This window comes from Pan paniscus, chromosome 4 (assembly GCF_029289425.2).
Source record: "Pan paniscus chromosome 4, NHGRI_mPanPan1-v2.0_pri, whole genome shotgun sequence".
In the NCBI taxonomy this organism is placed as follows: Eukaryota; Metazoa; Chordata; class Mammalia; order Primates; family Hominidae; genus Pan; species Pan paniscus.
The window spans coordinates 85643072-85931429 of NC_073253.2; the positions used below are offsets into that span (position 1 = coordinate 85643072).

General features: G+C 34.8%; 1 protein-coding gene and 1 long non-coding RNA gene across 4 annotated transcripts; one reads left to right on the top strand and one right to left on the bottom strand.

Moving 5' to 3' along the window:
• Window positions 1–79718: 79718 nt before the first annotated feature.
• CDH10 (cadherin 10) lies at window positions 79719–239122 on the top strand. Of its 3 annotated transcripts, none has more exons than XM_003809057.5 (12): window positions 79719–80173; window positions 131766–132119; window positions 188151–188445; window positions 190003–190122; window positions 190543–190710; window positions 214304–214491; window positions 216003–216256; window positions 220578–220714; window positions 227291–227412; window positions 233294–233402; window positions 234392–234643; window positions 238069–239122. In XM_003809057.5, the coding sequence occupies exons 2-12, from the start codon at window positions 131889–131891 to the stop codon at window positions 238557–238559; spliced, it is 2367 nt and encodes a 788-aa protein (XP_003809105.2). In that variant the 5' UTR covers window positions 79719–80173; window positions 131766–131888; the 3' UTR covers window positions 238560–239122. The 3 variants fall into 3 exon arrangements, with proteins under 3 accessions (XP_003809105.2, XP_008959439.2, XP_063460605.1); XM_008961191.5 differs by having other exon boundaries at window positions 238075–239122; XM_063604535.1 differs by lacking the exons at window positions 79719–80173; window positions 131766–132119 and having other exon boundaries at window positions 188318–188445; window positions 189977–190122.
• LOC129397795 (uncharacterized) lies at window positions 105749–110759 on the bottom strand. The gene is made up of 2 exons (XR_008625400.1): window positions 110387–110759; window positions 105749–106866 (listed from the first exon to the last, which is right to left on the bottom strand). It is a non-coding gene; the product is annotated as an uncharacterized LOC129397795 (long non-coding RNA).
• Window positions 239123–288358: the final 49236 nt, after the last annotated feature.

A 288358-nucleotide genomic window follows, 5' to 3' on the forward strand; every position in this document is an offset into this window, starting at 1 on the left:
ATATTTCATGTCTATTTGTCAAAAAACTCATTTTAAAGAAGAATTTTATAAGTACATTTAACATGGGTATATTATCTGCTTTACTCAGTAAAAATACTGTAATACATATGGTTTATATCTAACTGAAATTTTATTATTATTTTCTATCACAAAATGTGTGTATCTTCAAGTAAAAATTAGTAATTCACCAATCTTTCTCTCAGTTCTGTAATATTAAGCAGCAATATTCATAGATTCTCTGTATGTTCTCTCTCTCATGCTTTCTATAGCTAAAAGATAAGATGCACTAAGAATTATATTCGACTATGAAAGCCGACTTTTTTGTATTTCCATGTAGTTCAACAGGATGCTTGTAGTTTCATTTCTAATTATTTTATTAAACTATTTCACTCAATGCTTAAAAGTTAATTATTTCCCATTTTATCCCTTAAATTCTTAAAGGTGTTTGTACACTATTAATGATCTGAAAAAATGAAGATATTTTAAAATATGTACATTTTATTCACTCAGTTTGCCTTCTGAATGCATCCAACAACCCTTAAATAATATTATGTGATGATTTAATAGATGTCATTCATTGGATGAAAATTTACTGACTAAATAACCATGCCAATGTTCTATCTTTGTCCGCAAATAGCTTAAAATGCAATAAGTGAAGAAACGTGAGTTCGCATTTAAAGCAATACAATACTAGTAAGATAAAGTAATATGGGATGAATACTTAAGGAAAGAATGGAGTGTTAAGAAACACTGTCAGTAATCAATTATGCCTATTTCATAGCATGGGAGTAAATAGGGAATAGAGGAATGAACAGAGATGAGTTGAAGGCATAAAGAAACATTATTCCATAATAATTTCTAGTGCCAGACTAGGCCTTAGAGTGTTATCTTACAAATAGTAGGTCATTACTGGATGTTTTCTAATGGGGGCATGACATAATTATACACTTTTAAAAGTCACTACAACTATAATGTGAGGAATACATTATGGACAAACTAGCTTAGATGAAAAGGCAACTTGAGTGAAAAGAAAATTGCAATCAAGAAAAATTCATATGTAAAGCCATCAAGAACTCTGGTAGTGTTAGTAGAGATGGAGAGAAGTAGATTAAAATAGGGATATTACAATGAAAGACATAATATGTTTAATTTGTATCGTATGTAAAATATGACACATCTATTTTATTTATACTTGTTGTTATTTCATTTATAATTTTTATAGATATGGAGTCTCACTATGCTGCCCAGGCTAGTCTGGAACACCTGGCCTCAAGCCATCCTCCTGCCTCAGCTTCCTAAAGTGCTAGGATCACTGACATGAGCCACCATGCCCAGCTATATACTTTAAATTTGGAAAAATCTAACAGTAAAGCAAATGGCCAGGAAATGTCTTTGGATACCTTATAGCATTGTCAGATTTTTAAGGCCAAATATTTAAAATTAAAACACACGCAAGAAATCCACTTAATCTGAAGGACCATTTACAGTTGTACTCCTATTTCCATTATTAGTGTGAGGTGAAACAAATACTTAAACTTGATATTAACAAAATCTAATTGAAGCTCAAATTCCACTTCTAGCAAAGATGGAGTAATTGATGCTAGCCTTGCTCAGAATAATTAAAGAAAGTGTTTTTTAGATAATTGATAAGAGGAATGTGAACTTTGACAGTAAAGAAATATTCAAGTTGAAGTTCATGTCTCCTCCATATTTCTGCTTAGGAGCACTTTCCAGAGTAGTCACAGGGAAGAAGGGGCAAAGCAGAGTATAGTGTTCTTGCTGATGTGAAGAGGCACAGCTCAGAGCTCAGAACAACGAAATGGTAGAAATTTTTAAGGCAAACGCTGAAGAGGAAAGAGAGGCTGAAGATTGACAGAGGTGGACACTGTGTTTACATGAACATTTCTATAATTTTTGCCTAATGCTAATGTGTGGTTTTATGGGGTGAAATCTTAGGCTAGCACAGAGGGAATGTAATGGGGTGGCAAGCTCAATAGAGATACCAAAGGGCAAAGGGTGCTGGGGAAATGTGAATCCTGGCCAAGAAGAAATTCACTCGCACCTCAGTAAAACCATCCCTTAGAAATAAACACAACTCTCTGTACAGTAAAGGTCAGATCCTCAGGATAAGGGCAAAACAGGAGGAGCATTTTTAAAGTAATTATGAAAGCAAGCTTGGCAGGACAAAATAACTCACCAGTAATTTAAGTCTTTGTCAAAACAATCCGGAGACCTTCCAGAATGACATCAAGAATGGCTGTAATAGATACAATTGTTATAAAATGTATAAGACATATGAATGAGTAGAAAATAGTGATAATTAATTTTTTATTTTTTAAGTATTTATTTTTTATTTTTAATTATACTGTAAGTTCTGGGGTACATGCGCATAACAGGTAGGTTTGTTACATAGGTAGACATGTGCCATGGTGGTTGGCTGCACCCATCAACCTGTCATCTACATTAGGTATTTCTCCTAGTGCTATCCCTCCCATAGTCCCCTACCCCCTGACAGACCCCGGTGTGTGATGTTCCCCTGCCTGTGTCCATGTGTCCTCATTTACAAAAGCCAAAATAGACATAATGGGATCTGATTAAACTAAAGAGCTTCTGTGCAGCAAAAGAAACTATCATCAGGGTGAACAGGCAGCACACACACAGAATAGGAGAAAATTTGTGCAATCCATCCATCTGACAAAGGGCTGATATCCAGAATCTACAAAACTTAAACAAATTTATAAGAAAAAAACAACCTCATCAAAAAGTGGCAGAAAGATATAAACAGACACTTCTCAAAAGAAGACATTTATACAGCCAACAAACATATGAAAAAAAGCTCATCATCACTGGTCATTAGAGAAATGCAAATCAAAACTGCAATGAGATACCTATCTCACGCCAGTTAGAATGGCAATCATTAAAAAGTCAGGAAACAACAGATGCTGGAGACGATGTGGAGAAATTGAAACGCTTTTACACTGTTGGTGGGAGTGTAAATTAGTTCAACCATTGTGGAAGACAGTGTGGTGATTCCTCAAGGATCTAGAACTAGAAATATCATTTGACCCAGCAATCCCATTACTGGGTATATACCCAAAGGATTATAAATCGTTCTACTATCAAGACACATGCACAGGTATGTTTATTGCGGCACTGTTCACAATAGCAAAGACTTGGAACCAACCCAAATGCTCATCAGTAATAGACTGGATGAAGAAAATGTTGCACATATACACCATGGAATACTATGCAGCCATAAAAAAGGTTGAGTTCATGTTCTTTGCAGGGACATGGATGACACTGGAAACCATCATTCTCAGCAAACTAACACAAGAACAGAAAACCAAACACTGCATATTCTCATTGATAATTAATTTTTTAAAAACTGACTGAGATAATGTAGATGTTGGAATTGGCAAAGACTTTAGAAAACTATTGTGACTATGTTCGATTATATGAACAAAATGATTGAGATGATGATTAAAGAGAAAGGTAGTCTGGGCAAAACAGTAGAATCATCTATATGAATGAATGAATGAAATTTCAAAATTAAAGATTAAAAGGTAGAACATGAAAAAATTACTAGATTAATGTAATACAATTTTGGAGATTACAAAAGAAAAAGTAAGTAAACTTGAAGACAGAGTAATAGAAATTATCAAATATAAAGACCAATAGAAAATAAAATGTTTGCAAATAATGAACAATTTCTCATTTTTAACATCAAACCTGATAAATGTAATTGAATTCTCAGAAATAGAATTGTATGTTAAACTGAATAAAACATCGGATAAAACTTTCACAAAGTTTTGAAAAACACAAACCTACATATCCAAAAGTTTGGCTAATGCTAAGAGTAAATACATTTTTTAAATGATGCTTAGGTCAGCAATAGTTTAATGCTTAGGTCAGCAATAGTTTGATGCTTAGGTCAGCAATAGTTTGCATGTAGGAAACCAACCACACAGAAAAAAGAAAAGGCAACCAATGTATAGGCCACATTCAATATAGGGCAACATTATTAATGGTAACTTCATTTTCATCATAAATAATAATGTATTCTATTCATTTTCATCAGAAGCAAGTCAAAAGGGCAGAAGATGAGATATCATCTTTAAAGTGTAAAAAGCCAAAAAATCAACCTAGAATTTTATATCACAAAAAAAACTTTTAATTGATAATACTTGTGATAAGCGAAAGCTCAGAGAATTATTTGCCTATTGACATGCACAAGAAAAATTCATCAAAAATCCAGTTAAACCCAAAATAAGTAGAAGAAAGGAAATAAGGTAAGTACAAAAAGTAAATGAGGCTGGGTGCAGTGTCTCACACCTGTAATCCCAGCACTTTGAGAGGTCGAGGTAAGAGTAAAGAGTATCATTTGAGCCCAGGAGCTTGAGACCAGCCTGGGCAATATGGCGAAACCCTGTCTCTACAAAAAAATACAAAAACTAGCCAGATGTGGTGGTATGTGCCTGTAGTCTCAGCTACTTGGGAGGCTGAGGTGAGAGGATCACTTGATCCCAGGAGAAGGAGTCTGCAGTGACCTGAATCATGCCACTGCACTCCAGCCTAAATGACCAAACAAGACTCTGTCTCAAAAAAACAAAACAAATGAAATGAAATGAAATGAAATGCAAAACATAAATAAAATTAATTATGTGGTAAGCTAATTGTTTAAAAGTATTAATAAAATGAGTAAATCTGTTGATTTTACTGATAAAGGCAAAAAAAGAGAAATACCCATTAAAAATATCAGAAATGAAAGAGGGAACATCTTCATAAATCCTACACATATTTTAAGAAGGGAATGTTATGTAGCCATATAATGCCAGCAAGTTTGAAATGTAGAAGAAATAGTTGAGTTCCTTGACTACATAAATAATCCAATTTGACTCTAAGCAAGAGTATATCAGAGTGCTCCCATACCAATTAAAAAACGAATTTATAATAAAACACTTTCTTACAAAGAAAAGATGTGTAGTTTTAAATGGATAACTTTGCTGGTGAATCCTTTCAAACATTTAGAGAAAAAAATATTACAAATTCTCTGCAAACATTTTGAGAAAATAGAAGAGGAAGGAACACTTCCAAGCTAATCTTAGGAGGATAGCACTACCAATACCAAAACCAAAGACAATTAAAAGGAAAAAAATCAAACATATTTTGGGAAAACATTCATTACATAGCCCAGAAGTATGGTTTGGAGGAAAATAACTGAACTGGGGACATGGAATAATACAAATAAAAACAATTCAATAAAAGTTAAGAGTGAGCCTGCACAGATTGTGAGGATAGCATTCTCTGTACAGGGAGAATGCATAGCTCTGATTGGAGTTCAAAAAGGTTTAGAAAAATGTTAAAATTGAAGATATAGCTCATGTAAGTTTGATGGTCAAAGATGGAAAAGGAAAGGTAAAGAGAATCTGGGCAACATATATTCTCATCTTACATAGTCTGAAGTCAAAATAAATTATTAATATCTTGATAGAAGACAATACAATGGTGGTTATCAAAGGCTGTGGACACAAGGGAGTGGGTGAGGTTGGAAAGGGGGAAAGCAGTGTTGGAGGGTGCAAGAGGAAAGAAGTGATGTTGTTCCAAGCTTACCAAGTTTCAGTTAGACAGGAGAAATATGTTCAAGTGATCTATTGCACAACATGGTGACCATGATTAATAATAATATATTATATATTTCAAAACTGCTAAAAGAGTAGATTTTAAATGTTAATAACTACAAAGAAATAATAAGCATGTGAGATAATGGATATGTTAATTTGCAAGATCTTATCATTCTAGAATATATACCTGTATTAAAACATCTCATTGTATCCCATAAATATGTACAATTTTTATTTGTCAATTAAAAATCAAATAAAATTTTAAAAGTGGAACTTTACAATTTAAGGAGAAGTTGTGGAAATAATTTTCTATCTAATTATCTAATTATATAAAAGAAAGTGTCAAAACAGAAGTAAGGCCTAAAATTAAGTCAAGAGTGATTAAGACAACATCTATAAGAATTAAAAACAAACTGTTGAATATGTTTGCCCATAGGGAGTTTTGTGGTTTTGAGGACAAAGAACTGTGAAATTATTTTTAAGCCATTCTGAAATAATTGTCTTTTTAAAATTAAAAAAAAACTGCATATATTCTTTTAAAATTAAGGAAAATCATGTAATAGGATTCCAGTAAAACAACAACAAAAAGTGTTAGATGAAACTGAAACTAGGAGATATGTCAACCAGCCAACCAATCAATCATTAAAGTAGCAGCTGTCTATTATTTTCAAGATTCCATGTTAAGAAAGAGCACACTAAAATTATGTGTTGAAAAATTATGTATTGAAGAAGATTGCAACTTAACTCAGCAAGACATATGTTTCACACATATGCATATGCACACAAACTCTGCACAGGTTGAATACACTTTCTGACCTCCAAGAGTATAATGCCTTGAATGCAATCAGATGTGTTGTAATAGGGCTGGCACAGTGGCTCAGGCCTGTAATCCCAGCACTTTGGGAGGCTGAGGCAGACGGATCATTTGAATTCAGGAGTTTGAGACCAGCCTGGCCAACGTGGTACATGGTGAAAACTCGTTTCTACTAAAAATACAAAAAAAAAAAAAAAAAAAAAAGGAAAATTAGCCAGGTATGGTGGCAGGTACTTGTGATCCCAGCTACTCAGGAGGCTGAGGGAGGAGAATCACTTAACCCGAGAGGCAGGCTGAGGTTGCAGTGAGCCAAGATCACACCACTGCATTCCAGCCTGGATTAGAAAGAAAGAGTCCATCTCAAAACCAAACAAAAAATGTGCTGTAATAGCTAATGACAGTGATCTCAGTGCAGAAAGGAGAACCCCAAAAGCTCCCTGTGGAGCAGCTGTATATTTTTAAGTTACACAGTCAAATATTAATTTACATTTAAAATATTTGAATGTAAACATTTCAATTATTATTTTAAGTGATAATTCCAAAATAATCTGAAAATATCAGCTTTTTCAAGTTTCACAAATCCTCAAACAAAATGAATTGTGATTATGCCCCTCTTCCTAGCCAACTTTAGTAAAGTAGATCAATAAACAGAGTTGTTATCCTATCTTGACAGGGATTTTTGTCTACTTTGGTCAGGCCAATGTTTTCATGGATTACTTTATTTTTTAAGGCAATCTTCTCAGTTGTGACTCCAGCAGATGCATTGCAAGTCCCAGGGAACCTCCCACACTCAGAGACTGCTTTCAAAATAGATTCACACAAAAGTGAAAAAGCAATCAAACCTTAAACAAAGGCCAATGGATGGAAGCAGTGGCTCATGCCTGTAATCCCAGCACTTTGGGAGGCCGAGGCAAGTGGATCACCTGAGGTCAGGAGTTCAAGACCAGTCTGGCCAACATGATGAAACCCCATCTCTACTAAAACTACAAAAATTAGCCAGGCGTGGTTGTGCACGCCTGTAGTCCCAGCTACTCGGGAGGCTGAGGCAGGAGAATTGATCGAACCAGGGAGGCAGAGGTTGCAGTGAGCCGAGATCACGCACCTGCACCCCAGCCTGGGGTGAGACTTCGTCTCAAAAAAAAAAAGAAAAAAAAATGCTAATATGTTTTATGCTGGCCAAGATATAAATAATATACAAAAATATAAGAGAGTATTCCTCTTTATTCCAAAAAATAAAGTAGCTCTATTGTGTTTATTGGATTGTTTTTCAGACAGGTTTCCTGGTTGCTATTGTTTTGGTTTAAATGAAAAGCATTTCAAGAAAATAAGGATTATATTTTTTCTCTTTTTATCATGTATCTATTGGATTAGTCCAATATCCCTCCTGTCTGGGGAATCTCATACACTGATTTTTCAGGTCAGTTCATATCATGAATCTGTTTTCATTCAGAGCCACCCAGTTGCACTCAGGGTCATATTGTAATACGGCTCCATGTACTTTATGATCTCTTTCTTAACCTGTTTTTCATGGACTTTCTTGCTTCCGGCCTTTTACATATGTTCTTTCCTCTGTCTAAAAGAATTTCTGACTTCCCTCCAACCCTAAACCTGATAGCTCTAGCTTCTTATGTGAGCTGGGACAAACCCTAATACTTAATCTGGATTGGAAGTTTACACAAACATTGGCTCACCTTCAGCTGAAATTGCCTTCAGTGTGCTTCAGCAATAAATGCCCAACTAGATGTTCAATTGACAAGGGGAACAAGGATACAAAATAGGAGAATTGCACCCTGTGTCTCTCTTTTACTAAGCAAAGACCCAGACATTTGGCAGTTAAGGCAATTCAGGTCAATGGAGAGAGGAATCTATTTTGTTGAAAAGCCCAGATGACTTCTGTAAAATCCATTGAAACAAATCATTTATTTATTTCCACAGAGAGAACTTTGTCTAATCCCTAACTAGTTCCAATTCAGTATGCCTTGTCATAATTAAATGTTTACCTGTGTACATTCCATATTGTACTCCCAACCTAATGAGCAAGGGGAAGAGGTGTCTGTAATCTATCACAGTACTTTGTATTAGCATGCACTCAACAAATGTTTGTTCATACGTCCTGAATATTTTTGTCATACCTACTATATATTAAGTTTTTACCGGAAAATGAACAGAGAGTAAGAGAGGCAATATCTTCATAAATCCTTTCTTCCATAATTTAAATTTAAAAAAAAGTTGGACAGGTGCGGTGGCTCACATCTGTAATCCCAGCATTTTGGGAGGCCAAGGCAGGTGGATCATGAGGTCAGGAGTTCAAGATCAGCCTGGCCAAGATGGTGAAACCCCGCCTCCACTAAAAATACAAAAAAAAAAAAAAAATTAGTCGGGCGTGGTGGCAGTTGCTTGTGATCCCAGCTACTCGGGAGGCTGAGGCAGAGAATTGCTTGAACCCGGGAGGCGGAGGCTGCAGTGAACTGAGATTGCACCACTGCACTCCAGCCTGGGTGACAGAGCAAAACTCCATCTCAAAAGAAAAAAAAAGATATCCATGCAATAGCAACTGACTATACAGGAACAAGAATTAAAAACAAGACAAAACACTGGACCTCTCCTCTGCAATAATGGAAGTGGAAGAGTGGAAGACAGTGGAAGAACATCTACAGACTATTGAGAAGTTGAGACTACAATTCAAATATCACATCTCCAAGCAAAATACCAAACATATGTTAGGCAAAAGAAAGGCATTTTTGAGCAACAACAAACATTAAAAGGATACATCTTTATGTATCTATTTGAAGAAAACTTTAATAAAAATATATTTGAATTAACAATACGGATTTCAAAAGAAAGGACAAAAGGGGAGGGGAGAGCAGTGGTGATCCATCAGTCTTGAAATTAGTTAATTGTAAATAATGGATGTGTGGAAAACAAGTGGAAGTCATGATTCTTGTAATAGAAAAAGTGCACAGAAAAGAAAAACATAGTAATATTATAAAACTAAAATAAAATAAATTATGCCAGTACAAGCCAGGAAGTTGTAGAATGGGCTCTAGGAAGTGGGAGAGTTTATTAAAGCAAAATTTCTCTAATAAGATTATCTTATATTATTGCCCCTAATAATTTTTGATCTAATTGGTCGTTGCCTAGTATGTAAACAGTATTCTTGATAGAGAAAGTAAAACTAAGTAGTACAGACAACCTCTGCTACTGAAAGGTTGTCAGATGATTGTGAGAAAAACACATTTTTTAAATAGAGAATAGAAAAATGCTCAAGAAGCTGTGAACTTTAGAGGTGAATTTATGCATACAGAAAGGAGACCGAGAAGACAGATGTTTTCTGGAAAGAAATCGGTAGAAAGGGGGAAGAGGCAGTAATTTGTTAATAGCATTGCGTTTATTGTTTTAGGTTGTCTTAGTTCTGCTGTTTCCTGGAAGCACGGCCATCAGAGAAGCACTACCAGCTGCCACCGCAGACTCCAGAAGCAACTGTGGAATAGCAAATAGCTAGATTGTCCCTGAAAAAGTGCCAGTTTGCTCCTCTCTCCCCAACCTTCCCTATAACACACACACACACACACATACACACACACACACCACACTTACTGCATTCTTTTTAATTTGACAGATGTAAATGTTTCTTTTTCTTACTATGTGAAAGTCAAATACTTATGAGCATTTAAAACATTATCTCTTTAGACACGTAAACTGAACCCATCTCCGTATCTGTGAAAGAATTTAGATCTCAGAGCCCTGCTGCAAGCACAGACCTTGGAATACAAGGATAATTGAGCAGTTTTCAAATCCAATGGGAAAGAGTGGGGGCAAATGTACCCCCAGCTGGCATGAGTAACTGGGAACTGGCATCTGTGGCTTATAATTCCAACCCTTATGGTGAAAGGAAAAATGCACATACATACTCTATTAGGGTCTATTTTCAATTGATCATTGTCTCTTTTCAGTTGTTTCATTTAGGAGCCTTGTAATTAACCTTCACCCAGAGGTTTCATTTGCTGAAATGGATTGCATATTTTTGGCCGTGTTGTTTGAGGAGTAGAATGAGATCAATATAGTCAATAAGATTAAAATAGAATGTATTCAAATTGTTCAATGCAATTGGACACATTTGACATATCTTAGCGTATTAAGGATTAGACTGAGGAAATAAATTAATTTCAATTTATAATAATAATGAAGGAGCAAACTAAGAAAACAAGCTACTCAAGGGAGAAAAAAAATCCTTCAGAGCTTTCTTTTTTCTCACTAAATTGAGGTGACAACTGTGCTGGGATTTCTAGTCCCTTTGTTATCACTATCATCACTATCACTGGGTCACCTTGTCATACATCTCATTAGTTACACGTAATTCTGTAGAAACTGCAATAATCAGTATACATCCAGATAGGTTTCAATGTCATCTCTCCAAAATGTCTATTGACAAAATGGAAGTGATTCGATATGTTAGCCAAAATTAGAACCTTCAGAGTTCTGTCAGTAGGAAAAAATAGATATATTTGATGTTTCTAAACAATTTTTTTATTACTAAAGGTGATTTAGGCCTAAGCAATAACAAACAATAAAGATGGCTAGTAACAACTAACATACTGCAGCCAATAATCATTAAGCACATCTTCAGTGCCCCTTGTCCTCAAAGGTAATGGAGGTGAAGTTGGGAGAGACAGGTCAATCATTTCACCTATGAATGAAGTAAGATGCTGACTGATTCATTACACCTGTGAACATTTTCCAATTGAGGACACATGTTGGTAAGGTCATATTCACTTATCTATTATTGATCCTGTTCTCTCTTTTCTCTGTCACTTTCAGAAAAGGTGTAATGAAAAACAGCAAATTAGTCAGAAAATAACTTTTATGAACGAAAGTTGTGCCAATTCATGAACTTTGCAAAGTATTCTTTCATTTGCCATCTGAATGCGAGCATCACAGATGATGCAAGGGAGACAGAAAAAAAAGCAAATGAGTAAAAAACAATGCATGGCTAAAATAGTTCGGTATATAATGTTGAATAACGAGCTTCAAAGGGAGCAGAAATTTCCACACAAAGCCTCCTACAACTTTTAGAAAATTACATCATTTTTCTTAATTTATAAAGTAATACTACAAAAGCAAATAAGAAAAAAAGAAAGAGAGAAGGAAGGAAACCTGAAATTTACTCATATTTTTCTGCTATTAGAATGAACTGGTTTTGTGTTATTAATGGACTCAAACAGCTTTTACTAGTATCACTCCCATGTCACAATGTGTTGACACATTATGTATTTTCTAACACATTTGGAATGCTAGGTTTCCCTAGTGAATCTCAGCATCTCAGAAGATGAAAACAAAATCTGAACATTGTCAGAAACATCCAACTGTGTTCTAATTTAGAGACTCAGTGGACTACCCAATTGTCTTGAGATGTCCATTGTAGGATAGAAAATAAACCTTTTTCAAAAAAAGTATTACTTATTTAACTATTTATCTTTCCTTTGTGGCATACTCCTATTATGATTCTCATTCTTCTTGTCCCCTGGTTCACATATGCGAAATAAATTAGTTGAGACCAGAAAACTTCAAAAAAAATCGAGAAATCTCAAAGAAAAAATTATATTACATGGCAAAATATTACATTAACCACTGCTAATAGTTCTTGTATTCTTCCCTCAATCATTGTCTCTGAGCACACTTATATAGAGAAAATGAATAAATATATATATCATTATATCCTCTTTGAACACCTGATTTCCAGTAGCTATGTCCAGTCAGTATGTGAATTTGATATTTCTCTATGGTTAGACATTTGAATTATTTTATTTTTTTCACAATCATGGTTGCCAAGTACATTCATAAACATAGCATTTTGTTTCCATTTCTTACCATTTTTAGTAGAGTTTCATACAAATGAAATAACATAATCTTAGAGACTTTTTTTTCAGTTAGACATACAGTAGTTCCTCAGTATTCATGGGGTATTGGTTCCAGGACTTCCCACCAATACCAAAATCCAAGGATGCTCAAGTCCTTTATATAGAAAGATGTAATATTTGTGTACAACCTCTGCACATCCTCCTATATACAATTCCACACATCGTATATACATCACCCCTAAGCTACTTATAATACCTAATACAATGTAAATATTTTGTAAATATTTGTTTTATCATATTTTATTTGTATTATTTTTATTGTTTTTTAAAATTGTTTCTTTATTCAAATATTTTTGATCTGCCATTGGTTGAATCCAGGGATACAGAACCCACAGACATGAAGGGGCTACTGTACCCTCATTTTGCTTTAGTGAAATATTGAAAAAAATATCCCAAAATGTAAAGGGCATGAGTGTGCAAGGTTTTGCTATTTCACAGACAGTTTCTATGTTTAGCAGGTCTTTCTGCTTTGGACATTTACTTAAACTATTTGGGTTTTGGTTTCTGTCTTAGTCTAAGAAGAAAATAAACTTTCCTCTAGAGATTACTTGAAATACCACGTATAAATGGTTACCATAATCCCTAGCAAATATGTAGTGTTCATAAGTGGTAAATATTATTGTTATACCTTGCAAGCACTGCCCTGTGTTTAAGAGTCTCGTGTCCTCTAGAACCGGACACCTTGATGATGAACCTAGGTTTTTCCACTGCACTAATTATAAAAACAAGTTTTGAATTTTTATGTGCCTCAAAGTGAGAATACTAATAGTGCCTACTTCATAAGGATGTTTTGAAGATAAATTGCTAATACATATAACTCAAATCTTAGAAAAACACAAATCACATATTGGATGCTTAATAAATGTGGGCTACTACATACACTATTAATACTGCAATGTTTACCCTACACCTTCTTTAGGATGTATCTTATTTTAAAATTATAAATTATTTTCAAATGTCCCAGTTATAAAAGAAATATGTTGTTTTTATAAATCATACTTTGAATACTGTTGTGTTGAACATCTTTGATTCCTCTTCTCAGAATTGACAAACCCCATAAATTTTTCTCTAGGTGATGGTAATCAAGAATGTTTGCGTTCTAACTATTTGTTCTTTGTATTTTCTTGCACAGTTTTTCCTAGTGCATATATGTTAACTTTGGTGATACTGGTTTTAGTTATATTTCCTTCATAGGTTGTCATATCCAACAAGCATCCACTGATTTTTCTTTTCATTTTTTGAAGGCTAGTGGGAGTTTGTTAATGTTCTGTTTAGCGTTTGTTTATTTATTTATTTATTCATTTATTTATTTATTTTATTTATTTATTGAGACTGAGCTTCCCTCTTGTCACCCAGGCTGGAGTGCAATGGCATGATCTTGGCTCACTGCAACCTCCGCCTCCCGGATTCAAGCAATTCTCCTGCCTCAGCCTTCCGAGTAGCTGGGATGACAGGTGCCCACGTGCAGCTAATTATTTTTATTTTTGGTAGGGACACAATTTCACCGTGTTGGCCAGGCTGGTCACAAACTCCTGACCTCATGTGATCCACCCACCTCAGCTTCCCAAAGTGCTGGGATTAGAGGCATGAGCCACCACGCCCAGCCAAGTTTGTTTATTTTTAATAGAAGGCAGAACATAATAGTTGTAATTTCGTTGGCTACGTTTAACTTTTTGAATAGTGTTCATTTATGCACTTATGTACTTACTTGTTTGATGCTGAGTGTTGTGCTATGGACTGAATGTTTGTGTCTCCCCAAAATTTGTATGTTGAAGCCCTAATCCCCAGTGTGATGGTGTTTGGAGGTGGGAGCTTTGGAAGATTATTAGGTCATGAGGAGTGCTCATGATGGGATTAGAATTCTTTTAGGAAGAAGATTTCTCTCTGTGTCATGTGAGTATACAGCAAGAAGGCCTCCTTCTGAAAATTAGGAGGATGGCCCTTGGCAAGAACTGAGTGAGCCCAGCACCTTATTCTTGGACTTCCCAGCCTCCAGAATTGTGAGAAATAAATGTTTGCAGCTTAGAGCCATGTAGTGTATGGTAGTTGTTATTGAAGCCTGAACTGACAACTGACTAACATACTGGATAAGGCTTAATGTAAAACTTCTATTACAAATTTATCCATGTAACAAATGCTACTTTTAAATAGTTATCTTTCATTCATTTGTGATGTTTTCTGTGTTACATTAGCCTATTTCATTGCACTGATTTCTGTTTAGTCCATTTCATTCTGATATAACAAAATACCACAGACTGGGTCATTTATAAAGACAGAAATTTATTTACGCACATTTCCAGAGGCGGGAAAGTCCAAGATCAAGACACAGGCAAATTTGAAAGGGCCTGGTCTCCGTATCCAAGATGGCGCCTTGAATGCTGTTTCTCACATGGGAGAAGAGCATAAGAGCTCACTCCTGCAAGCCTTTGTATAATTAATTAATCCTTTCCTGAAGGCAGACCCTTAATGACCCAAACACCTTTCAAAGTCCCATCCCCAACACTACTGCATTGCGCATTGTTTGCAGCACATAAAATTGGAAGGAGAGATTTAAATCATAGCAATTCCTTATAACTCATTTTAATAGTGCCCTACTATTTTGAGTCTGTTATTTCTATGATTTTATGTTAGGTAGAGCAAGACTTACAATTTTTTTTTCTTTTCTGAAACATTTTAGCTATGACTTACACTTGTTTCATTAGTCCTCCATGAGGATTTAGAAATATGAATGTATGTATGTATGTATGAAAAGATAGATAACAGTTTAATTATGTCGATATCTGTATTTTTTCTTGATATAGTGATATTTGTATTACTTTTTATAATATTGGAAAATAAAATATTTAAGTTTCTTATTGGTAGAATTAAAATATTTATTCCATGCCCATAAATCTTAAAATCTTAATATATATACATATATAACTATATATTATATATCATATGGTTAAAGTTACTGATTACTGGTTATCTGATTATCTTATGATTCTCAATTTGAAAAACATATTTATAACTTATTGTAGAAATTAGATACAGAGGACAGCAAAGACTAATTTATACCTTTCTATCTGAATTGTAGAAGACCCTATTAGATACTATTTGTAGCACAGAAAGATTAAAACACTAGATGCCTTCTATCTAACTAGGAAGTTTAGTAACTCATTTAATTAGCCTAAGCAGAAATAGGAAAAATAGGGAGAAAATTTTAAATTTAATTAATTCTGGATAAAGAGGCATGCACAAGTTTTGGCAAGAAAAAAATTATCTGAGATTTCTTGATATAATTGAAGGCAAGTATTTTAGAAGTCTCAAAATCTCTAAACAAATATCATTTATCGACTTTTTTTAGGAAGAAACATATATAAGAGCACTACACCATATACAAATGGTTTTAAAATTTTTCTGGGATTATGTCATTTATAATGTTTTTCAAAAATATAATCATCAGATAAGACTTCTGCTTCAATTACTGCTAATTTCTAGCTGAGAAAATACTAAAAAACAATTATCTGAATAATGTTACCAGTTTAATATATGATAATATTAATCAAGAGAGAGTATTTTACTCACCACTCATGAAATATTTAATACTAATGAATGCATCTTCAAATACACTTAATAGTTCAAATATACAGTTTTCTTATTTATGTTATTTCAAATATATAAGATATAACAAATATAAACAGCGATCATATCATTATCTATAAATAAAATAGGTTAAAATAAAAATGTTTCCTTCCAGTAGTAAATTATGCATATTGTTCTATTTACACAATGCAAATTTAAAGTTTTATTTTTATATTTTCATGGTTTAAAAATTTTAAGCCTATTTAACCCTGAACAGAAAATTTTATTCCAGCAAATCAGTGATCACTCAACTGAAAAAAACTAAATATGTAAGATGAACATAACTGAACATATTTAAAAGTCTTTATTTTTATTTTTATCTTCTTGTTTGGATTGCGAATCTGAATTTTTAGAGACAATATTTAGTTCCCCATGTAACAATTTGCCAAAGGAATGATCACTTTCTATGAATCTTAATATCAAGGAATTTTTATAACACTAATCAACATTATTATTCACTGAATTTCTAGGATTATTATTTGTAGACTCAATCTATAGCTAATGTTATCAGGTTACTCAAAATAAAGTTAACAGAGAAAAACACACACACTGTTCTATAAAAATAGTACAAAATACAAAGTTTTCCTTAGATATAGAGCTTAGTTTAGTGTTTACTGATGATTTCAAAAACAGCTTTATTCATAGCTACAGTGGCAGAATTTGAAACTATACAATAAATTTCACTGCATAATAACAATCTGCATGACTTTCAATAAAGATGATACTTTAAAACCATAATTTGAGTATAACTCCCAAACCTAAATACATATACATACACACACACACATACATCATGATAGTTTCAATTAATAACCTGAGAGTAGAAAAGAACTTGCTTTGTTCAACTATAAGGTAACCATTTCCATAATCCATATTCAGAACTCAAACATACCTCAGAGCATGGGGCCAAGGTTTCAAGCTTCCTGACCCCCAGCCAGCAGACAACAGAGATCAGAAGAAAAGCTTTCTCTGTAATAAAAGTAAATAATTCCATTTAAAGCACAAAAACAAAACAAGGCTCTGTACTCTAAAACAGGCATCTGGGGTGAGAACCACTTGCTGAGAAAAGAATGGAAAAGCTGCTGCCAGCTCATCATTCCCCGAGACTATGAATTATTTGGGGGACCTGGGAGAGGTGGGGACTGAGACAAACCACCCCGATGGCTTGATGTCTACATCTACAAATATCTACTGTCACCAAGGGACAAAGTCCCCATGCTGCTTTTGGACTGATAGAAACTGTGGTTGGTTGAAGTCATTGCCAAAACTTCTAGACACAGAGAGTAAAACACAAAGAGATAGATGCAAAAGGGAAAATGAATTTACATCTAGAATGAAACCCAGTCACTCTTAAACACATGGACAAATAGGCCATAAAAGAAAATTTATTTACAAATTAAAATTAGACAATGACACATAATTCATTTTATTAAAGTATAATTTTAATCTTTAAAAATAAATGAATGATGTCACAAAAACGTAATATTGGCAAAATAATATTATAAAACAGAAGCAAGAAGATATTAAAGATATATGTGTACAGTGCATATGGATGGATCTCTGACTGATGATGGGTCAACAATTTTTTGAATTTACAAAAACAAAACCATACTTCAAGTAGCTATACAACCATTCTGACAGGTTTTTTTTTGCTTTTTAAAATTATTTTTAATTAATATATAGGAATTGTACATATTTATGGGGTACAGTGTAATATTTGGTACATGTATATACAATGTGTAATGATCTAATCAGTGTAACTAGCACTTTCATCACCTCAAGCATTTATTATTTATTTGTGTTGGAATCATTCAAAATTTGCTCTTCTAGTTATTTGAAAATATAAAATTTCTTTTTTTTTTTTTGAGACAGGGTCTAGCCCTGTTGCCCAGGCTGGAATGAAGTGGTGCAATGTCGGCTCACTGCAGCCTCCGCCTCCCACGTTCAAGCAATTATCCCACCTCAGCCTCCCAAGTAGCTGGGATTACAGGGGCATGCCACCATACCCGGGTACTATTTGCATTTTCAGTAGAGACAGGGTTTTGCCATGTTGGCCAGGCTGGTCTGGAACTCCTGACTTCAGGTGACCCACTCGCCCCGGCCTCCCAAAGTGCTACAATTATAGGCATGAGCCACCATTCCTGGCCTGAAAATATAAAATAAATTTTTTTATAGTCACCTACAGTGCTTAAAGCAGTAGTAAAACTGATTCCTATTATCTAGCTGTAATTTTTTATCTGTTAACCAATTTCGTACTGTTCTTCCTCTCCATTTCCCTTCCCAGCATCTCAACTCACTGCGACGTCCCCCTCTTACGTCCCCCTCTTGGGTTCAAGCGGTTCTCCTGCCTCAGCCATCCAAGTAGCTGGGATTACAGGCATGCACCACCATGCCTGGTGAATTTTTTGTATTTTTAGTAGAGACAGGGTTTCACCATGTTGGCCAGGCTGGTCTCAAACTCCTGACCTTAGGTCATCTGCCTGCCTTGGCCTCCCAAAGTGCTGGGATTACAGGAGTGAGCCACTGTACCTAGCCAATAGTGTTTTCTATAATGGCTATACTAATTTCCATTTCCACCACAGTGTATAAGAGTTCCCCTTTCTATGCATTTGTTATCTTTTGTCTGTTTTATAATAGCCATTGTAACTAGAGGGAGATTATATCTCATTGTGGTTTTAATTTGCATTTCCCTGATGATTAACGATGTTGAGTATTTTCTCATATACCTCTTGGCCATTTGTATGTCTTCTTTTGAGAGATGTCTATCTGGCTAATTTGCCAATTTTTATTCAATTTTTTTCTTTGATGTTGATCTGTTTGAGTTTCTTGTGTATTCTGAATATTAATTCCTTGTCAAATGAATGACTTTGAAAATATTTTCTTTCTTTCTGCAGGTTATCTTTTTATTCCGTTATAACCATTCTGTTTTTCACTTTCAGTTTAGTATTCAATAAATTACATAAGATATTGAAAACTTTGTTATAAAATAGGCTTTGTGTTAACATAGGCTTTGCCCATCTGTAGGTTAGTGTAAGTGTTCTGAGCATGTATAAGTTAGGCTAAGCTAAGCTATGATGTTCAATTCATTAGGTATATTTTATACATTTCAACTTACAATATTTTCAGCCAGCAACATGTTTATTGGAACATAGCCCCATTGTAAATTAAGAAGTATCTGTATAGGTACATAAAGTGAATTCAGAAATCATGGGAATGCTAGTTTTGTATGTGTGTTAGTGTGTGCATGCACAATGCATGTGTGGGTTTAAAAGAAAATTGAGGGTTCTAAGATAAATATAACAAGGATTTATAAGACTTAACAGTGAGAAAAAATAATTACAAAATTTTCAGTTTTAAAAAAATTGGACTAGGCATGGTCGCTCACTCTTGTAATCCCAGCACTTTGGGAGGCCAAGGCAGGCAGATCACGAGGTCAGAGACTGAGACCATCTTGGCCAACACGGTGAAACCCCGTCTCTACAAAAATACAGAAATTAGCTGGGTGTGGTGGTGCATGCCTGTAATCCCAGCTACTCAGGAGGCTGAGGCATGAAAATCGCTAGAACCCAGGAGGTGGAGTTTGCAGTGAGCCAAGATTGCACCACTGCACTCTAGCCTGGTGACAGAGTGAGACTCCATCTGAAAAAAAAAAAAAAAAAAAGAGTTATCAAATTGAGGGAACACTCTAATTCACTCTAAAACACTCATATTCTACGAACCCTATATTGAGTCAATGGGGAAAGTTTAATATTATTTTTGCGGAAACGTCAAATAGTGAGATGCAGACACGTGTCCCAAGCTTTAAATCCTCTTCTGTGGTATAGAAGTAGATTATATATCACAAGATAGTCTTAAAATCAGTACTATGCAAACTACTGCTGTCAGCTTGAAGCACGGAATTCCATCTTCCCACATTCAGAACAAAGAAGATCTGCATACATTAAACATTAGAATTCAATTTGTCAAAGACCATTGCATCTGAATACAGTTATCATTAGATAGTGAAACTGAGACTATTAGTGGCCCTGCCAGTTGAAATTTATCCTGTTCAAGGAAGAGGAAAATGTAGTTGGGGGGAAAAATGTTCAATCTGAAAGAAAAGAAGTGATCATTGTAATTTGTCAAGCTACACTCTTCACATATCTAAAGTACTCTTTTTATACTTTAACAATTTAGGCATATTGCAAAGCTTTAATTACTATTTAGGACCACTGGAGGGCTATTTATAAAGACAACAGTAACACTAAGAGTACATAATGCCCATGTGGTGAGAAGGAGTTAATATAACTTCCGAAGGAAATTAACCTCCCAGAAGATGAAACTTACTGCTTTAAGAGCTTCTGATTTTTCATTGTTTCCTGATGAAGTCAAAAAACTCCAATTAATATTGACATTCTCTTCATATTGTAACTAGTTCAGGTTATGTTGCTTAGGGCAAGGGGAGAAATAGGAGAAAATACAGCAAATAAATTTTCAAGTGACTATCAAGGATTTTATCTCAAATATTTATTGTGCATTTTATTTCTCCTCCTTCTTTGCGTGGATATATCCCTTTTGAAGATATGTAGTTTGGATGCTGAATTTAAATTGAAGAAAAATGTTAATGTATTAACAATAGTAAGATCATTCATTAGACTTGTAATCAATTATATTCAAAAGTGGAATGGAGAACACAATGAGAAAGGAAAGGATAATTTTTGAGATACCCACAGCTATGTTTTTTCTGATGCTTAAATTGCTGACAGGACCAAAAATATACCTGAGAACATTGCTTAGTACAGCTGGCAAAAAGCAAGGGAACAGATATTTAAGTGGCAAACAGTAGAAGGTCACACACTAGTGATTACACACACATATGCTGGAAATCAGCAGGGTGTCAAGGGAAAAGATAAAGTTCAGCTGAGCTAATACAGCAAAGAATCTATATGCAAACATATCCTTTACCCTAGATTATCAAGACAACATATTTACTGATCCCTATTTTTTAATTGGTCTTTCCTTACTAGCAGTGAAGTAGACTGCAAAAAAATGTGGCATTTCCCCTGATGTGATATTATTTGAGTACTCAAGTCTCATGTCAAACTTAAACACTACGTTTTTAACTTAATCTCTGTCATAAAGGGATATAGTTCATAGATATAGGTTATTTACATTATGTGTGCTGTTTTAAATACATGAGCTTTCAGGCTTTTTAGTTAAACTTTGGAGGGCACTGACTCTATGTTCTTCCCTATAAACTAATCAAATTCACAAATGAATAGAGACAGACGGCAAGGAGCAGAAGGAGGTAGGATGAGAGCTAAGAAAACAGAGTAAAAAGGTTACTCTGGTGATTCCCAGTGTGGGGAAAGAATATAAATTCTACAGAAAAGGCACTCGACAGTCAATGTTGTGCTAGCAAGTGGCATTTTGATAGACATGTCAAGAACATGAGTTAATTGCTTTTTACGTAGAGAGCCTCACATGTCCAAATCTCTTTCTATGCTTTGTACATAATACTCAGCATCTGGTTATTTATAATGCTTTGCAAAGCCATGCAATGAAACAGAATTATTTTAAACTCAGTATGACCATTATCATCTCCTGGGATCCACACTCCACATTTATACTTCATCATTGAGCAAAACTCTACTCCAGCTCATGTGCAGTAAATGGGAAGATCAATGAGCCACTGCCAGTAGCTCCTGGTGGATGCTGGGCCCCTTTTGCACATGACACACAGGTTTTCATAACAGAACTGACTCTCAACGTCAACTCATTCCTCCAGTGCACCTACTCATTGTCACGGTGGATCATGTACTGGATCAGCACAGAAAGATCTAAGATAAGTCTCTACCAAGTTTGTTGCTGTTGCTACTGTTCTACATGGAAACATAAGAGCTCCATTGGAGAAATAGGAACACTTTTACACTGTTGGTGGGATTGTAAACTAGGTCAACCATTGTGGAAGTCAGTGTGGCGATTCCTCAGGGATCTAGAACTAGAAATACCATTAGACCCAGCAATCCCATTACTGGGTATATACCCAAAGGATTATAAATCATGCTGCTATAAAGGCACATGCACACATATGTCTATTGTGGCACTATTCACAATAGCAAAGACTTGGAACCAACCCAAATGTCCAACAACGATAGACTGAATTAAGAAAATGTGGCACATATACACCATGGAATACTATGCAGCCATAAAAAATGGTGAGTTCATGTCCTTATGAAGCGGGAAACCATCATTCCCAGCAAACTATTGCAAGGACAAAAAACCAAACACTGCAAGCTCTCACTCGTAGGTGGGAATTGAACAATGAAAACAGATGGACACAGGAAAGGGAACATCACACACTGGGGCCTGTTATGGGGTGGGGGGAGTGGGGAGGGATAGCATTGGGAGATATACCTAATGTTAAATGACGAGTTAATGGGTGCAGCACACCAAAATGGCACATGTATACATATGTAACTAATCTGCACATTGTGCACATGTAACCTAAAGCTTAAAGTATAATTAAAAAAAAAGAGCTCCATTGGCAATCTAAGAATAGCCGAGCTGGTGATCCCAAAGGATGCTTTATTTCTGGATTAGATGCATTATTAACTTCAGCACTTTTGAACATCATTTGGGTGACAAACCGTTATTAAGCCTGTTCGAGCTCCTCACTGAGATCAAGATTAGACTTCTCACTGAACATTTTAAGTTTTCCCACGCCTCTCAGATTTGGATTATGTTTACTTGTTTTTGTTGTTGTTCTCTGTTCTATATTTTCCAGGCCAAGCTCCACTCACTTTAAGGTAGCAGTAAGCTTTTATAATAAACAAATCTTAACAATATGTCAGTCACCACTAATGGGTTTGTGGAAAACACTGGTGTTTGTGACTCCTTTCCTACAAATAATAGGTATGCATATTATCGGTCTTGGATCATAGGCAAAAGTATTGACCTTATGCTCTTGGACAGCATTTCTAGACCTGCCCTGGGCCAGAAAGGAGACCACTCTACTGGAGGGTGAGTTCCAAGCCTGGCAGCATTTACCACAAGCTGATGCAGATGCCCTTGGGCTTGAAGCAAAGATCTTCAGAAACCTGGCAGAACTCGCCATGGGCCAGTGGTAGTAGTGGCCACATGGACAGGCTCTTCTGCCTGTGAAAAGGGGAGAGTAAGAATGACTTCATCATGTGGTTTGAGTGCCAGCTTAGCTGTAGTAGAATAGAATATTAAATAAATTGCTAAAGTTTTTTACTCTAATCCCTGGGATACTCCAAGGGCCTGGGGGAACTTGCCACTCTAAAGCAAAGAGCCCTGGGCATCATGGCAATAATGGCTACAGGGGTGCTTGCATCACCACACTCCCTGTTTCCAGGGTGCTCAGTAAAGACAGAGAGATTGTAGGTTTGGGAAAAAGTAAATGAAAAAACAAAAGAAAACAAAACAAAAACAAGGGTTTCTGCTTGGTAACCCAGAGATCTCTTCCAGAACTCAACCAAGACCATCAAGACAGTACTGCTACAAGTTTGAAAAAAACACAGTGTTATTGGGCTTGAATCCCAAGTCCCTCCAAATACCTGGAAAGTCCTCAAAAGAAGGACAAACACAAATAAGCCCAGACTGTTAAAACTACAATAAATATCCATTTTTCAATGCCCAGGCAATAAAAAACATCTACAAGCATCAACATCTTCCAGGAAAACATGACCTAATCAAATGAACTAAATAAGGCACCAGGGATGAATCCTGGAGAAACAGTCATACATGACCTTTCAGGCAGAAAACTAAATGTGCTGTTTTAAGGATATTCAAAAAAATTTCAGATAGCACAGAGGAGAGAATCAGAATTATATGAGATAAATTTAACAAAGAGATTGAAATTATTAAAAAGAATGAAGCAGAAATTCTAGGGTTGAAAAATGCAACTGACATGCTGAAAAATTCATCACAGTGTCCTAATAGCAGAATTCATCAGGAAGAAGAAAGAATTAGTGAGCTTGAAGACAGGCTATTTGAAAATACAGTCAGAGGAGACAAAATAACAAAAAATAAAAAACAATGAAGCACACCTACAAGATCTAGAAAACAGACTCCAAAGGACAAATCTAAGAGTTATTGGCCTTCAAGACGAAGTAGAGAAAAAAATAGGAGCAGAAAGCTTATTCAAAGGGATGATATAGAATATCCCAAATCAAGATAAAGATATCAACATTAAATTACAAAAAAAGTTATAGGACACCAAGCAGATTTAACCCAAAGAAGACTACCACAAGGGATTGAATAATCAAATTCCCAAATGTCAAGGATAAATGAAGAATTATAAAAGCAGCAAGAGAAAAGAAACCTATAACATATAACGGAGCTCCAATATGTCTGGCAGCAGACTTTTTAATGGAAGCCATATAGGCCAGAAGAGGGTGTCACAACATATTTAAGGTATTGAAGGAAAAAAACTTTTACCCTACAATAGTATATCCAGTGAATATATTCTCTGTGCATGAAGGAGAAATAAAGATATTCCCAGACAAACAATAGTTGAGTAATTTCATCAACACCAGACCTGTCCCACCAGAAATGCTAAAGGGAGTACTTCAGTCAGAAAGAAAAGGACATTAATGAACAACAACAAAAAAATCATTTGGAGATTTAAAGCTCACTGCTAATAATAAGAATATGCAAAAACACAGAAAGATGTAACACCGTAATTTTGGTGTGTAAAATTGTCTTGACTAAAGTAGAAAGACTAAATGATGAACCAATCAAAAAAAATAATTACAGCAACTGCTCAAGATACAGATGGTACAATAAGACATAAAGAGAAACAGAAAAAGTTTAAAAGCTGGAAAATAAAGTTAAAGAATAGGGTTATCATTAGTTTTATTTTGTGTTTTTGTTATGCAATCAGAATTAATTTCTCATCAGTTTAAAATAATAGGTTATGAGATAGTATTTGGAAACCTAATGGTTATCTCAAATCAGAAAATATACAATGAATACACAAAAATAAAAAACAACAAATCAAAGCATACTGCTAGATAAAATTATCTTCATTAAAAGGAAGACAGGAAGAGAAGAAGGAAGAGAAAAACCACAAAACAATCAAAAAATGAGTAATAAAATTGCAAGAGTAAGTCTTTACTTATCAATAATAACATTGAATGCAAATGCACCAAACTCTCCAATCAAAAGACAGAGAGGGGCTGAATGGATAAAAAAAAAGTACCCAATGATCTGTTGCCTATAAGAAATACACTTCATACATAAAGATACACATAGACTGAAAATAAAGGGATGGAAAAAGTTCAACATCACTTCATGATAAAAACCTTCAAAAACATGCATATAAAAGAAACACACTTCAACGTAATAAAGGCCATATATGACAGACCCACATGTATTATGAGGAAAAACTCAAAGCCTTTTCTATTACATCTGAAACACAAGGATGCCCATTTTCACCACTGTTATTCACATAGTACTGGAAGTCTTAGCTAGAGCAATTAGACAATAGAAAAAAATAAATAGCATCCAAATTGGAAAGGAAGAAAAACTGTCCTTGTTAGCAGATAATATAATCATATATTTAGAAAACTCTAAAGACTATTATGAGGAAAATATTATAACTTATAAATTCACTAAAGCTGCAGGATACAAAATCAACATACATAAATTAGTAGCATTTCTAAATGCCAACACTGAACAATCTGAAAAAGAAATCAGTAAAATAATATCATAAACAATAGCCACCAATAAAATTACATACCTAGGAGTTAACATAACCAAATAAGTGAAAGATCTCTACAACAAAACCTATAAAACACTAATGAAATAAATTTGAGAGGACACCAAAAAATGGAAAGATATTTCATGTTCATGAATTAGAGGAACAATATTGTTAAAATCTGCACAGTACCCAAAGCAATCTACAGATTCAATGCAATCCCTATCAAAATACCAGTGACATTCTTCACAGAAATAGAGAAAACAATCCTAAAATGTATATGGAATGACAAAAGACCAGGATAACCAAAGCTATCCTGAACAAAAATATCAAAACTGGAGGAATTGCATTACCTTTCTTCAAATTATACCACAGAGCTCTAGTAACCAAAACAGCATGGTACTGGCATAAAAACAGACACATAGACCAAAGGAACAGAATAGAGAATGGACAAATAAATCCACACACCTACATTGAACTCATTTTTGACAAAGGGGTCAAGAACATACATTGGGGAAAAAACAGTAACTTCAATAAACGGGGCTGGGAAAACTAAATAGCAATATGCAGAAGAATTAAACATCTAGTCTAGATAGGGCTCTACCCTGTCACTTGCCTTATTTAAAAAAATCAAAGTTGATTAAAGACTTAAATCTAAGATCTCAAACTATGAAACTACTACAAAAACGTATTGAGGAAACTCTTCAGGACATTGGTGTGGGTAAAAATTTGAGTAATACCCCACAAGCACAAGCAACCAAAGCAAAAATGAACAAATGAGATCACACCAAGTTAGAAAGCTACTGTACAACGAAGGAAACAATCAACAAAGTGAAGAGACAATCCACAGAATGAGAGAAAATATTTGCAAACTACCCATCTGACAAGGGATTGATAACCAGAGTATATGGAACCCAAACACCTCTTTAGGAAACTTCTAGTGATCTCATTGAAAAAAATAGACAAAGGGTCTCTGTAGACATTTCTCAAAAGAAGACATACAGATTCCAAACAGGCATATGAAGAGGTACTCAGCATCACTGATCATCAGAGAAATGGAAGTCAAAACTTACAGTGAGATATCATTTCACTTCAGTTAAAATGGCTTTTATCCAAAAGTTAAGCAATAGCAAACACTGGTGAGGATGGGGAGAAAAGGGAACCCTCATACATTTTCATTGGAAATGTAAATTTTCATAGTACAACGACGGTGGAGAACAGTTTGAAGGTTCCCCCAAAAATGAAAAATACAGCTACAAATGAACCAGTAACTCTACTGCTGGGTATATACCCAGAGGATATCAGCATATTGAAGAGATATCTGCATTCTCATGTTTGTTTTAGCATAGTTAACAATAACCAAGATTTGGGAGCAACCTAAGTGTCCATCAACAAATGAATGGATAAAGAAAATGTGGTACTTAGACACAGTGAAGTACTATTCAGCTATTTAAAAAATGAGATTCAGTCATTTGTAACAACATGAATGGAACTGGAGGTCATTATGTTAAGTAAAATAAGCCAGGAACAGAAAAACAAACTTCACATGTTCTCACTCATTTGTGGTATCTAAAAATCAAAACAATTGAACTTATGAAGATAAGGAATAGAAAGATGGTTACCAGAGGCTGGGAAGGGTAGTAGGTGGGTGGAAAGTAGGAGTAGGGATTGTTAACAGGTAAACAAAAAAAACAGAAAGAATAAATAAGACCTAGTATTGATAGCACAACAGAGTGACTATAGTCAATAAATAATTTAACTGTACATTTTTAAATAACTAAAATGGTATAATTAGATTGCTTGTAACACAAAGGATAAATGCTTGAAAGGACACTCAACTTTTTATTATGTGATTATTACTCATCCCATGCTTGTATCAAAATATCTCATGTACTCTATAAAAATATATACCTATATGTACCCACAAAAACTAAAAATAAAAGAAAATTATAAAAAGATTATTTGTTTCAATTATTTGTGAGCTGAAATGTTGCAATTATTCACAAAATATTTCTAGAATAACATCTCTAGACATGTATTTTTGAATGTCGAATGTTATTTTTAAAATATCTTAATATTTTAAATTAGATGTCTTATTCATTCTTTCATTTAATGATTTAAATGCATCTTTTACCTAAAAGGTGCTCAGTGTGGTTCTAAGAATTAGGTATAGTTTATTAAACAAATCCAAGTCCCTTACTTCTAGGAGCTTACAATGGATCAGAGGTGGGAGTTGGGGTAGAGAATAAAGGCAGGGCCAGGCAAATCAAAGTGAAATTATAATACATTAGGGTAATTTAACTTTTCAAAACTTAATTCGTATCTTGTAATCCATATTTCACTAGTTAAAATTTGTCTTTTAATATAAGCACACACAGAAATTTTACTTTGATACCTACCCTGTGAAATGGATCAGAAAGCGAAGAATGACCCTTTCTTCATGTTTTCCACATATGATCAAATCACAAGCTACAGTTGAGTCAAACTCATAAAAATTGCTTTAATCTAGGTTTCTTTTGCTCCTGGACCTTCATACTAATTCCAGTGGCCTGAATCTGGACTCTGGTGCACTTGTATGGACTGTGCCTTAACATATACCACTAACTGTACATTACAAACAAGTTTATGAATAAGGATATAAGTAACACAAACTGTCTATTTTGCATTATCAAACGAGGTCAGGGATTTTTCCTGGGAAGAGATCTCTGATGGTAGATTGTCCACTGGCTACTCCAGAACCAATGTTTCAGATAGACCAGTCCCCATTTATATTTTGTCCAAGAGGAATCAGAGTAACATATTTAGGACTTATAACATGATACAAATTGCAGAAGCTCAAGTTTCTAATAGATCAAAACAACCACCCCAGTACTTATGTCTTGAAAAGGTAGTCATTTCAGAAGCCAGAGCCTATTTATTTTGGCTCATTTCTTTCTAAGACCTAATCAGAGAAATGAAAATTTAATTATGAAAGTGATGTTGATAAATCACAATGTTTTTCTATCCAATTCATGAAAAACCATACTGTATTATCATTAACTTATTTTACATTTAAAATAAGATATTCTCAATACAGGCATATCTTCAAGATATTGTGTATTTGGTTCCAGATCACAGCAAAAAGCAAGTGACATATTTCTTTTTATTTCCAAGGTTATATAGAGTTATGTTATACTGTAGTCTATTCAGTGTATAATATCATTATGTCCAAAAAACAATATACATACCTTAATTTCAAAATCTTTTACCACTAAAGTATGCTAGCAATCATCTGAGCCTTCAGTGAGTCATAATCTTTTTGCTAGTGGAGTGTCTTGCCCTGATGTTGATGGCTGCTGACTGATCAAGGTGGTAGCTGCTGAAGGTTGTGGTGTCTGGGGCACTTTCTTAAGATAAGACAGCAATGAAGTTTGCAATAGGCTTCCGCTTCCTTTAATGAAAGATTTTTCTGTGGAATGTGGTGATGTTTGACAACATTCCAGCTGTAGTAAAACTTTTTTCAAATTGGAGGTCAATCTTTACAAACATTTCCACTGCTTCATCAACTAGGTTTATGTAATATTCAAAATGCTTTGTTGTCATTTGAACAATTTTCATGGCATCTTTACCCAGAATAAATTCCATCTCAAGTAATCACTTCCTTTGTTCATCCATAAGAAGCAACCCCTCAGTTGTTCACATTTTACCATGAGATTGCAACAATTCAGTCACATCTCAAGGCTTTATATCTAATTATAATTCTCTTGCTATTTGTACCATATCTGCGGTAATTCTTCCACTGAAGTCTTGAACTTCTCAAAGTCATTTATGAGTTGTGGAGCCAACTTCTTTCAAATTCCTATTACTGTTTATTTTTTACCTCTTCCCATGAATCGCAAATGTTCTTAATGACATCTAAAATCGTGAATCCTTCCCAGAAGGTTTTCCGTTTACTTTGCCCAGATCCAAGAGAAGAATTACTATCTATGGAAACCATAGCCTTAAAAAACTATTTCTTAAATAATGAGGTTTAAGTGTTAAAATTACTCCTTGATCCATGAGCTACAGAATAGATGTTGTGTTAGCAAGCAGGAAAACAGAATTAATCTCCTTGTAAATTTCCATCAGATCTCTTGGATGACTAGGTATATTGTCAATGAGCAGTAACACTTCAAAAGAAATATTTTATTCTGAGCAGTAGGTCTCAACAGTGGGCTTAAAATATTTAGTAAACCACTATGTAAACAAATATGCTATCATCTAGACATTGCTATCCTATTCATAGATAACACTCAAATTACATTTAGCATAATTCTTAAAGGCCTTAACACTATAGCCTTGACTTCAATTGGAAGTCACAAATATGGTTTGGATCTGTGTCCCCACCCAAATCTCATATTTAATCATAATCCCAAATGTTGGAGGTGGGGCTTGAGTGGGAGGTGATTCAATTATGGGGGTGTATCATTTATGAAAGTTTAGCATCATCCCTTTGGTGCTGTTCTTGTGATAGAGTGCTCAGGAAATCTGATTGTTTGAAAGTGTATGGCACCTTCCCCCATCTCTCTCTTATGTGCCAGCCATGTAAGGAGTACCTGCTTCCCCTTTGCCTTCAGCCATGATTGTAACTTTCCTGAGGCCTCCCCAGAAGCCACTGTGCTTCCTGTACAGCCTGAAGAACCATGAGCCAATTAAACCTCTTTTCTTTATAAACTGCCCAGTCTCGGTTATGTCTTTATAGCAATGCAAGGACTGACTAATACAGTTGATCCCAATTGTGTTGTCTCCTAACAAGAGCATCAGCCTTGTTTAAAGCTCTGAAGCCAGGCATTTACTTTTTCTGTCTAACTATGGAAGTGTTAGATGGTATCTTCTTCCAACAGAAGACTGTCTTATTCACACTGAAAATCTGTTGTGTAGTGTAGCCACCTTCATAATTTATCTTAGCTAGATGATCTGGATAACATGCTGTGGTTACTACATAAGCACTTACTGTTTCACCTTGTACTTTTATATTATGGAGATAGCTTATTTCCTTAAGCCTCATGAACCAGCCTCTGCTAGATTCAAACTTTTCTTCTGCAGCTTTCTTACTTCTGTCAGCCTTCATAAAATTGAGAATTAGGACCATACTCTGGAGTAGGCTTTTCCTGAAAGAAATGTTGTGGCTGGTTGATCTTCTACCCAGACTACTAAAACTTTCTCCATATCAGAAATAAGGCTGTTTTTCTTTCTTACCATTTGTGTGTTCACTGGAGTAGCACTTTAAATTTCCTTCAAAAACATTTGTTTTGCATTCACAACTTGGCCAAATGGTTGGCACATGAGGCCTATCTTACAGGCTATCTCAGCTTTCAACATGCCTTCTTCACTAAGCTGAGTCATTTCTAGTTTTGAGTGAAAGTGAGAGATGTGTGACTTTTCATTTCACTTCAACATTTAGGGGCCATTGTAGGGTTATTAACTGGTTTAACTTAAATATTGTGTCTCAGGGGATAGGAAGGCCCAAGGAGAGGGAGGAAAAAATGGAAAACAGCCAGTTGATGGAGTAGTGAGAGCACATAGGACATTTAGCAAGTTTGTCATTCTTTGGCAAGAATTATTAAAATGTAACACAGGGACATGAAAAGAATGTCTGCTGTTGGGAAAATGACACCAACAGCACCAATAGATTTACTCGACACAAGGTTGCCACAAACTTAAATCACAATACCTGTGAAACACAGTAAAACAAAGCACAATAAAACAAGGTGTGCCTATATTTAAACTTAGGTTCACTAAAGCAGGTGTTCCATGAGATCAGGGAATTTTTTTGTTTTATTTCCTTTTATGTGCTTAGCATCTAAATAAATATCAGGTTCATAATAGGTGCTTCATAAATATATATTGAATGAACAAGTACCTAAGTATATTTCCTTCTTTTTCATCCAGGAAAGATAAAACAATAGCATTCTGGAAAAAAAAACTTTCACATGAATTTCTGCTTTCTTTCATTTTTTTCCTATTTGCTTCAAAATGAGAAATTTAGGAAAACCACTATAGGAAACATAGGGTAAATTACCCAGTCTCAGTTTATAAAATCCAGAATTCTTAAAGACTCTTTTAACTAACAGTAAAAAAAAAAAAAAAAGCACCACAAAAGATTTAATAAACAACTAAATTATTGTTTCATCAAGCCAGTAAATAATCAATTATATAATCTTCTGTCATGGCTGAATAAGTGTCCTATTTATAACCTCAGGAATTTGATTCAGTTTCTCTCTCTCTCTTCTTCCTCCTTCTCCTCCTCTTCCTCCTCATCCTTCTCCTTTTTCTTCTCCTTCTCCTTCTTCCTCTTCCCCTTCCTCTTCCTCTCTTTGTATAGGCATTGTTCTCAGGGTGCCACCTGAATATGATTTTGAGATGCCCATTGGCATTTCCAAACATACATGCTATTATAGCTTGAATTTCCAGAGGAAGAAAAAGTATGTTTCCTGATACATCATTCTGGTAAATGTCCCAAGGAGATAAGATGGTCTCAACATAATTTAAGTGTGCACCTCTCTAAGCCAACCACTGGGCTGCTAACCTGGGTCTCTTGTCTGCTGTTTATCTTTGGGCTAAAGACTAAAAGTCTGGATTAGGTTAGATCCACCCATGAGCTAGGTAGACAAAAAATATTATCAACCACTCATAGCCCACAGGGTGCTGCCTCATTCTCTGTATTTCAAACACATTGGCCTTATTACTTTCTTCAAATGTATCAAAGCTGTTTTATTCCTGAAAGCTTTCACACGTGTTATTCCATCTCTCCAGACCATCCCTCCTTCCTCTTCACCCTGCCTAGCTCATATTTATCTGGCAGCCCTCAGTTTCTTGACCACTTCCTCATGAAAGCCATCAATACTTTCCCAGGTTAGGGAAAATCCATTTATACATTGCTCCCTGTTAGAAAACATATATGCTTCTTTTCAGAGCTTGTCATTATTGTAATTACTTTCTAAAGATTTGTTGATTTTCTATTCCTTTACCAACAGGAGTACACAACCAAGAAAACAATCAACAAAGTGAAGAGACAACCAACAGAATGAGAGAAAATATTTGCAAACTACTCATCTGACAAGGAATTAATAACTAGAATATATAAGAAGCTCAAACATCTCTTCAGGAAATTTCTAATGATCTGATTTAAAAATGGGCAAGGAATCTGAGTAGACCTTGAATTCTACTCCTGATTCACTGTACTGAGGAGTACAGTGTTTTAGGTGGTTACTTTATCAGCATTGCTCTAGCACACAGCAAGCTATGTCTGTCAACAGGTAAGTGTTAAATGTATTCATTAATGAATCAAAGAAAATGAGTCAAAGAAATGTGTTGATTAATTATATATTTGCTAACTGACTACTCTAGTGGGAGACTGACTTTTGCAGTTAAAGGCCAGATAGTAAATATTTGAGACTTTGCAGCAATGTATAGCTCCTGTGACATATTCTTATTTGGATTTTGATTGTTTTTCTGACTCTGTTTGGATTTTTAGTCATTTAGACCATCAGCCAGATTTGCCCTGTGGATCATAATTCACAGATCTCTTCATTACTCTACAGGTAGTTATGGTAATATCTCTGACTGCTTAATTATAGTGACATGCTAACTGTATCTCTTCTATCTTTTGCTTTTATTTTCTTTCTGAGCACTTAGCTTTCTATTCCATATAGATACTACTTCTGTTCTCAGCATCCAATCCAGAGTCGTATTGTTGTGATCCCTTCTCAAATTTATTTGTTACCAAATTTTTATCCCTGTAAAATGTCTGTGCATTTCATCTAATCTCCTGCTGTCTGTGCCACACTGTGCCTTCTTCACTCTCTAGCCAAGTGCACCTGCTGCCATGGCTTCTTATTACTGTTTCAAATTTTTATGCTGCGTCATCATTCCTTCTGCTTTCTGCAGCATATAGTGTAATATTTCAACAGAAGAAGAAATGTTTATATAAAATAAACTGAGTAAAACAGACATTCTTAGGTCCTGACACCCAGAAAATAACATGCCATCTGCCCTCCATAAGGAGTTCTTTGCCAGAGGGACATAACCGTATCACGTGGGTAAGCTATTACTAATACGAAGATTGCACTGCAACCTACAAATTGTGGTTATAATTCCAAACCTTCTGCCCTTTCACCGCCCTCAGTTCTATACTTCATTTTTAATTCTTCTTTCTCTGATTGTATATAGCTTGACATCTCTTTCCCTGGAATACACAACCACTAGTCTTGTGAATGGGAAACTCAGAGCATCTTACTCATTATAGCTTTATACCTTAAATTTCTAAATGTAAACTATAGGATCTATATTTTTTTAGGAAAAAAGACTTCACAATTCAAGTACTGCTGTTACATAATTAAAGGGAAATAAGGCCAACCTAAAAAATATCCTCATAAAGGTATTTTAGAGTATATTATTTATTACTTTATTATATAAAATAGTTAATTATCAAACAAAATATAAAAATTATAACAATCATCCAGGCCAAGTTCTTCATGTTAGGAAGGTCCAGAGAGAAGAACTGATTTTTACAAGGTTAGTTAGTTAGTAGCAGGTTGAAGTCTGAAAGCCCATCTCTTTACTCCAAGCTTTATATTTTTTCTGCACGGACATGTATCATTCTTTCAGCAATTCTTTCTGAATCAGAATTGACTCTGTTCTTGGTGCTTTTTTCCCTGTTTTCTTGAACCCACACTTTTTCAATATAGATGAAGTCTCGCTCTGCGGCAGTCTGGAATGCAGTGGTGCAATCACAGCCTCCAAATCCTGACCTCAAGTGATCCTCCTACCTCAGCCTCCCAAAGTGTTAGGATTACACGCATGAGCCACTGCTCCTGGCCCATCTAATTTCTTTATGATTGTGCCGTATGTCCGTTTGTCTTTTATTTAATTATTTATGTTTAATTTTTGCAGATACATGATAGGTATATATATTTACGGAGTATATGAGATATTTTGTTACAGGCATGCAATGCATGACAATCACAGCATGAATAATGGGCTATTCATCCCCTAAAGCATTTATCCTTTGTGTTACTAACAACACAATTTTATCCTTTGAGCTACTTTAAAATGTATAATTAAATTATACTTGACTACAGTCACCCTGTTTTGATATCAAATATTAGGTCTTATTCATTCTTCCTATTTTTTTGTACCCATTAAAAATCTTCGCCTCCCACCCAATCCCCCACTATACTTCCAGCCTCTGGTAACCATTATTCTGCTATCTATCTCTCTGAGTTTCATTGTTTTGACTTTTAGATCCCACAAGTAAGTAAAAACATGCAACGTTTTTCTTACTATGCCTGGCTTATTTTACCTAACAAAAGGAGTTCCAGTTCCACACATGTTGTTGCAAATCACTGAATCTAATTCTTTTTTATGGCTCAATAGTACTCCATTGTGTATAAATACCACATTTTCTTCCATTCATCTCTTTATGGACTCTTAGGTTGCTTCCAAATCTTGACTACAGTGAACAGAACAGCAACAAAAATGACAGTGCAGATATCTCTTCAATATACTGATTTCCTTTCTTCTTGGTACATACCCAGCAGTAGGGTTACTGGATCATATGGTAGCTCTATTTTTAGTTTTTTTGAGGAACCACCAGACTGTTTTTCCTAGTGGTCATCCTAATTTACATTCCCACTAACAGTGTATGAGGGTTCCCTTTTCTCCATATCCTCACCAGCATTTATTATTGCCTGACTTTTGGATAAAAGCTATTTTAACTGGAGTGAGATAATATCTCACTATAGCTTTGATTTCCATTTCTCTGATGATCGGTGATGCTGAGCATCTCTTCATATGCCAGTTTGGAACCTGTATGTCTTCTTTTGAGAAATGTCTACTCGGATTCCTTGCCCACTTTTTGATCAGATCATTGAAATTTGAGCTCCTTATATATTCTGGTTATTAATTCCTTGTCAGATGAGTAGTTTGCAAATGTGTTCTCTCATTCTGTGAGTTGTCTCTTCACTTTGTTGATTGTTTTCTCGGTTGTGAAGAAGCTTTTTAACTTGAGATCCCATTTATGTATGCTTGCTTTTGTTGCCTGTGATTGTGGGGTTTTACTAAATAAATTTTTGCCCAATCTGCTTCCTGGAGAGTTAAGCCAAGATTTCCTTGTAGTAGTTTCATAGTTTGAGATCTTAGTTTTAAGTCTTTAATCTATTTTGATTTGATTTTTGTATAAGATGAGAGATAGGGGTCTAGTTTCATTCTTCAGCATGTTGCTATTTAGCTTTCCCAGCACCATTTATTGAAGTAACTGTTTTTTCCCTAATGTGTGTTCTTGGCACCATTGTTAAAAATGACTTTACTGTAGAGGTATAGATTTGTTTGTGGGTTCTCAATCCTGTTCTATTGTTCTGTGTACCTGTTTTTATTCCAGTACCATGCTGTTTTGGTTACTATAGGTCAGTAGGATAATTTGAAGAAAGGTAATATGATTCCTCCAGTTTCTTTTTTTTTTTAATCTTTGCTCAGGATAGCTTTGGCTATTTTGGGTCTTTTGTGGTTCCATATGAATTTTAGAAACTTTTTTTCTATTTTTGTGAAGAATGTCTTTGGTGTTTTGCAAGGAATTCCATTGAATATTTCAATTACTTTGGGTAGTGATATGGTTTGGGTTTGCGTTTCCACCCAACCTCATGTCAAATTGTAACCTCCAATGTAGGAGGGACCTAGTGGGTGGTGATTGGATCATGGAGGCAGATTTCCTCCTTGTTGTTCTTGTGATAGTGAGTTATCATGAGATTTGGTTGCTTAAAATTGTGTAGCACTTCCCCCTTTTCTCTCCTTCTCTAATAATTTAAGATATACCTGCTTTCCCTTATGCCATGATTGAAAGTTTCCTAAGGCTTTCCCAGTCATGCTTCCTGTATAGCCTTTGTAACCATGAGCCAATTAAATCTCTTTTAACTATAAATTACCCAGTTTCAAGTATTTCTTTATAGCATTGCAAGAACAGACTAATACAAGTAGTATGGACATTTTAACAATATTTATTCTATCAATTTATAAACATGGAATATCTTCTCATTTTTATGTATCCTCTTCAATCTCCTTCATTAATGTTTTATAGTTTTTATTGTAGGGATCTTTCACTTCTTTGTTTACATTAATTTCTTGATATATAATTTCATTTGTGGCTATTAAAAATAGGATTACTTGATTGATTTCTTTTTCAGATTGTTCACTGTTGACATGTAAAACTGATGGCAGTGGAGGTCCATCTGGAGCAGCTGCTGCAAAGATGCTGGCTGCAGCAGGGGAGGAGTGGCCAGGGCTGTCTGCTGGCGGGCGATAGGCAGAAGCCCCACCCCCTTCCAAGTTGGAGGGGTGGGAGCCCCACCCTCCCTGTTGCAGCTGTAGGCCCCCAGCCATGGCTATGGACCCAGGCATCTCTGCACTCTCTGGAGCCTGGGAAACCCCCTTACCCCTACAAGCTCGGAAGTGCCTGCTCCCACTTCCTGGGCTTTTTCTGCTCCTGGCATCCACTCTAATTTTGGAGCAAAGTTGTGGCCAAGCCCAGGTCAGTGTCACAACCTGGCCGTGTGTGCATCTGCTCAGGGCAGCACTGACATGACAGCCCTCTGCCTCCTAGGCCCCCTCTGGACTTTAGACCCTGTGGACTCTGTGGACAGCAAGTTAATGGTAATAGGAGGCAAGGCAGACAGGCTCCTGGGTGAAAAAAGGCAGGTCCCAAGTGAAACCCCACTTTCAAGCCAGAGACTCCCTGAGGCCTGTGGGCCAGGCTGCCAGTTCTGTGAACCAGAGTAAGAATTTATGGTGCTTTTTCAGGGCCCACCACCCATGGACACACTTTTTCCCCTCTGAGGCCCATAAAAACCCCAGACTCAGCCAGACTTGGGCAGATGATGGGATGATCTGCCTGCAGAGACAAGCTACCCACTATGGGTTTCCTCTCTGCTGAGAGCTGAGCAGATGATGGGACAACTGGCCTGCAGAGAGGAACCACCCAGCTACCCACTGTGGGTCTCCTCTCTGCTGAAGGCTGAGCACTTATTGGGATGCCCTCCCTGTGGAGAGGAGTTACCCACTGTGAGCCTCCTCTCTGCTGAGAGCTAGACACTTGTCAGGATGACCTGCCTGCAGAGAAGAGCTACCCACTGTGGTTCTCCTCTGAGCTGTTCTGAAGTTCAATAAAACACCTCTTTGTATGGCTCACCCTCCACTTATCTGCATACCTCTTTTTTTCCTGGACACAGATCAAGAATTTGGGACCCACTGAGGGTGGGGCTGAAAGACCTGTAACACGAACAGGGTTGAAACACGCCCCTTACTCACCAGTTTGTGGGCAATGAGAGGGATAGAAGAAAGGAGGACAGAAAAGCTGCAGCACTTTGGGGAGCCAGACCTAGGAGCTCCCTGAGCCAGGGCTGTAATACCTTCTTTGAGTAGCTGCAGTTCCTGGCATCTCCAAGCTTCCAGTCAGAAATGCATTCCCCAGAGCCAGCTGTGGAAGCTGACTGTGGTATGCCTGATCCACCACAGCCTCACAAGGAGCTGGAGCCTGTGCCAGCACCTGAAATTACCCACCCCACTGCTGCCGGCATGCCTGAATGTACACAGTGACTAGACCCCATGCTCGCTTGCTCAGACACCCCTCACCACTCTGCACCTTGCTCCCCTTTAACAGGCATGGGATCCAGGCTGGTAGTGCAAGTTGAGTGCAGCCTGGCAGACTGAGTAAGCAAAATGAACCCAGCACGCCCAAGCAAATCTCGAGCAGGGGCGCTACTGCCCACAGTGGTTCTGGCTGGTGAAGTGACAACCCAAGCATCCTTTGATGAAAGTGTTATTGATTTTGGTATGTTGATTTTGTATCCTTCAACGTTAGTAAATTTATTAGTTCTAGTAGTTTCTGGTGTAGTCTTTAGGGTTTTCCACCGATAAAATCATATGATCTGCAAACACAGATAATTTGACTTCCTTTCCAATTTGGAGGCCATTTATTTCTTTCTATTGTCTAGTTGCTCTAGCTAGGATTTCCAGTACTATGTGAAACAACAGTGGTTAAAGTAGGCATGCTTGCTTTGTTTCAGATCTTAGAGAAAAGGCTTTCAGTTTTTCCCCATTCAGTATGATACTAGCTGTGGGTCTGTTGTATGTGGCTTTTATTATGTTGTGGTGTGTTTCTTCCATTACCAGCTTTTTGAGTTTTTTTTTTTTTTTTAGTCATGAACAATATTGAATTTTATTAAATGATTTTTCAGCATTAATTGAAATTATCATATGGCTTTTTTGTCCTTCATTCTGTTAATGTAATGTAGCACATTGATTGATTTGCATATATTGAGCCATCCTTGCACCCCAGAGATAAATCTTACTTGGTCATGGTGGCTAATCTTTCTAATGCATTATTCAATTTCATTTTCTGGTATTTCATTGAGGATTTTTACATCAATATTAATCAGAAATATTGGCCCACTGTTTTCTATTTTTGATATGTCTTTGTCTGGTTTTGGCATCAGGGTAATGTTGGCCTCATTGAATGAATCTGGAAGAATTCCCTCCTCCTCTATTTTTCTGAATAGCTTAAATATCTTTGATAATATTTCTTCTTTAATGTTTGGTAGAACTCAGCAGTTAAACCATCAGGTTAGGGGCTCTTCTTTACTGAGAAACTTTTTATTACAACTTCAAACTAGTTTCTTGTCTTTGCTCAGGTTTTGGATTTCTTTATGATTCAGTCTTGGTATGTTGTACACGTCTAGGAATTTTTCCATTTCCTCTAGATTTTCCAATTTATTGGCATATGGTTGTTCAGAATAGCCTCTCGTGATCCTTTGAATTTCTGTGGTATCATTTGTAATGTCTCCTTTTTCATTTCTAATTTTGCAGAATACACATCCTGTAGCCATTGAATGAAATTTTCTGTAAATACTCATTAGGTCCATTTGGTCTATAATGCAGATTAAGTCCAATGTTCTTTTGTTGATTTCCTGTCTGATGATCTGTCCAATGCTGAAAATTAAATGTTGAAGTCTGCAGGTCTTATCATATTGGGGTCTATCTCTTTAGCTCTAATAATATTTGCTTTAAATATCTTGGTGCTCCAGTGTTAGATGCATATACATTTACTATTGATTTAACCTCTTAATGAATTGATTCTGTTATTATTGATTAATAATAACCTTCTTTGTGTCTTACAGTTTTGTCTTAAAATTTATTTTGTCTAATATAAATATAGCTATTCCTGCTATTTTATGGTTTCCATTTGTATGGAATATATTTTTCCATCTCTTTATTTTTAGTCTATGTGTGTCTTTATAGGTGAATTGTGTTTCTTATAGGCCACAGATGGTTGGGCCTTGTTTTTTTCTGTTCACACAGCTAATCTATGTCTTTTGATTGAAGCATTTACTTCATTTACACTCAATGTTATTATTGAAAATATGAACTTACTCCTGCTAAAATTAAGGTGCCAGTGCATGGGCTCTTGTCCATGTGCCATGGGAAATAAATTCCTTCTAAGTTCATTTTTGGTTTTAGCAGAATTAATTTATTTCCAGTTGTAGGACTGATGTACCCATTGTTTTCCTGTCTCTTAGACTGTGGTATTTTCAACTTCTAGACATCCTTCTGAGATCATGGATATTCCTTTCTAGCCTTTTACATGTAGTCCCTCTATCTTGAAAACCAGAACTGGTATGTAAAATCTTTCTTGTGCTTCAAATCACTCTGCTACCATCCAGGAAGACTATCTACTTCTAAAGGGTTAATTTGCTCAGATTAGGTCCACTTGGCTAAACTCTCATTTGTTTAAAGCAAAATCAATTGATTAGTATATTAACCAAGGTTATCCCAAAAATGAGAATCAATAGGATATACAAGCATATGAAGAGATATGTTATAAGGAATTGGCTGACATGATTATGGAGGCTGGTGAGTCCAAATCTGCAATATGGGCCAGCAGGCTTCAGACCCGGTAGAGCTGATGAGGCATTGCCAATCTGAAGGCCGGACAGACTGGAGACCTAGGAGAACCTATGGTGCATTTACAGTCTGAAGGCCAATGGAGTGGGGACACAGGAAAGCTGATGGTACAGATTAAGTCTGAAGACAGTATGCTGGAGAATTTCCCCTTGCTTGGGGAGGCCTGTTTTTTGTTTTATTCAGGCCTACAGTTAGCTCAATCAGGCCCACTCACATTATGGTGGGCAATCTACTTACTCAAATTTAATTAACTTAAATGTTACCATCATCCAGAAACACCTTCCAATTTGATACATAAAATTAACCTCCACAACTATAGACCTTAATTATATGTGCTAAATTTCTTTTGCAATGTTATATGCCATAATCATTGGTGTGATATCTCTTCATATTATAATCCCCAGAATTAGGACAGTGAATCTTGATGGGCTATTTTAGGATATTGCTTACCACATATTTAAAGTTCTTGTCTGTTAATTCTAACATTCATGTCATCTAAATTTCAATTAATATTAACTGCTTTTTCTTTTGACTTTTGATTACATATTTGTTACTTTATGTATTAGTTTATTCTCTCAGTTCTATAAAGAAATACTGGAGATTAGGTAATTTACAAAGAAAGGAGTTTTAATTGTCTCACAGTTCTGCAGTACCAAGTGGGAAACTTGCCCTCATGATCCAATCACCTCACACCAGGACTCACCTAGAATATTGGAGATTGCAATTCAACATGAAATTTGGGTAAGAACACAGATCTATATAATCTTATATCATATCATATTGTATCATACCATCATATCATATCATATGGTATAGCATAGCATAGCATATCATTCTGCTTTTGGTCTCTCCCAAACCTTATGTCTTTCTCACATTGCAAAATCCAATCATATCTTCCCAACAGTCCCTCAATGTCCTCACTTATTCCAGCATTAACTCAAAAGTCCAAAGTCCAAAGTCTCATCTGAGACAAGGCAAGTCCCTTCCACCTATGAGCCTGTAAAATAAGAAACAGGTTAGTTACTTCCAAGATAAAATGGGGGTGCATGCATTGGGTATATATTCACATTGCAAAATGGAGGAATTGGTCCAAAGAAAGAGACTACAGGCTCCATACAAGGCAGTCATTACAAATCTTAAAGCTCCAAATTAATCTCCTTTGCCTCCATTTCTCACATCAATGGCACACCGAGGCAAGAGGTGGGCTCCCAAGGTCTTGAGAAGTCCCACCCCTGTGGCTTTGTAGGGTTCAGTTCCCATGGCTGCTTTCAAGAACTGGCAGTGGAGACTCTGCGTGGGGGCTCCAACCCCACATTTGCACTCTGCATTGCCCTAGGAGAGTTTCTCCATGAGGGCTCCACCCCTGAGCAGGCTTCTGCCTGGACATCCAGGCTTTTTCCTACATCCTCTGGAATCTAGGGAAAGGCTCCCACACTTCAACTCTTGAGTTCTGTTCACCTGCAGGCTTAACACTTAAACCACCTCAGCCTGGAATTCATTGTCCATATTATTATCAGCAGTTTGGTCAAAGCCATTCAACAAGTCTCTAGGAATTGCCAAACTTTCCCATGTTAGATGATTACCACCCACTAGGTTCCTCCCACGACATATGGGGATTATAGGAACTACAATTCAAGATGAGATTTCAGTGGGTGCCCAGCAAAACCATGTCAAGCTTCATACGCTTTTTGTCCCACAGCTCAGCTCTTTTAGCCTTCCAATGATTACTTTCTGATGGGATATTTTGTCTCCTTTTTTAAAAGTTTTATTTTATTTTTATGGATTTGGGGGGTACAAGTGCCATTTTGTTACATAAATATATTTTGTAGTGGTGAAGTCTGGGCTTTTAGCGTAACCATGAATAAATAGTGTTTAAGTGCAGGTCAGAGTTCACTGAAGGATTTAAAGTGACTTGTATGCAAGTTTTAGAATTGTCTCCTGTGGGTGGCTACCTTCTTTTCAGGATTTCCTTCTTCAATTTCCAGTGACTCTGGCAGCCCAGAACTCTGTCATTTAACACCCTGAATTAATAGCGTGGGATCTTTCTGCTTGACTGCTAGCCAACTTAGGCCTCATTGACATGGCATTTCAATCAGGTTAAAACATTATAAGAATGTATTTCTCTTAGTGTGCTTCCCTTTTTTTCAAGAGTTGCATTTACACAAAATTTTATGTTTTGGTTTTCCTTCCAGTGCTTTTATTCGAGTGACTTTCTAATGGTTTTTCTTCAAATAGTTGAGGATAATGTTTTTTTCATTTATTTAATTTTACATTTTGTCCCAATGTTATTATTTCTCTCTATGAGCAGATTTTGCTGATACCAGCTGATACTGAACTATGTTGCTACTATTAAACCAGATCTTCCTGCTGACATTTTATTTAAAATGTTAACAAATATTTCGCTGACACAAATAACAATAAAATTTGATGGTAGTTGGTCTCCAAATTTGGAGATTTATTTTAAATTCATTTCATTTTGTATACAAATTATACTCACAAACATTTATATGTTTACAGATATGCATGCTTATATACACAAACATCTGCACCCCTCCATACACATACACACACACTCACACACACACACATTTGTAAAAGAAATGAAATTTCTTCCAACTACATTTTAAGGAGACACTATATACCCTTTAATTTGCACTGTTCCAAATAACTACAAGTGATATTTGCCCAAGCATGCATACTAATCTATCCAAATTATTTATTCCTTTAAGATCAAATTCAATTTCTATATTCCAAAGAAAGAATTCTTCAACGACTGTTAACACTCACTGATATTTAAAACATGATTTAGCACTACTTTTCATACTGACTTGGCTTTCTCACTTTTTGAGTCATATATATTACTCATGCCATCTCAACTTGAGAGCAAACTTCTTCAAGATAAGTACAAAGTTTAACTTTATTTTTTAAATAGTTCATAGTGGTAATGAAAGAGCTTAAGTTCTATACTCAAATAGAAATAAGTTGCAGTTCTGACATAATGCTTGGCTATGTGACTTTGACTCATTTTTTAAATTTTCTAGTCTCAGTTTCTCCCTCTGGAAAATGTAACTGAGAGTGTTCTGTAGCTCATAAGTTGTTCTATCAATGTCATTATTTTTTTCTCTGGGATAATATTTTAATGTTGCAAACATATTTGTTTTCAAAATTTTTGCTAATTTAGCTATAATTCTATTATATTTTTCCCAGTATACTCTGGGTATGTACTAAAAGTGAATTTAATCTGCGTGTTTCTGTTTATTGCCACACCTTCAATGACAAAAATTTAATATTTCTGGAATACTAATCCTATGTGATACAGGTTGTGCATCCTTTATCCAAAATGCTTGGAACCAAAAATGTTTTAAATTTTTAATTTTTTTTAAGGCTTGGGATATTTACACATATATAATGAGCTATTTTGAGGATGAGACCCAAGTCTAAACACAAAATTTATTTGTGTTTCATATACAACTTATACGTGTAGCCTGAAGGTAATTTTAATTTTCCCTTGGGGATACTGAATAAACTGTGTGTTATACCTTTGTGTTTTGATTGTGACCTGTCAGGTGTGGAATTTTCCACTTGTGGTGCCATATCAAAAAACTTTCGGATTTTTGAAGCATTGTGGATTTCAGATTTTCTCTTTTTCTTTTTCTTTTTTTTTTCTTTTTCTTTTTTTTTTTTTTTTTTTTTTTTTTTTTTTTTTGACAGAGTTTCACTCTTGTTGCCCAGACTGGAGTGCAATGGCACAATCTCAGCTCACCACAACATCCGCCTCCCGGGTTCAAGCAGCTTCCTGACTCAGTCCCCCCAGTAGCTGGGATTACAGGCATGCTCCCCCACGCCCAGCTAATTTTGTATTTTTAGTAGAGATAGGGTTTCTCCATGTTGGACAGGCTGGTCTCAAATTCTTGACCCTCGGGTGATCTGCCCACCTCCGCCTCCCAAAGTGCTGGGATTGCAGGTGTGAGCCAACATGCCCGGCTCACATTTTCAAATTAAGGATGTTTAACCTGTACATCACTGATATCCATAATGAAGGTTGCATAGATATTTTAAGACATGCAAAAGGTATCAAATTGAGTACACCACTGTGGCTAAAAAATTCAATGTGAAATGAGTAGGCTGGTGAGAAATCGAATTTCCAAAACTTCAAATTTAATTTGAAATGATAACAAGCTTTATCAGTTTTGTGCTTTGCCTCAACTATCTGGATAAAATGCCTGTCTTCTACTAAACAGAAGAGTTAGCACTGGAAAATATAGAAATTTTCCCTTGGGGAAAAATTAAAACCAAATCTTTTTTTCCAAAAAATAATTATTATACTAACCTTTTAAACTGTGGATCCTTGAAACAATTACAATAATTAGATTATGATCAAAGATAAATGGGATGGTGCTTTATTTAGCTTACCATAATAAATACCCTTATATACTACACATTCTCGCCCTAGACACTGACTTTCCAGCATCTGAAAACTGTGAAATAATTTGTACAAACACCATATTAAATTCAGCTTATGATTTAGATAAGAAGTTGAAAATATTCATTTGATTAAGTTAAGTTGTCATCATATCCTCCTGTATTTTACCATATCTCTCTCTTTGCAGAAGCCATCTTCTGATCTTTTTTAGGTGAAAACAAATCTGGAAAAATTTGTAGGCCATATCTTGATGATTATGGAAAGAAAAAAACAGATTTTTTTAATGGACATGTTTGTGATTATTGTAATAGGACAATGAAATTACAATTTTTGAATTAGTGCATATTTAACTATATGAATTCTAACCAAACACAGAGGTTTACGTAAATTCAGAATATAACTAAATAAAAAATGCAAGGAGAAACACTAGGTTTTGATCAATGCACTTTTAATTGCTAAAATATATGTTAGGAATAATTGGTAGAATTAGGACAAGCTTTAATTTGAAGTTGTTAAATGTAGAAACTTTTTTTTTTGTATTTTCTTTTTAATCCCAAGCAGAAAAAGTGTATTTTGTATCTGAATATGAAAAAATTGGCTGGGTTTATTTGCCCTTTTAGATTTTGATTTCATTTTTTTACTTCCTCTAAACTCATAGTTCCTCTGTTTTTCTAAGGAGGAAGAGAAGGATGACGATAAATATTATTCTCATCTGTTAAGTTATTGAGGCATGCCCCATGATACTATGGTATAGGTGGGAAATCATGTATTAAAATGTCATTTTCCCTTTTGCTATTATTCTATGGGCTGTATATACCTAAATTTACATTTGAAAAATAAAAAAATTAAATGTTGCTGTTATTAACAATAGAAGAAAATAAGGGATTTAAATAATTTATAATTTAAATATTGTAATTATTTAAACCTCATGGCACATCTGCTGAGTTTTTAATCCTTGGTTCTGTAACACAGGTAATTTTCATGTTTTGTGTATATGGTGAAAATGAAGTTACATAGTTTCCTTTTATATCAATTAACTACCTTGTTCCTGTGTAGAAATTATGTCATTTAATTATCAAAACCTAGCTACGAAGTAGGAACTATTTTTATCCCATCTTGCAGAGAAGAAAAATGAGTTGCCAAGAGACTGCCGCAACTAGTTGATGGCAAAGCCAATATTTGGAGTCTGGAATTTTGACTGCAGGATCCAATCTTTTATCCATTGCCTTATTCTTCCTAACACTTAATGGGCCTTTCATAGAAAAAAATAACTCAAAAAATGAGCAGGTTGCGAAGCATGAACAGGCAAAAAGCTGAATGCCGAAATGGCCACGATGTGTGGTGTTGAAGAATATCTTATTTTTCTGCTCCGTTAGAGTTAAAGATACTCCTTTGCTGCTGAAGTGATCAAAGAAAAATCAAGACTGTTATTTGATTCTTTCTCAGGGTATATGTGTGCCTAAAACTGCCAATCAGTAGTGTAGATAGATACAAAGATAATTTTTTTGGACTTGGAATGGCCCAAGTTAAGATGAAAAGACAAATATATAAAGTTTACATAATGAATAAGAAAAAAGGAAAGAAGAATACATTATTAGTACTCTCAGCTAAAGGATTTGGGAGATATTTTTGGGTAGATGTAGGTTGAGAGGGTAATGAGTGCATATGAGAGAAACTACAGAAAATGCAGGCAGTTCATAAAAAGGAGATAAAAAGTAATTTAATAAATATTTCTGTGAATTATGAATTTTGATACATACAGTTGTCTCTTAATATCTGTGGCAGATTTTTTTCAGAACTCCCATATATACCAAAATTGGGGGATACTCAAGTCTCTTAAATAAAATAATATAGTATTTGAATATAACCTACACACATTCTCCTCTATATTTTAAATAATCTCTATATTACTTAGTATTCCTATGACATGCCTACATCATTTTATTCATGTGAATTCAATGTAGTACTCTGCATGCAGTAAATTGAAGTCTTGCTTTTTGAAACTATGTTGATATTTTTCTGAATGATTTTAATCCAGGGTCAGTAAATCAATGACACAGAACCCACAGATATGGAATGCTTACCGTATGTTTAAAAGACTAGGTTTCATAAGTTATTTCAGTTCTTATAAATGTACTCTCTGATTTTGAACTACATGGGAAACACACAGACCCTCAAACACACACAAATGCTCACATATACACTCACATGTTGAGAGTCAGATATGATTGTCTGTACTCTCAAAAACTTTTATTTCTGTCTTAAAACAACACTATAGCATACATCTTAGTGTATTCTAAATACAAATCCCATCCTACATGACGTTACTGACTATTAGTCCATTTTGCATTGCTATAAAGAAATGTCTGAAACTGGATAGTTTATAAAGAAAAGAGGTTTATTTTGGCTCACAGTCTGCAGACTGTACAAGTATGATGCCAGCATCTGCTTCTGGTGAGGCCTGAGGGAGCTTACAATCATGGTGTAAGGTGAAGGTGGAGCAGGCATATCACATGCTGAGAAAGGCAGCAACAAAGAGAGGAGGAAGTTCAGGCTCTTTTAAACAACCAGCCCTCATGTGAATGAGTGGTGTGAGAATTCACTTATTACCATGGGAAAGGCACAAAGCCGTTCATGAGGGATCCACCCCCATGACCAAAACACCTTCTACCTGGCCCCATCTTCAACACTAGGGATCGCATTTTAACATGAGATTTGGAGAGGGTGACCATACAAACTATATCACTGAGCAATGTTGATTTAATATGTTGTTAAATATACTGAGGATAGAGTTCTCTTACTACATGACAGCATTCCTCATCCAAAATCCCATTTGACATCTACTTCAGACCAGCTCAGTCTAGGGAGACTTCCTCCAGAGAGGTTTAAATGGGCCTCTACCTCCACTTTATTTTCTTTATGCAGAACTATTTAGCTAATGCTCATCTTTTTTAGACTTGCATCCCAGTTGAACCACTATATGGGAAGCTTCTCTTATAGTTATCTTATAATGATAATCATGCAACCAAATTAGCTCCTTCCTTGGAAGCAAAATAACTACAAACTATTTTTAAAAATTACATGTGCTCATATAAATATGTAATCATAAATTAATACATAAATAAGTATACACACAAATTAGTTTTCAAGGAAATACATATGTATATAGTATTTATTAATACAAATAATTTCATTTTATATATTTCAAGGCTTTTCTTTATGAGTACTCTAAGAAACAAAGTTTTATGGCTATCTTTTTATTAAATAATCGAATTTATTGAAAGGGAATATATAACATTTCAAATAGATTTACATGTCTTTCAGAACATGAAACTAATTTAAAATTATTCTAAAACTAATAGTAACTCATTTTCAATAGATTGAAGCTATGTTTGATTTACTGGTAGCTAATATTTATAGTCATTTTAAAAATCAGAAATAAAAAATCTATGTGTATTTTCAAAGATAATATGCTAGTTTTTGTTTTCAAGACTTTTTGAAATAAAAATGATTTTTTTGTTGTTTGAGACAGTCTTGCTGTGTCACTCAGGCTGCAGTGCAGTGGCATAATCTTGGTTTATTATAACCTCCACCTCCAGGTTCAAGGGAATATCATGCCTCAGCCTCCTGAGTAGCTGGGGCTACAGGTGTGCACCACCATGCCTGCCTAATTTTTGTACGTTTAGTAATAACAGGGTCTCAGCATGTTTGCCAGGCTTGCCTTGAACTTTTGGCCTCAAGTGATCTGCCCGCCTTGGCCTCCCAAAGTGCTGGAATTACAGACATGAGCCATCAAAACTGGCCAAAAATGATATTTTTAAGTAAGCCAAAATAAAAGAAAGGTGTTACCACATTCTATTGAACCCATTGATTTTCAGAAAATCTGGGCCAGATTAGCAAGCACATGATGAGAGCAACAATGTTTTGCATTATTTAGGAAGATTACCTGGTTCATTCCAAGAAAATTTTTAAAAATTTCAAATGCATTTTTAGTTTATTGGAATATTTAAATGTTAATAGTATCTACTGAAAGTAACGCTAAAAGAAACAGGATTATTTTTCCTCCATTTTACACATGAGAAAATGGAGGTGGAAAGAGTTTAAGTCATTTGTACCATGTCACACAGCCACTGCATGACAACAGAATAATGCTAACACGAGAACTACCGCACACATTCTCTAATGACAAAATATTTTATCTGTTTTCCCATCAGCAAGATAAATTCCAGTAACCACCATTATATCACTTGCATTGTCACCAAGATGAGGGGGAAAAAGTGAAAAACATACAGGACTCTGCCATTTTAACTCAGCAAATATCTTGAGATTAATATATTTCCTCTGAAATAAATATATCTCAGTTTAAGTACTATCAATTAAGCACCAAAGATACATATAAATATTTCATTTGCAGTATCCCTTTCTAAATGAAACATGCCGTTTTCTCTGACTAGATCCAGTGTCTATATTAAATCAAAATTTGCTTAACTCAGGACTAAAAAAAAAATCAATGGATTTTTTTTTCCAAAAGCCATCAAAAATACTATTTAGCATTTTAAAAACAAGTTGACTTCATTTAAAAAGAAATTTAAGTAGTTTTGTTGATACGGCCACAGATAACAAAGCTGGTATTTTTAAAGCAGCGAAACACAGCTCTATATTACATAAAATTTTATACATACTGTGTTATTTTATATATTCTCTTTCATTCCCCTAAAAATGTCATTCACAGAGTGAGTGATTATTTGGCAGTTTTACATTTATAATTGACCAGTAATTAAAATGTAAATGAGAGGAAAAAATAAAAGATATTGTCAGATGGTGTTCAATTTATAGCTGAATTTTGTCATGTAATGTTCTATAATTGAAACAATATTTGGAAGAAATGATCTTAGAAGAAGTTCTTCCTGAAGGCATGCATATGGAGCATTATTCAAACTGCCCGTTTTGGAATTTTATTGGAAACAAATTATTTTAAGATTTTTATTAATATTAACACTTCAAAACTACAAAAGTACTTTTATACTGATAATAACATTGAGTAGACAAAATGTCTGGTAATAACTCTATGCTTGAATATAGTTCTGCTATAAGAATATGACACTGGGCCAGGCGTGGTGGCTCATGCCTGTAATCCCAGCACCTTGGGACACCGAGGTGGGTGGATCATTTGAGGTCAGGAGTTCAAGACCACCCTGGCCATTATGGCAAACCCCCGTCTCTACTAAAAATACAAATATTAGCTGGGAGTGATGGCTCATGCCTGTAATCCCAACTATTTGAGAGGCTGAAGCAGGAGAATCACTTGAACCTGGGAGGCAGAGCCTGCAGTGAGCCAAGATCATGCCACTGCACTCCACCTGGGGGACAGAGCGAAACTCCGTGTAGAAAAAAATATATAAAAGAATATGATGCTGGTGTAAGTCTCCTTAATTCCCAACTCCTTGTGGATTTTTAAAGTGGAAACATAGGCAAAACAAACAAACAAAAGCAAACATCCCGAGCCTTTAAAGCTTGGGCTAATTATCTCCTAAAGGCCTTCATTTACCTCCTAAGGTCATTCAGTACCACATGTTAGAACCTTCCAGAACTTAGATTTGGGGAGAGAGAGGAGAAAGCTCGTAAATGGTTTTTTAGGGAAGCCATGAAAGTAAAGGAACTGAAATCAAAAACCCTCTGCTGGTTTCGAGTTTACAGATGAAAAATAAAGGCTACTGGCCTCCTAAAGTCCTCATTTGCTTTTGTTGTTGTTGTTTATTTGTTCTTTGAAATATGTATATTACCTTAAACTAAAACTCTGCATTATTTTAGCTCCTAATGGACTTATTATTCTGTGTTCTACTGTGCTTTTTGTAGATAAGGAGATAAAAATATCTTTTGGGAATTGAAACATGTACTAGACAAAAAAGAATAATACTTTAGAACTCTAGTTTAGGGAAAAAATTATTGTGATGAAAGCTTCTTTCTAGGCTACATTGGCCCATGTGCCTTAACCTTTGTCAAATAAGTTACAGCCAGCAAAGTCACAATAATTCTACATTGTACTAAAAACTGGTTTCTCAATTGGTGAGGTCACAGTAAATCAAAACAAAATAGCTAAGGTCACTGGTTTATTTCCACTGCACTCTTAATTCCATCCATCACCCACAGATCTGTACCTTACCCTTGGAAAGTAATTCTGAAAATGGGAATATTTGTTTTCTTAAATTTGATGAATGGGATAAGAGAGTGTAAATGGAAATGTAAAAATAGATCACTAAAGTATGTTTTAGTCTTTCACAAAAAAAAAAAGAAAGAAAGAAAGAAAAAGAAAAAGAGAAAGGAAAAACTGCAGAATCTCCAAAGGATATCAATGAGCATCACTCAAAGGACTCTACACAAAGGTGTTCTCAAAAATTTAATCCTCTACTTTCAACACACAACACAACTGCAGTTAGAAAGTGCCTTAGACTCCAAAAGATATGGGATTAAGTGTGCTTCTCATCCTGTGACAGCATGAGCAAGAATAAATGAACGTCTACCTATGCAGTTGTTTGACAAGGATCCCAATTTTGCTTAAATTGCCATTTTGTATGGATCAAAGATTAATATTTTTCTGACTCAGTTTACTCAACTCTCAAACAATGATTTTGGAGAAGTTTCTTTTCTTTTTTTTTCTTTTCTTTTTTTTTTTTTTTTGAGATGGAGTCTCACTCTGTCGCCCAGGCTGGAGTGCAGTGGCGTGATCTCAGCTCACTGCAAGCTCCGCCTCCCAGGTTCACGCCATTCTTCTGCTTCAGCCTCCTTAGTAGCTGAGACTACAGGCTCCCGCCACCACGCCCAGCTAATTTTTTGTATTTTTAATAGAGATGGGGTTTCACTGTGTTAGCCAGGATGGTCTCGATCTCCTGACCTCGTGATCCGCCCGCCTCGGCCTCCCAAAGTGCTGGGATTACAGGCGTGAGCCACTGCGCCCGGCCAAGAAGTTTATTTTCAGGGTTCCAAACAGACCTAAGGTATGATTTAATGAGTTAGTTAACAATCAATATGTTGCAAAGGTTACACAATATAGTCACAGACTGAAAATGAAAGGAAAATAAAGCAGGAATCAGAGAACACTGTTGAATATCAGAAGTAGTCTTTTCTCAAATGCTTGTTATAATACATCAGAAAAATTTTGTTAAGTTAAAGTGATGGACAAATACTAAGTTACAAAACACATGATTTCACCTATAACTAAATGCCTTGTAACAAATGTATGGAATAAATTAAAATTAGTAATTCTCTGATTTCTTTTGTTGAGGAAAAATAAGACATACATAATTAAATTATTATGCTAGCTAAATATTTGGAAAAGAAAACTGCACATTTTTATCTTGACATCTCTAAATTTTATGTCCTAGGAAAAGAAAAAATTTTGTTGATAAATGATGATCTTAACACAAGTAACGCTACAGTCTCCTCTGCTTGGCTACTGACCATATCACACATTAATTTTTTAAATGACATTAAAAGGAGCTATTCTGCATCAGATTTTTAGATAATTTCAATACATGAACAAGATTATAATTTAATACTATTATTATAAAAAATATCGAAATTTTGTAAAATATCCATATTTTTGTGAAATAGAATGAGGTATATTTCTGGAATAAATTATATTTTTATTCTTAGACAATTAGTAAGTATATCTTGTTATTATATTATTAATTCAGTAATTAGGTCATAACTTGGCTTGTACTAACATTTATTAACTATTTTACATTTAAAAAACATTCTTTGTTTTTCATCTATATGGCATTCTCCGTACGACATGCTTAGAAAAATTTACCTAGGTATGGATTCGTGATATCATCAAAAGTTAAGATTAACACAATGAATCATATAAAAACATAAATTAGCCTGTAGAAAGCTAATGCCCAGACAAATAATATTATTTGTCCTTTACGAATTTATAAACCAAAAATAGTAATAAAAAAAAGAAGGATAAAGAATTCATAAACCCTTGATAATACTTCTGGTATTTGGTAATAATCCATAAAATATATAATCAAAATAATTATATTAAAATTATTTTTACAGTAGGTAATTTAACGGGAGTTTATCAGTAAATGTTAAAAATACTACTTTGCTGTAATAAAATATGAGACATGAACATTTCAGTTATGTTAAACTAATTATTTTATATACAATTTAAAATTTTATATTTATGTATGGCTACTTTGTATAGTTGAGAGATAGTTTATTATTTAGATTTACTTTTCAACAAAGTGGCAATTGCTGTAAATATTTTGTTTAGATTTAAATTATCTTTGATTTTATTCTAACTTACTTTTTAATTTAATATTAAATGTGCAAACTTAAGCCTCAATCCTAGTATGGTGTATGTCTAATATATAAAGTCGACATTTTTAAATAATGCAAATTATAGTAGTCATGATTAATGTTCAAAACCTACCATCTAACAAGCCAAAATTACTCATCCCCACATAACATTACCTAGGAACCAACTACCACTGCTAAGAAGAATCCAAGCGCAGAAGTTTCTCATCTCAATGAATTTGCATATACCTTCAAATATCATTCTTATTTAGATTTTCAAATTATGTTTTAGCCAAAAAAAAAAAAACGTTGACTAGAAAGTACTCAAGTGAAAAATGTTTAGTTTGCAAAGTGGTTAGGAAGACAGGCAGAAAACTCTGAAGATACAATTTTCTGAGTGAACAGCACAGCCGTGGCTATTTAAGCATGAAAATAATGATGCCTCTTCTAAGGTAGCATTGTGGAGTATGTGAATTAATGAAATAGTCATGTGCACTGTTGGAGGAAGACAGATAAATTCAACATATGTGCAGTATGGAAAAATAAGAAATGTTTTAAAGTCCTAAAAGAAACCTTTGCAAATATTTTGATTGTCCCCAAATTAATTCCATCCTTTGTTGTGATCTCAGTAGGGCAACTCTATTTAGCAGTTGCAATCATTCTCCCCTTTTTTCCTCTAACACTAACGTCTAATCCATTAGCAAATCTTATTACATCTAGCTCCAAAATATATCTATCTATTTCTCATCAACTCATCCAAGATGCCATCTTCTGTTTGGACAAACCTCTTGTTTGATCTTCAGATTGCTCACTCCTACTCCTGCCTTTCCTATAGTCTGATCTCCACTGGGTAACCAAAATGATCCTTTTCAAATGGTGTGTTTCCTCTCCCCCAGACCTCCAAGAGCTTCTCATCTCCATCAGAATAAACTGCCAGGACATATCAGGCCCCAGAATGTCTGGCTTCTTGATGCTGGCACTCATCTCATTGCCTAATTCTCTGTCACTGATTTACTGATTTTCAGTCATTATGTTCTCCTTGCTATTTCCCAAACAACTGAGCATATTTCTGTCTCAGGACATGTTCATCTGCTGCTTCCTCTGCCCATAAGGCTCTTCGCATGTGTATGCAGATGGCTGACTTCGTCACTTCATTCAGTTCTGCTCAAGCATCACCTCACCAAGGACTCCTTCCCTGACCATGCAACACAAAGTGGCATATACCTACCATTCTCTACTGATCTCCTGTATTAGTTTCCTATTGCTACTGTAACAAAATACCTCAAATTTGGTGGCCTCGATAGCACAAATTTATTATCTGCTGCTCTGTAGGCCAGAAGTGCTACATGGAGTGGGGGTGTGGTTCACTGGGCTAAAATCAAGTATCAGCAAAGACCGCATTCCTGTCTGGGGACTCTCAGAATGTGTTCTCTTGTATTTTGCAGCTTTTAGAGACTGGCCACAGTTCTTGACTCCTCCATATGAAAAGCCAGCTGCAATGCGCTGAAAGTCCTTCTTATGCTATTGTCACTCTGGTTCTCTTCTGTCTTTATTTTCTGAGCTGAGAAACGTTCTTTGCTTTAAAGACTTCTGCGATTATATTGGGCCCTTCAGAATCATGCAAAGCAAAAAACTAACAACAACAACAACAAAAACTCACTGGATCTCAAGGGTTTTTTTTGTTTGGTTGGTTGGTTTTTCTCTTTTTTTTTTTTTTTTTTTTTTTTTGAGATGGAGTCCCGCTGTGTTGCCCAGGCTGCAGAGCAGTGGCACAATCTCGGCTCACTGCAACCTCTGCCTCCTGGGTTCAAGCCATTCTTCTGCCTCAGCCTCCCGAGTAGCTGGGACTACAGTCACGTGCCACCACACCAGTCCAATTTCTGTATTTTTTAGTAGAGACGGGGTTTCACCATATTGTTGACCAGGCTGGTCTCGAACTCCTGACCTCGTGATCTCCCCACCTCTGCCTCCCAAAGTGCTGGGATTACAGGCGTGAGCCAGCTCACCCGACCAAAATTTTTAACTTAAATCTGCAACATCACTTTCGCTATGTATGTTACTATATTCACAGGTTACGGAGATTAGGATGTGGATATCTTTGGGGGCCACTATTCTGCCTACCTTCCCCTGCTTCATTTTTACCTATAGCTGATATCACCGTCTGTTTTATTATATGCTTCTTTGCTTGCTGTCTGTCTCTCCTTAGTCAAAGGAAATTTTCTCAAGAACAGAGTCTTTGTATGTTGTGTTTACTGATGCATACCCAAGACCTATAATGGTGCTTGAGATCTAGGAGGTATTAAAGAAATATTTGCACAGTGAAGAAATGTCAGGTGTATTTAATAACTAAAACATATTTGTGACCAGGGATAGTAGATTCAATATTGTAAACAGTAAATAGTACTCAAAATATTTGTGATTTTGTTTAAATATAAGAACAGAAGTAAAACAGGTGTGGTAAAATATTTTATGTCATATGTTTCTTAGTATAGCAATCTGTCTGCAAACCACATCTTCCATATTCACACAAGGACGGATAGGTTAAGTAAAGAAAAAAATATATATTATACTGAAAGTTTAGAGCCAGAAGAAATTTACATTTTTTTATATAAAAAGAAAACTGGCCAGGCATAGTGGCTCACACCTGTAATCTCATCACTTTGGAAGGCTGAGGTGGTAGGACTGCTTGGGGCCAGGGGTTCAAGATCAGCCTGGGCAATATAGCGAGACCCTCATCTCTAAAAAAAAAATATAAGAAAACACAATAGCAAATTAGCTTTACACTAGATTAAGCTCTTGACAAATATTTCAAAGTATGTATGGGGAAGAGGGGCTGAGTTAAACAAATGAAATGCAAACATTTCCTACTAAGAGTATTGTACATCAATGCCTTCTAATTGAAAAGTGTTAACACTCATTCTAGTAATTATCTGAATTCATTCCCTCTGTATTGTCTTAAATTTAACCTGATTGTTACTTAACTTTTGGCTCAACATTATATTTTTGAGGGATTGCACATAAACATCTAAGTGTTTTTTTCTACTGATCAGCTTCAAAAAGGCACAAGCAATCTTGCCTGCACTATAGACTGTAAGCATCAAGGTGAACACAAAGGATAAAGCATAATCATCATTATAGAGATTTTCAAAGCTCTAGTAATAATTACCTGCAATTCACTTCCCTTCATGACACTACATAGCCATTTATGTGTGACAATATATTGTACGGAATTTAAATACATCCACATATTACCTATTATTCATCTTGCTGTATCAACACTACTGAAACAATAAACATTCTCGCTTTCTGATCTGTGTTTGGCTGCATATTAATGTCTTTATTTTGTCAATGGCTTTATTTGTCAATTATTCATGTATAATTTTCTTGTTAAAGAAAATTTAGAAAAAAATGAAAGTTAATTAAAAGGTTATGTAGATTCTTGAGACAAACATGGAGGCACTTAAGAATATATATGTGGGGCTTTAGGATCAAATGGGGGGTTAGAGGATCATAATGTCCTGTTTTAGTATAGTCTACCTTATTCTCCATGCTAGTTTTATGAAAAATAGTAGCCCCTGATTATGGTGACAACCGCCTGTGCCAAGCCAGGACTAGAAGTTTTCAGTGATGAGCCCAAGTTCAGAGAGCTCTCTATCTTGGGCCTCCAATTCAAACTCAGTTCTTTCCCACTATTTTCTAGGGCCCTGCACCTTACCTCTGGAATTCAGATCATCTCTATTTGCTAATCTTTCCTCTCAACCCTAGTGTAAGATGTAGGGAGCCGAATGGATTAATATCAGCATAATCATGAACTTATTCAAAAATAGCAAATATGTCTAAAAGGCCTAGGAAAGGAGATGAGAGCAGGAAAGTTCAGCTCAGGGTGCAGATTCAGAGGGGAATTTTTTTTGAGAAATAAAAATGTAATAATAGTAATAATATTTAACATACTTTAATAGCTATAATGCTCTGAATATCATGTCTGTACAAACATATTTATATGTTTTATGGTTATGAGCATTAACATTAAAAGTCACTGATAGTTTTGCATCTTAAATGTATCTCTCTGTTTGGAATTCTATGTTTATCACTTACTCATTTTGTTAAATGATGCTGTTCTCTTGCTTTTCTTAAATATTGGTCATTTTCTTTTCAGTTTGGAGAAAGAAAATTTTGCTATACTACAAGATGACAACTAAAAAAATAAAATTGATAAAATGCACACTTTAAAAAATGCTACCTTTGGAACAGTATTTTTACAGAAACAGGCTCAGGACTTTCACAAGTGATCCTTATGATTTGATTTATTTTGCTCTTAATTTTAATATAGTATTTTATACAAGGCAGTATTTGAATTGCTAATTATTTTGACAAATCACCCAAATTTTGCTTTTGATTGTGTATTTTTTGTAAAGACTTCTAATTCATTTGTTTTAATTGAGTCAGGATAAGAAAAGAAAAATGTTAAGCCGCTATACTTAGCTTGAAATCTTGTATCTAGTTGAATAGTTACTGCATCAATTAAGTAATAAAATTTAAGATAAATTTTTATCTAAAAATAAAACTCTTCTAAATCAGAATATTTATTTTGTGTCTCAGTTTAACTGTGAGCTAAATCAAATTATGTTTAAAAAAATTAAATACTTGATTAATCTTGGTGACTTTTCAGCCAAAGAGTATTTTTATGCAGAGACCATGGTATTAAAAAAGAATAAAAATTAAAGAAACAATGGCATAATTCCTTGTATAAATGAACTCTTTATAAACACAGATTTTTCCCCCATGGTTTTCCTGAAAGATGGTTTGATAACAAAGAATGAACATATATAGTTCAATAGTTGTTTTGTTTTTATTTCATTTTGCTAGTGCTAAAAATTGGACAAAAAGTTGACAAAGATTAACGTTCTTTCACAGGGACTTTGTAGATATAACCTTTGGTGCATTATAATAATCGGGTTCTGTTATGCTCTTTTCTAATGTATTACAGGATGAGTAAGATCTTTTACTGCAACTAGAAGAGTATGTGTTTGCATGATATGTCTGATAATTTGGTTATCTACCATGTAGTGGTTACAGATATTTGCACCAGTGAAATCTCTTGGCCAATTAGGTGTTAGGAGGGTAGGATTCAAGTGTTACCAGGCAATGCACAAAATGATTTCTTCTAAAAGTCAGTGGGGCAAATGGCATTCTACTGTGTTTCCTGTTTTACCCTAAGCCTCATTTTATCAAGGAAACTTCTCTGACCCTCTTTTCAGCCCCTCCCTTTCTATGTTGTTCCCATTTAGGTCAAGACCTTCATCAGCTGCAAAAGAATCAAGTGCCTTCCTTTAGGGCACATATAACGATGTACAATTATATAACCATGTATATGATTAAATGATTCTTTTCTCCTGCTAGAGTGTGAACTCTGTGAGGGTGAGAACTGAATGAGGTACTGATTTCCATTATATCCCCAGTGCTCAGCAGAATATCTGGCAAAGTGTAGCTATTCAATAAATGGCTGGAGAATAAATAGCTGAATACATAAAAGAACAAAATTTTACCTGCTGATTTCATAGAAACCTTAGGCCACTGCCTTGATACTAGAGATCAAATGATACACAGAGGCAGGCCCAGCTTAATAGGAGTCAAGTACACATTATTGTCCTTGTTTACTAATGACAAATGGATTTATCAATGTTGTTTGTCTGTTAAATGTCAACATTGATTATTGTGCAAACATTCACCTGTGAAGGACCTTTTTAGTCCATGGAGCCATCCTACTGCATTGGCATTATCAGCCAGTGAATAAGCAGATAGGCTACAAAATGGTGTGCCCCAATGCAAAATGAAAACGTGGAGCCCTTTGTTAAAAATCTTAGGAAATTCTGGGATGCAATCTCAGTGCATTAAACCTAGAAGGGGCCTTTGGGAGCACGAGGCCCTATGCAACTACGCAAGATGCACATTTCTAAAGCTAACCCTGTCAATAAAGAAGAAGACATTTCTGGTTTCCTTTAGTTTTAGAATCTGACTTTATACAACTTCTTTTCCTTCTGTTTCCTCTCCTTGTTTTAATTCCCTCTTCTTTTTCTTCTGTGATGTCACACTAAGGATTACACAGGGGAGGCACTGTTACAAGAGGGACTGGGGAAAGGGCAGACATTTGTATGCAAAGCAAGCTACCATCATCAATTGGAGATTATTAGAAAGGAGTAAAGAGCCCCTCCTTCTTCTGGTCTGTTCTCTTGGCAACTCCTGTGGGACTCTGTATTATCAACATACTGCTAGGATGGAACATCACAACCCAGGAGTTTTCACTGCTGTCCTTCCCCTAGGATGCTGCCTGCTGAAATGAAAACCAAAGCTGACATTCATCAGAGTTGTAATACTCTATTTTGAAACCTCTAGAGTAACTGTATCTATATTCATCACACACGGCAAAATTCCTTCCTTTCTTCCCTTTCATTTACTTTTATGTATCACTTGTCTTCATTTGTCTCTCTCATTACATGGTTAAATCCTTATTTAGTCAGGATTGTGATTATAGCTGTCCTCCACAATCTCATAAATAGCATAATATTTTGCAGTGATTCTGCATATGATATATATGTGTAAAAATAAGTGATTGCATAAACAAATCTCTCATATATGAACCATGAGTTTTAATTCAGAGGTGCTTTCTTTTCTAGACTAAAGCAATTGTTGTAGGGCAAGGGTTCTCAAATTTTGGTTCCCAGAATCATCTTGAGACTTTTGAAAGCACAGAATGCTGATCATAGTATGAATGAAAAGTCTCAGACCTACTAAATCAGAAACTGTGACGGTGATCCCAACTTCCAGGTGAGGCTAATGCTTTTTTCCCTGAACTACCATTTCAAGAAATGTTGTTCCAGGTCATAAAATTGATTCTAGAGGTAGAATATTCATGTTCTTTTGAATTTTCCTAAGGATTGGGGTGGCCACATGCTGAGTATAGGTAAGTTTCCAAGCAGACACATTGAGGCAAGATTAAGAACTCACTATGAATGACGAAGTCGGAGATTCACTGTCTAGAGCGGGAAGAGGAGTGGCATTCCACTGAGCTTGCATATTCTTGGCGGGATATCTCAGCCTGAGCTCCAGGTTAAGAGTAAAGAGGTTGTTACAGACATTTAGAGAGGGGAAAAGGAAAGAGCAAAGGTTAGGAAGGGTGAAAAGAGATTAAAGAATAGACCTTTGAAAAATAAAATTTCATCTCACACTCTTTCCCACCATTTAAATCGTAAAATTGGAAGAACAATGAATTAAGTAGCTTAAAGAGAAAAGAATACTGTGTAGGGGACAAAAATCATAATTTCATAATTGGTTTTTAGTTGATGTAAGATTATAAAAAGAAATGGAAAAGAAATAAATCTACATGGTACCTTTATACTGAGTCAAAGTGAAGTAAGTATTAAATATCATGAGAATGATTATGTTGGTTTTATTAAACATACTTCCTAGTGTATTTGATAATCTGATTGAATAGATACTTTGAAATCTGAATTTCTTATCTAATATTCTCACCCTCGGCCTCCCATTGCCTTATGGAACCTATAGTCTGTCCAGCCATACATTGCTGTGGTGGTCAATGTGGCTGTAGTATGTTGAGAGAATTAGTGGCCTTTTTAATGTTATGCCTATGTCAGCATCAATTTCTGACTTGAGGAATGGTCAAATATAAACCCTTCATGGTCTAGGTGAATGACATACAGTCAGAAGAGAAGAAGGAGATACACTTTCTAATAAGGAACCTAGAACCTGCATTGCATAAAATGAGGTGGGATCCTGTGAGACAATTTTCCATATGTTTCTGTACTACATCCTTTTTTTCCTGAACTGTCTTAAGGACATTGACATAAGAATAGTCTTGGATGATATAGTGTCACCATCAGACAGGCAAAAAGTTTGCATATTGTACAGTGAATGTTTCATATACCAAGATGAAATCTCTTTTGTCAGACCCAGACAAAATAGAGACAGTAGGGCCCAAAGGAAAGGAGGTGTACACTTACATATTTGAGAATATATACTACATATACACTGTGGAATAGTATACAGCCATAAAAAAGAATGAGATCATGTCCTTTGCAGGGATATGGATGGAGCTGGAGGCCATTATCCTTAGCAAACTAACACAGGAACAGAAAACCAAATATTACATGTTTTCACCTATAAGTGGGAGCTAAATGATGAGAACACATGGTCACATAGAGTGGAACAATACACACTGGGGCCTTTTGGAGGCAGAGGGAAGGAGGAAGGAAAGGATCAGGAAAAACAACTAATGGATACTAGGTTTAATACTGGGATGATGAAATAATCTGTACAACAAACCCCCATGACACAAATTTACCTAGCAACAAACCTGCACTTGTACCACTGAACTTAAAAGTTAAAAAAAAAACTGTTTACAAGGAGTTTCAAAACAAACAAACAAACAAACAAACCCCGCAAGAAACCCTTCGTGCATCTCCTGCTTTGCTAGGGTTATCACTAGACTGGGACTGCAGTAATTCACATAAGATGTCCTGGGAAGGAGACTTTCCCAGTAACAAACAGCATTTTAATATATGAACTGACATCTCTGGGTTTGAACATCTAGAACCAATGAACTCTGTTTCTAAGTAGCTTACATGAATCTCTTTTATTAAAAAGCTCCCCTCACCTTTCTTTCACCCTCACTAAATGCACTGAGGGCTTGCTATTTCATGCATTCTGGATTATTATCCTTATAACTTAATCCTGAATAAACCAAACATATTTAAAGGTAATTTCCTCTGGAGTCTTTTTTTTTAAGTTGACAGCATAATAAAATGAAGACGAGGACTTCATTGGGAACAAAATTCATACAGTATTGTTCACAAACCATTATAATAAAATGCTGCATTTCCCTAGCTGTGGTCCCTCAGCTAATATGCAAACCCATTCTATGTGCAATATCTACTTGAGTCCATCTCAGGTATGGTCCCTATGGGATATTGGGGGAAAAGAAAATGTCTTCCTGTGCCCTTTGTCTCTTACTCAGAAGTCTCATATCTTCTGTCAGCATCCATGAAATGGGCAAGGTGATTTGTTGGTTTACATGTAAGTAATAATCTCACACAATTAATAGTCCTTGACAAATAATAAGAGAAGAAAAAGCATAAAAGTAATGAAATAGTATTTTAAGAGAGAAGAAATAAAAATTATAGTTGTGGTTTGTCTGGTGTTTTGTAATACATATTTATTTATTTTTAAATATTGCCTTTTATTAAGAAGCATCTAAGAATTCTTAGAATGGCTTTTCAGAATGGGAATATTGATTAAAACACTAGTTTTAGCACCAAAGCCTAGTTTCTGCATTAAAATTACAGCCTAAAGTATAAAAATAAAAGATTATATCTATGTTCACTAAACACAATTACAAATACACTAGATCATGATTTGTCACTTTTTTTAATATCAAAGATTTTTTAAAACTCGATTTCACAGGCATAAAGTTATATCACAGCCAAACAATGAATTATTTTCACTTCACCAATGTTTCAAAATTTAAACTAGGCCACTGACCTTATTTAGGTATGGGTTGAAGTAGTCAGTTTGAGTAAGAATTTAATTTTCAATCAATGTAAGAATTATTCACTCTACGTTTTGTCACTTTTCCTATGAAAATAGCATTTAATTTACTTGTAAATCTTTTCATATGTAATTAAATATTTTAACATTAAAAATAGAAAAAAGACCAAGCAGTGTGATTCAGATTTTATCTAAGAAAGTATAGGGGTAAAGATAATTTTTCTTCCCCCTCTGAAGGTTTGAGTCTGCTGCAATGAACTGGCAATGGACAGATTAACAGGAGAAAGACATAAAAATTTATTAACTTATATAAGCACAGGAGCCATATAAAATATGAGACTCAATGAAGGGCCAGATGGTTGAGGCTTAAATAGCATAGAGGAGAAGGAAATGGGAGATGAAGGCATTTCTGAGGGGTAGGAAATGACTTTCAAGAGAAATGAATGAGCCCAAAGAACAGACAATTGGCTGGGACAAAGCTCCTCTGAGTTCTGGGAGAAGTAGTGAAAAAGCAAGAGGTAGAACTTCACTGTTATCAAAGGTTGAACTTTATACAGAAAAAGTGTCCCAGGTAATCTTTCTGAGCAACTCTCGGAAAAACAGATGAAAAGTCTGCCTGGGCACAGTGACAACTTTTAGTCTTTTCTCTTCTCTGGTGGGGTGATTAATCTTTATTGGTTATTTGATGAGATTTCTAGGGATGGGATCTTAAGATAATTGCATTTCTTATGGAAGAAGCTTTCCTCAGTTAGATGTAGAGCACCCAATTCTGTCGCTGTTTGGGGTGCCACTATGTAACCCACATGGACCTAGTGGGACTGAACAAAGAGGGGGTGAACGTGGGAATAAAAGACAAGAGGCAAAAAAGTATACTTGGAAAAAGGGGACAGGGTGCATCTTGCCTCTAGTGGACAAGGGCCCTGAGCTTTACACAGCCCTCCATATTAATTAGGCAAAAGATAAAGTGAGGCTGTTCCAAGATAGCCAAATAGAAACAGCTTCGGTCTGAAGCTCCCAGCATGATTGATGCAGAAGATGGGTGATTTCTGCATTTCCAACTGAGGTACCTGATTCATCTCACTGGGACTTGTCAGACAGTGGGTACAGCCCATGGAGGGCGAGCCAAAGCAGGGTGGGTCACGCCTCACCAGAGAAGTGCAAGGGGTCAGGGGATTTCCCTTTCTTAGCCAAGGGAAGCCATGACAGACTGTACTGGGAAAATCAAGACACTGAGCTAAACACCTAAACTGAAGCCACCTAAACGCTGAGCTTTCCCAGTGGTCTTAGCAAATGGCACACCAGGAGATTATATCCCGTGCATGGCTCAGTGGGTCCCACTCCCATGGAACCTTGCTCACTGCTAGTCCCAGATTGAACTGCGAGGTGGCAAGCCTGGCTGGGGGAGGGGTGTCTGCCATTGCTGAGGCTTGAGTAGGTAAACAAAGCAGCCGGGAAGCTCGAACTGAGTGGAGCCCACCGCAGCTCAAGGAGGCCTGCCTGCCTCTGTAGACTCCACCTCTGGGGGCAGGGCATAGCTGAACAAAAGGCAGCAGAAACTTTTGCAGACTTAAAAGTCCCTGACTGACAGATCTGAAGAGAGCAATGGTTCTCCCAGCATGGTGTTTGAGATCTGAGAATGGACAGACTGCCTCCTCAAGTGGATCCCTGAACCCTGTGTAGCCTAACTTGGAGACATCTCCCAGTAGGGGCTGACTGACACCTCACACAGCCAGGTGCCCCTCTGAAACGAAGCTTCCAGAGGAAGGATCAGGCAGTAGTATTTGCTGTTCTGCAATATTTGCTGTTCTGCAGCCTCTGCTGGTGATACCCAGGCAAACAGGGTCTGGAGTGGACCTCCAGCAAACTTCAATGGACCTGCAGCTGAGGGACCTGACTGTTAGAAGGAAAACTAACAAACAGAAAGGAATAGCATCAACATCAACAAAAAGGACATCCACGCCAAAACCCCATCTGTAGGTCACCATCATCAAAGACCAAAGGTAGATAAAACCACAAAGATGGGGAGAAACCAGAGCAGAAAAGATGAAAATTGTAAAAACCAGAGCACCCCTTCTCCTCCAAAGGATCGCAGCTCCTCGCCAGCAACGGAACAAAGCTGGACAGAGAATGATGAGTTGACAGAAGTAGGCTTCAGAAAGTTGGTAATAACAAACTTCTCTGAGCTAAAGAAGGATGTTCGAACCCATTGCAAGAAAGATAAAAACTTTGAAAAAAGATTAGACAAATGGCTAAGTGGAATAAACAGTGTAGAGAAGATCTTAAATGACCTGATGGAGCTGAAAACCATGGCATGAGAACTAAGTGATGCATGCACAAGCTTCAGTAGCGGATTTGATCAAGTGGAAGAAAGGGTATCAGTGATTGAAGATCAAATTAATGAAGTGAAGCAAGAAGAGAAGTTTAGAGAAAAAAGAATAAAAAGAAATGAACAAATCCTCCAAGAAATATGGGAATATGTGAAAAGAACAAATCTATGTTTGATTGGTGTCCCTGAAAGTGATGGGGAGAATGGAACCAAGTTGGAAAACACTCTTCAGGATATTATCCAGGAGAACTTCTCCAACCTAGCAAGGCAGGCCAACATTCAAATTCAGGAAATACAGAGAAAAGCACAAAGATTCTCCTCCAGAAGAGCAACCCCAAGACATATAATCATCAAATTCACAAAGGTTGAAAAAAAGGAAAAAATGTTAAGGGCAGCCAGAGAGAAAGGTCGAGTTACCCACAAACGGAAGACCACCAGACTAACTGCAGATCTCTCTTCAGAAACCCTACAAGCCAGAAGAGTGTAGGGGCCAATATTCAACATTCTTAAAGAAAAGAATGTTCAACTCAGAATTTCATATCCAGCCCAACTAAGCTTCATAAGTGAAGGAGAAATAAAATCCTTTACAGACAAGCAAATACTGAGAGATTTTGTCACCACCAGGCCTGCCTTACAAGAGCTCCTGAAGGAAGCACTAAATGTAGAAAGGAAAAACCAGTACCAGCCACTGCAAAAACATGCCAAATTGTAAAGATCATTGATGCTAGAAAGAAACTGCATCAACTAACGGGCAAAATAACCAGTTAACATCATAATGACAGGATCAAATTCACACATAACAGTATTAACTTTAAATGTAAATGGGTTAAAGGCCCCAATTAAAAGACTCAGACTGGCAAATTGGATAAAGAGTCAAGACCCGTCAGCGTGCTGTATTCAGGAGACCCATTTCACATGCAGAGACACACATAGGCTCAAAATAAAGGGATGAAGGAAGATCTACCAAGCAAATGGAAAGCAAAAAAAAAAAAAAAGCAGGGGTTGCAATCCTAGTCTCTGATAAAACAGACTTGAAACCAACAAAGATCAAAAGAGACAAAGAAGGCCGTAACCTCATGGTAAAGATATCCATTCAACAAGAAGAGCTAACTATCCTAAATATATATGCACCCAATACAGGAGCAGCCAGATTCATAAAGCAAGACCTTAGAGACCTAAAAAGAGACTTAGACTTCCACACAATAATAATGGGACACTTTAACACCCCACTCTCAATATTAGACAGCTCAACGAGCCAGAAGCTTAACAAGGATATCCAGGACTTGAACTCAGCTCTGCACCGAGAAGACCTAACAGATCTCTACAGAGCTCTTCACCCCAAATCCACAGAATATACATTCTTCTCAGCACCACATCACACTTAATCCAAAATTGACCACATAGTTGCAAGTAAAGCACTCCTCAGCAAATCAAATGTAAAAGAACAGAAATCACAACAAATTGTCTCCCAGACCATAGTGCAATCAAATAGAACTCAGGATTAAAAACCAACTCAAAACCACACAAGTACATGGAAACTGAACAACCTGCTCCTGAATGACTACTGAATAAATAGCAAAATGAAGGAAGAAATGAAGATGTTCTTTGAAACCAATGAGAACAAAGACACAATGTACCAGAACTTCTGGGACACATTTAAAGCAGCGTGTACAGGGAAATTTCCAGCAATAAGTACCCACAAGAGAAAGCAGAAAAGATCTAAAATCGACATGCTAACATCACAATTAAAAGAACTAGAGAAGCAAGAGCAAACAAATTCAAAAGCTAGCAGAAGGCAAGAAATAACTAAGATCAGAATAGAACTGAAGGAGACAGAGTCAGAAAAAAAACCCTTCAAAAAATCAACGAATCCAGGAGCTGGTTTTTTGAAAAGACTAGCAAGACTAATAAAGAAAAAAGAGAAGAATCAAATAGATGCAATAAAAAATGATAAAGGGGATATCACCACAAATCCCGAAGAAATTCAAACTACCATCAGAGAATACTATAAACACCTCTAGGCAAACAAACAAAAAATCTAGAAGAAATAGATAAATTCCTGGGCACATAGACCTTCCCAATACTAAATCAGGAAGAAGTTGAATCCCTGAATAGACCAATAACAGGCTCTGAAATTGAGGCAATAATTAGTAGCCTACCAACCAAAAAAATTCCAGGACCACATGGATTCACAGCCGAATTCTAACAGAGGTACAAAGAGGAGCTGGTACTATTCCTTCTGATACTATTCTAATCAAAAGAAAAAGAGGGAATCCTCCCTAACTCATTTTATGAGGCCAGCATCATCCTGATGCCAAGGTCTGGCAGAGACACAACAAAAAAAGAGAATTTTAGACCAGTAGCCCTGATGAACATTGATGGTAAATCCTCAATAAAATACTGGCAAACCGAATCCAGCAGCACATCAAAAAGCTTATCCACGATGATCAAGTGGGCTTCATCCCTGGGATGCAAGGCTGGTTCAACATATGCAAATCAATAAATGTAATCCATCACATAAACAGAACCAAAGACAGAAACCACATGATTATCTCAATAGATGCAGAAAACGCCTTCAAAAAAATTCAACAGCCTTCATGCTAAAAACTCTCAGTAAACTAGGTATTGATGGAACGTATCTCAAAATAAGGAGAGCTATCTATGACAAACCCACAGCCGGTATCATACTGCATGGGCAAAAACTGGAAGTATTCCCTTTGAAAACTGGCACAAGACAGGGATGCCCTCTCTCACCACTCCTATTCAACACAGTGTTGGAAGTTCTGGCCAGGGCAATCAGGAAGAGAAAAAAATAAAGGTATTCAATCAGGAAAAGAGGAAGTGAAATTGTCCGTTTGCAGATGACATGTATGTATATTTAGGAAACCCCATAGTCTCAGCCCAAAATCTCCTTAAGCAGATAAGCAACTTCAGCTAACTCTCAGGATACAAAATCAATGTGCAAAAATCACAAGCATTCTTATACACCAATAACAGACAAACAGAGCGCCAAATCATGAGTGAACTCCCATTCACAATTGCTACAAAGAGAATAAAATACCTAGGAATCCAACTTACAAGGGATATGAAGGACCTCTTCAAGGAGAACTACAGACCACTGCTCAATGAAATAAAAGAGCACACAAACAAATGGAAGAACATTCCATGCTCATGGATAGGAAGAATCAATATTGTGAAAATGGCCATACTTCCCGAGGTAATTTATAGATTCAATGCCATCCCCATCAAGCTGCCAATGACTTTCCCCAAAGAATTGGAAAAAACTACTTTAAAGTTCATATGGAACCAAAAAAGAGCCCACATTGCCAAGACAATCCTAAACAAAAAGAACAAAGCTGGAGGCATCACGCTACCTGACTTCAAACTATACTACAAGGCTACAGTAACCAAAACAGCATGGTACTGGTACCAAAACAGAGATATAGACCAATGGAACAGAACAGAGGCCTCAGAAATAACACCACACATCTACAGCCATCTGATCTTTGGCAAACCTGACAAAAACAAGAAATGGGGAAAGGATTCCCTATTTAATAAATGGTGCTGGGAAAACTGGCTAGCCATACGTAGAAAGCTGAAACTGGATCCCTTCCTTAGACCTTATACAAAAATTAATTCAAGATGGATTAAAGACTTAAATGTTAGACCTAAAACCATAAAAACCCTAGAAGAAAACTTAGGCAATACCATTCAGGACATAGGCATGGGCAAGGACTTCACGACTAAAACACCAAAAGCAATGGCAACAAAAGCCAAAATTGACAAATGGGATCTAATTAAACTAAAGAGCTTCTGCACAGCAAAAGAAACTACCATCAGAGTGAACAGGCAACTTACAGAATGGGAGAAAATTTTTGCAATCTACCCATCTGACAAAGGGCTAATATCAAGAACCTACAAAGAACTTAAACAGATTTACAAGAAAAAATCAAACAACCCCATCAAAAAGTGGGCAAAGGACATGAACAGACACTTCTCAAAAGAAGACATTTATGCAGCCAACAGACACATGAAAAAATGCTCATCATCACTGGTCATCAGAGAAATGCAAATCAAAACCAAAATGAGATACCATCTGGCATCAGTTAGAATGGCGATTATTAAAAAGTCAGGAAACAACAGGTGCTGTAGAGGATGTGGAGAAATAGGAATGCTTTTTCACTGTTGGTGGGAGTGTAAACTAGTCCAAACATTGTGGAAGACAGTGTGGAGATTCCTCAAGGATCTAGAAATAGAAATACCATTTGACCCAGTGATCCCATCACTAGGTATATACCCAAAGGATCATAAATCATGCTACTATAAAGACACATGCACACGTATGTTTATTGTGGCACTATTCACAATAGCAAAGACTTGGAACCAACCCATATGTACATCAATAATAGACTGGATTAAGAAAATATGGCATATATACACCATGGAATGCTATGCAGCCATAAAAAAGGATGAGTTCATGTCCTTTGTAGCAACATGGATGAAACTGGACACCATCATTGTGAGCAAACTATCGCAAGGACAGAAAAACAAACACCGCATATTCTCACTTACAGGTGGGAATTGAACAATGAGAACACTTGGACACAGGGCGGGGAACATCATACACCTGGGCCTGTGGTGGGGTGGGGTGGGGGATGGGGAAGGGATAGCATTAGGAGAAATACCTAATGTAAATGATGAGTTAATGGATGCAGCAAACCAATATGGCACATATATACCTATGTAACAAACCTGCACGTTGTGCACATGTATCCTAGAACTTAAAGTATAATTTAAAAAAAAAGAAAAAAAAGAGATAGTGAGAAGAGGGGTGGAAGAAGGGGTCAGCTGCTCAGTCCAGAGTAGGCTTGCAAGACTGTATTCTCTAGACATCTCAGTAAATAACCTCGGCACCAGGGAGTGATTGCTTCCAGCAAACCTTCTGTCAGCAGGAGCGGTCATGAGTTTGCTCAATTCCTGCATTCACAATAAACAGTTCGCTGTTTGATCATATAACCTCCAGTGAAATGATGAGTTGGTCACATCCCAAGGGACTTCGGCTCCCTGCATATCCCCCTTTCGGTTTATTAATTAATTGAAAGAATGTAAGGCCAGGCTGGGCAGCTGTCATTCTCTGATTGGCAGTCCATCTGATTTTACAGACTATAAACAGAAGACAGAGACAAAAAAACATTAATCCAAGAACTATATATAAGATGTTAATGTGGTGCCTTAGATAGGTCTAGGGGTTGAGGCTCTCCAGGCCTTGCTGGAATTCGGTCCAGTCTTCTAAAGAAGGCTGAAGTACTTGAGTTTTCCTATTTAAATCAAGAATTTTGTTTTATAATTCACCAATATCAAAGGTGATGTTGGATGTGGAAGCTCCCTGCAGATGGTCTTTCACAAGGTCCCATGGATACTCACTTTGGTTATATTCTAAGTTGGTTACACAAATATTGATGTGATTAAAATGACAATGCAATTGCTGCTGCAATTGCAGGCTTTGTACTTGTTCCCCTAACCATAGAACCATGGATTTTAACATTGCCACTTCAGTTTGTAGGTCAGTGTTAATTCTATTGTGAAGTAGCCATGCTTGGTTAGCTGTATGTGTCCAGTTATCCAAGTACTGAGCTGTTTGAACAGAACTATGCAAAGCTACAGAAGATATCACAACAGAAGTTATTAGTGTGACCAAGGAAACAGGAGCAAAAATTATCATGTCTAAGGATCTAAAGACACGATGAGTAAGCTGAGTTAGAAGTTTCACAAAATGCAAAGCAGGTGTGGCAGCCCAAGTCTCTGGACAGATTAACAGGAATCCCTAGCCCAGGGATGCAACCTAAAATCATCAAAGTAGAGATATTATGTGTTTTCAATGTGCTATGATTAATGCAGTGTTATAACTGGCAAGATCTGCAGGTCAACTGAATATTGTTTACCTGGAGCTGGTCCTTCTTAGCGGCCAAAAAGACATAAGGATTAAAAACACAAACTGTAAATTGAGTGGTGATATTCTTTACAAATGTAACAGTAGAACTGTGTTGTGACTCTCGTTGGCCTTCTCTCTGTGTTTGCACTCAGGCTCGGCTGACTCATGGCTCATACTGGAGGGACAAGGCCCATGGCTGGCCACCCTGGGTTCCTCCAGTCTCCCATTCCATGATTGCACACATCCTGAGGGCACCCACATGGCTTGTCCATCTCCTGTGAAAACACAAGCATACCCTCATCTCCATGTCAGTAAATCCACCGGAACTTTCCATTGTCCTTCTTCTGGGGATTTCCATAACACTTTCGGGTAAACTTTCCTCTTTTCCTCTAACACTTGCCAATGTCTTTCTGCTGGAGTCTTACCATCCATACCAGGAGTCAGAAAATTTACAGTAAATAAAGCTAAATGTAGTTTTGATTGAGGTGGTAGTTGTCCTCTGTACCCCCTTTTTGTTTTTTCAACATGCGTTATAATGCTTGATGTGCCCGCTCTCTAATGCTTTGTCCTCTAGGATTATAAGGAATTCCTGTTTTATGGGTTATAGTCCAAAGCTGTAAGAAATTTTGAAAAGTATGACTAGTATAAGTGGGTCCATTGTCAGTTTTTAATTGTTTAGGTGTCCCCATATGAGCAAATGATGACAGACAATGTCGCTGTAAATGACCAGCTGTCTCACCTGTTTGGCATGCAGCATGCAGCATATGAGAATAAGTGAAACATATTAAGCAGTTCTGCGTCCAGTGTACTTTTAACTGTAGCACTTTCTATGTGACTGGCTACATTTACAGCATAAGCTGAATCACAGACTATGTTGATAGGATCTGAAGCTGTGAGCTGTAAAACCTGAATGACTGCAATTAGCTCTGAGCCTTGAGCTGAAGCACCAGAGGTCATTATTGCTTTCGGACCTTTTTGTAATAACAAACACTGGAGAATTCCAGGAGCGAACTGACTTTTCTATATGTCCTGCATTCAGCTGCTCGTTTACCAAGAGATTAAGTCGATCTAGCTTCTCCTGTGTTAGGAGCCATTTATCCACCCACACAGTTTTGTCACTAAGCCATTCTAATGGTAAGGCCGTGGGTGGAGGAGAAATATCAATGACCCCCCGTCAGAAATCGTGACATTCTAGCCCTTTTCCATCTGTTTTTTCAGTACTGATATCAGGTTAGGATTTCATGTAGAAACTTCCCCAAACCTTTTCCACTCTGATATCTCATGTTCTTCAACATTTTAAATCCTGGGTTATCAAAGTATTCATTTGTAAGTCTCCTATCCCATGCTGTAAGTAAGTCTTGATCCCATAAATTCATGGCTATACTTGCAGCATAAGGCTGAAAAGTACATGACTGTCCATCCGGACCAAGGCAAGGTAAAATCTCAGCGCTCTGTTGAACACTCTGAGCTGTTCCTACTCCCACTAGAGATGTAGAAGTTGATTGCAAGGGCCAGGATGGGGGCCAATTGTCTTTAGATCTTACTGATACATCAGCTCCCATATCCATAAGCCCACAAAATTTCTTTCCTTTAATTTGAAATACACAGATGGGTCTATTAGAGGCTATGGGTTGGGATAGATAGATTTCCTGTGTAGTTGTGCTCCCAAATCCTTTATTTTCTCATTTCACCTTTCATGGAGAAGAGTAGAATTTGCAGGGAATAAGCAATAATTGAGCAACATATTCTCTCGGTTCAAAAATCCAAAGATCTTGTGACATTAAAACTACTTGAATGTCTCCTTCATAATTGGAGTCAATCACTCCTGGGAATACAGTAATGCTTTGCAAGTTAAGGCAGACTTGCCTAAAATTAATCCCATATATTCTGTTGGTAAAGGTCCCCAAATGCCAGTAGGAACTTTGATAGGTTTGTCTCCACCAACTAACGGGATTCTTTCTCTGGCAGGTAGATCTAATCCTGCACTTCCTGTTGTTCCTGGGGTGAAGGAATCGATGTGCCTCCGGGAACCCAGCCCTGAAATAGGGTTGAGGGCTGGACTGGGAACGCCCCTGTCTCGTTTTCCAGCAGGGGGGTGCCGTTTTGATGAAATTTTGAGTGGCACTGATTAGCCCAGTGATTTCCTTTGTTACAGCAAGGACAAAGTCCTTGCGTTTTTTTTCTGCTGGGTGGGGCACTGCATTGTAAGGTCCTTTCTGTCCTGAGATCTGGTGGCATTCCTTTATAAAAGCTTTTCCACAATTATAACATTTTCTCATTTTAGGGTTGGATCCTTGGCTCCTTTTAGATTTGTCAACTGCTAAATTAGCCATTGCTTGTGCTAACATTGCAGAGCCATGAAGCTCGCTTCCTACATCTTGACAAGCTCTGAGAAAATTTCCCAAGTTTCTTGTATGCCTCACCAGTGCCAGTGCATGTTTACAATCCACATTTGCATTCTTAAAAGCTAGAGTTAAGGTTAGCATTTCTGCAGCCGCCTCTTGTAATCTTGACACTTCACTGCCTCTTGTAATCTTGCAAGAAATTGCATATAGGTTCCTGCTTCCCTTGTATGATATGTTAAAAGGATTTTACTGGGACTCGTTCTTCAGGAATTGTGGCCCAGGCACGTTTAGCGGCCTGTGCACACTGCTGATGAGCAGTGTCTGCAAGTGCCATTTGACGTTCCAGGTCTGAATAAGGGCCATTACCTAACAGCATATCCTCTGTAATGTCTGTGTGTCCAGCAACATGGTTCTGTTTAGCCTGGTCTGCACACATTTCTTGCCAATTTAAATTCCATGTCAGATATGCACTAGCGGACAAGCAAGTTCATGCCAAGTATCTCACATCAAAGGGTAAAAATGCATAGCACCAAACACAGATTCTAGCAATCCTAAGGTGAATGGGCTCTGTATGCCATTATTTACCACAGTCGCTTTTAATTCCTTCAACAACTTAAACTCTAGCGGAGTGTGTTCATGAATAACCTGCTGTGGATTGTTTGGATTAGGCCTTACGGAAATAGGAAAAGCGTGAGGTCCTAAGGGCTCTCCAGCTATGACAGCAGAGCGTAAAATTATTTGTATTGGGGTTTCTATTTCTGCTACCGAAGGAGGCGGTACAGATGTTTCTACAAATGGAGAAGGTGGTATAGGCCAATTTTTATCCTCCCTCTCCTGTTTTTTATTTTCAGTTGGAGCTGTGGGTGGAACAACAGATTCTTTCTTTCTTTCTTTTTGAGATGGAATCTCGCTCTGTCACCAGGCTGGAGTGCAGTGGTGCAATCTGGGCTCACTGCAACCTCCACCTCTCAGGTTCAAGCGACTCTCCTGCCTCAGCCTCCCGAGTAGCTGGGACTACAGGCACATGCTACAACACCGAGCTAATTTTTGTATTTTTAGTAGAGACAGAGTTTCACCATGTTGGCCATGATGGTCTCGATCTCTTGACCTCGTGATCCGCCCTCCTCAGCATCCCAAACGGCTGGGATTACAGGTGTAAGCCACCACACCTGGCCGATTCTTTCAGATTTTTAGGCTCAGCCTGCTGTCCAGCAGCATAATAAGGAGATAATGGCAGAAGTACACTACGAACTAAACTCCAAGTGGAGAAAACAGAAGAGTCAACTTTATGAGGCAAAAGAGAAAGTGAGAAGTGGGGTGGAAGAAGGGGTCAGCTGCTCAGTCTAGAGTAGGCTTGTGAGACTGTATTCTCTAGATGTCGCAGTAGATAACCTCAGCACCAGGGAGTGATGGCCTCCAGCAAACCTTCTGTTGGCAGGAGCAGTCCTGAGTTTGCTCAAATCCTGCATTCATGATAAACAGTTTGCCGTTTGATCATACAGCCTCCAGTGGAATGCTGAGTTGGTCACGTCCCAGGGGCCTTTGGGCCTTCGGCTCCCTGCAGTTAGATAAGGGAAGTTCCAGAGAGAACACTTGAGGGGAAGAAACAAGAGAAGGTGAAGAAGTCCTTGCTTCTGAGGCAGTTTCTAAGGCCTTTCAATTTCCTTTAATTGAAACATGCTCAGTACACCAAAGCACCATACTTTGAGGTATTGTTCTCTGCGTTCCCAAAAAAGTCAAGAAAGCAAGCAGTAACCTTTATACCTAAAGCACAGAGAGCATAGTAACTTCTAAAGAGAAGGGGCATGAGGACAAAAATAAATTTAAGATCATATGTTCTTTAATTAACTATTGATTGTTTGTCAGAATGATTACATTTTTTAAAACATAGCTAACTATTTGACACTTCATTTTTTTCTCAGGATTGATTCTCCCTTTTTCCACCCTCAAGTTATAGGACTTTTGAAATGCTGAGATATGATTAAGTAGAAAAATATCAGTAACAGTTCAGTTGCAGATAACAGAAACCGCTCTCACTATTTTAGACAAATAACAATTTAATTTTGAATGATGTGTGGTTAACAACCTAAGTAGAAAGAGAGGGACTAGGTGAAGATCAAAGTACTTCTAGCTCCCAGGATCACACATTCATTGTCCTGGTTCAAAAAGCTCCCAGGCCGGGGCGCGGAGGCTCACATCTGTAATCACAGCACTTTGGAAGTCCCAGGCAGGCGGATCACGAGGTCAGGAGTCTGAGACCAGCGTGGCCAACACAGTGAAACCCTGTCTCTATAAAAAAATACAAGAATTAGCTGGGCACGGTGGCAGGCACCTGTAATCCCAGCTACTCAGGAGGCTGAGGCGGAGAATCACTTGAACCCAGGAGGCAGAGGTTGCAGTAAGCTGAGATCATGCCACTGCACTCCAACCTGGGTGACAGAACTAGACTCCGTCCCCCCCCTCCCCCAAAAAAAGCTCCCAATACTGCCCCCAGATTATGGTAACTGCAAAACCATGCTTCCTCAGCTACTATGGTAGTGAAATAAATACCTTGCATCTTGCCTTTCTGCTTATTTAACTCTGTTTCTAATTAAAGATGATGAGGGCATCTGAAAAACTGAATATGAATCACCCTCCACTCCTACCTCAAACACTAGCTGTAAGGAAAATGTGATTTTTAATTTTCCAAGTCTGTACAGTCCTTTAAGGCAGACTAGAAGGAGTTTAGCAAAAATGTTGTCAAACAGACTATGACAAATTATTATTCTGCCAACATATTTATGGAGAGTGAAGCAATGTGGACACTCTTTACTTTTGTTTCATAGACTTAGTGAGATAACTAGGTTTCAGTAACTTCCTAACAGAAAATGGAAATTGATATTATTTTTCATAACATTCAAAGAAACCGAGGAAAGGGTGGCTAAGAATGCTAGTGTTTTAAAATAAGCACATAGCTGCTCAGCAAGTAACGTCTTGTGCAGTTAAGCTTATTGTTTAGCAACAGCATGACAACTTCTAGGCATGTAATAGTTTCATACAAAATGGAAGGTTGTTTCATTTAATTGATTTTACTCAAATTGGATCTTTCACATTTGCAATGAAGAGATCAGCCGTCAGAGTTCCATTATTATATTAATAATAGAATGCTTTCAAATTTTCTTAGTGCCGTATGATTGTAGTAAGGTATTTTCTGTGCAATTTCCTATTTAGTTTTAAAAGTTGTATATAGAAATATATTTGCAAAAGTTTTCATTAACTTTTATTTGCTTGTAGTTGATATATGGCCTCTCCTCATATTAAAGGACATTTCTGCGAGATATTGACCCATTCATTTCATTGAGAGTTTACTGTCCCTTTTACATTTCATTTATTCATTTCACTTCCCATGTGCTACCAGTTTCCTGATATTGGTAACAACAGGAAAACCCTAATTCACGAGACTATTTCAGATAAGATTTAGAGGGAAAATTATAAAGAAATAGAAAAACTTGCAGAATCCTAAGTTAACTCATTTATATTGTGAAATAAAGAAAACGAAAAATAATATTGTTTAATAAAACAAAACCCATTGTCAGAAGTTTTACATTTTAGTCAATGTTCTGTTTATTCTTTATTTTAATTTTAATTACTAGGGCGTATATTCGACAGGATGGCATTTGATCTCAGATATAGAGTCTTTCTAAGATGAGCATTAAGAAAAATGTGAATGGGTTTAATTCATTTATTGTTCAAATGTTTTCCTCTTCATTCTCTCACATCTATAACTAGATCCCCTGAACTTTGGAATACATGGATGCTTTGCCTATTATTTATTAATTATATTACTTGATCAAAAAAAGAAAAAATGCAATAACTGACAATTGTTTCATAAATGTTAAAATATTATTAACGTTATTTTGTATAGATACCTTTCACTAGCATTATAACATAATTTTAATTTTAAACTAGAATAAAAATTTGCTTTTCTCCAAAAAAGTACATTATACCAAATATACTACTCTATAATACATGAATATAATAGACAATCCTGCTGTTTGTACCCAATTCTGTCACCTCCCTAATAGCACCAGTGACTTTAGCTGGGCAAATAGTGAGAGTAAATACCACATCCCCAGCCTCCCTAGCAACAATGTGTGACCAAGTGTCTAAATTCCACCCAATGAGATCATGAAAGTGACATGTACATGTTCAGGGTCACATTTTTCAAAGGACGGGAGCAACTTTCTCTTGTTCCTTTTATTCCTTTTTCTAGAAGGTAGATGTGGGGTGATCTCTCCCGGATCATATAAATGAGTTCAATTCCTTAAAAACATTGAGCATCAAGACAGAAGGAAGCTGAGTTTCTGATGACTAGACAGGGCAGAATAAACACACCAACCAAAAACTTATGTAAGAGAAGCATAAACTATATAATTCAGAAAATGTTATTTTGGGAATACATCATTTCAACATGTATTCTAATTAATAAAATAGCAATTTACCTCAGATCTTAGCCTTTGGTTATTTTCTCGACCCATTTAAATGTAACCCCCAAATTCTTCACATTATGTAGTCATACATTTTGAAATTAGCACTAAACAAACATATGGAAATAGTTAATTTAATAAGAGAACAATATGTGTGTGTGTACCTAACCTGCTGCATTTAATTAAATATTATAAATTTCTCTTGATAGCTAATTTAACATGTCAATAACAGTATTATATTGAATACACACATATACCAGGCAAACACAAATACACACAAATATACGTATCAGAGGTAAAAAACTGAATATCTATTTTCACTTGACTCTGAAATTAAGGCACCCTGTCGAAGAAAACATACAAAACATAACAAAAACTATGGGCAAATGATACGGTGATAATTCAGAATTCTAGCTCTATTATTATCAAACTTTAGAGGGGCCATAGAATTTTCCTGATCTTAATGCCATCGTCTGTAAAATTAAGAGTTTCAAAAGTCCATTTCTGCTCTAAATATCATTTAGCTGTTCAGCTCAGTGGAAATGTTTGGTGTTTTCAAATATAAAACTAATTGGTAAAATTCATCATATAATAACACTGTGATACATTAAAACCTTTTTGGAACCTAATTTTGAATATCCCTCTCACTTCTTTTTTGCCCCTCAGATTGAGTTTCTTCCTTTTTCATTGTGCTGATTATGTAAGGGGCCTGTTGACTGTTAGAATGATCAAACAGGTACAGAGGAGGCAGTATGGCAACCGGAAACAATACTAAACTGGAAGTAGGAGTGTGGTATTACAGCTTTGACCCCGCCTCCAGTTAGTCCTGTGACAATTTAACATTCTGAGCATTTTTATCTGCCAAAAAAAAAATAATAACAACAGCCCAAAATGATCTTCGTAATTTCTCCTCTAGCTTTAAAACTATAATTGACATATACGTATTTATATGCATATATGTATGTATATGTGTATATAATTTATTTATGGATGGCACTTTAAAAGGAATCTACCTGTAGCCGGAAAAATGCAAAGATGTTAATTACTTTGTGGAGCTATACTGACATCCTTTGGTAAGGTTTGGTTGATTGCAATTTGATGTGGAGATTGATAAATAGCGAGACAGTTAGATGTTTAAGTAGATAGAACAATCCAAATGTATTTACATCTGTCCACACACTCATTTGGGTATGAAACTCGTATTTATGAGAAAAAACAACGTTAAAAAGAAAAAAAGGGAGACTGTGTCAAGTTCAAAGTCTAAATATTTTAATAACACTAATTACATATTTACATTTTTAATAAAATATTTTATCTATAAAGTATTTAAAATGCAAAGATTAGGCAGAGAAGACTGGCTCGCGGACATTCCAAAATGATGAGCGAGGTATGCACTCCTGTGACAATAAGCAACAAGAGAAGGGATTTGGAAAATCAAGCCGAGAAAGTTCCCTGAAAGCAAAAAATAAACATTTAAAATCACAACGAAAAATCACTCTGGTAAGATATCAAATCTGGTTGCAATTTGACTTGGCGCTCTGATAATACTTGGATTTCGGTAGTCTGGTGTAAGGATGGTGCAGGAATATATATTCCAGAAGAACTATCTTTTTTTAAAAAAAATTGCAAGAAGCAGTCCTGTTCCTGAGATTGTATTACGGACACAGGCGGATTAGATTGGGCTGATTACCTTAGCCTTGAAACAGAGAGTCTTTCTGCCCTGGGGGGAGGGGACGCCTTTCAAGCAAAGCCCTCCTCTCGGATGCGCCCTCCCCTCGCATTCACTTGCAAATCGCTGTGTGCTCGCAGAAGCCAGCACTTCCACAGTCTCTAACCTTCCCATGGCGAGTGCTGCAGCTCTATCAGCAGAACCTTTCTCTCTGTGTGAGGAAGAGCTTTTTACCCCCCTTTCCTTTTTTTTTTTTTTTCCTTTCCCCTTAATCAGAAGCACTGAATGAAAGCCAATCAGAGAGAGCTCGCCCCCGTTTTCTTCGGTTCCCTGCTGTCCAGAGTTAAAAGTGATGCCGAGAAAGAGCTTGAGTTAGATTGAAGTAGAATCAGTGATAGAAAATAACAGCCGAAAACAAACAAAAAGGGGACATAGTGACAATTTCTCCTGGGTTATTTTGGCTGGAACCAACTTCCATTATCCAGAAGCTGATAAAAAAGGTAGGAAGATTTCACCTCTTTCTTTTAACTCCGTTAAGGTATTATATATTCCTCCACTTGAGGGGTGGGGGGGAGAGGGAGGAGATAAATGTTTGTTTTTAAGTTGTGTTTAGCAATTATTTCAAAATAATTATCTTTAATACTTAAATAAGCATACAACTCTATATATTTAATTCTAGAAACAACTGCTTCGAATATCTATATAGGCAATGTAAAACTGGATAAATTATATGTTATGCTCAACAGTGGGTCATGATATTAGAGTTTGTGAATTCATTCACTTGGAACAAATGCTAAAAAATATGTTATGAAGTGAATTTGTCATGCCCAGACTTGTTCATTTTTATTTTAAAAATCAGTTCAAGAGATAACATTGTTACTGTGAACTCTAACATCATCTAACATTACTTTGCATTCCATATGAATGGATTCACTCTGCACTTATTCGTAGTCATAGTTCATTGTACGTTCAATATAAAGAGAAATGACAGGCAGAAGACAGATTCCTTGAAACTGTCAATGGTCACTAAGCATCTACATAAATACAATAGATTGACATTCATCAGAAATAGAATAGGCAGAATTCTTATTTTCAATTTTATATCTGAGTCAGAAGTATTGGGGGGGAGAGGTAAAGAGAGGGAGAGTAAATGCATGTAGTCAGCAGTTGCAGCATTTATTGTTTCTGCTGCAATAAAATCCATATTTTATGTGGTGTTAAATTAATGCAGCATATTGCAAGTATAAATGCATGTCCCCAACAAGTAACTATTGATAGCACTGTAACTATGGGCAAAAGCAGTAGTCTGAAATTGTTTTTATGCCACTAAAATAAAAACCTACTGTCTCCTTATTATGAAAAAAGGGGAGTCTACAGGTACAAAGACAAATATTGTTTTAAAACTGACCTATCATCTTTTGCTTTGAAAAAACAGATGTTTCCTATAATTGTGGTCCTTCATTCCTTCATTCCAGTGAAAGCTTCTATTATCCAAAACTGCACATCCATTACTTCTCAGCTCTTTGGAGATACATTATTTTTTCTCGTCTTTTTTTTTTCTTGAAGGATCTGTATTAAAAATAATCTGTCCTTCTGATGTTGACAACTGTTATACTTCAATGCATATGTTAGTAGACTTTCTCCCTCCATACCATCCCCCTCTCTATCTTCCTTTAAAACGTAGCTACAAGAGCTTCTCTGTGGTGAATAACACTTGGCAAGAGTGTGCTCATTTTTTAGGTCTGGTATGGTGAGGATTTTTAATTAGTAGAACTTTCATGAAAACATTATGTCATTGACAGAGCCGTATGTTCATTTTTAGTTAAAAGTGATGAAGAAGAAAGGAAGAGGTTATGTCCTAGAAACATAGGTAAATGCTAAGTCGCATAGATAATCTGCCCCCCGCTCCCCCCAGTGTACTAAATGTGGCACATATGTATTCAATGTGCAATGCATAAGGAAGTAATGGTTTATTTGGGGAGGGATGTGGTGAAGAGACTGGAGAGTGCACAAGTGTAAACAGCGTGGATCTGTGCCTTAGGGACACGTCAGATGCAAACCCATTCTGATGATCAAAATATAAAGAAATGCTTCTTTCACTTTTTTTTTTTTGGCTGTGTTATTAAAGTGTGAGTCAATGTCTGCTTTCATTAAATCAGATACTTCTTGGGTTTCAAATACTTGCTGTGAACAAATTGACTTCTCTGGTGAATGCATACGCCTTCCCTGACTTCAATCAAAGAATAGAATTTCATACACTTAAAGGTTTGGGGAAAAAAAAACAACAAACAAAACCAAAATCTCTGGGAAATGGGAAAAAAGAAGGTAAACTGTATGAGCATCCACCTACATATGCATATGTGTGAAGTCAATGATTAAATTGTTTGGTACCTGATTAATGCTCTAGGTGATGTTCCTTGATGTTTATAGAAACTGTTTATTAATTAGAACAGTGCTATGCAGGTAATCAATTTAATATTTCATTGTTAGATTTTTACCCACACTGGGATTTTCTTTAAAAAAGAAAAAGAGAGGATAAAAAATTGATTTTAATTTAGAGTGATATTTCTGACACATTATTTACAAAGTTAGTGTAATCTGGAAGAGGTATGTTTTTTTTTTCTTGTTGAAAAATAGACTACTTGAAACTGGAAAGGTTAATTCCAAAATATATGAATCTTGCATAAAAAATAGGGTGAATTTCTTGACCTTTACTTAGTTTTTTATATAAGCAAATAACTGAGGCGAAGTATATACTATCTGGGGGATTTCTGTGCTTATGACTGATTTCCTATGTCTCTTAACCTACTTTGCAGCAAGTGATAACACGTCTTACTGGAATATGTCATTTTTATACCAAATCATTCCACTAGGCTGCAGCACAGCAGCAGTATTGGCTCTGATGATGCTGAATCAGCAGCAAAGTGAACCATATTCTTGTTAAGTGTTATTATCAGTAATAGTGTTTCATAGTAAGCAATTAATACAAACCAGTGATGCAAACCCAACTATCTCTAGTGTAGCCCTTGGGTATTACAAGCATTAGCCACATTATATTCTGATTTCTACTATGCAAATTACATTCTAATACTGCTGTCACATTAGAAGTACTTGTAAAATACTGAAATTATAAATAGAAAAACAGTAAAATTATTATGCCAATTATAAGTAATTTTATGCAGATATTTGATCTCTAAATTTCAGGTCTATGTTTGAAAACTCTACTTTCAATTAACCCAACATATTATCTGGAATAGGGTTTCAAAAGAGACAACTTACTAACCATATTGTATTTAACAGTCATGTCTGGAATAGATTGAAGTTAAAAACCAAGTAGCAAGAAAAATTTCCTCATCCTTCTTAAACGTATACTGAGCAATGGTAAAATTGATTAAGCGTTATACTAAGTACAATATATGGTTCATATTATGATATTTTAAGTAGTAAAAAGAAGCATTCTCGGAATGACACTATAGATGCATATTTGAAAAACTGAAAGTTAGCACAGACAAATCTATTTATCTTTTCTTGACACTTACACAGACCAATGAGTTCACAAAAATATATTGTTTTGTCATAATTACAATAATCTGAAATCTACAGAAAAAATACAAGTCCTAAATTTAAAAGAAAATCTACCTTTTTTCTTTCTAGTTGAAACCTTTGGATGATATTCACAGAGCATTCATATAATTTTCTGCATTTACCCCAATAAGCTCAACCTTCAAAATTACAGATTTTTTTTTCATGCATAAGAACAAGAAACAATTTCAAACAATTACCAAGCAATGCCTGTTTTCTAAGATAACAATATCAGCTCTGGGTCGCCCGTGCCCTCTTCTTTTCTGACTGTAGAGCAGTCTCACCTCACTTGACATTTTAGTATGAGCCCTTGAGCCCTTTTACAATCCAGTTGTCCTGTCTTTCTTGAATAGAAGGGCACCTAAAGCGTATAAGGCCATTTTGCTTTTCCCATACCTTCTTGTCATCACTCACTTGAACTAACTGTAGACACATGTGTCAAAAAATAAGACCCATCACATTAAATTTGTAGATTTCTGGGAATGTATTATTCTTAATGAAATATTAACAATGATGAGTTGAAATAATCTGACCTGTTTAAAAATTATTAATACAACTTTTGCTTAACTCTATTATCCATGCACGTTCTCACAAAAAAGTAACTGTTGATTTTTTTAAGAATGGAAGTGCTTTATTTTCATCAGTTTCTTTATATTTTTATCTGATTTCTTTCTTGCAATGTATGTGATGACCTATACACTTTATGACTAAGAGACATTGGTTAAACATTATGGAACTAAAGAAAGGGAAAGCTGCAAATTAAATAAGAAGGAATACAATAAAATCACATTTTACATCATTTTAGGAAATAAAATGTAGCATTCCTTCAAAATAATGCCTGCCTGTGGGAGATTGAAATGCCTTCATATAAAAATGCCTTTCAGTAAAGGGTTTTGTATCCTTAGAGAGTTTGTCAGAAACATTATAAGCACTTTACCAAATCACATGATTTCAATTTTCAACCTTTTTTTTTTCAAGAAAGCAGTCTTGATTCAACATACTCTATATGATGTGATGATATGAATTAAAGTTAAATGACATTTCAAGCTTCAGGACAGAATTAAACAATAGACTATAAGATATAATACAACATTGCTTCACAACAGGAAATTCAGCAATAAATGACATTTCTAAACACTTCAGAGCCCTGCTGATCCCCATAAATTTAGCAGGTCATCTTCTCCCTCTCTCTCTCTTCTACCCCATCTCTCTTTCTGTAAATCTATATCTATTTCCATCTCCCTCTCTTTTTTCCTTTTCTCTCCTTCCTCATTTAAAACAATTACAAAACTCCTTGAATAAATTTCCCATGTGCTTTAAAAAAAATTGCCCTGTTGTAAAGTTATATTTCTGTAAATCTTGTGATTTTTATGGCCAGTATTCTATCATCTGCCACATTATACATTACATTTATTACACTATCCTTTGCATTATAGCACAAAGTATATGACAGTTCAGTTGGCTAGAATCTATTCTTTTAAATGAAAGCAACTCTTTTATAAATTTTATAACACTGAGGCTTCTAAGGAGTTGAAATTGGCACCAGTGTAGTTTACTGCACTAGCAAGCCAAGTGTGGGAATTCAGCATTTATTATTGAAATGACTCCTCCAAATTATCAGAATGTAGAATGTACAGACATGAATTATTATGCTCAATGCATAAGTTATTGATTAGGAATCTTTACTGATTTACTATAAGAGAGGATATTGAAATGGTTTGACAGAGCCCTGATTTTTAAAATAAACATAAATTACATGTTTCTAGAAAGCAACGTTTCATTAGACATGTTGATTCTTCTTTGCTGCAAGAAACAAGTATTACCAGTTTGGAATCTAAAAATGAAATCTGGTATATAATGAGCAAATGTTGTAAAGAACTACCATTGCTTTTGTTTCCAGTTGGAAATTTGGGAAACAGAAACTGTAACAATAATTGAGGTAGGCATAATATGTAACAAAATGAAATAATCAATAAACTGAATATAGTAAATATTCTACCTTGAGTTATACTGGGAATTCTCTCTGTGGTTAATGTAATATGTATAAATACAAGAATTAAAGTTGAAATTCAATATCATTATCTGAATAGATCAAAGGCAGCCCATATATTTGCCCTAGTAATTGGAAAATTTGGAGTAAATTTTGTACATGATATTAATACAAACTTTTAAAATGTAACTGTTTCTCCTTTCGTAAAAATATAGCTCCACTCTCAATAAAATTAAGTCAAATAAACTTCCTTTGAATCCCTTGTAAATTCTGGGACTTCTGAATTAAGGAATATTTTCATAATTACTGAAGCAAACTTCAAATTTAAATGAGGCACCATAATGTTTCCAAATAATTTGTCTTCTAAAGGTAAATTTTAAATTAGTAGGCTTATTTTTTGGTAGATTTGAAAATATTTAAGCTACCTGAGGAATTTTAAGGGTTTTGTGGTTCCATATAAATCTTCAACCTCTAAAGTGTATTTATCAATTATTTTATATAAAATATTTTCCTTAAATAAACCAAAACATCAAAATTTTTATACATCTAACTCAAGTGGTTTAAATCTATTGCTAATAAGATCAAAAACATGAATTACATACCTTCAAAACCAACAGTGTGATATTGATTTGCTTTGGTGATGACCTGAAAAAAAGAAACTATTGTAGTAAAATATATGTCAACTTATTACATCAAATAAGAAGCTGATTATCCAATGATTATCTATTAGCTTAGTCAACTATAATATATTTTCTTTTCTTTTTTGACTTCTTCTTAAAGCATTATAAGTTGGGGGTTAGTCCTGCTCTGTAGTCTTGAACCATATTTTGTCACCAGAATGATTTTTCAACATGTAGTCCCTGAAGAGTGAAAAACAGCAACATGCAGATTTATTCTGCCTGCATTTGGCTGCCTAAATTTGAATATTTCTCCATGAGTAGAAACTTACAGAAAATCTTTATTTATCTACCCCCTCAACCAAGACTTTAGTTATTCCTTTGGAGATGAGTTAAAAAATGAATCCTAAGCACAGACATATACTTAGAGGCACTGTCAGTTTGTCTCTTTTTCCTTTTTTTGTTTTCAACTACTGAGTGAAGAGTGGAGGTTTTCTACAGAATTTCTACACTAAAGAAGTGACTTCCCCCCTTCTTGCTGTATGCAATTAAAAATGATAAATGAGAACTCTACTTTTTCTGAGACTTTCTTGTCTTCTAGCTAACTGTCTTTTAAAATATATACCCTAATTTTCAATAGTTAATACTAGATAGTTCTACATAATATTTTAAAAATTAATTAATAAGCCTTCACTAACTTGGAAATAGGCATAAGTACTTGCTATCGATACTTAAAAAAACGGCAGAAATGAAATACTCCTAAAATCTAAGTTGAGAAAAATATTTTCTTTACTAATTTTTTTCTCCCCTTGGACTTAGATTTGCCATCATATAGAGTATGAAATCTGAAATCCAGCCCAGTGGAGATGAGAAAATAGATGAATGGCAACCATACTCTCGACTTAAGAGCAATGAAGTTAATCACTTTGCTTTATAAGTAGAGGCTAGATCAAGCCTGTTTCTAGGTAGGTCAAAGAAGAAAAAAGTGTGAATGAGGGAGAGCCTTGTGCTTCACTGAAGCAAAATGAAACTTTGCATAGGAGCCACTGTTTTCAGAAACACCCTTAGGGAAATTTGAAATTTTTGATAGTACTTGGGGGCTCAGTACTATGAATTCAAAATTCACAATCATTAAATAACTCTCTTTTGATTTTAGGCTATCATATGTTGCTATTTATTATTATATGTGTTATACTTTTTATTTTGCAGCTTCTATTATTAATTTAACTGGTATCCTGTTATCTATACAATAATTTGCTCAATTATTCTTTAGCTCCTAATTAATTTCACTCATTTTGGGGGAAGTTACTGTGACCCATTCCCTTCTGTCACACCTGGAGATAGAAGGATGAATTTAGTACAAATTTTGTCCTTGAGAAGAGGCAGGTTCTAATCTGAGATATTTATAATTAAATGTAATATAATTTACAATGGAAATATCAGTAGTTGTGTTCTAAATGTTTCCATTTTCATGAAATAGTAGTAGAATTAGATGGTAGAACATCATGGGCAGTCATGTATTCCTCCACCTACCACAGTCTTAAGTTTTCATCTTCCATTAGATATAGTGCTGAAGAAACCCCTCAAAAGCATTTTATTTATTCATCCATTCTTTCATTCCTTCATTTGCCAAGTATTATTTAAGTGCCTACCATAAGCCAGACACTGTGCAAGCATCCAGAAAGACAAACTTGGGAAGACAGGGAAAGAGGGAGAAAGAAACAAAAGTCTCTGCTACTGTGAGCCATTGTATGAATAATCACATGACTTGTTATATTCCAGCTTTGATAAATACAAGAAAGATAAGTACTAGGTGCTTTTAAAGTGACTAATATAAGGATCTCACTTATCTATATTTTTAAAGCTGCATTGTTGCATTTATAGCCATACCATATCATTAAAGAAAATATCAGAGTTAGCAGTTTGGTTCAAGATAACATTTTTGTGTAGCCTAAGATTTCTTTAGTCAACCCCTGAGAATGGATTTTGAATTGGTGCTTCCGTTAGGAGCAGCCTTTTGGTTGGTGATCCGTGGTGCACTTCAAATGTGCAACAGCTAGTTATCATCTTGCAGACACAGGGGACTATGTGGGATAAAGCAAGGGCCCAAAGTTGAGACTAATATACCCATCCCCATCAAGAAACCTACAGGAAAATTATGTATCAGGAGGCCAAATGTATCCCAAATTTCTATTGCTAATTTTTTTGTTTTCTTTCTTTTTTTAACTTTTATTTTAGGTTCAGGGGTACATGTGCAGGTTTGTTATATAGGTATATTGTGTGTTATGGGAGTTTGGTATACAGAAAATTTTTATGAACAGGAGCTTCCTTACTCCTAAAGTAATGAAAATAAGCACTTCATAGAAGCCACTGTGTTTAAAATTTGGTCACTCTGTGAAAAAGACTCTTCTATATAATAGTCTGTTTTTGTGAGGACACCAGAGGAAGGTCATGTTTAATAGGAGACTACACAGTGATTAGCCTACATTCTAGAAGCACTGAGATTTCCTTTCTTAGAAAATACAATCACCCTAACGTAAGTGCTCTCACAAGGTCCTTTGACAGATAAAAGCATGGATCGTGGCACCAGACTGTCTGGATTTAAATCCTAGCTGTGCCACTTACCATATGTTTCATATTTAATGTCACTGGTAGTTTTTTCTATCTGTAAAATGGGGTTAATAATTATACTTACATCATAGGACAATTGTCATGATTAAAATAAGCAATTACTATAGTGTCTAACAACAATGCCTAATACACAATAGGTGTTCTAGTGCTATTACTGTCATTGGTATTATTATTAGATGTTAATTCATGTGACCTATGCGTAATGAATATTGAGTGTGTTGTATTTTTACCACAGCACTTAATATCATTAGGGCTACAACTTTAAAATATTTAAATATTTTAACTTGTATTATGTAATAATTTTGTACTTGAAGTGAGAAATTCTTGGTGTTTTAAGTCTAATTCTCTTACTAATTCTACGGACAATGTAATAAATTCTTCATTCTGAATTTTATTTTTGGAAAAATGGGAGTTTGAACCATAACATTTCCAGGCACACAGTTGACTTATCTATTATTATAATTGGAAAGGGCTCATAAGTCTATGATTGTAATTGGAAAGGGCTCAATATAAAACTTTTATAAATATATTCATTCTCTAATGATTGTGAAAATGTCAGTTGCATAAAGACTTGAATGTAACCTGAAAACTTAAATTGCATTCTCAGAGAGGCATTGCATGAACTAGGGAATTGATGGATACGAATTTTGAAAATGATAGGAAAGACTCGAGAGGAGGAAAAAAGCATAAGAAAGAGTGAGACTAACTGTTGTGAGGTCCATGAGCCACATAAACTCACTCAGGTGAAACATGAGCCATTTCTGAATACACTGCAGTAATGTTTCCTTTCACAGATTCTCCTTCTTGAGGTCAGAGTAATGAGAATTAGAAAAAGAGTGATGAACAGAGGCAGTGCATTACAGAAATTATTCCATTAAAGTTTTGATACCTATAAATCTCAAGAATAATTCTGCAGTGTATATTACAAGCTGAAAGGTCAGTGGACTACCGATTACCTAGACGAGGTCCCTGAAACTGTCTGATGAAGACATAGAACCTGCTGCAAAATGTGAACAATTTAACAGGTTTTATTTAGATCATTCATTCTTTTCATTCTTCACATTCAAGGTGATACGAAGATCAATTTGAAACCACTGTTTCTGTTTTTTTTTTTCCTTTTTGGCTCTATTTATATGTTAATTTAAAAAGCATCTGGAATGGTTTCTACGGATTACATAAACACATGAAAACATACACTGAGGTCATAAAATATACATTTATATGGGTTCATAAATATGTTTTTAAAAGCTTTATTTTAAAAATCCAGAATTATATCACAGTTTTTTTCTTTCAGTTTTATTTATAGCTCAGGGATAATTAATATATTATTTATATACATTCACATACTGGTAGGGCATACTTAGCACTTCATCTTGTCCAATAACTTGTAAAGATGAGGTAAGCTATAATAGAGACTCCTAAACCTAGCTGAAAGTTATACTTTGGTGAGCATAGTAAAGATAATGCTCGTATTTGCCATAGCTATATATTTACATTTATTATCTCTTTAATCATGTATTATCTGCTTAATCAGAGTCACAGTTACCTTTTTCTTATCATCTTGATTAAATGCTGTGGCCATTTTATAGGATTCTTTTTTTTCACAACTTCACTATAATATTTGGCAAAATAATTTAACCTCATGGCTTATTCATCAGGATGGCTAATTTAAAATATTCTATTAATATTACACACATTTTACATTTAGTATAATTGATCATCTAAATGTATATATACTTTTAGAATTGGACTTTACAAAGGCTAAAAACTTTGACATACTTTCTCTTTAATTTTCACATTCTTTAATCATACTAGAGAAAAAGTTTAACTTGCATCTATTTTGCTTTCATTTAGTTGGAAGTAAAGTGAGAATAACATTGTGCAAAATTAGAGGAGAAATTAATTTTTAAAGCCCAAGAAATGGTTATTGAATAATTAATTATGCAGGCTACTGAAATAATCATTTCTTTTCAAAATCCTTCAAATTCTTTAAAGGTTTTCAGCCATTTGATGTGTTTTTTTGAATGTCTGAAGTTTAAAACAATATAAATTAGGCTTCACAACGTGATCAGAGGGTTGAGATGGATTTATGTTTTTGAAGTATTGACCCATTTATAGGGTAAATTGCTGCTAATATTTCTGGTAAAATTCTATTCACTTGTCCAGAGGGAAAATAACATATTTCGGTGTTGAGAGCCACCTTGTGGTCATGTTGAGAATTATTGTTCTATAGTACACAATGTTTTCTGGCTTTAGACGTTTTTCCAAGTGAACATTGCACTTGGAAGCATTGAAACCGATGTGAATTTACATTAAGGGTTATAAGATGACATTGAAAATGAATCATTTTTAAATGAATGCCATTTAATGTTTACATATTGACATGAATTATAGCAAATGTTTTACAAAATCTGCATGAAATCTTTTAAACAATATTTTTGAGGCAAGATATCATTTTTAAACTAAAATGTATTACTTTGCAGTTACAAGTAAGCTCTAATGACTCATACATTTAACCTTCTCAAGGAAAAATTCCTTTCAGAATCCTCTGGTGTTCCACACAAAGAAACCAGGGGCTGAATTATTGTTATTTTTGCATTTTGTAAAACTTAAATGTAAATATGCTGCCTACAAGAAAAGCAGAGAACTAATACCAGCAAACTCTGGTCATTGAATGCATTTTTCAGTGGGTTCATTGGAAGTTCAAAGAGACAAATTTGTTTACTTTTTTTATACATTCTAAAACAATTCATTTTTACTTTGTGTAACATACGTATTCACCAAATATCAAGCCTCTTTGACTGGGTTTTTTATAAAGTAGTAATATACTTGCAGAAGAGGAAGACCTATAATTACTGCTTGTAATTTTACTAGTATGTACCTATACTTAAAAAGAAAATAATACAATTATTTTCTAGAAAATGAAAATAAGCATTGACCTAGGTATTTAAGTCAAGAATAGTCATTGATTGCTTATGTGGTCTTACTCCTCGTTATTTTCTTTACTTTATTATCTGAAGGTAAACATGAATAAATTTGATCAAAATAAATTGTCTTTGTATATAGCTCATAGGAATATATAAGCACAAAATTTTTCCCTACTTTATTTCTATATGTATAACTATATCTGTAGTGGTATCTATTTATCAATCGATCTGGATACATTTATGTTACATCCTAAAGTATCAACATTGTCCTCCTCATCATCATTATCATCATCATCATCATCATCAAAACCTGAGTAAAACTTCAGTTGTGATGTTGGACATGGAATAGCTTAATCACAATTACAGGATACCATGTGAATAGGTTCTGTATCACCCATCTTTGGGGCACTGGGATGATTTGATTTAATTAACAGAATAGTCCTAAATAGGAACTAAAGACAAATTTATAAAATTGCATACAAATCTTATAATAATGATCTCTATGTTATGTGTTAAAGCTATGAGTTGTCCATTGCTATTAGGCAAATTATTTTCTCTATTTTGAATCTGCCATACTGCCCTTTAATATAGAACAAGTGGTCAGAGCATGCCATTTCTCATGCACAGCCCAATAGTCTGACTGAAAACAAAGATTACTTTGCTTCCCATTAAACCATGCTCCTTCTGTCAACAAAAGTGCTTCTATTCTGAGAGATATTACTATTGATTTGCTTTTATTCTCAAAAGACTGATGGAGTTTTTTTCTCAGCAGTGCTGCACACTAGGTATTATTTCAAATGAATATATAAAGCATTTATTTCAACTTCAAAGGGGAAACAGAAATTGAAATGGTGTATATAAGAGTATAGAAATGTTTAAAATTTGCATGCAACCTTTTGATGATGTCATAGTCATATTTAGTGCTGTATTTTAGGGCAAAGGTTTTTTGCAGAATAAACAGTAAATGGATCATAAATATAGAAAGAAGCATATGAAAGCACCTCCCAAAGTAAGTAAAAACCAAGAAACAACCCAAAATAATTTTAGCTAGAAATATCTACTTCCTTCTCAATTTTTGTCTAAAATATAGCAAACCTGTTTATACAAGATAATTATCCTCAAGTGATAAGGGAGATTTTCATAGTCAACCTTCACCCTGGGACCATTTTTGATCTGCTTTTCATTTTCCACTAACTTAAGGCAAAAAATGTATTTTCTGTAAATTTCAACTTTTTTCCTCTCAAATAGAATTATTTGACAAATGATTTTAATTCTATCTGTATTTAAAAAATGATCCTTTCCTTTTGATTCCAACTCCACACTAAAGAAGAGGTTCAAATTACATCTTTCCTTCACAAGTCAACAACATTTTAGAGTTTTAATATATGTATTATAAAGTGTGCTAGGAACTTGAGAAATGGATGTAGATGAGATTTTTTTGTCCCCTTTCTCAATGAAATGGAAATATAGTAGGAGAGAGCCACGTTTAAAAGTAAGTACATTGTCAATTATTTAGTGTTCTGCTTGCGATATGATTGGAGTTTCAGGAAAATGTGGATGAGGGAACATGGTCTTTTACTCACAGGAAGCTGAAGAGGGACTTGAAAGGTGAGTACTCTTTCACTGGGTATTAAAAGATGAAGCTGATGAACCAGGAGGCATGGCTGTCTGCAAATCCAAAGACCTGGCTGAGCTGATCTGCATGCCTGTATCTCTTCCCTCTCCAATTCTTCCTGAAATATATTTTTCTTAATTGATTTTTTCCCCACAATTATCCATTCAGTAATATGTACTGATTTTTCATTATAAAGAAGGCAACATGTTAGGCAATAAGATATGATAAAAAATAAGCCATATTCAGACCTCCTGCCCTCAAATGACTTCTGGTGTTTTCCAGAGGTCAGAAATTACAATATACTGTGAAAATTTCACAGAAAAGTAACATACAGGATATTATAAGAATTAAAGTTGATGACATACAGTGTTAGCTTTCCTTCAGGGATGAGATTAACCTAAGTCCTTAAGGCAGTGACACTTTGTGTTACTCACTAGCTCAGTATTTACCCTTGGTACAATCCCATTTCCAGAGGCAGTACTGCATAGTGGTAAATTGCTCTCACTGCAGACTTGAGGCAGATCTACTAAGAGTTTTACCACTTCCACCAAGGAAGGAGTTTGAAAATTTGGCCAAAGTATTCAATCTAGCTACACCTCAGTTCCCTTGTCTAGAAGATGCAACAATAATGTTGCTGCCTCCTAACTTTGCTGAAAGGATTAAATGAAACTTACAAAGCACTTGGCAGAGTATTTTTTTTTGCAATTACAAATGCCTATTAAATATTATCAGCATGTATTACTGCTTACTAGGTAATAGTCAATTTTTTTAATCTGTTCTAATACTTTCTTCATTGTAGCTTCTCTGCCTCTCTTGTAATTTGCCTCATGATATTGACAAATAGACCAGTTTTTATTTCTAGGAGTTCTGTTTATTTTATTATTATTATTTTAATCTCTCTCATTTTGTTTCTATTGATCAGTCTGCCCTCAGGTTCTGGCTGCTAAAACTCACACTTGAGTTTTCAAATGTTTCTTTTTCCTTAAGATATTCTTGATATTCTTTTCTTTTCTTTTAAGATGATCTCTTTTTGTCACCAGGGCTGGAGTGCTGTGGCGCAATCTCGGATCACTGCAGCTTCCGCCTCCTGGGTTCAAGCAATTCTCATGCCTCAGCCTCTCACGTAGCTGGGATTACAGGCAGAAGCTACCATGCCAGGCTAATTTTTTCTATCTTTAGTAGAGATGGGGTTCCACCATGTTGGCCAGGCTGGTCTCAAACTCCTGGCCTCAAGTGATCTGCCGGCCTCAGCTGGGATTACAAAGTGCTGGGATTACAGGAGTGAGCCCCTGTGTGTGGCCTCCTTAAAATATTCCCTGAGTTCTCCAGCCACTAGGGCTCTCTGGCTTTGGAAAACTCATCACTCTTAATTTATACCTCTCTTTACTGTCGATCATCATCTGCTCTGAGTTGTTTTTTGCATGCCTTATTCCTTTTGCATATTTTTACTTTCTTAAAACCAAGATCATTCTGATTTTTATTTACATCCCCAACTCACAGCCTAGTATCTCCCACATAGTAGCAAATGTTCAGTGAGGAAACTCATGCACCATATAAGTAGAACATATATTATGGTTTGCATTTTACAGACAGGTATACTAACATTGAGTAACTGAAAGATTAAATGACTCATGAGAGACACAAAAGGTGTTTTTCTTTCCACTGGAAAATATTCTATATTAGTCCATTCTCACACTGCTATAAAGAACTGCTCATGACTGGGTAATTTATAAAGAAAAGAGATTTAATTGACTCATAGTTCTGCATGGCTGGGAAGGCCTCAGGAATCTTACAATCACGGCAGAAGAGGAAGTAGGCATGTCTTACATGGCAGCAGGCAAGAGAGCCTGTGAAGGAACGAAGAGGGAAGAGCCCCTTATAAAACCATCAGATCTCTTGAGACTCATGCACTATCATGAGAACAACATGGGGAAACTGCCCCCATGATCCAGTCACCTCCCACCAGGCCCCTTCCTCAACACCTGGGGATTACAATTTGAGATAAGATTTGGGTGGGAACACAAAGCCAAACTCTATCACTTCCTTCTTTAAGCTAAAGCAATTATCTTTTTAAGAGGAGAAACTTTAAAGCAGTTTTTTTCTTCACCTGATGAGTTTGCTTTTTATTTATTTCTTTGTTATCCTTTTCACTTAATATGTACAACTGGCCTCACCCTAAGACCTATTGAATCAGAATTTTTGAAGTTATGGTATGGTGAAATATATTTTAAAATTCTTGCTGGGTGGTTTGGGTAGATTCATAATTGTAACTAGAAAATATTGAGATGTTCATAATTGTAACTAGAAAATACTGAGATGTTTTTATATCCAAGCTCATAAACTGAATCTAAAATCAGTTCTAAAAGAGAAAGTTTTCTAAATACATTGAAAATGACAAGTATTTATTCCTTAAAGTAGGCTTATTGTAGAGGATATTACTCATTTTGAGAAATACAAATTATTTGATTTTTGTTAAATTGATTCTTGCTTTATAGCCATTTATTGTTTTAAACACATATTCTCTACAGAACTTTGCCTCAATGAGATGAATATAGTAGAAAAACTAAGAGACATATCTTTGAGAAATAAAATAATGCATGGAAGTACTTGGTGGCATATAATTAAGCACTATAAGAAACAAATAAAGTACTAGGATCATCAGTATAAGTAAGAAAACTGAAGTAATGGAGGTCATGGAATTTTTACTTGACCTTGGCTTGGAAAACACATAGAATGTGTGTGTGTATGTGTGTGTGTGTGTGTGTATGTGTGTCAAGGTGGGGAGCGGGGTAGGGGGGCGGCAAGTGTTCTAGAATTTGTATTTCTGTGAGCAAAGGCAGGAATGAATATGGAAGTTTAATTGGTTACTGAGACACCAACCTGGGTTTATACTGAGAAAATACATTTGTGAAGAAACTTGAATACAAGCTTAAAGGGTTCAGACATAATGAAAAAGTTTATAAAAGAGGTATTATTTAAAAATTTCACTTAAAAGAAGTTCAAAGAGACAAATAGGGTAAAAAAGTATCAACCTCTGTTCTTGTCATTTTATATGCATGGCTGTTGGTGTTAATATACACCCAAATACTTTCAAAGTCAACCAGAAGCTTTTCTTTCAGATAAGCCAACCTGAGGGGTGGCAATGGAATTAAACTGTTCTCCACTCCTAGCATTTTTCTCATATGTGCTCACAAATTCATATGTATATTGAATTACCACTTGGTGTCTGCAGTTTGTCTCCACTACATTTCCAGTAAAGATAGCTTTAAAATGTCTTTAATATGTTTAAAATATCATGGTTTTGGGTTGATTGCTGTATAGCATCTTCTCCCACTGATGGAAGTCTAATTGTCTCTAGTCTATGCTGTTGGTGTTCTGGTGTTTTGTAGCCGCTAAAACTACTGATGTTCACACTGATGAGTCTTTGATGTGCAAGATAGTTTTGTTTAAATCATACCTCAGTTCAGGCTCATCTGTGTAACCAGGGGAGGCAGTATTTATTTCAAACTCTGTGGTTTTTATTTCCCCTGGGAAAACAATTTGCTCTTAATCTTGTAGCTGGTCATCAGCAAAATATGATGTAGAGCTTACACTTAAAATTCCCATTCCTGTGTTATTACCACGATGCCATAAGAGTAGTCAAAGTTTTCCTCACTATAAAATAAAAACTTGGACAATATCAACTTCATGAGTTTATTTTTTTCTAATTAACTGAGATAATACATATACTATATTAGTGTGTGTGTGGCGTGCATGTGTGCTGTGCAGTACATACTGTTCGTATATGTAAAGCTATCGTTGTGCTTTCACTAATACTGATTATATGTAGATGTTTTTTCTGCTATTAAAATGTGTTAAAGCAAATAAATAAAGGATAGCTATTATTTATGGAGCACTTTCTACATACTAGACAATGTACAGAGTGATTTGCCTCTAGTATTCCCTTTCATCATCATGTTAAAGGAGGCAGGTGATATTATCACCTCCATTTTACAAACGAGGGACCTGAGGCTCAAAGAAGTTTAGATGACTTTCACAAATCACAAAGCTAGTAAAGAAGAGAGCCAGAATGAAACTCTTATAATATGGTCCCTGCTCCTCCATTCTTAACCGCTATTGCATGTTTAAATATACATGCATGTATTCCTGAGAGGAAAAAATATGTGATCTATTATTTCACTCTATATTTTTCTTTTTATAAAATTTATATTTATTGGTGACTTATTTTTTTCCTTTTCAATGAGAGAAAATTGCCCTAAAATTAAGTAGGATTTAAGCATTTAAGAGTACACCAAATATGTCATATTTTAAACACTGTTTTATTTTATTAATATGTAAAATCGAGTTGTCGAAATGTATTCACAGTAGTGAGAAGATTAGTATTATGTGTAAGAAAATGTCACTAAAACTAACTTAAAAGTAGCCATAAATTCCTCAGTGAACTTCATGTCATCCTTTTAGCATTATATAATAGTTTACTTTTTAAAATGTTACTAGTAGGGCAAATAAGGCATATGGTGATATTACTTAATGTGCATAGAATATTTTTAATTATATACAGGAAAATGGTCACAATGGTTGCTTCTGGGTAGAAGGGTAAGGGATTTGCATGTCTGCATCTAGAGGATTGTTTTTCACTGTACTTAATTTTTTTAGAAATTGTTTTTATGAGTATGGATTAATTTTTCAATAAAATTATATATATACACATATATACACATATATACACTTATATATACACTTATATATACACTTATATATATACACTTATATATATGTACTTATACACACACACACACACACACACATATATATATATATAGGTTTTTGAGACAGAGTCTTGCTCTGTTGCCCAGGCTGGAGTGCAGTGGCATGTTCTCCGCTCACTGCAACCTCTGCTTCCCAGATTTAAGTGATTCATGCCTCAGCCTCCCGAGTAGCTGGGATTACAGGTGTATGCCAGTACACCCAGCTAGATCATATTTTTTAATAAAAATTTACTATTAGAAATCTACATCAAAGTTATGATATAAAATAGTGTTTCTCAAACCTGATTCAAGTTGTATGACTTTGGAAAACTTTCATGTGATACTATGAATGTGTTTAATATAATCATGCTTAACGTGGGTAACTCTTCTATCAAATTACTTTCATGTTTTAGGACCTGCTTTTCCATCGTGATTATTGTCCCTTTCATGCCTCCTTGAGGCCTCTGAAAAAGGAACAGATAAAGACATACTATATATTTTATCAGTTTTTGCCAAATAAGCTTCAAATTATGTAATGGTGAATTATGAGAATTATGTAAAAATTTTCCCATATAGAGAAAAAATGAATCAAGAGTTTACTTCAAGCCTACCAATGTCTAAAACTCTCTCTGTTAGCTCCCAGTGCCTATTCACATAGTCGTCAACCACATTGTTTTGGGAACCAAAAGAATCTGATCCATGAAATTAACATGAATTTGAATGGCCATTGGTTTTGTGATTTGTGTTTGCAGTTATTTTTATTTTTTGCGTTGACTTTGTAAGTATTATAAGCACAAATGTTTATATGATAAGGTTTTAGGCTTAATTTACATGTGTTCCAGCAACATTATTCTACAATTAATTCATATTAATGTAGCAGTAGGAATCATGATAAGAGAACATGATTCAATGTAAGAGCCCAAGATAAATAAATTCTCTCTTAAAGGATAGTAAAATTTTTTCAGATCATGATTACTATATGAGAGTAATATATAATGAAAGTATTTTATTCTGCAACAAAGATTAATACTTAAAAATGTAATGAATTTTGTGATGTAGGAGAACTTTATAAATCCCTGATACCAAGAGCCTAAGATGCTTCAAAATGATGCCATGTACCAAAACCTAAAACCATGTACCAAAATCTAAACTGTACACCTAGAAGGGAAATAGCCTTTGGTACATTTTCATGTTTGTGAATTGTGAATATATATATACACATATATATTCATATATATGAATATATATGAATATATATATATACAGATAGATAAATAGATTGATCTCAGTCAGATCTCGCATCTAAATTTAAAGACGTAATACACACACTTGAGAAAAATGTGTGTTCAGAGAGAGTTTATTAAATCTAATCACATTGCTATAATGGTCATTTGGAAATTTCACCTTGGCCTTATGTGTAGAGTATTGCTCCACATCTACTCTTGCTATTTAGTTCATATTACTAAGACACCTGGTTTTTTAATATCAGTGCAACAATGTTCAAACTCAGGCACTTCCAATATAACTAAAGAGCAAGGAGAGTTCTGTACTTTGACAAAGATAAAAGTGGTAGTAACAGTATATTGGGCCAATTCCCTTTAATAGTCTGGAATTGATTTATTGCATGTTTTTTATCTAAACCTTTTATGAACCTATTATATTTTCAGCCTGTGTTACTTCCATGAGCACTCTACCTAATAAATAAAGTAGTATGGCACTTCCCATTATTTTCCTATATTTATCTCTTTTAAACTTCAAAGGGTGCCCTAAGACCTAGTATAATTGAAGTTTGTGGATAGCTTGGCTTCTACACTCTTCACCTTCTTCATGATTTAATAGATGTCAGAGTTTCCAGATTGAAGATGCTAATATTTAAGGTCTTCCTTTACAAAGCTGCTTCTTTTCTTTAATGATAGTTTAGTTGTCTTCCTGTTAGCATTTTCCAGCTCTATTGTATTTCTTTGAGGTAATACAGTTCTTTGTGTGAGAACATGCAGGCACATGGTTGATAGAAGCTAATGATAGAAAGAATGAGCATTTCAGCATATGGATTCCAGACTTGCCTTTTTCACCAATCAAGGGACCTTCAATATATGCCTTACTACCTCTTGATTTTAGTTTGCTTTCATCAAACATTGGCACTTAGAAGAATTGGTTCTAAATTCCATTCTGAACCTGGAATCTCAGAAATGAAACTACAAAATTACTTTAAGAAATACTTTAGGGGTGGTTAATGAGACAAGAAACAAAATGAAGTCATTTAGACTTTAGCCATGCAATTTCATATTCTGACACGGAAACTTTCTAGGACCTAGAGATCACCATACCCAGTGTGTCACCTCATCATTAGTCTCTTTACATGTCTCAGAGGGAATTAAATTTTCCTATCTCTTAGTACATGTTGTTTACCCATAATTTGTAGAATTAACAGGAATATTTGATAATTATTATCTGATTTATTTAAATATTGTTTGAGGCAGTGAGGAAAAATCCATATATAAAATAGATGAAAATCTATGACCTCATAGAGTTTACTTTCAAGGGTGGCATCAGACAATACAATGTGAATAACAAAAACATTTCATATGGCTTATTTGTAATAAGTGCTATGGAGGAAACAGTGCAGAGAAGAGGAGTGTTATTGGTTTATAAGTTGTTTCTTCTCACCACAGGACACCGCTCCTTGATGACAGAGTCTTTTTCTCTACTAGACCTCAGAGTACGTACTGAGCTCTCAGAAAACAAAACAAGCAAAAAACAGTTGCTGTGTGGGTATCTGGCTATGTCCTGTGTTTCCTTCAACCTGCTGTTATACTTTGATAGTATAGAAATGTTACAGGAATGTATTTCTTAGGGAAAAAAGAGAGAGAGAACTTTCATTTCTCACTAGATAAGGTACAGTTCAGAAAACAAAAAAGTTTTGAGTGATACATTTTTCATTTTCATCACTGGTATAGTTGACAGTTATGTGAAAAAAAGAGACACATGCTGCGAGGCAAATCCCTAAAAACACATATGCTGTTATTTAAAAACAGCTCACCCTGCAATTGCATTTGGAATTCAGCACTGCCTTCTACTTGCTTTGTTTCTGATAGCATTCCTTTTCTGCAAGGTAAGAGATATTCAGACCTCTGTGTTGCTTCAATTCATAAATATTTTTGTTCACATGATGTTTAAATGCCATTTGAAAAACTCCTGCTGGACCTGAAAATCTCTCTTTGGGGATGTTCTTATTTCTCTACTGCTAATATTGCATCATTTTCCAATTACATATGTTTGAGGTGATTGAAAAGAGAGAATTTCTCTGATTGTTTAAATTATTTCTGATTTGAAAGAAATAGTCCACTTTAAGAATGCACATTACAATGACAGTTCTCTTTTAAAATTTGTTATGCGATTTACACATTTTGGCCTGGCGCTGTACATTTGTTCTGTGGTATATTGTTATTACCCTTTTTCCTCATTGCATGTCATATTTTATATGCAATCATCAGACACTTTCATGCTCAAATGGTCGTTAGCATTGTGCTCTCCAGCTGTTCAAGACTGTTAAATAAAACTAGTACCCCCACCAGGAGCGTGCCTGACTAGCTTCCCTGCATCTGCAGGACTGCTGGCTTGGAATTGGCTGCAGAATGAGTGCTGTGAGGCTGCTCTGATCCAGTAGCTCTAGTTCCCAGTCATATCTTCTTCCTGCATGACACAAAGGAAAGGTGAAATAATTCTCATTTCTGGCAGAGGCATAGCATTTTCTCCCTTTTCCCTACAATTGGCATTATAAGAACTACACTTTTTGAAGCCGTCTCACAGTTTTATGTGCCCTAGAAAGTGTTACCACTGAGGTCAAGTATGCTAGTCACATCACGTTATGTGGTCTCAGAATCCTCTTGAAAATAAAAGGATTAAATTAAATAATTTCTAACTTTTTTAAAATTTACAAAACAGAATGATACTAAGTGAAGATTTTATTTTTAAAAATATGAGAGTAAAATATAAACCTGACATTAGAGGGTTGTTTCCCCTAACTACCTATACTTTTATTTCTTTGTGATTAAAATACATGAAGTAATGCCTGCTGTCTCTTGAATATTGAGAGCCTCCCTGCTACCACCACCAATAAATACCGCATCTGTCCTAGGATTTTGTTAAGTCCTGGGGACCTGAAGAGGAGTTAGAGTCTGTATTCAAAAGTTTATATTAGCAGATTTTAACTGCCTCATGATTATCACTGTCAAAACTGGCTGGGCTTTAGAATGGTAATCCATTCTCTAATCAGAACACTAGAGTGATCTGAATAAGGTAATCTGAACTACAAATTTTCATCCATGCTAATGCATTCCAAATTCTGCAGCCTGCTAAAACTGATCCTTCAATATCAACAGAGCTAATGAATTTGCTGTGGCTAGCCAGGAAAATGTCCCTTCTTCCCCCAGGCCCTTTCTTCTCCCTCCTTGCCAATTCTCACAGCCAAATTGCGATCAGATATATTCTTGATTTATCATGCATACTCTTTCCCATAACATTTAGAAGCTGAAAAATTTTGTCAACAATCATTCGCACATCAGATTAATATGTTTTGTCAAAGGTCAGCTGTGACTTGTGAGTTTGAGTTTGTGCTGACATTTTCTGAAGTCTTCATTCTAACTGAATTGAGTAGCCTTCAAGCAGGTCTGCTTGTTTCTGTGCTTGCTGCACCTCAATCTCTCTCAACCCAAGTAAATGAGATCGTGTTAGTCTTCTGTGCAAATGTCTCTCTTGGTGTAAAAGCCAAAGACGTTGCAAGAGCTGGCAAGAAGCCAATGCACTTGGATCTGCATTTCCTCTCTAACCTCATCTTCTTTCGTTCTCTCAGGACTCACACCACTCCAGTCATACTAGTTTTAGGCTGGTCATAAAACATTCCGTCATGTCTCTACCTTGGGTGGGGCCTTTATTTGTTGCTGTCCCTTACTCATGAAAGATGTTTATATCTGTGTGTGTGTGTATACACATGTATATCATGTATATAATGCATATAAATGAATTATATGTATGCATATAAATGGATTATATATGTGTGCATGCACACACACATAAATATGTCCATCTAGCTATATAGATGAGAAAGAGAGAGAGAGAAAGAGAGAGAGAGATCAACTAGGCTTTCTCTTTTTTCCTTCAGTTCTTTAGTCAAAATGACTCTTTCAGGAAGGCTTCCCCAGACTTTCCAATTTAAAATAGAAATCTCTCCACATTGCCTATGCCATTTTCCTGTTTTGGTGTTTTCTGAACATTTATTACATGCAATATACTCTGTATTTTACTTTTTCCATGTGGTTATTGTTGATATCCTCTCAGTGAAATCAAGCTTCTTGCTGACAGTGAGTTTGCTGGTTTTGTTTCTGCTGTGTTACTTATTTATTGTACTTGTCTGAATCTTTCCACTAAAATGGAAGCGAGCTTTTTATGGCTGAGAAGGTTGTTTGATTTGTTTAGCTCTGTGTCCTCTTAGTAGATATGCCTTGGTCAAATGCATGAATAAATAAATGGATATGGGGATTCTGTGGGGTTTCTAGATGGCAGCCAGTCCCAGAGATCTCAGGGAGACTCAGTTTCTTCTTTGGGACTCCTTGTGCACACTGCTTCTCTGACACTCATTGGCACTGTAGGTGAGAGGCAGAGTGAGCGCTCTTAGAGGCACACTAAGGGCTCTCATGACCTGGCAGTTCTGATGTCCTTGAGGAGACAGCCGATGGAGGCTCCCTCCTGAATTAAACTGCATCAGGCCTACCAATATTTGCTGCATGCTGGCAGATATATCCCAGTTTCAATCTCAAAATATTAAGTCAAACGCTGATAGGTCCAAGTGTCTTGTATATTATGCTGGCAGTTAGACCTTGACGATAAGATGGAACTAAAAAGAGTTTTCCATAAACCTTCAAAAGTTGAAACAAGCTGTCCAGAGCTAGTCAGTCAGCTAAATTGATTGCTGCTTTATGGGATTTGTTTATTTTGTTGGTGCCTCTTCTGTCAACATTCTTTATGTCTAATATGAATACAGACTGGTATGCGCACCGCTTAACAAAACAGGGGCAATGAGAAGAGGATGAAAAAAAAACCTGTTCTGCCCTATAAGTGTGGTAGTATACAACTGGCATATTCAAAGTTGATTTCCCAAAGCAATTCTAAACAATATATAAAGGTCAGAAAAGTACAACTTTAACAAGTATATGTACTGTCCTTAGTATATATATGGAAAAATAGTTGAACTTGTATGATTTTAAATCAGACACAGAGCTTAGGTCTGTTTTCACTTTCAGAGATCTCTCTTTATTCAATAACCAGATTTTGAAGAGAAAAAGGATGCAATCACATTTTATATATATTATTCAAGGTCTTATCTTAATTTACTAATCATTAAGGCTGGTTCATTTTAGACAAAAATGAATAACTTCTTTTTAATAATTTTTTTTCTCAGCCAATTTGGAGATGTAATTATTGAGGGAGCTTATGTACATCTTAGAAAGATGTGCAATCTTCTTTTAATGTATATTGTTTTGTCAAACTATAATAGATGTAAATAATGACTGCATTTTGAGCTCACAAAAGGACGTCAGAAAATAAGTTGCTGACTTTAGAAAAACTATTGATGTGTTTAATAAAAAATATTATGCCTATTAACATGTGTGAGGAGATAAGAGCTTTATGAGCTGAAGTTAGTAAGGTAGAACTAAAAAAGAGATAATTTAAGGTAGATTTTTGCAGAAGTATTTATTCTGATGTGTGTAAATATATATCATTTATTTTACTGCTACGAGGTATTTCTTTTTGTGAACAAACCTCAATGGTGACTTTCTTAGTCCCTTCTGGTTACAATGACAACCTACCATAAAGTGGGTAGCTTTTAAACATTAGAAATGTATTTCTCACGGTTCTGAAGGCTGGAAACTCCAAGATGAAGGAGAGCAGAGTCAGTATACGGCGAGGCCCTCTTTCTGGTACAGAGACAGCTCCTCCTCCTTGTGACCACACGTAGTAGTGGGAGTTAGCTAGTGGCCTGGGGTCACTTTTATGAGTACTAATCCCAATCATGACCCAATCATCTCCTAGACTCTTCCTTGTAATATCATTATCTTGGGGGTTAGGATTCCAACATATGAATTTTTTAGGAACATAAATATTCAGACAATTAATATTTATAAATATTCAGCATTTTGCATCTGGCCCTCCAAAATTCATGTCCTTCGTGCAGGCAAAATACATTTACTTTACCGCATAGCCTTGAAAATCTTAACTCGTTCCAGCATCAACTTTAAAATCTAAGTCCAATGTCTAATCTAAATATCATCTAAATCAGGCCGGGCACGGTGGCTCACGCCTGTAATCCCAGCACTTTGTGAGGCCGAGGCGGGCAGATCACGAGGTCAGGAGATCGAGACCATCCTGGCTAACACGGTGAAACCTCGTCTCTACTAAAAATACAAAAAATTAGCTGAGCGTGGTGGCGGGTGCCTGTAGTCCCAGCTACTTGGGAGGCTGAGGCAGGAGAATGGCATGAACCCGGGAGGCGGAACTTGCAGTGAGCCGAGATTGCGCCACTGCACTCCAGCCTGGGTGGCAGAGTGAGACTACGTCTCAAAAAAAAAAAAATCATCTAAATCAGATATAGATGAGACTAGAGGTACCATTCATCTTGAAGGAGATTGCTCTCCAATTATGCATCTGTGGAATCAAACATGTTACGTACTTCCAACCTGCAGTGGTGGGACAGGCACAGGGTAGACATTACCATTTCAAAAGTAGAGAAATAGGAGAGAAGAAAGGAGTGTCATGGCTGTTTTATGATTGACTACTTTAGTATATGACTCAACGATACTATAGAACACATTAAAACAATTTAAATAATTATTAAAATCAGATGTTTGACATAGATGCCTTTGCAGTTTGTAAAAAATTCAAAATTAAATAATATACAATGCCTCTAGGTGCTTCTTAATATGTCATTTAATACCAGTATAAAATAAGCTCTACAAAGACCAGGAAGTCAAATTAAACAAAGACCAGGAAGTCAAATTAAACAAAGGAGTTTCATGATTATATATAAACATTTGATTACACTGTTGTGGAGAGTTTAAGCATTATTTAGATAATTACACAATATAACTTTTTCCTCTTTATGATTCTTTAAAGTGACCAGCGCCAGTTACTGGACTATTCACTTAATCAGTTAGCTAGAACCAGTACTTGTTTGAAATCTCTATGTCAGATAAAATTAAGGAGCCAGCGTTTAAAAGCAATAGCTGATACACATGTAGAACTTTAACAAAAATAGAAAGTACAGAAAAGAAAAAGGCTTCATGCTTATCCACTTAATATTTGTGCAAAGCTGTAGAATAATCACATGAGTTTTAAGTGTAATATTTAAATTATTAAGTAAACATCTTGTTAATTGAAAGGATTTAAAAAACAAATGGCAATGAAACACTCAGCAATCACCTTTACATGATTTACTCTGCAACAGCGTTGTCTCTTCAAATGATTTCAACTTTTGCTTCGTAACAAGTTATCCTTCAGTCATATTCGTGAGAGTGCAGTTTCCAGAGACTCAGAAATTTTGCAATCACATCCATGTTAAATGATTTTACATCAGTTTTATCCATAATTATGCTAATAATAATGGTCCATTCTTTGAGTGGATTTCTGAACAGATGATGAACTACCTCATATTTCACATTTAACAGTGAAAAAATTCTGAAAACCAAAAAATGAACCCCTAACCAAACACACATTGAAATTGGACACTCTTGAATTGAGGAGTGTAATCTACCCTTTTAGCCATTGCACATGATACAGATAAAATCACATAACATTTTTGACACTGATATGTAAAATAGAGGGTGGAGAACAGACTGATTGCTAAGATTCCTTACAATTCTAAAACCGTATGGCTTTGTAAACAACCCCTTCACAAGATGACCAATTGGGTTTACGGTTATATTGATAATGACAAAGTGATCCAAGTGCATCAGGCGGGGAGGTGGGTATCATCTCTTCTGCAAGGAGGCTCTGGGAGGCACATAGCAAAGGAGTATGGATATGTAATCCTAAAGAGGAACAAATGAAGAGTTAGAAGCAGCTGTTTGATTATTCCTTTGTTACATCTTCCATTAATTTGTGGTCAGATATTTCTTTATTCTTTTGTTCTGTTTTTATCCTAAGATCTAATAAATATTAAATGGTATTTTCTTAGAGCTTTTTAAAAAATAGTATTACTTTAACATTTGCTCTTAAAGTCATTTAGAATTTATATTGGCATGCATAGGCTATGAGAAGCCAATTCTTTTTCAAATAGTCAACTAATTTTATCAGCAAATTTTACTAATTATCAGCAAATTATAATTCAGAAATTATAATTTCCATATTGTAAATGAGTAGCAGCTGTTTCTTTTTTAATATGTGAAAGTATTGTAAGTATTGAAAAAGATGTAACCAAAGATGGCTAAGTTGCCAGAAATTCCACAAATGACATTTCTTTTTCACAACTTGCCCCATACACAAAAACAGAGACATTATTTCAGAAAGAATGTTGAGTTAACTCATTCCGATGAAAATCAAAGTGCAAGCTAAGGTAGACAGATAGACTTTTAAAGTAGAATCTCTAAAAATTATATATTTTGTCTACTATTGGTTAGAGAAATTGACTTTTTGAGCTCCAATGAAGCTAAGCACTCTGCCCTATACTTTCTCCCTCATACCTCAAGTGCCAGCTTTTCTAGCTAGTCTCTTTGTCAATTATTGCAAGATAGAACTTACTAAGCCCTATCAATCAAGTACACACTTCAATCCAAATAAGGTTGGTGATCTTTTCCTGAGTTTCAGTGCATTGTGGAAGACAGCCTATGTGTATGTTTGAGAGTGTACAGAATGTTTAAGGTAATTTTGTTGGAGACTGAAGACTAACATTTTGGGTTTTTGGATCACCTATGCTAGGAAGAACCCTTAAGGAAATAATTTACCTTTATGAAGACTCATTTTTTTGCATTTATACTAATTTGGATTAGATTAACTAATGAGTTTTGAGCTTTAAGCTTTTATAAAAATAGCTTAGAATTGGGAAAACACAACAGTATCCTATAAATACTTTGCTTACATTGTAAGTTTGCTTACAAATTAATTAACAAACGTATGCTTAATGCCTACTCCAGACTTCAGCCAGGTCCTACTTCTACATTTTGTTTAAAGTTTGCTTTTGGTTCTTAAGTTATTGATCTCAATACAAATATTCTAGGCAATATTACAATTTTGTGGTTCTCCATTTGGGGTAATTTTTCTCCCTTCCCTCCAGATAGTATTTGGCAGTATCTGGAGACATTTTTTTGTCTGCCATGATCGGGGCAAAAGCAGGAGGGGTGCATTGCTACTGGCATGGTGTAGGTAGAGGCTGGGGCTGCTGCTAACCATCCTACAATGCACAAGATTCACCTCCCTAACAAAGAATTGTCTAGTCCAAAGTATCAAGAGTGCCACTCTTGATAAACTCTGATATATACTCATTTTGAATACAGCTTGATGCACCTGCAAGGGGCTGGATTGACCATTCCCTTTCGTAATAACTGATGCAAAGATTTTTGACTGAAGGAATATGTGTTTTCAAAAGATGAGGTGTTAAATTCAGTGGAATTATAACAAGGAGAGATTTGTGCTTTTCTAAAATTACTTCTCGCTTAAATGTCCTTGAATTTTTTTTAAAAAGATATATTGATAAGATAACTGCTAGAGGAAAAATAGTATATGCACTCTGAGGACCAGTATAATTTATGGTCATGCCACAGAGTGAACTTAGCTGACATACAAATTGATAAACACAAGACTTTGGCCTTAGTCCAGTGGTCTAATAGAAATATGAATTTGATACTCCTACTTATCTGGAATCAATGAAAGCATCTGAGTGCCTGAGAATGTTTATTCTGGAGAATAAGTTTTATTTTGCCTCATGTCCAAGTACTCACAGAACAAGAACAATTGATTGTAGAATTCTTTTTTTAAATATAGAAAGTATGAGGTATGTGCAGATTTTGAAAAAAAATTGCAATCTACTAATAGCCTTTTCTTTGTATGAGCTTTATTCACATTTATCAATGCTGCCATTTATTTCTACCATTCATTTTTCTATATATTTTATGCCTTCATTCCTTTTTTAACCTTTTAACCTAAATCCGACCCCCAAGTGTAGTATCTATATTCAGTGTTCTTTCCTACAATGTAAAAATTCTTTAAAAATTACAGTGTTAACCATAATCCAAATTCGTTGCAGAAAAAACAAATTTCTGGTTCTTGTGAGCCTTGGGAAATGCAGAAGTTATTCACTTAGTTCCTTAATTAATGAACATTTAAATATTACTTTGTCTTTGCAACAGAAAAATGAGAAAATGGAAGTTTACTTTGTTTGCCAAGGCTAGATACCTCTTCCTAAAAATTATTTCGCATACACCTTCCTCTTTCTTTTTTTTTAACTTTCTGAAAGAACTAAATTTATGTAATGCAATGAAATATATACTTTTTTTAAAGAACATAAAATAATTACAGTCAACATTCCATAAAAAGAATATGGCTATAATTTATATGATTTGGGGTAATTAAAACACAAGACATGCTAACACCTTGGCAATGAGAAGGGATAAATGAAAAATACTAAAACACTATGGTAAGGCTCACGACTTCTAATTGCCAAAGGATCTGGGAAATGAACACCTACTAAGGTTGATCACAGTAAGGACCTCCTCATGCCTCAAGGCAGAATTTCCAAAATATATGCTGTGCTCAGCTTTGGTCACTTTGTTGAATTGCATATATGATTTAATTTCTATGAAGAGGGCCAGTCTAATAAGTAGGCATGGCAGTAAGAATCCTATGGTACCTGGAAATTAAGTGAAGGTTAGAGAGCTCTGTTGGTATTATTTGGGAATTATATTCACCAACACTTCAGGCTTCAGAGAGCAAAAACCATCCATGAAAGATGTAGGAGTTTATAGGCAAGCTCCATAGTCTTAGAAAGAATTGAAGTTATTCACATATTATCTGTTTCCTTCCGTTTTTTCCATACCTACAATATACTGAGCACTGTTCTGTGCAGTGTGGCTCCCAAGGGAACAATCAAAACTAGTTTCCTGTACTCATGTAGAATGTATTTTAGTGACAGATGATTAACAGTTAAATACTATAAAAATCACATTGTGATAACGTGAATAAAATAAACAAGATAAACTGATCAAGAATGTCTTTGAAGGTCAGTTTTTAGTGTCAACGAGGTGATATTTGAGAACTGAAAAATGCGAAAAGAAATATAAAATATTTGAAATATGTGAAAAGTGAGCAGAAGAGATTTCCATGCAAAAGGAACAGCAAGTGCAAAAATTCTGATGCAGAAATGAGCTTGGTGTTTTGGTAAAAATGAATGGAGGCTATTGTGCCAGATGATACTTGATCAAGAGAAATCAGTGAGAAAGGAGTTTAGAGAAACAGGCGAGAACAGTATTATCATGGATTGTGGGTAATGTGGGCAAGTTGAGAAGAAAGCATAGTTGAGAGTGGATGTCTACGTGTTGGGGAGGTGGCCACACTCACCAGAGACAACAGAATATGTAGATGCTCCTGGTGCTTGACTCCTGCAGCTGAAGATGGCACAATGGGTAAAACTAGAGCCTGTACATCGTCATCTGCTACTGCTCTGACCAATAGGAGTACAGGAGAGAACCACAGAAAAAATAAGTCCTGCCGCCTTGGATTTTCACAGAATAATTAGATGGCAAAATGAAGAAGCAAATGCGACATAAACATGAGTCTTGTACTATGCCCCAGTTTACATGGGTACATATAAAATACTCCCAAATATCAAATTTTAATCTAGTTGGCAAAGATAATTATTGCAGGCATGAGTACGCTAATAATTGTCACTGGTTCTGTTTACTCGGTCTGGAAACCAAAACTAAATTCTGTCTTCATCTGATGGTGGCCCCAACAATGAGAATTTGTAAAAGGCAGTGACAGAGAAAACAATGGAGACATTCATCCCTGACCCATTTTATTGGCTTCTGCAATGTCATGCTAGTCATTTCCTCAAATACTTAATTTATCAGCCTGCTATTATTTAATATGCACATCATCAATTACAGTGAAATCTGCACCCAATTAGTGTTTTCAAAATTCTGTAACATTGGATCAGGAGGGAGCATGGATAACACTGAAAGGGTGCAAGCTCTGGAGATATGTTTCTATTTATGTATGGTTTTAGAAGTAATTAAGGAATATATTGTGTGCTGTGTAATGCCAGATTCCATTATTCAAGCATAACATTATCCATACTTGTTTGCATTTTTCTACTTCATAAATGTTCATTGCAAGGATATAGCCTATCCGTAGAACTTACAGAGTTTTTCCTATCAATAGAGAGTAATTATTGTTTTAACATTTTTGGATCCATCATGATTGCATTATAGATATATAATGACACTGACCATAAAATAGAACCAGAAAGCACCTTTATCAACATTATTATCAGACTATGTTCTTTATCTGTCTGCTTTGACTTAGTTATACTGTTCCGGAATGCACATTTTTAACTCACAAAATGAAGTCTTGGTTTTGATGTTTGGGTATCTCTCTAAATAGGTAATTCTTCAGATGCAAAGTCGAATTTGTCCTTGTCCCATTCTTAAATGAATGCTTCATTCAACATTTATTTATTGAATAAATACATAGAACATAGAATATTGAATAAATCAATGGAAATATAGAAGGTGTTTTTAGTGGGGTAAGGGAGCAATAAATACCCAGTTCGAAAAAGTCCTTTCTATGCAAAAACTAGGGAAAATATTTTATCCGTACCACAGAATATATGTTCATGAGAAACTCATTCTTCAGTGACCATTAATTCATGTGCCTCAAAGTTTATTTAAAGCTTGAGACAATTGCCACAGTGTCCTAGGTAGCAACATTGTCCCCATTTGTACTTCTGAGACTCTTCTCCAGCTGCCCCAAATACTTTCAAGGACATTCTTTCACTTTTACGGTAAATAAAAGCTGTCATTTCCTTTTTTTTTTTTTCCCAGCAAAGAGGATGCTTGCAAGCCAAACAATAGCAGAAAAATACAGTGAAAACAATGAAGGAAAATGTGAAAACTATTACACAGGAAAGAAAGAGAACACATAGACAATAAAGACGACATAGTCTTCCTTTTTTTCTAGGAAGGCTGTAAAAGCATGAAAATGAGTCTTATGTAACCACGTGTTATTTATTCTTGCTCATAGATATATTAACAGCAGAGAATACGTATGCATTGTTTTTCCTGAGTTTTTAAAAGGTACTTTTACTCACCACAACTATATTTGAACAAAACATGAAATAGCTACAGGCAGTGCTGATACTCTCCACATATTCCCTATGGCTGATTTGCACTTCAGTTATCCATTTTTTTTTTCTCTTAAGAAAGAGGTACCTTCAGTAGGAATGGAATGAAAATCATTATATTGCATTATTTAACATTTTTTTCTATATGGAAGTACTCTAGAATTATCCTAGATAATGACAATGACACTCAAATCAGTTACTAGTATGTTTCTGAAGCAGTCGGTTTGGATTACATCTCTCAGAGGGCTGTGTCCTCAATGTGTTGCAAATAGCATACTGCACAATCTTGAGAAGAAGTCTAGTCATATTTTAAAAAATTGAAAATACAATAGTAATATTCCATCAGGGGCTCTGATTACCACAAATATTTTATGATAGATTGAAAAACTACCTTACATTTCAAAAGTTCCATTTATGTCATATTAATCTTACTGTATTGATTAAATAGGAGCACACCAGTAAATGTGAAAAAATGAAACAAATAACTCCTCCAAAAGTTATTTTTGCCATAAGAATTATATATATAAACCTGAGAGCTTTTCTCAGTTGACTTCTGACTTTCTAATGGCCAGTGTGTTTCTGTAGCTTTTACCCCCAATAATAAAGAAATACAAAAAGCATTAATGTGTACCATTAACACATTGATCAATTATTGAGGTTTCTCAATTGGATAACCTCCATTATTTTGTGACACTGAGTAAACTATTTTTAATTCAACCGTACTGTCAGTTGAAATACATTTTCTATATTCACAGTCGTAAATATGCAGAAAAGAAGTATATCTGTGAGATAAGGTGATAAGCAATAAATTTTTCACCAAAACAAAATTGTAAAACTTTATGAAATGTCCTTTTTGGAATATCATATTGCAATTGAAACCACACTGATTATGGCATTTATTGTAGTGCAGGGAACTATTCTTACTTCCAGTGGGCCACTAAGACACTTTGTCCCTTCACACACATATGATCATAAGCAACTGATACCTTTTGCTAAAATGTAGAATATCTAATTCTTATTAAAAAAATAAGATATCTATGATATTGAATTCTTATTAATTTGTTTGTTATTGTGTTAGGTTCCTATTAATGTGTAACGTACTATCACAAAATTTAGCTGTTTAAAACAACATACACCCATTATCTCACAAGTTCTGTAGGTCAGGAATGCAGGCAGGCTTTGCTTGGATCCACTGCTTTAAGATTTCTTGCCAGTTGCAATTAAGGTTTCATCTGAGGTGTTGCTCAATGGATGGTTGTTGGCAGGTTCCCGTTTCTATGGGTCGTTGGACTGAGGTCCTCAGTTTCTTGATGGCTATTGGCCTTCAGCCACAGTCAGTTCTTGACTCCATGATCCTCTTCAACATGGTGGCTTGTGCGTCAAAGCATGCAAGCTGAGAAGGCAATAGAGAGTCTCCTAGCAAGATGTAAGTTGCCATCTTTTGTAACTGAATCATGGGAATGTATCTCTTCACCTTTGCTGAATTATGTCGGTTAGCAGCAAGTTACTAGATCGGTGCGCATGCAAGAAGATGGGATCACATACGGTTTGCATACCAGGAGGAAGGGACCATTGGTGGGGGACCCTCTTAAAAGTTCATTGTTAACAAAAATCTACTCTGAAAATAGGAGACAAAACTTATTTAACAATTTTTCTAATAATCCTATTTTATTCTCTCGCTATAACTATGTTTTTCGATATTTTACAAGTTATGAACAGTCTATTGTTTGAAGACAACATAATAAGGGAGACAGAGAAAGACTTTTTTTAATTTTAATTTTATTTTTTAATAGAGATAGAGTCTCCCTGTGTTGTCCAGGCTGGTCTCAAACTCTTGGTGTCAAGCGATCCTCTCACCTCCCAAATTGTTAGGGTTACAGCCATGGAGCCCCCACATCAGGCCAAGACTTTAAAAAATCCCAGTTTAACCAGTTACAAGCTATATTATGTTAATCACATTACTTAATTCATCAGCATTGTTTGGTGTATCAATTAAAGGGGTGGATACTTAATATGGCCTAGTCATGGGCACCCCGTGAGGGAAGAATAACAATATATTATTTTCCAGGAACTTATTGAGCAACTGTCTATACAGGGATCTATGCTAAATCCTGGGTATAAAAAGGTAAGGAATAAATAGTCCTTTCCTGGAGCAACAAATAATATAAGATGAGAAACAATGTTCAAGCTATGCATAAATGTGTTTGGCGTGTAATAGCCACTCAGCAAATGATGGTACTGAAGAGGGATATTGTTCTTTTTCTGTTTTCTTTTACTAAATACTGATTGCTGAGCCTCACTACATATTGTACCTTGTAGCCTTCAGTGACTGCAAAGGAGCAATTGTTACAGTCTTAGGAGGACATCAATTAAAGGTGCAGCTTCCCCCCTTTCTCCAGCCCTAACCTGTTTACATTTTTCTAACTTCTTCACATCTCCAAACTGTCTTCCCTATCCCTTCAGTGCACATAGGTACAAGGCATTTAAAATCTTCTTGAGGATTTGAACTGAGAACAATAAAATGCCAAGGATGAGAATATTGCCAGGAAATATTTATTGATGTTAGTATGAAGATTTCACCAGAAATAAATTAAATCAATATATAATCTCTATATTCACAGATCATAATTCCATTCGGTAGAGCAGTTTAACATTGCCATTCAGAGGAAACCTAATGTTTTATTCATGTGTATTTTGAAATAGAGGCCAAACATTCATATTTATAATATGAAAAAAACACATTAATATTTAAATCTCTCTAAATTTAATCAAATACAATTAGCATAATGGAAGCAAAAATAAAGATAATCCTAGTCAATACAATTTTTAAATGTACTCTAAAATATTGTAACTAAGATTAAAAATTAAGTTTATATTTAAGAAGCTATTTAATGTTCTTTTCTACAGTCCAACACATGTATGTTTAGGATTCTTTGCCTCATTTTCCCGTTTATGTCATTAGGAATCTACTTCACAATATTTTAAAAATTAATTTAGCATTTGTGAAAGTACATTGCTAAGCAGTTGTCATGGAATAATTGGCAACATAAGAAACTTTATTTTGCAGAACTGTCTCAGGATAAAATTAGGCCCTCCAAACAATGATCAACTAGCTAAATACCTCTCCTGTATGCGTAATAATATGGAGCGTTTCTGGGCCCAGGGCCTCCTTGCCATATGCGAGGGAATAACTTTTACCGCGTTTCCCTCCCTGCTCTTCTACTCCGTACCTTGGCTTGCACGTTGTAATGGTGACCAGATGCTGTAGCGTGAATTCTGTGAATGGCAGGGGAAGACTTGGATGAACATCTGACAGGCAGTGAGCAGCACGATTAGTCATTCTGACGGGTGCCTGATCATCGATGTGAAGCCAGCTAGTGGGGAATTAGGAGAGTATCAGCAGTTGTGAGGATGACTCCAGCCAGGTCGGAAAAGGTATAGGAGAGATCTAAGAAGAAAGAGCAGAAATCAAAACATTGTAGGGAAACTTGCACAGCCTTGCACTGGTGACACACAATCTCCTGGATTCCTCTGGGTCTCTGTTGTACAGTAGCTCGTCCTTCAATACACTTATACTGTAATCATTTAAGAAGCGTTCATTTTGATAGACACTTTCAGAATTGTGCTGGCATCTGATGCAGTGTGGTTGTCTTAACATATTCTCATAGTGTCCTGTCATAATCTCCTGCTGAAGTCTGTTGTCCAAGCTTTCTTGTCTTTTCCTCCCTCCCTTCCAAATTTTGTTCTGTTACTCTGAGTCACATCTTCAGCACACGCTGGACTGTGTGGAGCTCTGTGAGGTTGTCCTCTTACTCATTTACCTAGACAGTTTCATCAACCATTTCTTACTTTCCACGCAGCCTGTGCTTCTTCTAACTTCCCCCCAACTATCGTTCCACCAAGCCTCAAGGATGTTGACTAGAGGCATGGAAGGGGAAAAAATCAACCAGGACTCAATAGCTTGACCCTCTTTGATGATCTGCATTCTATTTATTTCCCTGAGAGCCATTCTTCAGAATCCGTAATGGTTTCCCCCTTCCCAGTGGGATGGGAATTCTCCTACATTTTATTCTTAGTTTTGTCCATACTGAGGTTTTGAGTAAAGCTTTAAAAATTCAACAATTAGTGATTTTCAAGCACTGATTCTGCAAATCCACTGAAGAAAATACAATTTGAAACTCAGAACTATATAATCACACCTTTATTCTAATTCTGTCCACACCCTTGGAGCTTTATATCCAAAGCCTCCAGCTCAAAGAATAATGTTAAGTTAAGTGGGGTGCAGCTATGCATAATGTGTTATGGGAAATTTTTCAATGTACACATTTTAATAACTTTGAAATTGCAGCTTATTCATTTTATATTGCTAAGATATCTATTTCACCCTGTTGAAATTTAAGCTTTCTTTAAACCAGTGCTCTTGTGCCATTATATCCTCATTATATAGCAAAGTATCTGGTTCATGTGAAGTATTAAACAATTGTTCATTAAACAAATTAATTAAGTGATGGGATGATTAAAAATTTTTTAATGTGTTTTCACTGAAACATTAGGATAATGTAATTTTTACTACTACTTTATATTTTGAAACCTTTTGTTAAAACATTCAGAATGTAGGCCAGGTGCGGTGGCTCACGCCTGTAATTCTGGCACTTTGGGAGGTCGAGGCAGGCGGATCATGAGGTCAAGAGATTGAGACCATCCTGGCCAACATGGTGAAACCCCGTCTCTACTAAAAATACAAAAATTAGCTGGGCATGGTGGTGCGCACCTCTAGTCCCAGTTACTCGGGAGGCTGAGTCAGGAGAATCGCTTGAACCCAGGATCCAGAGGTTGCAGGGAGCCAAGATGGTGCCACTACACTCCAGCTTGGTGACAGAGTGAGACTCCATCTCAAAATAAAAAAAAAAAACAAACATTCAGAATGTAAATAAATTTTAAGCCACTAAGAAAAACACGTGTTGACAAATAGAATAAGAAAAGTCATAGAAGATGACTCGATTTGCCAACAGAAACTGTTACTGTGTTACTGCTCCATATTCTGTCTCATTACCAGTGGTTTAAAATGGGATAATTCTGTTGGCAATCTTTTTTTAATATAAGAACATGGCTATACTACTGTTTAAAAATATGAAATATTATCTTACATACACTAGTGTTTTTCCTCCGAAGATTAATATTTCTAGCCAAGGATATTTCAGTAGCAAAGAATGAGGATTTGAACATTGTCAGGAAGGTCAAAATGGCTGGGTTGATGCTGTCAAATTAAACAAAAAATAGAGGGCCTGCTTTAAAATATAAAATTATCTATATAGCAATACTTAGTTAATAATGTTTAATCATCAGATAATCTCTCCTATTTATATTAGGCTAGGAGATAAAACATTTAAAATATTAATGAAACACTCACAAAAATGGTACATATTTGCTTTTTCCTCACTATGACAAAATTTTCATTGTGTCATCTGAGACAAAATGTCCTTGCTCTGTGAATAATACATAATTTAATTTTTTGAGAAATCATTAATTTGACCTTTTCAGATAGAATTTTAAAAGTCATAAAAAACTAACGGACATCCCTAAACAATAAACTGTATAATATAATACTTAAAATTCCAAGTCATATTGCTAAAATTTCTCTGGGATTTACCAGGGATCATTGTAAGCTTAGCGTATAAGTCATAAAAATATTTTTCCTTATTTATAATTTATGTCAGACTTTCTGTGTGAATAAAGTAGGAACAACAGACACCTGACGGTGGTTTTTTAACTTTCCTTCTTATAAATAATGCGACTCTGTTAAGTTCATTTCCCTCGTTGGTTTCCCTAAAGTGTGCCTTTCCCTATTTTTGTTCTGTTCCATCATATACTTGTAAATCTAAATCCCTTTGAGAGTAACTCTCCCACCCTTGTGCCTTCTCCAAGGGAAAATGTAATCTTACTTCAGTCATCTAATTAGGACTAGGAGTCTCTGTGCTGCAGGCATCGGCATCAACATGAGTCTGATGAGCCCGTGTGCTGACATCAATGAACACTTTATTAAATTACACACTCCCCTAAGCAGGCCCAGGCTTTCAGAGCCCTCATATTTTATGCACTGTTGCACTGACTCCCTGTTTGCTGAAGCTGAGGGTGTCCAGGCCAAGCTGAGGAAATAAAGTTCTGATGACGTTATAGAGATTAAAAAAATATATATTTGACATGCTGGTAGGTGTTAGGCTTAGTCTGTTGTTTTGACAACTGATAACTAGCTAGAATCAAAGAATAACAGGAAACAAAATGGAACATTCAATTTAGGGCATCTTTTTATTCGAAACGCCAATGTCTCAGAGTAGAATAAAGAAACCATTGATCTAAATAACAGTTTTAAATGAATGCTTTTTTCTGGATGCTGCATATTTAGATATATAATGGATATGTAGTAAGTTTTGCTTCCTGTGTAATTCATAAAATTACATGCTCTTAAACGTTTAAATGTTTTCAATTATTAAAATAATATTTGATAACAAAAATACGATGAAGGTAAAAATGGTTTTTATACATTGCATTCATCCTTTTAAATAAAGCCATCTTTTGTTTGTTTGTTTGTTTTTTGTTTTTGGAGACAGAGTCTCATTCTGTCACCCAGGCTGGAGTGCAGTGGTGTGATCTCGGTTCTCTGCAACTTCCATCTCCCAGGTTGAAGCGATTCTCCTGCCTCAGCCTCTCAAGTAGCTGGGATTACAGGGACATGCCACCATGCCTGGCTAATTTTTGTATTTTTAGTAGAGACGAGCTTTCACCTTGTTGGCCAGGCTGGTCTCGAACTCCTGACCTCAAGTGATCCACCCACCTTGACCTCCCAAAGTGCTGGGATTACAGGTGTGAGCCACTGTGCCAGGCCTGTAATAGTCATCTTAGCATGTGTTAGATGATAGCTCATTGTGATTTTGATTTGCATTCCCCTGATTAGTGATGCTGAGCATCATTTCATGCAACTTTGGGCCATTTGCAGGGAAGTAAAATTTACAGATAGTAAAATTCATCCTTTCTAGGGTAAAGTTCTATGAATTTTGATAAATGCCTACAGTTTTATAACTACCACTGTAGTCAACATGGAGAACATTTCCATCTCCCCAGGGAGTTACCTCTTGTCACTTTGTGGTGACTAGACATTAACCATCACCGATCTCTCTTGTATCCCTATGCTTTTGCTTTTGCAAGAATGCCATATAAATAAAACCATACATTGTATATGATTTTGAGGCTGGCCTATTCTATTTAGCATAAAGCATTTGAGATTCATCCATGTGTCAATTGTTCGTTCCATTACATTAATAAGTAGTATGTCATTGTATGGTTGCACCAAAGTTTGTTTACCCATTCACCCATTTGAGGACATTTGGGTTGTTCCCAATTGATGATTATAAATAAAGAAGTTATAATCATTCGTAAAAAGTTTTATGTGAACAAATTTTCTTATTTTTCCTCAACAAGTACCTAGGGTAGGAATAATGTATCAAATGATTAGTACACATGTAACATCTTAAGAACCACAAATTTGTTTTCTAAAGTGTCTATGATATTTTGCATTCCCACCAGCAAGGTATAGAAGTTTCAATTACTCTATATCAGTGGTCTCCAACCTTTTTGGTGGCAACGACCCACTTCGTGGAAGACAGCTTTTCTATGGATGGGAGGAGGTGTTGGGGGAATCATTTCAGGATGACTGTTCCACCTCAGATTGTCAGGCAATCAGCCATGAGATTCTCATAAGGAGTGTGCAAACTAGATCCCTTGCTTGTGCAGTTCATAATAAAGTTCCTACTCCTATGAGAAGCTAATCCCCCCTCCCTCTACTGCTGATTGGATCTGACAGGAGGTGCAACTCAGGTGCTAATGCTTGGTCACAGGCTCTTCACCTCCTGCTGTGTGGCCCGGTTCCTAACAGGTCATAGACCTATACTATATCCCTGCTCTATATCCTTTCCAACACTTGGTAATGTCTTCTTAAAATGTTATTTTAGCTATTTTAATTTAATGTAGTGGTATGCATTGCAGTCTTCATTTTCAAATTTTTGTTCCATACGGTTGAATGATGTTGAGCAAGTCTTTATATGCTTATTTTCCATCTATATATTTTCTTTGCTAAAGATGTCTGTTCAAGTTCTTTGCCTGTTTTCAATTGGGTTATTTGTTTTCATTTATGGAGATTTGGCAATTCTTTATACAGTACGAAAAAAGGGTTTATCAGAGACACATTTTCAATTATTTTCTAAGAGTTTTTGACTTTCTTTTTTTGTTTGTTTTTTTGTTTGTTTTTTTTTTTTTTGAGAGACATCTCGCTCTTGTTCCCCAGGTTTGACTGCAATGGCTTGACCTCGGCTCACTGCAACCTCTGCCTCCTGGCTTCAAAGGATTCTTCTGCCCCTGCCTCCCAAGTAGCTGGGATTAAGGCACCTGCCACCACGCCCAGCTAATTTTTGTATTTTTTAGTAGATATGGGGTTTCACCATGTTGGTTAGGCTGGTCTTGAACTCCTGACCTCAGGTGATCTGCTGGCCTCAGCCTCCCAAAGTGCTGGGATTACAGGTGTGAGCCATCATGCCCAGCCAAGAGTTTCTAACTTATCTTTCATTTTATTGTGTCTTTGAAGAGACTTTTGCTTTTAATTTTCATCAAATGCAATTTGTCAGTTTTTTTCTTTTATGTATCATGATTTAGGTATCATCTCAAAGAAATCTTTACCAATTACAAAAGACAAAAGTTTCAGCATAGTGATCTTGCATACATTTTGTTTAATTTCTACCCAATTTTATTGCACATTGGTAAATTTTTTTATTGTATTGTATTTTTAGAGACAGGATTTTGCTACGTCACCCAGGCTGGAGGGCAATTACATGATTATAGCTCACTGCAGTTGTGAACTTCTGGGCTCAAGCAATCCTCCCACATCAATCTCCAGAGTAGCTACTACAGGCATGTACCACTACATGTGGCTAATTTTTAAATTTTTTTGTAGATATGGGGTCTCACTATGTTGCACAGGCTGGTCTTGAACTCCTGGCCTCAAGTAGTCCTCCTGCCTCTGCCTCCCAAAGGGTTTCGAATACAGGAGTGAGCCACATGGCAGACATTTTTAATTTTTATTTTTATTTCAATCTAGAAGTATTAATTGTTTTTATGTAAAACTTTAATTGTTTTGTTTGATCGCATATTCCTGTCAACTTACTGGACTCATTGATTAGATTGGTAGCTTTTAATGTAACTTCTCTGGGATGTTCCATGTTCAGGATCATGCCATTTGCAAATAGACACAGTTTTATTTTTTCCTTTTCAATATGTATGATTTCCATTTCTTTTTTCTTTGCCTCACTGCTTTGGCTAGGACAACCAGTTTAAAGTTGAATACAAGTGGCAAAAGTAGGTATCTTATCTACACTTTGTTCCGGAATTTACGGGGGAAACGTTAGCATTTTTTTTTTTTTTCCAGCAAGTACGCTAGTTGTAGGATTTTATGGGTCTGCTATATAAGACTTGAGGAAGTTAGTTTCAGTCATACTTTATGGATAATTTTTATCATGAAGGATGTCAGATTTTGTCTAATGTTTTTTCTTCATCTATTGAAATGGTCATAGTTTTAAAAAATCTGTTGATATGACAGTTACAACAATGATTGGCATTTGAATGTTGAGCCAACATTATACTAAGGTGAAGTCATGATGTATTATATGTTTTACATATTGCTTCCACTTGCTAATATTTTGGTGAAGATTTGTGTATCTGTCTTCACAAAGGTTGTTTTTCAATTTTGTTTTGTTGTTGATTTTCTCCTCTTTGTAATAATGTTTTATCGTTTTGGTGTCAGAGTAATGATACATACATAAAATGTGTTGGGAAGTGTTTTTTATTCTTTATATTCTACATATATAGTCCCTGTATGGATTGTGTTAGACTCCAAAGAGAAAATGTGCAGATTGAATTGAATGGTCTTTACAACTAAAGGTGATGAAGGCAGAAACTGACACCGGTAGTTATACAGAGACTTGTACTTTCTTATCGTGTTGTGTTCTTTGTTCCTCTTGATATATCACAGCTGTTTTACTTCTACCCTAGTGGCTGTCTGATTCCTCTTATTTAAAAAATTGAAATCTTCTAGTTTTTAGAGTTTCATTATCAGACAAAGCCACTGTAATCCCAAGATAAGTTATTAAAATGATCAATAGATTGTCTTGAAAAGGGTGAATAAACATTTTAGAAAAGAAATCAGGATAGTGAATGTATTCAGGAAGCATGTATTCTAGAAAATTAGGCCTTGAGACATATTCTTCCCTTATGACTCCATATTTTTATTCCATAGCTGAGTTAGGGGAGTAAGAAAGTGAGGAGACTCAATCTAAATAAACTATTTTTTCCTTAATCTCTTTCCCATCTTCTTATCTCTAGCATCTACTACTGCATATTCCTAGATTGTGGTAGGAGACAGGAGAGTAAGTTAAAATAAACTCAAAAAGAAATTTTTTCTTTGATTAACTCAGTCCATTAAAGGTCATTAAGGGAACATACACATATACACATATACACACACATGCAATGCAATGCAATAATACATTTTCCCAAGTTGGGAATGTCTAATTGGGGAAATAGGTAAAAAGTGCTGTAACATCATGTAGTAAGTATCACCATGCACAAATTCAGGAAATATCATTTAAACACAGAGCGCGTATACACAAAAGGTATACCAGCTATTCAAGGAAGACAGGAAATGCTGGGCAGCACTCTGCTTGACATACTATTTTGCAATTAAACTGAATGAATGGCAGTTTACAGATTGTGGCTTAATGGTCCAGAATTTAGATGTACTGCTTTGTTTCTGGCAGTGATCTTAACCCACTAAATACTTGCTGAAATGATAAATCTCTCTGGTTCCCACAGTAATTGTGACTGAATATAGATCAAATATATAATTGGTGCAAGGACTAATGCATAATCTCTTGTAATGTCTGAAAGCTTACAAATTTCACTGCCTTTAATAAGTGTGAATTTTTGTTGTAGTGATTAGTTTAGTATTATACTGGATTTGTGCACCAAATTATTCACTGAATCAGACTTATAAACTCTAATACTTTCTAATGGTTAAACATATTTAAAAGTAATGATTTCACCATTAGTGTGCACTACAAAAAAAGTCAGACATACATACACAAAAACCAAAATTTGTTAAAGTGGGTGGTCATAAAACCTACTGCATGAAAAACTGCAAACTGTGATTTAGTTGGAATTGCAAGAGTAGTAGCAGGGGATGATAATGGTAGGGTTAGGGTCGGGTGTGAATTTAATGAGTGTTGGAGAAGAAACCACTTAATGTGTCCACACTTTTAAAGGTAATTTTTAAAATATCTTTTTATCAACTAATTTACGACTTTAACCCATTCAAGCTTTCCTTCCACTGGCACAATTATTAAAAAAGAAAAAAAAAATAGCTATTGAATCTTTATTCTCAAGGGCATTTGAATAGCAAATTTATACTTAAAATTCAACATATCAATGATATGTTTGCAATCAAAGCAATCTGTGGAATTTAGATATCCCACACATTTTTAAATGTTTTGAACTAGTATTCTTTTCTTGGACCCTTATTTTGTGTGTCTAAGTATATTCATGGTCTGTAGTTCATACGCTTCCAACTCCCAGTGGGTCTGTCTTATCTGTGTTCAGCAAACTGGAAGCTAGCTGAGATGTCTCCTAGATAAGGGCATTAGCATGTAAATTTTAATCATAGTAACATCTATTCATTACTAAATTATGTAGGAGATTTCAGAACAGTGTAAAGGGAATCTGGTGACCCAAGTTATATTTCTGGTTATGACACTAACTGTTTGAGACTGAGCAAATCACATAACATTACTCTTAAACTGTTTCCTTATCTGTCATATTAACCCATGGGAGAAAAATTTGATTTCCAAAGCTGGATACAAAAGTCCATGATGATATGTTTGCTGCTAAGGACATGGTTGACTTTTCCATTAAGCCCAGTAGGCACCCAGCTGAGTGCCCATGATACTTTTGGAGGCCCATGAAAATGGTTTAATTTATTTTAAAATAAAAAACTGAACTTTTAGATGAAAGATAATTCTCTAACATATAATATTAATATATGGCTCTTTGCTTAAATGCAGTTGTAAAATGTATTTTCTTTCTTCTTTTATTTTTTTAAGGAAAAAAAAGCCACATATACAAACTGCCTAGGGCCCATCAAAGACATAACCCAACACTGTCTACAGTAGAAAAAATTGTGGCTAAAGGATTAGCTGCTTTGAACTCCACATTGTATCAGACCTAGACCTAAATCTGTTTTTGAACTTAGTCACCTTAGAAGTGTCATGCAAAATAATTTTATTTCCTTAATGTATATATTTCTTTCCCCCCCTGAGCTTTGCACATTCTTTCCTTTTCTTATAACCCATTACATACCTATGATCCATTATGTCAATTCATGAAACGCAGTTTCTCTCTATTGTGTTTCCACAACTCATTTTAACTCCTGTCCGTGTTTGCAAACACGTACATCTGCATGCATGTACAGAACACACACACACACACACACACACACATGCACGCACACTGACGCTCTGCTCTTTCATTTGTGCCAGGTAGGATGTGGTTTCCTCCAAAAAGATTTCTCAGACCACCCGTGTTTGGATTAGGTGCTCTTTTCATGGATTCCCATTGTTAATTCTTGGATTGTGAGAACCACTTCAATTTTGTTTACATTTTACAGATTCCACACAACAGAATTCATGGCTCCATTGAGATAGAGCTCCATAGACATTGCTGAAGGAATAATTCTCAGCATCAATGACCCTATTTATAGAAAGAAAATCCCAAACTTGCTCTGTTGAGATGTGAAGAAAAAAAACACAATGATTTCTTCAATAACTGGTTCACTGAGGTGCTCACTGTATTATAGCTCAATAATTGAAGGATTTACACAACTAATAACATGTTTTGGATTCTATATTCTATATTTTGGGATTGATCCCTTTAAGAATCAAAAAATGGATATTAGAAAATGAGGAATAAGTCTTGTATTGTCTTTTTTGGTAAGTTGAAAACTACAATGTAAGTATAATTTAGAATTGAGTCGCATTTTAAAAAATAAAGAATTAATTACAGTCTGGCCCCTTTCTGCCCTCAGGAAAATGAAATTTAACTAATGGAACATTATTCCAATTTTATATTTCAGCTACACATGCATAATTTAGGAGATAATCCTTTTTTTATAAAATGGGACTACACATAGAGATAAGACGGGCCATCTAAAAGTGGGTTTTTAGTATTGTGCAAATATTAAACCATAATTAGAGTCAAAAATTAGTGCTGATAAGTTTTTTTCTGCTTCTTATTCTTAACCTTGACTGTCTCACAAATACATGCCACAAAGACTTGTCTTATGATTCCTGTGCTTATCCTTGCGTAAAGATCTATATTTATGCATTTAAGGAGATTGTTAATGGCCAATCTTATATCTCTATGTTTATACTTTTGATTGCTTTTCACAAATGAGTGTCATGTATATTTTTGCACCTTCAGGTATAACAGCAGAAACATATTTTGCAGAACAGTTTATGCCAGTCTGATGCATGTTCTACACATTCTCATAGTTGAACACACTAAAGTGCATAGTAAGTTAGTTTACACACCATTCATTAGTACGTGCACAAATGGTTTTCTTAGAAGTAACTTAGAAGAAAAATAATCTTTAATGGATTCTTTCTCCAAGCTATGGCTCTTTTTCTTGATGTCCTAATAATAATGAATTAAGTGAAGAATGACAAACCATCTTGGGAAGGAAATCCTAATAATCTCCCAAACTCTCTCTTCCTATCTCTTCACCCATTGTTTTACAGAAGCAGTTCAAGTCCTGGATCAAAGAAAACTGGGTACCAGATGGCTTTTATACAAACATCTTTAAGTAACCCTCAGAGCATTCTTGCTACCATTCTCCACATAATGAAATAAATCCTAGCTACAGTAAAATGAGACTTTCAGGAGGCAGCAGGTGCAATGTCACATCTGTATTAGCACTGCTAACTTGCTTGTGGATCAAGTTACATCTGGGACTGTCACATTTGCTGCTGAGTTAAAAAGGTTGCTCAGAGAGTAGCAAGAACTCTTGGATGCTATTCTTTAGCCTATTAGCAGGGATCTTAGAGATAATGGCCACATGAAGTTATGTGCCTCATTCAACAATCCTCTTTATCCCTGCCATATGTTTTATCTACCCACTGACCCCAAATTTATATGGTTGATATCTGGTTTTGCAAATTATCACATAAAGATGTTAGCACATAGTATAGCTGGAGAGGTGTATTACCAGTTTGTGTGCAGGTCACATTCCTAGAGAATAAAACTAATTTCAAACGGTTTTGTTTGAAGGAGAATTTTAGTCTGAAAAGAATAGCAAGGACCAGAGCTTCTTGGGATTCTTCTGCATTGATAACAATCCTAGCAATGGTTGATAACTTATCTAAGACTACCAAACCTTTGTGTTGTATATTTCATTCAACACTGATATATTGATTGCCTTTTTGGTTAATGTCTTATGTGAGTTCTGTCGTGTTAAATACAAATAAGATATAGGCATAAAATGGTCCTTCACCTTTTTTTTTAAAATAAAAACAAAGCAAGTTTCTTTTGTATTGAAATGTTTTACAAATAATTATAATATTCAATCCAATTTAAAAATACTTGTTTAACACTTTGCATTATTCTCTATATTGCTAGCTTTGCATGGAAGACATAAAACCCTGCCTCAAACTTACAGTCTAAACAGAAATACATATGCAGAATACTTAAAATAGAGTGATAAATATTCAATGTAGAATTATACATTTTCTATGACAATAGAGCACAGTAGGTAATGTGTAATGAACTCTTGGATAATATGATCAAGCATATGGACTCATATTATTTGAGTCCTTAGTGTAATGCTTTGATTCAATTATCTCACATGGTGCTTTAGACTAGATGCATAAAATGGTATCAGCTGAATAAAAAGGAAGTATTTAGTATGCACTGACTCATTTTAATTGTATAAACACATCTGAAAAATTTTCCTTTATTTTTCAGTGTTGAAATGTTATTAGACTGTATTTGGTCTATGAAACTTTAAGAGGATTAAAATTGTCCATCTCCAGGGACTTTTATATCTATAATCTTTAGCATTTTCGATTACTCTTATAAATAATATATATATTTTTTATATATATTATTTAGCTGGTACATTAGGATCCTAATCAACATAATAAATTGACTGAAGAAGGACTAATTCCTTTTATTAGCCAAGAATAGATTGTAGCTTAATTGATCATCTGTGATGTGTGGAGACTTAATTAGTAATTGAGATGTGCCAAAATGCCCATTATATTATATTCTGTGATCTGCTGTTCTTGGCTGCCTATATAATAAAATTAACAGGTTATAGAGAAAATAATATTTGTGATAAGTATTTCAGAAGAATAATGAAAGTCCTGTAATTGTAAAAATGAAATGAGACCCAGTGAGACAAATGCTTTAAAATGAACATATAAAGAAAAACATAGTTTACAGCATGATTAAGAGAAAAATTGCTATCCTATCTACTGTAGCTTGAAGTAAACAAACTCTTCTGGTTAAAAAAACATGGAAAAAGGCCTTAGAGTATTTAGAAATAATGTTTTGATCTTCTGACTGCAGTCGCCATATAGCTTATATTCCCGTCATTGTAGTAGGCTACGTGTCTGGGGGCTGAAGCACTAAATAGGAAAAAGTTATAAAAACACTCTGAGGTTGATTTTAGGTTTGAGGGAGGTCTACAGCTTTGCCAGTCAAAGCACGTGGTCCACCTGCATTGGCATTATAGGTGAACATATTAGAAATGTTGCATCTTATGCCCCACTCCAGACCCACTGAATGAGAACATAGATATTTAACAAGTGACCCAGGAGTTGTGAATATATATTAAAATTGGAGGAGCACTGGTCTGAAGGAAATATGGGATTGCAGAATGGCTGAAGGATGTTTTAATAATTCTTAAAGTTCATAGGATATTCATATTAAATTATTTTTGATATTAAAATAAAGAAATATAGTTTTGAAAATATTTTCTGAAAATAAAATTAACTGGAACTGAAATTATAGAATTTCATTAATTTTAGCATTTTTAGTCAGAGAGGTAGTTTAATAATAGTTTCAACCCACCTGATTCCTTTTCATTATAATTCTGTTAATAATTTCAAGCAAGCACAACAGCTCCCTTATGTAATATTTTTATATCCTAAAATTTAGCTTTTATTTCTCATCATAAATAGCCCAACATATTTAGAGAGGCTTTTATAAATATATCAGTTAATTAAAGAGACATATACTGATACATCTGTATATACCACTTTTTACTATCGAGGAAAATTCAATATGTTTCTAATCACCTGGATATTATTCAGAATTGTATATTAGTGGGGAGATAGTTTATACATATAAGAAGTTACATATCAGGGTTGAAATTAAAACAACTAGAAGTATTGCAAAATGATGTTTTAAAAATTATCTGGTTTCAGATATTGAAATGAAATATAAAGTTTTGATGTTAATCTTCCCAGTGGTAGACATGTTCAAAAATTTTAATTGATTTGAGCCTTGGAGAAGTGGGCTTCAGAAAATTAATTTAGCTAACACCCTGTAGGATATATTTTAAATAAGAAAGATTGAGGTTAAGGAAAACGGCCGTTAGTAGTTATTGTATGCTGTTTGCATGAAATGATAATCGTTTAAAATAGTGTGATGACACACTGACAAAAAAAAAAGACAGCTGAGAGCCATAGGGTGGAAAAAGCAGCAATGCAATGCATTGACTGACCATGTAAAAGGTACACTTGGCTAAATGGAAATGCCAAAGATATTCTGTAATTTGGGTTAGGTTACTGGAAGGATGATTATTATTGATATTTATAATAAAGTCACAATGTTTTGAAATGTCTAATATGTAGGCTCCTAGTTACTTAGAACGTAACTAGGAAGAACTAACTGCAGAGAAATTAAATGTTAGATTTGTTTCATATAATTTTCTATTTTTATTTAACCGTGTCATTGTTCGAAATGTTTTTGTCAAATACTGTAGTCTTTATGTAAAATGTATTTTATATACTTTCTAATTATCTTGCATCAGTATTAAATAATGCATTTTACTGGGGATTCTTCAGGACATTTATCATTAAATAATTGAAACTAGAACAATAACAAAGGAAATGATCTCATGCATGTGGGGTCCAATTATTCAATAGCAACTTTTATAGCTATAGTCCCCACCTACTCTTTTCCAAAACATTGGTGAGTAGGCTTTTCACACTAGGGAAGGTTATAACTGTATTGAAAATGATCACCAATGCATCATAGAATTGCTGACAATTTTTAAAAATGTAAAAAGAGATGAAATGAGAATGACTGTTTCTTCAATAAGTTTTAAAGCTTTTGTAGAAGAAAGCAGAAACCCTCACTTACACAAACTCTCCCCTGCCTCTTGGGAATAGTGTACATTTCTGGAGAATACCGTCTGGCACATCCTAATACATATAAAAGCCACTATTTTGGTAAATGTTCCTATTACTTAGAATCCAATCAATTTGAGTTTCAGTGCTTTGTGATGTAAGACCATTTTATGCATCAGATAATTTCTAAACTCCAAGTAGAGTATTACATGACATATTGAAATACAATTTCCATCTATCATGCTGTACGTCTTCAGGCATTGTGGACGACTCTACTGTCATTTGATACACTCAAGGGAGACTCTGCTTCACTATTAATCTTATTTCTTTGAAACATTTATATTAACTTTTAAGTCTTCTGAATAATGAAACAAAAAGTAAAGAGATTGCTAACAAATTACTGTGGATGTAAGCATAAATGTAAAAGCAGGAGTACTTATAAGGCATTGCCATATTAGAGAAGTGAAACTCAATCCTTTTGGTTCTCAAATCACTTTTTATAACACATACTTTATTATATCCTGAAATAAAATCCATACATATTAGGAAACAAAAGACAATTGACACACACACACACACACAAAACAAAATAAGTATATTCACAATAATATAAGTGAAGAATAATATAAAAATTACTGTAATTCAAAAATATATATCTCTATACATAAATGCTTGGGCACAAAAACATATAGCAGGTAATGGTAGTCAAATATTTGCATTGACTTGCAATTCATTCATTCATTTACTCATACATTCAAATTGTTTATTGAACATCTAGTATAGACAAGATTCTTTTTTATGCACTGTGATACAGTAATGAAGAAAAGAGTAAAATTATCTTCCTACATGGGATTGTAGAAGAAAAACAGAATATGTACACAATAAATAAATAAATAAATAAAATACATGGAGTATACTGGAATATATGAAATGTCAGGGGCGGTTTTAAAGAAAGACCTGAAGGAAACAGAGGATCTAGCTAGGTGAACATCTACAGGAAAATCATTCTAGGCACAGAGAACAAGTAGGAAGTTGCTGGTTAAGGAAGGGAGCATGTAAAATATATTGCATGGTGAAGCAAGAAGGACACTGTGGCTGGAGAAGAGTCAGTTTAGGGGGATGTGGTGGAGGGTTAAAGTGAAACATGGTCAGAGAGGTGGCCAGCAGTGATGAAATTGAGTGCAGTATTATTGGACAGATTTTGGTTTCCATCACAGTGGGATAAGAAACCACTGGAGTGTTTTGTGAAAAAAAAATGACATGATCTGACTTAAATTTTAATGGATTTCTAAGGAAATCTTGTTGAGAAAATAGTGGCACGGAGGGTGTAGAGAACAGTCAGTAGGCTGTTACCATAGTCAGCCTGGGGTATAGTGGAGTTCTGGACCAGGCAGTAGAGGTAGTTAGAAGCAGATTATCTGCTAGATTTAATTATATTACAAATTGGTTCACTGTAGTAGTGATTACTTTCTACTCAAGGAAACTCTAGGTGTTCCCCAGGCTAACCTAACAGGGAAGAGAGGAGAGCACTTCAAAGGAAGGCATTCCTAGTTTTCTCATTTGTTTTGTTTTGTTTTGTTTTGTTTTGTTTTGTTTTGTTTGTGCCTTTACTTTCACCTCTGAGTAGGATTAAATTTGAAGAAATTATGCTGCTGTTTAAAAACATTAAAATATAAAATTGTACAACAGAAGGCATGATTCCTGTAGGTTATTTAAATCAGTTTTGTTTTCAAAATTATAATTTGCATTAAATTACTCTGAAAAAATTGACATGCAGAATGAACTATATCTCCTGTGTATATAGCAATGTAATTACTAAAAACTGTTAAAGTGCCAAAAGAAAAAAAAAAGCCTAATAATGTCTTTTCTTTAGAATTTGGTGGAAATAAACATTTACAATTATATTTTTGTACATTGTAGACATATTGCTAGACAAGTAATATTTCTCAAAACTATTCGTTATTGTATGAAAAATAAAGAAAATGAATGTTTTGGTTGTTATTAATAAACTATCGTCACTTTAAATTTTAAATGAAAAGTAATAATGATAATGTTGTCAACTAACTTTGTTTGTTTGTTTGTTTGTTTGAAGCTTTGGGAAACATGAACAAAACATTGATGAAATGTTGGAAACCAGTTGAAACACAGTAAAATCAACTGGGTAAAATAGCACCACTTCTCTTCATCTGCACTGGGATTTGTCAAGAAGTGAACTATGACAATACATCAATTTTTGCTACTGTTTCTATTCTGGGTATGCCTGCCACATTTCTGCTCTCCAGAAATAATGTTCAGAAGGACGCCTGTGCCACAGCAAAGAATTTTAAGTTCACGTGTACCAAGGAGTGATGGCAAAATTCTCCATCGTCAAAAACGTGGTTGGATGTGGAATCAATTTTTCTTACTTGAAGAATATACAGGATCTGATTATCAGTACGTAGGCAAGGTAAGCTTGTGTTAAAATGGCACGTGTTTATATTTGCTCTTTATATATTTTACTGATGAAAATTTGAAGGTCATCAAACCATCATTTTTATAAATCTGATTCTTTAAATCTCTCTAAAGCATTTTTGTTTATGGAACACGAATTCTAATTTGATAAAAACTGTGGAATGAATATGAAATGATAAATGCATAAATTTATTTATTAGAATTAATTCTGCCCAATAACTTATGGGTTAAAGAGGTACTCAAAACTGCAATTTTAGAATTTATGGTTAGAAAGCAATGATAGTGAGAAAGCTATATGTAAATACAGTCATTTAAATGAAAATACATATGTGTATATATATATATATTTCACATTGCTATTGAGTTCAGTGAGGAAGTAAAAACATTTCAAAGTTGTTTAATCTTCTACAGAACGAGAAAGCAAATGTCATCAAAATACGATTCAAGGACAAAAATGTTGCTTATTATAAGAATTTATTCTAGGTATGAATGTTATTTATTTTTCTTAGGTCACACTATGGGTGCATTTGTATAAAGAAAAACGAATAGGAAGAAAAGCAAGTAAAAATAGTTTAGCTATTGCAATATGAGGTGGACAGGAAGAGTTTTCATTCTACAGAATTATAAAGTTAGTGAGGATAATTAGTTGTGGTTGGAAATGAAATGAGAAGCTTAACATAAAAGTACTAATGAATGCTTTTACACACTATGTTGTATTCAGTTCAAATTTTCTTTCTTGACACTATCTGAATCTAATTGAAGTTAGATAATGCCTTAGTTGACTTGAGAGCTTACGAAAAAATTCGTTTTAATAGTCAATATTATTATTTTTATAGATTGTGAGACTATGTCAAAGGAATAAAAGGAAATTAAGTAGACTAACATAAATCACATGTTAACACTACACAATTATCATGCATACATCACTGCCTTGACAATTCTTGCATTAACCTTAACTATAATATCTTCATTCAAATAATTAAAATTGTGTGAAAGGTTTTTTCTTCTAAAAACCCTTTTTTTGAGACAACATTTTCAGTGATTTTAAAACACTGATATGTTTTGTCATATTGCACTCATTTCAGACCTTTTAAAATATCTAGTAAAATGAGAAAGATGATATTAAAGGTTAAATATCATGTTGACTAGAAAGAAAAGGAAAAGAAACAGCAACCAAAGGAATCTTACCAGAAAGCACAAAGTAGCAGGCTTTTCATAGATTTTATTGATTTAAAGCCTGGGAATAGAAAGTGAAGGTTGCTCTCATAGACAACTTTTAGTTTATGAAACTAACTGCTTAGAAAGATAATAACTGAAATCTGGGCTGTAGAAACTATAAATAGTTTTCTTTGGTTCTTCCTGTACATAGCAGTTAGCTTGTTTGCATCTATTTCCCTTCATCTAGTACTTTATGATGATCTAATAAATGTTGGTAAATTGAATTATCATTACATTATATACTCTCATAGTCAAGCTACTTCTTATTTATTTTTATTTTTATCTCATAAAATATCAACACCTTGAAATCAAGAACTGTACTTCATATCTCTTAGAGTAGTAAGAGAGTATTAAGCTCTTAGAGTAGATCTTAATAACTATTTAGCTGACTGAATCAACCTGAGTCATATTAAATTGAATTCCCTCTGCCATCTGGTGGCATTTGGCTCTTTGGCAGAGAAGACTAGTCTAGAAGTTGTAATCACTGAAGACAATTAAGTTGGTAAACTTAAGATATATGCATCTTGATATACAACTCAAATTTTATGCTTCCTACTCTGCTTTATGAAAACAAATTAGAAAACTCTTTAATGAGTATTGCTGTAAGGAATTTATGAATGTGTTCATCAGTTCTTTTCCATGTAGACTGTGCTGAACTACTAGAGTTAACAGAAATGATTTAGGTGTTGTAACTCTCACACTTCTCTGAGTCTGCTTTTAATGGCCAGAGTGTCTAGATTTTAGCTCACATTTCAATCAATTTTGTAGTTTCTGTGGTTTATTCATGTCATAATCTGTGAAATAGATGCTTTAACATTTTTTGTCTATACTATAGTATTGTATTAATTGCCTTATTTGTATTACATTAATTACTTATACAATTACAATCTTATTTAAGAGATAAACATACACATGAGGATATGACAAAAAGGCAATGTTTAACATATGATATTTTAATAAACAAACATTACAATAAATATAATGAGGCTAAAATATATTTTCCTCATGAAGTATAAAAAACTTAAAATCCCCCACATATTCTCTCCATCATTATTTATAAGGAATTTATCACAGTCATATTTTCTTTCAGAAATTATTCCAGTTTTTACATCCTTTAAAGTAGACATGTGATATGGTGATAAGTGTTTCAATGCCTCTGGGTTGGTTTAGATGTCGGAGTAATATGTGTTCCAATCACTAGACATATGGAAACGTAGTGACAGGTATCTCTCTGTAGTGGGAATATTTTGGGAGCTCACAAAGCACTCTCCCACTAGCAATGGAGAGACTTACACTGGTTTGATGAGGACAAGACTAAAAAGGACCTATGTGGAGAGGAAGAAAAAATTTTTTAAATACCTAAACAATTAGCTAACCAGACCCTAGGAAGAATTGATGCCTATAATTTCTCAGATAGAAACCCATTACTGCTATGTGGTTAAAGCAAAACGAAAATCCCATTACTGCTCATTGGGTTAAAGTAGAGAGGAGCTTAAGAAAACATACAACTGTCAATCAGAAAACCTAGAATGTGACATTGTTTTTGCCACTGTTTCTCTCCCCTTGGTTTATCAACTTCTCTTGGCCTTCAAAGGGCATGAAATCAAAGGGCATGATTATAGTGTATTATATACACTAATACACTAATACACTAACATAATATATACTATATATAGATACTAAATAATTTCTATTATTGTACTCACTTCTAATATTACATTATAAATATAAATTATATGTGTATTTAAAAACTCATTTAGAAAAAAAAATTAAGAGGAGGAGAGAGAAAGGGAGCGGAGAGTAATAAAGCCCATTGGCTAATTGTCACTGCCACAACTCCCTTTGTTTTGTAAGAAACAAAGTCAACCATGCTCAATTCAAAACATTTATTTGTTGAGATCGCCATAAATAGAAGCATTTTCCCGTAAATCATTCTGTTAAATTCATTCTAAACAAAATATATTTAGTGTAAGAGCTTTCTTTTTCCATTTTTTCCATGATCTAATCATAACACTGACCTTTAAGAATCTTCCTGTATACTGGAATTTTTTGGAATATGTAGGTATTTCCTATATACTCACTCCCCTCTCTTTATCTTCCAAGGCAAGAGCTTCACATGTTGAACTTCAAGGAACCTACTTTTGAAATATGTTACCTCCGTAGTGAAACCATCTATAAATATTTTTAAATTTCCAAATTTAAATTCAAGGAACATTGCGATTATAAACTCCTATTTTTTATTAGTTTAATATCTTTTTACATGTAGTTTCTAATCAGTTTCCTATTGCTCAATCCAGTTGCATTGAGCAGATAATTTCAAATTCTTCAGCTTCCATATCTTCAAATCTAAAGTAAATAATGATATTAAAGTGTAAAGCCTTGAATTTACTTTTAGTTGTAACAAATATGCAGTTCTAAGCAAATCACTAGTTCTATATTTACTGCACAAACTTTGTCTATATTTAATATTATAATTAGTCTCAGGTGGTAAAAAGCACGTTAAAAACAGATTTTAATCAAAACCAAAAATTGAGAAAAATCCCAAAACACCAAAAAAAAAAAAAAAAAATCAGTAACATAAAGGGGCAACCATAAATCTGATTCTAAGTCAGTAAAGTAAAATCTCTCTTGCCTTTTCCTAACAGTACTAATTTTATTTCTTAATGGGTTCTTACTTCTAAATATGCTGTCAATACTTCTAAATATGCTCTCAATTATATTCTTCCCTTCAGAGTTACCATTACTGTTTGTTTCCCACAGTGTAGACTTCTAACAAGATCTCCTGACCTCCTGCTTATGTCCAGTCTTAAACCATATATTTTTCTCCAGCCTCGTGGTCATCCTTCTCTATAGACTTGTCGGCTCCAAACACCCACTATGCATGAAGTGTTTATTCCTTCTTTCAGTAAATATATGGAGGACCTTCTAGGTACCACTCCAGTATTATGCACACAGTGGGGAAAATATAAGCTCTCTGCTCAAAGACAGCAAATAATAAGAATAACAGCAAGTTATGGGGCTCTTTTGTTTCAGATATAGCACAGACTCCAAAACCAAGAACAAAACAATAGTCAACAAATATTCCCATGTCCTATTTCTGCAGTACTTGTAAATACAGTGAAAATAAAACAGTTTGAGGGTTTTTGCTGTACGAATCAATGTTACTAAATGTTAAGATTGAAGACTCAAAAAGCATGTTTTTATTGTTTTATTGATCTGTTTATTCCTTGGGAATGTATTTTTGCTGTGAAATACCTCATAAGGAAATTATAATTGAAAATTTCTAGAGGATCTCTCTGAAACTGTAGAAACTGATCCATGAGAGACTAACTCAAATTTAAATATCAATAAAGTCCAGAAATAGCAACTGTGTCCACCAGATTAGACTGTGTCCCTTTTACTTTTGATAATATGGACACAGTCATGTCAACTGGCCACAGCTGGAGAAGGAGTAGCTGGAATGAAGTCGGAGGAGAAGCTGTTCTGACCTCCACCACTGCAGACTTCCTAGGCTAAAATAAATCTCAAGTGCACAAGTGGAAAATCTTTGCATTATATGAGAGTTCAGTATGTAGAAAACACTCTACTTCATAACTGAAATGAGACTGTTCTTGAGACTAAACGTTCCCAAGTAATTTTAAAAAATTATCCAAACATGACCAAAAGGACCTACATAAAAAACAACTGTTTACTAAATATAAACCTGCTTTTAGTGGTTAGATGGGGTAGGGGATACAGGGATATTGGGACACAGTTATTTTTTATTTGAACCATGTCCATTGCAACCATATAATGAATAGGACATGAAGAGATAAATGCATTAGGAAATTTTACTTAGAAAAATTTCTGGAAAACATTAATCAGGTTGATGTGATAGACATTGACAGAGACTCCTTTGGATTAAATGATTATAAATATCTTCCTGATGAGTGGACATTTGCATGAATATAGACATTACTTCTCTAATATGTAAAGATCACACACACATGCAAAATGTAAACCTATATTAAAATCTCTAGGGACTTCAAGTAAGAAGTAATAAAAGCATTTATAGAGGTATGTCTTGCAGAAAACTGTGATAATATTTTCAGAGCAGACCACCTCTTTGTTTTTAATTCTCAAAATGCATACAATGTATGTATCTCTCAATACAATAATATTTTAGCTAGCAGTTATGTAGGGAAAATACATGTTCAAATCTCACTATATCATTTTAGCAAAGTATTCAGGAAAATCTTGAATGCATACATTTTGCACTCAAAATTCTCTGTCATAAATTTGAAAAACTTTATTCCATCAAAATATTCAAAGTAAAATAAAACATTTATATCTATAATTTAGCCAATCATTTTTTCACATACAGAATTTTTAAAATATATAGTCAAGAATATTAAGATTATATGAAAATGGAGTCAGTGATTTTTAGTAAAAGCTCAAGAGAAATCTTGGTAAATGAAAACTGTACTAAATCTCACATAAATTTTTCTCTGCAGAAGGTATCTCAATATAATTTATCAATAATTCATATTTGCATAATTCACATAATTCACACAAGTACATGTGTAATGGCAATGAAGCATGGTTATTATTAATATGATATGAATATCTACCAGAGCTCTCTCATTTTCTTTCTTGGAGACAATACATAATTATATGTGCAATTAAATTTTGTACCCATTGTATTGAAGAATAATGCTCTTTTCTATAAAGTAAATGAAAGAGAGGGATGTTTGTTATTGTGTTTGCTCATCAATGTCTCATAATTGGCATATGTTCATATATTCATATTCTCACTTGTTTCATATGAAAGCATGAATAGGAGGGAGCACTTTAATAAGTTTCCTAAAGTAAGTTCTTAAATATTCACTTCATATAGCTAAATGTCTACATCCATTTTATTAAAGAATATGGGCTATCTTATTGTTTTACTATTATTATTATTGTTATTAATCACTGAACTGTGTTCCATGACTCCTGGTAATTTTAATTAAGAGTTAACATAGACTGGATGCGATGACTCTCGCCTGTAATCCCAGCACTTTGGGAGGCCAAGGCGGGTGGATCACCTGAGGTCAGGAGTTCGAGACCAGCCTGACCAACATAGTGAAACCTTGTTTCTACTAAAAATACAAAAGAATTATCCGGGCATGGTGGTGTATGGCTGTTGTCCCAGCTACATGGGAGGCTGAGGCAGGAGAATCGCTTGAACCCGGGAGGCAGAGGTTGCAGTGAGTTGAGATTGCCCCATTGCACCACTCCAGCCTCGGCAAAAAGAGCTAAACTCCGTCTCAAAAAAAAAAAAAAAAAAAGGAGTTAATAAAGCATGTAAATTTTCAGGTAGGTGGATTAAAATTGAGAGGGGAGCAGCAACTTTGTTAAACTATAACTTAAAACCTTTGCTTCTCTCTTTAGAGCTCCAATCCACAGTAGGCAAAGGGAATTTAATGTAAATTTCAGATTCCCCCTTTAGCAAAATTATCTCACTAACTTCATGTTTAAAAATATACTATGCATTTATAGATTACATAAAGCTATTAAATGTAGAACTTTGAATTAAAATGTTAAATCCTAGCCCAAGATTAGAGGTATATTATCAAGTAGGAAATTGAGCTGTAAGAATGTATACTATTATATCAAATTTTCTAAAGGAATTTAAATTTGGCTGCAGTTTAGCTTAACTTACATCATCAAATTTCTCAGCATTCAGTGGTGTCATTTTCAAATACCACCCCAAAAAAAGTGCAAGACGACTGAGCTTTTTCAATTTTCTTTGACACTCCTCTGTCGCTATTTGCAAGTCTGCATCATAGGCTTAGCACCAAATCTAGTTTGTTTGATTTTCCTGAGTCTAGCAGAGCGGAGGGACAGAACTGTGAATCATGAGAGGACTAGGCTTCCGCCCCTGTGATAACTGAGCTTCTGAAGGGACACAATAAAGAGAAAAAAACAAAAATCTAGGAAATGACCTTTGATTATGTTTACTCCTAGATGTAGAGAAAATCCAAGGAAAAGTATGTTTGGGCTGGGAGCGGTGGCTCACGCCTGTCATCCCGGCACTTTGGCAGGCTGAGACAGGTGGATCACCTGAAGTCAGGAGTTTGAGACCAGCCTGGACAATATGGTGAAACCCTGTCTCTACTAAAAATACAAAAAATTAGCTGGGCGTGGTAGCGGGAGCTTGTAATCCCAGCTACTTGGGAGGCTGAGGCAGGAGAATTGCTTGAACCTGGGAGGCAGAGGTTGCAGTGAGCCAAGATTGCGCTACTGCACTCCAGCCTGGGTAACAAAAGCTAAACTCCGTTGTTGTTGTTGTTGTTGTTGTTTTAAAGAAAAAGTATGTTTGTGTATTGGTGGAGGGAAGGAGACTATGACCCTTCTAGAGGCCAAAGAAGCAAAACGTTCCAAGGAATTCATGACTGATCTTGTTGAGTGATACAAACTCATTACAGGGACAGATGTAGCAATTTCGAGATCAGTGTGGACCCAGGAGAGACTAGTTGTAATAATCTGGGCAAATGAGAATAAGATGGCTTTGAGTTAGACTGGAAAAAGCCTACTTCCTAGGTTTTCAGAGTCGTATTATTAAGATTAAAAATTAAGTGGGCCGGGTGCAGTGGCTCACGTCTGCAATCCCAGCACTTTGGGAGACCGAAGCGAAGATTGCTTGAGACTGGGAGTTCGAGATCAGCCTGGGCAACATGGCAAAACACTGTCTCTACTAAAAATAGAAAAAATTATCCAGGCATGGTGGCACGTGCCTGTAGTCCCAGCTACCAGAAAGGGTGAGGTGAAAAGATCACCTGAGCCTCGGAGTTTGAGGCTGCAGTGAGCCATGATCATGCCACTGCACTCCAGCCTGGATGACAGAGTGAGACCTTGTATCAGGGGAAAAAAAAAAAAAAGGCTACATTTGAAATGATGAACAACTAGACAACTAGAAAGGTAAGATATATTATGATGTGGATAGTAAAAAGGGATGTGAGGTTGGGCACGGTAGCTCACACCTGTAATCCCAGCACTTCGGGAGGCCAAGGTGGGTGGATCACTAGGTCAGGAGATCAAGACCAGCCTGGCCAACATGGTGAAACCCCGTCTCTACTAAAATACAAAAAATTAGCCAGACGTGGTGGCACGTGCCTGTAGTCCCAGCTTCTCAGGGGGCTGAGGAAGGGGAATCCTGTAAACCCTGGAGGCGGAGGTTGTAGTGAGCCGAGATTGTGCCACTGCACTCCAGCCTGGCAACAGAGCAAGACTCTGTCTCTCTCTCTCTCTCTCTCTCTCACACACACACCAAAAAAAAAAAAAAAAAAAAAGGAAAAGAAAGGATGTGAACGTGAACATCAGGTCAGCTCACTCTTTTTGTTAAAAATTGTAATTAAATATAACTATTAAGCTCAAAGTCACCATCATACATAATCAGAAAAAAAGACATGCTAATTTAAATCACCAGTTTTTAAAAAGACCTTTCTCATCACCAGTATTTAACGTTCTTCTGGAAGAAAATATTGGTATAATTACTATCACATAAAATTTTGGGGGTACAGTTAAATGAGATATATAATATTTTGAAACTTGATGTAGCCTGATAATGATACCTTTAAAGTTTATTTTATTATTTTAGGATTTCAACAACCTCATGAGGTAGTTCCAATTATCTTTCATTTATAATTAAGAAAAAAAATGTGCCTTCATTGTCTAAGTTTTCTAGTGGTAAGAATCAAGAAAGTTGTAAAAATGGACTTCTGACCCTGAATGTATGACTCCAGGATTAGAATCAACATTATACCTCATTCGCCATTATTAAGAATATTCTTGGCCGGGCACGGTGGCTCACACCTGTAATCCCAGCACTTTGGGGGGCCGAGGCAGGTGGATCACGAGGTCAGGAGTTCAAGACCAGCCTGGCCAAGATGAGGAAACCCCATCTCTACTAAAAATACAAAAATTAGCTGGGCTTGGTGGCACGTGCCTGTAATCCCAGCTATTCCGGAGGCTGAGGCAGAAAATTGCTTGAAGCCGGGAGGCAGAGATTGCAGTGAGTGGAGACTGCGCCACTGCACTCCAGCCTAGGCAACAAAGTGAGACTCCGTCTCAAAAAAAAAAAAAAAAAAAAAGAATATTCTTACATTTATTAATATATATTACCACATCAAAACAGTTATATTTTTAAGTAGTGCACTGATTAATAAATTAGCAGATTTTTTTCTAGTTAAATACAAAACTAAGATTGCATATGTAATAGAGCTATTTTGACTATTTCACAGAAAAATCCAATTAATTTTCATAGCCATTATGTGTTTATTATTTAATTTATATTTGGAATTGATGATGCATGCACTTTATACAGAAAAAGTATACAGTTAAAACTAAGATTCTCATCTTGATCCTCAGATATCCCTAGTTTTCTTCTTTAAAAAAATATATATTTCCAGTTTTTTGTTACATATTCCAAGAGAAACATGTAAAGACGTGTGTTATCTTTTTTTTGGAAACATGGCAGTGTACTTTATGAGATGTGAGATGTTAATGGAATCTGCTTTTGTGTTTTTTTTTTTTAACTAAAAAATGTAACCTGGGACTCACTGCATTACAGTACATAAAGATGTTTTTCTCTTTTTGAGTAGCTGAATAATATTCTTTCTAATGGGTGCACTGTAATTGTTTTAACATTTTTAAAGGACGTTTAGTTTTTTTTAAAAAATTACTAATATAGCAATATGACAGGTGCTCTTTGACACAGAGTTATATCTTTAGGAAATATGACTACAAGTAGAAATGCTGAAGCATAGTCTTGAAAAGTTTTAAACTTTGATAGGGATTTTATATTACTCTCCATTGAGGTTGTTTCAACCTAAACCAATGACTAGGAAAGTAACTATTTTTCCACAACTGTAGCAAATCACTGTATCACCATTATCATTTTTATTTATTTTGGTTTATAAGTGAAAAGATTTACGAGTGACATTTTATTGTTCATGCTAAGTGAGCATGAGCATCTATGTGTTTGAAGCATTTTGCATTTTGCAAATGTGTTCAGATCCTTTGTCAATCTTTCTATTGACATGGTAGTGTTTTTTTTTTGATCCACAGTCTGTCTTTATTAATTGACCTTTATGTTTTAAAAATGTTTTAAATAATGCATATTTCAATTTACATAAAACATGTATACACTTTAACAAATAAATACAAATCAATGGATGTGTCCTCTTACCAGGCCAGGAAATGGAAAATTTCTAGCCCCCCAGGAATCCCTCTTTGTGGTGTATTAATAGCAACACCATTTTTCCTTCCAAGAGGTGCTATTAAGCTTTATTTTGTGATAATAGTGTCTGTTTTTCTTTATAGTTTGAATGTCTATATAGGTATTTCTAAATAAAATACTAGAATTTTGGCTATTTTTGAAATTTAAGCGTAATCATAGTTCAGATAATCTTTTGTCTTTCTTCTTTTGCCAAATATTGTTGTGTAGCGTATCTTTCTACATAAACGTATTTGAATTCAGTACAATCCTATTAATATGGATCACATATCAATGGATATGTTATGCAATATCAATGTGTATATGGAGTGGCCTCTTCCCCTAGTTTTGACTGTTACCAACAATGCTCCTACGATCATTTCTGTACATGTATCCTGATACTCATGTACATTAGTATATAATCTGAAGTAAAATTGCTGTTCTATAGTATGAACCTAGCTTTAATCTTTTCAGAAGTTGTCATAGTACTTTCCTAAGTTGTAACCAGTAAAACTTCCACCAGCAGTGAATGAGTTCCTGTTATTTGATGTCAACATCTTAACTTCTTATTTTTAGAATTTTTAAAATATCTTTTTTATTCTCATTTTTCTCAATATCAGTAATCTTCCATCTTTGTAATTAAGTTTTTTTAGATCAAAACATTTACTTTTTGTGTTACCAAAAATAAATCCAAGCAGATAATGAAATAAACACAATTTTTAAGGGTTCCATCCTGGGTTATCTGTTCTAGAATTTAGTAAACAGTTCAAGTTTCGGTTACTTTGACACTTCTTCTGGATGATTATAACCACGTATTGAAGTTTTTCAAGTGTTTTACCAATAGTTTCTTCAGGATGTCTATTGTTTTCTTGTGGATTGCTTCATTCACAAATTCATAACAGGCGTGGAACACCAAGTATTTTCTGGGCAATCTCTAGGTCACTCAGTCACATCACTGCATGGAAGGCAACCATCCTGTCCTCACGAAGCTTGCATTTTTAGTGAGAAATACAGGAAATTCAAAATAAACGTGAGACATATTATTCTTATAGTTGTTACAAATGTAAGTGCAATCAGAAAAGAAGAGATGTAGCAAGATAAGGAATATTGGGAATAGGGCAGAACAGGTCATGGTGATCAATGCTTCCTCACGGAGAAGGTGATATTTGAGCAAAGGACTGGAAGGAAGTGAATGAGACCAGCAGTTATCAAGGGGTTACTATTTTCATGAAGAAGAAATAATTACTGCAAATGCTTTAAATTGAGAGGTTCTAGTGAATATTTGAGGAAAGCAATGGGTCAACTGTAGCTGAACAAAGGAAGCAAGAGGAAAGTGGTAGGAGAAGAGGTAGGAAAAGAGGTAACGGGTCGGGGGGTGCCCAGAATCCCTAGGGTGTGGTAGACTGAATAATGGCCCCCAAGGATGGCCACACCCTAATCCTCACAACTGTGAGCATGTCACTTCAAATGTCTGAAGAGACTATGCAAATGTGATCAAATTAAGAATCTTGATGTGAAGCAAGTATCCTGGGTTACATGAATGATCCCAACATAACTCATGGGTCTCTGTTAAGAGTGAAGCAAGAGAGTCAATTTTAGAAAAAAGAGATGTGACAATGGAAGTAGAGGTTGAAATGATGCACTTTGGAGATGAAGGAAGGGGACACAAGCCACAGAATGCAGACAGCTAGAAAAGGCAAGGAAGCAGAGTCTCCTTTGAAGCTTCCAGAAGGAATGCAACCCTATCATCTCCTTGGTTTTAGACTTCTGACATTTAACAGCTATAAGAAAATTAATTTGTGTTGTTTTAATTCATTGGGTTTGTGGTTATTTCTTACAATAGGAATAGGAAACTAATATGTAGGGTCTTATATAAATTCTGACTTTTACTCTATGTTACATGGGAAGATACTGTAGAATTTTTAGCAGAAGGTTGATATTATACTAAGTTTTAACTAATGGATACTCGGCTTAATACCTGGGTGATGAAATAATCTGTATAACAAACCAGTAACTCATTTTTTTCTACAACAAAACTAAGGTATCATAGAATATCTTTAGTAAATTCTTCTAACCATTCATGGAAGCAATAATTCCATCTCACACAAATTATTTAAGAGAATGGAAAACATGTTGATACTGCCTATCTGATTTTATATGGTTAATATAACTTTGCCATCTAAATCCAATAAAAATAGTTAAACAAAAGGTATTTAACAGGGAAATATCTTGTATAAAAATGAATAATTTTATAAAACTCAAAAATTATATATAGTCTATATAATAATCTGTATAACAAACCCCCATGACATGGGTTTACCTATATAACAAACCTGCACAGGTACCTCTGAACTTAAAATAAAAGTTAAAAAAATAGAATTTTCACTCTGTCTTCTGGCTTTAAAGTTGATACAACAGAAATTTCTCAAGTATTATATATGGAGTTTTTGGGAGTGTTGTTAAGGATGACTCCTAAGTCAAAGATTAGCCTTAGCAACTGGAGACTATAAATCTGCTTTTATTTGAAGCTTTAGAGCATTAGGGAGAAAAAAACAGATTTCAGCTTTAGATAGAGTAAGATACATGAAGTTTTGAATTGTAAATTGGAACCTCTTAGCAGTAATTACCTTCTGTATGGTATTTAATGTCATGGGACTAGATAATATGTAAAAAATGTGAGTGTAGTGAGAGAAGAACTAGGTCCATTTTCAGGGGCAAACCCTCATTGAGACATGTGTATGGTAGAGAGAGAGAGAAGAAAAAACAATGAATGAAACTGAGAATAAATATTTCTTGAGCTGCAGGAAAACCTCTTAGAAGACAAAGAAAATGTAAGGAGAAGAGAATGTGTCAACCTTGTCAAAAGCTGCTGCTAAGTCAAGAATGAGGAGAGGTTTGAATTGACTGTTAACTTTGGTTTCCATGAGGTTATAAGTGTGCTTGATGCTTGTAATTTCATGATGTAGTGAGTCCAGCATTCTTTTTGCAGTGGATTTAAAAGGGCATACAGCGAGAAAAAGTGGAGAAAGCACATGTGAGCAAACTTTAGAAAGTCTTGCTAGAAAGGAGCAAATACGTGCAGCAGTATCTGGCAGGGAACAGTGTTAGTGTAATCAAGAAAAAATATATATCTATATACATAGATGTATATTTATATATACATTTTTTTTTGTTTTCCTTGTCTTTCTGCATGAATAAAGAATCTAATACAATATCGAATAAAAATATGATAGGGAGAATTCTTATTTTGTTCCTGATTTCAGAGAAAATGTTTACCATTTTACTATTAATTATAAAGTATCTTAAGGTTGTTTTTAAAGATACCTTTAGCAGAAGAAGAAATTGCCTTTTAATCATAGTGTCTTCTTTTTACTCATAAATGAATATGAAATCTTTTCATATATATTTATAACTCTATTGACCTGTTTATTTCCCCTTTAGTAAATTAACCTGAGTGATTACCTTAAATAATATTTCTCATTTGAACCAAATTTGAAGATCTGGAAGAAGTCAATATTGGTAATTATAACTTTTTAAAATTATTATCTTCCATTTGCTTGTTTAAAATTTTTGAGTTTTATAAATTTTTTCATTTTTTATGCAAGATATTTCCCTGTAAAATGCATTTTCTTTAACTCTTTTTGTTGGATTTAGATGGCAAACTTATATTAGCCACATAAAATCAGGTAGGCAGTATCAACATGTTTTCCATTGTCTTAAATAATTTCTGTGAGATGGAATTATTGCTTTCATGAATGGTAGACAGAATTCATTAAAGATATCCTATAATGCCACAGTTTTGTTGTAGAAAAAAATGAGCTACTGATTTGTTTTCTTCAATGGTTATAGAGATACTTGAATTCTCCTTGTTTCTAGCCTTAGTTTTAGTAAACCTCATTTTTAGCACTTATTAAATACTGATTTTGACAAACAAAACAGTAATGCATATATATTTGCAGAGCAGGAGTTTCCAGCAGTTCTAATGGATCAGAGTATAGCAGAAAGATATGTAGCTGGTGAATCCAGTGATTCTGAAGCAGAGATTCTTAAACCAGACTATTACTGTTTGTATGGCAAAGGCATAAAGTCTCCATGGCCAGAATCCATGTGTCTTCTGGTCATCTACAGCTAGATGAAGAAGATGAAGATGCTTCTTTCAATAAACCAACTGCTGAAGACAGGACTTGCTAAAAACATGTAATTACTTTTTAGCTTAAAAGGGTGAACTCTATGAACATTTCTGAGCCAGTTCCATGTTACCCAACTTAGGCAAAAAATAATAAAGCTTGTGAAAACCATTTTCTTGGTTACAATGTATTCATTGGCATTAAGGAAATCTTCTCATTTTGGACACCTATTTTATGAAAGATCTAGCTGCTGCCCCATTTGTTGAGCTTCACTCTTCTGCTCCCTCTGAAGGGACAATGGAAAGTGTCCTCTCCTCACCAGCACTGTGGTGGGGTGAGGCAGGTATTTGTCATCTCCATTACACATTTCCTCATAGAGACATTACAAGTGAAGGTCAGGCTCTTCAATGCTGAAGAATAGTGACAGTATGGGTTAGCATATGGAATTGGCTTCTAATGACATTTAGTTATTTAGTAGATTGTGACCGTGTTGATCATTGTGCTCTTTAACAACACTGAACAAAGATTTCAGTCCTTATTATTTGTGTGGGGCCCAGTAAAAATGGTCTTGTTATATTGTAAGGACTTCAATTTTTATAACATATATGAGAGGAGCATGGCCGTCCTATAGCCTCAGGAACAAGGTGACAGCTTAGATTCTCTCAACAGAATACAGGTTTAGAATTAATTTAGGAGTTGGAAGAAATCTAAATCTAGGAAATTCATAAATTAAATCAATTTCTAAACCAGACATATACCTGATAAGAATATTATGATGTTTGACTTATAAATTCTATATTCTTAATTATTTACTATATGTAGTGAAAGAGAAACATTAACAGATCAGTTGGTTTATCTAATATTTCCTGCCAGAGTTTATTTTACTGTCATATCTTCTTGCATGTATGCAGGCAAGGAAATGAGATGAATATTGTTGTAATAAAGAGTGATGGAAAATCTATGCAATTAAAATTTTGAAAAACGTATTAATGAACAACTATATTTTATGATACTTTCAGGTTTGTAGAAAAGTTACAGGATAGTATGAAGGTCCTGTATATCCCACAACTCACTTCCCCTCTTGCGATCATTTTCAGTTACTTTAGTACTTTTGTCACAAATAATCAGCCAATAGGTATACATTGTTATTAAATAAATTCTGTGGTTTATTCAGATTTTCATGTTTCTTCCCTAATGACCTTTCTCACCTCTAGAATTCCACCAGAAAACTATAGTGCATTTAGCCATCATGTATCCTTAAATTCTTTTATGCTGTGGAAGCTTCACAGTTTTTGTTTTTTTTTTTTAAATCACTTTGACATTGAGGTGTACTAGAGTGTTTTGTAGAATATCTCTCAGTTTGGGTTTTTTTTTTAAATATTTTAGCTAATGGACAGACTGTGGTTGTGGGCTTTGGGAGGAAGACCACTGAGGTAAAAATGCCATTCTCAGCACATCATATCATGGCATGGACAGATGTTTTCAATATTGCTCATTAGTGATCATGTTAACCTTGAAACCTAGGTAAGGTCTCCACTGGCTTGCTGCTTTCTATACTGTCCTTTTGGAAACTAGTCACTAAGCATAGTCCACTCTTAAGGGACTGCCAATTTTTCTCTAACTTTTTGAAGGGTAGATTTACAAAATTACCTGAAATTCTTGTGTAGGATATTTGTCTCTTCTCCCCTGTTCATTTATTTATTTAGTAATTTATTTATATTCACATTTACACCTGGATATTTACTTTTTGCTTTAGGTTATAATCTAATACTATTTGACTGACTTTGTTACTCAGATTGATCCAGCTTTGGCCATTGGGAACTCTGCCCTATCGTTTTGGGTTTTGAGCACTTTTACTTTCTTATTTTGAGCACTGCAAGATGTCTCAGTCTCATCTTGTATTTTCTAGCCCAGTGATCGAATAAGACATTTCAAGAAGACGTTTTTCAAAGAAAAAGATGGTGAAGAGGTTTAACCTACCAGAATTTAAGTCAAGTTACATAATAATCTTCTAAAGCACGTGGCTCTAAGTTGAAAAAACAATCTAAAATAATAAAATAAATGCTAAAAGGTGATATAAAGTATTATGAGATATCAATGTAATACACATCAGGAACAACTCAGTAATGGAAAAGTCACCCTCACCTTAATTGCTATTGTCACTAGCAATAAGGAAATTTAATTTTGGTTTATAGCTGATAAAATTGAAGAAATACAGATGAGAGATTATCACATAGAAAAGTCAAATTGTCTCTCCACATGAGAAAAATAAATGCCCTAAAATAATTAAAGTTATAAAAATACGTAAAAATGTTATTGGCAGGTTTGTAGGAAACCGATATGCAGGAATGATAGCTCTTTGGGTTAATTCAAATCAGCAGGAGTCAATATTTCAGACAATAGGTAACAAACAGTAAGTTTTTATATATTTGATCCAATAATAGCATTTTGAACATTTTGGAAGTTAATTCCAAAGAGAAAAAAAATGTTTATAGAAGTGCTATTTATAAAATATACAATAGAAACCTATTCAAACTCTCAAGAACAGAATAATGGCTAAACATTAAGATATCTAAACACACTATAAAACTTGCACAGGTATTTAAATATAAAGAATATAAAAGCACATGGAAATACTATTGGAAAGGAATATTTCCATCACTGGAAACAATGTTACAAAAAGTAAAGCAGGCACTCCTTACATTTAAGTGAACGTATGTTTGTTCATTTATATTTATTTATTCACTCATTCAATAAAAATGTTTATTTGAGAACCTCAGCTAGATGCTGAGGAAATGCTATGACCAGTGGTATCTACTTCTGGCTTTCAAAAATATTATATTTTAACAGAAACCCAAACATTTTAAAGCAATATAATAGAGCCAAGTGTTCATTAAGCATTAAGTTGATATTTAGGTAAAGTATCTTAACGTAATTCGTAAAAGATGGAAACAATAAACTACTCTAAAATTACAGACTGAGGATGCAGGAGACTTTTCTTTTTTTTCTTTTTTTTCTTTTCTTTTTTTTTTTGTTGTTGTTGTTGCCCAGGCTGGAGTGCAGTGGCGTGACCACAGCTCTCTGCAACCTCTGCCTCCCGGGTTCAAGCGATTCTCATGCCTCAGCCTCCTGAGTAGCTAAGATTACAGGTGTATGCCACCATGCCTGGCTAATTTTTATATTTTTAGTAGAGAGGGGTTTTTGCCATGTTGGCCAAGCTGGTCTGGAGCTCCTGACCTCAGGTGATCCGCCTGCCTCAGCCTCTCAAAGTGCTGGGATTATAGGCATGAGCCATGGTACTGGTGCTGGACCAGCAGGAGACATTTTGAATGTGAAATTAACCTCCTTGTCTCAGATCCGTTTGAGTGACCATGAAAAATTTACCTGAAAACAGACTTGTGTAATGGTGATTAACTTCATTTCTAAATAATATATTGAAGTATTTGTACTATTTACATTTAAGGTATCTTTCATGGGTTACGTTTGAATTTATAATCTATTTGTTTTCTATTTGTACCATCTACTTTTGTTCTCTGTTTTTTTTTTCCTATCATCTTTTGAACTAATTAAATTTAAAAAATAATATCTTAGTATTTGCCCATTAACTCTGTCTTTATTTTGTTATGTTAGTTCGGAAGTTGGTGACCTATGACTAGTGGGCTAAATCTAGAAGGCCCTTGATCTAAGAATGATTTTTGCATCTTATTTGGCAGGGTTAGAAAAGAAAAGAGAAAGATGATATTGATATATGTGGGCTTCAAAATCTAAAATATTTACTATCTTCCTCTTTACAAAAAAAGTAGTTTGTTGATCCCTTCTTAGTGGTTTCTTCAGGAATTCTACTACAGAAAGTCCTCTTTTTGTATGGCAGTGCGAGACCATAGAACGTCTGTGCACACTGAAACCCATGCAAAGTGATATATCTTAATAATTAATTGAGAAAATCACAAGTGCTCTACTACCTTTAAATTTTTTAGTCAAAGCTCTAAAACTCTTCTACTATTGGTCATAAATGTATAGAAAATGAAAAAACATATTAAGCAACTATTATTGAGTATGCTATAATTTGACACAGTAGAAATATTGAGGATTAAAGTGTTTTGTTTCTTTATTAAAAAAGAAAAAAAAACTTGGCTGGGCCTGGTGGTTTATGCCTGTAATCCCAACATCTTGGGAAATCAAGGCAGGAGGATTTCTTGAGCCCAGGATTTTAAGACCAGCCTGGCAATGTTGTCAGAACTTGTATCTACAAAAGAGAGAAAGGAAAGAAGGAAAGAAGGAAGGAAGGAAGGGAGGGAGGGAGGGAGGGAAGAGGAAAGAGGGAGGGAGGGAAGAGGATGAGGAGGAGGAGGGAAGGGAAGAAGGAAAGAAGGGAAAGGCAAGGGGAAGGGGAGGGGGAAGGGGAAGGAGAAGTGAGAAATATCTGGTGCTATTGGTGTGTAGCTTGTAGTCTGTTTGGGAGACTGAGGTGGGAGAATCACTTGAGCTGCATTCCAGCCTGGGCGACAAACAGATACCCTGTTTCAAGACAAGAGCAAAAATAAAAACAAAACTTAAGCATAGTTTAAATAGTGCTTGCCTTCTTCTCATCATAAAACATGATGTAGAGTATCATGTTTTATGCATCTGCTTTTTGCCTTAGCAAATTGTCATACTCCTTTCTGAGTTTGTTGTCAAACATCTCTGAAGTTCCTTCAATAGGATATTTTGTTCTGGCGTTACTTCCTTTGTGACATTTCATTCTTTTCTTTACATCCACATTATTCAATATGTCAATATCTTGTTCACTGTTCAGTTGGCATCAGATCTGGAGTGGCATCAGATCTCAAGTAGTGACACTGTCAATATTCCCGTGGTTGTAATTTGTTCTACAGCTGCACTTGTGTTTGATTCGAATTTTACTTGCAAGAATGTCATATTTGGTTTGCTACACTTTCATCTATTTTGGCCAATATCCTCTTCCAATTATCCATTTTTGTAAAATGTCATGTGAGTTTATCACTGAGAACCAACCAGACAATGCAACTACACATTTAAGTATCTGTAAATGAATTGAATAATAGATACGCAGTGATCAATCACTGATGGATTTTGAAAAAAGTGACATATTTGGTCACTAATCATAATCACTGTTATTTATGTAGTGGCTTGAGGACTGCAAAGCTAGCATGCAATTACTCAAGTTAATATACTATGATAGGCCGGGCGCAGTGGCTCACGCCTGTAATCCCAGCACTTTGGAGAGGCCGAGGCGGGCGGATCACGAGGTCAGGAGATCGAGACCATTCTGGCTAACATGGTGAAACCCCGTCTCTACTAAAAATACAAAAAAATTAGCCGGGTGTGGTGGCAGGCGCCTGTAGTCCCAGCTACTCGGGAGGTTGAGGCAGGAGAATGGCGTGAACCCGGGAGGCAGAGCTTGCAGTGAGTGGAGATCGCGCCACTGCACTCCAGCCTGGGCGACAGAGAGAGAATCCGTCTCAAAAATCTATATATTTTTTATATAATATGAAATATATATAAATATAAATATATATAATATGAAAATGGTTATAAATATTTAATGCGATAAAAATTAAGTAAATATATGAATATATACAAGATATAAATATATATATTATGATAATTGAAAATTGAACTGTGTTGTTATATGAATGGCTGTTTCTTTCTTTTTTTTTTTTTTTTTGAGATGGAGTCTCGCTCTGTCGCCCAGGCTGGACTGCAGTGGCGCGATCTCCACTCACTGCAAGCTCCGCCTCCCGGGTTCACGCCATTCTCCTGCCTCAGCCTCCCAAGTAGCTGGGACTACAGGTGCCCGCCACCACGCTCGGCTAATTTTCTGTATTTTTAGTAGAGTCGGGGTTTCACCGTGTTAGCCAGGATGGTCTCAATCTCCTGACCTTGTGGCCTGCCTCGGCCTCCCAAAGTGCTGGGATTACAGACGTGAGCCACCGCGCCCGGCCTGCTTTTGTCTTTAAACTTTCTTTCCTCATTATTCTGGTACTCTTGGAAACAACTCCTTTCATTGCTTCATTTTTCTCTCTAAATATTTTTACTCTATTTTTATAATTCCCTTTGCTTGATTTCTTCGTCTTGTATTCTCTTTCATTTACTATGTTTACAACAATTTCTACGTCTTTTTAACTGTTTACAATCATGTCTTTATTTCTGTCACTATTTTTTAACTCTTCAAATTTTTTCCCGAGCTCTATTTATATATTTATCTTTCATTGTATTGCAGTATCTTTTATTTTATTGCACTATCTTCTATGAACTCATATCAATATTTGGAGTCTTGTTAGATAAAAGCACATGTTCTTGTTACTTTTGGAAATCAATTTATATTTGTTTTATCATTATTTTCTGGTGATCTTTATTTTTTATTTTTTTGTGTACGTCTTTTTGTTCTGTCTTCTTGTCTTCTCCTTTTTTTTTTTTTCTTTTTCTAAGTACAATTATACAGATTCTGACCAGGTCCTTATGACTGAATAAAGTAAAGCTTTTCTGTCCCAGTTTTTTACAGATCATATGTGAGGCACAGGCAAGAATGAGGAATTCTCTGTCTATGTGAATATGGTGTGAGAAAGACACAAGATTTATGTGTGCTTGCTTTCTTCTTTATTGTCAGCTGAAATTGGTGGCTCTAAGACTACTTATACTGTAAATTTTCTCCTCTTTTAGTCTCATACATACATGACTTCCTGAAAATACGATTCTACTCTTTGATTCATTTTACCTTGCTATTTTTCTGCCAGAACTGATCCACTATGCCCCTGCCATCAGCCAATATAACCTTTCTCTTTTTTCTAAATAAGATAGTGTTGATTTTTTGGGGGGGAGGGGCATTTAATATTAATTGTTTTGTCAAACTGAATTCTGTCAGCTTTTCTTTTTTTAAGATCCCCAGGTCCAGAAATCCTCTCCCCGTGTCTTTTTCTCCTGATATTTTAAAATTTACAGCACGCAGATAGCTTCCGGCTATCTCTTGGTTTCTTCAAAGAAGGTGCTGGCATTTTTCCTTCTAGATCTGCCGAATTCCTTTAGTCTGTTTTAAAAAGGAAGTGGGAAATTCTCTCTGTGCATTGCTACTTCTTTACCTGGAAGTTGAAAGGCATGGTTCAAAGGTGTCATTCCGCATTCCCAGAAGATGGCAGACTTCACTCATCTAGCTCTGCTCCTTGGCTTTCCCGGGTCCTTGTAAGTTCCAAGTTAATTTTGATTTCTTCTTCAGACAGAGCTCCAAGATAATATAGACTTCACAAAAGAAATCTAGACAACAAATTTTGTTTTTGTTTGTTTGTTTGTTTGTTTGTTTCCTGAATAGTAGATTAGTAAAAACGTGGATTTTAAACCAGAAAAATTTTACATAAATTTGAGTCCACCCTTCTGTCGATTTTTTTTTTATTTGTAGCAGTGTTTTCATTTGTAAAACATACATAGCAATGGTGTGGTGTGCTGGAGCTGGCTCATGCTTACTTGCAAGAGTCTATTGTTAATTTTTTAGGATTTTTACATGCCCAGCTGAGGTCATGGGGGTAGTTTTAAATCGGGTATGGTGCAGTGTTTATACCACAGAAATTGGCAAACACTACGAGTCAGGATTTCTGCTCCCAGAGAGCTAGTTGTTAAAGATTTGCCAGCTCATTGATACATAGCATTACTTTTTTTCATAGAACTATTGCTATTATAGAATTGAATGTAATAATGTATGGACTACCTTATGTAGGTTTTCTGTCTAGCATATTATAAATGCTTAGTAAATCTCCTCCACTTTTTGCCTTCCTGCTGCTCTATTCTAGTCAGTGTCTTAAATTTAGCTCTCATGGCCAATATAAAATTTCTTCTGAATTGCTTTGTTGTTCTTACATTGACCTTGACTCCAGACTGGGTAATAATGCTTTCCTGGCATCTGACTCAAATTAATTTATTTTCTTGTCATATAACCCCTCAGTTATTCCTTTCTCTGAGGCATTTTCTTACTGTTGACCCCTGTGGCTTGTAGCATTAATCAGTCTTTTCTTAGCTTAATTGAAGTTGTCCCTATTATTTCTCACATCCTGCTTTTTTCTTAAATTTTTTCCAACTTCTTAAAAATGTTTTGCCCTTTATCTCTACAATCTTCAAGGCTCATCGTGAACATAACTATTAAAATGCACTGAAGCATATGAATTATTAATATATTTACCCCATGTATACAGTCCTCAGATTACTGAGATGCTGGTTGTCAGAGATTCCATGAAAAGAAAATATTGGTTCTCCGTAAAACTCTTAAATTTGCTCTTCACTGACAGAAAATTCCATTGTGAAGAATATGAAACCTCTAAATGAAAGAATGGGCTGATGGACACCATTCCTCTACTTTATCCAGACCAAATTTTAAAACACGTCATCAGGAACAAAGTCTTTATTAAAATAGATAATAAGCCAGCAGGACTTCAAAACCAGAGGTCGTAGTACATTCACACTACACACTGAAGTGAGTCTAGCCGGGTTATATTTTTTTTTTGAAAAAACAAAAAATATTTCAAATCATTCTCAAAACGAGCTTATTTCTATGAGGTAAAATTTGAAAGCTTCCAAAGCAAATTAGATAAAAAATGTGAAGTACAAAACTATCATAAGCAGACATTTTCTGTATATTTCATAGAGACAGTTTTAAAGATTTGATTAGATAGAAATGCAGAGGCCATTTTATTCTAGTATATATATATACACACACATATATATATTTTACAGTAAGGTAATAAGCAGTGTATATTTTGAGTATGGGTGTTGCAGGATATAGCCTATCAGAATATATATTCGGGAATGCTCTTTGTATAAACATCTGTGGATAGGAGTTTGATAACGTCAACAGTTGGGCAGTGATGCAATCTCTACAGCCTCCACCTACCTTCTGGGGTCTCTAGAGCTTAAATATCCTACCAGAATTGTCCCTCTTTGAACTGAAATGGCCAGGCCCTTACCTTCCACTTCTATCCCACACTAACGGAGCTAGGCATCTCTGTGAAGCATCCTTGAAAGGGATTTCGTACAACTGTAGTAACGCTCTATCCTTGAAGGCAGAACTGAGGCTAGTAAATCTATGCACAAACTAGATGATTATTTTTGTCTTATTGTTTGACTTACTGTTTCTTCTTGTCTTTAACTTATTGTTTCAGTTAAAACAAAGTTGAATAGAAATACTTTACTGGTGTTAAAATCGTATGCAAAAGTTTCTACAAATTAATATCTCTAAGAGGGTGATTCCCAATTTAACAGAAAATTGGATCAATTTCAGACAAAAACAAATCTCATAGAAAACACACACTTGTTGGCCGGGCGCAGTGGCTCACGCCTGTAATACCAGGACTTTGAGAGGCTGAGGCGGGCAGATCATCTGAGGTTAGGAGTTCGAGAACAGCCCGTCCAATATGGTGAAACCCCGTCTCTACTAAAAATACAAAAAAATTAGCCGGGCGTCGTGGCATGCGCCTGTCGTCCCATGCAACTCGGGAGGCTGAGACAGCAGAATTTCTTGAAGGCAGGAGGCAGAGGTTGCAGTGAACAAAGATCACGCCACTGCACTCCAGCCTGGGCGACAGAGCAAGACTCCATCAATAAAAAAAAAAAAGCACACATTTGTTCACATTAAGATGCACACTGATGACAGTGAATCTCCCCAATAAGGAAAAAGATTTGAAAAAAGTGTATGTATCAGAAATGTTGTCTGCTAAAATTTTATTTTAAAAATAAATTATTTTGAAGAAAAAGTATGCAGTAATTTTTAAATAAATTTTTACAGATTATTTTGGAAATTACTGATTTGGAGGAAAACCCATTATTTTTATGAAAATTATTTTCAAAATATTTCAATGAGCTTCACACGCATACATATGTAGCATTTATTTTAGCATATGTAGAAAAAGGCATTATAAATCAAGTTTATTAAATCAATATGCTACTAAAATTCCTATGATTTTTTTATTTTATTATTGTAAAAAATATACACAACCACAGCATAATATGTACTTTTTAGCCATTTTTAAGTGTACAGTTTATTAATTTACAGCATTGTGTAAACATCACTACTATCTAGAATATTTTTATCATTTCAAATGGACACTGTACAAATTAAACAATAACTCCCCTTTATCTCCCTCACCCATAGTAACCACTATGCTATTTTCTGTCTCTATAAATTTGCTTATTCTAAGTAATTCATATAAGTGGAATTATATGTTTTCAAGATTTATTCACGTTGTAGCATGTCTCAGGAACCCTTTCTCTTTTTTTTTTTGAGACAGAGTCTCGCTCTGTTGCCCAGGCTGGAGTGCAGTGATGCGATCTCGGCTCAATGCAAGCTCTGCCTCTTGTGTTCATGCCATTCTCCTGCCTCAGCCTCCCGAGTAGCTGGGATTACAGGTGCCTGCCACCACGGACAGCTAATTTTTGAATTTTTAGTAGAGACAGGGTTTCATTATCTTGGCCAGGCTAGTTTTGAACTCCTGACCTCATGATCCACCCACCTTAGCCTCCCAAAATGCTGGGATTACAGGTGTGAACCACCGCTCCTGGACAAGAAATCCTTTCTTTTAGTCTGAATCATGTTGTATTGTGTATATACCATATTTTCTTTATCCATTCATCTGTTGATCAACATCTGGATTGTTTCCACCTTTTGGCTATAGTGAATAATGCTGGTATGAACATTGCTATACAAATATCTGCTCAAATTCCTGCTTTCAATCTCTTGTGTATATACCCAAAAGTGGAATTACTGGATCATGTGGTAATTCTATGTGAATTACCTATGTGAAGTATCATATTGTTTTCCACAGCAGTTGAACCATTCTGTATTCCCACCAGCAATGCACAAGGGTTCCAATTTCACCTGATTCTTGACAACACTTGTTTTCTGTTTTTTGTTGTTGAAATAACTATCCTTATGGGTATGAGATGATGTTTCATTGTGGTTTGATTTGCATTTCCCTAATGACTGGTGATATTGAGTATCTTTTTATGTACTTACTGGCCATTTGGATGTCTTCTTTGGAGAAATATCTATTACATTTCTTTGATCTTTTTTTAATTGTGCTGCCTGCTTAAAATTCTTTAGTTTTGAATAATTTTACTTTTTATGTAAATTAAGAATATGTTCTCCATGCCCAATATTTCTTTATGGATGTCATATTTCCAACATATTAATATTTTCTCTCTGGTTTCTATCCTATGTTTTTTGTTTATTTTTATAACAAGACTCTTAAAGTTTTGAAGCTACTTACATTAAAAACTCAAAATAATTCAGGCAAACAGTCTTGTGGATATTTTTCTGGAGAATAGATCATGAACCCTCAGTTTCACCCTCTGCTACTCTCTATAAAATTATGGGAAAATCATTTAATTTCTTGCATTCCTGTTTTGATCATGATTAAAAATTGAATTTTTTGGGTGAGACTAAATTTGAGACATCATTGAAGTGTACATTTTTATATCAACACTGCTGACAAAAGGGAAAGAAAGAAAAAAATGCATACATAGTTATAGGAAGAAGGGATACTACTTATTTGCTTATTTAAATTTTCTCTCTAAATGTCCTTATGAGAAGTACTTTATTACATTTTTGAAGTATAATTTACATATAGCAAAGTACACTGACATGGAGTGTACTTTGATGAGTTTTGACAAATACATATACATTTGCAATTACATGAAAATACAAATCATTTTCATTACCCTGAAATTTCCCTCTGTGTCTTCCCAGTCCATTTCCTATTTCAATAGGCAACCACCTTTCTGATTTCATTGAACAGGAATTAATATTCTTTCATTTAAAATTTTATTTAAATGGACCTTTGGAGCATATACTCTTACATATCCAGCTTCTTTTTCTCAGCGTATTTTTTGAGGATCTTGTATGCTATTATTTTAATCAGTGGTTCATTCCTGTTTATTGCTGAGTGAGTGCTCTTCCACAATATTAGTATATCATAGTTTGTGTATCTCGTTTCCTGTTAATGGGCATTTTGGGTCCTTTTGTGCACATACAGTTTCTTTTTTTTTTTTCCAGATGTGTAGAAATGGAGTTCTGGGTCATGGCCTAGGGATGTGTTAACTTAATGAGAACATTCTCATTTTCTCAGGTGGATATATGTAAAAATTTACACTGTCACAATTAGTACATGAGAATTCCTATTAGTCAGTGTCCTAGATAATATTGGTGTTGTTAGAGTGTTTCAATGAGTCATTCTAAAAGGTATATAATAGCAGTGTAATGTAGTTTTTATTTGCGTTTCTCTGATGACTAAGGATGTTGAGCATCCTTAATATGGCTTAATAAAATGGCTTAATGGCTATTTGTATATATCAGTTTATTCAAGATGTTTCTGAGGTTTGCCCAAATATTTTATTGGGCAGTTGCGATTTTATAATTGGGTTATAAGAGTTTATATATTCTGGATATAAGATATTTACCAAATATGTAGGCATTCTAAATGATTTTACCCCCAGTCTCTGACTTGCTCATTCATTTTCTTTACATTGAGGAGAAGTTTTAATTTTAGTGCAGTCCATTTTATTATTTTTTTATAGTTAGTGCTTTTTGGGTCCTGTCTAACAAATCCTTTATTACCTTAAGATCATAAGGTTATTCTTCTGTATTGGCTTCTAGAAAATACATAGTTTTAGATTTTCATTAGAACGTAAATATATTTTTGTATATAGCATAATAATATATAAGTAGGTGATTTTTTTATTTGTTTGTTTCCCATATACAGAACCAGTTGTTCTAGCATAATTTGTGAAAACAACTTTCCTGTCCTTATTGAAATGTTCTCATACCTTGGACAAAAGTCGACTGACTATATACTTTGGGGTCTAATTATGAATGAACAATTCTGTTCGGTTATTCTATATATATAGCTAGGCCAATAACACATTATCTTAATTACTGTAGCTTCAAAAGTAAGGCACCAACTGTGTTTTATTGTCCAAGTATTTTAAAAATAATTCTATATCTTTTGCATTTTCACATACATTTTACCTTTACCAAAAATATATTTAAAACATGCTAGGGGCCGGGAGCGGTGGCTCACTCCAGTACTCCCAGCACTTTGGGAGGCCAAGACAGATAGATCACTTGAGGTCAGGAGTTCGAGATCAGCCTGGCCAACATGGTGAAATCCTGCCTCTACTAAAAATACAAAATTAGCCAGGTGTGGTGGTGCATGTCTGTAATCCCAGGTGCTCGGTAGGCTGAGGCATGAGAATGACTTTAACCCGAAAGACAGAGATTGCAGTGAGCTGAAATCGCACCACTCCACTCCAGCCTGGGCAAGAGGGTGAGACTCTGTCTCAAAAACAAAACAAAACAAAAAACTATGATGTTATTTGAATCTTATTGGATCTGTAAACCAAGTTGGACAGAACTAGTACTTTGTATTAGTCTGCTTGGGCTGCCATAACAAAATCCCATAGATTGAGTCACTTAAATGAGAAATTTATTTTCTCATTGTTCTGGAGGCTAATAGTTCCAGATCAAGGTGCCCCAGGATTGTTTTTGATGAGTGCTGTCTTCCTGACTTGCAGATGGTTGCCTTCTTGCTATGTCCTCCCATATCCTTTCCAAGGTGTGTGTGTGTGTGTGTGTGTGTGTGTGTGTGTGTGTGTAAGACAGAGATAGAGACAGAGAGCGAGAGTTCTCCCTGTCTTGTTATAAAGATACTAATCTTATAGGATCAGGGTCCCACTCTTAGGACCTCATTTAACCTCAATTACTTCCTTAGAGGACCTATCTCCAAATCTAATTATTCTGGGAATTAGGGCTTTAACATTTAAATTTGATGGGGGTCAAAAACATCTAGTCCATAATAAATTTTAACATTGAGTCTTCTTATCTATGAAGATGTTATATCTTTCCATTGATTTTGCACTTCTTTCATTCAACAATTTTGTACAGATTTTAGTGTAGAGATTTTACATATTATCCTGTTACATTTATCATCAGTGTTTTATGTTCTCTGTGCTATTGTAAAAGGCATGGTATGTTAGAGTTCAGTTTCCAAGAATATAATGTTAGTACATAGAAATTTATATTTTGTATTTATTTTGACTCTGTGTACTGTGATCTTAATTTATTTAGCAACTATAGAAGTTTTTTAAAATACAGATTTCTTAGGATTTTGTACACACATCATCATGTTGTCTGAATAAAGACAATTTTGCATCTCTTTCTTTCCTCCTCCCTTTTTCTTCTCTTCTTTCCTAAACAATTCAGTTCTATTGAAGAAGATTAACCTATACATCCACTTTCCAGGTTGAAAAGGACCCTATTGCATAGAATGGGGTTTCAGAACTAAATTAGGGTAAAGGAGGCATTCTTAGAGATGGGAGCTGATGTAGAGAGTCAGGAGAGGTAAGGAAATTTACTGTACAGGGATTTGGACTGGTGAGGGCATTCAGAGTCAGAAAAGGGTATGGTGGGCATATACTCAATGGACTGGCCCAGTGAGAGGATCAGATGAGAGCAGAATGAGCAGGGCAGCCTTGCACAGGAGGGTCCAGCATGAGGTTTCAGAGCCTGGGCAGGAATTACTAGATGAAGTATCCTGAGAGAGGTGGAAGACATGGGAGATTTGTTACATGCAGGAGGATTGATCTAATAAGTTAATACATATAGGATCATTGTAACAAGTATTCTTTCTCTGATAGAAGAAAGTTGCAAATAAGAAAAGGAAGAAAATTAGAATCACTTTTGTGCTATTGGATAGCAATTAGAAATACTGATGTGAATTCATGTTTTAAACATATTTATTCAGATTGATATGAAAATGTCCTGGAGGGGGCCGTGGGGGACTTGCTCGCTTTTAACAACCCCTGTAGGGGCAGAGGTTTCAGCTCCATCAGCAGCACGGAACCCAAGAATGCCATGCCAGGATCTGACTTCTACCATTATGAAGAGGAAAAATCTTCTTGACTTCATTATAGAAGTGATTCCTTTGTAAAGATTAATTATTCAGCCTTCACTGAACTGAAAACACACCATGTAGACCCTGTAAGAAGGACGAATGCCACCACCAGTAATGTTTCTATATGCCAATTAGTATTCTCTACTTTTCTTCACAAAAGTAGGTCCAGATAAAGCATTCGACATTTTGGTACAACCTACATTCAGAGCTATCTCAACAACAACAAAAAGAAATATATCTACATATAGTATGCGTGTGTACAAATATTTCTTTGTTGTGTCCAATGAAGAGGGTCTGGGGAAAGCAGTGTCCCAATAGCAATGAATACACATATTACAGAGATATTTGTTTCTAAATATCATTTTTGACTAAGAGGAACCAGAGATCTTTTGAGATATAGATGATTTCACTGGTGGTCCACTGTATGTACAAGATAAACTCAACCCTTCTTGGGCCGAAAAGCAAGTAAGTGCTCAAAGAATAAATGGAACCTGTCTAAAGTATTCAGAAGCAGATTAATATGATTTGAACATAAAAATAAATATTAGTGATGGGTTACAACCCATTGGAGAAGATAGAAAACCATTATTCTATACAGATATAATTTATTAATTGATTGATTAGAACATTTTATGAAGAGTGGGATATTTACATAGTTTTTTTTTCTCTTTTTTTTTTTTTCTGTGGGGGGGGCGGAGTCTCGCTCTGTCGCCCAGGCTGGAGTGCAGTGGCACGATCTCGGCTCACTGCAAGCTCCGCCTCCCAGGTTCAGGCCTTTCTCCTGCCTCAGCCTCCGGAGTAGCTGGGACCACAGGCGCCTGCCCGCCACCACGCCGGCTAATTTTTTTTTTTTTTTTTTTTTTTTTTTTTTTTTAGTAGAGACGGGGTTTCACCGTGTTACAGGATGGTCTCCATCTCCTGACCTCGTGATCCGCCCACCTCGACCTGCCAAAGTGCTGGGATTACAGGCGTGAGCCACCGCGCCCGGCTATTTACATAGTTTTTTTTTTTTTTTTAAGCTTCTATAAAAGGTGTATTAATTATGAAGGGAAAATGTAAATCTTTCTAGTGGAGGACTTAGTCAACCAAATTGAATATCACTGTCTGTAAAGGCATAAGTGGAAACGCACCTGTCAACAGGATACAGAAAGAACATAGCACCGTTTCTGTGATAATCCTGCTCTAAATGCCTAACCCAAATATAAACATGAGGAAACATCAAACCTAAACTGAGGTAGATACAACAGTACAACTCATCTGTAATTATTGCAGTCGCCTAAATCTTCAAGTTGAGGAAGGACTGATACTCTTCCAGCCTCAAAGATGCTGAAAGTCAAGACAACTAAATGTAGCACATGATTTGAGGTGGTTATTTGTACCACACAAGATATTATTGGAACAACTGGTGAAGTTTAAATGGAATATGGTAATTGGATTATGATAACAAATTAATATTACATTAGCAATGCTCATAGAGGATTTGAGATCGGGTAAGAATATCCTTTTGTAAGAAATGCCAACTGAATTGCTCAGCAATGGTCATTCATCAAGTTGACAACTTGCTGTCAAATGGTTGAGGAAAAAATAAGTTATTTATACATTAGTTTTACCTTTCTATAAGTTTGTAAGTGTTTCAAAGTTTTCTTAAAAAAAGGTTTTTTTTTCCATCTCCAATTAGCACACCTGTGATTGTATTTCTATTTACTAATCCCAGTGGTTAGGATCTCTAGTGTTAGGTTACGTGGAAAGAGTGAGAATAGATGTTCTCTCTCTGTTTAACTTACAGGGAATTATTTTTTGTCTTTCTACATCACATATGATATTAACTACAGAAATTTTTGTAGAATAAATAGACAATCAAGTTTTACAGTGGCTTATAGTGAAATAATAAGATAAAATACAGTCAAATAGTCTTGTAGATTTTTTTTTCCGTAGGGTATATCATAAGACAAGTTGAATTTATGCTCTCCCTCTAAATATCAGTATGATTATAGGAAAATCATTTAATTTCTTTGGTTTCCAGTTTGATCAAAACTAAAAACAGAGTAGTTGAGTGAAATTAAATTTGAAACACCATTAGACTCTGTAATTCTCTATCAACAGTGCTGATAAAAATAAAAGAAGGAAAAAATACACTCATAAGTACAGGAGGGGGAGATAATACTTCTTGACATATTTAAGTCTGTTTAAATCTCTTTAAGAGGAATGTTTTAAATTATGGATGTATAATTTGAATATGGCATGGTGACAAAAATTGTGAATATAGTTTTAGCAGTGTATTTTTAAATTTACATGAATGCAGTTTCATTGTTTGTTTCTCATTTTTTCTATTTTCTCATTTTTCTTAACAATATATATATTAAAGATTTATAGTATCATAACTTCTACATCTATATTATTGCATCTAACTGTTGCACAGTATTTTATTATATGCATCCAGCAAATTAGAAACAACAATAACAAACCATTTATTGGGCCTACCAAGAAAGACTCCAATCAAATTTGACTAAATTCTTGATCACATATGTTTTTTGTTTGTTTTTGTTTTTATTTTTTAAGTTTCTGTGCATGGTTCATAGTGGGAAAACATAAGCCTGGCCTCTCTTAATGTTCTGAATCCCAATCTTTAATTAATTACTGTGATAAGTGTCCTGCGGTTTATTTACAAAATTATGTTTTGTTGCTCCAAGCTTGAGCTTCTTCAGGATTTCCTAGAGATGAACTGATCTTACTGTTGGTTGTCTTATGCTGTGGTTTTACTTTGCTTTAATTTTCCATTATTCCAAATAATCTGCATTTAATCTTAACGTGGGTAGTTTTGAGACACTTTATAGCTTTTGTTCTAATTCTTTCATTTTAACCTAATTGTGGGAGAGAAGGGATGACTGTAAGTTGGTATATGCCTTGTAGAATTACTACAGGGAGGGAAAGGGGAACTGAAAAATGCAGTAGGGTCACAAATGATGGCTCACTTTGAGCTAATTGCCAGGCAAATTACCCTTAAATTAAGTTCAGAGTAAATTTACTGTAACATTGCTAGAAACTGATACAGTATTGTCTTTTGCCTCTTCTCACTGAAGTGTATCCTCACAATTTTCTCATATAATTATTTTTAATTTTATTTGTCTTGATTATGAAATAAACTCAAATTAATACCAAATACATATATTTGCAATGACTAGTATAGGATATGAAATTTTTGTTAGTCCTCCAGAGATTACTCTTTTTAACCCCAAACATATTCTGTTCCACTCATTTTTACTACACATATGTTGACATAATATTAGCACTTTCTTTTTAAAAATAAAATATTTGTAGTACTTCTAAACATAAAATAATTAATTTAATACTGGTTACCGCTTATTGAGAGCATAGTGTGTGCCAGCTATTGCTAGGCACTTTAAATACTGAATTTCCAATCTACTCAACACTATTGCAAGACAACGATTGTCATTCCTATTTTAATAAGAGGAAACTGAAGCTTAGGGAAGTGGCCTATAATATCTATCAATTTAGCTAATAAATTACACAGCTAGAATTCAAGTCTAGTATTATATAATCAGGAAATTTGGATTATTTCACTATAGTCAAAAAAAGCATATTAGTAAATATATGTAAAACACCACAGAGTAACAACTTTATTTTATTTTTGTGGACAGGTTTCTGATTGAATACATCTATCTATCAGCAATACATTTTAAAGGCTGAAGTTGCTTTGGTCTAAAAATACACTGACAACCATTTATAGAGAAAAGAACCCTGGAGTTTCAACTCCAGCATGGATTAGCAGCCAAGATTCCTTGAAAACATGACGTAATCTCCTACAGTCTCAGTTTTTATAGTTTTAAATAAAATAATAGTCTCTATTTATACAAGCTGTAATTTGAGAATCAAAATTAGGTAATAAATATGCAAATCCTTTAAAATCTATCAAGTTTTATTCAAATGCCCAGCATTATTCAAACTTAGGGCACACCTCAATGAAAAAACACAATAGTTTCTATCAAAAAGCATATTTAATTCAATGCAGTTTTAATTATATAAATGAAAAGAAAAATCTAAAGGAAATAGTAAGAAGTGGAAGTCAGTGTAAGTTGTAATTACATGTTGGCCATGTGCCTTGGTGGGTTGGTGGTTGGGCTTCTTTCCCAACATATTTCCCTACAGATCTGTTTAATATGCAGGAAGCATGCAAGCCAGAGGAAATGTGTAGAATGTTGAAACACACACACACACACACACACACACACACACACAATTGCAAATATTTCCAAATGAAACATTATCATCTTATTTAAACTTACTCTGGAGAATAAAAAAGAAGAAATCTCACTTTAAGTTGAGCATCTGGGATCGTGGATTACTGAAGTGAAATCAGCCAACATGTTAAATTAAAAAGTTAAAGGAAAGACACAAATAGTCAGGTGTTCACAAATTTGGAGACAAAATAATGAAAACTGGTAAGTTATTTAAGAGCAGTGATATGAAAGCAAAATAGTATAAAGTCACACTTTAAAACACAGAAAGTATGACCACATTTCATTTGTCTTCTGGCCAAAAGCCATATAGCAACCCAAATCTGGCTCATAAAATAAAGAAACTGATAGGGGTATTTGCATTTTAATCAGTTCAATGATTCCAAATGAAAATGTTCACTTTGCATTTTTGATAGTAATTTTGAACTAGACTTTAACATTTACTTTGTATGAAACTTGGCCTTTTCTTTCAAAGCATCATTTTCAATCAGTCCTATAATTAAAAACTTATGAATTATTGTTGTCACCTGTTTCATTATCATGCAGACTCATCAGTTGTGGTAATATTTTAACCACAATTTCACAATATCAGAACAAATCTATTTTTCTCTTTTTTCCCATGTTTTCAGTTGACCAAAAACATTTTCAATTTTCTCTTCCCATATACAGAGATCTCAGCATAAAGTACTGCAGTGTGAATCAGTTCAGTAGTGAAATGTTTGAAGGAAGTGTTGTTGATTGGATATTAATCTAAGATAAATTTATGAATATTGTAGCTATGCATTCAGTTGGATTAAAAAGATAATTTGTTGTGAATGTTTCTCTTATGTGCCCAGATATACATTTGTTTACACATATTTGTAGCTGAACAATGTCAGAACCAAGTAGTAAATTCCAACAAGGGCTTATTTATTGCTAAAATTGGCTGCCTGATACAACTTGACTAAAACAGATTTATGGAAATGATTTGCACAAGGAGTAAAATGTTAACAGCCTATTTTATTTAGTAATTTATTTATACTAAACAAACAAAAATAATTCCTATAATACCTATTTCCTGACAGCATATTTATTTGTGTACAATAATAAAACAAAATAAGGGATCCAATGTCTATTTTTATTAGAAGAATTATTCTACTAGAAAGACAAGTTAAAACAAATAATTCAAACTAGACAGACCTCCCCATGACATCACCCCAAGCAACTGCTTTTAAGAGATGAGATTTCTAAAATCTCTAAAATAATTGAAAATGAAAGGGGGATGCTGAATGAGATAGAACTAATTTAATGACAGAAAAATCTGGATCTTGGAATGGAATATTTGAATAACTAATATATGTTGAAGTTTATATTGGCAGGCCACAGCAAAGCAAAAACTAAGACTTTATGATTAAACGTCCTGATTCTAACATATTGCACAAGCTTTGTAAACGTTGCTTGAACCAAACTGATATAAATGGTAATAATATAGATGTATCTTACAATATTTAAAAATGTTTCTCTGTTTCTTTTTTCTCTTTTGACTTATATGCAGATATCTTCATTTCTTGACTGACTTTTTTCCTTGATTAGATTCATCTCCTTGATGTGTATTTTATTATATCTTCAAGTATATACTTACATCCTTTGGAAGTTGAATTCAGTATTCTATATAAAGTATGGCCGTCTAAAATTATTTTTACTTATTTAAAATACATTTTGATTGTTAAATAAATGTATTTTAAATATAGACTACAATTTTTAAAAAAGATTTTCATTTGAATAGTTACTATTATTTAATTTCTTGTAATTCCTTTGCCATAGTGTCATTGCTTGCTAAGCCCAAATTATAGTCTGGGGAAATATTTGAAATTGTGAATGTCGTGGAAAATTCAGAATCCTGGTCATAGTTTATAATAATGAGATCTTAAAACAAAGATATAGTTTCTATATAACAAAATATTCTGAAATGATGAAATGCTCTAACATAGCATTAAACAGCCTCCATTACAGAAAGTTTGCCCCCAAACACAAATAATTCTCAACATTATTTACAGAAAGTCCTACAGAGGATTTAAGACTTCCAACACTTAAGTGATCTGTGGTTAACCTTGTACTTATTATTCTACATTCTCAAAATATATTTTGTCTTTTTCCCCTTTTTCCTGTTTATTTTACTTAATATCACTTGGAATTCTAATAGTCAAAAAATTATTTTATTTTCATGCTTTGCCTCTTGTTTCTAAAAATTTGAATTCTGGGGGTGGTTGAAAGTTTTAAGCCAAATATAAAACTGCTGTAATGCTTTCTCAAAGGGATTAAAAACAATTAAATTTGGTTCTTGCTTGAGAAAACTGCTATGCATCATTAGTTGCCTCTTTAATCCATTCCATTCATCTTATTTTCTTTAGTGACTATACTAATTTTTAAGTAATTGTTAGATTCAGCAGGGAGGGTTTTATTGGAACATCGTAATACAATCAGTTGCTGCAGAAGCTGAAGTAGTTATTTATTCTTATATTAGACACAGATGCTTACTGGTAACCTCAGGCTTTTATTATTTTTTTTCTTTTATAAACTGACTAGAAATAAGCATCATGAATTCATCTCATTTTCTTTTCCTTTGACAAGACTAAAGGATGCAAGCAAACAGCTTAGCTAAAAAATGAGATTAAGTTGTGGAATTTTAATGGTGTTATCTTTATTGTTATGTGAAGGAGGCTGAGGATCACAAATGAAATTAATCATGAAATTATATGTAAATGTATTGAGTTTTTTTTTTCAGTCAGCAATTGATTCTGTTTTACTAAAAATGAAATGGATATAAGTTGAAAATTACATAAAGGGAAATAAGAATGATTCTGTAAATTAGGGACATTAAATTGGTAGAAAGAAAAAAATCACACCTTTTTTAGTTGGCAACAAAAGTAAAATACAAGTAATACAAAAAAACCCAGAAAATTTCAAATTAAAAAATTATCTGGAAGGTATCAGTGATAGAAATAATCTAAATTATAGTAAGTAATTTAAAAAAACTGATGTTAATAATTCTATTCTGATCTTTATTTAAAGTTACAGAATATACTAATAGTATATCCTGAATATACAGAAAGCCATTCACCATCATTCCACCCCACTCCCACATGACCACTACAATACACACAAATATTTTTTAGAGACTTTAAGCACATCAAATGAGTTTGTCTAGGCAAGTTGAAAAGAATACCTTCCAATATGTTTTCTTTCTGTACTTTTTTAAAGAAAAATATGAAAAAAACTCCAGATTAAATTTTATTTGGTTTAAAAAATTTGAAGTAATTGGGAATATATAGAGAAATACTTTTTGTGTACATCTCTAGAAACCAATTGAATGTGTAATAATATCACAGAATTATGAAGAATAAATTATGCTCAATTAACTTTATTATATATAGAATGAAAGGCATACAAAATGGACTGATTTTTTAATACAGCTATATTAAATATTTTATTAAATTGTGTAAATATTTTAATTCTATTACTTATAATTCTCTAGTCATTAAGTTTTTAAGAATCATCCAAACAATAACTATTTAATGGTTAGTTTAACCAAGAAAGATGTTTAATTTTTAGTAGTAGTAACACTTTTAGGATATTTTTTAGTAAGGATGGAGCTCATTATAACTTTGATTTTAATTAAATATTATTAAAGAAGGCTTGCAGAGCTAATCATATAAAATAACAGGTAAAAATGCTTAAAATATTTTTGGAATTTTGAGATTCTACAGAAAATATACAAATTAACCCAATCTTCACAGTTACATTTTATTTATTTATATAAATCAAACACAATTATTCTTAAAGCAATTAGAGACTACAATTCATTTTGAATCAGTAAAATTGCATGTTTTTTAAAGTTAAGCTTCCTTCAACATTGTAGCCCACTCTTATTTGCTTTCCTAGCTAAAGAAAAAATGAATTAAGTATAGATTAGAAGCACAAGGAACAACCTGATGATACATCAAATCAACAACACTTATAAATTAAAAGTGGATTGGGTTTCCATAATGGCTATACTAACTACGAGAGCAGACATAAACACTAACGATTAGTAATGTAGAAGAATGCTGAGATAGAAGTGGGTTTAATTTTTACCTTAAATTTGCACTATTTTTGTTTTAAGTTTCTTCTCAACAATGAGTTATATTGATTGGCTTCTCCTCTTGCCTTTACACCCACCTCTGCTAATAACATAAGCAAAACATCCAATAAGGTTTCTCCTAGAAGTGATTGTGGTTTCCAAATTGGATATCTCTACCTAGCATCAAGCTTATTATCTTTGAGGTATAGTAAAGATGGCAGCTCGTTGTCTTCATGTTTTTTCATGGGCTGTCTGTATTAGAATTCTCCAATCCCAATAGACGTATGTTAACCTTGCTAGAAGACAGTTGCTTATAGATTTCTCACTTTTTTTCACTTCTAGAGATTGAAAGCTAATCCACTTAGATTAATTTATATTTCAGAATAATAAAATAGCTCACTCCCAAGTGATATTTGAGGATAGATGATAATCTCTGTCTCTCTCATTTCTGATGAAGTTTGCATACATTCCAGGTAAATAGATTAAGCTACAGGTTCTCTTGACGGTTTCCTGGGCTCATTGTCTTTCCGCTGTGATACTGACCCACTATATGATCAGTGAGTTGTGATGCCACATCACCCCCATGAACGAGGGGGCAAGAGAAACTGATACTAGCATGAAACTTATGCTGCCTGCTCTGCCGACAGAGTAATTAATGTCTACATCTGTTTGAGCTCATTGTGTCTTTAGTGGCCACATCTATGGAAGTGTGATAAACCAGACTGGCAGCTGCTACCATGCTACTGCTTGGGAACTGCTTGACAGTCCTATATGTATAGCTTGTAGTCTTTGTGTTCATTTAATGGTCAGGCTTGTAAGGAAAGAGAAAAGTCACATAAGCCTCTAATGAAACTTTTGCAAAATTAGAAAAGAATAATAAAATGTCACTGATACTTTAGGAAATCCAGTGGCACAAAAAAACCTCATTTAGTAAATAGAGCATCACTCTCTGGGGAACCAAGAAATAAGTCAGAGAAGAGTAAAGAACATTAGAAAAATTAAATCATATCTTTCAAGGGACTAGAAAAAGTACAGTACATTCTTATAAAAAAGAGTTATTTGAAGCAAGCAAAAATTATATTCCAAAAATAAATAATCAAAGAAAATGTTAAAGGAGGTTCTGGGAAAAATAGGGATTAATTGAGGTCTAATAAATCTGTAATATAAAATGTAAAGAGAGAGCAAGAAGCAAATAAAGATTAGAAAATGCAAAGATAAAATATTAATTTACGTAATATTTTTCAAAGACATAATGTTGGACAATAATGTTTCCAAAACATTAATGGTCAGATTAAAGTTACTTGATGATATATTACCACGTGAAAGGAAGAGTGCAATTTCTATAATTATTATTATGAGATTTTAAAACCACAAGGACAAGATCTTTTACACATTCTCAGAATAGTCTCTTTTTTACCATAATTAAATGAAAATCAGATTTGACTAGACTTTCCAACAGCAATATTGGATACTAGAAGAAAAGGACAGAGTTTCTAAAATTTTCTGAGAAAAAAATATTAGGATCATAGGATATATAACTAGTTGAATTATCAGTCAAGACATTTGAGGAAAGCCATCAAGAAAAATCATGTGCGCGCACACACACACACACACACACACACACATGAATAGGGAGAAAGAACAACTTGAAAAGTTAGAGAATATGCAGAGAAAATAAAATCTCAAAGGAAGCACCAAGTTTCACAGGCATGCAAGATATTATGCAATGTAATTTTATATACATTATACTCATAAAATAATAATAAATTACATTTCTAATTAGCCATTGCTGCCTAACATTGCAAAATTTAATAATGTAGCACAACAACAATAATTTTATCTGCCATGATTCCTGGGTTTCAGGACCTTGGAAAGGATTTGGCTGGGTGTTTCTTTACTTAGAGTTACTTACGAAGTTGCAGTCAAATGGTAGGTGAGGGGCTAGAGTTCCTGAGGGCTGATTTAATTTCTCTCTCTCTCTGTCTCTCTCCCCCACCCCCCCTTGTCTCTCTCTCTGTCTCTCCTCTCTCTCTCTCTCTCTCTCTCTGTGTCTTGCTCTTTCACGCCTGCTCTCACTCTCACTCTGTCCTTATGTGGTCCAATGGCTTTCCCATGTGGTTTCTGCACAGCCCAGTAGGAGCTCCTGAAATTCTGGTAGCAGCCAGACAACTGGATAGCGTCCATGGTAACTCAGGGAGTGGTAGTACAAGTGTTCAAGTTCCAAAGGCAGAGGCATCTTTCTTCACCTTGCCCCACCCAACCTCAAAAATGATGCAGTATCACCTTAGCTACTTACATTCTCTCCATTACAAAATATTCAAGGGAAGAGGAATTAGATTCCACATCTTGATGGGGATTCAGTAGGAGGGGTATAGACTTTTTCCTCTTGATTATGGAATGGCAAGTTACTGAAAGAAGATATGGGTGGAAGGTATCATTGTAGCCACCCGTGGAAAACATTATATGCTACATATATAATACAAAACATGAATTCACATAGAATAAAAATTGTCTTTGGAAATTAAAATTTTGTACAAATCATAAAAATTTCAATAGAGGGCTTGGAGAATAACAGGAAAATGCTCTACGAAGTAAAGCAAGAAGACAAAGAGATGGAAAGTAGGAGCCAGGGACAGTGAAATTAAAGGGAAAAGCCAGGAGGACGAATATCTAATAAATAGGAATTCCAAAATGACTGAGCAAGAAAAATGGAGCAGAGGGACAATGAACAATTTATAGACTGTCCCAGAAGAGAATGGCATGCGACTGCAGACTGAAAGGGCCTGTTGAGCATTTCTGCAATTTTGATAAATACATACACACACCGAGGAACAATACCAGAAAGTTTCAGGAATATGGACCAACAAAAGCTTCTCTACAAGCTTCTGAAATAAATAAATCCGTGGCTCTTATACAAAGATCAGAGATCAGAATGACTACATATTTCTTGATAGCAATATTAAGAAGAAGAAGTTAATGAAATGGTCGGTTCAATATTCTCCAAAAAAATAATATTCGGTCTTGTCTGTCTTGCCCAACAAGAGAGTCCATGTACATCCAGCATTTTGTTGTCACATTAAAATCAAAGAATAAACACAAAAAAGAGGAAAACATGGGAGATTTGAGAGGCCAAAGATGCTGGTGAAGAAATATTACAGGATGACAGCTCTGAACAAAGTTTGAATCACAAATAGTCCCTTTTGGAATCTGTCAGAAGGCTCTGGGAGTTTTATCTTATCTCCAACAAGATGAAACCCATTTATCCTCAGGAGATTGATGAGGAAATTTAAGAAGTTATGGAAGAATTTGTGATTCAGTTAAAAAAAATAAAAGGGAGCACAGAAAAATAAGAATTTAGACAATTAGTAGCTATGAGGAAAGAAGGCAATAATAGTGGTGACAAAAATATTGAATTTAAAGGAAAATTAATCATTGAGGGGTGGAGAAATAGAACTAATATCAGTTCTATGTATTATAGAGTCAACCTATTATTGCCTATATTAACAAGGAAATCTGCATTGACAGAGTTTGAAATTAATGAATGGAAAATGATGCACCAATCAAACATTAACAGAAAAAGAAGATTAACAATATGATAATAGGCAAAAAATTACTAACAACATACTGTAGTGAGCTATTTCTATCAGATTATAGGAAAAACTCACAAGAAAATTATAAATTATACAAAGGCATTTAATGAAAACTTATTTATTATATTGATTATAATTATTATATTGAAGTTAATATGCATATATAATGACCTTTATTCAATTTACTGGAATACATAATAGTTTTGCACACTAGAAGTGACTATTCTCATAAAAAGAATACGTTAAGAAATCTCACTCACAATAGCACAATATCTCTAGAAAGCTAAATTCGTATGGCAAAAGTCAGCTACATATCCAAACAAAAAGGTAAAATTGTAGTGAAAGACATTAAGATGTCCTAAATAAATGGAGATATATGTATATTTGAGACCAAGAAGCACTTATATGTTTCATGTAAATTCATTGCAATCCCAATCAAATATTTTGCAAGAATACTTTGTTTTTGTTTATTATTTTGCTTTGTTTTTAATAGAAGATAACATACTGATGTTAAAAATCCATGTAGAAAATCCATGTCAAAAATGGAAAATAAATAAATAAAAATCCATTTCATAAAGACCAAGAACCCTAAGATGATTTTTCTAAAAGATGGATAAGGAAGTATGTTTATTTGGATAGATATCAGTAATAGTTGTAAAGCTTAAGAAACTAAGAGTATGTTGTTAGTGTAATACTGGTGCCAATAGATAAATGGAACAGATAGAAGGTTCTAAAGCAGATGATGGGCATACCAGACATATTTCCATTACAAAATTGGAATTAAAAATCAATGACTAAATGAATATCTCTAGAAAATTCTTATTTAAATATAGATCTTTGCTCACACCACACACATGTTCACACAAACACAAATCTGCATGGTGAAAGTGAATGAAATTTCAAAAGAAAAGCTTTAAAAATATAAAAGTGAAGAGACTGTGAGACCATATTGATGACACTGGCTTAGAAAAATAATTTTTGAGTAAGATACAAAGAGGAGTAACCATAAAATGAATGCTTGATAAATTTGACTATATTAAAATTAAACATTTCTCTAGTACAAAATGAACTGTTACCAATGTTAAAAGAAATACCTCAAACTTGAAGAAGATATTTGTAGTAATATATTACCCAATTGTTAAATCAGAATATATAAAGTATCTGTTACAAATTGAAAAGAATGTGTCAGAGCAAGTGAAACAAGAGGGAATAATAAAATGTAAACGTACTAAAGAGGAATGCTGAATAGTCTATAAAATTATAAGTGAGGGAGTGAGTCTCATTCCATGGAATAGCAAATGCAAAAGGCTGAGGTAGAAATAAATGTAGCATATTTAAGAAACAGAAAGGCCAGTTTAGGCTTACATGGCTTAAGAAGGGAAAAGGATGAGGCCAAAGTGACAGGCAGGAGCTTACATCATATGGATGTTGTAAATTGGGCTAAGGGGTTTAGATTGTATTGTAATGTGATGGGAAGCCATTGGTGGGTTTTGAGCAGAGGAGTGCCATGCATAGTTTTGCATTTAAAAATCATCATTCTCACTACTGGGTAGAGAGTAGCCATAGAATGACGGAAAAAGAAGCTTAGGACTAAATGAGAGCTGAGGTGATGGCTTAGGACGATTTGTGTTGTAATGGGAACAGCAGAGGCAGTGAGAAGGAATTGGAGATACATTAGAAGTCAGAAGGGATTTTCTTATGGAATAAATGAGTAAAGTTGGAGAAAAACTCAATGACTCCTAGGTTTTTATTTAGAAAAATTGGCTTGATTATCATGCAGGTTAGTAAAATGAGAAGGACTGATTTGTGGGGAGGATGGAAATGATGCATTCTGTTAAGGACAAGTATTCTTACCCACATTGTAAAAATATAAAATATGAATGAAAAAGATGCACACCAGCCTCAGGATGGAGGTTGTATAAAGATCTAAGAAAGGGAGAAAAAGATAGAGAAGATTTCAATTGAATGAATTACAGTTCATTTTAATTTTATATCTTAAGGTAAAAAATATCTGATATAAATTTGGAAAAATATTGATATTTATGGAATCCTAGTATTTCCTTGTTTTGTTTTCTTATTCTATGTAGTTTTCTTTACATTCCATTTTGGCAGAATACATAATTTTTTTTTAGATTTATAGCCAGATGTATAAGCCTGGATGTTGATGGTGGGTGAAGGTGGTGGGGTCAAATGGAAAGTGGAAAGACATGAAAGATGGTAACTTCGTATTGAAGAAGAATTATACTGAAAAATATGCATGTCAAAAACTGTACAATTCAACGTATTTTCACAAACTGGTTGAAATTTAGAATACTTTAAACATTTGCCCCCTTTTCTTCTATGTATTATTTTCATGTACTTTATTTCTATATCCAAAGACATGACTATTATTGTTTTGTATATTCAGCAATTATTTATATTTACCACATATTTGCTGTTCTGGTATTCTTCATTCTCTTCAGTGATTTTATCTGGGATCATTTTCCTTAGGCCTGAAAATACCAGTTTAATATTTCTTTTACTGAATGCCTGTTGGGATAAATTCCCTGGTTTTTGTCCAGAAATATACTTATTTCACCTTTCTTTGAAACCTATTTTGATACAATATAGAATGTTATACTGCTAGTTATTTTTTTAATCAATGCTTTAAGATGTCATTCCAGGTTGGGTGCGGTGGCTCACGCCTGTAATCTCAGCACTTTGGGAGGCTGAGGCGAGCAGCTCACCTGAGGTCAGGAGTTTGAGACCAGCCTGGCCAACATGGTGAAACCTCGTGTCTACTAAAAACACAAAAATTAGCAGGGCATTGTGGCAGGCGCCTATAATCCCAGCTACTCGGGAGGCTGAGGCAGGAGAATCTCTTGAACCCAGGAGGCGGAGGTTGCAGTGAGCCAAGATTGTGCCATTGCACTTCAGCCTGGGAGACAAGATCCAGACTTTGTCTCAAAAAAAAAAAAAAAGTCATTCCATTGTGTATTGGCTTATGTTATTTTTACTGAAACACGAACTATTACCCACGTTTGCTGCTTTGACATTAATGTGTCTTTCTCCTAGGTACTTTCATAGTTTTCTCTATGTCCTGAGTATTTAAAATTTTGAGTATAACTGGGTTAGGTGTGATTTTCTTCTCATTTATCCTTTTGGGAGTTCTTCCATTTTATTGAATGTGTAGGCTGTAATCTTTCACCAGTTTTTAAAAATTTCTTACCTATTTCCTCTTGGAATACAACTTCTACTTCGTTCTTACTCTTTCTCCTTCTAGAAATCTGATTTCATGTCTTGCAACTTTTGATTGTGCTTCACGAGCATTCAATGACCTTATGTAATTTTCATTTTCATATTTTTGTTTTCTGCATCTTTCAGTTTGTGTATATTCTATATATACGACTTCACCTGGGAATTTTTGTTTTGGCCTCTGAAAGATTAAACTTACATTTTTCTGTATCCAATTTGCTGTAAAACCTCTCTGTTGATTTATGAATGTCAGATATTGTATTTTCAGTTTCAGAATGCTCTTTTGATTCATTTTATCTCAATTATTATCTATTTTTCCACCTGTTTTACATTTTTAAATATATTAAATATAGCTATTTTTCAGCCTTGTTTGCTAAATCTGTTATTCAAATATGGTTTCTCTCTATCTCTACTTTTATTCTTGTATATTAATCCCCTAATTGTGCTTTTTTGCATGTATAGTAAAATTTATTTTTAACCAAACAATATGTATAAAGAACACAAAGACTCCAGAGTGAGGTATTTTTTACTGGAAAGTTTTCTTTTTGTTTATCAGATTATTTATTTGCTTATCACTCTGATTATTAATTTTATATGTTAAGTTGGCTAAGATGTGGTACACAGTTGATCAAACTAACTAGTCTCATTGTGGCTATGAAGGTATTTTTTAGATCTGCTTAACATTTATAATCAGTAAACAAATAGAGCAGATTACTCTCCATAATACCATTGGGCCCCATCAAATAAGTTGAAGGCCTTAAGAGCAAGGATTGAGGTTTCCTACAAAAAAAAAAAAAAAAAAAAAGAGGAGGACTGGGAATTCTATCTCAAGACTATAGCATAGAAGCTCTGCTGAGGTTCCCTTGGCTGGGCTCAGTGGCTCAAGCCTGTAATCCCAGCATTTTGGGAGGCCAAGGCAGGTGTATCCCCCAAGGTCAGGAGTTTGAAGACCAGCCTGGCCAACATGGTGAACCCCCATCTCTACTAAAAATACATGGGGCATGGTGGCAGGTGCCTGTAATCCCAGCTACTCAGGAGGCTGAGGCAGGAGAATCGCTTGAAGCTGGGAGGTGGAGGTTGCAGTGAGCCGAAATCACACCACTGCACTCCAGCCTAGGTGACAGGGCAAGATTCATTCTCAAAAAAAAAACAAGAGAAAAGAAACCCTGCTGAGGTTCCCATGTGGTGGCCTAGTCTGTGGATTTCTGATTCAAGACTGGAATATCAATGCTTACATGAATTTTGAATCTGCTGCCCTTCCCTGTAGATTTTGGACTTGCCAACCCTGACAATTGCATGACCCAATTTCTTAACATTTGTTTGCTTTACGCTTCTTCAACAATTGTCAGAAGTCACCAGAAGGAATTTGTCTGTGTGTTTTGCCACTTAAGCTTGACATGAAGAGCAGTGTATCTTCTACTTCCTCTTCTCCTGAGCGATGGCCATTTGTCAAGGGACCAAGTGTGTATGTTTAGTATCTAGAGGCACTGAGAATTGTTGAATGCCCTTAGGTTAAAAAATAAGTCTCTGTAAATCCTCAAGTTCAATTCCATAATCTCTGGAGGACTTCCAACTTTCACCTCTTTACTTAAAAAAAAAAATTGAATCTAAGAACCACAAGTCTCTGGAAATGTGGGTAATTATATTACAGCTTTCAGAAGCTTTCAGCCTTGCCCTTTAGCCTCCTACAGACTCTATTCAACAAAAGTCTTTTGGGGAAGACTGGCAATGTGCTTGAAGACCTTCAGTTTACCAATATTTTTACTCCAGTACCATAAAAACTCTTATTTTTTTTTCTCCTAGAAGTGCCCTTTCCTTGGCCAGTTACAGATACTCACCTTCAAGCCCCTGGCCAAGAATTGGCAAATTCCCTCGGGAAAAAGTAGCTGCCAGTCATCAGCTCACATCTGTACAATTCTCTTCTCTCAGGTTTCAGTTTATTCAGTTCTTGTTTACATAGCAATTTGGCCCTGGCAATATGATTTTCTGTGATTTATTTAGCTGTTCTACATGATGACAGTGGGAACGTTGGCCTGCTGTTGCTTACCTACCTCATCCTACACTTAAGATAGATTACAGATGTTTACAATGATCTAACTTACAGTTTCAAAGGCAAATTTGGATTAGCATTTATATTATTAGCAGTTCACTAAAAATTTTAAATCGTCCTCTGGTAATCCATGTATATATCATAGTCCACTGATCTAATTTCATAGTTAACTGGAAGTCCTGTATATCTTACAGCCCAATCTTTTTCAGTTTGAAGGCTAAAATTTTCTTTGTGCAGATTTATACTTTTAACATAGGGTAATTGTTGACCCCATGTTTCATTATGAACTTCTGGCTCTCTTTCACTTCATTTAAAATATTCAGGCTTTCCAAAATCATTGCTCATCTTTTTTATTTATTTGTTTGACATCTGGCTCTGATGTCCATTTTCTTTTATAAAAAAATAAAATAGATAAAAGGAAAATGTACTATGTGCTGTGAAAAGTTTGGAGTCCACAAGAGTAGAAAAGTTGGTTCTTATTTTCAAATAACTATACTTTTAGTTTCAGAAAAAATTACAAAAATAATAGTTCAAAATTGTTACAGGTGTTATAAGAGTTTATATGTATATATATTTGTGCACACAAATTATATATGTATACCCAAGTACATGCTCAGTTATATATACATATATACATAAGCAATTTAAATATTTAATTTTGTATACTATTGTATACACATATACACACACACATGTAAAAAGTATAATTGGATAAATAGGATCTTTATAGATGAGTACGAATTTTTAGGGTGGATAAATCAATGTCATGAGGGAGGACGCAAATCACAGGGTAATGACACTGATATGTTTGGGGATAGGTATATTCATCTGATGAAGATATGAATATCTCTCAGTCAATCGAGCAATCCCTTTTCCTTGTGAGAGCGTTGATCTTGATTTCTTAATTCTTTTTTATTGGGGAAAACACAGAAAGTTAACCTAGAACAAGAATCTTATTTTTATTTTAATTTAGGGTTGCTTGGCTATATTTCAGAGGATCTTTGTACCCCCGATACTGTGTTAGCATTGTTTGTGTATTTTGTACACACACACACACACAAGTTTTTTCAAGGATACCATCCATAGCCTTTTTAAAAAATGCTCATTTTAGTTCGTGTCTCAAAAATCAAATAAATGTAAAGATCCAACTTCGTTTATCTCTTTCCTCTCTTTGACCATAGTCCCTCGAGACCATAGTCTGCTGCCTAGTCCTTCTCCTTCAGGAATCCAGTCAGGTATTTGTCACCCTATACCTTCTGAAAAATAAAAGCACCTTTAGAAGGCTTAGAGACACAGACCTTCAAATATTGTCTCTGTAGCAAAGTCTCCAAACTTTTAAAGTCCGAACATACCACCCTTTGAATTTCTATCACTTCTTTAGTTTCATTCCATCAGTTACAGAAATATTTCCTTTTTTTATTTTTTTTGAAGACAGAGTTCTACTCTGTCTCCCAGAATGTCATGGCAGGATCATACCTCACTGTAACCTTGCATGCACGGGCTCGAGCAATCCTGCCTATGAGTCCCAGTTGAGTCCCAAGTAGTTGAGACTACAGGCATGCCACCATGCCTGGCTAATTAAAAGAAAAAAAAATGTAGAGAGGAGTCTGTGTTGCCTAGACTGGTCTTGATCTCCTGGCCTCAAAAGATCCTTCTGCCTTGGCTTCCCAAAGCACTGAGATTATAGGTGTGAGCCACATGCCAGGCCTGAAAGACTCCTTAGTGAATACTTACACGGAGCCCTCACCTGCGTTTAAAATTCTCTGTCATTATGCCTTTCTTGGTGAAAAGGAGGAAAGAATGATTCTCAGCTATTTGTATCGCTCATAGCAAAGAAGTTATATTTCCCTACTAATTTTTCTGTGATCTTCTTTTAAGTGAATCTCTTGCTTTTAAATGTTGTGAATTTACTTAACAACTTTCTAGACACCTGTGTACATATATCCCTATATTGTAAATCCAAGATGCTTAAGAAGACTTCTCCAAGTTGTGGGGAAAAAATAAGGTGTAAAAACGTTCAATGTCATTTTCAGACCACAAGGAGATAATTTTCATAATTCAGTGATCTTCAAAAATATAAGAAGAGTCCTGGCTTCTAAAATAATATGAACTTTCTCTAAATCATTTTCTCAATAACTCTCTTTACAAGTGATAAGCTAATACATGAGAAATAATGTGTCTATTTTGTGTTTTATATACCACTTAAGAACTTAGAAGGAGGGTTCCTTAACTTATGTACTTAAATTGTTGACCTTTGAAGCAGTTAATGCCTGTAAATATATTTTTTAAATTTCTGGCCTTGGAAGTAGATAATGCCTGTGAAAGTGTGTTTCTAAAATAAATAAATGCCTTTAGTGTAATCTTAATATCTTTCCAATGCTAGCAAATAAATATATCCTAGTTGAAATGCTTCAAGAAGTGACATGGCAACATTTTTAGCAGGACCTGCTTTCTAGAATTATATAGCATTCTCATGAAGAAGTCTGATCTCTTGTAGGTTCTTGAGTAATTCAAGTTGACTTCAAAGAGAGCTCCTACATCTCCAGGACCATCCCAGATTGGACACTTTAGTCAGAAGTGGCCACAAGCATAAGGCCAACTTTCAATAGGCTGCAGACTTGGAAGACTAAATGGGAAAGAGGAATCCCTAGTTATTTAATCCAGATCCTATTGACGTTTTCCCTCTTGGAGGAAATCTCTGGGGAACCCTGTCAAATGTGAAGAATGAAGCACTTAACTTTTTTGCCAAGAACTAATTTATGCAGCTATATGTGCCCACCCATCATTTAAATCTTCAAAACTTGCCTCTGGTGCCCAAAAGAAATTATTCAGAAAAGTACTTATCCATTTAAATCATATATATGGGCAAATTATTATAGTTGTTTTTATAATATATTTCATTGTTAAGCTTTATTTGCCCTCTCCATTTCCATTTTTGTTGTTGTTGTTGAGACAGAGTCTTGCCCTGTCTCCAGGCTGGAGTGCAGTGGCGTGATCTTGGCTCACTGCAACCTCCGCCTCCCCAGTTCAAGAGATTCTCCTGCCTTAACCTCCCACGTAGCTGGGACTACAGACATGCACCACCATGCCCAGCTAATTTTTGTATTTTTAGTAGAGATGGGGTTTCACCATGTTGCCCAGGATGGTCTCAATCTGTTGACCTCGTGATCCGCCTTCCTCGGCCTCCCAAAGTGCTGGGATTACAGGCGTGAGCCACCACACCCGGCCTTCCACTTTTGAAGGAAGAATTTTTTTATCGAGATTCATGAAATTGGTCTTTTTTTATGTACATTAATATTGAAACAGTGCTCTGGAGGGAGCAAACTATACTTGGAGGACTATATTGCCAGCATTACTCTGTAATCTTCCCATACTCCATCTAATTCAAGGTTTTCTCCCATTCTCCTCATTTTTCTTCAGCCCCAACAACATGAGTAACTATTTATTTATTTCTGACCAGATTGTGTTTGCTGGCTTTGACATGCTTTCAGCTGCTTTCTGATACCGGACAATTTTTCACCTGTGTTTTTTTTGTTGTTGTTGTTGGGTGCAAATTTAAAGTTATTTGATTCAGTGTTTTATTTTCCATTTAATATTATGTTTATCAACTGGAGCAATTAGAGCAGAATACTAATGATACCACCAGGAGAGGTTGGCATATTTGCCACATTCTACATTTTTTTCAACAAATGTAAAATACCTTGGCTGTTTGAAAGAAAATCAGGCACAAATTATCACTGTAAATTGAAAAATCTATTCAATAATTTCGTTATTTTCAGGTTAATGTATGTAAAAACTTAGCATAAATTGTTTGACTCAGATACTGAATGTTATAATCCTTGTGATTCATTCATCGAAATTTATCTTTCTAAAAACTAGTCTAACTATTACAAACATAATTCTAATGTAGTGCTACAAATATAATTCTAATTATCTCTACTTTTCCAGTTTTTGGAATGAAACCAAATACCAACAATTACCAATATCTAAAATGGTATCAATATTCTGAATGAGAAATAATCTCACAATAATATAAGCAATATAAGTGCCTCTTGATAGATATGGTTTTTTCACTATTTAAAATTTTTTCTTTATTCTAGCTAATGGTGAAAATAAAAGTAAAATATTTTATCTGTTATCCTTTTGGTAACAAATTACTGAAATTTCCTGTACTTTGTAGATTGATTTTTTTTTGGTAATATTTCTTCATTTAATGTAACTTAAAAATGAATTTATATTAAGAGTTAAAGGTTTGCTATGGTGTGAATATTTGTGGCCTCGCTGCCAAGATTTATATGTTGAAATCCTAACTCCTAAGGTGATGGTTTTAGGAGGTGGGGCCTTTGTGAGGCGCTTAGGTGTGAAGGTGGAAATCTCATGAATAGCATTAGTGCTCCAGCAAGAGATCCTCAATGAAGACCTTTTGCCCTTCTGCCATGTGAAGACACAGCCAGAAGGTATCATCTATAAACCAGAAAGAGGGCCCTTACCAGACATCGAATCTGTTGGCACCTTGGTCTTGGACTTCCCAGTCTCCAGAACAGTGAGAAGTATATTTCTGTTGCTTATAAGCCACCCAGTCTGTGGTCCAATCATGCATAGCTTCAACTTCTGAGAAATGCATCATTAGGCAATTTTGTCATTGTGCAAACATTGTAGAATGTACTCACACAATCTTAGATGGTATAACCTTCTACAAACCTAGGCTATATGGTAGGGCCTATTGCTCCTAGGTTACAAACCTGTACAGCATGTTATTTTACTGAGTACTGTGGGCAATTATAACACAATGATAAGTCTTTGTATATCTAAACATAGAAAATGTACAGTAAAAATACAGTATCATAAACTTATGGGACTGCTGTTGTCTATGCAATCTGTCATTGAAATGTTTTCATGTGGCACATGATTGTAGTTTGCTATAGCAAACTGAACAGATAAAAACTAAAATGTTTTACCAACATTGTCCATATACTTAAGTGTAAGCTTATTTCATTTCCACTGGATAAACAATTGATTGGATATTCTTTTCCTCCTCTTTAAAAATAATTTTTAAAAAATGATCTTAAACTAGATAGGCTGCAAGACCGCTTTAACTTATAAATTTCATTTTATACAAAGATGTTTTACAAGAAATGTTATAAAATTAGCAGAAATCTGACACATTTCAAGTGACCGGGCATTCATTGAAAAATTTGTTTAAATTTTTCTTTAAATTCAATCTATCGTTTAGTTGTAAATATTAAAATTACTCAATATAAACAAATGTAATAATGTATTACAATTAAATGTCTGAATAAAAAAGTTAAACAATGGGAAAATGACTTTTAAATGTGCAGTGCAGTACCAGTTGTTCTATTTTCATTAGTTGTCATGTATCTTGCCATGTCCTTTATCTGGTTGTGAATTTACAAGGAACACAGCAGGTTGTGAATTTTTAATAGGCTTTTCTCAAGGAAAGAAAAGGTCAGTATTAACATAAAATTCTTTTTAAAAATGTGTGACACAAATGTTTCACACTGAAGAACAGGTGTTACTGCGGAACTAAAACCACAATAATCTAATTTTTTTATGTTTAAAGAAAACTTAATGTCTCACATAATAAAATAGTAAAACACAAATCAATATATAAGTCATATCTTTCAGAGTAGATGCTTTAAGTTTTTTGGCGTGTGACCCATTGATCCCAACTTCTCAGCAATGTAAACTCTTTCGTTCAATAAAATGTTTGTTTTTTAAATCCAAGTATTGTTACCTGATATCCAAAACAAAAAGGAAGAGTCATGAGAAAGCTGCAGTTATAAAGACTAACCCTTGTCTGATCATTACTCAGTAAATGAATTGGAATAGGAAGTAAAATTGTGCCACAGACGCGCAAAGAATGAGGGAAGGTGGTAATACCAGAACAACTGTTGAGAAAGTATGCAGAATAAGAGATAATTAAAAAAAATAAAGAGAAATTTAAAAAGAAGATGGGAAGCTTAGGAAGGGGACTATAACTCAAGAACTTTGTCCTTTGGTCTGTTTCTGTAACTGTTAGGAAATCATCAATATCAATAGACCTGTTATTACTTAGTTCCTGTATCCCATCAGTTTCATCTAGAAGAGGAGCTATTCCCCAAGTCTCAGGAGATCTGGAAATTCATCTTTCTGCCTCCTTTATTTACTCTGAAAAGTAAAGCTTGGCCACAGGAAGAACAGGTCTTGACTTTGCAAAACATAAGATGTGTAAGGTTTTTTTTTAGTTGTATCACCCTACCAATAAATATTTTTACATGCCAGGATCACAGTTTTATGTACAATGAGATTATCCACATAATCTCATTATTACAGTGAATATCTCTTGTAGTTTCTTTACTTGTCCATGTATCAAATATGTTTTCAAAGACCATCTTTCATTAAACATAGGCTAATGTCATGCCCTCAAATACAGTCCTTTTTGCCCTTTATTCTAGTGCTAGTGATCATTTGTTTCCCTCTGTGACTTTTTAAATATACATTATCATTAGTACAAGCTCTAGTGGTTCAAGTAAATCGTATAGTAATTCTGTCATCTTAGGATCAAACTGTATAAATTCTTAGTTGTAATTTGCTTCTCTTAATTATATTCCCATTGGTGAAGGTAGAAATCCTTTCATTTTCTGATTCTCAAAACCACAGTCTACTTGCAAACTCCATCTCTTTGATTCCCTACTACCATGTTCAATTTTCTAATCCAACAGAAACTCCCACAGTATGTGGTCCAATTATAAGATTTAATTTTCACTCTCTGTAGTATAAGTGAAGATAATAAATCCTGCTGTGATTTATATTCCAAAACTGAGCTTTCTAAAAATTAAAATCTCACCATCTTAGCAGCTTTTTTGCATGTCTAACTGATTAGAATAGGAGAAACGGTTTTAATGACCTCTATCTTGCCTTAGATCCTTCTTCATTCCAAATCTATATTCTATATTTATGCAGTGTTCTTTCTAAAATGCAAAATTAATAACATATAAAAATTTCCCAGGTTCAAACCTCTACTCCTTCTTTGATAATTTAGGTATTTTAAGCTTAACAAATCCTGATTGATTCCTGGGGGCTTTTTTAGGGGTGTCTTGTGAATTTCCATTTCACAAAATGTTTGGATCTTCCACAGAAACTGACTGGAATTGTTGATTTGGATTAAGAAGTACACAATTCTTAGGAGAATAAGCAAATATTTCTCAATTAAAATTATTGAATGCATAGAGAATAAATATAACTGTCTACTGTAAACCATAACAGCTCATCAAATTAGTGATAATATCAATAATTTTTCTTGAATTATTTTAATTCTCAGATAGAACAAGAGATATGCAGTGCTTAAATCTGTAACTTGGAAAATTGCCACTGTGTTGCACATGCATATAATTGGAAAGTTTCCCAGCAACTATGTACATTTTCAGTTCCTGTAAAGCATCAGTCTTGTGACTTTTTTTAAGAGTGGTTTCCTGGATAAAAGTCACATGTTACTTCGGAAAGCTTTTTAGTTAAAAGGAGTTATTTCCTGAGTTTCTCAACCTTACATTATTGTTTATGAATAGCTAAAAATGTAGTAAGAAACTATTTGTTACCTGACTTCTTTATCTTTTTCTCCAAAGTATATGTCCATTTGGGGTTTTCTTAATCTATTATATCTGTATTAATAAGTAGTTTATCCAGAAATGTAGTTTTATCCAGAGTTGATGCCTAGGTGCTAATTAGTACTTCCATTAACCAAAAAATAGACTGCTTTTATAGACCCAGTGATAACAAGTAATAGCATGCATTAAAGATAAATACACATAAAATTGTATTTATTTTAAATATTTTTGGTGTCTACATAAAAATGTTTTCAGGGGCAAGTTCATTGAAATAAGTTCTCATAAGTAAAAAAGAACCTTTCAATTAAATAAACAAAAGTCTTCTTAAATAGGACGTAATTAGTTTAAAATTCTACACTTAATTAGATGAAAATGAGTGTTGGTGTAAGTAAAGAGCAAAAATGAAACTTATTTAGATAAATATGTAACTCTGTATTTTTTCATATAATTGAAGATTATTGTCTCGAATTCTTAATTCTGTAGGCTGTAGATCAGTGTGCCTATTCTGATTTATGTCTAGATTTTATGTAAATATTAAAACATAAAACATGTCTATAATGATGTCTGTTATAATAAATATTTTTGTAGAAATTAAGATCTACAGTTTTAAAAATATTTCTTATCAAACATGTAACAACATAAAAATTTGTTGAAGCATAATCTCATTGCACATAATAAAACTGTGATTCTAGCATGTAAAAATGTTTATTGGTAGGGTGGTATCACTGAAAAAAAAACCTTACACTTCTTATGTTTCTCAAAGCCAAGATCTGTTCTTCCTGTGGCCACGCTTTACTTTTCAGAGTAAGAATTCTATATGGGGCAGGAGGTATACCCATCTGGCAACTGCCTGTCCATTTCCAGAATTCTCAAGGTCATTGGGGCCCATTATTTCCTGCCCAAACATTCCGGAGCTTGCTTCTAGGTTTTACAAGAGGCTCTTCTTTAAGTTAATTGCCTAAAGGTTAGACTGAGTCACTAGTACAGTAGTATATATACTCCTAAGCCTGTTGGCTAGCCTTAAGGGCATCTGTTGAAAAATAACCTAGATGGAATTTGTTCATGACACATGAAATACAAATACATTTGTATTTCATGACACATGAAATACAAATATTTGGGGGTAATCACTGTCTATTGTATAAACCAAAAAATAATGTATGTTGTTTTTAAATTAAGAACTTTGTCTCCTACAGCTTTGCTTGTCTTACAGTTCTTAAGACATTACTAATTCATCAACAAAAATATGATAGCTGATAAGTTTATAGCAGATTTTTTTTGCACCATTTAAGAATAAAATAATCTTTCATTCACAGAAAGAGATGAGAGAGCAATGTTTACACCCACCTATCAAGATTGATATATCTGGGACAGAATTTATTTGCCCATAAAAATGAATATTTACCAAGCAAAGACAGGAGCTTGGTTTAATTTTATTACATTTTTTTCATTTAGAATAAAAAGTATCCTGATATATAAAAGGCTATTCATATTCTTTAAAGTGTATAAATGCGTGTGATCAAACTTATTCAACTCTCATTTCAAGAAGTAGGATAGCCGACCCCGTTGCTCAGTGATGAGATGTGAAAGACCTTCTGCGAATTCTTTCAGCATCGTGCACCTTTACACATGATCATGGATATACTCTTTTTTTATTTCCCCTAGCTACATTCAGACCAAGATAAAGGAGATGGATCACTCAAATATATCTTATCTGGAGATGGAGCTGGTACTCTTTTTATTATTGATGAAAAAACAGGTGATATTCATGCCACAAGGCGAATTGATAGGGAGGAAAAGGCCTTTTATACTCTACGCGCACAAGCTATTAACAGAAGAACTCTGAGGCCAGTAGAGCCAGAGTCAGAGTTTGTGATCAAAATTCATGATATCAATGACAATGAGCCAACGTTCCCAGAAGAAATCTATACAGCTAGTGTTCCCGAAATGTCTGTTGTAGGTAAGTTCATTTACAACGTTTATGATGGTATTCAAAAAGTGTTTTTAAAATCAAGAAATTCTTATAATAGTATAATCAATTAATTGAAATCCTCTTTGATTTGCTACCATGAGTACGTATTTATTTATTTTTTCTTTTAGGAGACAATGAGAAAAAAAAAGATCAATGCAATTTGCACTTCCTACGGATTTGTGAATCTTTATAATACATATAGGTAGACACTCTCCTCAAAAATCAAGAAAATATCATTCAACTTCAGTAGAAAATTGTGAAAATAATTTTTTTTGTCCCTTGGATTCAGATAAAAGTTGTATAAATTTCTGATCCCAAATATAATATAAATACATTTAGAATACCATAGAGGTTATATAATCTTCACATATACTCTAGTCATAATATACCGAAAAATTTTGTCTGGAATATGTACTATCTACATATTTCAATTGAGGAAATTGATTAGAATTTTTTTATTAAACATCATAAAAAAATCCTATCATTGTAATTATTATGTATAAAACTCTGATGGTATCTTTAAAATTCTTTGAAATCTTACTTTCAAAAAAAACCAGTTGAAAACCTATGGTTAAATACATACTGATACAGAATTACCAAGTTAGATTATGGAACCTGTAAAACATAAGGCATGAAAAAAGGTAGAAATATAACATTCAAGAAAGTAGAATTTATCTTTTCAATGTACATAAATGGGAGATGTATCTGTAGGCCAAGAAAATTAAACTGCATTAATTTTTTTAATTACATATAGAATGACAGGCAATGAAAAGCATCAGAGAACAGTGATAACATTTTTAGAGTCATATTTTTGGATTTGGTAGGAAAATAGACACTTTTCAAATATGTGTGAAGTTGTTTAAACTGATTAAACAAATTTAAAGCTTTTTTTACTTGTAACAGTTATAATTGCACATTTTCAGACTCTACATTTCTCAAAAGCATTGTTCTGGGATTGTTATTTAATATTTACTTCATTAAATCCCAAGAACTTTTGGCAGTCATCTCACTATAAAATCCTTTTAAATATCTTGAACTTTATTAAATAGATTTTAGTAGTTCATGGAACTTGGGATCATGTTGAATTGTTTCTAAATTTAGAATTTAATCTATTCATAAAATTGTATTCTAGAGCAGATGTTAATTATTTTTAGAGTTAATTAGTGGAGAGGGGGAAGAAGAACATACTTACTCCTGTGTGATTAGATATGCCCTTTACACAAAACAAATCTATTATGTGAAAATGAATTTCAGTATCCAACTCGAGCATTTGTAAAGTGACTGTATTTATTATATTCTGATACACTAGAATTATTTATTGCATGCATAAAAACAGACATGTTGACTAAATAAATATGATGTATTTGAACTCAGAGTTTACCTGTAATAACACAATGTATATACATATTCATCCAAATCATATATGAAAGTTTCTTTAAGAGGTCATTATTAAAGCCAGAAATCATTCAAGTCTTCAATGAAAACCAGTGCTTTTGCTCCTCCTTCTGGTACTGTGCAGAACTAAGCTGAATTTGGATACTTCAGGTACTTCTGTGGTGCAAGTCACAGCTACAGATGCCGATGACCCTTCATATGGGAACAGCGCCAGAGTCATTTACAGCATACTTCAAGGGCAGCCCTATTTCTCTGTGGAGCCTGAAACAGGTCAGGAATCATGAACTGCTGTTTGTTCATTTGATCATCTTTATGACCTTTATCAGTAGAAAGACCAAGGGAGAATAAGAACAAAACCTTAACATTAATACTCACAGATGAGTGATGATGCAACACTTAAAGATATAAGAACTCAAAGTTAAATGATAGAGTGAACTAATGGAAACCTCTGTTTAGATATTTGAACATATAGGCATAGGCCACTCTAAGCACATGTGGTATTGCTAGGAAAGGGTAACACAATACAAATGATATTTCCGCAGAATCACTTTTATAATTTCTAGACAATAAAAACGAGTATCAAAACGTGTCTTTCAAAAAGTCACTAGCTTAAAAATACTTTTTGTGGACTTAATAAAATAACAATGGAGATTTCAGTGAAGATAATGGAAGTTTTTATATTTTCTCAAGGTATCATCAGGACTGCTTTACCGAACATGAACAGAGAAAACAGAGAGCAATACCAAGTGGTCATCCAGGCCAAAGACATGGGCGGCCAGATGGGAGGCTTATCGGGGACAACCACTGTGAACATCACGCTGACAGATGTCAATGACAACCCACCACGTTTCCCCCAGAGTAAGCACCCTTTAATGGTCATTCTGCCGGGCAAAAGATTTAGAGTAAAAAAAGACAGACAAAGAAAAAAAAAGAAAAGAAAAAGCAATTGTCATTCATTTAATTTAAAACATATTGAAAATGTGATACAAAAGTAAACAAAAGGTGTACATGCTGATGAACTCACTGTTATTAAAAGATAAAATTGAATATTACAAGCATATTTCACTCAGAGACAGGAACTATGATCCCAAACCTCTTCATATGTGAGCCTGGCATCTGTAATTGTAGTTTAAGAACTGTTTCTTTCAGCTAACAAAAGGAAACAATGTTTATTAGAAAACAAAGTCATAATTTTACAATAAATGTGTTTGTTTCTGTTTCAAATTAAATAAAGGGGATCCTAAATTGAGGACAATTTTTTTCGACAAAAAAATCTAATTTGACAAATTATAAGAACTAAGCCAGAAAGCACTGTAGATCGAGAACCTCCGAAAACTATCTGACTTGCATTTAATGTTATTATGTGTGGAGTGACAACCTTAGTATAACATTTTGTATTCCTGATCTATGCATAGATCTATTTTGAACTGACCTCTCAAATTCTTAAAATAGATTAGGAATAGGTTAAGAACCTTTAGCTCCTGACCATAGAAACACATGCATTTATTCTTCTTTCTTGTACAAATTTGGTAGATTACATGTCTGCTCGCATACTAAAGAGGACAGTATCAAGTCTCAATGGACACTCCCAATTTTTTGCTTTGCTAAAAGATCCTGTATTTAAAGATAGAAATTAGGGCCATTAGAAATGTGACACAAAAAAAATATTCGACTACAGCCTATGTCCTGAATTTCCAGTATATGCTGAATATTAACCTCTGAATTGGTCCCCCTCCCATTTTAGTTTGTAATTTACTTTAAATACCTTGTGATAAAGTATTAAAATTTAAAGGCAGTAGCTTTTTTTGTAATATTTATCTTTATATTAAAGGCCGTTGCTCAGAGGAATTACTGTCTAAGAATTAACAGCATTGTTTTGACTCTTTAAAAGCATTTTTTCTCTTTTCTGTACTATTTTTACCTAACTTTCATTATTAATAGTACATGATTCAAATTAAATTGTTTAAAAGCATGTATTTGGAAAGATTTCAAAATTCATATAGAATTTTCTTGAGCAGACTAATCACGTACCTATATATTTGTGACAGTTGTTTGATAAGATATTTAACGTATGCCCATCAGGTCTGCTGCTGTGGTGCTGGGGCTCCAGAACTCATAGGGCAAGGCATGTGCTTATGCTTTTTTCAATTAATTAGGTTTCAGCTCCAGGTTACCTTTAATATTGGTAAGAAAAATAAAACCAATAATAATCCTGCATATTTCTTAGAACAAGTTTAAAGATGTGTGCTGTTTAAAATTTAAATTTCACATTTTACATGTATTTTTGATCACCTCTTAGCTCGAGCCTTTTACTGGGAGAATGAACATGCAAATTCAGCGCAATAAACCATAACTAATTAATTGCATAATCCACAATGAGCAAAACTATTACTGGAGAAAAAAAGTATTTTATCAGTAATAAATTTCCTTTGGGAGTAGTCTTATATTTTACATTTTCAGGAATATATATACACATGTGTCTAAAATACAGTCCATTTACAAATGACACATTCAATAAGTAAATTAAATCTACCTCCAACTCCGAATGTATAGTACAATACATTTAGAGGATTTTAGATCATCCCATATCTTGTCTCATTATTATGATGATGATGATGATGATGATGATGATGATTATTATTATTATTATTATTATTGAGAGTGAGTCTCACTCTGTGGCACAGGCTAGAGTGCAGTGGTGCGATCTTGGCTCACTGCAACCTCTACCTCCCGGGTTCAAGTGATTCTCCTGCCTCAGCCTCATGAGTAGCTAGGATTACAGGTTCATACCACCATGCCCAACTAATTTTTGTAATTTTAATAGAGACAAGGTTTCGCCATGTTGCCCAGGCTGATCTTGAACTGTTCCATTATTTTTAAATTATAGATGGAAACATAATTTATGGATTTTTATTTTCTAAGTTATCTTTTTTGTTATGAATATTTACAACCTTATCTGACCTTTGGGAACACACATTCATGAGAATTAGAATGTTATTTGATTGTCTAAATCATATAACATCTGGAAAATTGTATTTCATATTGAATATTATTTAAATAAATAGACAATCTTTGGAGGGAGTTCTACAGTTCATGAAGCCTTTCATATGTAGCATATCATTGAAACCTCACAACTAATCTATAGACACCATTACTATTATTATACCCAATGTATAGAAGAAAAGGAGGCTTAGGATAGAAATGATAAAGCCACATAGGAAAAGTTTCCAAAAAGCAAGAGACATTTATTTGAATTATATGTTTTTCTTTAACCCAACATTACCCTTTGAATATGTCATCAATATAAAACATACTCAAATATTTTAAATTTTTTTCTCTAATTCTTAAGCTTATATCAAGTTATCAAGTATTTTCAACTTACATCAAATCTCATTTCAAAAACTACATTTGTAGTCATAGCTATATGATGGTTAGTGGCTTGGCTAGTGGCTGCCATATTGGATAGCTCAGCAGCAGGCCCTGCAGTCATCCTGTGTGAGTCCCAATAATTTTCACTCAGTAGGTTTTTCACTTGGGTCAGTTACTGACCATCTATTTTTCATTGTCATCAGTAACACTGGATAGCAGTCTCTTCTTTGTGGAGTAATCTAAGACTAAATAATTTAATATCTAGGAAGCATGGACTCAGTGGCTGGCATTTAGTGTATTTATGCATCCAATAATGTTGACTAATGCTAGTGCTCTATTACCATTATTATTATTATTATTCAATATTATAAAAGTTAGGTCACAACTCAAACTTTCCTTTAGGTTGGCTGATCCAAATTCATTATTTCCCTGTATGCTGTATCAACAATCTCAGTCATTTGGAGGAGACAGAGACAAATGAAAACTCAGATATCTTGCTTTATTTTTTTCATTTATTTTATTGTGTGGATTTATAACCATGTTTCTCATTCAGTGATAATTTTGCCCTCCCTAGCCATGGCCCTGGACATTTGGCAATGTCCCAAGACGTTTTTGATTATGTCAACTGCCAAGTACTACTGGAATCTAATGGGTGGAAGCTAGGGCTGCTTCTAAGCATCCTTACAATTTTAATGACAAAGAGTTATCTGGCCCAATATCCCGTAGCATCTAAGTGAGAAATTTTGATGTCATATGAGAGGCAATTCAAGTACATCACAAATTCATTGATTTAAAAATATTTATTGAGATCACCCTTGCACCAAATGCCATTGATATGGTTTGGCTGTGTTCCCACCCCAATCTCATCTTGAATCGTAGCTCCCATAATTCCCACGTGTCATGGGAGGGACCAGTGGGAGGTAACTGAATCACGGGGGTGGTCTTTCCCGTGCTATTCTTGTGATAGTGAATAAGTCTCATGAGATCCGATGGTGTTATAATTGGGAGTTCCTCTATACAAGCTATCTTTCCTGCTGCCATGTAAGACGTGACTTTGCTCCTCATTCACCTTACACCACGTTTGTGAGGCCTCCCCAGCCATGTGGAGCTGTGAGTCAATTAAACGTCTTTCCTTTATAAATTACCCAGTCTTGGGTATGTCTTTATCAGCAGTGTGAGAATAGACTAATACAGCCATTTTAGAAACTAAGTACAAGTATATGGTGTTTGTCAAAATAGCAACAAAAAGCCCTGGTTTGTATCCCTATTGCCTTTCATTAAAGCAGGGGAGACAAATCATACATAAGTAAAAGCATCATTGACTGGCAAGGGGTTGGTTCAGACCTGTATAAAAAGAATAACATGTGAGACAATTCCAATGTAAGCAGGATTTGGTGACTGGGGAAGGGGGAAGGCTAATAGAAGCTGTCATTCAAAAGGTGATATTTCACCTGAACACTGCAATATAGAGTGGATCTAGCCACCAATAGAGGGAGAAATCCACTAAGCAAAAAGATCAGCATGTGGGAAATCCTGAGGTTGGAAATTGAAGGGAGTCTATCCACAACTGAAACCTCCTGTGGCTGGAACATTCCAAAGAATGAGGAGGTTGATGGGAGATGAGTTTAGAGGGCTTTACGCTCAGGGGAACATTGATAATTATAAATCATCATTGCCACTAACAAAATCATAACTGTGTGCCTGATCTAAGTTATCTTTATAGTCTCATGGTTTTTAAAGTATATAAATATGTGAACATTAACATATGCACATTAGTATAATTCTAAAAAGGAGTCCATGGCTTAGAAGGTAGGGATGCACCTTAAAACTGATATCTAAAATCCTAATATCTAATACCTAAATCCTGATATCTGAAAGTATTTTCTACTCTTTTGCTCTAAATATTAAAATGTATACAAAATAAATGCACTTACTTCATATGTACCAATAACAGTTCCATTGAGGAGGATTCCAGAGCAAATTTTCCTGCTCTCCAACCAAACATTCAATAATCCTTATTTTTTTCTGTTTCATTTTGCTAATGTTAGAAAAATATTATACTTCCATACTTTAAATCTATCTGCCTGGTATTTTCACTTGAATATTTTTAGTCCTGTTTACCCCTTTTCCTTCTTTCTCTAAAATCATAAAAAATAGAAAATCATAAAATTATGTAAAATTGTGAAAACTGATCATTGGAAAGGTCTATGAAAAGATTACATTACTGAAACCTGATCATTGTAGGGCTTGACAAAACCAACTGGGACAACAGTATTTGTTTCCAAAAGGTTTTACAAAAAGTATCCCTGAGAAAATGTTACAATATTTATTTTCGTCTGTCCATAGTTAGTGATTAAGGGACATCTAATGTACTGAGGCCTGGCTAATTCCATCTTTGCCTTAACACTCCAGAGAATGTCTATTTGAAAAGACTCTCAAATCTATTCAAGGAAAAAAAAAAAGACACCAGAGAAGAAGGTCAAGGCCTAGAGATAAAGAGTTTGCAAAAGCAATTAAGCAGGTGGTCAGGGTCCCAGCCAACTTGTTGGTGCCTAGGACTAGATACTAGTTCAAAAAAAAAAAAAAAGTAAAAATAGAGCCTTTTATTCACAGGTAGGTGCTTTTCCATACATCCCATCACAGGGACAAAAGTCAAGGAAAGCAGATTGTTTTCAAATTCCACTTAACAATGGGTATGAGCTCCTGAGAAACCTGGCTTTTATAGAATCATGCTTCTGTACACTCACTGACTCACAGACATTATTGCACACAATTTAGGTTGACAAATAGAAGTCATGGACCAATAACATGTACATTTATGTAGTGTCAGCTTTGCTGAGACTTTATGAGGGAGAAAAAATCCTTACAAACTCCAAGCAAAAGGTCACTGTATGATTGAGTGACTCTCTCATATGTATGCAGGGTATTATGTATATAGATAATCAATGTCAAATTAAGTGAGATTTGATATGATATTTATTATGTAAGCATCCAGATGAATCCTAAATGCACGCAAAAGAGTGAATTTATTGTTGTCTACTGTATATTTCCCATGTATTATTGAGAATAGTGACAAATATAAGCAATTTTTCATCATTTGGTTAATGTTAGTTGTGAAAATTAATAAAAAATTTCCCCACTTAAAGGACAGTTTTTATTAAGATAAATTATAGGTGATGGAAGACTTTGAGTATACAAATAAACTGAAGGAAGATCTTACTTCCTGAGAATTTCAACATCAATTCATTATATTTCCCATCAAATTAACACTAAAGATTATACACAACTACAACCAATTCAGAAGCAACTGTAAACAATTCCAGAATTATGCGGAACCCAAAAGAGATGTCATGCCTATGCATGCTTGTTTGTTTGTTTTGTCTGAATGCCATTGTAGGGCTACTGACTTTATCTCATTAAATTACTTAAAAAAGGATTATCTGGTTTGCCCAAGTAAATAAAACAGCAACAGTGTAAAAATAATAGTATTAGGCATTGATATAGCATGTACTAAATACTACTGTAAAATATTGTGCAAATATAAACTCAATCTTTACATCATCCGTATGAGATAGACAATGTATTAGGTGGGTGCAAAAGTAATTTTTCCATTAATAGCAAAAACTGCGATTACTTTTGCACAAACATAAATCTACCCCTTTTCATTAGTTAAAAAAACAGAATCATGTAAATGTAAAGTCACTTGTTCATGAAATAAATAAGAAGCAGGTTACGGATCCAGGTTATTCGGCTTTTAAGCCTGTGCTTCAAAGCACTACACCTAGAAAGATATTGGCACATCAAAAATTTAATCTTCCTTGATGCATCCCACTTTAGTTAATTCTGTAGTTCACTACTTTTACATAGATTATAGGGCAAAATTCAGGCAGGACACATGAATTCTTAAAATGTGTATGCATGTTGATACAGAGACAGGTAAATCATACTTTTATTGCTTGGTGCTTTTGCAATATCCAAGGACCAAACACGACTGACCTCTTTTCTGGGATCCTTATACTGCCTGGGCAGATAAACAAGTTTGCATGAGACAAGGTCTTTCAAGGAAATGTCTATATGATATACATAGGGATTTAAGACACGTACGTTCAGTGAGCTGTGAGACTATCATAATCCCTGCCTGGTACAAGAGAGATTTGATTTAATAAGTGCTGATTTTCACTTTGTAAATAGAGTCAACCTCTCCTCTACTGGGGATCCCAAGGTAATGTAGGCCCCAGGCTGATTTGCATATTTTAAAATTATCAAGCACTTTTCAACTAGAGCAACTGTCAGGTATGCCCCAAGGAAGATGCTTCAGCATGAGAAAGAAGGGAATAAAATTAAAAATGTCTCTTTTTCCCTGTTTTATTATCTAGAAAAAAAATGAACCTACTTACATGCAAAAGCACTGTTCTACGATTTATGTTCATTAGATACAGTGTGATTTTTTACTGTGACCACCAAAATATCCTCAACTTCTGTCAGATTTTCCCTCATGTTCCCAATGCCTATAGTTTGAAGGAGTTACAAAGAAATTATGTTATTAAAGCATTCATTGATGTATTAAACATTGACTGAAGCCCTACTATGTGCCAAGAACTGTGCTAAGAAATAAAAATGAACTGTAATTGTCTTAAAGTAAGAAATTACCTACAGGATACATTCACAACTAATTTGCATTTTGGTAGGATAAACAGACACAATCTCTCTCTCTGTCTCTGATACACACAGACACACGTACACACACACATACACACATTTACTTTTTTTCATTTCAGTTTCTCTTTTACTCATTGTCTCTCTCACTTTTTCTTGCTTGCTTTTGTAACTATACAGTCATGCACTCCATAGTGACATTTCAGTCAATGACGGACCACCTATTGTGATGGTGGTCTCGTAAGATTAGAATACCAATACTTATTTTTTACTGTGTTTAGCTATGTTTAGACACACAAATACCATTGTGTTACAATTGCCTGCAGTATTCAATACAGCAACATGCTGTACAGGTTTGTAGCCTAGGAGCAGTAGGCTGTACCATATAGCCTAGTTGTGTAGAAAGCGATACCATCTAGGTTTGTGTAAGTACACTCTGTGATGTTTGTGCAACAAAATTACCTAACAATGCATTTCTCAGAACGTATCCCTGTTAAGTGAAACATGACTCTATATATTTTGTTTTGTGTATGTATGTATAAATATATATAATATGTGTGTACATGTTTATGTTTTGTGTATATATGTATAAATATAAGTATATTTGATTATATAAATATATATGACTGTATATTTAATTATATAAATATATATAAGACTATATTTATATAAGTATATGTAAGACTATATGTATTTAATAAGTATATATGACTATATATACTTATATTCATCATATATACACAAAATATATATGATTATATATACTTATACATATATACACAAAACATAAATGTGTACACACATATAACTGGAGAGTAATGCAATAAGATTAGTGCCATAATTGTCTGAATAATTAAATATTTTAGACATAAGGGAATCATGAAAAAGAACATTCTTTAAAACTACTTCTAAAATGAATAAGAATTTTCCAGGCAAAAAAATAAGGGGCAATGAGGGAAGGAACATTTTTGGTGGTTATTGTTGTTAAAGGGGATAAAATGAATAACAACAGACTTCAGTGAAATGTGTGTAATTTGGTTTAAATCAGGGATTGTGAGAGGTGAGATTATGAGATAAGACATTGTTAGCATCATGAAAGGGTTGAATAAAAAGATAAAATGCTGCATAGATTATTTAAGAGATCTTTTTTCGGACAGCATCAGGCACAGTTCTTTGTTTTGACCAATTATTTTGATAGCAATGAAGCACATTGCTGGATAGGAACAGCAAGAGTTGCTGCAGTCTGAACTAATGCTGAAGAGAAGAGGAATTTGAGATACATTTAAGACAATTTAGTAACTAAGTCGATAAAAGGTTTGAGGGTTAAAAGGTAAAATATCAATGAAAAGATACTTTCAAGCTTTCTACCGGAAGTGTTTAGTTGAAGAGAGGGACAGGGATTTCAATTGGACTTGAGCATTTTGAATTGAGATCCCTGCAGAAAGACAGTGCTATCTAGTAGCTAGTGAAATACAGCATGTGAATCTGATGTGTGCAAACGAGATATTAGTGAAAATAGACATGTAAAATATCAGCCAGGCTAAACGTTTAGCATGACAGAACCAGGAGAAATACACATTTTCTGTCTGTGATGAACTGTGTAATTCTCTAAGAGAAATCATGTATGTGGAAATTATACAAAAACCTACTTGGAACATTCCAGTTAGTCCAGTGGAAAGTTGCCTTAGACCGAACTACTTGGCATCTTACATAATGGGATTCACACTCCTTCTGTATCATGATGTCCTCTAGGACAACTCGGACAGTATCCCTCAGTAGGTATAAATTTAGAAATATAGATGTAAAACCAGTTATGCAAACCTGTTTAGACACAATTAAAGCTGTTGTTGCAGAGTTTTTAGTACACTTACAATTTCAGGTGAGATCCATTGTAAAGAATACCTAGGACAATATATTTATGAGTGATTAATTTAAAGTTTGTCTTAACCTCCCTGAATCCTATATGCTTTTATTGTTTATACACATTGCCATTGTGTATTATCTATTGATGCCAATTAACTTGGAGACCATTTTTGAGAAATGTAGCAAAACAGATTTCCAGGACTCTGGGGATCCATGGCAGCTTCGCTGAAAGCTTTGTCAAGTTACTTTCTTCAGTAGCTTGAACAGGAAACTAAGACATGGTACAGCATCTCGTTTTGCTCTAATTTAACTTAAATGCCCAAAGCTGAGTTGATGATCGTATCTCCAGTGCTCACAAATTTGGGTTTCTCTCTTTCCTCTGGTAAGAATCTTCAATTCAAAAGCCTCAGTAGTTTCTCAGTCTCTGGTGTGACTTTCAGCTCTCCTCTGCTTTCTCCTAAATGCCCATTTAGCATTGCATAATTTCCTTAACTACTCTGCAGTTCCCTCCAAGGAGCTTTATCTTGTTTTTAATTTCTTCCTCTTAAGCTCATTAAAAAACATCTTTTAAGCATTATACAGTGGAATGGTTTATAAACGTGCATAATTATGACATTTTTCTTAAAGCAAGTATTGTTCGAGATTATCATGCAGCATAGCAATGTTACAATATGATTATACACAAAGCAAATAAAAAAATTAAGCTAAAGTTAAATTATTTTGTTGATTCATATATATGATGCCTTTTTCATCTCAACTCTGGAAAAGTAGAATTTTAATGTAAATGTGAGTAGCAATGAGGGTAGAGAATAAAGGATGAGGACACATTATATCTCTTTGAACTTTATTGGTTTTTATCAACAAAAAGAAACAGCAGCTGTTTGTCGCTAAACTCAAAATCTAGAGGTAAGCAGTTTGCCTTTGTCGCCCTCCCAGTTGATTTCTGGCATCATTTTGTTGTTCTTAAGGAAGTCACTATGTCACATCTCTTAAATCACCTATTATATCTTTCCTCCAAAGTCGCTTACTCACGTGAGCTGTCAATTATTTTTAACTCTTGTACACAAATTGGCAGTATTTTAAATATTCAAGTGCAAAGGTCCTATTGATCAAATTTTGGTAGAAGAAGTGACCAGGAATATCAGCCTCAAATAGCGAAAAACCATAAATGCATCAAAATTGTTTGAAATCATTAATAACTGCCAGTGCAGATGTTGTGTGAGGTTGTCAGTATCAGGATGAAAGTGCACTTGTTTATATAGCCCCACATTTTGCTCAGTCCTTAGGAAGCTTTCTTTGCGATGTTACCTTCTAGATTTTTACTTTTTCAATACGACTTTATTTATGTGATATAGAAATGGCAATTACCTCTCTCCTTCTCACATTCATGCCTTTGCGCTTAAATGGGTAACCATACTAAGAATGTACGCACCAGGAAGAAATCTTTATCTGCCTAAACATTAAAAGGGGAGCAGATGATTCAATCTGACACCTGGAAATGAATTTAAAACAACTATAAATTAGAATTGATAGGAAAGCGTACCACATAATTAAAGCTTCATCACTGTAAGATAAAAAATAAGGAGCATGCAAATAGGTGTCTTTAAGGAGAAATGAAACTTAAGCACTCATTTGCCTTTGTCAGTGTATGCATAAACAATCTATGCCTGCTTTCTAGTTCTCTGCCTACTGCTTGCCCGAAATGTCAAACACCCTTGGAGGAAGAGCATGCTGGTTCTCAATTAGTAATTTCAGTTTGCTTGACAAAGTAGGATACTTCTATTCAACAGACTCATCTTAGAAATAAATTAGAAAGTGTGAATGAATCACTGTTTCATACATTTAAAATATAGAAATTCACTTTTCAATTTTGAAATAGACCCAATAAATCTTGTCCTAAAAATGATTTCTGAGCATAAACATAATTCCAGAGAAAGCACGATTAACTTCTGTATGTAGGGAACTGAATATAAATTTGTTGAATGAATTAATTACTGATGTTGCCATATAATCAATTTTTGTTTTAGGGAAAAATAAATGTGTTTATATGCATGTGTGCTTTAGAAAAAAATTAATGTACATATGTGCATTCATGCACACACACACAACCCATCTATATTTCTTCAGACAAATTACTGTGGAAAAGAACTGATAGATCATCAATATAGTTATATTGTATCATCAGTAAAATTTTAAAAAATTTAGATTCATTTTAATGTGAAACAGTGGAGCATGATCACTTTCCCATTTAAGTCTTGAAAGTAGTAAAAATTAACATGAAAAACACTAACTCTCATAAACATGAAATACACCTTGTAACAAATATTGTCTCTGCACCAATCGAAAAATAAAATACAGTAATAAATAATTTTGGGATATTTGACCAGAACTATAATGGCAAGTTTAAAGCAGACATATTTTCAGATTCTAAGCATGTGCCTAAGAATACAAATCAAACAATCACAAAGAAGTCAAACTAAAAATAAAATGTTTGAGAACAAATTTCCAGAGATAATATTCACAATGAATTCCATATGAAAGTAAAATTAATGGAACAAAGGAATGTTTTTTTCTTTTGTTTTGTCTCTTTTGGGAGAGAACATTGATATGGTAATTTTTTATCATAAACTGATTATTTCTTCTATCATTAGGAAATTTTTTAATTTTTAAAAACAATTTTTACTAGAGTATTAAATGCATGTATGTATGCCTATGTGTGTGTATATATACATATATAAAATAAGCCGTCCATTCCATTCTCATCTATAGCTCTAATTCTCACAGATAACAACTTTATTACTCTTTTTAGTTCATCTAGGATTAAGCTACAATTTTCTAACTAATATCTTCTTGTTATTTGTTGAGATATTTTTATACATTACTCATTGACTTGCTTTTATGATTGATGAAAATGGACATCAGTTACCCATCATTCTGTTCTCCCCAAATATAATTTCACTCCCCACCCTCCCTTCCTGCCCCCATCCCCGTTTTCTGTATTAGTTATCTTTGCATATTTAAATGCCATGCTATGAAAGGTTTCCTCTGCGTGTGCCTTTATTTTGTTTTAATATTCACCATTGTCAACCTCCTTCTTTGGCTTTCTGTCCTACGAGCACTCTCACTACAGCACTAAATGTATCAAAATTTTTTTATTGTTTAAGACACAAACTGATTTTTTAGTGTAATTTTCAAAAATGCTGTACTGTTAACTGTAAAATTTAGGTCTCATGTGCTAAAATTTATAACAGAGCATACCATTGCTCCCAAAGGTCAAAGAGAAAAAAGGCAGACATTTTATTTCCTAAGTAATTATTTTCAACTGATGAATCTTTTAGATCTTTTTTAGCAGGGTTATGTTTTCCAAGATATTACAGGCTTGTGTTTTTGATGTGTTGTGTGGGCAGCTGCTGAAAATTTGTTAGTGAGCAGCCCTATAGCATTTGCTTCAATTTGGCAGACCTGAAGATGCAATCTTAGAGCCCTCAGTATTCTGGTTCCAGCACAGGCTGGCTAATCTTCATAGTCGGGAACGCCTGTCATCCCAGACTTTTTTATTTTATTTTATTTTATTTTACTTTCTTGCTTTGGATTCGAACTTTCTGGATCTCATGCATTCCTAAAACTTGATTTAGTCCCTTATGCTCCTAGAACGCTTTCTTTACTAGGTTCCTTGAAAAGATCCAAAGGGACCATGCCGAATCTAAAACCATCTTCACTGAGTTATCACACTTAATTAATGTGGTGGTTAAAGTGAGCATTCAAGGTTCAAAATAATGTTACCATAGAATTTTGATAATATTGTTCAATAATTTGTGGGATCAGGAGTTGCTGTTGAAATGTCAGTGACATTTTAATCTTTTTTTTAACACTCACAATTACATATTAGTTTTTTTGTTTGTTTGTTTGTTTGTTTGTTTGTTTGTTTTGGTTTGTTTTTGGGACAGAGTCTCGCTCTGTAGCCCACTGGAGTGCAGTGGCACAATTGCGGCTCACTGCAACTCCTGCCTCCTGGGTTCAAATGATTCTCCTGTCTCAGCTTCCTGAGTAGCTGGGACTACAGGCGCCTGCCACCATACCAGGCTAATTTTTGTATTTTTAGTAGAGACGGGGTTTCACCATATTGGCCAGGCTGGTCTCAAACTCCTGACCCTGTGATCCGCCCGCCTCAGCCTCCCAAAGTGCTGGGATTATAGGCGTGAGCCACCTGGCACGGCCTACTTAGCAGTTGTTAAATACATTTACATCCTTCCTTTTTTCCTCCAGCTCATTTATTTTCTTGTTGGATGATGTTAATCTTTTTAACCCATCCATTATTTTCTTAACTTCAATGACTATGTTTTTAATATTCAGTTATGTTTAGTTTAATAGTTTGGTTTAATATCAAATATGCTGAGTTATTTTTTAGAGTTATAGTCTAGTCATGTTTTTATGCTAACTTTTAATTTTTTTTTCTTTTTTTTGAGACAGAGTTTCACTCTTGTTGCCCAGGCTCGAGTGCAATGGCACTATCTCAGCTCACCGCAACCTCCGCCTCCCAGGTTCAAGCGATTCTCTTCTCCTCCCTCAGCCTTCCGAGTAGCTGGGATTACAGGCATGTGCTACCGTGCCCAGCTAATTTTGTAAGGAGGTTTCTCCATGTTAGTCAGGCATGCAAGCATGCACCACCACGCCCGGCTAATTTTGCATTTTTAGTAAAGACAGAGTTTCTCCATGTTGGTCAGGCTGGTCTCGAACTCCTGACCTCAGGTGATCCACCCACCTCGGCCTCTCAGAGTGCTGGGATTATAGGCATGAGCCACCACACCCGGCCAACTTTTACTTCTTTAAACATATTTAACGTGAGTTTGTATATGGACTGTTCTGCATCTGATGACTGCAACATTAGCCATTTTGTTGATCGGATTCAGCTAGTGGTTGTTTTGTTTTGGGGGTGTTTTGTATGTTTGAGTTTTTGTTGCTTTTCTGTTTTTTGTTTTCCTGTTAAATCTTATATAGCAGAGCTGTGTTTGCTTCTGTTGAGTGCCAGGAATGCTACCCATACTTTAAATTCTCAACTTGAAAATTATTTGTGGCCGGGCATGGTGGCTCATGCCTGTAATCCCTGTGCTTTGGGAGGCCGAATCCAGTGGATCACCTGAGGTCAGGAGCCTAGCCAATATGATGAAACCCCATTTCTACTAAAAATACAAAAAAAAAAAAAATTTGCCGAGTGCAATGGCACACGCCTGTAATCCCAGCTATTTGGGAGACTGAGATGGGAGAATTGCTTGAACCTGGGAGGTGGTGGCTGCAGCAAGCTGAGATGGCTCCACTGCACTCCAGCCTGGATGACAGAGTGAGATGCCATCTCAAAAAAAACAACAAAAAAAAAAGTGATTTGTGTTGTATATGTGTTTGTTTGTTTTAAATTTTCTAGTCGTATTTAATAAATACAAAAGACTATAAGTAGCACCACCTGAAAAATTACATTACAAAGATTTTAAGAATACTTTACATGTACATACATCATCCTCTCTTTTTAGATAGTCCAGAGTTAATTACCGTGTGATAGTATCTGATCATTGAGACTGATAGATACAGAAAGGGACGGAGTTGGGGAGGTGTATGTGTATATAACTGTGTGTATATATATTCATAGTAGAATGTATGTATTCTTAAAAAATATATTGACCTCTTCTTGTTTGAGGTTTATAAAGATAGTATCACACTATACATCATTTTCTGAAACTTGCTTTTTTTCACTCAGTAATATGTTCCCAAGATTTACCCATATTTTTCCATATAAGTATAGCTCACATTTTTTGCTTTTGTATTACGTTGAGATGTGTGATTATACAATGATTTATTCATCTGTTCTCATGCTGTTTGACACTTTGGTTTACTTCCTTTTTTTCATTTTACAAACAATAATTCTGTATGACCTATGTCTACATATATGTCAAATTACTGACCTCCAGTACCGCAGAATTTGAGCTTATTTGGAAATAGAGAAAATAGTTTAAAATGAGGTTATTAGAGTTAAAGCCGTAATCCAATATGAATGGTATATTTATGAAAAGGAGCAATTAAGACACAGAAATAGGGGAGGCCAAGGGAACACACAGGGGGGAGATGGTATGCAATGGTAGTGATACAGCTACAAGCTGGGGGGCACCAAGACTTTCTAGCAAATTCCAGTAGCAGAAGCAGCAAGGGAAGATTCTCTAAGAGTATGTCCTAATCAGACTTGTATCCTCCAGAACTTTCAGACAGTATGTTTCTACAGTTATTGGCCACCTAGTTTTTGTTACTATGTTACAGCAGCTCTAGGGAATTACATTTCCCAAAGTCATTGTGTCAAATATAACATCCATCAATTCTACTTAATAGTTTCTATTCTACCACATACTTTTAACACTTGGGATTGTCAGACTTAACTTTTATTAATTTCATAAGTATAAAATGGTATCACATCTTGGCTTTAATTTGCATTTGCCTGGTTTAATTTTAGGATAGTTGTCTCTGTTTATTGATCTTTCATGTTTCCTCCACTGTAAATTGTTTTCTGTCAACATCCTTGACTAATTTCTCTACTAGGTTATTCTGCCTTTTCTTAGGGATCTTTAAACATACTGTATTTGTAAGTATGTGTGCTGAAACTATCTTCTTCTCTTTATTTGTAAAATGATTAACTTTCTGCACATTGTCTTTATTTTATAGAAGGTTTTAGTTTGAGTATAGACTGATTTGTCAACCTTTTTAAATTTTGTTTTGTTGTTTTAGAAATCCCTTTCTAACTGAAGATCATTAAAATATTGATCTATATTGTTTTATAAACTAAACTTTTGCTAAAAATTATTTTATAAATTTAGGATTGCTGGTGAAAACCAAAAAAGATGCAGACTGAGAATTTTTAACTCAAATTTTGCATGTGGGCTGGGCACAGTAGCTCATGCCTGTAATACCAGCATTTTGGGAGGCTGAGGCAGGTGGATCTCTTGAGGCCAGGAATTTGAGACCAGCCTGGGTAACATGGCAAAAACCTATCTATACTAAAAATACAAAAATTAGCCAGGCATAGTGGTGCACAACTGTAATCCCAGCTACTCAGGAGGCTGACACGTGAGAATCACTTGAACCCAGGAGGTGGAGGTTGCAGTGAGCCAAGATCGCACCACTGCAGTCCAGCCTGGGTGACCGAGCAAGACTCTGTCTCAAAAAAAAAAAAAAAAAAAAAAAAAAGTGCACATGTCAAAAAATCAAAATTAGTCCCTTGCAAGATAAACTTAGAAATTACCATCTCACTGTAATCCTTGTCTGATGTAGGTCAAAGCTGCCTTTTGCAATAAAATAACTTTATTAATATACAGATATGACTTAATATTTTTGAGTGCAAGCATTATGTTGAGACATGCAGAGAACAGGGAAAAAAACATGATATTCATTGAAAGGGGAGATCTTGTGATCTTCGAGGCAGGAAAACCTGCAACATTGTGGCAGGGCTGAATTTGCCCTCTGGAAAATTTCAAAAGTTTATTTTTACTAAAGATGGTGAATAAGGTATTCCATTAAAATATTAAAGATTTATTAGCTTGGTAAAACTGTCCATTATATATCCACATATGTATATATACACTCATATATTTACGTGTATTTATGTATATGCATGTATATATAAATATATTTATGTGTGTGCATATATATGTGAATATGTGTATATGTGTATATATATGTGTGTGTATATATATCTGTCTCTGTCTCTAACATGCGTTTGATGTGTTGTTCTATATTTTAGGGTAACTAATGCCATCATTTTTCATTCCTTTTTGGCTTTATGAGCTAAATGTTTACAACTATACTCTCACTGAGCTATATAATAAACGTTTCAGAGATATTAATGTGCCTCACTTTTGCAAAAGACACTTGAGAGAAAAAGATATGTGGAAAAGCAGCCAGGAAACGTCCTCTTAGTTAGGACAAGCATAGAGGTTTTCTTGTCTGTACACAGAATCTCCCTCAAGTAATTTTAGACTGCTTTGTGATCCTTCATCCCAATCCATTGTGGATACCACAGTGTCACCCTCTCCCCTAGCAGTTAAAGCTGTCTGTGTCTGTAAAAATAGATATTACCAGGGTTATCTGAGCCTACACTATGAAATCTAAAATGTTGTCAAGGGTGGCTTACATCTGGATCGCCCTTAAACCTAGTGCAAATCTCGTTAGGTTTAGTTTGTTGTGGAGTCTATCTGCGGCTTCGGTAAATAACCTTGTAGATAACCTAGATTTTGGTCTATCCCCTCCTTGCTTCAAGAGGCCATAAAAATAAAGATAAATGTTGTGAAAATGGCAAATATCCCCAGGCCAAAAAAACTTTTAGCTTTTCACTTACTTCTCTAGGCTCTCATTTCCCTTCAATTTGGACTTGAGTTTTTTTTACTACCTTCATGCAACTATCTTTATCTTTACATATAATCCACAAATATTAATTGTTTGTCACTAAGATATTGAACTGAATTATTTAGCTTGCATTGTCAAAAAACAAATATGATTCAATGTATTTTAATCTCCTGAATTATTATTCTCCTATTGATTATCAAATTTTCTAAATGTTGGGCAGTGGAGGCAACAGTTGGTTTCTTTGTACGTTTCTGTGATCCCATTAATCTTTGATATCTCACTTAATTTTGGTCTCAAGAAGAAATCCTATTCCCACGTTCCCTTCAATTCTTCAGACTTAGAAACAGCAAATCTCTAAGAAAATTTAGTTTATATCAATGTGAAAACAGTGGTATTACTGACCAGTGTTTGGGCATTAGAATTGTGTTTCACGCCAAGAAATGAAATTGTAGACCTTTTTGAGCAATAATGATTAAACAAAAATGTGCAACTACTTTACAAATATAAATTTACAAAAAGCATGCATAATCAGTTCTAATGTTATAGTGTTTCTATGTAAATACTTTCATTTTATTCTTGTAGAGAATTTTTTCTTTTGCTGAAAAGTCTTAAATACTAATATTAAAAATCATAGATTTCAAAATTCCTTTTCAAGGATGCAGATATGTTGATTTCTAAAATGAAAGTCAATTAACATGTTAACAATAACTTGCTGTTATTTAGATTTTTATATTCAATACATAATTAGATTTATTTCAAATACAAATTACTTTCATGTACATATTTTGACATATTTACACATTATGAAGCAAGAGTTATATATTTTTTTAATTTTTAATACTGCACTATATGAAACAATTATGGTTCTTTCTCAAGCAGAAGCAACCAGGCATATATGGAAACTTGTTTGATTTGAGGGCTTAGGCACAAAAAATATAAGATGAACTTGGAACATTCTGTGATGCCAGAAATTAAGGAAACTTGCTGAAGGAATGATGAAGACATGTTGAAAGGCACCAGAGCCAACCTAAAAAAATCATCCAATGGCTGAATCTAGAAGGATTTGCAGAAAACAATAAATAACCATATTATTAGATTCTAATAAATAATATAAAATAAAATAAATGTTTTTGAATCTATACTGATCTAAATAAATAAAAGCATAAGTAAAAATAAATGAGAGAGAAGGGGCAGCTTTTCCTTGTAGAAGAATTTCAAATAATAAACTTGGAACTAAATGAAAAAAACTGAAAATCACTATTAGTAAATGGCGGTATTAATTGTTGCCAGCAAGATCACTGATTGATGCTAAAATTAGTGGGCATTTTTTTTTAGGAGAAATGGGATATTTGCATACACTCAAAATATCTTCACCAAGATATATATTAATTATGAAGAAAAAAATGGTAACTTAACAAACGAGAAAACTGGTAGAAACACCTAATTGACTTAAGATCATCAGTCCTAAGACATATTGACATCGGATACTCCCTGCTATGATATAATACACTACGAACAGACTGATTCAGTGATAGTCTTGACAAAAATGCATAACTTTAATCTAATGACAAGAACATATCAGACAGGCCCTCCTTGAAAGAGATTCTGCACAGTAACTTGACAAGTATTCTTTAAAAGTGTCAGGGTCATTGTATTAGTCTGTTTTCATGCTGCTAATAAAGACATACCCAAGACTGGGTAATTTATAAAGGAAAGAGGTTTAATTGACTCACAGTTACGCATGGCTGGGAAGGCCTCATAGTCATGGCGGAAGAGCAAGGGACATCTTACATGGCTGCAGGCAAAAGAGATTGCTCAGGGGAACTCCCCTTTATAAAACCATCAGATCTCATGAGACTTACTCACTCTCACCAGAACAGGATTGGAAAGACCCGCTCCCATGATCCAATTACCTCCCACCAGGTCCCTCCCATGACACGTGGGAATTGTGGGAGCTACAATTCAAGATGAGATTTGGGCAGGGACACAGCCAAACCATATCAGTCATGAAAGACAGAGATTAAAGAATTCTCACAGATTGCAGGAGAGTGAGGAGACATGACAGTCAAATGCAAAGTGAGATCTCCAGAAAAGAATGACTTTAATGGCAAGATGAAATTTGAACAAAGTCAGGAATTTAATTAGTAGTAAAATGATTAGAATAGTGTTTGTAATAAACTAAACTTTACATAAGTGATTGTAAACGGAAACATTTTTAAATGAACTTACTAAATATTATACATTTCCATGTGGTACAGCCTGAATTTTGACCACACTATATGTCTACTGGACTCTTCTTCTCCTGTCTGGTTTTATATCAGGGTAATACCATTCTCATGAATTATGATAGGAGCCCCACTTTTCTTTCTTCAAGAACACTTTGCATAAGACTGGAATTTTCTTTTCCATAAATGTTCCTTGAAAACTGTTTGAGTGAACTCTTTGGATTTGGAAGGGTAGAATATTTTAAATCATACTTGATTTTCTCTTTTGTAGATTTTGGTATATTTTTAATTATTTTTACGAATTTTCCACTAAGGCTAAGTACTCAATTTTATTAGCACATAAGTGTTGGTAATATTTTCTAACTGTCACAATCTTGATACTATCTGTTATTTTTAATTTTATTCTTTTAAAATATTCAGGAATACAAGGATTTGAGTTTATCTTTTCTGTGTTAACCTTTAACTTAATTGTGGCATGGTCAGAATATTTAGTAGAATGTGGTTTATTAAAATGTATTTAAACTTGTGTAATAACTTAGTATTTGGTTAGATTGGATTAAATGTTTCATGCCAGCTCTAAAAGAATCTGTACTCTCTAAATGATTTATTCAAGTTATATATATATCTCAATCTAACCATCCATATATTTGTGTTTGTTTTGTTAAATATTCCTTATATTTAAAATTTTTAATTGAAAACTCATTAATTGAAAAAATATTGTGGCTGCATTTCCTATTTGCTCTAGCTTTGAGAATAGATACTAGTAATAATGAAGATTTTAGCAGAAATCAAATTTTATAAGACTTTATACACCAATTGAAATTAAACACTTAACATCAACAATAAGTGCTTTCATTGGGGCAGTGATATCATTTTTGTATTTTAGAAAGGTCACCTTTGCTAAGGAGTAATAAATTCATTTATTGAAGTGCCACTTGTATAAAATTTAATTTTTTAAAGAGAGTTCTTGCAATCAACAGGTTAGAATTTATGATGTGCTGTGGTAGAATCATAGTGAACTATATTAAAAGAGGATGTGGTTATCAGGCAGAGTTGTGTCGAAAATCTTTCATAAGGAAGGAAAAAATGTTGAGGTAGGAAAAGTTTGTGTGACAAAGCTAAAAGAGACCAAGATAATTGGATAGTATTAATTTGAGAGAAACTGACAGGACAGAGGATCTAAATTATGACGGGTCAGTCTGTGGATATTTTCTTTTAAGTATAATGGGAACAATCAAAGCATTTTGAAACCCTGAGTAAAGCTTGATAATATGAATGTTTTTAAGGGGCAATATGGCTACAATGTGGACTAAGAGTGTGTGTGAATTGATTTGATTTGGCCAAGCATAGGAGCTAGTAGACTAGGTAGGAAGCTTCTATACAATGTACAATACACAAATAATTTATTTTATTGCATAAAATAATATACAAATAATGATATGGTGGCTACTACACTCAGATGAACTCTTAGATAAAAATGCTAAGTGCCTGTTTTCTGTTACATTCTTATGTTCCATACAAATAAGTAAGTAGATAATAGAATGCCTGGTGATGACGGATGATAGGAGAAGTGATTGTGAGCACTACTTTTGATAAGGCTATTTTCAGTTAAGCTATTAGTGAAAGCTCTTGAGGAGGTCCCCATAGAGCAGACAACTGAAGGAAGAGAACAGGGGAGCCATCAGAATATCCAGGGGACAGGTGTTCCAAGAAGAATCAGCAAAGGCAAAGAGAACCAATAAGATGGTAGCAAAGTAATGAGTTGAGAGTTGCTTTCAGTGGTGTGTTACCGGAGATTAAAAAAAATGAAGGATACAGGCTAAGGGACCAACTGCAGTGTGATGGAAACTGAGTTTTAATGATGCCTCTTAGGAAATGACTTCCAACATGTAGCGTATGTATATGCCTGTAGTCATTTGTTAGGGCTGCCACAACAAAGTCTTACAGAATGGGTGGCTTAAACCACACAAATGTATTTTCTCCCAATTCTAGGGACTAGAATCCTGAGAACAAGGTGTCTGCTGGCTCATTTTTTCTGAAGCCTCTCTCCTTGGCTTGGCATAGCCCAACAAACAGTCAGCTTTGAACAGTGCCATTTTCTCAGATTTGGTAAACTGCATTATGATAACATGAGGATAAGGGGAAGGAATTTTATGTGAGAGAAATATAGAAATAGTGATATAGGGGCTGGGCACAGTGGCTCATGCCTGTAATCCCAGCACTTTGGGAGGTTGAGGTGAGAGGATCGCCGGAGGTCAGGAGTTCGAGACCAGCCTGACTAATATGGTAAAATCTGGTCTCTACTAAAAATATAAAAATTAGCCTGGTGTGGTGCCAGGTGCCTATAGTCCCATCTACTCAGGAGGCTGAGGCACGAGGATCACTTGAACCCGGGAGGTGAGGGTGCAGTGAGCCAAGATCATGTCACTGCACTCCAGCACTCCAGCCTGAGTGACTGAGAATCCATCAAGAAAAAAAAAAAGAAAAGAAACAAAGAAAGAAAAGAAAGAGAGAAAGAAAGAAGAAATAGTAATATAGGAAATTAAGTTTTGCCTAGAAAACTTTGAAAAGCCCAGTTTGGTCCATATCTTTCATGGAAGTGACTAAATGCAAAATGATATAGGAGAGACATATTCAGGCAAGACTGTGACAAGCTAAGAGGTCTGGACTTTATTATGTATATTAAGGAGAATTACTTAAGGTTTATGAGCAAGAAGGTGCTATAATCAGAGTGTACTTGAGGTTGATTAATCCATCAGAAATATGTAGTTTATGATCAGGTGCTGAAACATAAATCTCATTAGCAGTAGAGGTTGTTCATGCTGGAAGCACATCTAGGTACACCAAAAACATGAATTTTTGTGTTTCTCTGGAATGAAGGGGAGTTTCTCAGTATTGAGTGTTTTCACTCTGACACTGCGAAGGGCATCTTTATATTTTTTCCACAGACTGTCCTTTGTTCCTGCTGTCACAAGTAGAAATAGGATTCCTACCCATTATGGCTGATTTCATTGGATTTTGTAATGTTCTGCCATGCAGTTGAAATAAGTATGAGTAGTAAATAACTAAATATAGCATAGTAAAAACAACTACACAGAAACATTCAGTGTATGTCCTGTGGTTTGTTGTGATTGTGTAAACACACATAAATACATATGTGCCCTCAAAGCAGATCTATGCAATGAAAAAGTACACGCTTGGTTGGTGCGTGGCTTGCATCTCTAATCCCAACTATCCCAGAGATTAAGATGGGAAGATAGCTTGAGCTCAGACCAGCCTGGGCAACATAGCAAGACACCCATCTCAAAAGATAATAAAATAAAATAAAGAGACAACATGCTAATATTTTTTAACTTTTATTTTAGTTTCAGGGGTACATGTGCAGGTTTGTTACATAGGTAAACTTGTGTCACGGGGGTTTGTTGTACAGATATATATTTCATAGACCAGATAATAGGCCTAGTACCCAGTAATTATTGTTTTTCTGTTCCTCTCCCTCCTCCCACCCTCCAGCCTCAAGTAGGCCCCAGTGTCTGTTGTTCCTCTTTGTGTCCATGAGTTCTCATCATTTAGCTCCCACTTATGAGTGATAACATGTGACATTTGATTTTCTGTTCCTGCATTAGTGTGTTAAGGATAATGGCCTCTACCTCTATCCATGTTCCTGCGAAAGATATGAACTCATTTCTTTTTATGAACATACTCATTTTTAAACCAGAATTTGTCCTACTGTTAGGATTTGTTTCTTACTATTCATAGTATGCGCAGACAAAAGCCCCGGAAGTTCCTAGACCTTAATGTTATCCATATTATGTGTATTCATCATTTGTCAACATCTGATTTAGAGTTTAAGATCTATTATATTGCGTCATACATGTTTTGCTTTTGGCTATTCTATTGAGAAATCTCTCTCTCTCTCTCTCTCTCTGTCTCTCTCTTCTTTTCTTTATACTTTACAGACACTATTCATCTTCGAGTTCTTGAATCCTCCCCAGTTGGCACAGCCATTGGAAGTGTCAAAGCAACTGATGCTGACACTGGGAAAAATGCTGAAGTAGAATACCGAATTATTGATGGTGACGGTACTGATATGTTTGACATCGTGACTGAGAAGGACACACAGGAAGGCATCATAACTGTGAAAAAGGTGCACAGCATCCATATAAATAAGCATCTGTGTGTTTCAGGAGTAGGGATTGCATTATATACTCTTCGATCATGAATGATCCATTGGGAAATACTACTCTAATTTTCCAACAATGTAATTTATACTGTGCATACATAAGAAAGACATAAAGCCAAAGAGCTCCTTGAAAATTTTGACCACATGTTTTGGTTGATTGAGACAGGAAACCTGAAACTTTAGAAAATATAAAAGGCAAGTTAATATATGTGTGATCATATTTCTAAGCCACATTAATAAAAGCCCATCATAATCACATTGTTTTATTTTAAATTGTGTAGTTAATACCTAATAATGGCAATATATCATCCCAGTTGGAGGTATAAAAAGTCCAATGCCATCTATCCAGATGATGAAGCAATAATTAGAGTTACTAATAGAAGAGACAGCATGGATTGGAACATAATTTAATTGTTCACATTTTCCCTTCTGCTATATAAATTAAACTTTTCTGCTAACATATGCTCAGTGATACAATCTAAAGGTAACCTGTTTGTTATTGTAGCATAAGTGCCATCATTATGAGAAAAAAATAAGGCACATTAAACTTTAGGTCCTAATGAAATGCCATACATAGAGTAACTACACAAGCATTAGTTAATAATTAAACTATCCTGAGATACTTTTGCAAGGTACAAAGTACAAAACCAACTGTTATTAAATGGACAGTGACTAGCAAATGGGAAAGCAGCTGTCTTGTCATTTTTCAGACCAGACAGCAGCAGTAATACAAATAGAATCTTGTTCTTTTTGAAACAAAAATAAAAGGTCGAGGGAATATGAACTAATAGTATCATTTATCTGTTAACAAAACATACATTTCAGAATAGGTGAGATAGAAAATAGTTGATTTTATACTTCTAACAGTTAAACTATATGAATATTTAAGGCATTTTGTTTCAACATGTAACCTATTTACCAAATTACTATCAATTTTTTCTTATTAGAAAAACAGAAGGTTTTTCTTATCTTGAATATTGGACATAACTTGAAAGTTGTATATTAGTCTCCAAGACTTCATAATGTTTTTATAATATCATAAGCCCATTACATTGAATGGAAACATCACAGCATAGATGTAAAAAGATCACTGCATGTATTTACTTAGAAAAATTTAGCAGTAGCTAACACCTTTGCACGTGCACATTCACACGCAAACACATGCAACATCCATTAGCCAATTTTTTGTAATGGTACCACCTTTAAAATAGGTTTCAGCTTCCATCCCAATTTTTCCAAGGTTTAAAGTCTCAATTTCCTATGTTCTGAAGTTTTACTAATTGAATGCATAAAAAGTAAAAGTTGAATTGTAAATGAAACATGAAGATTATATTATTTGTGTCAATCTTTTTTATTTATAATTAATGAACTGTGTAAGAGAACTCAACCACAACTTAAAAATCATATTGTAACTGGGTGGGAGCATATCATCCAATTTCCCTCACTCTAATTTGATGATTTATTTTTTTATACAGCCACTCGACTATGAGAGCCGAAGACTTTATACTCTGAAAGTCGAAGCAGAAAACACCCATGTAGATCCCCGTTTTTATTACCTAGGACCATTTAAAGATACTACCATAGTGAAAATCTCTATAGAAGATGTGGATGAACCTCCTGTTTTTAGTAGGTCCTCCTATCTGTTTGAAGTTCATGAAGATATTGAAGTGGGCACAATCATTGGTACTGTAATGGCAAGGGACCCAGATTCTATTTCCAGCCCCATTAGGTAAGTGTGCCTTTTAAAAATGAAAACAGCCGGGCTCGGTGGCTCACGCCTGTAATCCCAGCACTTTGGGAGGCCGAGGCGGGTGGATCACGAGGTCAGGAGTTCGAGACCAGCCTGGCCAACATGGTGAAACCCCATCTCTACTAAAGATACAAAAAATTAGCCGGTCTTGGTGGCACATGCCTGTAATCCCAGCTACTCGGGAGGCTGAGGCAGGAGAATCACTTGAACCCGGGAGGCGGAGGTTGCAGTGAGCCAAGATCGTGCCATTGCATTCCAGCCTGGGCGACAGAGATGAATCTGTCTCAGAAAAAAAAAAAAAAAAAAAGGAAAAAGGAAAACAAAATGTTGTTTAAAATGAAAAAAAAAAGCAGTTGAAATACATATACAGATCAAGAAATTATATTTAAAACATTTAATGCGATGAAAGATACAAGAGTCGTTCCATAAGTTGTATACAAATATGGTGAGCACAGGCATTTCTAGTAAATTGCCTCTGAATGTTTTTGGGGCAGGGCATGCACAAGCTTCATGGTTTTCTTATTTTCATCATGCCCTTTAGACTGAAACCTTGCTTGTTACACCTGCCTGTCTCCTTACGGTGTTCATTGTTCTGATCCCTAGTACAGATCCAGGGTGCTATGTCAACTCTGCGTTTACATGCAACCAAACTACTTTATTTGTGCTTTCAAGTTATTAAATAAAATGTAAGGTTGAATGAGAGAAGTTTTAAAGTTATAAAGTAGGCTGGATGTGCTGGTTCACACCTGTAATCTCAGCACTTTGGGAAGCCATGTTGGACATATTGCTTAAGCTCAGGGGTTCGAAACTAGCCTGGGGAACATACTGAGACCCTGTCTCTATAAAAAATTTAAAAATTAGCCGGGCATGGTGGTGCACACTTATAGTCCCATCTACTCAGGAGGTTAAGACAGGAGGATCACTTGAGCCCAGGAGGTCAAGGCTGCCATGACCTTCATTCACACCACTGCTCTCCAGTGACAAAGCAACACCCTGTCTTTGTAAAAAAAGAAAAAAGTAATTGCAATGCTGCAATGTGGGTTATATTATGATTTTAGAAACTCCCCTAATGCACAGCCATCAAAGTTGAGAGGATTCTGCTTTATTTATTTATTCTGCCTTTTTCAAAAAATATGAGAACATTCTAGAAAGATGAGTCTTTTCAATTCTTGTTTTCCTTCTTATGACAGCTTAAAAACAGATGAGATGTAATAAACTGAAAATGAAAAATAATCAATGTTTCAATGACACTTGTTCTATTACTTTAAAGAAATACACATATTGACATATACTATTCAGCATGAAAATGAACACTTACTATAATCCATTAATCCATTTCGTATTTTGGATTTCATTTGTTTTCTAAATCTCTGCAGGCTAATTTTCCTTGCTCATTTTCTATGTGAACCAGTCAAGTATGAGTGCAGATGGTTATTGTTCACTTTCTGAGTGCACTCTTATCTTTCTCCTACATATGCCACAGCACATGCAGGAAACTTCTAATTTTATATGCCATATGACTTCAACCAGTTAAAAATTCTATAGGGTCTGCAATATCTTCAAGTGAAATCATGTATTTTATGAATACCTATGTTACTTTTTATTTCTATAATTTCACATAAATATGTTTTCTTATATTCACACACAGCATCACAGGTTACATATTGGCAGAAGAAACCTGTACATGCCAGCATGATTTTCCCATAAATGCCTCTTCCCCAATTCATTTACCAACATCTGTATTGCTGCATTCCTTGTATTTTTTTTTCTTTTTCCTTTGAAAGTTTTATATAGCCAATACACAGGCCTAATTTTCTTCATTAAATATTTACCAAGCATTTTCTTGGTAGAGATTCTAAGGTTTAGCAGGCTGTCTTCTGTGTTTCAGATTTTAAAATAGACTTTACAAAATAAAATATAATATTGTTATCTAAATGTATATCAAGTGGCATACTTAAATTGTAATACCAAGATATTTCTCCACACAATGAAATAGAATTTAAATCCTCCTATGGACATATAATTATTATATGTCAAAATATATCTGTGGATATTTAAAATAAAATAGTTAATGAGGATGCAAGTCTAAAGACTAGGAGGAAAGAATCATCTTGTGTATATTATTATACATATTATATTCCTATTATGTATATTATATTATGTATATGTATATTATACTCTTAGGTATAATATTATACATATTATAGCAAAAATAATAGCTCCCTTGCTTATCAATGACTGAGGGTATGCCATTAAGTTGCTGTATACTTTGACTTTATACTAATTTGATGTAGAAAATTTAATGAAAATTCTTGGATGTCACTCTTTGGTTAGAATATATATATTAAAAAAATAGAATAGCCTTACTAATGCAATATGTTGTTCGGGGAAGGATCATACTTGACATGCTATAAATTGTGTCATATCTTGTAAATGTTAATACAGTAATCAAAGGGATTTTCTTAAAATGTGTGTTCTGGAAATTATTTTAGAAAGGAAAATGAAAGTTAACACACATAACTTTCCAATGCAGAATTGCAAACTATATACTTTGAATCATATTTGAAAAAGAGCTGTGATCTCTGTGTATCTGCAAGATAATGCCACATAATGTTCAAAATTTTGTCATTACTTCTTCATTCTGAACTACAAGAAGTAATTCAGAAAGAACACACATGAAATGGATTTAGCAAAATCAGTGATGCATGACAGCAGATGCTTTTATTGATTTATATTTTTCAACTTTATGTCATATTTCTACAGAAGTAAGGAACCTTATTATTTGCCAAAATGCCAATTAATTAGGTCATTCTTTCTTTCATTTAACAAATATTTGTGGATCACCATATCAGATATTAACATGTTTCTCAAGGAGTTCTTAGTCTGTTAGAAAAGAAGACTCAGGATGAGAATCAAATAATACTCATTGAGTGACTAGTAGAGTTTGAGGCTTGGTGTTTTCATGTTTTATTGTCTGTTTGAGATGTGAGATGAAATTCATTCCTAATACAATGTGGTAAATGGAAAGATGGTGGTAAAGTCTGCTTTATGAGTGAAGGAGACAAATGCTTCCACTTTACATCATCATGAGAGGCTACAGGGAAGAGGTGAAATTTATGTTAGATCTTTCGGTAATAAAATAATTATTCCAAGTGGAGAGACACAATGATTTTCTTAATATATGAATGTTAGATATGTAGTTTGATAAAGATAATGGGATCTATTTAAACTACATCAACCAGAATGTTAATCTAGTTTTAGGCTTTAAAATCATGCCCAGCACACCATGCTGGCAATCAAGTTGCAGGACAGTTTGCTGTTGTTTTTCAAATGCATATAGACTTTATTTGATACAGATATATTAAAAACACAGATATATTAAAAACTCTTATCCCAAACTACTTTTCTTTTCTTTTCCTTTTTTTTTTTTTTTTTTTGACGGAGTCTTGCTGTGTTTCCCAGGCGGAGTGCAGTGGCATGCAATCTTGGCTCACTGCAACCTCCGCCTCTGGGTTCAAGCAATTCTCCTGCTTCATCCTTCTGAGTAGCTGGGACTACAGGCACGTGCCACCACACCCAGCTAATTTTTGTATTTTTAATAGAGACGAAATTTCACCATATTGGTCAGGCTGCTCTTGAACTCCTGACCTCATGATCCTCCCACCTGGGCCTCCCAAGGTGCTGGGATTACAGGCGTGAGCCCCTGTGCCCGGCCATCCAGACTTTTCTATTTTTAAAATATCTCAAGTTAAAAGCAATATGTGTAATAATGATACACATGGCTAGGAAACTGAAGCTACGTGGGTGTTATATCATGAAGCTGCTAAACACCATAATAAGTTGATAGTCTATTACTTTGATGAAACTAACATTGTCTCCAATTTTCTAAGAACAACACATAGCTTCTGGGAATAATCTTTTGCAATAAATCTTTGTATTATTCTTCAGCAGAACTTCCAATAACTAAATAAAGTCAGTTGGCAATATAACTGTCTGTAATTCCAACTGTTTTGTGACCAAATATATCAAAGTCAGTTGAATGAATATGACAATAGACAATAATTTAAATAACACAAGGATTCAGAAGAATAGCATTGAAATGCAGAGCAGTGCCAATTTATGCCTTGAGGAGAATGTGTGTGTGCAACTAGGAAAAGTCATTCAAACAATCTACATTCCAGATCAGCACTGTGTTCTTTCATGTAATTATCAGTGATATGTGTGGGTTTGCATTTCACTATTTTTTCCTGCAAACTATTAATAATGCTGCCATGTATTTTTTCTTGCCCTCCATGTTCAGATTTTCCTTGGATCGCCATACTGACCTTGACAGAATCTTTAACATTCATTCAGGAAATGGATCTCTTTATACATCAAAACCTCTTGACCGTGAACTATCTCAGTGGCATAATCTTACTGTTATTGCTGCTGAAATCAGTAAGATGAATTTTATGTATCTAACATATATCTAGATATGTTTATGTTTATATATTTTATGTAGTTTAACATATTTTATAGGTTTTATTTTACATTAAAAATAATTCATTGTCATTGGACAGATGAATTTTAATTTTCTCAGCACTTACACTTTTTTTCAATATTTCCTACATCAATACATAGAGGGATACCTATACATATTGGTAGAAGATGCAAAAATTTTATTTCTGCCTTCTTGGGAGTTTTTGGCTGAGCCTCATAATAACATTGACATAAAACAGATTAACAGGCCGGGCACGGTGGCTCACGCCTGTAATCCCAGCACTTTGGGAGGCTGAGGTGGGCGGATCACGAGGTCAGGAGATCCAGACCATCCTGGCTAACACAGTGAAACCCCGTCTCTACTACTAAAATACAAAAAATTAGCCAGGCATGGTGGCGGGTGCCTGTAGTCCCAGCTACTCAGGAGGCTGAGGCAGGAGAATGGCGTGAACCCGGGAGGCCGAGGTTGCAGTGAGCTGAGATCACGCCACTGCACTCCAGCCCAGGCAACAGAGCGAGACTCCATCTGAAAAAAAAAAAAAAAAAAAAACAGATTAATAGGAGAAAAGCATTTAATATAAATTTTACATGACACAGGAGCTCTCATAAAGAAAGACCCAATGAAGTGGCAAAACTGCAATGTTTTTATACTAGGATGACAAAGGCAATAGTGAAAAAGTAATTAAATGTATATGGAGAGCATAAATGAAGATAAAAATTTGTTAACAAAATCTGAATCATTTGTATGGAATTTTCTTGGCCTCACTTCCCATTTTTGATGATAAGAATGTTACTTTTCTTCTGGTATAGAGAGGACATCTTCTATATGGGGGTTTTATCTCCTGCTTTCAGGAAGAAAAGGGGAGGAGCAGAGCACCCTTCTTACATCTGCTGCTTTTCGTTTTTTTTTTTGAGTACCTTTAACTCAAAATAATCTTTATGCCAAAATGGCATATTTTGCCACCTTTCCATATATATAAATGTATATTTAATATTAACTAATAAAAATGAGCTTGAATTATAGACTAAAGATATTATCATTTGTGGAAAAATTAAAAATATTAAATTTGTCACTTGCACACTAATAATTAGGATCTATGCTAAATGCTGGTTGCATATGATACCATTTAATCTTATGAACAAGCCTGTAGGTAGATATTACTACTTCTCTTTTACAGATGAGGAATCCCAGGAATATATTGTTAATCAGAGTTCACATTTAATCATATATGCCAGGTGTCATTCTAAAAAAAAGAATTTATTTTCTTCTAATATTTTTATTAACCTCATTTAACAGAGAAGGTACTAAGGCTCTGGGAACTTCAGTAACTTGTCCAAAGTTATAATGTCAGAGGTAGCACAACTGAGATTTGAAACCATGTCATTTCTAGATTCATTACTTGATTCCATAGCTAATTTACAAAATTTTATTCACTAAAACCTGATGGATTCAAACCACATTTGTCTCTAGTAATGAAAGTTCTTGCCCATACTAGGACAATTCATGGGGCCTATTGTACAATGAAAATGTCAGGTGCTTGTTAAAAGTAAATTAAGAAATGTGAGATGGAGCATTAAAACATGCAAGAGTCTCTTTTAAGGGTAAGGCCCTGTGGAACTGCTTGGGTCACATGCCCATGAAGCCAGCCCTGCCAGCACATGTACATGCAAACCTGTTCAAATTTTCTAATTCCCATGTTGTGATGTATGTGGTGTAGAGCAACTCTTGACCCGTTTTAAAATAAGCATTAATTAGGGACAGAATCGTTTTTAAAAATTAAGCCCATAAATTTTAGATCTGTATTACTAAGCTGAATCCACAAACACGTATCAAGGTCAAGTTATTTATTTGAAGTAACCACTACAGGCTTTGGAAGGCAAAGCATTGGATGGGGCCGAATCACCAACTGTCCCAGAACAATTGAATTAGGCTAGACAGATCATCAGCAATGAACTAAAAGCTTCAGGACAAAGTAATAGATTTAGTGTCTTTCTTACCTCTGCCCCTGAAATACAGATTAATTTCAAATGATCCATTTTTTTCATAGTGAGATATAAATATCTATGTATATCCCCTTGTTCTCTCCATATAATTGCTATATATGGCATATAAAAGCTCAATACCCTGTGGATTTAGCTTTTGATTTTAAGGCTAACTAAATATTTCCAAGTTTTTCTTTTAAGGAAAGCTTTTATTTCTATCTGTATCCACATCCCCATAGTTAGATGTACCTAACATGATCCAATCTGGTCATTTCGGAATCATGATTGTGCTCTCTGATTGATTCAATATCCTTATTCAAGCCTAGTGAACAAGGAATTGCATTTTCCCTTACAGATATTTTGTGAGATTTAACTTCTAAAGCTAGTTGAAGTAATTACAGTTCTGTAAAAAGCTAAGCCAATTACTTCTTTTTTTAAAGGACTGAATCTTTTTTTTGTCCTCAAATAAAATCAATCTGTAGAACAACTGCCAAAAATGCCTACCTGCCAAACCACAAACAGCCAGGATCCCATTATTCTGTTCTGGGCATTAAATGCAACGAGGATGAGAGGGAAACAGCATACAAGGAATTTTTTCTACTAGACTTTAAACACTGACTTTACAGTCAGTGTGTCATACATCACGCCCCGAGCAGGACACAATGACGTTCAAATGTACTTCTTACCAAAATGTTTTAAGGCCTTGCTTCTAATCATTTAATTCTACATTCCATACATACAAATATATCACATCATATGGCAGGCACCACTCCAGGTAATTATTTAGTGCATCATATCACGGAATAACTCCTCTTTTTCTTCTTCAAAAATATTTTAAAATGCTATGTGGAAGCCAGGCGCGGTAGCTCACGCCTGTAATCCCAGCACTTTGGGAGGCCAAGGCGGGCGGATCACGAGATCAGGTGATCGAGACCATCCTGGCTAACACCGTGAAACCCCGTCTCTACTAAAAAAGTACAAAAAAATGAGCCGGACGTAGTGGCGGGCACCTGTAGTCCCAGCTTACCGGGAGGCTGAGGTAGGAGAATGGCGTGAACCTGGAGGCGGAGCTTGCAGTGAGTGGAGATTGCGCCACTACACTGCAGCCAGGGCGACAGAGTGAGATTCCCTCTAAAAAAAAAAAAAAAAGGCCATGTGGAGAATAAAACATCTAAAATTAAGGTCACAATCAATGACTTAATAATAAACTTGGGATTTTAGGGCATATTTGTTATAGAAACCAAAGAGCTCCTCTCACTACATCTGAAAATTTGACTATAATCATTGCAATACATTCTGTGGACAATAGAACTAAGTTTATGACTAAAGAACTCTATTATCCACACTGTAGTTCTTATTCATAGAATTCTTACCCAAAGCAGGTAAAACAGTTATATTTTTCTAATGTCTGTGATTTCTAGATAATGATTTAAAATTTCTCTGTTTGGAGGCATGAAAAGGCCCGTGGATGCATCGTCATGGCTTCACCTTAGGACATACATTTTAAGATCCTTTATTGCTGATACCTTCTTGCTATAGTAGTGTTTCCCTGAAGAACTTTGAGAGAAACTCAGGTGGTAAATATATGCCAGCTGCTATTCAGTTTGATTCTTCCTTGAAACACTTTATACTCATTTATACATAAGCGACAGCATCTGCCAGCAAAAAAGATTAGTGTAAGCACTGTTTTTTGAATAGGTTGCTCCAGGCTCGATGCTTTACAAAGCACATTCATCCCTGTGGATTTAGCTTTTGATTTTAAGAGCCTTGAGTTATTTGTAAAGACCCTGGAGAATCTCTATATTGTGTTAGGGAAGGGGCTGACGACGGAATTTTTTAGTTATGAAAGTTTTGTCTCTCCTGTCTCTGTGGCATCATTAGAAAGTGAATTGTTACCAACAAGGGTTATTTTTATGTCAAGACTTTATATTGAAAGGAAATATTTTGCTTATGTCCACTCACTATATAATTAGGTTAAAGAGCACATTCCAGAAAATATGGAAGAAGCATACCTTCCCACTTTTCTCCATAGCAACAAGTAGATAGCAAAAGGTCCATTTGTAGAGAACCCCATGGCTCTGGGTATTAGCAAATGGTCTGGCATAGAGGAAGCAGAAAATAATGAGATAGCATTTTTCTCCTTTTTTTTTTTTTCCTCCTCTCTCCACTTCTTCTCAAATGCACACCTCTTCAGACTCACTTGAATGGTAGAAAGGCTAATTAATGTATTTTTATTAGGTGAATACTTTATGTGAAGAAAGCATAAGTTTTTAAGTAATATAAGAAAGTGAAGAAGATATAATAATGATAATAAAGATGATGATAATGATTATAGTCAACGCATATTGTGTCCTGATCATTAAACTGATACTTTCATAAGAAATTTTCATGCATTAACTCCTAATTTTACAAGTAACTGTGAGATTAGAGGTTCTATTTTGATTTATATTGAGTAAACCAAGACATTGAATATGTGGAGTAAATTGGCCAAAGTAACATAACAAATGAGTGGTGAACTTGGCAATCAAAGCAGCAGCTATGTTAGACCCCAGGGCCTGAACGCTAAACCTCGTGGTACACGAACAAGTGGATAATATGCAACAACATATTAGCAAATAAGAAGTTAGAACCTGACGACTGAATCCATGTGGGTTCAGAAGACTGCAGTAAGACTTAAAAGGATTGGTGAAGAAAGGATGCATTTTAAATTTTCTCTTGCAAAAAGTGATAAATACACTTCGATTCTGTCTGCCTTTCTTTATTCTCGCTCAGCCTTGTAAATATATCCCTGCTAAGCAGTCTGTTCTTACATATCATTTTTTAAAGTGCTGATTTTAATATTGGAGTAACATTCAATTATATGGAGAGAACAAGGGGATATAAATTATTTTTAGTAGTAATATACTTCCTATTTGTATGTGACAATATATTTTACCTTTGTATCTGAAAATTATTTAGATTACCTTAAGACGTCAGATACATTTTACAAGGCAAAACGATATCCACAGCCCATGTTGGTTGAGACCATTTAATAAGGTTGCTGCTGTCCCCTAGCTATTCTGCTATTGTTTTGTTTTGTTTTCAGCTAATTATAGTCTTTATTGCATTATATTGCTCTTCAGCTTTACTTTTCCAAAATGTACACAGAAGTTTAACTGTATCCAAAGACTGAGATATTGATATCATAAAATCTGATGAATATAAACTGAATTTAAAATGTAAACATACTCTCAGCTAGCATAAGTGCCTAGAAAAATCTATAATAAGAAAAATGCAATTATAACCAATACAGGGTTGTTACTCAAAGCTAAGCTAAATAAAGTGGTATTTATATTTTTATTAATTTACATATCAAAACAAGTTTGAAAATCCATCTTTTTTTTTTTTTCTGAGATGGAATCTCATTCTGTCGCCCATGCTGGAATGCAGTGGCACGATCTCAGCTCACTGCAACTTCCGCCTCCTGGGTTCAAGTGATTCTCCTGCCTCAGCCTCCCAAGTAGCTGGGATTACAGGCTCTTGCCACAACACCTAGCTATTTTTTGTATTTTTTAATAGAGATAGGGTTTCACCATGTTGGCCAGGCTGGTCTCGAACTCCTGACCTCAAGTGATGCACCTGCCTCAGTCTCCCAAAATGCTGGGATTACAGCCATGAGCCATCGTGCCCAGCCAGAAATGCATCTCTTTATGTGAGAACTTTGATGCTGTTGATTTCAGCATTTATAGCAAAAGGTATGATTAGTATGCTATTTCTTACTACTGAGCTAATTTGTGACAATAGATTGTAATGCAAAATTGAGCTAGAATGTTGAGATGGTACCAGCAATAACTATATTAATAAAATATTTGAATCTTCATATTTCATCATAAATTTCCCAACTAGTTTGTAAAATAAGTAGCCATATAATAAAATTTTCAAACAGAAATTTGACAGCAGTTGTTGAAATACATTTTGGTGATAAAAGTAGTCACAGACATAGGTTTTATAACAGTTACCACTTATGAGCGAAGGACCTTAGATAAGTTACCAATTTATTTAAAACTATTTCTTCGGGCAACCCGCTCAGGTCCCCTTCCACGCTGTGGAAGCTTTGTTCTTTTGCTCTTCGCAATAAATCTTGCTGCTGCTCAAAAAAACAAAACAAAACAAAAACAAACAAAAAAACTATTTATTCATCCAAAAAAAGTTAAAAATTAAATGATATAATTATAATGAAGTATAACAAGGATTTAATAAGTAAGTGTTCTTATTTTATATATTTGGACAATAAGGACACAAATATAGTGTGAACTCAATTATACTGGCTTGTACTTTTAACATGATTTTCCAAAATAATAATAGTACCCTTGTGCCCAATAATAACTGAATTCATGACTACTTAATTAGGCTCTGCAGTAATTTTCTTTATTGCATTTGCTCATTATGTTAGTAGAATGATTGCAATGCTTATTTGTATGTGAGCACTTCATATCCACAAGATGCCTATATAAATTAAATTTGATGCACAAATTTATCTTCCTAAACAATATTTTTCTTCCCCTTTTCTAGACAATCCCAAAGAGACAACACGCGTGGCTGTTTTTGTGAGAATTTTGGATGTTAATGACAATGCCCCACAGTTTGCTGTGTTCTATGACACTTTTGTATGTGAAAATGCCAGACCAGGGCAGGTAAGCCCCTATGGGATTAAAACTCTGGAAAGATTTTAACTGTATGCAAAATATTTTCTTTTCAAAATCCTGAGAGGAAAGAATACACAGAGATGGAAACACTCATATAGAGTCCCAATATAATTTTTAAAAACCATAACTGATGTTTTTAAAGGTGAAAATATTTTTAAAACCATATACCAGGTTTCATATTTCCTTCGTAAAGTTCTAATGCGTGAATAAAATTTTATTGTTGCCACAAAAGTTGAAGCATAAGAAAAAATAACTACTTTCAAAATTTTCAAAAACAAAGACAAGCAAACCCCTAAGACCGCCTGCTGTGTCATTAAATAAATACTGGTACCTGCTAGAGGGATGAGAGACGAATGCTGTGGAAAACAAGAGACAAATGTATGGGAGCAGCAGAATATTTAATCACTTTTCTGATGTGTGCAGATACGGTTTTGCATCAGGGCAGCAGAATTTCCTCCTTAGACTTACATATTGCATTTCATCATTACAGCAGCATATGAAGTGCTTAATGACTTGGTTTTAGTACTTTAAAACATTTTTTCTGCATCAGCTTTGTTTATAATTCTGTAAGTCTTTTCCTCAGTGGACTCATTTTGTTGATTGAAAAGCTCCAGTGTATGTGGCTGAAAGAGAATGCTCTTAATTGGTTTGAGTGCTATCTTCACAGAAGGAAGCTGCGTGGTATAAATAATAATTGGGAATCAAATGTGTTTTATTTAAAAAAAGGAACCATCACGAAATTGTATTATGTTTTGACATTATTTGATACTCTTTATAAACATCAATGTCATTGTTACATTTTTATGCAAATTATATTGTGGAATAATTCAAATTCTTCCTTTTGAAGATTCTAACAAGAATTCAATAGCCTGTCTGTTGTTTGAATATGGTAAAATTGCTGCAATTTGATTCATTTTTTTAACTTGAAAATGTTATGGAAATGTTTAATTTGGAATATTTAAATGACTTAGTTGCTTCCCACTTACTACTTAATGAAACAGTGCACGCCCCAAAAATACCATTCCAAATCGTCCTCTGCTTGGCAGGCTCAGCATGATATAAGCTGAAGTCTTTTCTCTAAGAGATAAATTACCCACTTTGCTACTGCTGCATACATTGCTCCCTCTATGGTTATTCTATTTGATTTTCAAAAGATATCTTTTCAGAGCACTCAAGTCATTATAAATACTGATTTACAAATGTATTCAAAATATACAAAATAGAAAGTATGTTTGTTTATTTTCCTTCTGTCTATTTTCTTTTTCACTATAACTGGCTCACAACGTCTCCATACCTTTTGGACATTATAAAACAGCTGGCGTATTGAAGGAAAATAATCAAAAGATGATTTCAATAAAAAGGGAATTAGCCTATCTTGACCCACCTGATAGGAAGAGGATGATTAATATTTTTTGTTGAATTGACTGCCTGTGCAATAGCCTCCCATACAGGCAAATTCTAATAAGACCAGTTTGTTAGATGTCACTTTGGTCTCATAGGCTGAAAAATGCCTCGGTTAAACTAAACTGTTATATATTAAGGGATGAGATTCTAGGTTATGACATCCTAGCAGGCAAAATCAAAGTGGTAATTTGATAAAATTCTTGTTCAGAGCCTTTTTAAAATTAATTTGTTAGCTCTGACTCTCCTTCTCCTAGGAAAGCAGAAGAATGTCAGGGTTCCTAGGTGTGCTTTAGTTACTTATGGTATATCTCAGTCCACCCAACACTCCTCTGAATTAACTGCTCTTTAAGAGTAGCACTTAGAACACCGACATGGACAATTATCCATTCATTTGGTTGTGGACAAAATGAGGTGACAAATAAAACTAATGACCATTCCCTGCTCTTGCCTATTTTCTGATCTAAGGGTAGAATTTCTCCTTGGAAATGTTGCAACTTTTAACTGATGTAATATTAGTAGTCCCCTCGTGTGCATGAACTAGGCTGCTTGACCCTTCACGTTTTCCATCTCAGAGAGAGTCAGAGGACCTCAGCAAAAGACAGGACAGAGGGCTAGCTGTTTCTATTTTTCATTCTATCTTGTCTCATTCATGCCTACTCCTGGAGTCAATAAAATATATTTTAAGTAAATAAAATACATTTTAATAATTTTAATCTTCATGGAAAGAATTTAATACCACAGATTTCCCAAGGAAATCTGTATATGCTGCTTATATTTCCCTTCAATAGTATCTAAATGACTTATCAAACCACATGCCAACTAACAACAAATATGAAACCAAATGGCAACTAAGCCTTTAAGAAACCAAAAATATCCCATTACATATTTTCCATAGAAAAAGCTAAAACATATGAAAACCAGTTTTGTCACTTTAAATATCTTAAAACCCATTCATTGTTCCAGACACCATAATAATATGATCACTGAAGCATTCCTTAAGATTATTTCAGAATAGCCCAGTGAAAATAGAAATCAATTCTATGCTTATTACTTCCCTAACAACTGAAAAGGGTTCAAGGGTGCTTTTTTTTTCTTTTTCTTTCTTTTTTCTTTTTTCTTTTTTTTGGTTTGAGGAAGAGTCTCCCTGTTGCCAGGCTGGAGTGCAGTGAGTGGCGTGATCTCGGCTCACTGCAACCTCCGCCTCCTGGGTTCGGTTCAAGTGATTCTCCTGCCTCAGCCTCCCAAGTAGCTGGGACTGCAGGTGCGCACCACCACGCCTGCCTGATTTTTTGTATTTTAGTAGAGGCAGGGTTTCACCATGTTGGCCAGGATGGTCTCGATTTCCTGACCTTGTGATCCGCCCACCTTGACCTCCCAAAATGCTGAGATTACTGGCGTGAGCCACGGCGCCTGGCCAAAAGGGTGCATTTTACTAGCACAAAGGAAATGTTCTCATTAACGGAAACTCCAAGGCTTCCCATAGAAAAAGCTAAAACATATGAAAACTTAACCAGTTTTCTAACTTTAAATATCTTAAAACCCATTCATGGTTCCAGATACTGTAATAATATGATCACTGAAACATTCCTCAAGTTGATTTAAGATTATTTTAGAACAGCCCAGTGAAAACAGAAATCAATTATATTGTTGCTAAGGAGATAAAATGTAAATGACTTCTCTGTGCACTTTTCTTCATATGCTCAAAATGAGTACTGGAAATCACTAGTTTTTGTTTGTTTGTTTCCTAATTATGGCAAACTTTTTTATTGGAAATGGACCAAAATGAGTTTGTCTCCAGGACAAAAACAAAACAGTGGATGCTTATAGAAAGAGCCAGGGAAAATAATTTTACCTCCTTGTTGCCAAGTTCTGATATCTGTTACCAGTCTTTATGGCACATTTACCAAAACAAAAGCACTGTGATTTTTAATATATGGTTGAAAATGGAAAGGAAGACTAGATTGAGAGGTAAATTCAGGATATGAAGAAATTTAACACTAGAAGTAATGTCTTAAAGAAAAAAAAAAACCTATTATCTTGTAAAGGATGTAAGTGCCTCCATCTGCAGTAGCAAAGTCTTAAGGTCATAAAAATATACTGTAATGTAATATAGATTATGCAACACATGATTCTATTTTGTTTGTGTCATCTCTATGAGTTTGGCTTACCCCTTTTATGATATTCAAAATGTATAAATTAACTACTGATCTTTAAATCAATAGTGCTATAATATTTGATTAAAATAACACATTTTAATTAAAGATTTTAATGTTAATTTTTAAAATTTCTTATAGATATATGTAAAGATGTCACCATTTGTTTTTTGAACTGCATTATTTTGATCCGTAAAAAATAAATTGAAATTATACTTTGTAAATTTATTTTGAGGGAAAATATACAGTTGGAAATGTATATTTATTTTGAAACATTTGAGTTTCCATTTTCAAAGGCCATTAGCCCTATTTTTACATTTCTGTCACTTTTTGTGTCTGTATGTGAATGTTAAAATATTAATCTTAATGACTAAGGATTTCTAGTAGTCTACTGTCTTTTTTGATGTTATTCCATTTATGTCATTTTTTCCTCTTCAATATATTCTTATAAATCATTATTTGAAAATGAAATCCTTAAGAATACATTTGACAGATAAGAAATCAGTCAAGAAATGTTTTATCACTGAATTGACACATCTTAAGTAATATTAGTTAACAATATTTTGACTTTATTAATTTTAATAGATTTATATTCTTGCTTTTTTATAATTCTTGCTTATATTTAATTTTAAGTTACAATTAAAATTTAGTCAAATAATTATGTTGCTATGTTTTTAAAATGTACTTTTGAAATAATTCGAAGTTTTAAATGATGTTTTTCTTGCAGCCTATTTCTAGGCAATAAATATAAATCTTTCATCCAATTATATTTCTTGTATCCTTTTGAAATAAATGGTTAGGGTTGTAATTAAATAGGCTACTACCACAAATATATCACATTTTCATTGCTCTAAGACATTTTAAAAGAAAAGTAATCTAATACAGATAGTTGTAATAATTTCTTTATTTCTTGTAATTTTTGACATAATGTTTTTAACTTGAAATCACTTGTTAAACCAACAAAACATCAACAACAAATATTTTCATCCAACATCCACACAACATTGAGTTAACGCAGTAAAAAGTGTATTGCTCTTAGTTAAGCATAAATTTGACTATGTAGGCATCAGTGTACATATTTAACAACTTTTGAGGCCGTCTTCAAAATTAAAATATGTAAAAAATATCCAAATTGTATTATAAATATAAGTTAAGGAACAAAAGGAATATAGGTGCAATAAAACCTACCTATTACATATATGTACATCATACATACATATTTGTATATTAGTTAATCATATCATATGTCCAAAGCAGTGATCTGATTATATATCAGGGGCTAAATTGTCTACTTTGCTACCATATAGCGTCTTATGTTTTCTCCTACCATAAAATCAATCAGAGTTTACCCTTTTAAAATAATTCACACATATTATATATGCTGAATTTTTAAAATACAATTTTATTGAAAGTGTAAGTTAATTGAACTTTGACTGTCAAGGTTTCTAATAATGTTTAAGACTCTGTTAAAAAGTAATATATAACATTACCTATAAAATCTCTACATTCCTCGACCATTTTTCATTTTATTTTTGGGGAAAAACAAAGCATAGTGACAATAATTTCCTAAATTTTTCTGACATTAGAAAAACTCTTCCAGATCAGTGTGTAAATGCATATAAAATAATCTCATTTTAAGTTTTATATCTAAATTAATAAAACCCTAAATAATATATTTTTTATTTACCATTTTGAAGTAAAGGGTATGATCCAAAAGAGATAGAGATGAGAGAGGGAGAGATTATTAAAATCAAAGTAATAAAAAAAGATGGATTAACTCAAGGATACAGTCACATGAAATAAAAGTCAATTATTTTTTTTGTTTTGTTTTGTTTGTTTGTTTGTTTGTTTTAGGGACCAAAAGTTTCTTTATTACAAGCAAGTAAAATCAGAAGAAACAATGACTCTCACACAGAAACAGTAACATGTTTACAATGAAATGTTAACTCTACAATCTCAAATCAATATCTACTTCTACCTATATGTTTTTAAATAGCACATATTTCTTTTTCTACCATAAAAGTAGTGCTTCATGTAATTATAAATAATAGAATACTAAAATTATCTTTAAAGGATAGGCTATGAAAATAAAAATCACATCCATGGAACAAGCCTTTTATTTCTTTTTTTTTTTTTCTTCAAACCCTATAACATGGTTTTTTAAAATTTATTTATTTATTTATTTATTTATTTATTAAAAAAATAAAAAGTCAATTATTTTGAACAACTTTAGACAAAATGAAGATCTTAAGTGCAGATTATACCCATGGATAAGAGATATATTGATGAGATATATTTTTCTTTTTCTGCAGCTAATACAGACTATAAGTGCAGTAGACAAAGATGACCCTTTAGGTGGACAGAAATTTTTTTTCAGTTTAGCTGCTGTCAATCCAAACTTCACAGTACAGGATAATGAAGGTAAATTTTAGAACTTGTTCACTATGACTTATGATGATATTAACAGGAAATTTCCCGAATGTAACCATTGCAATATATATGCCATATCAATTTATTGATCTGAGTTATACAATTTTGTTTTAATCAAGTATTTGATATATTTAGTAAACCCATCTTTGGCAATGTGTACTGTCTTCAATTTTAAAATAATAAAATATCTGAAAGAGGTCTCTTTATGGATGTTAAAAAATGATTGTGTCTTGACAAGATTAGAACGGCTGGAGATAATTCTTACAACAATAATATAGGACACATAGGGTATAAAAATGAATGATTCAGTGAGACTCTTAAGCAGATTTCAGTGAGATTTAGCAGCAGCAGATTCACCAAAGCCAAATATACATAAGGAAGTGAAAAGAATGAGAAGTAGCCTGTGAGGTGATTCAGTACCAAGGCATTGTTACAAAGGTACTGTTGTAATGGCAAGATGCATGCCTCTTGAAGGTTAAAAAACCTTCTTGTACTTTGTTATTGATTTAAAACATGCAACAATGCGTGAAATTTACCTAATCCATTTTCTTCATGAGTATTGGATTGGTGTGTGTTCTGTATGCGTGTAAGCACACACGCACAGATGCACATAAATTAAAAAACACACATTTAGTATCGTTTTTCTCTTGGTATGCAAAATAGGTTTTTTGAAAAGAGAAAAGCCAATTGTTATCATCTGTAATCTTGGTAAATGATTCACTTATAAAAATGTACCACTTTGAAAACAGTACTGAGGAATTACATGAAAACCTAATAAATAAACAATTTATAGTATATTTCTCAAACTAATTATTTGTCTTATCTATATATTAATTACATTGTACTTATTTTTTAGGAAAATGTATATCAATTTTATATTTTACATAAATATGTTTTTATTTATATGTTAAACCTTGGTTATCACATTGGGAAAAATTTACTATCCCAAACCATTTGTAATATTTTAAATTTTGTTTTAGATAATACTGCCAGAATCTTAACCAGAAAAAATGGATTCAATAGACATGAAATCAGTACCTATCTCTTGCCTGTGGTGATATCAGACAATGATTACCCAATTCAGAGCAGCACAGGCACACTGACCATTCGAGTGTGTGCTTGTGACAGCCAAGGCAACATGCAATCCTGCAGTGCTGAAGCCCTGCTCCTCCCTGCCGGCCTCAGCACCGGGGCCTTGATCGCCATCCTCCTCTGCATCATCATTCTACTGGGTAAGAAACCTTAAAAACAATGGGAGCATTTTCTAGGCTCTTTAGTATGATTTTGAAGAATTGTGGCTATTAAAATCCCTCCCCCAAAACCACCCCAAATTTTAAGATAGACATAAATTAACTTTGTGATATTCTTTATATTAAAATATTTTATTTGATCGGAATATATACGAATATATAAAGAATTTTTGTTATAGTTGTAGTAATAGCGGAACTTTACCTAATGGGGCCTAGAATTCATTCCAATGTGAATCAAAATATTTAGAAAAAACAACAACTGTCTTTCACCGCAATGCAGTAAACAAAGGAAAAGGCAAGAACAATGAATGCAGAATGGCATGTGTAGGAGCTTGGAAATTTGAGAGATAAAATTCTTGGTAGCCGTGCTGAATGTTCTAATGGAATTAAGAGATCTTCGGAACCTAGGTCCAGTGAACAAATGAAAGGAGACGCATCAGTGGCCAGGACCCCAATTATTTTATTGCTGGCCCATTATTTTCCTCCTGAATGGTGTAGTAACAGAGTCTGGGGCAATGGTTCTTCTGAAACATCCTCCATGCAGGAATCAAGTAGGAGTTGGAAGAGATGGAAGATAATAGTGGGGTCTCAAACCCCAACTCTGTAAGGTGGACATTAATCAATCTCAATACGACTAAAAACAACAAAGACAAAGGTTAAGTTGATAACATTCGTTAGAATAACAATTCAAAAACTTGACATAGAAGCACTTCCCATCGGCATTCCTGTATTCAATAATTGCTAACTTTTCATATATACAAAATAAAGTTAAATACAACTTTAGCATTCATTTTAAATTTTAAAATAATGTAGACAATATTAAATTGTAGCAATATTTTTATGATTGTAAAAAGAGCACGTTTTTATATGAAGTTAAGGCCTGCAACAACAAAAAAAAGGATTAAAAATATTTCCACGTTCTTTATTTGACTTAATTATGTCTACTTCATTCTATAGATGTTTCCATTTTTCTACTTTTTTCATAGCATTTATGCACTTTCACTGTGTGTTTAAATAACAGAAAGGTAAATTACTTATGACAGATAAATCATTAAATGGATGAACTGAATAATTCAGGATTAGATTTTTATGTAGTTCAGGAAATGAGAACGTGCGTATTAAAAAATATACATTTTATAATTTGTTACTATGAAATAAAATCCAGAACAAAACTTTTCTCTTTACTACAAAAAATATATACCTCATTTTATTTCATAGAATGAGAATTTGGTATAATTTTATTTTTATAATCTGACTTACCATTAGTACAACAAACATTGAGGAAAAGTTAATAAATGTGCTTTACAATAGTTGAATCCACAATTGCAAATATGAATAATATAAATATTTATTTGGGGGATTATACTTTAAATCATATAGAAAACTTGTTCTATTGAAATATGTAATTAAAATGAAAGTCTCTAGTAAGAATAATATTAATGGTAGTAAGTTTTTAGTACGTGTTTACTTGTTTCAGACTCTGTCATTGGCACTTTGCCATGACAACCTTTTTCACTTGACAAAAAAATGTCTGGCATGTATGGTGTTATTATTTTCATTTTATGCATAATGAAACTGAAAATTCAAAATATTCAGAACATATTCCAAGGTCACACAATTTCTGAGTGGTTGAGTTAAGGTACCTTGCTATTCGTCAGTGTATACAGAGATTCCCAGTGAAATCTGTATTTCCACTTTTATTATGGCTGGATGGAGGCCTCACTATCTTACATATTCACTAAAATCGTATTAAAATAGATTTTTACCTGGTTTACTTTCCCCCCAAACAATGATAATTCATTTTATAGTCAGGAGCAGACTGCTTTTAACTGCTTTTGAATTAAAATCAGATTAAGCATTCTCTCTAGTTTTGTTAGTTCAAACCTATTTTTTGTGAGTATTTCTGTTACCCTAATCAAAAAACATTCATTCAAAAAAGAGGGAAATGAACTTGGACTTGGAGCGAATTGTAATAAGTTGTCATTATCCTCAACGTTAGAAAGTTTTTGCTGGGCAAAGTCATTTGGTTGATGATAAATAATCTGAGATTTAAAATCTTTACACATTTTCATGTGCATAAATATATGAATTTAGGCAAAATAAAATGTCATATTTTCTTAAAAGCTTGAATAATACACTTTTTAAAAAGTTCTGCCTATTTGCTTTTTAATTACTTGGGCAAGAACACTTATCAATGGCTAAAACTTTCTTTTTCATGACATTAAAAAGGTTAATTGTTTGCCTTATCTCACAGGTTGAAGACAAACTAGTCTGTGCATTCCATGTTAATAAAAAAGAAAACATAACGTAATACCCCTTCATATAATAATGTAATTAATTCCATACTCTTTAAATATGTGTTCTAAGAAGCTAAATAAATACTTGTATCAATATTTTTTCATATATATATGTATATATATCCAGTAAGAGTCTTCCCATCCTTATCTTATCTAATTGAGTTCACACTTTTTCCCTCAAATCCTTTTAAAGGTTGAGGATCAAAATGTTTGGGAATAATGAGTAAGGGTAAGAAACTCTAATGCAATCAGAAGAATTTGATATTAACTTTCTCTTATCATTTATGCTATTACCACTGTTTTGATTATGAATATTGTCTCTCATTGAAGTGGGAAAATGTCCTTTTTGAGCAATGCACTTTTCTTTTACGAATCTAGCCAAGATTCATACATTTTTGGGGGGAGTTAGTTCAGTGTTGCAATTTGAGAAATTTACTCCTTGCCATCTTATAACCTAACAATTTTTTGGGGGGGTCTCATGCAAGGTATATATTTTCATGGAAACTTTAGAAATTTCTAAATTCATCTAACTCTAAATGATCTTTTTTTTCCAATAATTACAGCATGCTTTTAATAAAGTAACAAAAATATGTAAGTTCATCAGCAAAGCTATTTAACAGAAGTCAGTACTCAGTATGTTGTGAAGGATGTTGCTTTTTGCTATGGTGTAAAGACTTTGAAAAAAGTAAGCATCGTGTTGTCCTTTTAAATTGTCGTACTTGAAGCTGAATTCAATTTGTGTAGATTTATACACACAAATTTTATATAGTGTCTTATGTTCCTTATTTAATGCAGAAGATAAATATTATCTGTACAATGAGGAACTAAATGGTTCCTAGGAAAATAAAGTGTAAGTCACTATATTTAAGGAATATTTTACGTTGTTTTAAAAATAAATTAGAAACACTGATCTTAAACACCACCCACCCTTGCTAAACCCTTCAGCGTCTCCCCTGACACCTCTCCCAAACTGTGGGAAGCACAAAATTAATCTGAAAGTCTAAGCTGTTATAGAAAGCCTGAGTAACTTAAACTCTTTTATAGTATTTCCACTCGTTATTTATAGTGTTTTGAACGGACGTCTAATGTATCTTCTTGTCTTTTTTCAAGTTATAGTAGTACTGTTTGCAGCTCTGAAAAGACAGCGAAAAAAAGAGCCTCTGATCTTGTCAAAAGAAGATATCAGAGACAACATTGTGAGCTATAACGATGAGGGTGGTGGAGAGGAGGACACCCAGGCCTTTGATATCGGCACCCTGAGGAATCCTGCAGCCATTGAGGAAAAAAAGCTCCGGCGAGATATTATTCCAGAAACGTTATTTATTCCTCGGAGGACTCCTACAGCTCCAGATAACACGGACGTCCGGGATTTCATTAATGAAAGGCTAAAAGAGCATGATCTTGACCCCACCGCACCCCCCTACGACTCACTTGCAACCTATGCCTATGAAGGAAATGATTCCATTGCTGAATCTCTGAGTTCATTAGAATCAGGTACTACTGAAGGAGACCAAAACTACGATTACCTCCGAGAATGGGGCCCTCGGTTTAATAAGCTAGCAGAAATGTATGGTGGTGGGGAAAGTGACAAAGACTCTTAACGTAGGATATATGTTCTGTTCAAACAAGAGAAAGTAACTCTACCCATGCTGTCTCCACTTCACAATATTTGATATTCAGGAGCATTTTCCTGCCAGTCAGCACAATTTTTTTTCTCATTTACTTCTTAATTTGTTCATTAATTACATTAATTCTTTCCTGTAGGATGTCTCATGGAATATATATGACATTTTATTTAATCACTTCCAAGAGCCAAAGCTATGGAAATACAGTGTTGTCCATCTTAGTAAATAAAAGATAATTTCAGAAACATGAACAGGATAGTTCTCCCTTAAGCAACTTCACAAACAAGCCGCTTCTGTTAGATACATGTCCTGCCCTTGCAAATGAAGCTTTTAAAAAGGTGAAGAAAAATTTTACAGTATATCCTGTTCTGTACATTAAATTAAAAAAACAAAAATGTACATGTGATGTTAGTAGGTGTGATATGCAACCTGGTATACAGACATTTGTGCAATTTCATTTCATCAAATTCTATCTGCTAATGTTTTATATTTATATTTTTGTATTTATTTTTAAAAAAATAAACCAGTTTTTACAACTACTTTGCCTGTAGCTTCTTTTTTTCCCTAGGATGGAAGACTTTCTCCCTGAACTAAATATCTTGATACAAAATTACCTTACATACAGGTAAGAACACAATGCCATTATCATTAGTATTGAAAGTGCTAACCAAATTAATATGATTTAAGCAAGAATTATTTTTCCAGGGAGTCTTGATATGCTGTGATATGTGGAAAACTCTTCATATACAAAGTAATAGTCATTTATAAAACACATAAAAATTTGCCATTTAAACAAACTTAAAACATGGCCATCCTTATGCTAAATATCTCAAGACACCAGCAATGCAGTAATTTCATTTTGTTTATATTCACTAAAATCATACCTGAAAGAATAAAACATTTTCTCATTTTTTATGGCATTCATGCCATTGACGTTTATAGAGAATAATAGTTCAGGCAGATTTCAGACTAAAAGAATCCTTTAATGGAAAATATACTTACCTCCCGTGGTGACTTTGAAAATGCCTACTAATGACAGTAATAATGCAGAATATTCCATTAAGACACAGCTTTACAATTATATCAAGATTTTAAAACGCATGATACTTTTTTTTGTAACAAAGCCTGCTTTCCTGTCAATGATTCCATAGAAGGCAAGAAAATAAAAATTAAAAAATTGAAACACTGGCAGCTAATTATCCAGAGTTCCCAAGAATCATGAAAGTTAGCTGACACTAACTGATTCCTTATTTCTCAACATCCACAACAGGATTTATTTATAAAAGGAACATTTTGTTGGGCATAGACTAGGAAGCCACGTTCCCTGCTGAGTATATTGTAAATAATACCAAAGATCAGTGTGCTCTCTACTTAGTGAAAATGCTGTGCTTTTGGATTGAATCAAGGTGCAATACTGACATGTCCTTAATGTAGAATTATTTCAATCTTATTAAGTGATGATATTTTCCCAACTTCCAGACTGAAAGGGCCCACATCACTCTGAACACAGATATTCTTGTTTGCATGTTAGCCTGATTATAAAAGGAAAACAATATATATTCTAGTTAAAAATATAGTCATGTGACAAGACTAAACGATAACATGATTTGGCAGATTTCCTCTTTTCCAAGAACCCATTCATTTTTACTGAAGGCTAGGTGTCAAAAGGACAAAGTTTAAGGAACAAAAAAAGTTTGATCATATATGTTTAACTAAAAGGAGAGAAAATCCTCAATATCCTAAAAGGACTACTCATTAAAAACAAAATCAGCTAACAATGGAAAAATTAAAAAAGTACAAATTGTAAGAATTTTACATTAGATATGATTCAAAATATATATTTGATTAAAACTAGTTTTAAAATTTATAGCATTGGTTGTTTTAATACTTGATGTTAATGATTGGAATTCTTATTTGAATAATTTTAATTTTCCTCATTTATGTAATTTTAAAGTAACATGAACTTGCTATCATTTATTGTGTCATTCTGGTTTTTATTAAATTAAAGGACTAATGTTTAACATCATCCAATCCAGGTTTCCAATAATTCTCTTTAGGGAGATTTAGTAACAGGCTTCTTTGTCACTATAAAGCCTATATTGCACAGAAATTATTCAGTAACAGCTATCTTATTTGTTGATACAGAAGGTGATAAGTTAAAAATTAATTGGTGATCCTGAAATGTAAAATGTATGCCTATAATTACCTGCTAAAACTCTCTCAGTAATTTCACTGCCATTGTGCTCTCCCAAAGGAGAGAAAGGAATGCCCAATATATAGATTGTTCTACGCCCCAAATCTCTTTTGTGTGGGGACTGGGACAACCCTCTCTTCGTATCATTCATTTCATTGAACAAATGTGGGCTTTTCTTTTATTCATCTACTTACACCTTCATTCGTCAAATATTTTTTGAGCAGCTATTATAAAATCAAGGGATGTTTTAAACACTAGAGATGTAATAAATCATAGATCATTATATTACTGCATGATTTTTCTATTAAATGAAAAAAATTGCAAAATAGTTAACACAATATCTAACTTTTACCATTATTAATTTTTCTTTTTCTTTTCTTTTTTTTTTTTTTTCTTTCAGACAGGGTCTCACTCTTTCTTTTGCCCATGCTGGAGTGCAATGGTTTGATCACTGCTCACTGCAGCCTCTACCTCCCAAGCTTAAGCAGCCCTCCCACCTTAGCCTCTCAATAGCTGGCACTACAAGTGTATACCATCATCCCTGACTAATTTTTTATTTTATTTTATTTTATTTTATTTTGTCTTATTTTATTTTTTATTTTATTTTATATTCTATAGAGGTTTCGCCATGTTGCCCAGGTTTGTCTCAAACTCCTGGATTCAAGTGATCCACGTACCTCGGCCTCCCAGAATGCTTGGATTACAGGCGTGAGCCACCATGCTATGCCCTATTGTTTACTTTTCTAAACAGCAAATAAACCATTTTGCTCTTCTTTTTTCATAACTTAAGCTAATAAAAGTTGATTTATAAATCTTTTGATCATTAGAAATGGTGACTAAGTTGATCAATTCTCATTGGTTCTACTATCAACAAAATACGAAAGAAAATGTATGCAATGATACATACATACTCAGGCTGAGATTTCACCATATATGAAGTAGATACTATTACACAACCTCAAGAATTGCAGATATTTATCGGTAGACATGAATTAAGTGTGAGTAATTAGACGTCTAGGATCTTCTAAAATTATAAAACCCTAACATTCAGGTTTTTTAAGATTAAGGATATCTATATATCTGTATTCATTTATCAATATAGCTACCTAAGTGTCTATATATAATTTATGTCTATGTTATATATACATGTATGTACATATAAAACATGACTGTTAGACTCCATATAATATTCAAGGAAACTATTCCTTTTATGTTTTCATTTACAAATACACATATACACACTCATATTCATATGTCTTTATTAAAAATTTCAGCTTAACATAGCTATTAACAAGAAAATAGAGTCACTTTTCAAAATCCCTTACTCATTATAGGTCATTTGTGCTCAAATAGATGAATGAAGGAATGGAAGGATGATGTGATCCTTACATTCATTCAGAAGTTGATTACTAATCATGTTTGATATTTGCCTCATAGATTTTGGTGAACAGTAAAAGGAGATAAAGTTTATAAATTTGCAAGAACTGAATTATACAGAACATATAATTATTTTGTACAAGGATACAAAAGCAATGACTGAATTATGGACTCTGCCTCTAGTCAATTCTGGTATAACCAGTGTTACATATATGCCCCAAAATAACTAAATGGCATACAAAATGAAAAGTAAGAATTTAATAAAAAATGTTGTGGGCTCCTTTAATTCAAGGACAGAGTCTGTCTTTCCTTCCATTATATTCTCAGTGCTCAGTCTCTGGCACGTTATAGTCACTCATAATGCTAAATAATTTCATTACATCTCCCCAACACATTTTCTAAATGTTTCCTATTGTCATTCTCCAATGGCCTCACCATCAATTATGGCTGTTCAAGCTAGACTTGAGGCCTTCTTTATCTTCCATACCTATCACGTCAGTTTTCATTTACTATAGAATCTCCCAAAATAAATATGCTTTAATTTACTGCCATTCTTGTTTTAAAATAAATTTTTCAGTTACAATCATTAAGCACCACTGTGTCAGTTTTTTGCCATACACTTAAAGTAGATTGCCCTTAATCTTTACAATAAGTTCTCCAATGTATTAATATCCCCATAGCATACAAGATTTACAAATAAATAGAGCTGCAAACTACTGTGGTATTAACGTGAAGATGCTCTCCTTGCAGTTGAGCCCTTTATATTTTTCACTGTCAGTGTGACAGTCTTCAAACTTCTCTCCTTGTCTGCAATACAATTTTGCATTTTGCTTACCCATCTATTTTCATAAAAATGAAAGAAAAGAAAAAAAATAAAAGCAAAAACCAAAAAATAGGTTAGTAATCTTCAAAGCAAAAAAAAAAAAAAGGCATATTTCTCATTGTCAAATACTTAACTGCACCCTCTCACCTAGAGGCTCAATTCCGAAATCCTATTATAGAACAATATTTTCCCTCAAGTTTTTTTTCTCTCATTGCTATGAGGATTTGAATTGTCATTTTAAAACTTGTGACCAGATAATTTATTATTTAAGTCTGAATTTCTCCTGAAATTCCAAAGATAACTACTACCTAATAGTAACACCTTATACTTGACATATCCAGAAGAGTACCACACATTTCCCCACCAATACATGCCAAACTTGCTTCACCTGCAATCTGCTTCAGCACTGATTGGCAATGCTTTCCCCCCAGTGAAGTGCTCAGGCCCGTGACTTTCGAGTCGCCCTGTATACTGCTTCTTGCAAATCTCACCTCCAAAAAGATTAGTTTTCTTTTTAAAACACACATTGTCCCACAACTTCTCACCGTTTCTATTTCTGATCGCCACCAATACCTTCTTCCTCAATTATTACGAACAATTAGCTTCCTAACTCATAGCTTTCCATCCTGCCCCATTTACACTCAACTGTCAGCATTGTGGTCAGAAAAATCTTTTCAAAATAAATTGTCTATGTGGTCATTTCCTTCTTTTAAACTGTTTAGTCATTTGTCATTTTAGTCAGAGTAGAAAACTACCTCCTTATAATGGCCAAAAGCCTCTCCATACCCCTTTGACCTCTCTTCTGCTGTTTTCCCATTTATTAACTTCGCTCTGGTCTCTTTTTGGTACTGTTTTTTCCTGCCTTCCTGTGTTCACACTGACCATTCCTTCTTCCTGTAGCTGGTCTCCCTAGCTAGCTCAAGTTCTTGATCAATTGATCAAATGCTGGTTTTGATTTGAGGTCTATCCTATCCACTCTTAAAACTATAGCATTTCCCTAGTCCCTCCTTTACATTGCATTTGTTTTCTCCTCAATGCTACCACCTTTTCAATATGTTATGTAACTTACTTGTTTACACCGATTACTTTTTGTCTCCCTCAGACAGAATGTAAAATTCATGACAGTATGTCATTAATTGTAAATTTGGTCACTATGATGACCAAATACATAGAATGATGTCTATCTGTCTAGGAGCTCAAAAACATTTGTTGGAAGAATTAACAAATACTTTACTATTAAATTTATCACATATTATGCTGAACTTTAGGCAATAAACATATTATATGTATGCAATATTTCTGCCTCCTCCTTTAGTTAGTGAACTACTTAAAGTTATAGGAGGTGCCTTAGTGATTTGTTTGTTCATTTTATGACTGACAGGGCAGGAGGATTGCCATCTTGGACAAGCCCCTGATTCTAAAGTTCACCTTAATAAAAAGCCACCTAAAACCAAAGGGCATCAGCCTAATGGCTAAGGTCAGCATGACCATAAACCACAAATAACATCTCCAACCAAAAACATTCCAAACTCCTCCTCAACCAGAGACATGCTAGCCCTGAGATAACCCCACTCCAGGCCGGAAAGATGCCTGCCCCAAAATAACCTCCCCTCCTCCCAGAGAGATTCCAATCCTGTCAAAAACTTCTCCACACATATAAATATTCCAAGCTTGTGATAAGCCCCCTCACCCTAAAACCAATATATACTCTTAGTCTATAAGAGAAAGCGCACCTGACCGAAATCAGCCAGGAGTGCCTCTCAGGTTTTAACTAAAGAAAACCTGTCTTTAACTGCCAGCCGCGTTTCATTTTCCTTTCCTCTTTAACTCTTACAAAGACAACTGATTTTTTCCCCAAAATACAACAGTGCTTGCCCACCATTTTAAGAATAAATGATAGCCAGTAATTATTTTGGTTAATTACTCTAAGAAATTAGAAATAAACCTTAAAAGAATCTGAGAAAAAGTGAAGTTACATTGCAAATATATTTGGAACTTTTGCAAAGTGCCAGTGATAATGATAGTAGGATTTAACATAAAATAAGTATTAGTGTCAGAGAATGACTACTCTTTCAGATTCTGTTCTAATGTAAATGAAGTCTGAGTCACAGTTTTGGGGAACTTCATATTCAAAGACTATGAAAAGGGAAAATAAGAGGAATGTCACTCAGGCAAGGTTTTGAGGAAGATTGTTATGAAAGAGAATGATGAAGTGGAACAGATGACCAGAGATTTAAGAACTCAAACTCCCTCTCCAAAATGTTTGTGAAAGAAAATTAGAATCCTAGGACCCCAAACTCCCTATGCCAAAAGCAAAGTTAACCTTGGGAACTGAATCACTGACTTTCTTTTGTTCCCAAACAGATAGCTATAATTCCACATGCTTAAATTAGGTAATACTAAAATTTAATATTAAGTAAAACAGATTTACTGAGCACAAGAGGAATGCATAATTCACTTTTCCTTCTACTCCTTTATTTTCTCATGTAAAAAATAGACTCCACCAGGTGCGGTGGTTGGCTCACACCTGTATCCCAGCACTTTGGGAGGCTGAGGCGGGTGGCATCACCTGAGGTCAGGAATTTGAGTCCAGCCTGGACAACATGGCGAAACCCCATGTCTACTAAAAATACAAAAATTAGCTGGGCATGGTGGGGCACTCCTGTAATCCCAGCTACTCAGGCGGCTGAGGCAGCAGAATCGCTTGAACCCAGGAAGTGGAGGTCGTAGTGAGCCGAGATTGTGCCACTGCACTCCAGCCTGGGTGACAGAGCAAGACTCTATCTCAAAAAAAAAAAAAAAAAAAGTAGACTCACTGAGTGCTAATTTACTGAGCTTCCCTCCTGCTCACTCTTTCCCCTTTAAATATTGAAATTCTCAAAACTTTCTTCGGAAAAAGTGCTGGTCACAGGTCCTACTGTGACTTGGGTTTCTATTTCCCAGACGCATCCTCAACCTTGGCAAGATAAACCTCTAATCAATTGAGATCTGTGTCAGTCACTCTTTCGTTGGGTTACATTTTGGTAGCCATGAAGGCATTCTGTGAAAGGAGTGTGAAGTTTAGACCTCGGTCTACAGCAGCTCCCCTATCAGGGCCCTGCTACTAGCTGGAGCTCTTATTGTCCTGACAGATGACTTGATTTGCTGAAGTGTGGGAGCTTCTCCCTCCAGAGATCCCTGATCTCCCAATAATTTTTGGTTGAGATCTGAGGTTTATTCTGCTGCTGAGCTCCTCTTCTGGGAGTTTTCTGCTTCTGTGATGGCCAAGAGTAGGCTTCCACTTGGGCTCCATCTCCAGGTAAGTGGTTTGGGGCTTCATTTTGGGGTTTGGTAGCTAAAGGTCAAGTTCTGTCAGCTATCACTTCTTTTTATGCTCAGAGATCTTGACTTTATGTAAATTGTGTGACTGCCTTTTTTCTGTTTTTTTGTTTTTTGTTTTTGTTTGTTTGTTTGTTGTTTGTTTGTTTTTTTGAGACAGAATCTCCCTCTGTCATCCAGGCCGGAGTGCAGTGGTGCAATCTTGGCTTGCTGCAACCTCCGCCTCCTGGGTTCAAATGATTCTCCTGCCTCAGCCTCCCAAGTAGCTGGGACTACAGGCATGCACCACCACATCCGGCTAATTTTTTGTGTATTTTTATTAGAGATGGAGTTTCACTATGTGGGCCAGGATAGTGTCGAACTCCTGACCTCAGGTGATCCACTCACCTCAGCCTCCCAAAATGCTGGGATTACAGGTGTGAGCCACCCCACTGGGCCTTTTTTTTTCTTTCTTTTGTAAATTTTAGTCTATCTTCCCTTAGATTTAACCACGTCCTGGCTCCCTCTAATGTCAAGTGAAACCCTCATAGCTGTATAAAGTTAAGTTCCACCTCTAAAAAACCCTGGCCAGTTAAGAAAGATTAAAAAAATTGACTACCTGAGGGTTTTTCTTTATATAACGAATCTGCCTTCCCAGCCTTTCTCTCTGTGTGCTACTAACTGAAAGATTATAGAGATCTATTATTCTACATAATTAATGAAAAGATCAAATTTCAAAAGGACATATAATAGTGCCATGGCCAGCCTTAAAAATTCTCTTGGCTAAATTAAGAGAGAGAAAAAAAAATCTGACCTAAACAGTTAAAATTCCCACCATGGCTTAGGTTTGCTATCTGGTCAGGGAACAAGGGCCACTTAACCTTATGGCACAATAGCTAAAATTCAATTCTGCACTCTCACTGCTATGGCAAGGATTTGATTGCTGGTCAGTGAACCAGCATCTCTTAGTTTATTTCTGTGACTTTTGGGGTACCAATTTACTGTTGATCTTTCCCCCTTCCTTGAACAGCCTTTGATTTCCTGCCTTCTTCTATCTGCAGGAAGCTCACAGAGTTTTGGGCCTTTGGAGTGGAAGGTCATCCAAGAAATGAAGACCCCAGAGAGTATGGCTGGACAGAAGTGTGGGTTATACCTCATTTATAGCTAGTGACGCTGTCCTTCTCTGAGCTATCTTTTGGGTGATTCTGGATTTTGTAAAAAAACTGCTTGTCACCTCTTTGGAGACACTTTGTGTGTCCAAGGTTAAGTCATATCCTTGGTTAAGGTACTTGGGAGGATACTTTTTGTTAAAGCAGTTCAAAAGCCAGAAATATTAGAAATATGAACTGTTCTATCTAAAATCTAGTAATAAGAAATTTGAAAGGATTTTTAAGAGCTCTATCGTCAAAAGTCGACAATAAAAACTGACATTTAGATTATATATGAATATATATGTAGTTATAAGACCTCTATTTGCTCTCTCTGTGAAGCTCTCAGTCAACTAAATTTCTCTCTTAAACCTCTGCCAGCCACATGAGCTCCCTCTGTTTCCCTATTTATTTATATAGGCCCGTCCTTTCTTTTGCAACCCTTGGTACAACATAAGGGGACAAAAAGAAAAAATTTAACAGCCTGGGACTTCTAACCTCCACGCTAACCCCCTCTCCCTCCTTAAGAAAAAACAGCAAAGGCACTGCAGATTACTTTTTTTAGAGAAATTGCTGTTTTTTTTTTTTAACTCAGGGAATCCCAAGAGTTGGAATGAACAGAGTCCTTTCAAATCCAAACTTCTGCTTTTTTTTGGATTGCGTAACCTTATCTTTTTGGCTTTTGGGGGTACAAGAAATTACTTTGTATTGTAAAAAATTTGGCTTTGGTGTATATAATGACAAGGGAATGGGCTGATCACAGAGTGGGCTGATTGGCATCTGGTTGCCCACCAGCTTTGGAGGAATTTCCTTGTAGCGAAATTCACTGTGAAACTGTTATGTGGCCCAGTCCCCATGGCGTTTCTTCCTTCGTCAAAATCCAATACTCATGGTGGGCCCTGCCTTGAGTTTAATGTTCCATTTAAAAGATCAAAACTAAATTAAAAGTCCCTATCTAAATAAAATTGGCTTTCTTATAAAATCTGATGATAAATTTAAGTAATTTTATATTACCTTGGCATCCATTTATTAATCTTCCTCTAACACACCCAAAATTCTTTTGAAAAGCTTAAATTCTCTAGTTCTGTCTGTACTATGAGATGTAAATTCTCTATCTTGTTTCACATAGGTGTTGTGTCTTTAGACATGCAAATTTAGGGTGGCCTGGCTAACAATTGACTAGGGCAGTAAAGCAGATAATTGGAAGAACGAATGAAAAAATTCTTATTTAAAACTTGCAAATGAAGAATCTTATAAATCTAGAAAAACTGCTTTTGTTTGTGTGGTCTGTATGTCTATGTGTTTATATGTGTCACGTGTATGTGATGTTTCACAAACATATTTGAAAGTTCTAACTAATTGGCCTAAAGAAAAAGTAAGCACTTAAATCAAATCTCATATCAAAAAATAGAAACTTTAACTCAAATGCCTTTCAGTTCATATGACTTTAGTAATCATTAGTAAATAAAGACAGTTTTGAAATTATTTGTAAAGTAAAACAGAAATGTCTTCAAAATTTGCAGTTCAGATACTGTTTCTGTTAGATATTTTAAGGTTTAAAACTTGGCTTCTGTAATACTTTTGATCCTTGCTTAACTTCTCTACAAATTTATGTATTTAGATTTGAGCCTTTGGGGCCACGAAAAAGCCTAGCTTTATGCATTGTCCTTTGTCGTGGGCTTACTCTGAATCTGGTACATATTTAAAATCCCTTACTTCTGGGCATGGTGGTTCATACCTGTAATCCCAGCAGTTTGAGAGGCCGAGACGGGTAGATCACTTGAGATCAGGAGTTCCAGACCAGCCTGGCCAACATGAAGAAACCCTGTCTCTACTTAAAATACAAAAATGAGTCAACCATGGTGGTGTGTACCTGTAATTCCAGCTACTCGGGAGGCTAAGGCACAAGAATAGCTGGAACCCAGGAGGCAGAGGTTGCAATGAGCAGAGATTGCACCACTGGACTCTAGCCTGGATAATGGACTGAGACTCTGTCTCAAAATAAGTAAGTAAGTAAGTAAATAAATAAATCCCCTTGGTTCCTAGGCCTCTCCCTAAAAATAAGAGTTAGTAAGAGTTAACATTACAAATAATATATCTTATTAAAACAATTAAATATTAGTGAAACAATTTTATATGTAAAATGTAACGGAAAATAGAATGTGTTTTTGGTAAAAAGGTAATAGGAAGGCATGGAAACTCGTTTTTTGTTAAAGGGAATAATTTTACCTAGTTTTGAGGTTTTACTCCAATTGAAAAAATGAAAAAGAATGATAGCTAAAACTGAATGGATATAGAAAGTTGGAAAAGAAAGAATGTGAAAAACAATTGTAAAACATTATGGTTTATTGAAATCTTACCTTATGGTCAAACTGAGATTAGGTGGATATGTTTATAAGATTTTATTTAAAATTGCCTCTAATGTTAAGAATACACTATGTAAAAATAAAATTTTCTCTTTTGAACAAGATTTTTGTGTAGTATAAACAGATAATAACATATTTTTGTTTACCTTTTGAGTAAACTACAAAAAAGGGGAAAGAAAAAGGAACAGATTAAGTAGGCATTATGCCATCTTTATTTTATCTTATTGTTTGGGAATGAGTCTCCTCCCTATCAAAGAGTAGATTTTCTTTTTAAAATCTTTATCATTTTGGCTAGTCAAATGACTTACTTTTATAGAGACCTGTTATCCCATTTTGTAATATCAAGAATTTGAAACCTTTGATACTTGAAAAACTCCAAAGTCAAAATTTTATGTCCTAAATTCAGTCTTATTGATCTCATTAACTTTTTTAGATGTTAGGACACTTGAAGTCCAAAAGAGACATGTTCAGATTATTTGATATAATAAAATCATACAGAAAGCATTGTTAAATATGAAACGGTGTTTAACATTTTCGTGTCATCCACAGACAATTATTATTTTATTTTGATCCTTCTCAAAAGCAGTTAATCATCAGTTATAATGCAAAACCTATTTCTCAAAGGAAATTTCTATAAAGGACTCTGATGGGTGCTCTTAAGTGCAGGTGTTGGATAATCTTAGAGATTGTGCCATTAGACTAGAGAAAATACTTCCAGGACTCTCACTGAAGAGCTCATATATTCATAAGAATTACTAACCACTGTCAAGTGGAATGAGTTAATTTTATGAGACTGAACTAGTAGAGGAATGAAATAATTTTTATGACTTTATTTTTGTTTGAAACATTGCTGATTCTTTTTGTTTTGTTTCTGAGAGTCAATAAAAGTTTTTTTTTCTTTTGAGCAAGGTATAGCTTGTAACAATTGAGTAAAGTATACCCTTGTGAGTAAATTTTGAAACATATTTCTTTCTATCTATCTGATTTATCCAGAATTTGGAAACTATTTGTGAGTATTCTTAATTTACAGCAATATAGGTATTTGCATAAGTTCAATAAGAATCTGTTTCCTTTTGTAATAGAACACAATTGGAGACACTAGTTATTATACCAAGGCTTTAACCGGAATGACATACTTTAGGTATGAACCAACTGCTTTGTGGAATTGAGATTAACATTACAGGGCTGACAAAATCCCCTTTGAAATACTGTTTTTGTACCTTGTCTATGCAGGTTTTTTACAGGGATCCTGTAAAGAATGTCACATCCTATTAAGAATGCCACTTTCTGACAGGCCCAGGAACCTCAAGTTTTTTAAGGAGGCAAAAAGTTATCCAATTCATACAGACCAATACTTTCTCTGAAAGATTTTGAAGAAAATGGGGGAAATGTATAAGAAAAATAGAACCTTTGGACTCCAAACTCCCTATGCCAAAACGAAAGTTAAGCTTGGGAACTGAGTCATGCAAAAACTGCCTCCTTTCTGTTCCCAAACAGATTGCCTACTCATCCTCCTTTTTTTCCTTCCCCTCCTGTTTACTCTTTTCCCTTTAAATATTGAAGTTCCCAAAACTCTTTTTGGAAAAAGCGCAGGTTGCAGATCTTACTGTGACTTTTCTTTCTTTTTTCCAGATGTACCCTCAACTTTGGCAAACTAAGCCTTTAATGAATTGAGCTCTGTCTCATTCACTTTTTGGTTGACAAGTTCAATTTTTGAGTTTATTTGCTTTGCATATTCTTTGTTTGTTTCAGGCCATAATTATTAAGTATAAAGGGTTAATTTTGTATTTTCCTGATTACTTGTAACAAGTTTCCCTTGCTGATACTGCCATGCTGTTAATTGCAAAGAAAACCTTGAAATGTTCCTAGCCATAAACTTTAGAGACTAACTTGAATCTAGAACCCACAACAAGATCAATAAAATGAGTGGAGAGAATGGAAAACAATGAGCAAAGATGCTTAGAGGCAAAGGTACAAAGATGACTATAAAAAATAAAATATAGACTTTAACTACCACCTCATTTTAAATCAGCAAAACTGTATACAAACTATAGATATAATAATAAAAGTATGTGTGTATACGTACATATATACTCACACACACAATACATATATAATACAGTTTATAATACACAATACAGTTTATAATACACAATACAGTTTATAAATACATATAAACTATGTGTATCCACATATATCTGATATATGTATATATTTGTCAATAGTTACATAAGTATATATCAACAAAACTTTATTTCACTTCATTCCAATGTTTATTATACATATTGCAATTTGTATATGGTTCTCTTGAGAATCTTATTAATTCTTTAAGGCTACAAATATACTACTTACCTCCAAGCTGAACTACTTACACTAATTCATTTTCAGATTTGGCAACTAACTAATCAAACAGAAGGAAAAAATATACTTCATAAATGTAATTAGGGCAGAAAACAAACAAGGAAAAGGCAAATAAAGATAATTTATTCAAGCTTATTTTTTGCTCATTAAAAATGATATTATTTTAAAAGGGTATATAAAGCAGCACAATGTACAATTCTTTATTAAATTAGAGGATTTAGATAGGAAAGGATTAAAGATTAACAAGCACATAATAGAAAACTGGTAGACAGTTGGTTAAAAAAAAATTCCAGCTGTGGAATTCTCCTGAATTTGGAACATGACATTTACAACTCCACAGGAAGAACAGCACAGCAACTCCAGCCCCAGATTTATCTGAAGAAACCTCCCACATGATGTGAAATATTTAGAAGTATATCTGAGACTCTTGCCATGATCTCTGCCTGTCTCCTTTTACAATCAAAAGGATTCTAAATGAGCTTTTTCCAATGTGTAAAATTCATTTCAGTGTTATAGTTTACAGTTTACCTTTGTTTCCATTATTCTCACTACTAATATAGTTTAAGTGAAACTTTCCTAAATGATTTTGCTAATATCAATGCATCTTTGTAAAAGACTGCCAAATCTAGTCATTGATTCTACTTCTGGCATATCATCCTACACTTCTTTTACAAGAGTAAAACTAGCACTGCAAATAATTATTATTTAACATCTTAACAACATAATTAAATTTTATATTTCTGTTTCTTCAAAGAGTTAAGCTTTATTATAGCTTGAATTTGACTGCATTTTTATTAATGTGAGTATAAAAAATATTCTTCTAGAAGGATATAGGTACTTTAGTAGTTTCAGTGTATGAATGTTACATTCTCTTGGCAAGACTATATAATTTAGAGGAAAGCAGCTCCTTGATTTTTAGGTTACATTTGATTAAACACTTAAACCTGATAAAAAGTGGGTTCCAGCAGTGTATTGGGCACCTAAATAGGTTTCACATAAATATTTGTTGAGTGATTGATTAATCTTGGCATTGCAATACTTTGTTTTCTAATTTTGGCAGTGTGAAAAATGTCAGGTTCCATGCCTTCCCTACCCTCAACCAAAAAGGCAACATGTTTCATTCATATTTGAAAAAACATATTCTAGAAATGTCACAGTAACCTTTTAAGTTGACAGTCTCTGCCTAGGAATTCTTGACAGCAGCTATGCACAATTATGCCAGCTCTATATTGAATTTTCTTACATCATCTTCCTAAAAGTGATAGTCTGAGCAGACAGCATGTAGATGACTAGATAGAAAAAAACACACGCTCAACGCACTCTTTTATAAATTTTATTTTTGAGGCAGAAATAAGAAAAAGTGAAACTTAATTTTTGTGTGTTTTTATTGACAAAGAGAATTATTATTTAAAGATTATCTTATAATGCCTTAACTCCCATATGTATAAAATTGATGCTCCTGTAAATTACTAATATAGAATGCTGAACACAATTCATTTTGTACCTTGATATGTTTCTTAGTATACGTCTTTTAATTTTGTTGAAAAAGCAAGAAAAATCAAGATAAACACAAAGGTTCTTCTCCAAATTAATGAAAACATAAGGGACATCATTTTAGTGGTAGATTTAAGTGCATAAGATTCCCCTTATAAACAATACTTTTAATGTTTGAACCTGGAAAACGTATACATGGAATCTTAAGAATGTGTCTAATTTATAATAATGAAAAAGAAGATATAGGTGGTGGTGATTATGATGATGATGATGATGATAGTAACAACAATTTATTTGACTATTATGTTTCAGGATTATTCATTGTCTTACATATAGTAACACATTTTATTGTCACAATGAATCTCTGAGGTAAGTACTATTATCATCTCCATTTTACATATGAGGAAATCCAGGAATAGAAACACAATTACCCAAAGTTGTATTCCTATGGTAGTGTAGAGCTGGAAAACAAAAGTGAGTCTGTCTAAGGCTAGTTGTCTTATCCCTACCTCTATTATTGGTAAGAAAAAAATAATCTTGATCTCTCAGGGGAGCAATGATAGTGAGAAGATTTCTGTCAACAATGTTACGGAGAACAAAATTTTTAGTTTAAAAAGAGGTAGTATTTGAACCACACATAGTCAATATTCCTATAATACAGCAGTTACAGCTGACTTTCTATGAATTCTAATAGATGTGGATATAATTTTTACTCAGAATGAATATCAATAAACATACATTGATAAGTACAATTCAAATACAGGGGAATTACTTCTAGTATATTTTTAGATTGACTTACATTGGTAAAAGTGAAAGTCATATGAATATAGATATATTTAACATTTTGTTGGTTGAAGAAGTGGAAATGAGTATGGTGAAAAAAAAACACACCGACAACAAAAATGCTTTTATTTTTCCAGTTTGTTTAATTTAAGCTGTTAACTCTACCTGAAAGTAAGCATCCACTTATCAGAATGCATCTAGAATATTTATAGCAGAAATAATAATATAATAAGGCCAGTGTGGTGAATTTGATTCTTTGCCAGACAATATAGTGAGGCAACTTCCCATTTAATTTATTTACACAGTATTTGAACTTTTTCTCCTAGCTCATATTTTGTTGATTTTGCCTCTATACTTATTAGTGTTTCTTGCTAGTCATGTTTTTTGTTGTTGTTTGTTTATTTTGTTTTTGTTTTGTTTTGTGTTTTTTTGGAGATGGAGTCTCATTCTGCTGCCCGGGCTGGAGTGCAGTGGCACAATCTTGGCTCACTAAAACCTCTGACTCCTCAGTTGAAGCGATTCTCATGCTTCAGCCTCCCAAGTAGCTGAGACTACAGGCTCGCACCAACACGCCCGGCTAATTTTTGTATTTTTATTAGAGACTGGGTTTCGCCATTTTGACCAGGCTGGTCTGGAACTCCTGATCTCAGGTGATCTGCCCTCCTTGGCCTCCCAAAGTGCTGGGATTACAGGCATGAGCCACCGCGCTTGACTGTCACGTTTTGCCTATAGTAGTGCTGCACCAAAAACAGCCCCTAAATCACAGTAATTTATAATAAATATAATAATTACTGTCTCTCATGAATCTATAGGTCTATTTTACCTGCAGTTTGGATTCACTTCTCATTCTGATATCAGTGGATACCCAGTAACTATCCTATGTTCTTTTCATGGCAGACAGGAGAACCTGCATAATATCAACCAATGATATTATTATCTAAACTCTTTGAGAAAGTGTTTTTGTAGTTTCTGCTGATTCTTCATAAGAATAGTAGTTTTCTAGGGTTTTTATGGTTTTAGGTCTAACGTTTAAATCTTTAATCCATCTTGAATTGATTTTTGTATAAGGTGTAAGGAAGGGATCCAGTTTCAGCTTTCTACATATGGCTAGCCAGTTTTCCCAGCACCATTTATTAAATAGGGAATCCTTTCCCCATTGCTTGTTTTTCTCAGGTTTGTCAAAGATCAGATAGTTGTAGGTAAGTGGCGTTATTTCTGAGGGCTCTGTTCTGTTCCATTGATCTATATCTCTGTTTTGGTACCAGTACCATGCTTTCAGGACATAGGCGTGGGCAAGGACTTCATGTCCAAAACACCAAAAGCAATGGCAACAAAAGCCAAAATTGACAAATGGGATCTAATTAAACTAAAGAGCTTCTGCACAGCAAAAGAAACTACCATCAGAGTGAATAGGCAACCTACAACATGGGAGAAAATTTTCGCAACCTACTCATCTGACAAAGGGCTAATATCCAGAATCTACAGTGAACTCAAACAAATTTACAAGAAAAAAAACAAACAACCCCATCAAAAAGTGGGCGAGGGACATGAACAGACACTTCTCAAAAGAAGACATTTATGCAGCCAAAAAACACATGAAAAAATGCTCATCATCACTGGCCATCAGAGAAATGCAAATCAAAACCACTATGAGATACCATCTCACACCAGTTAGAATGGCAATCATTAAAAAGTCAGGAAACAACAGGTGCTGGAGAGGATGTGGAGAAATAGGAACACTTTTACACTGTTGGTGGGACTGTAAACTAGTTCAACCATTGTGGAAGTCAGTGTGGCGATTCCTCAGGGATCTAGAACTAGAAATACCATTTGACCCAGCCATCCCATTACTGGGTATATACCCAAATGACTATAAATCGTGCTGCTATAAAGACACATGCACACGTATGTTTATTGCGGCATTATTCACAATAGCAAAGACTTGGAACCAACCCAAATGTCCAACAATGATAGACTGGATTAAGAAAATGTGGCACATATACACCATGGAATACTATGCAGCCATAAAAATGATGAGTTCATGTCCTTTGTAGGGACATGGATGAAACTGGAAACCATCATTCTCAGTAAACTATCACAAGAACAAAAAACCAAACACCGCATATTCTCACTCATAGGTGGGAATTGAACAATGAGATCACATGGACACAGGAAGGGGAATATCACACTCTGGGACTGTGGTGGGGAGGGGGGAGGGGGGAGGGATAGCATTGGGAGATATACCTAATGCTAGATGATGAGTTAGTGGGTGCAGCACACCAGCATGGCACATGTATACATACGTAACTAACCTGCACAATGTGCACATGTACCCTAAAACTTAAAGTATAATAATAAAAAAAAAGAATAGTAGTTTTTGAGAGTTATCTTAGATGGTGAAGTGATTATTGCCTTTGAAATACATATATTTGTAGGAATAATGTGCGGTTTTGAAAGAAGATGCATTCCTCAATTCACTTCCTCCATGGATTTAGATTCGTCAAAAAAATAATGAGACCTCTGAACTTAATTCAGGACTTAAGAATATTTGAACTACCTAGGATATGAGACTCTTAGTTATAAACTCCTGTGATTGTGGCCACATGCTATTACTTCTCAATATGATTGCCTGGTTCCCTGTTGTCTGCCCTTTTCAGGGTCAAGAGGATCCTTCCTGCAGTCTTTTGATAGGTAGGGAGCAAGGCAGGAACAGGCTTATTTTGAGTTCAGTCCTGATAGTACAGTCCTTTGGATACTCACTTTTGTCTGTAATGTTTTTAGGTAGGTCCTAAATTTTGTCCCCATTTCCAGGTGAGGTCATTAAAATAAAAGTTTACTTTCATCAGAATTTGAAATGACCTTGAACAAAAGCAGTAAGAGCTCAGCTTACCTTGATATCTTCTGAGATTTTCAGTTTTTACTTTTAAAGAAAATCAATATATATAGGTTTCAATAGAAGATATAGAGAAATAACAGCCTACCAGCACCAGGCATGAGAAACAAGAACACGACAATACTATTTATCTTTAATTTACATCTGAGGAAGCTGAAATATAAAGAGTTTAAGTAACTTTCCAAAGATCACAATCTTCATAAAAATGGCAGCTGGATTTGAACACAAGCCACCTGTCTCTAGAGTCTAGGCCTAGATGCCTAGACTTTTAATCAATCCTGTAATGCTCATGAATATTAAACCTGACATAAGAAGCTTAGGAAGATTGTCATGGATGACCAGACCTTGTTTCAATGGCAGATTGGAGAAAGGAATGATAGAAAGAGGTTAAAGAGATCACTAAACACTACCAAAACCTATTTGGGGAACAATATGTTTTGTTCAGAATGATACGGGGAACAAATGTAATCTCAGCCTTATTTCATTCAAGATAAAAATAAAACTTACAATGGGAATTTAGTAGCAGGGATGTTATGGTTTTTGAGGGATGATTAGAATCACAAAAATGCAGAAGAAAAATAAGATGAACCTGATAGTAGCCTAACTTGCAATCTGGCCAGGGAGTATTTTTTTCTCTTTCGTTGCCATTTAAAAAATATACTTTGTGTCAGTTGGACCAATATATATTTCTTTCTTTTCCTGTTACTTGTTATGAATTGCTCAATTCCTCAGTATTTACAAATGGGCTGGGTGAAATGTGGATATAATTTATTTTTCTCTCTAACTTAGACTTCCTACACCAATATGCAACTTTGAAAATTCAATTTTACTTGTCTGTTTGAGAAATTTAGGTTCAGACAGGGAACAGAATAATTTTACTCAAGAATGCCAACCACACACTTATGCCTCCTTCTACTCTGGTTAATATATACTACTGAAGGTATCAGAGATGGAAAAACAAATGTGAGGCAAGGAAGCTTTCTTCTATGAGAAATAAGTGTGGCGTAGTAACTATCTGAACTTGGGGAAATCAAATTCAAGAGTGGATAAGGAAATAAAACCGAATATTTCTTTAGCAGTTATATATAGATTTGATGTGTAGCATAAAAATATCTGAGAGAAGATTCAGATATCACTTTTTCTTACTCTCACATTTACCATAATTCACACACTTCTCAGCTTTTGGCCTTTAAATTATTTATTTCTGTAATAAGATTTAGTTTATGACCGGGCGCGGTGGCTTACGCCTGTAATCCCAGCACTTTCAGATGCCAAGGCAGGCAGATCACCTGAGGTTGGGAGTTCAAGACCAGCCTGACCAACATGGAGAAACCTCATCTCTACTAAAAATACAAAATTAGCCAGATGTGGTGCTGCACTCCTGTAATCCCAGCTACTCGGGAGGTTGAGGCAGGAGAATCACTTGAACCCAGGAGGCAGAGGTTGTGGTGAGCAAAGATGGTGCCATTGCACTCTAGCTTGGGCAACAAGAGCCAAACTCCATTTCAAAAAAAAAAAAGAGAGAGGAAAAAAAGATTTAGCTTGTGGTACCATATATTCTTAATTTATAGAATTTTTTTAAATTTTTAAATAAATTTGGTTTAGACCTCACCAGGAGAATTTTCAGAAGTATGTATACATATTTACACAATATATAATATAATATTTGTAATATATTACACACCATCAAAAAGTTGTTACTTATCTACTTTTCTAGTTTACATATATGTATACATTATATAGGCATGTTATATATGTAAAACATACATATATTTACATATAGACATATGAATATAGACAGACCTCTATATTGTCTTTTCTAGTTTACATATATATGTCTATGTAATATATACTTATATGAAAACTAGAAAAGTAGATGAGTAATAGCTTTTTGATGGTATGTAACAAATTTTGTAACTTCTAATTTTGAACTAAGTCAAATATACAATAAATTGAAAGAATAATTCTTTATTCCTGTATACTCTTTATAAATAGACACCAATTTTGAAGATTTTTTGAAATTTTATTTATTCTTAGAATTGATCCATCTATTACCTATCATCTACTTTCTTATTTTTATTTCACTCAAACTGTCATATTGAAGTGGAATAGTACAGTCTCCTACTATTAGTATATTCCTATTTCTCCTTAAATCTCTTGTCCTTTCTTCATTTTATAAGTAGTTAATGTGTTATTTGGTATTACTGTTATATCTTCTTTGTAAATCTTTTTAGCATTATAAATATTTCTTCTTTGTTTTATTTAATATTATATTTTGACTAAGTTTATTTGGCTGATATCAAGATAGCAACTGCTGCTTTCTTACAATTTCCATTTGCATGGTTATCTTTTTCTTATCCCTTTGTTGTTAGTCTTTTAATTACCTTGATTTAGTATGTCTTTTATACACAGAATCTCATAGTGGGAGTTAATATTAGCTGGTCTAGATGGATCAGATAATAATTCGTGGCAAATACATAAAATTTGTTAACTAAAATTAGGTAACATTCTTGTAATCATATTTGGAAAGTTGTTCTAGAGCAAGATATATCAGCCTGTAAACATTTTCTAAGAAAAAAATACTTTGATTCATGGTTTGTACCTGTGTGTTTTTTGGGAGAATTTAATGGTCAAGGCTATTCATATAGTTCGAATGTGCCTAACTCAGCACAAGAGAGTTCCATCATGAAAAACTCAGCTTTCTAATGCTAAGGTGTTTCACATTCATCCAATAGCTGTGTGAGACATGAAGACAATGAGCCTCCAAGTTGGAGTACAAAGAAGCTTATACCTCAGATTTTGGTTGTTACAGTAATGTGGCATCCTTCATCTATAATGAAAGTATTTCATGACTAAAAACTCTTTGAGTTTTGCTATTCTTTCAATATTCAAACCTTTAAAATGATTTTTTATTAATTCAAAGAAAGAATTGAGTTTTGTGTTATGAACCAATGTGACTTTTTAAATAGGTAAATTAAGCCCATTCAGATTTATTGATATGAATCAATTGTTTGGTCTCTATGATCACCTTAATTTATGTTATGTTAATGTTTTTTAATATATCGAATTAATTTAATGTTATTTAATATATCCAATCTTAGAATTTATTATTTTACTAAACTTTCCCTAGCTATCTCTTTTTTGGATAAAGCTTATCTTTTACTAGAGTCCCCCCAAAAAACATTCATGGGCCATACTTGAATTTTTACCATTTCAAAATGTTTCTTTTGAAGCCTTTGTATTTAAAGTGCAATGTGGCTAAATGCAAATCTTTGGCATGCACTTTGTTTCCTGAGTTTCTTGAAATGGTATTACCCCTTTGCTCAATTCTCTATGTTCCATTGGAAAGGAAGGGGTGGCCTGCCCCTCCACACCTGTGGGTATTTCTAGTCGGGTGGGACGAGAGACTGAGAAAAGAAATAAGACACAGAGACAAAGTATAGAGAAGTACAGAGAAAGAACAGTGGGCCCAGGGGACCGGCGCTCAGCATACCAAGGACCTGCACCGGCACCAGTCTCTGAGTTCCCTCAGTTTTTTATTGATTATTATCTTCATTATTTCAGCAAAAAGGAATGTAGTAGGAGGGCAGAGTGATAATAAGGAGAAGGTCAGCAACAAACAAGTGAGCAATAGAATCTATGATATAATTAAGTTCAAGGGAAGGTACTATGACTGGACGTGCACGTAAGCCAGATTTATGTTTCTCTCCACCCAGACATCTCAGTGGAGTAAAGAATAACAAGGCAGCAATGCTGCAAACATGTCTCCCCTCCCACCATAGGGCGGTTTTTCTCTGATCTCAGAATTGAACAAATGTACAATCGGGTTTTCTACCGAGACATTGAGTTCCCAGGGGCAGGCAGGAGACGGTGGCCTTCCTCTATCTCAACTGCTAGAGGCTTTCCTCTTTTACTAGTCCACCTCAGCACAGATCCTTTACGGTTGTTGGGCTGGGTGACGGTCAGGTCTTTCTCATCCCACGAGGCCATATTTCAGACTATCACATGGGGAGAAACCTTGGACAATACCCCGCTTTCAAGGGCAGAGGTCCCTGCGGCTTTCCGCAGTGATTGTGCCCCTGGTTTATTGAGACTAGAGAATGGCGATGACTTTTACCAAGTATACTGCTGTAAACATTTTGTTAACAAGGCACGTCCTGCACAGCCCTAGATCCCTTAAACCTTGATTTCATACAACACATGTTTTTGTGAGCTCCAGGTTGGGTCAAAGTGGCTGTGGCAAAGTGGCTGGGGCAAAGCTACAAATTAACAACATCATAGCAAAGCAATTGTTTAAAGTACAGGTCTTTTTCAAAATGGAGTCTCTTATGTCTTTCCTTTCTACATAGACACAGTAACAGTCTGATCTCTCTTTCTTTTCCTTACAGAAAAGTCTAATAACAGCCTAATTTCCATAAATTTTAAAGTAACTTAATATTTTTGCTTAGAGTTTCCAATAATTTTTTTCTTTCTCTTACAGTGTGTAACGTTTACTAAAATATGTTTCAGGATTGATTTTTTTAAGTCCAATTTTTTACAGGGTAAATGGTGGAATACTTCAACAGGTTTAATTAAAGTTTTAAAAATTGTTTTTAAAAGATTTGTTGCATTAGAGCTTTATACGTTCATTCAGTTTGGTTTTTTTTTCTTCTTCTTCTTTAAAATCTCCAATTATATGGATGATGGACTTTCTTAGCTTGTCTTTTGTTTCAATCACTTTTACCTCTGAACCTTTGAATTTCTTGATTTCATTTCCATTTCCCACTGTTTCTTTAATTTGTCTTGTACATTTGCTTCATTAGATTTCATTTTAATCTATTTTTAATGCAGAATGTTTGCTCCTTAATTCAGCTAAATTTGGGTTCTTGCATCACGACCAGGAAAAATTAGGCACCTGGAAACATTGAAGGGTGAGGAGAGCAGAATTTATTGAGTGAAAAAGATAAAAGAAAGAAAGAAAGAAAAATCACTCGGCAAAGTGAGAGGGAGTCCTGCCAGAAGACGCCCAGCTCACGGATTGAGTACCACGTCACCACACAGGAGCTGAAGAGCCCAGACTCTTCCCCTCTGCACAAGACAGGAACTTCCTTTGGTTCCACCCCATCCCCACGGTGTGCAGGTGGGTTCCCAGTCCCTTGCCAACATGCATAGACAAGACCCTGGGCAGGTTCTCTCATCTACACAAAAGCATCTAACCTAAACACTTGTGGGTGGGTAGGAGATTCTCCAGGTAGGAGATTCCCCTTATTTTCCTCCTGCATCTATCATTTTCACCTAAAAGCTTTTAATTTGTGGCTTAATTCTGATATTTTTGTTTCTTTTTGTTTGCTTCTTTAAATCAAATCTCTTCACATTTATTTTTGCTTTTATTAGTCTTTATTTTGGATATCTGATTTGTAAACCAAAAAATATCTGAAACAAGTCTCAATCAATTTTGAAGTTTATTTACCAAGAATAAGGACATGCCCAGAAGAAGAAATCACAGAAGTGCAGAAAGAGTTTGTGGTTTGTGCTTTTCTCCAAAGTTGATTTTGAGGGCTTCAACACTGAAAGGGAAAAAGTGAGCTGGAGGTAAAAGGATGGTATGGTAATCTACATGTTGCAAGAGAGAAGGAGCAGGTACGGGAATAGTCGATTATGTATTCATCTGGTGCTCAGTAAATTGGCACTTTACTTAAGATAAGGTGAACATAGAGTAGCTACCTGTGGAGATATTTAACCTTTTATCTGTAGTTATCTGCTTAGGAACAAAAGGAAAGGCAGCTTCTTGCATGAGCAGCTTCTTACATGACTCAGGTTTCATCTTAATTTTTTTCTTTCAAGCATAATGAACTGTGGTCCTGAGTTTTTATTTTCCTTTCACAGATTCTAGGGAGCTTTATTTACTACTTTTTAAAATCTTAGAAGGCTAACTTTGGATATTTATTTCAAATAGAAGTAATAATATTAATTTCTGCTCTTGTGTAAGTATGTGTGTGCATGTGTGTCTTTATGTTTTGGGCATACAATAATCAATGGGTGAAATAGTTTTATTTGCATTTTCTCTTTTTACCACAGATATATACAGAGGATTTTTTTATATAAATTTGCTAACCTTAGGTATTTTATAGAAAGTGTTTCTGTTAGTTTTCTAAAACTTCTGTTAAAAGTTACCAACAATTTAGTGGATTATAGGAGCAAAAATTTACAATATTACAGTTTAGTAGTTCAGAAGTCTGACACAAGTCTCACTGAGTTAAAATCAAGGTGTTCACCAGGCTAAGTTCCTTTCTGTCAGCTCTAGGAGAGAATCTGTTTCCTTGCCATTGTCAACTTCTAAAACCACCTGCATTCTTTAGTTATGGCCCCCTCCCTGTATCTTAAGTTCATCACTGGTGGGTTGAGTCTTTCTCACATCACATCCCTCTTACTTGCTCTTCTGTTACACTTTTCCGTTGCAGAGGACCCTTTGGACTACATTGGCCTCACCTGGAAAATCCAGTATAATCTCCTTATTTTAAGTTCAGTTGATTTTCAAACAATCCATATGAATCCTTCTCTTTTGTTGCATAAAGAAACATGCACAGTTTTCAGGAATCAGGATGATGAATGTTGATAACTTTGGGGGCCATTATGCTGTTTACACAGGCTTCTAAGTTCCAAAACATCCACCTCTCCCAGTTTAGTAAATTTTATGATATTGAACTGATGACCTCATCTATGTTGGCCATAGTGGTTGAAAGTGAGGTGTTAGTGAATCTGGTTTCTACTTCATTTCTGTAGAATATTTAATGTATCTATTTGATTTTCCCCTTGTTATATGGTTTAGATGTGTATTCCCTCCAAATATCATGTTGAAATGTGATTCCCAGTGTTGGAAGTGGAGGCTGGTGGGAGGTGATTGGATCATGGGAGCCGGGCCCACATAAACAGTTTAGCGTCATCCCCTTGGCGAGATGTGAGTTCTCACTCAGTTAATTCATGCAAGATCTAGTTGTTAAAAGTCTGGGACCTCCGTACTACTTGCTCTCTTGCTCCTGCTCTTGCCACGTGATGTATATGTTTCTGCTTCACCTTCCACCATGATTGTGAGCTTCCTGAAGCCCTTACCAGAAGCAGATGCCGGCACCACACTTTCTGTACAGCCTGCAGAACTGTGAGCAAGTTAAGCCTCTTTTCTATATAAATTACCCAGTCTCTAGTATTTATTTATAGCAACGCAAAAATGGTCTAATGCACATTGTTTATCTTCTCCTCCAAGGAAATGTTTCTTTATGTCTCTTACTTCTGGACCCATTTTCTTTCAAGCTACCTTCCTGTAGTTGGTGCTGTGATCTACCAATCCCAGATTTCAATATTTCAAAATATTGTTTCAGTATTTTGGCATTCATCTAGCTGAAGGCAATAAGGGTAATTTTGTTTATGATTTGATAAAATACTCCTTTTTGCTCCCCACTTTTTCAAGGAATCTATTAAGTATCCTTTCCTCGAATATCTACCTTTGCTCTCTGTACATAAAGGCTTGCAGTAGTGTAGCAGCACTAAAAAAAGTTGGTGATTATATCTCTATTTACAGACAGTAACACTTTTTGTGACATTCTCTGTTTCCTAGGGATGGTGACACTATGAAATTTTTATGTATGTGTGTGCATTTTACTACTTATGTGTCTTATAATATTTTGAATATTGGTCTTAATAATTTTTTTGGAAATAATATGTGGAAAGAATCAGATTCAAGCAACCACCATTATCCTTCAGAGCCAGAGCTCTCTTGTGTATTATTCTTTCTAATAAAGGAGCTGTTATTCTTTCTGATGAAGTATATAAGCCATGGGTGTCTTTGCTTCATAGTATAATTTTCTAGTGAAGATGGCTTTTAACAGATTTTTTCTTGTTTTCTTAGTTACAAATCCTACCATACAGTAACCTCTTATTTCTTTAACTTTTAGGTACTTCTCAAGACATAATGCTAGCTAAAATACAACTAAAGTAAAATTATTTAGAAATGTAAATGTTTTTTACAATAAATAAAATTGGTAAAAATAAAATATATTAGAAATGGTAAAAAGGCAAAACGAAATATATTAGATAAAAATTCACATTTTCAGTTAATCAAAAGATCAGGCCGGGCATGGTGGCTCACGCCTCTAATCCCAGTACTTTGGGAGGCCGAGGTGGGTAGATCACCTGATGTCAGGAGTTTGAGACCAGCCTGGCCAACATGGTGAAACTCCGTCTGTACTAGAAATACAAAAACTAGCTGGGCGTGGTATTGGGTACCTATAATCCCAGTTACTCCGGAAGCTGAGGCATGAGAATCACTTGACCCCGGAAAGTGGAGATTGCAGTGAGCCAATATCCACCACTGCACTCCAGCCGGGGTGAACAGAGTGAGACTTTGCCTCAAAAAAAAAAAAAAAAATACACGCAGAAACTTGAAACAATTATTTTCTTTCTCAGTCTCCAGTCTCAATTTCCTCTTTAAATAAGAGGCTTTGAGCTAGATGATCTCTATTTCAACAACTGTAGTTTTATACTTAATATCTTTGATTATTTTCTGTTTTCAAAGCTGCTTTCTAATTCTTGTTTAATGTTTCTAATATCCTCTCCTTTTCAATATTTAATACACACATATGTGCACACACATATACACACACTCATTTTGATTCTCTTCTGTAGGTGATCTTTCACTGTGACTGTTTTTCTCATATGTCATGTGCTCATTTTAAATGCTCAAGGGATTTGCTTTCTCTAGTTAATAATATCTAACTGGGGCTGGAAGAGGAGTGAAAGTCTAAACCCTATATTATGTTCTATGAGCTAAAATAACAGCATTGCTTTCAAAAATTTTTTATTGAGATCTACCATAGAAATATGCATTTCATAAAGTATTTTTAAATACATATAGCATATAACTACATTAATTTTTTAAATGGTTATTGAATGCCTATAAAATATCAGATGCATTCTGACTCAGTCAGTATCAGGATTGAACAAAAACCACAAATATTTCAATCCTCATGGATTTAACATTTTATAATAAATGTGTGTGTGTATTTGAAAAGCTTAACTTACAAAGAACTTACTTAAAAATGCTTACCATCACTCATTTGATACATCTTGATGTTTTCAATTCATTCTCATCTTATTTAAATATGCTTATTGTGGCCCATTAAAATATTTTTTGTTACAAATGAGCTTTGTTTAACAGTCTGAAAAATACTTCTTTTTGGTGATAGAGGAAGGGCTTGACCTCTCTCATTTTCCTTACACATGTTTTCCTACAACTCAGAATAATACCTCATGATCTCTGCTTAAGGCACTACACAATCTTGAGCCTGCAATTGGCCATTGTGATTGACAAGTATCCCATATATGGTGCTGGGAAGTAGATTGAGAGTAATGAGAATGTATGAAGCACCTTACTTTACACATTGCTGGTTCCTATTTATCCATATGAGCACCGGAGCTCTCCCATTTTTGCCCTGTTACAAGGCATCAGTTTTGCTTTCTTGTCCTCAGTGAGCTAATGAGAAGGCAAAGATCCCTCTTGGTCAATTTGCAAAGGAACAAAAACACAAATAATGTAATTTTCCCAAACTGTCATCTATGATTTATGTATAGTCTCTTGTCTTCTCTCACTCCAAGGCAATGATTCTCCAATGTTGAATCCCATTCCTTCTATTCCTCTGATGCGGGCTCCCCATATATTTGTATGTACTTTTTAGAATTCAGTAGTTGCCAAACCCAGGTCCTTCAATTATAGTCCTTCTTTTGTGGGTTCAGAGTAGAGACTGAGAACAAATGTATGTTCCTTATTTTGTTAAAAGCTTGAATGCTGGTTCAAGACTTCAAAGTTCTATCATTTTATATCTCAGTTCATACCATCTCAAATGTTTGAGAAAAGTGGGCTTTAATTATAGAAAAATAATATGATTAAAGGAATAATTAGTTAATACTTGTTTGACAAAAGAAGAGAAACAAGAAACAAATATTTATATCTACCTATCAAGATTTTACATGTATTTGTAATTAAGACTATAAGAATATTTTCAAACTGTCATATAAGGAAGCAGGAAAAAACCTGTATAATCCTCTCATTATAATAATGAGCAATTTTTTAAATTTTTTTAAACTACTTCAAAAAAGTTGACAAATATATGAAATCTATGTCATCAAAATAATCTATAGAAACAAAATTAATGACATTAAAAATATGCTTTAAATTATGTGATTAAACAAGGCTGACATAGGCATGTACAAATGATGACTATAATATTTAAATATGTAAATAAGCTTTTCATGATGCAGTTTAATATATCAATATTCAAATAAATTTTTCAACATAAAGTTAGAAGAACATTTAAGGTTTAGAATGTATTTAAATATATGTTGTGGTTCTTTTCAAAATTTTAAGTTATTCTAAAAGTCATTGGTGTATCTGAGAGTATGAAATCTCACAAAAATATATATATATACCCAAATTCATACACATATGCATATATACAAATACAAACTTATAATGCTTTTATACATTCACATAAAACTGTTATTTGTGTATATATATAATTACATACTTATGTAATTATATAGATATTAGTACAAAATATTTCTTTATAGCAGTTTTTGTTATAGATTAGCAGTCATAGATTAAATCGCTATTTTACTTAGTGGTAGACTATTTTTTCAATAAAGTATAAATAAATGTAATTTGCTGGGTTTTGACAAATATATGTAATGTTTAATACCCACACCCGTTAACCTATACAGCATATCTAGTTATATTCTGCTTTGCAGGTATTGTGCTTTTTACAAACTGAAGGCTGTGGAAACCTCACATTAAGCAAGCCCATCTATATCATTTTTCCAACAGCACATGCTTGCTTTATGTCTCTGTGTCACATTTAGTAATTCCCACATTTCAGACTTTTGAATTATTTTTATGTCTGTTACGGTGATCTGTGATCAGTGATGTTTGATGTTACTAGAATAGTTTTTGGGGAACCACAAACTGCACTTATGTAAGGCAGCAAACTTAATCCTTAAATGTGTGTATATTTTGACTGCTCCACCAATTGGCTGTTCCCCATCTCTCTCCCTCTTGTCAGGCCTTCCTGTTCTCTGAGACATGATATTAAAATCAGGTCAATTAACAACCCCACAATGGTCTCTAAGAGAAAGAAAGAGTTGCATGTCTTTCACTTTAAATTAAGAGCAGGAAATAATAAAGCTTAAAGAGAAAGGTGTGTCAAAATAATTAAGCTTAAAGAGGAAGGTGTGTCAAAACCAAGATCAGCTGTAAAGTAGGACACTTAGGCCACACAATTAGTCAAGTTGTGACTGCAAAAAAAATGTTTTGTGCTATCACAAGGACAGAAAAGCAAACACCGCATGTTCTCACTCATAGGTGGGAACTGAATAATGAGAACACTTGGACACAGGATGGGGAACATCACACACTGGGGCCTGTCGTGGGGTGGGGGGAGGGGGGAGGGATAGCATTAGGAGATATACCTAATGTAAATGATGAGTTAATAATGGGTGCAGCACACCAACATGGAACATGTATACATATGTAACAAACCTGCACGTTGTGCACATGTACCCTAGAAGTTAAAGTATAATAAAAAGAAAAAACTTAAAAGTGCTACTCCAGTGAACACACAAATGTGAAAGTGAAGCGCCCTTATTGCTGATATGAAGAAAGTTTTAGTGGTCTGAATAAAAGATGAAACCAGCCACAAAATTCTCTTAAGCCAAGACGTAATGCAGAGGCCTTAACTCTCTTCAATTTTTTAAAAGCCAAGAGAGGTGAGGAGTTGGCGGGAGAAAAGTCAGAAGTTAACAGAGGTTGGTTCGCGAGGATTGAGAAAAGAAGTCATTTCCATAACATAAAAAATGCAACGCACAGCAACAAGTGCTTATATAGAAGCTGTCAGAAGTTATCAGAAGAGACAGCTAAGATAATTGTTGAATGTGGCTACACTAAAAACCAGATTTTCAATGTATGAAACAGCTGTATCTTAGAAGATGTCCTCTAAGAACTTTTATAACTAGAGACAAGAAGTCAATGCCTGGCTTCAAAGCTTCAAAGGACAGTCTGACTCTGTTGTTAGAAGCTAGCGTACATCCAGTGACTTTAAGTTGAAGCCAATGCTTATTTACTGTTTGAAAATCCTAGGGCCCTTAATAATTATACTTAGAGCTGGGCACAAGGGCTCACACCAGTAATCTCAGCTACTCAGGAGGCTGTGGCTGGAAGATTGCTTGAGGCCAGAAATTTGAGACCAACCTGGGCAACATAGTGAGACCTCCTCTCTAAAAACAGACAAATAAATGAAAAACTTTGCCCTATGTGGTAGTATGCACCAGCAGACGCAGCTACTCAGGAGGCTGAGGAAGGAAGATTGCTTGTGCACAGGAGTTTCAGGCAGCAATGAGTCATGATCATGCCACTGCACTTCCTCCTGGGTGAACTGAGCAAGACTCCACCTCTTTAAAAAAAAAAAAAAAAAAGTTATGCTTAATCTACTCTACCTGTGCTCTATAAATGGAATAACAAAGGCTGGATGACAGCACATTTGTTTACGACATGGTTTACTTACTCAATATTTTAAGTCCACTTTAGAGATCTATTTCTCAAAAAAAAAATTTTTTTTCAAAACATTATTTCCCATTGACACTGCACCTAGCCACCCAAGAGTTCTGTTGGAGATGTACCCGAATATTAATTTTGTTTTCATGCCTGCTAACACAACATCCATTTTGCAGTCCATGGATCAAGGAGTAATTATTGACTTTTGAGTCTTATTATTTTTAATCCCAGCTACACAGCCCCCTGAGTAGCCAGGATTACTCACATGAGCCATTAGGCCCAGCTCTAAGCATAATTATTAAGGACCCTAGGATTTTCAAATATTAAATAAGCATTGGCTTTAACTTAAAGACGCCAGAATTATTTTAAAATTACTCCATGGTTCAAGAAGTAATTTTTGACTTTTGAGTCTTATTGTTTTGAAAATATACATTTTATGATGTCACAGCTACCATAGAGAGTGATTTTCCTGATGGATCTGGGCTACATAATATGAAAATCTTCTGGAATTGGATTCATCATTCTGGATAACATTAAGAACATTTGTGATTCATGGGAAAAGATCAAAATATTAATATTAGGCCAGGCGCGGTGGCTTACACCTGTAATCCCAGCACTTTGGGAAGCTGAGGTCAAGAGATCGAGAGATCACGAAGTCAAGAGATCGAGACCATCCTGACCAACGTGGTGAAACCCATCTCTACTAAAAATACAAAAATTAGCTGGATGTGGTGGCCTGCACCTGTAATCCCAGGTATTTGGGAGGCTAAGGCAGGAGAATCGCTTGCACCCGAGAGGGGGAGGTTGTAGTGAGCTGAGATCAGGCCATTACACTCCAGCCTGGGTGACAAGAGCGAAACTCCAGCTCAAAAAACAAAAGAAATGCCACACCACCCCAGCTATTAGCAATCACCACTCTGGTCAGTCAGCAGCCACCAACATCTAGGCAAGACATTCCACCAGTAAAAAGATTATGAGGCTTGAAGGCTCAGAAGATTGTTAGCATTTTTTAGCAATAAAGTATTTTTAATTGTAATGTACATTGTTTTTAAACAGAATTCTAGTTCACACTTAATAGACTAAAGTATAGTGTAAATATAACTTTTACATGCACTGGGAAACCAAAATATTCTTGTGACTTGGTTTATTGCGACCTTCCCTTTATTGTAGTGCTCTGGAACCGAACCTGCAATATCTCCAAGGTATGCCTGTAGAACATTTTCATCACTGAAGTATGCTCCCCAGGTCCTGGTTCCATAAGTTCACATTCCTCAGCTTCCCAGTACAAAACACTATTTTGCCACTATCAGTTATTTCTGCCTGTCTAGAGCTTAATATAAATGAAATCCTGGAATATACATGATTTTGTAACTGGCTTCTTTCACTTAACACAAAGTTTTTGAAATCATCTGTATTATTGCAAGCACCAATGTTTGTCTCTTTTATTGCTGAATATGAATTATGTAAATGCCAAAGTTTCTTTACCCACTACCTGTAAATGAACATTAGTGTCGCTTTTCATTTTTAATTACTGTAAATGGAGCTTCTGTGAATATTCTTTTGGGAGTATTCCTGGGTCACGTGTTCTGTGGTTTGGAATTGATGGGTCATAGCGTAGATCTTGCTTAACTTTATAAGAAACTCCCAAACTGTGTTCCTAAGTGACTGTAACATTTTATACTCACGGCAGGAATGTGAGATCCAACTGCTTCACATACTTGCTAACATTTGATTCTATCAGTCTTTAGTTTTTGTCATTAAAGGGAATATAAAGTAATTTTGCTTGGTAGTTATGATGTTTCTTTCTTTAATGACTAATGATATTTGGAATTCTTTCATGTGATTCAAAAGTCTTTTATACATTTTATAAATTATTTAATCAATTTTCCTTTCATATTTAATGATTTTGGTGTCTTTTCTAAGAAGTCTTTACCTACCTAGGGTCACAAAGTAATCTTAGTTTTCTAAAACTTTTTAGATTGAATCTTTATGCTTACTCTAATTATTCATTTCCATTTAATTTTTATGAATCATTTGAGGTAGGATTATAGAGTCATTTTCCCTCAGAAATATCCAGTTGCTTCAGTAGCATTTATTGGGAAAATAAACCTGTTCCCAATTAATTTTTTATCAAAATTAATTGCTTATATAGGTTTGTATCTGTTTCTGGACTCTTTTTCTGTCCCCTTTATTGATTTGTCTTCCCCTACACTCTCAAAATTACTGTATATTTATAGTAATGAAAGTGTTAAATTTAGGTAGTATAAATCTGCTCTATTGGTTCTTTGTATTTTTCACAGGTATATTAGAATCAACTTGTCAATTTATACAATAAAAGTGTGATGGATTATTCATAGTAATTATTGAATTTGCAGATTATTTTTGGGAGAATTTATATATTAATGTTATTTACTCTCTAATGATTTGATCTAGCACTATATTTATTTAGATCTTTGATTTCTCTCTGCTTTATAATTTTTATTGTAGTGGGGATACCATATTCATTGCAAATATATTTCAAATTTGATGGTGCTGTGAATGGTATCATTTAAAAAATGGTTATTTTCAGTAAATGTTTCTAGTATACTTATATCTATATACATACACTAATATGTATATATATACATTAATATATATGCGCATAGATAGATAGATAGATAGATAGATAGATAGATGTTGTTGTTTTGAGACAGGGTCTCACTCTATCACCCAGTCTGGAGTGCAGTGGCATGATCTCAGCTTACTGCAGCCTTGACCTCTGCAGGCTCAGGTGATTCTCCACTTCAGCCTCCAGAGTAGCTGGGACCACAGAAGCACACCACCTCACCGGGCTAATTTTTGTATTTTTTATAGAGATGAGGTTTTGCCATGTTGCCCAGGCTGGTCTCAAACTCCTGAGCTCAAGTGATCTGCCTGCCTCAGCCTCCCAAAGTGCTGATATTACAGATGTGAGCCACCACACCCAGCATATAATTTATTTTTACATTTTTTTGAGTCTATAACCTTGCTAAATTCCTTTATTAGTATTTTTTGGTTGTTTTCTGATGAACTAATGTTTTATATAAAAGTCATTCTTTTTTTAAAAAAATTTATTCTTCCATTTTGATCTGAATTAATAGTTTTCTTTCTCTCTTACATTATCTATTAATTCTAGCAAAATGTCAAACAAAAGTGGCAGGAGGAGATACTCATTTCCATATTTGAGGATTTGTAGTCCATCAAATATAATTTTAGGTATAAGTTTTTCATGGATGTCTTTTATCATATTGATACCAGAATATCATATTGATGATACTCTTTTCTATACCTAGGTCTTGACTGGGTTTTAAATTTTGCCAAATGCTTTTTGTACATCTATGAAGACTACCATATAGACTTTATTCTATATTTTGTTGATGTAGTAAATTTTACTGATTGATTTCTGAATGTTGTGCAGACCATTATAAGTCATTTACACATGTCAACTCATTCAATTCCCGTAACATCTCAACGAGAAAGGTACTATTAATTTACTCAAGGTCATGCAGATAATAATTTATCAAAATAAGATTTAACAGTGGAAGGTTAACACCTGAATTTATGCTCTTAACTACTATATTTAACAATAATCTATTAGAATCTGTTACATGTATGCAATCATTTATACAATAGAAAATAAATTTAATAAAATCTACATTACAAATAAACTTATACAAGGAATTCAGAAATCTAAAATTATACAACCACATACTCTAATTTTTTTTCTAAGTTTGAGTATTTGGTTGTCTTAGACACTAAAATGTCTAAGTTCTATTGTTTTCTTAAGCAGAAAATAACAAGTGTCTCCCCTTGGCAGAGGTTCTCCTTCCTGTCAATTTCATTTGGTTTAATGATGAGAAAAACACAAAATTATTTAAAGACTCACTGTTGACTTTCCAAGCCTTTAAACATGTGAACACACTTTTTAAATTAATGATTTTTTTTTCAACATGGAAAATTAGAGATTGTAACAGGTCAGCTCTTTTGAGGACTTTCATTGAATTCTGTAGTTCCTTAAGCCAGTTACCTACTATAGTATATGAACACACTTTTTTCTTTGATAGTAATACTGTCAAAAATACCAGAATATTGTATTACAGAAAATATAAAATTGAAGTGAATAACTACATATGAATTATCATACTAAATACAATCATTATTGAAGTTTTTTTCTTACATCGTTATCACGTTATATGGAATCTTAATGGAATTAGGATGCGGTTATTTAATTTTTTTTTTCCCAAGGACAATAGAAGATACTGATTTCTGTGATGAATAATACTTTCTCTTGTATAGAATTTTGTTAGTTCAAAATATAATAATATGCATTATTTTACTTGATCCCCAAATTTTAAAAAATTGGCATATTAAATAGAGAAATTATCCCTATAATTAGCTTCATGCTTCTTTTATTAGTTACGTTTCAATAGCACCTGGCTTCTGCTGATGTTGAGGCATTTATTATGCTACTGGCTTCCCTTCTTGAGTAATTTTTGTCAATTCTTAACCCCTAAGGGTGATATACAAATCAGCTGGTATCTATATATCACTACGTGCCTGTTTCAATTTCCTTAAGAATTTTTTGTTCAGAGGTCATCGTTTAAAAGATGAGATAAAGCCGAAACTAGGTATGCCCTCCCTCTGGCAAAAGTTTTGATCCCCTGATGATTTCTGCTATAGCTTCGCTGCTGAACACCACAGGAAGCCCCATGTTTGGGGCACTTTACTGGTCTCAATCTGTGATATAACACTTCACTGTTGAGAGACAGGAGTAGCTGGATTTCCTAGGTCGACTAAGAATTCCTAAGCCTAGCTGGGGAAGGTGACAGCACCCATCTTTAAACACGGGGCTTGTAACTCAGATCACACCCAACCAATCAGGTAGTAAAGAGGGCTCACTAAAATACAAATTAGGCTAAAAGCAGGAGGTAAAGAAATAGTCAAATCATATATCACCTGAGAGCACAGGGGGAGGGACAATGATCGGGATATAAACCCAGGCATTCAAGCAGGGAGTGGCAACCCTTTGCGTCCCCTCCCCTTGTATGGAAGCTCTGTTTTCACTCTATTAAATCTTGCAACTGCACACTCTTCTGGTCCGTGTTTGTTCTGGCAGGAGCTGAGCTTTCGTTGCCGTCCATCACTGCTGAATGCTGCCATCGCAGACCCTCCGCTGACTTCCACCCCTCCGGATCCAGCAGGGTGTCTGCTGTGCTTCTGATCCAGTGAGGCACCCATTGCTGACTTCCACCCCTCCAGATCCGGCAGGGTGTCCACTGCGCTTCTGATCCAGTAAGGCGCCCATCGCGGCTCCTGCTCCCCACTGGGCTAGAGGCTTACCATTGTTCCTGCCCAGCTAAGTGCCCGGGTTGGTCCTAATCGAGCTGACCACTAGTCGCTGGGTTCCACAGTTCTCTTCCATGACCCACAGCTTCTAATAGAGCTATAACACTCACTGCACGGCCGGAGGTTCAATTCCTTGGAATCCATGAGGCCAAGAACCCCAGGTCAGAGAATAAAAGGCTTGCCGCCATCTTGGATGCAGCCCACCACCATCTTGGGAGCTCTAACAACAAAGACCCACCCAGTAACAGTGTTGTGTGTAGGACATTTCTCTCCCCAGTGTAGAGCTTCATGCCAAGTTGCATAAGGGCTTTCACAAAAAAAGCTCTAAGTGACTTGTAATTTTGATTGACTGGTATGTAGCCATGTATGAATGTGGTTGAACACAGAAGGAAACCATCAATATTCACATATCTCTGCACTGAAACATCTTTTTTTCACTAACTCAGCTCTGGTATTTGCCTTTAGTCACCATCTCATATCATGACATTTTCTAAGATGAGTTTACCTCTGGGATGACACTTGTCCTTCTTTCCTAGAATTCTAAGATGAGTTTACCTCTGGGATGACACTTGTCCTTCTTTCCTAGAATGACCTCATATAGGTCTACTTCACATACACTTAAAATGTTTCTAAAACTTTTGGTTGCGTGAAGAACAAAATGTTTACTTTTACTTGGAAATATTGGTGAGGTTTTCATAGAGAAAATGAGAAATAGCTCCCTCTGAATAGTGTACCAGAATCTCACAGCAATCGAAAGTGGTGAATCCTGGTGGGAATGCAAAATAGTACAGTTATAGAAGACTGGCAGTTTCTTACAAAACTAAAACCTACTTTTATTATATGATCTAACAAGAGTGCCCCTTGGTATTTATCCAAATGAGTTGGAAACTTATATCCATACAAAAGCCTGCATACAAATATTTATAATAGTTCTATTTATAACTGCCTAAACTTGGAAGCAACTAAGCTGACCTTCAGTAGGTAAATAGATTTAAAAAAAAAAAAACTATGGAATATTTTGCAGTGCAAAGAAGAAATAAGCTATCAAGCTATGTAAAGACACAGAGGAATCTTGCCTATATATTACTACGTGAAAGAAACCAACCTGAAAAAGCTACCTACTATATGATTCTCACTATATGGCATTCTAGAAAAGACAAGAGTATAGACAGTAAAAATATCATATTTTCCAAGTGTTGGAGAGAGGGAGAGATGAATAGGTAGGGAACAGAAGATTTTTAGGCCATTGAAACTATTCTGTGTAATACTATAGTGGTGAATACATGTCATTAATACATTTGACAAATATATATATATATATATATATATATATATATATATATATATATATACACCAGCCAGGCACGGTGGCTCACGCCTGTAATCCCAGAACTTTGGGAGGCTGAGGTGGGCAGATCACCTGAGGTTGGAATTTCGAGACCAGCCTGACCAACATGGAGAAACCCCGTCTTTACTAAAAATACAAAATTAGCTGGGCATGGTGGTGCATGCCTGTAATCTCAGCTACTCGGGAGGCTGAGGCAGGAGAATTGCTTGAACCTGGGAGGAGGAGGTTGTAGTGAGCTGAGATCATGCCATTGCACTCCAGCCTGGGCAACAAGAGCAAAACTTGTAATCCTAGCTACTCAGGAGACTGAGACAGGAGAATTGCGTGAACCCGGGAGGCAGAAGTTGCAATGAGCCGAGATCACGCCATTGCACTCCAGCCTGGGTGATAGTGCAAGACATTGTCTCAAAAATATATATATATATATTATTTATTATTTATATATATATATATGTATGTATATATTGCATATATACCAAGAGTAAGAACTAATGTAAATTAAAGACTCTGGGTGATAATAATGTGTCAATATAGGTTCATCAGTTGTAACAAATGTACCACTCTGGTGTGGGATGTTGGTAGAGGGGGAGGCTATTATGTGTGGGCCAAGAGATATGTGAAAATTCTCTATACTTTCTGCTCAGTTTCACTGTGAACTTAAAACAGTTCCAAAAACTAAATTATATTTTTTAAAAGTGGTAAAATTATTTTGGCCAGAGAAAATATTGTATCTGAATCAAATACCCACTGATGGTTGGATAAGCCTGTGAGGTGTCTGACATATCAAACTGTGAGAAATACATATAATCACTGGAAATGTAACAAGGTAGATAAAATTTTTTTTGTCAGATATTTTGTAGAATTTAATACTCTGCATATTAGGTTAAAATTCATAAAATTGCTAAAATCCAAACTTTTAAGCCAAAAGAATACTGTTAGTTTTGTATGTCTTAAGCTAATATTGAAAAATGAACTCTGATCCATGGTTTCTATAGAAGACTGAGATGCCAGTGCAGTTTCTCTTGGTTAGTGGTCAATAAAATGATTTAAAGAAGGATGAGTCCACTGGACAGTTTGTTTATTGAGAAGAGTATGGAAGACTAACTAGGCCCAGCGGAGAAATGCTTGTGACACAAAAGAGAGGGGAAGAGATTGGCCAATGGTACCAGAAGTCCACCTTCTCAGCATGTACTTTCTGTTATAATTATATATTCAAGAAGTATTTACAGAATATTTTACTGAAGAGGCATTCCCTTATACACTGGGGTGACTAGATGTCTCAACTGAGAACTATGCATAATCAAGAACACTAAAAAGAGCATGGGAAATCAGAGAGAAAAAAGAACTCTAAATTTTATGGATTCCAAGAATCAGACAGGTATGAGCTGGAAATCATGGAGGATCTTAAGCATCATCTAGGAAGACAGGCCAATCTCTAGAGGCATGAGAGATTCCTAAGTAAGTGAGATCTGTTTTACACTTGAGAAGTAATTTTGTCTGTGGTAATAAACTTATTAGGTGTGCATGTAAAAGAAAGCAGTGACAATTGAGATAAATTCAATCAGCCAGCCAAGAAACGATGGATGTTGAGCCAAACATTGGTAACAGGAATCAATAACTCCAGGAAATTTGAGAATTTTTAGTATAAAATTGTAGTGTGATAGGTCCTTCACTAAGGTTTCCTTTGGATACTGTATGTGTGTGTCCACTGCCTGACCACTGAAGGCTAGGTTGCGTGCCAAAGCTATGGTGCCCAAACCAAAGAGCAGGTGTCTCTGAGAACCCAAACATTCTGGAGAGCATCTGAAAACCTCCCAAGGAAAACAGTCTCATTGCTCAAACATAGCAGAAATAGAGCTAGCAAATTAGCTTAAAAGCAGTTTTGAGGGTGGGGGGGTGACACAAATCCCCAAATTGTCCTGCTGCTGCCCAGGAGTATCCTGTATGTAAGTCCTAATAAACAGGTCTCCTCACCAAGCTTGACTTGTCCAAGTCGTTCTTTGGTCTCTTGGCTCCCTCCCAGGTTGTGGGAAATATTTTTTCTATACAAATCTTGATTTTTCTCGTAACAAAAGTATTGAAGAAAAAACAGTTAAAAAAAACAGATTAAACAAACCTTAGTGGATAGTTCAAATGTAGTAAATGGGGGAAAGAGAAGACACAAAGAAGACTATGAAGTTCCTTATGGGGATATTGGAGAAATATGGTTGCCACTCCTTGAGCAAAAGAAACAAAGACTCAAAAAAGAAGCATATTTTCAAATTAAAATTATTTTATTTATTAAATCAACAAACCATGCAAAATATGTATGCAAAGTGCAGGATATTCAATGGTTAGTGTGAGCTTGCACCATGGACAATAGAAAGGCAGGGATTTTTAAAGCATTGGGATAAAATAATAAAGTGAGTAATACATACACCCCATGAATAGAACACAGTGGTATTTGAAATAAAATAGATGCAGCAATGAACTTGGAAACATTTGTTGTCAGGTAATGTGGGGAAATGGATTTGGAAGAGCTAGACCATTTGGGTTCCTCACATTCTTGCTCAGAACCGTCGGTAGTGGAACTTGATCTTGGACTGGAGCAGTGAGGGCCACCCCTTGGAGTAAAGACATAAAGAAATGTTCTTGAGAGCTAATTATTCCCAGGAGGGGGGGACATCTCATACCCAGAAGATATGGCCCTGGTACATACCTGCCCTCCATACATTCTGTTCATTTTATACAACATCTGGGATCATATCATGACAAGGCATAATAAAACTGGAATGGGGTTTGCAAATCATCATAATAATAAATAGAATGAGAATCACCAAATATTACAGAAAAATTTCATAATGAGACCAAGGCAACAAATTTAACTAATATAATTAAACAGAATATAGATAGTAAATAGAAGATGTTAGAATGAATATAATAAAAAGCTTCAGAGAGTTGACTTTGAGTATTTTATCTGTAAAAAGAATTTAAAAATGAACTTGGAGATTGAATTTTTATCTTCAAAATAGTGCAGATTTTTATTGGATAAAGCATATTGTGTAATTTTAAAACACTGTCTTCTTTTAATGGAGAAAACTTACAAATAAAGTGGTTGTCTTTGCCTCATAGCTTCTTGAGGGTGACCTTTCTTTCCAGTGAAGAGCATGCCTAAATATCTTCAAAATAATGCTGATTGTATAAGAGAAAGAAACAGACCTTCTCTGCAATACAATATCAAGACATTCACAATTTTCTTGACTTTGAACTTTTGACTTTTTTAAGACTATATATGCTTAGTTAAAACAAGCAAAACCTTGTAATTCATGCAATTGATTTTTTATGTGAAAATTACCCAAAGGTATAAGAAAGGAATATTAAGTTTTATAATGGCATCTAAAGTCCGTCTTGGCTAGTTGAGCATACAGAGTTCACATTTCAACTTGCATTTTTGAATATGATTATGGTATTAATTTCTCTTTTGCTGTGTGTGAGTTCTTTGAGGTTAGGCGTCATTTTTTCTTTTGTGTTTTTTTCACAGAAATTGTGTGTGGGACCTACCAAACAATAGACATTCAGTCAATGTCTTATGAATGAATGAAAAAATGATTATTTACAAACTTGTTTAAAATTCTTTCTTTTTGTCAACAATTCAACATCTTCTAGAAATGAGTCTTTAAAAGAGTAATTATCTTATTGTGTTACTTTGTGACTTGAAACAATTTTTTAAAGAAACAGTGTTATAAACCAGCTGTAAAGTTAGCTCCAACTGGAAAGTATGTGGGAAGCAGCCTACTTCAACATTTTAAAAAAATATAGACAAAAATGACCTCTTTCGGCCTGGGGTGGTGGCTCATGCCTGTAATCCCAGCACTTTGGGAGGCCAAGGCAGGCAGATCACCTAAGGTGAGGAGTTTGAAAAGAGCCTGACCAACACGGTGAAACCCCATCTCTCCTAAAAATACAAAAATTAGCAGGGCGTGGTGGCACGTGCCTGTAGTCCCAGTTACTCCAGGGGCTGAGACAGGAGAATCACGTGAACCCTGGAGGCGGAGGTTACAGTGAGCCGAGATCATACCACTGCACTCCAGCCTGGGCGACAGAGCGAGACTCTGTCTCAAAAAACAAACAAAACAAAACAAAAAAACCTCTTTCTTACATTGTGCTCGTCCTTGTCCAGTTTCTTTCACATATGTGATTTCCGAAAGATTTTTCCTTTGAAATTATTAGGAGATTGCCTGACATCTAGTGGGCACCCACTAAATGCTTGTTAAATTATGCTGTGAAAGGACAAGAGAAGGAAAGGAGGGCAATGGCAGCTGAGAGTGTAACACAACTGAAAATGCCCCAAACTATAGCTCAGTTAGGGAGAAGGGGCTGGCATTTTAGAAGCTTCCTGAGGCATTCTCTAAGAGGAGTCTTCTGAATTTTTCAAACTAAGAGGAGATTCAGAATAAGACACAGTAATCTAAATATCCACATACATCTTAAGAATAGAAAAATTTAATAAAAGATATAGTTAGGATTACATTGGTAAATATTTAATTATAATTTGTACCATACCCATATAAGTTAATGACAATATAAAAGATAAATTGTGAAGTTTTAGTCTGACTAGAATGCATTTTGTATTTTATGGACAGTAATTGAGTCAGCAATTCTTTGCTTATTTAGAGGCTGAAAATCAAGAATACTCACATTATAAAAGGAATCAGTAAAAAAAAAATAGGTGAATAAAGAAATAAACATTTCACTTGGAACATATTAGGTCAGGTGTAACTAGATCATGAAAGGCGTTAACTTAGAATATGCTGCATACTATTTGAAACAGTTAAAAATTATTTCCTATGCTTCTTTAAAAGTGATGGATATAACTTTACACATTTGTGCATTTTTAGTATTTACAGTGGCATTTTTAATGAAAGATAGTGAACACTCCATTTCTCTTTCTTGAATTTGACATACCAACATTATTCAAATTAAAGTCCTTTATAAAAGATAACCCGATGTGTATACTCAATGTGTCTTCATTACTCAAATTCACTGTCTATCCATTCATTTTTGGCCTGAGACCAGGTACAGGCACAAACACGGTAAGAAGGTGGCTCTCACTGAGAGGAGAGAGCTCGTGTTCAGCAATTGGTGTGGTGCCACAGTGTAAGCTGCCAAGCACAAGCACAATTTTGCTGGACACCTGTGTGCTCCTGAAAGAATCTGACCTAGTTGTGATGTGGCCCAGTGCCATAAAGGCAGATGGAATTTCAGAGCCTTAAAATAAAACATATAAATCAGCTTTCATGTGGAATTGATCTCCCTTCAAAATAATATCAAAATTCATGTAAATCAGTTTGAATAGAGGATGCATGCCCTTTTAAAGTTGTCATTAACTAAATTTCAGTCATTAGAATTAGTATCAATATTGGGGTTATGTAATTTTAAATGTTAACCCAATGTTATATGACAATCTCAAAATGATATTAAGGAATCATCTAGTTTTCTGGGATTAAAGAAAAGAAAAACGAAGAAGCAACAGAGTTTAGATGCCAAGGAAAGGAAAATGTAAAAAGTCTAATTTATTTGGCTATTTTAATATAAGAAGGAAAATGAAACTTTTTTTAAAAGATGAACTTAGCAATATAATCAATACTGATTCTTTGTCTTCCCCTTTGTTGTTTATTTTTAAACTTCATTCAAGTTACTGCATAATCACCCTCCTACTAGAAGCAGAAATAGAGGAGAGAATCCAGGTGAAAGCTCTGTCTAGTAAGAGGCGGCACGGCCCAGGGGTGACATATTCTGAGTATGAAGTCATATATCCAGGTACTTGGATGTCAGCTCTACCTTCCACTGCCTCTTGCACATTTGACACATTTTCAATGAGTCACACCAAATCTTATTTTTTAGGCCCTCTTGTGATGGTTAATTTTATTTATCAACTTGGCTAGGCTATGGCGCCCAGTTTTTTGGTCAAACACCAGATGTTGCCATGAAGGAGGTTTTTGTTTTTGTTTTTCTTATGTGATTAACAATTATGATCAGCAGACTTTGAGTAAAGCAGATTATCCTCCATAAGGAGAACCCCAATAAGTTGAAAGCCTTAGGAGAAAAACTGTAGTCTCTTAGAGAAATAATTCTGCATCAGGATAGTAACAAAGAAATCCTGCCTGAGTTTCCAACCTACTGCCCGTCTTGAAGATTTCTGACCTGCCAGCCACCATGATCATGTGAGCCAAACAATTCCTTAAAATAATTTCTCTTTCTCTCTCTCTCTACACACAAACACACATACATACATACATACCTGCAGTTGACTCTCCAATATTATAGGCTTTATTTTCTTCTGCCTTTGCAATCCCTGAGACCGCGAAACCAACCACCCCTTTTTCTCTTTGTCCTCAATCTCAATACTCAATGTAAAGATGAGGAAGATGAAGACCTTTATGATGATCCACTTATACTTAATGAATAGTAGATGTATTTCCGCTTTCTGATTATTTTCTTTCTTTCTTTCTTTCTTTCTTTTGAGATGGAGTCTCACTCTGTCACCCAGGCTGGAGTGCAGTGGCACCATCCCAGCTCAATGCAACTTCCACCTCCTGGGTTCAAGCGATTCTCCTGCTTCAGCCTCCCAAGTAGCTGGGACTACAGATGCGTGCCACCACAACCGGCTAATTTTTTGTATTTTTAGTAGAGAGAGGGTTTCACCACGTCGGTCAGATGGTCTTGATCTCTTGACCTCGTGATCCACCCGCCTCACCTCCCAAAGTACTGAGATTACAGGCATGAGACACCACGCCCAGCCTCTGATTAGTTTCTTAATAACACTTTACTTCCTCTAGCTTACTTTATTGTAAGAATACAGTATATAATACATATAACATATAAAATATGTGTTAATTGACTGTTTATCTTATTGGTAAGCCTCCCAGTCAACAGTAGGCATTCATTTATTTATTAGTTACATTTTTGGGGTGTCAAGAGTTATATGCAGATTTTTGATTGTACAGGGTGACAGTGCGCCTAACTTTTGTATTGTTCAAGAGTCCACAGCAAACTAACACAGGAGTAGAAAACGAAACACCTCATGTTCTCCCTCATAAGTGGAGTTGAACAATGAGAACACATGGACACAGGGAGGGGAACATCACACACTGGGGCCTGTTGGGGGGTGGGGGGCAAGGGGAGGAAGAGCATTAGGACAAATACCTAATGCATGCGGGAATTAAAACCTAGATGACGGGTTGATAGGTGCAGCAAACCACCATGGTGCGTGGATACCTATGTAACAAACCTGCATGTTCTGCATATGTATCCCAGAACTTAAAGTTAAAAGTCAACTGTGTATTAGCAAGAAAGAAAAAGAGAGATAGAGGTAGAGAGAGAGAAAGAAATATCTTTTTTCATATATAAAATAACATGTATATTATATACTTAATATATAGTTATATAGAAATAGAATATGTATAATAAATAGAATATGATTCTGTTTCTCTTGAGAACCCTATACACAAATTTAACTTATGGGGCTTTTTTTAGTATTACATCAAAACAATTCATGTGCGAAGCTCTTATGATACAAGATACTAAAGTTGAGGTAATGTTTTTGTTCTTATTCTTAAAGTATCACTCTGCTACCTTTGTTCTTTGGACTAGATGGATATACATCTTATTGAAAATGTCTGTGGATTACAGTGCTTTCCACTCCCAATTTGTTCTCCATACAGCTGCTAGAATGACCTTCCTATGGTTTAAAGCCCCAATAATAATAATATCAATAATAATATCAGAAGTGATTGCTAAAATGTGGGTAGATTTAGGCAGTCTTTTTATCATATAAATTTTGTTGTTTTATTTAAACCTATACATCTCATACAAGGCATACTGTACCTATTTATCTCAATATTTAAAATACTAAAACCAAAGCCTTATAGCTGTCAAATAATTTGTGCAAGGTCAAACCATTACTACAGAGTAGAAGCAGGATTCAAACCAAATTCTGCCTCTCTCTATTGTCCACACTTCAACCATACTTCAATGCTGAACTTTCAAATTTAACATTTAAAAATGTTCTCCAGCTAGCCTACCTGCCCCATACATTTCACCTTTTTTTCTCCTCTAATAATACTTTTCTCACTTTGCCTGAATAATCCACCCCCTTTCAGATCTGTCTTTTGTGCCTCATCCTTCTTCCGATAATATTCTCTCTCCTACCTAGTGTACCTGGCAAACTGTTGCAAACTGTGGGATTCTGCTTAAAAGCAACCTTCTCTGGGAAAGGTCCTCTAACAACCAATCCACCTGAAGATGAAGTGTGTCATCTTCCTCTGCCATACTGAAGTAACATATACACTCATCTATTATAGCATTTATTATATTCTACTTTAGCTATTTTTGCCTCCTTCAGAATTTGTATTAAATAAAGTCAAACCGCTGGGCGCTGTGGCTCACACCTGTCATCCCAGCACTTTGGGAGGCCAAGGTGGGCGGATCACGAGGTCAGGAGATCCAGACCATCCTGGCTAACATGGTGAAACCCCGTCTCTACTAAAAGTACAAAAAAATTATCTGGGCGTGGTGGCGGGAGCCTGTAGTCCCAGTTACTTGGGAGGCTGAGGCAGGAGAATGGCGTGAACCCGGGAGGCAGAGCTTGCAGTGAGCTGAGATTGTGCCACTGCACTCCAGCCTGGGCGACAGTGCAATACTCCTTCTCAAAATAAAATTAAAAATAAAAATAAAGTCAAACCAGAACATGTCCTACTTATTTTTCTCTTAAATTATCTGGCTGACTAACACATAAGGGATATTTGATAGATCTATTTATTAATCAAGTGTTTGAGGAAAATAATGTAATTTCTTTAAAATTTGCTTTTAAAATGCCAGCAATATAATGATTAAATTAAAAATTAATTTGTTATATTTTTATAATAGAGACAAACTGTTGATAGTAAGAACTAGGTTAAGCAACGTGATTTAAAATATATCTTGATTATATTAATTGTAGCTTTTATATTTTTCCGAATTTACAGATTTTGAAAAAAAGAAAACATTTTATGAGTTAAATTTAGTAGACATTCTAGAAACCTTGTAATACACTGGGTAATTATACCTATTTCTGCTTACTCTCTGACCCAAGAATCAAAAAGAAAGAAAAATGAAAATTTTTAACTTCAGGCAAAAATAAGCATCTCGTTAACTACCCATGACTTAATTTTATAAGCATGAAATTCTGATACTAATGAACTACTGTATATAACCCTAATAATACTAAAAAAAATGAAAATGGACTGTGTGCAAAATGAAGTGTTCTACAGAAGTTATAAAAGAAAAGATGAAATATAAGTTGTTGCTGAGCAGAATATCAGCAGGTAAAGTCTGACAACTTTGGTTATTTATCTAGGTGTCACAAATTAAAATGCTTTTACCTGTGAAAGACAGGAATTTTTGAGCATGAATGTTCATCCTGATTTGAGACTTGCAGGAAAATAAACTGCTAATTTCCTTCTAGCTCAAATTGATTAGTGAAAACATAAATGTGCTGAACAACTAATAATAAAGGAAAGATCTATGGCATATTGGCAAGTTTTTTTAAGTGTTAATAAAAAATTTGAGGATCAGCCTCCAATTCTTTCCTTTAATATTTCTGCACTTAAGGGTTTACTTATGTTCTTGTGCCTCTGTTTTCTAATCTATAAAATAAGGATGAGAATAATTCTTTTCACACTCGCTCACAGAGCTGACATGAATGCCAGATACATTAATCCTTATGAAAGTGCTTTGAAAGTGGTAAAATACTACAATGATATTGCTAATTTTATTAACATTGCTATTCATATTATATTTTACAAAAATGGATATTATGCCAGACTATTGTAAATGGAGTAAGTGAAGTACTATGAATGAACAAATTTCTAAAAAGCGTTTGTTGAATGTTCCAGAAAAATGTGTCTTTCAATTTGGGCTTAGAAATACTTCCTAATATGCTAGATATTTAGAACAGTATTATGAAAAAGAAGCTCAGAGGAGGTAACTTTGTTTTGGAAGGAGAATGAGTCATATATTCCTCAGCTTGTTTGACTTAATGCAAGCATCACTAAATGACTCTGCAGAAGGCTGAGGCTGAAGTAGTAAATGTTAAAACATTCCTGAAAATATGAGATTCAGAGAGAGTACAAGCCACTCCCATTGGAGAAAGGCACGGTCTGAATTCAAGCCATTTTGCTAATTTCGGAGTCAAGACATGGGATTTTGATGTCTCCAATGATTCTTGAATACAGCTGAAGAACAAAGACACAGAGAAAGAGCTTTTCCTGATATTTCAATGCAGGTTCTTAGAGCAGAGGCCTGTTTATTGAAAGTGAGGAAATAATACAATAAATAACACCCTGAAGCAATCTTCTGTCCATTTCCCCACACTTGTTCTTTAGGTAAGTTATTCTTAAAAACCAATCCAGTCGCACTTTTGGGTTGCATATGGCTCGTGATGTATCAGTTGGCAATGGCTCCTCCTGTACCATGATATTACTGTCACTGTGCAACCTACCACAAGATCTGGTAAGGGGAAGACTTGATCTTCAGCTGGATGATTTGAAGAAGCAGAATATCTATAGAAGTAGTACCAGAGCAGATCTGATATTCAGAATCTTTAGAGTCCTATTTCTGACACCAAAACCAGAGGTCTCACCGCTGATGTCTTTTCCTCAAGGTTATTGTATAAGAATCAGTGGTACCAGTCTTAATGAGCTTATTCAACTACACGTGTAACTCATCAGAAATGAGATTATTAATATTATTATAAATAATTGACCAAGTAAATCACAACTTAGTAAAATGAGAACAAAATTAGAAAGTTTAAACTGAGATCTTTAGCTGCATCATGGTGTCTTTTTCCTACTGTTTCATTCAGCAATTTGAGGAATATATCATAACAATATGAAGGAAAGACATATGTTAAAAATATATTCATTGTGGTAATATTTTAAAATAGATAATTAGAAATAGCAATAATATCTGAAGAAAAAAATATTTACTAGTTTTATAGAAAATCCCTCTACTGGAATACTATGCAACCATTAAATAATGCTGAGGAAAAATTGCACGAAAGGGATAACCTGCAGAATTATATGTAATTTATAGGTGTATAATATGTAACATCTAATATACACACACAGCCCCCCGTTTCCATGGGCTTCACATCCATGTATTTAATCACCCACAGATCAAAAATATTTTTAAAAAGCAACTGTACTGAACATGTACAGACTTTTTTTCCTCGTCACTGTTTCCTAAACAATACAAGTCTTTGCATAAATTTACATTGCATTATGTATTATAAGTAATCTAGAGATGATTTAAAGTATACAAGAGGATATGTGTAGGTTATATGCAAATTCTATGCCATTTTCTATCAGGATTTGAGCATCCACAGATTTTTATATCCTTGGAAAGTCCTGGAATCAATCTCCCACTGAGATAAGAGACAAGTGTACACACACACACACACACACAAACAGAGTTGACTAAAACTATGTGCAACTATGAACTATCAAACTGTTGTCTGCAGTTATTTCAGAAAGTGCAATTTTATGATTATGTTTTATCAAAAATTGTCTCTGGTGTCAAAATCTTTACATAAGTCCTAGTACTTGTATAATAAGAAAAATAGTTATCTTGAAAAGTAGTCATGTGAAGAGAGGCACTACCTAAGTATGACATACATCAAAAAGAAAGCCAGTTTCACTTGATGTTTACAGTAAAGAATCCCTTAGAACAGAAAT

What these genes read in the sequence shown, in the direction of transcription:
- CDH10 (XM_003809057.5), top strand. Translation starts at nt 131,889, where the DNA reads ATGACAATACATCAATTTTTGCTACTGTTTCTATTCTGGGTATGCCTG. An exon ending in CCCACCACGTTTCCCCCAGA is followed by an intron (nt 190,711 to 214,303) that starts GTAAGCACCCTT and finishes TATACTTTACAG; the next exon opens with ACACTATTCATCTTCGAGTT. An exon ending in GCATCATAACTGTGAAAAAG is followed by an intron (nt 214,492 to 216,002) that starts GTGCACAGCATC and finishes TTTTTTATACAG; the next exon opens with CCACTCGACTATGAGAGCCG.